Source organism: Larus michahellis, chromosome 6, assembly GCF_964199755.1.
Source record: "Larus michahellis chromosome 6, bLarMic1.1, whole genome shotgun sequence".
Classification (NCBI taxonomy): domain Eukaryota; kingdom Metazoa; phylum Chordata; class Aves; order Charadriiformes; family Laridae; genus Larus; species Larus michahellis.
This window is the reverse complement of record NC_133901.1, coordinates 24887719-25176076: the sequence shown is the minus strand read 5'-3', so window position 1 is coordinate 25176076 and position 288358 is coordinate 24887719. Positions and strand designations below refer to the sequence as shown.

Genomic DNA, 288358 nt, shown 5'->3' with positions numbered 1-288358 from the left:
AAAGGCCTTACAGAAGTCCAGATAGCTCTTCCCTTGTCCACTGATGTAGTCACTCCATCATAGAAGGCCACAAAGTTGGTCAGGCAGGACTTGCCTTTTGCTCTTCCCTTTCTCTCCCCCATCCCACCAGCCACTAGCCTGGTCCTATTTTCACTGCTCAGGTGCCAAAGTTACTTGACATTTAGCACAGATGTTTGTGCATTCAACTTCCTTCCTCCCTTGGAAATGACTGTGTCATAATTTACAGAGTAAAAGTCAGAGGGGCAGAGGGATCCAACTGCCATTGACTTTCCACCTCTGAATGATTTGCCTTTGTTCTTTTAAAAACATTTTTGGAAGTGTTTCTATCCAAAAAAACCCAATATAGCTTCAGTGCCGTGTTACTTAATAACCCATTGCACATATATTGTTTGGCAAATAAATAATAAACTAATCAGAAAAGCAAGTCTTCCAAAATACTGAATACAGCTGGGAGTATGCGGGCTAGCACATATTATGAATGAATTTGCAAACCAAAACAGAAAATGCAGGAACCATATATTATCCAGCATTATTGGCTTAATCACCTCATTTTTAAATAGTCAGGTTTAGAGGCTGATTGTTCCAGATGGCACTCTGTGATAATAAGCAACTCCACTGACAATGTTTACTAGAGATGCTTTAAAAAAAATTGCTAATAAAAGCACAGCGTTATGACAGCATTGTGAAAATGGGTTTCTTAGCTCTTGAAGGTTTTACAGAAAAAAAGAGAGTAGCCCTATAGATTGTATAGAGCTGCTTTTCTTTGAGGACAGATTTTTCTCAGTTTTGCTAGGAAAAAAAATACCCGTGTTTATCTGCTAAAAGGCAAAGTATCTCTGTGGAAGAGACCCATGGAAAACCCCAGTGACCGTGTATGAATGCTTGGTGAAAATGACAGCTCTGCACATCTCTCATCGAGGATTAATGTGTTGAATCTGAAACACATTTTGTTTTACTGTAACCACATTTAAAGGTTATGAGCCATATGTAATGGAAGTGTGACATTTCAGGAAACATCCATCTTTGAAGTTCAAAATACTGAAGAACATTTTACAATTTTAACCGGCTCTCCTATGCACACACCGCTAGAACAATCACTTTTAATTTTCACCTTTTTAATCTCATTTGGGAAATATTAAACGAGAGTCCCACATTCATATACGCCTCTTGTATCAGAAAATCCCTGCCAATGAAGTGATATCCATGCACCAGCATTTTGCTTTGTCTGTTTCTTTAGCAGAATTTCCTGACTATTACCTTTTCCTTTTTTATTTCCTTTTTCTTAGGTAATATTGCAAAATTAGTATTTCTAGAAGTAGGTTTTAAGTCACTGCCTGAAAGAGCCCCTGCATTAATTACGGAAGTACCAGAGTATAAGAACGCAGGCACTTAAAAGGTGATAGTGAGAATCCCTCTCAATGAAGCCAATACTTTAAAAAAAAATTCCTGTTATCATGCCAAGTTAAAACAAGTTTTAGTTTCGCTAAGGTTAAAATTTTAAAATAACTACTCAAAAGACAGTTTCAAAAATTCAAAGCAGCAAAACTAACTTTGTGTTCCTTTTGTAAAACAAGGAAAAACTGCGCTACACCCTCTACTAAAGAGCTACTCTCCCCTTTTCCAAGTACATTTAATAAATCCATTAGCTCTGAAAATTAACGGAAGAAGTACTAGAGATATGTGACAAGGATAATTTATTTTATTAAATCAGTCTACTCAATTTACTGCCCTCCTTCAGTCAAATATTCCAACTGTAAGAGGAAGTTGAAGAGATCAACCGTTTTTTAAGCGTTTGTCTGAATGTAGACTTAAGTTAGCAGAGAAGCAAAATTAAACGGAACCATCAGCTTCCACGCTTGTTTTTCAACAGCTGGAAATGAAACATTTATAGACTTACATCTCTAAAATTTACAGAACATATTGTTTTCACTATTTTTAAAGCCTTTTTGTTGCATGATCACCTTGATGTAGTCATAATAATAGTTTCCTAAATACTTTTTTTGGTTTTAATTTTCTATTCTGGTCATTTAGAAACAAAACCTAATGTACAGCAATCCCAGCGCATATTAAGGTTACATCAAATTTAGACATAATTAAGTTCCTCTGGTATCTAATAAAGGTTTCCTGAAAGATGCATGCACTTAATGGTCCTCAAATGCATTTTAAAATAACACAAATATAAACTTGGTTCCATGCAACTTCATTGCAACTTCAAGCGTGTGTTTAAGTGCTTTGCTGAATCCATTCAGCATTGTGGCGTGGGGACGATGACAGTCTTTAAACGTTCATCTTTCAACACCAGTTCTGTTGGGACAGACTTGTTCTGATCCGTTCACGCTGCCAGGAAGGCACCAAAATAAGCAGAATCAAGAGCACAAATAAATTTTTCCCTTCTTTCCAAGACAGAACAAGGAAAAGCTACTGCTGGAACTCTTGAGTTTCCTTTTTCCACAGAGGTTTGCATAATGAAACTCTGCACAGGCAAATATTACCATATTATGGCATGGCATGTAAATGCATTCACTTCACAGTATTGTAAATCTAGATCTAAAAGCTGAAAAAAACCCAAGAAGAAAAATCCGTACACACAACCTGGGAGAAAGACAGGGAAGGAGTAAAATTTTTAAATGTATAAAATCCCAGAGAATCTGACCCAGCAATACGTATTTCCTGAAAATCAGCACGGTAGCCCAGATTCTGCGTGCATTTTACGTTTCAGGATTAACTGGTTCTTTGCCACCTCTCAGCCTCTCCTCTGCACTTCAGTTTACTTGCTACAACACACTGCGAGGTATTTTCAAGCCCCCTCCTCAGAGGACTCTGAGACTCCTCTGAGCCCACACTCCTCAGTTTTCCTTCAGTGAAACCCGGAATGTGCAAAGCGAACAGGCTGGAAGCTTATTGTGCCTCTCCTACCAGGCCTGGAAATGCTTCCCGCTTCATGCTTTACAAACAAATAAATATACAGATGTTGTAGTACAAACCTTGAACGTTCGCTCCTCTACGAGGGAGATTTTCACAGTTGAGCCACACTTTAAAGCCCCAAAAACAGCACTTTACTTACCCAAAAGGATTGCTTAGCAGGCTTAAGCAGTTTCAGCAGCTCTCTCAAGAGTTCCCTTCAGGGAAAGACTTGGCCTAGAACAGCCTAGTTAAAATCCATATGTTGAACACCGACTGCAGTGAGTTCTTCTGTGTCCTTCACTGCTGGAACCTCACCCTTTCCTTGCTGGATTGTAAAGGGATAAAATTTTCCCTAGTTCCCTGCTGCCACGATGCCTGTGGACAGTACAAAATGATAACGGTTTGGCTGGTCAGTGACGACAGCAGCCTCCAGTGCTGACCAGGTTTGTTTTGTCGTACCTCTTCCCACACCTTTGGCCGATCCATCCACATGTAGACTAATGCCTAAATTGTTATTCTCTGGGTCAAAATTGTCTCCTTGCTTCTCTATTTTACAGAGATCTCTCATGGAGAGGCTCAGTCCTTGCAGTGCCTAGACATTACCATAATATAAATTACTTCTACTAATAATGATATCGTTATTTATGTTACTACGTATGTCATACAGAGAAAGATTTCTAACAGCACCATAAACAAGTCCAGGCTTTGCTTTGAAGTATGTGAGCCTGTTCTTGAATAACAATACTAAAATACAACCTTAGCGCTTAAACATTTTACACTTCCCCTATTTATGAGCTCAGTGCAGTAGCAATAAATATTCTGTTTTCTGAAACTGCTCTCTACAAATACCAGTCTCCAAAAACTGGTGAAGTCTCTGGTAACACACTGCACCCCCTGGTAGCACAACAGTAAGGGAAATTCAACCAAGCCTTTGATTTAAAACTTTGCACAAACCTTGACACGCTGTGCGTCTCCACAGCGCTGTTTCGGTACTCAAACATTACTTCACAGAAAACCCAGCTGTAGATGTCTTTTCTGTAGCGATAAATGTGGGACAGACACGTCTGTCTCCGGCTAAGCCATGGTGACCCGCACTGCACTTCAACGCGGTACAGGGTAGCAGCAAAAGGAAAGTGCTGCCCAGGGGAAAGGAGATGGGAACTAGCTCTGTTTACTATGTATTTGGTAGAAGGTTCACAGAACCCTTCCCCTGCTTTTCTGGACTATCTGTCTTCAAAACACAGCATTGTCTTCCACGGACTTCTGGAGGAAGGACTGCTCTGGTACAGGGTGGAATAGCCGCTCAGGAAGTGAGTTAATTCAATACTTACTCTGAGAGATCTCTCCAGGGATTTTCAAGGATCCATGGCCATGTCAATGCTTGACTTGATTCAGAGCAAGAGCATCCCCTAAGTTCCTGTAACATGGCAAAAACCTTAAACACTCTACACCTTACTAAGTGTCCATGAGGGTGGGTAGGTGAGATGGTCTCCGGTTCTTTTCTTTCTTTTTCTTTTTCCCTTTTTAATTTCTCCAGGCATTGTTTTGTTCCGCTGAAAACCAAGGTAGTATCAGAATCTCATTTTCTACAGAAATCTTACTGTTGTACGTTGGTCAACTCTGCTGAAAGGATCCTCTATCACTTGGTATTATTAAAATAGAGACCTCAGCTTGCTGTACTATTTTAACTGGCAATTACTACACCTATTATGTTATTCTATCTTTTTTCACTAGGAAAACAAGTTGGCAGTTAAGAGGATACAGTCTAGAATTTACATCCATCATTAGAGTAGTAAAATATTACTGGGTTTAGCCTATTCAGCAAGTAAGATAAATGCTACCACTTTCCACACTCCGCTTTGAAAATGTGGTCTGTAAGTACCAAAACATTCCCAAACATACTGGGGAAAAAACTCTGCAGATGTACAAAACAGGATGGATATGAAGGGTACCTGTGACCATTTTGACACAAAAATTGCACTCAATATATAAAATATATAAATTTTAGAAACACTACCTGGTTTTGATGCCCTTGAATGCAGCAACATTTTTCTTAAGAGACCAAATTACTTCAAAACATTTCTGACACCTTGGACATCTATTCAAAATTACAAAAGCTGTAAGGCGCTGGCAGGCTGATGTCTCATTTCCCTCCATGGTTTGTCAAAGCGCTACAAAAGTGAAGGGCTACTTACAGTTATCTGTTAATAAGACAACTAGCAAGAACCTGGAAGCCTTTTCAAATGCTAAAGAATGGGCCTCAATTAAATATATAATTAAATACCATAGATCTTTGAATTGCAAAAATATGATCCGAATACTCCGTTAGGTAGTTTTCTTGTAGGGGAATCATCTGACCATACATTTCGGCCATTGTGAATTACGGCTCAGTATCCCTTTTTATTACACCCCCTGATAGACAGATACTGGCGCAGATGAAGTTCCCTAAAAACTGGACTTAGTCTGGTCACAGTAATTGCAAAGGAATCTCCAAGATACATTCCCAAAGTTAAACACTGTTTTCTCTTCAAGTGGAACCCGGCAAAGGCGCGCTTGCTAATCCCTGCCCCTGGAGGCTTCCTTGTGCAAGCTACCACTTTGCATCAAACAGAACTAGGAAGTAATATATCCCAAGCCCTGTGAACTCCAAAGCATTGTGGAGGTGAAGCATTCTGCCTCTGCCTGCGTGCCTCTGCTCTCACGTTTTTTGTTCCCTGAAGAGCAACCAGTGTCCACCAAGGCTTGGCCTTAGACTCTTTGTCACTAGGTAAGGAAAAGCGTAAGTCAAATTTATTCTGTCTCTCGATTGCAAAACAGAAAACAGTTACCAAAAGGAAACGGGTAGAACAAAAGATCAACATCTACCTGGAACTAGGGGCGATTATGGGCTGCTGAACAGATTTCCTTCCGTGGACATCCCTCAGCTGCCTGGACTGAGGGGCTATTTCAGCAGACATCCTCTCCTCATTGTTTCTTCTTTGGAAGAAACAACTCTTAACGTGGTTCATGGTCTTCTAATTATATTTCTTTTCTTCTTGCTGACTATTGAGCACAAACAAATCTTAAAAACAGATCCTGACCCCCCGCAATACCTGCTCTTCCTGCAATTCAGTATGCTGATACCACTGTATACCAGACGCAAATTACCTTGTGTAGCTCACTGGGAACAAAAACTCTTCTAAACATAATCTCTTCTCTCTGCATGACTTTCCCATGTGTGGGTTTTTTCAGACATGGTTCACTCTTCCTACGATGCATGTGAAGTAAGAGAAGGTTGACTTACAACCCCACTGCTATGGCATATTTCCAATTAGCCCACTTTGTCTAACCTAAGCAGCTACATTCAGCTTATTTCAATACCTCCTAAATCACCGTATGCACTTAGAAACCATTTAGCACTCAGATGCCATGCTACTAATACCATTTTCAACTAATCCCCAGCATTTTTACAGAGACGGGACACATCACAGAAATGAGTGGATTCAAGAAGGTACCACATTTAGAGTGTGCAGCACCTTCTTCTCCATGCAGAGTGTCTGTGGGGAAATCCACCACAAAGCTGTAAAAGGAGAAATGACTTGAGAAATGTTTTCAATATTAATTTAAAACCAGCATGAATGAGTTTTTTTTTTAACAGACACTTACTGTAACACACTCCTGTGTTACATCAAAAGACTCTTAATCTCACCATAACATTGTGATTATAAATTACAAAAAGGTCTTTTGTAGATATGTAAATCTCCTAGATGTCTTTAGCAGACAGTCAAGTCCTGTTTTTTCACACATCTTCCAGCCACTTGCCTATTCCCGCAGCGTAGTTTCCCACATGCCTTGACATTTCACCCTGCAAGTTACAACCGGCCAAAGAATATTAAATTTTCCTATTGATTTTTAGTAACATTTACATAATAGGAGTAACTTCTCTACCTGGAAGACTATGTATTATGAATATTTCTGAATTATCAGTAAGATAATGAAGACATTGTAGTATGTAATTGATTTAATTGCAGTTTTTATGCAGCCCAGGTTTTCCTGCCCATTCCGTGACTGAGCTGGTACCTAAACAGTAACATGGTTTCCCTCCTTTACCTTTCCAAACCGAATGTAAGGTTAAGAAATAGCCTTCAATTTATTGTACACATATTTTGAAGGTTCCACCTTCTCTGGAAGGGAAGGTAGGAAATGATGACAGAAAATAAAAACTGTAAAGGTCTAAGAAGTCCACGGGAGGCTCATTTCCCTGCCCTTTGAAAGGGACGTCATTAACAAGGCAAAGTGCTTCTGCAAAAGGCAATTCTATCCTGTAAGCAACTTGTGGATGTCCAATTTAAATTTGTAGCACAGCAACTTCTAAAAATATGCAAGCCCTTAGACTTTAGGCGCTCGGAGACTGTAACTGTCACAGTCCTGATCGCAGCTGCTCTTGGTGTCCCCACTGCGCTTGTACCAGTATTCGTAGTCATCTAATGTTCCCCTTTAAACCCTTATCTCCTACATCTCCAAGTATTAGGAAGGATTTTGATATAATTATAAAAAAAAAAAAAGATAGACAAAGGAAAATATTGCTAATGAGATCCTGTGCCCTTTGCATATTTTCATCGGAGGCTTTCCTGAAGAATATTAATTAGGAGGGAGAAACAGACTTTCTTTTGTTTCTCTTCAAAACCAAATGTTCTGTCCTAACGCTTCATTTTTGTCCCTTAAAAGCATACACAATTTAGACCTGTTTAAATACATTTTGCTTATTTCTAAAATCATAAAAAGATAAACCAAATCACACGATGTACAAGTAAGACCAAAAGCACATTTTAAATCTTAAATCTGTGTTAAAATTGTGAAATGCTACGAACTAGTGCATCTGGTAATCTAAATTCAATTTTCTTCAACGTGGGCTCCAAAGAAAAAGAAGTAATACAGCAATCTGAGCTAGCTTTAAAAAAAAAAGCTTTAAAAGCTGCTTTAAAAACTAATGGCATAAACAACCATATAAGGATACATTTTTGTCATCCGAACCCTCTACTTACAGCTACCTTATTTGTCAAAATGTAGAGTTAAAAATTAAGATAGATTAATTGTAAGCCAAAGAATAGCAAGGTCTGCCTCTCACTGCAATAACTCTTTAACCACTACAAATCTGAAATCTTGTTAGGGATGGTCTTCAAGTCAAAACAGCACATCTCTACTTTGAATGTTATCTTCCCTGACTAAGAAATCCACTAATAATATTACTTCAGTGGAGGACTGCCAGTATCCATGTAAACCACGCCTGCAGCTCATTACCCATCCCAGTGTTCAGGTACCTGGCTCTGAAGCACTGGCTTTGCTGGGAACTGCCAGGTAATCCAAATATACCATTGCTCCACAAGCGCTAAGCACTTTTCCCTGTGATTTAACTCACCTTTTCAGTTCAGGTTAGAGATCTCTGAATCTGAAGGGCACTTTTACAGTGCAGTGGCTTATATAGTTGGAGATACAAGTTAGAATTCAGGTATTCTGTAAAAATCTCTAGGATGAAAACCATGTCTCTCTTAGCAAAGTTATCTTTTTTTTTTTTTTAAATTTTTTCAGCCCACATATATAAAAGATCTGCTCTATGTTTTCTTAATCACAAAAGAAAAAAAAATATGAGATTTTCCATTTGTACAGTGCATCTATTTCTTTTCTTTCCTTTCTCTGATACTCAACCTGTCTGCTTGTCATGATCACAAGGCGAGTCTGACATGACGTGGTACCTTACATGATCTGTGCTGTGAGCTACATGAATACTGGCTAACAGAAACCCACCTGTCCCAGCTAAAACATACCCAAGCCATTCGCTATACAGTAACAGCAGATTAATCAACAGAATGGTTCACTGCTTAGATACAAACTCCAGTACGGTTGGGGCTTTCACGTCTCACAGGAACAGTAATAAATCCAGACAGAGAGCAATCCAGAGGAGCGCTGGTGGTAAAGGCTGCTCTGCTGCTGAGCCAAGGCAGTTACTGCATTGCAGTTCAGCGCCTCAACTCCTGCATCGCTCCTTTTCTGCTGAGACACAGAAATCCCAATCACAGCATTCCTCTTCTTCACTAAGAAAAAATTGAGTACCGGTTAAATCCCCACATAAGTTATGATGCTTGACTTACCAAAGTTGTTCTTACTTCTTCCATGCAACGACACCATTCTTTGTTTCACTCCTCAAACCACTGTTTCTAATTTCTGGACTTCTGCTAGTTTGTAGTCTGAGGCTGGTGAAGTGATACCTCTCCCACATCACCTGGCACATGAATATATCTTTGTGATATTTCATTATTTGCTAAAAATAATAGAAGCTTCTATGGAAGCTTCTAATGCATCTATTGCTTGCAGTCCCAGGTACTTTTAATTCACACAAATATAATTCATATTGTGGCTAATGTAACGGTACCTAAGCAGTAGAACACATTTTTGTTTGGTTGTTGGTAGAATAGAGAAGCTCTGATAATCTGCTAATAAAGAGCAGTGCTAGAGACCAAGGACAGGTATTACCCCAACCAGGAGAGGGTAAATGCAACTGCACTTACATGAATATCATACGTGAATTTTAGTAACAACAGACAGGAAAGAGATCGCCTCCGGGGTAAATCCAAGTCTGGTACAAGTGATATTTTTGGTGGGCAGCTAAAGTTCAATGCCCAAATATGGAAAAAAGTGTCTAGGAACAATCAGAATACAAAAATATGCTTACACTTAGCAAAAGCGTTTGCAATTACTGCTCATTTATGGAAATACATTGCATTAAAATTATAAAATTCTACTTTAAAAAGTAACAATTATGCATTTCTAAAAAGTGACTTTTGCAAGATTTTAACATTATAAAGGCAGCATAATTAGACACATCTCATGAATTGTAATCACAAACTCCAGACAAGTATGGAATAATGCAGAACAAAAAAAATATAATAAAAAAAGAACAAAAATTCATCTATAAGAATATATTTTCTCCCTTTCATGAGGTTTTAGCCTTAAGGGAGGTTATGGCTGCTCCAACACAGGAATATTCTCATGCCTCCAAAATCCAGGTATTAAAAGAAACAGTTTGCACCCATTCCACATGTAGTGAATGACGAGATGGGGTCCTTGTGAGTGCGTTTCAGAATTCCTATGATCGGCTCTGTCAAGGATCACTGGATCTAAAACTCAGAGCCGCAATCCTTCTCTTAAATTACTGACAAAACATCTAGAAGTCTATAAGACTAGTATCCCAAATTGAGAAAACATAAACACCTTCATAATTAGCAAAACAATCAATAATCACAGTTCCTTATCATATAAATACAGCAGTGTCATATAATCTCAGTTATCACATCAGAAATCAAACAACTTACTTCAGAATGACTTAAAATAAGAATACAAAGATCATTAGTCTGTTCCAAACAATAGCTGGTTATAGATTAACACCAGTATAAGATCAGTTTTTAGATACTTAAGACATCAGATCTGCTGATCAAAGTGACTTAGATAAAGAAAACAAAGGAGGAAAATTGGGTTATCAGACTTTTCACAAGTAAAACACTTCCATTAAGCAAAACATCATTCTTAGCTGAGAAGTTGGAGTCCAATTAGAATTTTACAATAGCAGCTTCTGTTAAATATACATACACATATACATGTGTGTAGATATATACGAATTTCATTTTTATATAGTCACAGAAATCAAATTTGAGTATATATATTTATAGATGTGTATACATTTATATATACAGATAAAATTTGAATACGACATCAATAAAAGATAATAGATAAATGATGTATAAACTTAAGAACTCAGAGGAAGTTCAGTCAATGCAGGATCCTCACTCCGTCTAGTGAAGAACACATTCAGCTATTAGCGTCTGGGTTTACATTAACATTTTGGTTCAGAGAAGTAAGGCAGATTTGAAGTGAATCTCTCAATCACCTTCCTACTTCCAGGTGTTGGTGTGGTCGCAACGCAGTGTTGATACACGTGAACCAGTTTCCTTGCAGAGAAAACTAAGCCAGAAGCTGTTATCCACGTGCGTGCCAAATGTCTTCCAGGCAGACACCTACAAGTTCAACCTGCTAACTGAGCATACACATACTGAAGGTGCTCAGCTGAGCTCACTTAGGCTGAAGCGAAATCACAGACATGTACACAGCAAAGATGTAGAGGCTTTGGCACCAATGCTACAGTCCGCCGAGCGGCTCCTGCTGCACCGCACTCCTCGGTGGGGCAGACACGGCAGCAGACAGTGCCAGGGAAAGAACGGCTGTGCTGCGCCTGGGACAAGGACCTCCCGAGTCTTCTGTTTTCATCCAATTGTACTTGCTGTTAAAGATCTGGATAATGCAGTCATATACATAATAAACATTCTGTGTCCAGAAGCAAAGAATTTCTACAAAACTGATAAAAAAAGGTTTCTGACTATGTATGTATTCAGTGATGGGGCAGGTGTACATCATAGCAAGTACATGCCATATAAAACTAGATATTGGTCCATGCTTTTGTAGTACAGCACAATTTTACACTTTTTAAACAGTGAACACCACCACGCTTCCATTAGCCAGTTTCTTTTTACCCAGTCCCCACCTTCCTGAAAGGAATGGGGAATGACATGGCCCTAAACCTTTGGTTCAATTGCCAATTAATTATTAAGGAAAAAAATATAATGCTAGTAGAAAGCAAATCCAATCTATTTATACTATAATGTACTTAATGATTATGCTGAAAATAAACAGGATATAAAAAGGAGAAAGAGAACTATCATTTAATATCACACATATACACAATTTTACAATCTGGCAGAGACAAAACACCACCTCTTCCAACAAAGATGTTAAAAAACCCTCTAATATAAAGTTTTATATAATGTCTTTGGAAAAAACCTACAGTACTCCAAGTAATTAGAAAAATAATTAGAAAAAATATTGTAACGGAATAGCTGACAGTATCTGCAAAAAAGACTGGGGAGAACGGTAGCAGTACGTACAGCTGAGAAGGACTGGCAGGTGAACAGCTGAAGGGATAGCTATTAAACTGCTTTTATCTTCCTTGTCAAGTTCTCCTCCTTCCTAAACTAGGAAGTTTTTAAACAAAACATCACCACCAACAAAACCAAACACAACCAATAGCATGTAAGTCAAAGAATGTAAGGCTGTAGTATGAGAAAGAAACATGTTTTCCCATCTTTGGTCAAATCTGATCTTCCTCTAAAATAAATGAAGACACAGCTGCCAGACTTTAAAAAAAAAAAAAAAAAATCAGGTGTTCACATGTATAACTTTTATAAAACAGTAAGTAAATTAAAAGATAAATCTATATATTTTTTTAAAAAGGTATATTGATTAATGCTCCATGTTAGAACTAGATAACAAGCGAGAGCCAGGTTTCGAGACACCAAACCCCAAAGTATGCGTTGCCGTATTCATGTAACTTTGTGCATTCAGTGTACAAATATTCTCTGCTCATTCACTGAGTGTGGCGGCCGTTGACAAAGAAAGAGCTCCCTTAAAGAGAGCAATTCTTACAAGTTGTTGACAACTACATCTGCTGTCTGCCAGAGCTCTAAATTTACCCTTAGGAAAGCAAGCACGAGCATGTTACGCTCACCAATCTCAACATATAGTTTCCAAAATAAGTATCTAAATCAACAACTGCTCTTGATATTCTACAAGAAGTGAAATAATTAGGCCCATTATTGGTATACTAATTTTCTACTGTGAGGCACTGAAGTCAGTAAACTCAAAATATTCCCCATATTTTTTATTTCCTCATAATTCTGATCATTATTTCTTTGTGCTCTCTCCAGAAGAGGTAGGCCTTTCTTCCCACAGTGAAACTGCAAGCTTATTTGCAACAGTATGAAAAATATTTAATATATAAAACTGTCAAAAATCCCCACAAAATAAGAAAACAAATTCTCTTATAAGGAAAAAATATCTATTAAGCTCCGGGTGACATAGCTCCACACTGAGAACTGCTAGATTTTACAGAAAGCCAGATGTTCCTACCCCAGCCTGAACAACCGCAGAAGATGAGAACTTTCAAGTAAAAATTAAACTCCATAATGGTTGGAAGCAATGAAATCAGCTGCCCAACTATTTTGAGGAGTTTCAGAATTATTTTGGTGAAAAAAAAAAAAAAGGCACAAAATAAAAATGCACTAAATTTTGAAACCCCCATTCCTTTAAAAAGCTCCAGGGCACCTATTTGGGAATGTGTAGTTATACCAAGGGCACAATAAATGGATGCACTAAGCCTCCATTAATAATATCAAAAGGTAGAATCTGTAGTAAAAGTTAAGCATATACAAAAGCATCATGTTCAGAATAGAAAGATGTGTATTAAAATTCTCTGACTAATAGACAAGCTATTTGAAACTCTGACCTAAAAAAAATGCTCTTTTTTTCTATCTGAACACAAGCTGTATATTAAACAGTCTATTTTGCTTTGAAGTATATTCTGCTTTCACATTTCTGTTCTCAGAAGACTGGCGTTAATCCGCCAAATATAAAAAACAGCCTTAGATATTTTTTTTTTAAAGTCAAAACCTTCCTGCTCTGACCTGAACATGCAAGTTGGTATATGTGGCCAACGTTCATTACTAATGCTCCTTAAATTTGTCTAGCTTTTGAACCACACAGAACAGGTATATCCTCATACTTCCAGAGTGGCAACAACAGACTCATCTGCTGCCAAAACAACAGACTCTTCCTTGTGCTAACATCACATGCACCCTCTACAAAGACATCTAGCAGCCACAGGGCCTTTCTGCATCTAGCAAAGGCTCGTTAGCGTAGTGTACAGTACAAGGCTGACCAACAAAGACTTTTGCCTGCAAGAATAGTGAAATGTGTTCATAAAACTCAGTATGAAATATAAAAGGAATCTGATGCTTAGACATTCCCCAGGGAAACCGACACTTGTCAGATCTGGAGAGTCACATTAAAAAAATGGCAAATCATCATAGGAAAAATTCCTTTAAAACACCATAAAATGAAACTAGGAGAAGACAAAGGTGTATTTAAACTAGTTGTACATCTTTGAACATGATCTGAAAGTAAGGAAACAGAAAACGAAAACCAGCAGACATTTAAAGTAGAAATAATAGTGATGCTCATAATGAGCGAACTAGTCAGATGAAGGCTATCAATTAAATTAGCAGGTCTGTATATTGCAACTTCAACCAAAAAAAAGTCATTGAAATCAACAGTAGTGAAGTCTCCATTTGACGGACTGGATTTTTAAAGGCTTGGGAAGACTGTGAGATAGAAAGAAACCAAGAGGTTTAAGCAGGCGGTACACCAAATCTTCAAATTGAGAAATACACTTCCCTAATGGAACATTTCTCTGATACTCACTAGACATGCCTTTTACAGAGGTTTCACAGTCCAATCTATCCTAATCTCCAAATCACAGGTTTCAAACAACATAACTAACAAACGAGCTTAGAAGTCAGTACTGAATTCAGACATCATATGGAAAAACAGGAATCCATGAAAGCACCATTGCTAGTTTCTACAAAAAGATTAGACTGACTGTAGGGAACCAAAACATTTTAGTGCCTTTTAAGGGTAGCCAAGGATTCAACTCTAATAAATGTAAAGAAAATCACATTTAACCTAGTCTTTGTGGTAAGTCACAGTAGCATGCAAAATTAAACATGTCTGAAGCGTCTCATAAAAGAATATCCCACCATGAAAAAGTACCTGATAAGCAAGTACCAGATACACCATGTCTTGAAGTTCACGGCAACCAGGATCAGACTATACTATACTCTGGAAAACGTTGAAAGAAAAGATGCAGCAGTTATTCATGTTAGTTTCTTTTTAAGATCGTAATGATCTTGACATCTGAGGCACACTGGAAAGTTTACAAGTTTCAATCTGCATGTTTGCAGATCCTGGAGACATATGTTCAGGCAGTAGGAATGCAACAAAAAAAAAAATAGAAAAATCCAAGTGGTTTTGAGACAAGTTGTTCCTATTATTTACACAAGCTCAGAAAGTCAGAAAGGAATATACTCTCCAGTATAACTGCAGGACTTAGTTTCAAATGCTCACTGAAAAATCCAGAGTAAAGGAGAAACACCAAAAGCTCATAATGTATTACTATTACATTAACTGCTACAATATTGTATGTAAGACACAGTGATACTAGCAATATAAGTGACTCTCAATACAAGAAAAAATAAATTTCTCAAACAATAACGAGAGAAGCTATCAACTTGCTTAATGTGAAAATATTTTCTTTCAGTTAATGCAACAGAAAGACATGGCTTGATCGAGTTTTTTTTAAAATGAGTCCCACTTATGATAATCTCTAAAACAAAAAGATTCCTGACAGAACACTCATACTTTGGATCAAGCAGTCTACTAGAATGGAGGGGAAAAAAAAGTTCCTACATGTCACTTTTGACGATGGTGCGTTCTCCAACACTACAAAAACTATTTCTATGCATATTTTAATGCATCCTAGACGAAGTCAATCTTAAAAGACTTACTGATCTGAAAATGAATATCTGAGATGAGGTTCTTAAAGTATTCTTTATTAATATCATTAGAAGTTGCAGAAACAACTTTCTTGTAATATAAAGGCACAGGGAGACAGTTTTGATAAAATATTCCAATCAAACAGTAACTTACAGTACAAAAGGACAATTGTAATGCACATACAAACCCCAAACATCTCATTCAAAAATATTTCACTGTCTTCATCAATAATAATGGGCAATGACTAAAAATATAAATTGTTATTGTACAATAAATATCTGATAGGTGCAAATGGAACAAGATTTATTGCTCTCCACAATGTTTTCCCTGTAGTGTTTGTGGTTTTTTTAAAAGTTCCAAATTCCTTTTATAATCGGCTTTAGTAACTTACTTCTGAGGGAGATAAACCCCCACCCAAATCTGATAGGACATTATGACAGTTACTGAACTGCCTCGAGTAGTAACCAGAACTGGCAGTGTTTGTTTCTTTTATAACTTCAACAAGCATACTCCACTCGCTCATTGGGAAATGCAGTAGATGTTTAAAAATCAACTTTAGTGAGAAGTCGAGGCTTTTATGGTAGGGTAGCATTACCTAGTCTGAGGGTTAGTCTATTTTCGTCAAATAAGATTTTATGATGAAAACCAACACGAACCTTCTCTGACAGCTTGTGCCAGAGCAAGCAAGTAAAACCATTTTCAAATGAGGAGAGGGGAGAAATGAAAATTAAAAGCTGCATTGGGCATTCTAACTTCAGAAAATGAGACAAGGGACTGGGAGCAAATTAGGACTACTTAGGCAAAGATGATTTAAAGCGAGAATTTCGAATTCTAAAATATCCTTAATTTTGTCATCTAAGAAATTACACAGCTCCACTTTTTGAGCTTTGAGAAAGAAGGGCCGATCAGTGAGTTTGCCATTTTCCTCACTTTGCGCTTGCAGCAGTTTGGTAAAGCAACAATTTCCATCAGTCTTCTGATGCCGTATGAGAGGCGTACTAACTTTGCTCTTGAAAATAGAACGTACTACCTTGCTCAGAATTCTTTTTAGCTTGTGCGAAATATTGTTGTATACATATATTTAAGAAATATTAGTTTCCTTCATTACTGTTACAAGAAGCAATATGCATACATTTTCTAAGAGTATCTTTTTATGAATAAGACTTCAGGAAAATGAAGCATTATAGTATAATAGTAGTTGTAAAAAAATAATAATAATAAAAAAAAGAGCAAGCTTTGAAGCAGTAACTGAGGTTTTTATATAAACTGTAATTTATCAGAAAAACTCCAAATTTAAAAAAACCTCAACAAGTCAATTTTAACTGCACTGGGAATGGTCCAACTTAGTTCAAGAAAAGGTGTTTAGAACGAATAGAGCTTTATCAATTTAGCCAGTAAACCAAAAGATGAGTATTCAGTAAACTCCATTACAATGAATTCAACAGAATGGGAATGATGTAAAATAAACTGCTAATTTTCTAGACATTATTATTCAAATTAGGGGTTTTTTTCTAGCATAAGCACATAGTTTTAGAAGTTCTTCAAAAAGTAACCAAGGACCACTGAAATGTGAATTTTGAGAATTATTAGCTTCACTACAGTATAGCATTTTTTCTTTAGTATTTGTTTAGAAACTAATAAACAAAACCATTTTCTTTGGTTTATGCTTAACTACACTGTACTAGTGAATTTTTACTTTTAGTCGAGCTTCTATCCCCAATTTAAATTAATACAGATCATTTAATTGTAGTGTGTCTCCAATTCTCAAATTTTCTCTGTTAAAAGTAAGAGTTTGCTCATACCATGATTTCCTGCTAAGCAGCCATGTGTATATACTGGCATGAAGGGTAAAAGTTTTGTACAATAATTACATTAAGTGATATTTCCAATAGCAGAACTGCAAAAGACATCAAATGAATGGTAGTTCAAATGACATTAGAGTTTATGATGATCTTAAAAAAAAAAAAAAATACACAATGTCTAAGCATAGTAAAATACAGTGTAAAACCCCCTAAAATTAGACAGTAAACGTGGGAATCCTGCACTCACAGTAGGAATGTACTGCACAGCATTAACATGTAAGCCTGTTAAATTTGAAACAATGCAGACAGCTAGATTTACCTGGATGTAAATGCCACTTCAAGGTGTTTAAACAACACAAAAATGAGACAACGATGTCCAGAAAAAGGCCTTTAAAACAGGCCATCAGTCTAACTTGACTTTCCAAGTAAGAACATCAGCTTCACAAAACTGTGACACTAATGCAGTTTTATGTAAAGTACCCTTTGACACACAAGCTGTCAATTAGCTATCACAGTCTTTGTTGACCTACTCCCTTTTAAATATTTAGGGAGGAGAGTCAATAGTAGCTCAAGTTTTAATTCAGTAAGTACCTTGTCTGTTTGCAAAGGAACATTATAACACCATAAAATTATATTTTTATGGTATTTAGAAAACTGATAAACTAGGGTTTTTTATTATTTTCTCTTTTTAATACACAAGTTCAAAACTTCATTTTCTATGTGTCTTTGCAATAGTGTTTTAGCCAGTGTTGCAAGAAATTTTCACTGTGGACTACCTCACATTGTTACTCAGTTGTGCAAGGTATTCCCGCAGTTCTTTTGCAGCTTGGAATCTACCGTATCGCTTCTTTGGGTTGGCACACTCATCCAGCAAGGCCTCAAGTCGGCCATCTTTGGCAATTTCAGCTGGGGGGTCATGAAGTAGTCCTCCAGAAGTGCCACGCCATGTGGCATGTCTTGATAAAAGGTTCTGACAAATAGCATAATAATTGTGGTCCACAGTGACACGAGCACAAAGAATCTCTTTTGAGAAGGACAGACAAGCTTCTTTATCACAGTCATCAAATTTGCTTTCATACCATACATCCCAGTTTTCAGGTTTATCTGTGAAATATAAGGAGACAGTAAAAAAAAAAAAGTGAGAGAGAGGAGGAAAGAACATACGTGTGCCTGAATACAATCAGAAGATCAATACACAGCAAACTGGAAATATTTAAGCTATAAACCAACTTCGTTTAGATGAACTCTTCAACGTTTTAGTCTAAGATTGCATCTGACAGTTTCATATACCCTTCTGCTGAAATGGTCCTGGCAATACAAAAAAATAAGGGAAAGAAAGAAAGAGGGTAAAATAGACAGCAAGGAGAGGGAAGAAAAAACAACAGCACACTGAACACATGAAATCTACATTCACACACATACCCAGAGGAAAAAATGTAGTACAAACAAGTATAAGAGAATGATTCATAGCTGAAATTGAGAGAAAAACAAACAAGCAACATGATTTATTTTAGCAACATAGACTGGGTTTCTCCAGTTGCCCTGGGAACTAACACTAAGCGGTCAAGCGGTCTACAAAAAAAATTAAAAAAAAATCACAAAGTAATTGCCATAAACTTCTGAAACATCCAGCCTCTTACTTCAGACATGGTAGTAACTACGAAGTGTGTAAAAAAAAGCAGATGCGTTACATATAATCTTTGAAAAAAGAAAAAATTCAACAAAAAAATGGCATTTACACACATGTATAAACCCTTCTTTATAAAGAGTTATCAAAATTTGAAGGTGTAACTAGTGGCCTTGTCACAAAGCTTTCTTTAACTTAAAACCTGATTTACAGAAAATACCTTATACGACAATACGCAAAAGATTACCAAGTGTGAGGTCTCCTGAGTTCTTACTACTTTTTGTTAGAAAACTTTCACCTTAAGTTTCTAGATTACTGCCAGCTCTGAGAAGAGGTCCTTATTAAGGAGCCTCATAGTTTTGCAGATCTCCTCTAGCACTGTGATGTACAAAGAAAAATTTATCTGTTTGGTAGTCTCTAAGCTGACTATTGGTCTACTAATTCACGGTGCACTGCAAGCCAGACTAGAAAAAAAGCGTACAGAAGGATGACTGCTAAAACTATAAAAACATGATGTAAAATTTGTACAATGAACAGCAAACTCAACATGGAAAAGAAGCTAGCAAAGGAGAATGGGAAAAAAGGACTTCAGCAAACTCAACTATGATATCCCACATAGAGTACAATTAGTTATTACTGTACAGTGCAAGTGGACAGAATGTACATATTCAAATATCTAAACAGGCATGTTAATCACTCTAGACAGAGATTGCTTAATGAAACTTTCCAGGAGATAAATGAAATCAGTATTAAATGTCAAGTTTATACAAAGACTGAGAACTTTCTTGTGTCCTAATTTGTTTTCTCTGTTCTTGATTAATCGTTAGATTACAAATCATGCAGCAAAATCCTAGTTAGATCCAAATTACTCTGAGAATTGTAGACAACAGATATAAGTGTGACACTTCCGGCATTCAGCTTCTGCAAGATGCTACTTGCTCCTATTCCATGTACACATCAACTTTTTCAGAGTTCACTTGGTAATCTTTGTGACTGAGCAATTCGGACATGCTCCAAAAGTCAAAGTCTTAAGTAGTATTATTTTAAGAGGGTGGAAAAATGGAAAAAAAAAAAAAAAAAAAGAAAAATGAAGTTTATTTGTGTGGCCTGTAAGTACTGAAGTAAGTGTACTGGATAGCCAAGATTTTCTTGGTAGGCTCAGATAATTTTACTCTAAGATCCTTGAGGATGTATAATAAATCTAATACAAGAAAAAAAAAACAAAACCAAAACAGACTAACCCACACCACCAAAAAAACCCCAAACTCCAAAAACATACTTCATTGTAGAAAAGTGTGTAGATAGAAAATATAGTCTTAAAGTTAATTCAGCAGCACAGCATATGAAGTCTATTTGCAAAGCTTAAAAAAATCCACTCATCCAAAGCAAACTGGAATCACTTGGCCTATTGCCATGAACTTCTGCAGAATCTAGGGTTTCATGTTCAATGTCTCTAGCCCTTAGGTCTGTAAAGTTTTCCTTATAAGCTCAAAAAGAATATAAACCCATGTAATGCCACTTTGTCAAACATCTCTCCTGCTGCCACTGCTCTGATCTTTTACAGTTGACAGAGAGATGAATGAATTTTCACTATTCCCATTTGGAAACAGCATTAAAATTACCCATTGCTCTGGTTACGTTATTAAAAAGCACCAACCTGAACAACTGAGCCAGAGGCAGGGTATGTAACTAAGGCCAAAGCGAGCAGGAAGACTGTCTTGTCATTCACAGAAAATAAAATATCAAGACTACCATCCTTACAGATGTCTGGAAAAGATGAAAGGAAGCTCCCTCTCTGAGCTAAGGTAGACAAGTCGGTCAGCCAGCCCATCTGTCTATCTCTCCATCCATCTGTACAAACCCATCCAACATCCAAACCCCTCCTTTCCACCCGCACCACTCCATTTAAGCAAGATTAAAGAGATTAAAAGTGTATGTAAATCAAGTTCAGGTAAACTCAATGCTTCGTAAAATTGAAAATTGGTGAAGTTAATTAGTAGTCTAATTGCAGAAGAAAGCTAATTGTTTTTTTAATTAGTAGTCTAGTTATAAAGCCAACAAAATGGGTATTTAGCAACTACACATACTTTAAATATTGCATTTGCAGAGAAAGAAGCAAGAGACATGGGATGAGGGGAAGGGAGAGAAAGAAGACACTTACTCTGTCTGATTAACCTTTTGTCTGCTACCAGAACATTTTCTGCATCTACAATGATAACTTTCCCATCTCTCGGTCCAACTGCAAAGTTGTCAAAGCTGACGTCAAGGAGGTAGAGTGCAAATTCAAAGTCATTATTTGTCAGCTGCTCAGCTATTTCCATTAATTGCCAGGCCAGATCCACTCGTTTCTCCCATGGTGCATTAAAGTAACTCCACAGCTCTTCTCCAACGTAATTGACAGCCACCATTCTTCCGCATGCTCCTAAGTATTTTGCGAACGGCCAACCCTCATCAGATGGAAAACTCTGTATATAAAAAGATTTTTTTTTAAATTTTAATTAATACAAAACACCTTAGATTTTAAAAGGCTGTTCACTAAAAATTAGAAAGAGACATCTGTAAATACCGATCAATGCTACATTTCCACATACTTTTAAGTTTTGAAGGGAAAGAAAAAACAACACAAAATATGTTTATGTGAGCAAGAGGCCCTGCTGGACTACTAAAGAGAAAGAACTGGAGGTCCTGAAATAATATACAACCCTTATCTTGCTTTCCACATACTATATATGCACACATATATATGTATTGTCACATACACATGCACAATTCCACAAACTATATTTTTCTATTGGTGTTTTATACACATCTGTTGTACTAATGCAAGTATACTTCCCACCAAGATAGTTATGCATCTGATATTTTTAATTAAAACTGATTTTTTTAATAACCTAAAGGGAAAAGCTTTAAAAAGTGACACCTCCTTCTCTCCACCACCACCCCTTCACATTTTTCCCAGTTGACTGGATTCCTTTGAGGATCCTCTCACTTGAAAATCTCTCATAGAAAGCATTACAGAACAGATTAAGGTATAAAAGCAAGCTTAAGGTTTCTTATGCCTCTAGTACTCCTTAACAATCTACCTCTTGAGTAATTGCTACATACATACCCTGTGTGTTTATTACACGCAGCCACATAACATTTTTATCAAAAGTAAGACAGAGGTGACTAGGAAAAAGAAACAGTTATTATTGATGGACCAGGCGATAATTCCTCCACCACCCACCACCACCACTCCCCCAACCACCCCCAAAAAAAAGGTAAAGAAAAGGTTTGGGCATTCATTTCCATTTCTATGCCACTGATAGCGGAGAACATCACTCTAAAGCTCCGTATGGCTCTCACTTTGGGGGTCTCCAGCCCTGCAAACCAGTTCACCTACCCAGAGCACGCTCATTTCCATCTTTCTAAAGGCTTTAAGACAGAGAGAGAAGATTCAGGATCGAAGTTTCTGCTCTGGAACGATGCTCCTTGCCAACTTCTATGCTAAGTGACTCAAAGCCCTTCCAAGCTTCCTAATGTCAAGCAAGGATTGTTTATATATCTTATTCCAAATATATACCTGTCAAATAAGAAGGAATCAATGTACTTCTAGGGAAGAACCTGAAATGCTTAATCCTCCAGCATAAGGGTAGTCTTTACTAAATTTTTATTTTGATAAAGTTAAGAACAGAAAAGCTTAAGGCAAGTATTATTACCGGAACCATAAAATACTTAACAGAAGGTAGCATCAGAGCATACACAATTACCATTTTAAGATTTCCATTCTGAGTACAGGCCTTATGATGTTAGGACACGCTGTTTAATGTTATCTAGCTACTCTCATCAAGAAGACGAGCCTTTCCAAATGAAAAGTGTCCACTTTCACATTTAACTGGCTTTTGTTAAAAGGGCATGACTTAACGGTCATTAAAACACTTTTTGTTTGATATAATTAAAGCATTTAATAAAATCTTGTAGAGGCCCTAATTCAGCCTGTATCTAAAATGAAGGCTGAGTACCAGGTTAACTTGTACCTAGCTTCCAGCGGTTCTTGCTTGGAACACTTAAGAACATTGCAATTTGTTCATCTACAGTTTTAAAATTATTTAATATTTTAAATATAGCTTTGAGATAGTAAAAATATCCATTTGTTTATGTGTTAACAATATTTGATAATTGGATCTTACTGCAAGCTGAGCATCCATCCCAGACTATTCTGGCTCAAGATGTCCTCTATGGAATTTTCAAGGACGCTTCAAAGTTTCTACATAGCAAATCTTGTCTATATTGTATATATAAAGAAATTAAAAATCATAATTAATATATAGTGTTGACAAAGTTTGCCATCTTTATGGCAAAAGCCATTAAGCTAACCTCTAACATGGCAAGTGTAGAAGACAATATTAGGGGGAATAACTGTGTTCACCATTGCAACGAAGAACCTTTCTTGGTTGTTCAAAAGGACATCAAACCCATATTCATTACAGAATAGGTTCAAAGTTTTTGGGGTGCCTAAGTGTCTGGATTTCCACTGTATTTTGATGACCTGATCTACCCAGAGGTGAATGTGATACTGAAAAAGCCTGAGGATGATACAGAACTAATTTGATGGTTTTGAGACCAGTATGATATTTTCAAACTGTGATACCATATAATTGAGCAGAACTAAATCTCTCTCACTAACTGAATCTACTATGCAATAAGAATGACATTATCCAGTCTTCAGGTTTTTTATCAGTAGGCTTCACAGCAATTTATGAAGGTGGTAAGTACAGGCAAATTTCCACTAGTAAAGGGCAAAGTCAAGTGATACATTCCACAGTTAAGAAGTTGGCTGGGGTTTTTTTGCTTGTTTTGTGGTTAGCAAAATAACCTTCCAACAAATGAAGTGTGTGCTAATTCAGTCTTCCTTACTTATCCTACAAACAGGCCAATACAATGAAAACTCATGCCTGTGGCATCAATAAATGCCACCAAAATGAGATTTCATGCACATTTATCATTACTGTATTCAGTCCGGGATCAAAACAAACCAATAAGCAAATGGCTGTTGTCCATCAAATAAAATCAGTTATTCACAAAGCAACATGCCATTTCACTCAAAAAGAACCAAGCAGGAGTTGGTGCTAAGGCATAACGTCCAGAGAACTCTGGGCAAGAAAAATTTTTCATTACAGTGAGTGGGATCAAGGGGCATATGGGAAAATTCAAAATACTGCCCACCAGTACCTATCAGGAAAAAGCCATACAGCTTACCATTGGGAAAGCCCGGATATGTGTACCTATCAGTCCTGTACCCATGCACGTCTACTTTACTCCTATCTTATAAACGCAAATTTATACCTTAAATTGGAGAAAATGTACCTGATTTACCTGATTACATTTTCTGATAAACACAGGTTTAACTGATTACACCAAAATGTGCATAACATTTTGGTATTGCTGCATTTTATCAGCACTCAATGCAATATAATCAATTCAATTGCTACAGCAAATATGCCTAAATATTTTTATTTAAGCATGACTTTGGACCACCCCACTCCTTTTCCACCCCTCTGCTTTCCTATATTCCAGTCCTGCTCTGCTTAGACCTTTACTTCCCTTTCCAAATACAAATTTAGCCACAAACAGTTGAAGCTAGCAAAGACCGTGCTACCATTGGAAGCAAAGGTGTCCATCCCTCCCAACCCATCAAGTACACTCATTTCAATCCCCTCCATCATGCCACTAGGAAAGCAATTCAGCTGGTACTTGCTGGGCTGGTGTTCAGTTGGATCAGTAGCCTGATCCAGCTCATCACATCACCACATCTTGCTAGTACTGACACAAGGAAGGGAGAAGGCCTGACCAGCCAGGTGCAGAAGAGAGGAAAGGAGCTAAGAGGGCCTTTCCTTTCCAGCAGCAGCAGGGATTTGTGTAATGGATTAAACTGATTTTGAAAGTACAGCGTTAGTCACAATGGTACACTGATCTTCAAAACGCATCTATTATGCTACCTGCATTGTGTACACTGAATTTCATTTCACACAAGAAATTCCAGAGGCAGCTTGGTTTATTAAGAAGTGAACATCCCAAACATTACTAGCAAAGTATCTGCATGCCATACTGTAACACAGATATATTTATAACTCTGAGGCAATAAAAAGATCTTTTGACAACAGGAGTGCAGGGAATCCTGCCAACATCTGCACATGTACAAACAACATCTCTGTTTTGGCTCCCTTCCAACTGGCATGTAACAGCCACATCTACACTTCATTACCCAAGTCAGTAGCCGAAGAAGGGGATAAAAATATGTACAAGTGCCTCATTCAGCAGTTTTATATTCACTCAGTGAGTTTGACAAGAATATTAATTGAAGTGCAAATCTGTTCTTTGCAAGCACAGATTTGTAACTTTTTGCCTTATTCTATTTCGAAAGCATTTTTCTATATGAAATTGCAGCTAACTTAAAATGAGGATTTTTTTTCTTCATGTATTAAAATTTTGAAAGCCAATAAGACATGAACACATTTTTATGGTCATTAAACATGTTTTCCATTAACAACTTGCATTTAGAAACAAAAGGCTTAATAAATAGCTGTCAAAAATCTCAGATTTCTGTAGAGTGATGCATAACATATTTTTTATTTTGATTCTCTAATTATTGGTAATATAAATATTTAATTAGATAATTTTGTACTTGAATATGCTATTCTAAGACTGAAAAATGTGCATTTGACAATTAAGATAAAAACTAAGCTCTTGTTCAAAACCAGAAACAGCCATCTGACAAAAGAAACTGCTGTCCTCATGCACCCACTCACATTTCATCTGTGAATACACACACAAATGCCATGGAAACCACAGACAAATAAGCTTTTAGAAGTGTTTTAAAATATAGTAATGCATACGAAAAATTACAAACAGGTAGCTTAGTGAGTTTTTCCCTCATTAAAGTTATTATCTTTCTCTATTCACAGAGAAATATGTATAATTTCTAACGGAAAGATGGAAAACAGTAAATATGACAAAAACTTCTGCTACCTCCATTCCCAGTGACACACACATCAAAAAAATATTTTAGTTGCTCTAATTAGTGTAGTTACAAGATACCTCTCTAAGCAAGGCTTAAAAACCTAAGCCAACCCTGTCAAAGGGACAAAGGGCACTTTGTTCCTGAAAGAATAATACTGCATTTATGTCTTTTTAAAAAAATACACTGTAGTCTTGGAATAAATATTGAGAATTAATAGGGTGAATTTATCATTTCACTGAAGCATAAAACACAGTATCAGTGAATTTGTCTTCCTCACTTCCATCTGTCTAAACAGGAGAAGATATACAAATCTGCCACTGGTTTCGAATGTTCAGAGCTGTGAATTAGATCATGCAGTAAAGACTCACCAGCCTGAAGCTGATAAGGCCTTTTGTAGTCTGCAATAACACAAATCTCCTTTGAATTAAACATTTAAAAGAATATTAGTTTATCATAATCAAGCATGTAATTCATCCTAATAATCAAGTCCAAAAAAAGCCAAAACAGTTTAAGTAACAACTGCATCTTTGAGCTACAATTTCACTGTACCATTAAAAAAAATATGCTTTTCATTTTCAAAACTACTATAGAAGATGCTACATGTCACTACCAATTTTTGTATAAAGTGAGTTTCATCTAAAAAGACGGACCAACCAACCAAAGACTTACACCTAAATATGACAAAATTAAAAAGCAAAACAGCGTGGGGACTTCTCTTCCTATTCCTTACGATCCTGAAGACCTTCATGGCAAAATTACAGTCTTTGTGACACCTTTGTTAAAATCATCCTACTAAATTGTGTTTGCCCAGGCACAAACTGGCAGGGCAAGTGGAATTTGAATAATATGCCCTTCCTCAAAAAGAAAAAAATTAGTTTGCTCTCACAGAGTACTGTTGATTCTACAGTGTAAACAGGAGTAGCACTTGTATTAGTCACCAAGGCAAATAAGTAAAGCTCTGCAACCACGCAGAGCTGGAGAGCAGACTTGATCTGAAACTTTTCAGATCAAAGGAGGTTAAAAAGCACAGTCTAAACACAGATGCCTTCCTTTGTCAGGAATTGATCTGAATTCTAGAAGGTATGTATTCAAATGTATTTGCGAATGCTAGTGAGTATAATGAAAAAAATTTTGTTCTCAACTATATGCCAAATCATTTGACATTTGACTAAAACTCCCACAGAAGCATATATATATATAGAGAGAGAGAGAGCCTACACACACAGAGTAAAGGGTGGATTTCATTGAATATTCCAAATATTAGTATTTCCATTAAAACTATTTTTATTTCATTTATTTGACTTCTGTTCAGTTTTGTTACATTTTAACTGGTTACTAGAAGCAATTCGTGCCAACAAAAGGCTTAATTGACATACCGCAGGACAAAAATACACAGACAACTCCAAATATAAACCCACTCAGAATTAGAAATTCCTCAATGATTAAGTTGAACGCTTGAACTGTAGAAGTTATATTTTGCAATATTAGCAGATACATGTCATTTCTCCAAACAAATTAATGAATAATGAGTAAAGGCAAGAACCATCGTGTAGAAAATTTAATGTTGCATTGGTTGTTACCTGTTCAAATCAGTTTGTAGTTCATAAAAGTTGGTTCAGATTAAATTTGCTACAGATGAAAATGATCACTATCTACTTCTTGGTATTGGAACATATCACTATGAAGAAGTCCTCGCAGAGATGGCCCACTCTTATTTATGAAAGTTAATTTGCAAAATTGGAGAGACTAAAAGAAAGCCGAAATTACTTAATTCAAGGAAGTAAAATACAGCTCCCCCTCTACATCAGACATACCAGAAGTAAATGGACAACATTGGTAGTTCAAGGTTTGGAATGTGGGGTAACACACTTGTTTTTGTGTTACTGAAAACTGCTCAGAGTTACAATTTATCACAAGGATTTCTATTTAAGACTGTATAGTGATTTCACAGCAACCTCTCGATTGCCCCACAATAACTTGAAGAATTTCTACACTGTTCTAAAACATTCCTATAACTTTACTTACATGTCATCACTTTTCGAAAGTTTCACCAGAAAGAAGGATGAAAATAGTTTTGATCATTTAAGAAGCATAATTAAACATGGTAACGGGACAAGTACAAGCCAGTTCTGGCCTAATATATACATATTACATGTCACTGCAAAAAATAACTCTTCAATTTTCCATATAATCAAATCAGTGGAATATTCTTGTAACACAAGGCAATTCAATTTTAATTTAACAAAACAGTAATTTTTATTTTTTAAAATGTGCACAATGGAACTTCAGGAATGGAAAAGAAATTAATCTCCTTTCTCTGCAATACTTAAAAGTATGTAAAACAGAAATCACGAAAGACTAAAGCCTCACTTTAACATCTGAAATTTAAATCCCTTGCTTTCTGAATTATCTTTTCTACAACTGTCAGTCAACTGATTTGTGTAAAAATGAATTTTAAGAAAAGTTAAGCCCTAAAAAGAAAAAAAAATCCATTTACCCATAAAGTAGCACTGGACATTCCTTAAGTGCAGTTTATGTTAACTGCAAAAAGAAAAAACAAAAAAATATAGTCCAACTGCAACTGGGAGTAATTTGAAGGGAGCAGGAAGTCATGATTTATAATTGTCTGCAGCAGACTATAGTGAATCTTTAAAATGGAATAACATATAAAATTGCAGATAATAAATTTTTGATTAAAAAGCCTCAAAAGAAAATGGAGGTAACATAACTATTAACAACTGATCTCAAACAACTACATTTTAACTTTTTCATAAAGATCAGAGGAAAATATCCAAAATTTTAAAATATGACACACTAAATACAACTTAGTATGTCAAAATGCCAGTATCTCTGTGAGCTACGACTTAAATAATACAAGTCCACTAGAGGACACATCAGGTAGTGCAGATAACTGCCTTGCATCCACTACATGGTATTTAGCATAGCAATTACGTGCTGGAAACACCAAACTGAGTAATGAAGAAAGTTTAAAAGGCACCAAGTATTAAAACTGGATGGCATTCTACCAATGTATTTAGAATAGAACTACAGAAAATAGCCTATGACTAAAACAGTGTGAATGATAAAAAAAGAAAAACGAAATCCCAGGCAAGAAAAGTTGCCCCTTTACTTCTTACTGAGTTATGTATGGATCAGCAGAATAATTCTGTGAAACATTTGGCTAAATTGCTACTCTGAGTGAATTCAGCGCAAGAAATTGTTTCAAAGAGATCACAGTTAATGTTTTAATAGATGTTTACCAGATGTCAATTATTGTTCTTCCTGTAACAAAACCCAACAGAAACCCCAATGATGACACGAAGAGAAACCAGAATAATTTTAGGTTATGCGGCAACAGACTGTTCATGTGGAGTAATTATACTACGAATAGAGATACAGCTGTTGGTTTTCGTGGTTGTTTTTTTTTTCCCCACAAGGAATACCAATGATGAGAAGTTGTGAGAAGTATAAAGTCATTACGCTTAAGTATTGAGAAAGCTAAATACCCATCTGAGGGAAGAGCAAAAATTTACACCATCTATTAAAAAAATGAAGAAATGCTGCTATTTTCCATATAGATATTGGAATTTTTCTTAGAGTCAGAAAAATAAAAGTCTTTGAGACTTGTACTTTACATACAAGATACCAATGTTCGCCGTCATTCTTTAAAGACTGTCCATTTTAAACAGGTTGTTAAAAGCTACAGCTCAAGACAAAGCTCGAGCATTAATGCACTCTGGATATAATTCACAGACACCTTCGACAGTTTGGAAAAAAACAACAACATTACTTGCAAGCATTTTATTTACTTCTATTTTAATGCCAAAGTTTGCTTTGAAACTTCAAGTTTGCTTTGAAAACAAAGCAAATGCACTATCATTTTAATAGTGCATCTGGCAGTATTGTACACCAATACAATAGCCAGCACAAAGGCAAGCCTGAGTATTGCAAGACCAGCTCTAGACTTTTGCCACAAGTAATAGAACCTCTGTTTCAGTTACTCTGGGACAGAAGTAATCTGTCTTTCACAGCTAACCATAAGATCTCAGGAGAAATACAACCACTTTACTGAAAAAAAAAAAAATTGTCTTATCTACACAATTTTCTTACCTGAAAACAATTTCTTCTTTCAGCAATAGTGACTTATACTGTAGTTTCCCCAACTCCCAAAACAAGGAATTCTCCGCTTTGCCCTGTTCTTTGGGTACTGTTGGTTTTGGAGGATTTTTTCATGTTTAAGTACAAAACAAAAAGTTTTGCCACAAGCCTCCATGTGTTGGACAATGTGTGGTCTCAGGCTATAGCTCACAGCATGGCAGCTACGGTGGCACAGCAACAGTAGCTCAAAAACTGTTAAGAGACAGTCACAGTGGCTCTAAGTATGAAATCTGGAGGCTGACAGAGATCAGTGCAGGAGCTCTATGGAAAATAAGAGGTACATCCAGAGAAAGCTTAACTATTTCCCCAAATCTTTCTGTTGAATTGCGTTGATTTTGGAAAAAATCTTGTTAGAAGGAATGGGGGGGGAATCAAGGGGAAGGAAGAATTTTTGTAGGAGTCAAAGTCTGAATGAACAACAATCTTAGCCTCTATGGAAACTAACAATAGGCAGCAAACATTTCTGGTTCTACAACAGTAAGTTTATGGTTCTGTCTGCCAGTGAAGATAAAAATTAATCATGTTACTTCATAAAGTTGAATAACATCCATTATTTGAGTGCACATCATGGCTAAAAAAAATGAAGACAGTTTGTCTGCTACAGTTATTTTTAAATGACAAACTAGAAGGTGGGTGGTTTATAAAAAGTCATAGAGTGAGGATAAATCTACTTGCATCCATGCTGGTTCTACGAATTCTGCACGAAGTGAATATTCACACTGCACTCAGCCTGTAACCCAATTTATTTTTAAAATTTTGCTATTTCTTCACAAGGCAACTTTTGCCGACCTATCTTTGCAATTGTTTGACACACACAGTCATCATATTGAATTATGAATCAGATGCCATGAACGGATCCTATCCTCCAGGTGATTCCTAGTTAAAATACTCTGGTTTCCATTAAGTGAGTTGAAGGGAACAGCAGCAAGTTTTGTTCTTGCTTTAGTCTGAATGAGGTGTTAGTGTTTATATAAAATATTGTTTTAGATCTATCAAATTTTGATTACAGATCAGAACGTACTTTACTAAAATGTGTTTTCCTTTATTGCGGGAAAGGACTATTAGAAAGAGGAAGGAAAAACCCAAAACCTATCAGAAGGTAGATCTTAAACATTTACACTTCAAGTTAAAAAATTCTTTCCTCAGCCCTCGCATACAGGTTGTTTCATTCAAATGTGAATGCAGATTAAAAAAGTGAGAGATTTTAAGTACTGACTAGTTTAGCAAGGTTCTACAAAAGTAAAAATAGTATTTTAATACCCAGAAAAGACGTAAACTGTACCACGTAATAATGCAGCTGTCCTTCCATTCGATTCATCAAATAAAATGGCCAAAGGGGCTGAATTCTTCATTGAGTACACCTACACAACTGTTTAACAAATGTGGATAAAGAATGTTAACAAGAAAGCTATAAATAATACAAATATTGAGTAAGGATTACAATACGTAACCTATACAAAACTGTGCTAGTTTACTACTGTTTGGAAACTTGTAACAAAAGCGTACCATGCTACGGGTTAAAGCCCCACCTGAAAACTTCCTATGGCAAAAGCTGTAAATCCGCTGTGACAAGACGCGGTTTGTAAGCAACAGCACTTTAGGAATAATCCATACTCCAAATAGGCTTCAAGCTAAAATCCCAATCTCTGATAAAAAGTCTTATAATCCACAAACTACTAGCTCTAGTAGATGATTAAAGTGAATTTTCTACTATAAAACAAAGATCAAGCTTTAAATTCAGTGCCTAATTTTTTTTGGCTGCTCCTATAACTTAATTAAATAACACAGAACTTTAATACACTGAACACCAAGAATTTAGAAGTCATCTCTGCTTCTAAACCAAAACTGCTATTCATGACAGCTTTTAAACAGCCACAGTAGTGTTTCATGAAAAGCTCAAGGCAAAAACTAGCAGTACTTTTCCAGTGCTGTTCAGTGATAAGCAGCATCAGTTAAATGCCTCATTTTTATTTATTTATTTATTTTAAATTAAAATCTGATTCTTCACATGATGTCATGCAGGTTTCCTTTCTTGGAAGCCACTGATTTTTAGAACAAGCCTACAAGTCTCATACTTGTGCCAATATCTGCCCTTGTCAATACTGCAGAAACTATACCATAAGATGTTTTATATATCTTACGTATACATAAAAGCAAACTTCTCAGGAGCCAGTTATCACTTCTGGAAAGTAACTTCATCTCTCATAAAGATTGCCTTGCATCTTGCCATTGCAATAGCTGCACAACACAGAATTATCCATTCCCTACATGTTTCTTGGGTAGACGCTGAGAATGTGACATGTTATGCAAATGAGAAGAGTTCGTTCAGATTTGCATATTTAAAATATTTCATCCCAACTGAGGGAAGGTATTCAAAACTCCAGTACCCATTAACAAAGGTGATGAATACTTCTTCTGGAGAATACGCTAAGAGTGTTTCAACACACAAAGCTGGCCTGAAGTTGCCCGGAAATATTTTCCAGGATATGCCTATTCATCGAAATTTACAAGACTCTGCAAACCACTTTTGATCTGGTAAAAGGTGACAACTTTACCATACTCTGGAGTGGCAAAGGCTGCCTCACTTACCACCAATTTGACCTGCTCTGCTCTCAGCAGCACCTTCGCTAAGATAAATGGCGAGCAAAGTGCTTGTTAAATTCACATCCAAAGATTTTCATCTCTTCAACAGATTTGCTTGACAGCCTCAGGGCTCATCCACAGCTTATCAAGATGCTGACAGGAATCAAGGCTCTTAAATCAACCAGTGCTGCTCACTGCCTTTGATCCACACCACAACAGTAAATGCTGCAACTGTGCCATTCCCTTTGTCTGCAAAGAATACATTACCCCCACAAATTATGAAGAAACATACAGAGCTGTTTTCTGGCCATCTAGGTCTCTGCTCAGTATGCTGGAACCAGCGTTCAAAACGAAAACTCTAAGTTGTATGAAATGCAGCCAAAACAAATCAATTTTCAAAGATTTTCCAAATATACTCAGCAAAGCAGTTTTGATTTTCTTAAGTGGAGTTTCCTTTTCCACTGTGCTTAGGAGCAACTTTACAGCAAAATGGAAGAGACATACTGTACCCTAAGCCCACTGAGAAGCGGACTGGAAACTTTGAAAACAAAACCCAAGAGCTGTACATGGGGAGACTGAAGGGCAGAACACATACTACCGAAAGCATATTTTTAATTAAGCAGAGTTCATAAATGCATTCTCTAGAAATTCCTCAGTAGGTGAATGTGCTGGAGGGTAAAGCCTGCAGCACTGCTTTTTAAGCATTAGATATTTCTTGGCCTCTGACTAGAGAAAGAGCAAATGTTTGTAACAGTAATCGTGCAGTGATGCTCTGAAACGTATTTGCAAATAGTCTTTTTATCATACACCAGACAAAGGCAAGGACAGTTCAGTAGTTAGACTAAACAATTACGAGTCCAAACTGGCGCACAAAGGCGTATTTGGAGTTCTCTTGATAGTGTTAAGAGCCAAAATGCAAAGCTCCCAATGTAAACAGACATGCAATAGAAGCAACTGACTGGTGCCACAGAATATACAAAGTTTTCACCTATAAATGTACATGACATTAAAGAACAAATTTCTGGTCTGTGCACATAACCAGTTCTCCTAACTAAAGAATACAGAATAAGTAACTGCTGGAAAGAGCATACTGTTCACTTATTTGTCACTCCATTTTCAGGCTATGAAATACCTATTTCTAATTTTTACCCACAGAAAAATAAAAATTATATTTAGTTCACATAAGAGCTCAATGTAGCACCCGAATCAATTTTTGACAAGGAAAGCAGAACAGCACCACTGTAAAGTCTCTACCCCACTACCTATTAAACTAGACCCTAAGAAACTAATCACCGATTCCCACAGCTGCCTAGGGATATATGTATTATGGGAGACGCCACAGGATTAAAGCCTAACACTTAACTGTGAGAAAGGCATAAATCCACCAGAAAGCATCACCCCGCCTTGCTTCCAGCCGAACAGCTGCTTGCTTTCACCCTTCAATACCGAAGAGAAAAGCAATCTCCCTGCCTAGACGAGAAAAGCAAGAAGGATGGATGGAGAAGGAGTTAAAGCCATAAGGCATGGTAGCACCGAGGAGGAAGACAGATCAGGAAAACGCACAAAGTCTTTGAGGAAGAACTAAAAACTGTGAGACTGAGTGCGACAAGGAAACGCCTCCTGCCTGGAGTGGGAATCGGGGACGCCCTCCTCAGCCCACCCAGCTGGTACCTTTACATCGGAGCCACTGCTGGGGCACGGACCCCGAGGAGGACCCCAGCGCTCCGCCGCCGTTTCGGAGCCCAGCTGCCCCTCTCTCCCCGGCAGAGACACGGCTGCCTGCGCCCGGGCGCGGCGGCAACGGGAACCAGGCGGCAAAGGGGACAGCGGGGGAGGAAGGGCCGCGGAGGCCGCTCGGCGGAGCCCAGGCTTCCAGCAAGGGGCCCGTCGGCCCCTGCCCGGCCGGGGCCGCCCCTACCCGACCGCGCAGCACCAAGGAGAGCGGGGCGGGGGGCGGCGTGGGTGGCGCTTACCTGCAGCACCAGCGGCTCGGGGTTGAAGGCGAGGGTGATGAGGAGCTGCATGCGCTCCGAGTCCTTCAGGTTGCGCAGCAGGAAGCTGCCCGAGTCCTTGGTCTCGGCGTAGCGGCGGACCAGGCGGTCGAGCAGGCGCTGCGAGGGGCAGTGCACCAGGTCCGACCAGCCCTCCACGGCGTCGGGGGTGAGGAGCCGCACGTCGCCGTTGAGGCTGGCGAACTCGGTGGCGTGCAGGGCCTGCAGGAGGTCGCAGCGGCCCCTGCCGGTGGCGCGGCGGCAGATCTTGGTGTCGATGTCGGCCAGCTCCTGCGCCGAGCCCAGCCGCTTGAGAACGACGCGGCGGCTGCCCTCGCGGGGCTCCCCATAGCGGGCGAAGTAGACGTTCTTGACGTTGAAGAAGTCGAAGAGGCGCAGGCGGCCCCAGCTCTCCAGCCGCAGCTGCCCGTTGAGGAACTTGCGGCACCAGCTGGTGCCCCAGCAGGCCGGGCACTTATTGAGCTGCAGGAACCGCCGCTCCGACAGCTCGTTGCGCTGCAGCGAGGCCAGCAGCGAGTGCGTGTTCAGCACCAGCGCCGCCGCCAGGCTACCCAGCACCGCCAGCTTCACGTAGCGGTACAGCCGACCCAACTTCAGCGACACCAGGCGCAGCATCGTCCCGCACCGCGCCAGACCGGACCGGACCGGGCCGGGCTCGGCCGCCCACAACCCCCCCCCCCCCGCGCTCGCTCCCCGCCCCGGCCGCGCCGCAGCTCCGGCACCAATAAACTCTCCACCTCGCCGCTCGCCCGATAAAAGGCGGCCAAGTTACTGAGGGGACGGCGGGGAGGGGGAGGGGAGGGGAGGGGGGGAGGCGCCAGCAGCCCGCCGGCCCGGGCGGACCCGCCCCCGGGGGAGGGGCTCCGCCGCCGCCGCCGCTCCCGCCGCTCCCGCCGCGGCGGTGGGCGCGAGCCGCCCGCCCGCCCCGCTCCGGAGGGGTCTCCGCCTCCCGCCGCTGGCCCCGCCCACACGAGGAAGGTGGGAGGGGCCTGGCGCGAGCGACGGCGGCGGTTGGCTGCGCGTGACGCGGCGCGGTCGCGTGCGGCCCACGCCCCCCCCCGGCCCCGGTCCCCCCCCCCCCCCCGCCCCTCGGAGCCGGAGGGCGGGGCCGCCACGCACGCGGGGAGGGCGGGGCTCGGGGCGGTCCCTGCGCGCGCTCTGAGGAAGGGGCGGGGCGAGGCGCCCTTCCCGCCGCCTCAGACCTAGCCCCGCCGGGCTCGTTCGCCGCCTGGGCAGGGGGCGGAGGGGTTGGCGCCCGCCGCCGCCATGTTGCCTGCCCGCCGCCCTGGGCCGAGGCGCTCGCTAGCCGCGCAGCGGGCAGCGTCTGCCCGAGCCGGGCCAGCGGTGCTACGCGACCGGCCGGACCCGACCTTGTTGCTGTCCGTGCAGTTTCCGTCTCCCCGCGCGGCCCAGCCCGCTCCTCACGGCCCGCGCCTCACAGCGCTGCGGGTGCCGCTGCCCGCTCGCCCGCCTGCCTTCAAGGGCCGCCGCTATCGGCTGGCACGGCGGTCCGGCGCCAGCGCGGCTCAGACCTGCCCCTAAGCGGCCGCTCGCTGAGAGGCATCGCGGGGCCGCGGCTGCCGCGCAGTCGGCGAGCGCCCGGGACGGCCCGGCGCGGCGGGACCCGGCATCTGGCCCGCGCGGAAGGCTCGGTCCTAGCGGTGCTGGCACCGCCGGCCGGCCGGGGCCCGGCAGCCTCCGGCGGCTGGCGCCCCGCCTGTCGCGCCCGGTGTACGGTGCTTTTCGTCAGGAAAGCAGCACAGAACCGAGGTTCGTGCAAAAGCACTTCACACAACTGTGCGGTCTGCAAACAACTGATAAAGCTGCACAAACCAGTTTGGTTTGTTGGGGCCACAGGACGGGTTTTACAGTTTCAGGTTGCAGTGCTAGCACGGGCGGTTCACGTGTTTGATAATGTCTGGGTTTTATTGTGGGAGCACTACACCTGGTCCTCCCAAATGTGCTCATCCCACCAGATCCGCAGGGAAGAACCGACAGGGTGTAGCCACCCAGCCAGCTGAAGGAAGGGGGCAGCGTGCTCTGTGGGCTGCCCTCACAATCCCTCCGAGTCGCTGGCCACAGGTTAAGAACCGTTCTATAAAACTAACACGGAATAGAGAAAAAGAGATTAAGAAAGTGAAAGTCTTAATTCTTCCAATACTGCTTTTCTTAAAATGGCCCTGTACTCTCCCAAGTTAGAGACCGCTTTCATATTGCCTCTTCAGTCTCAAGAGTGCAGTAGGGGATGTGATCATCAGGGGAAGAAGTGTAGCAGACTGGTTAACTTCCAGTTATTTCATTTCCATGATACATAAATTTAGGTGCTTAGTATCTAGAATATTGGAAATACATCTGTCTTTTTACATTAGCATGTACTTTTCTCTGTACGTACTGTGTTTTGACATTTATTTGTATAAAAACAGCTCAAAGAATCCATCATATTGAGATTTTGTCACTCTGCTGAATGTGTACAGTGAACTTGCACCACTTGGTGTATATTGAGCATGACCATATCTCATTCAACGTGCCTTGTTAAATGCTGCTTGGAGGGTCAAATCACCCAATCATCAAGTTCTAGTCTGCAAACCACTGGTTTTACTAGAAAATAAATATACAGACATAACAAATAAATATATATAGCTTTCCTTAACTTAGGTCTTCATTTGTTGTCACACTGTTTGATGCCACATTTCGAGTAATAATAATAGATCCTGAAAGATGAACAGATTTTTTTGCTGGATGTAAACTCCAAACTCACTAGCCAAACATGTTTGGTCTTCTTTACATGCTAGTAGTGTTTTTTCATTTAACAATATTTAGTCTGTAACTTATTAAGTCACTAACAAATCCAAATATAAACAAATATATTGAATTAACGTTTATTTTCTACATTGCTTATTTCTCAAGCTTTCTGATTGACTCAGTTATAGGGAAACAGCTTGCTCTTTCTGAATACGAGCAGAATATTTTCATTTTTACTAGATGAAAATATCATTTTTAAGTACAAAGGATCTTTTAAATAGTTTAACTGATATGTTTTTCCAACAACAATGTAGTGTTCTTAAAGTATTTGACATTGCAAATCCATAAACAAATAAATAGATCTGTTGTTTCTAAACAGATCAGAAAGTGTTCTGAGTTACATAAAGGTCGCTATTATTTCTGGTTTCATTGGTATTCTACAGAGATTTTTGGGTTGTTTCTGAGGGATAAAGGAAGGTGGAGGCTGCCTTTTTATACAATGTGGCTGTAATTTGGTTTCACAGATTACAAATTTTGCTTAAAGAAACAAAAGAGACTGAAAGGAAGATGCAGCTGATTCCATTTTGAAGACTGAAAAGTGAAAAAATAAGTTGAGGCAGAGTTGGTACGTAAAAGCAAAGCAGGGAGAGCAACTGAGTAAAAAATTGATAATTCTGCAAGAATGACAGTTATATCTTGTAACTCTTAAAAAGCATGATTTGTGGAGGATCCATTTCAAGGGGAAAGGGGAATCCAAGGCACAGGGGAGTGCAAAACTGACTAGATAATGCACTATAATATATGTATTTCCCATTTTTCTAGAGTTGCCTTCTTCTGATTAAGCTTCAAAATAAACTAAAGTAATTTTCCTGTGAAGACTTCATTATATATGACAATGTAATTCATCAAAGATTCCAGTGACTGGAGTGAAAATACAGACCACCAGTGGAGTGCAAGGGCAGGAAGTTCTCTCATGTATAGCAGGTTAGTTTTGTTGCAGAGGGCTTCTTTGCAGTAGCTCAGCAATAGGGTCTCAGTTTGCTGCATGTTATGAAGTGTCATTCTAACAGTTACCTATTATTGCTGGCTCCATATATGGATTTTTTTCCATCTCCCATAACAATGCTGTGTTTGAGTTAGCCACAGACTTTTAATGTAAGTGGATGTAATATATTCCCACTGTTTTCAGAGACATCAAGAGGCTTCATGAAAATCATGAACTGTACATCTTACAGAGATGTCTTGTGCTACATTAAATTATCTAGTATATTGATTTGAAAGAAGACTTGAATAGATCCAAGCCTTCACTCTCCATAATGAGAAAGCAAACAACCACCCAGAATTTAAACAGTTTCGAATGAAAAGATAATCCAGCAACTCTACGTAAAGGTCTGATAACAGACTCCGGCTTACTAGGGCACTTCACTCTGAGCTCTTCTATTTCAAACTACAGAATGAGCAGCTGTCCAAAATGACAGCTATCTCAAAATCCTTGGAAATACTGCAAAATAGTCTGGAGTATTTTTTTTTTTTTTTAAATTGTCTAGAGACTCATCCCCACATTCAATGACAGAATCACCTTGCCACTTTCAAAACAGGGATCACTGTCACTTTAACCAGGCAAGTCTGAAAGATGTGCCATGAAAAACAATTCTAAGTTCTGTGCCTTTATAATCAAGAGTTTACATAGTTCTGTTCACATGCATTAGACTGACTGCATACACATAGTTCAGAAGTATTTTTCACAGGAATGGCTGCAGTGGGCATGCCTGAGATGTCTGAATGTTTTGCATTGTAATATTGGGGGATATCCGCAGATTCAGACAAATGTTCAATATCCTCAGACATCTTTCAAATTTGATCACTTGTCAAAAAAGAGAACACGTGAAGAAATCTGGATATATGGCTGAGCTGTGTAACTATCTGTCTATACTAACTACTATCTAGCTACTAACTATAGATACTACGAGTATCTAGCTACTATCTGTAGGTTAATCTGTTATATGAGGAGTGGGCAGGAGTGCCCTTCTTTAACCAATAAAAAATTACAGTAAATTGGTGTTTTAATTGACTGTGTACAATACTAATTCCTGCTTAGAGTGCAGGCAAAAATGAAAAAAAACAAGGTTACATTTTTTGTAAATAATCATCAAATTTTTAATTGGGTTGAATTTCATGCACATAACATACTGTACATACAGCAGCATAACACAGAAATACTGGCTCTGTAGAATTTTTTGCCTTGAGTAATTTGGTGGTTTTCCTCAATTTCTTCTTCTTTTTAATTGCTGTCGAAGTAATACATGCTTTGAACAGCTAAATAATGTTACAAGTTATTGTGCTGAATCAACATCCTAGCAAATGTGCTTTATCATCATGATATGCACATTTGCTGATTATAGCAAATGTGCATATCAAAATAATAAGATCAAGAAGATCAAAATCATAAGATCAAAATAATAATATCAAGATAATATCAAAATCTGCACAAGTATTTTTAAGTTCTCCTTTCCCTTTCCTCACATCTTCAAGTATACATTAAGGATGGTCATTATTTTTGTGCTTTAAAGTCAACATCTGTTTTTATTCTGATTTCATGCAGTGTGTTCTTTATATTGGTGTAACAATAAGGTGACAGTGCATATGTTATTGTGTGAAGTCTTTTTGTTTCTTGTGGAATTTTTGAAATCTCTCAATGAAAACAATGATTTATTTTCATCTTCAATCTTTACACAAAAGTTTTACCATAAACACACAAGATCTTTTCTTTCAGTGCAGTCTGCTGAAGCCCATCCATGAGTTAGGTTTATTTAGTCTTTCAGCTTCAGTCTTAAGAGTTGTTGAATTTTGCTTTACGTGGAGCCTGATTTTGTTCAATTAGTTCTATATGTAAGTATTATATAGCATTTGATACATGTGTTTATTTAAATATAGCATTGCTTAATGTGGATTTTCAGGTTTGTCTGCTGGGGGTGTTTAGGTGGTTTTTTTTCTTACCAGTCTGCAAGTTTTATTTTACAGTAATCAGAATTTTCAGGGCAGGGAAATTGTGGGCATCTGAAGCTTATTCTTCTTTTTGTATTATTTTATATAAGTATGAACCTGATAAGACTGCGCCAAAATTAACAGAAGATCATTGATTGGATATTGGCTTGGACTTTTAGTGGACTTTTAGTTCAGTCCTGGGTCTTGTGTTACTGATTTCAAAGGATTGTTTACAAGTAATTATTCAGATTGGAAGAAAGGAACTAAAAACCAACTCTCTAATTTACTTTGTCATGTTCCTTCAGTGGTGACTGTTCATATGTTAATAAAATTATCTTATTGCAAACACTGAAAATCTGTAATACAGGAAACCACATGAATGCTATTGGCAACTTTTGTATTCTTCTTTACTAAAACTGCTATTATTATAAATGAATCTCTAAGTGACTATGGGAATGTATTGCTATGGTAACTATTAGCCACAACAGCAGCTGCTTGCTTTTCATTGCTGTTGCATATATACGTTAAAGATGATAATGTCTCTTCTTTCAATTTTTATGTGCTTGACCTGAAAAAAAGACACCAGCATTGTGTTTATGTGTTTAACCTGAAAAAAAGACACCAGCATTTCAAAAGCTACACATCTAATGTCAAATTAAGCCAATCTATGAGTTAGGTTTATTTAGTCTTCCCGTTTCAGTCTTACAGTTGTTGAAGATTAGCTAAAGCCTTCACTTTAGTGTGATTTTGTGCCGTGAGAAATAACTGTGCAAAGGGTAACACAACAAAGTCCCTTTCATACTGTTTTGTCAAATTCAAAAGATGAGAAGATTTTCCACTAATTCACTTTCAGAAAGTCTGTATTATCAATACTTATCAATTTTTATAGTACTTATAGACAATAGTTATGAAAAAGTTTTTCTCTCTTGCCAACCTTTCCAGGAGGAATATATAATTGGGGCTTCTGTTTCAATAGGTCTATTTTTATTTTTTTAATGTCCCATATTCTAAGAACTAAAATCCAGTCAGTTTTCCTCTGGTTCTACACTATATGCTATTTTACCTTTTCAGAGATGTCTTTAGATCTAAGCTATGGCATTCTGCTACGCCATTTAGATACTTCCTAAACAGTGTGTCTCTTGGTCCAGCAGGCAGAGGAAGTACGAAGTGTGTTCCTTATGTCAGTAAGAGTAAAATAATCTCATTAATCTTCTTGACAGTCTTGTGAGGGAAGTATTTTATGTTATCCCTGCTTCAAAGATGAGGAAAATATAACACAGAAAGATTACAAGTAAGTAATGTCTAGTATTACTTACAGAAGTAGAATATTACTTGGCATAGAAAAGGGTCAAAAGAATTAAAATCCTTTGTTATAGTTCACCATGCCGGTCCTTTTATCTGCTATATCAAAAAATGTAAACTAGGACTGAAAAAGGTTCAGAGAAGAGCTGAGGGGCGATCAAAAATATAACTTTCTTACTAGGAGCGATAAAGTAAATTACGACTGTTCAGTTTGAGAAAAAGATATCACAGAGGAATATGATGAAAGTACAAGATAGTAAGTGTAATGGAAAGGCTGGATACATCTCAGATGTTCATCATCTTATCTACTGCAAGAACCAATTAAAAAACCCACAAATTAAGCTGGTGGGATCCTGTTTCAGAACAATAAAATGAGTAATGCAATGGGTAACAGAGCTGTGGAACTCCTTGCCAAAGGTCATTGCAGATGCTCAGAGTTTATATTGCTTCTCAGGAAGACTGGGCAGCTTCATGAAAAAGAAGCACATTGAGGCTAACCGAGTACACAGAATCTGTATCTGACTTTGGAAGTCCCTGAGCTGAAAAGGATTGCTCAGGTGCAAAAATTTGCAAAAGTATTAGGCGAAAGCCTGTGTCCACCCAATTCCTACTTCTTCCTAGGCATCCACTTCATGGATACAGTTAATGACAGGGTATTGGTCTTCATGGGTATTTGGTTTGGCCCAGTAGGCTTGTCTTTAAATGTCCATACCCTGTAAACAGCATTGTCTTCCAAAATATAAAACAACAATAAGGTATTTAATCTTACTATATTTGTTTTCCAGACATGAAACAAATGCAAATATTTGAAAGTTGTTGGCAGATCAGCTGTTTGACAGTAGGTCCATTATTATTCTGTTTATAAAACATTGCATTTTTAAACACTTGATCTTCAGTGTAAGCTGAAGGGCTTAAACACTTGCTTTGATGTCCATTTATTGACATATTTTTTAAAACCTAATTGAAAGTTTCCTGCCACTGGGACGAAGCTTCTAAAGAATGCAGAAGTTCTCTTAACTGCATTTTGCTAAGTAGGGAACATAATAAAAAATCACCGAGCTCATTAAAATTAAGTCATACTGGAAGAAACAAAGAAACTGTTGTTGACTCTGAAACTACTCACGACAGTGATGAAATTTAGAACTTAGAAATTGCTGCGACAAAGGATACCACTTTTTTAATACTTGAGGTTTTTTTCTGTTCCTTTATTAATATAGATTCAGGTGTGTTCATACCACCCCTGCAGGCCCCGCTGCTACCAAAACCTTGCCACATAAACCCAATACAGAAATCTTGGAGGAAACTAAGTATTTTGAATATGCCATACTTGCCAAACAATCTGGCAGATGAACAAATAACTATTCAAAAGGAAAAGAGAAATGAAATAAATTTTACTGTCATGCAAAGTATGTGCTAGAACAGTTTATGAGAGATAATGAGAATGGTCATAACAAGAAATATAAAACTAAATTTTAAACTATGATAACAGGAATTAAGTTATAGCAAGGACAGTAAAATACAAAGAATAAAGACAGAACATACTGTATGGCAATAAATATGTTTAAAAATTAAGGTTAGACATAGCAAAGCTGGAAAACAGATAGGAATTGGTAGACGTGTTCAAGTCTTAGCATCTCAAAATCTTAAGATGTTCCAATGCCATCTAACCATGGAGACACATTCTGCTAGTAAAAATACTTATGTGCTTGAAGTTCTGCTGCGTTCAGAAGGGCTGAGCATCTCTTAGCTTTAGTCCCTTCAGAATTTAAAACAACAGTAAGGAGTCCATAGCCAGTGTCACCTGAATGGCTTAATTCAATAGGATGAAGGACATATCTACCAGATGTATCACATCTATCAAAGGTACTTCCTTGTCAGGCTGTCTTTGGATCATATAGGCCCCAACAAAGGATTTTGGTCAAAAGCTGAAAAGCAGTATGCAGCGTTCCCTGTAGTGGTGCCCTTTGTGAATACAGCCACAACAACCCAAAGACCTTCTTCCTTCAGAGTCTGCTGAATTGAGAAGTCTGGGAAGTTGGCCCAGTGTTTTTTTTGTTTTTTTCTTCATTTCCTAAATGAAGATTTACCTAAAGGAATCTCTTAAATTTCAATAAGTTTATCAAAATAATAAAAAAAGGCAGTCTTGAACAAGGTAAAAAAAGGTACCACTTAACCTTTTTGTCTTCAAATGGTTTTAATAGGGCTGACAATATAACTGTGTCTTTCAGTAAAGCTTCTGTAATACACTGCAAACTCTATTGTAAATAATTATAATCAAGGGACTGAATGAATAATTATAATCAAGGGACTGCACCGTTTTAAGAATTTTTGCCAAGGAAACGAAGATCTGAAATTGTCTTCTAATTAGACAAATGTTGCAGTCAAGATTAGTCTTTCTAAGTAAAGGATTAAACATTTAAAGCGTTACCCTGATCCACTAATTGCCTACATGCCCCTCCATAACTAAGGATACTTTTTTTCCCTATGGAGACTCATCCCACCTTGTTTTCTCCTGCTTAGGTCAGAACTAAAGTCATAGATGTCTCAGTTGGTGTCAGAACTACGATAGTGTTCCAGATGCACCAGTATGAATTCCTTACAGGTTCAAGTGTAAATGATAAATGAACCACTCATTTTAAATACAATTATATCTGATAAGTGAGAACACCAAGGAAGTATATATTAAAGCAACAAACAGGTTTTTTTAGAGGCGTGGAAGGCTCACTGACTCAATGAGAACAGGACTACTAAAGAAAGTTGAGAGATTTTCTTCTGCTTTAACACTGTTATATAAAGCTTGGACTTTTATGGAATGGAGAAAATCCCCAAAAGGTGAAATGAGGCTTTTGCATCTTACAACAGCGGATAAAACCCAACTAATTTCATTACTCTTATATGAAAGAGAACACTTGGAGAAACAGAACCTGGAGAATAACAAACCACACCAGGAGAAACAGATTTTTAGAAAAATTGTAAGGGGCATGCTTTCAAAGAAAGGTCTGACCACTTAAGAATTTAGTGCACCTCTTCCCCAAAAAATACAATTTAAAAATTAATGTAAGTTTTTTTCATAACCATTAAAAATGTTATGTAGTCCAGAATCAGCACTATGATCATATAGGAGCTATGAAAAGTTCCAGGTTGTCCAGTGATTAGTTTAGTCTAGGAACAAATCTCCTAAACTATTTGTCTAACACAAAAGAAACTTTTTCTTATCTCCAACAAGGAAATAATTCTCTAGAACAATTTTACATTGGCTTATGCTGGCAGTTTTTTCTTTTCTTTCTTCTCAGTTAAGCAACCACTGAGGATTCCTAAAAATTCAATAAAACAACCAAAATGTCTTGGAATTGTCCAACTCAGAATTACAGAATAAACTGCTGGTTGATTAAGCAGTGGATTTAGCTTAATAAAGGGGTAACTGACTCAAATTTAAAGAGGAAGGGAGGAAAGAATGCTAGGAGACCCGCCTGGATGAACAGGGAGCTCCTGGACACACTGTCACACAAAAAGAAACTTTATAAGGAGTAGAAGAAAGGACAGCTAGAATGGGGGGCATATAAGGAAGCTGTCCGAACAGCAAGATACCTGGTGAGAAAAGCTAAAGCTCAGATAGAATTAAATCTAGCCAAGGAGATCAAGGGAAACAGCAAAAATTTCTATAGGTACATTAATGGTAAGAAGACGAAGGGAGGGTGTGGGCCCCCTCAGAAAGGAAACGGGGGAGCTGGTGACAAGTGATATGGAGAAGGCTGAGGTTCTCAACGACTTCTTTTCCTCAGTCTTCACTGGCAAGGGCACCAGCCACACTCCCGGAGTCACAGAAGACAATGGCAGAGGTTGGACAGAACTGCCCATCGTAAGTGAAGATGAAGTTCGTGACCATCTGATGAACCTGAAAGTGAACAAGTCCATGGGACCTGATGGGATACACCCACGGGTACTGAAGGAACTGGCGGATGAGGTTGCTAAACCGCTCTCTATTATATTCCAAAAGTCATGGCAGTCTGGTGAAGTCCCCACTGACTGGAAAAGGGGAACCGTAATCCCCATTTTCAAAAAGGAAAGAAGGAGGAAGCAGGGAACTATAGGCCAGTCAGTCTCACCTCCGTGCCTGGTAAGATTATGGAGCAGATCCTCCTGGAGGCACTGCTGAGGCAGAAGAATAACAAAGAGGTGATTGGGTACAATCAACACAGCTTCACCAAGGGCAAATCATACCTGAGAAACCTGGTGGCCTTCTATGAGAAGGTCACAACATCAATAGACAAGGGGAGAGCAACTGACGTCATTTACCTGGACCTGAGCAAAGCCTTTGACACTGTCCCGCATGACATCCTGGTCTCCAAGCTGATAAAATATGGTTTTGGTGGACTGACAATTCAGTGGGTAAAGAACTGGCTTGATGGCCACACCCAAAGAGTGGCTGTCAATGGGTCCATGTCCAAGTAGAGGCCAGTGACAAGTGGAGTCCCTCAAGGATCAGTACTGGGACCGGTCTTGTTTAACATCTTTGTCAGCGACATGAACAGTGGCCTAGAGTGCACCCTCAGCAAGTTTGCCAACGACACCAAGCTGTGTGGGGCGGCTGACACGCTGGAGGGAAGGGATGCCATCCAGAGGGACCTTGACAGACTGGAGAGGTGGGACCATGCCAACCTCATGAAGTTCAACAACACCAAGTGCAAGGCCCTCCATCTGGGTCGGGGCAATCCCAAGCACTGATATAGGCTGGTCAGTGACTGGCTTGAGAGCAGCCCTGAAGAAAAGGACTTGGGGGTGCTGGTGGACAAGAGGCTCAACATGAGCTGTCAGTGTGCACTAGCAGCCCAGAAAGCCAAGTGTATCCTGGGCTGCATCAGGAGAAGCGTGGCCAGCAGGCAATTCTCCCCCTCTACTCCACTCTTGTGAGACCCCACCTGAAGTACTGCGTCCAATTCTGGAGCTCCTACTACAAGAGAGATATGGACGTGCTGGAATGTGTCCAGAGAAGGGCCACGAGGATGATCAGAGGTCTGGAGCACCTCTCCTATGAGGACAGGCTGAGAGAGTTGGGGTTGTTCAGCCTGGAGAAAAGAAGGCTCCAAGGAGACCTTATGGTGGCCTACCAGTATCTTAAGGGGGCCTACAAGAAAGCTGGTGAGGGACTTTTTAGGATGTCAGGTAATGGTAGGACTACAGGGAATGGATTAAAACTAGAGATGGGACGATTCAGATTGGATGTTAGGAAGAAGTTCTTCACCATGAGGGTGGTGAGACACTGGAACGGGTTGCCCAGAGAGGTGGTGGAAGCCCCATCCCTGGAAGTTTTTAAGGCCAGGCTGGATGAGGCTCTGAGCAACCTGATCTAGCGGGAGAAGTCCCTGCCCATGGCAGGGGGTTTGGAAGTAGATGATCTTTAAGGTCCCTTCCAACCCGAGCCATTCTATGATTCTGTGTAAAACACCAGACTGGATGATTTAATAACCCTTTCTGGTCTGGGAAACCATGAAGCTCATGAAAATGCATCCCATTTTTGTAACGTTACAATATTAGATACACCACAAAGTAGAAAAATGGATTTGATACATACTGTCACCTGCTTAGCATTTCTACTGAAGCTGTGTTGAGAAAAAAATAATAAATTACTGTCTAGTCAGGATAACTTAAAAGCCAGTTCTAGCTAGTTTTTGCTTCAGCCAACAGTTTTGCATATGGAAAAACATACACTTCTTACCCTGCTTTGCAGATGAATACTGTAACAAGGCCTACATATTTGCAGACTTCACAATAAAGATGACTAGAATAAGGAATATCGTGGTTATTTATGCCTCAAATTTACAGGAAAATTGGTTATGTCCACACAACTGAGGTTTATATAGATCAGAGCTACAGCAAATTCAGCTTAAATAATCCAGAAGTATATGTTTCTTTTACTATAAAAAACACAACTAAGTAAAAAAGTATTGTTTAGTGCTTAGCAAGGTGGCTACAGACCTAAGTGAGATAAAAATTAATGAATAGTGAGCAGAGAATTAAAACAGAAAAAAAAATCACTAGTAAAAAAAATGAGAGAAAAAATAATAAAAAATAATCAGAAAATTCATTAAGAAAGAGAGAAATGGGTTTAACTGCTTGATAAAGAAAAGTCTACTGATTCATCTGTTAACTGACAACTAATTAAATTCTTCTAATCACAGAAAGTTAACAGGCAAAGAATACCAAAAAGAGGGAAAGTACTGAATTTCTATCTTTAAAAACCACAACCATTGTTAGAGCCATAATGGTCACGAAAAAGCTTGGGAGATGTTGAAAGGATGTGTAGAATCCCAATGCAAGACAAAATTTTGCCAAGCTTGAAATTCAGTACTATTTGAAATGACCTTTTCCTTCTGTAAGTGTTGTTATGGTGGCCCACAGTACATTCATGACTTTTGACGTGCCTTTGTCTACAGAGACAATACTCAGTTTTGGTTTGTATAACTAGAAATACTTTTAAAATGAACCTCAAAAATGCTACATGGGCATAGTTTAGTTTTTAGGATAACATGGATACGGTAGCACATTCAAAATAAGCAAGAGTGTTAAGATGTACTCTTACAGAAATAGAAACAGTAGTCTAAAGGTGGAAAAACTGGCATTTGTATCCAATTATAGAATTAGCATAGTGGGAAGAACAAGAGAAATGAGTAAGCTTAGATTCACTATTGCAACACACATCTAAACATTACAAAAATAACCACCGATAGAACGAAAAAGAAAAAACTGATTTCATTTTAATTCACTTAGAGTAAATGGAAACTAAAGGACTAGGGATATCACAGACAGAGAAGTTAACGTCTTTTTAAATATAAGTTTGGGAACATAAATTATACAAGAGTAAAAAAAAGGCAAAGCAAAATGATAGACAGAATTTTGGCATCATGGCTATTAATCACCTTAGTACTATGACAGTGAGCAAAACAGGATCACCTGTGCTCAAATAAGGGTTTGGCATGCAAGTGCACCATGTGCAGAACTCCCATTAAAACCATTTTACTTACTACACTTTAAATATTACAACTAGAAAGTATAAACTTAGCCCAAAGCTAGTTGAAATGAATATCCTGCAGTCTGACTTTGCCTGCAGGGTAACAGTGTGCAGAGGTGGAGGTTGGTTTGTTTTTTTCTACTTAATTCTCTGCACGATCTAGACTTTCATTAACTAGAAAAGGTATAGAGACTTAAGAGAAACAAATACATTTTAAAAAGCTGTATTCACTTATTGTTTAACTGCTTACTAAAACAAAAACGAACGGAAAATTTCTTGACAAGGTGAAACATTTGGACAACAATGAAGACAGCATTGCCAGTAATATATATTTTGAAGTTTCTGACTATCCTAATAAATACTTTTTCTTGTTTGTACTGTAAAGCAATCAAAAAGATGTAAGTTTAAGGCTGAATTTTTTCTATTTGCCTGCCTTCTGTTCAGGAGACAGCTATACCTCTGGTTTGATTTCATAAGTTGCATTAGCACTGGACATTTGCCAGGCTCAAAGGCAGCTTAGAAATGTTTGCCGTGTTATGCTAGTCATAAACAGTGAGATAAAAAGTGTCCTATATTTCCCAGAAAGCAACAGTCTGCCTTATTTTTTTAAAATTAAAGCACTGGAAGAAATGAGGGGATACAATTAAGATTGCACTATTTATTTGATTTTCATTTATTTCAAATTTTATTTTAACTGGTTTTGGTTGAAAAATGAGTAATTTGTAGAAACAAACATTAGTGGCTGGTTTGACAGATGACCTCACATTTTTTTAACTGAGTTCCATAAAAGACCATTATATATTGCTGGTTACATAGTTAGAAAGCATTGGTTCATTGATTCGGAGGTATTTCATTTTAAATATCTCGGGTTTAACAAACTTTTGCTGAATCCAAAGTAGGGCACTCTCAGAACTCTACCAGGGTGCAGCCGTGATAGTCATGGACAGTCTGAGCATCTTTCCCTGTTACGAGATAAAGAGCATGCACCCAAGCAAGCTGTGCTGGTGGGAAGAAAGCGAGCTGCTTTTTTTCCTCCCTACATATCCGGTCATGAGGGTTCTCAAACAGTTCCCCTGTGAGTGCACTACCCAATGTTCTGTAATTAACTGAAAGTTAATGAAGGAACCTGAAGGTAACTGAAAGGTTGCTGCTTACTGGCCACACTGTGTTAGGAGGCAACGTGCTTTGGGTCTTCGGCCTGAAGTGGTTTATCCATGGAATTTTGCATATCAATTACAGAGCAGCCTTATTTTGTGTCTGAAGTTTGACTCCAAGATCACAGTCTGAAAATACATGGTTTCTAGCATGTAACCATGAAAATGAGTAGAGCTGTATTTTGTAATTTGCGATCCAAAGAAACTTATTTCTAGGTATCTGAGGTCATAGGATTGAGAAGCAGTATTAGAGAGTGTTATTTTATTAAAATGGCATGTCTTTCAAGTTCACAAATCGTTCACATTTCAGAGCAAGTTTTGCAGCAGTCCATATCAATCACTGATACATCTTGTATGAGAGAAGAAAAAAGGAAGTGGCCTTCCCAAGTCAAACATCAATAGTTTTATCCTCTGATTCTGAATCAATTCCTACAGAGACAAGGTCAGTTAAATTACATACTTTCTGTATTTTATTCCAGCTGACAATCTGCTGGTTATAATGCAAGAACACAAGGGCTCAAATAGATTTTTCTGACATGGTGTGCCATCTGGCACAAAGCAGTCTTACAAATGCTGCTTCCCTGCTCTGCTTTTGCAGATCTAGTGAAGGCATAATTGTAAGCCCTGTCAGTTTTCAGTAGCAAAGTTAGCTTAATGCAATCTATCTGTAGGTATCAAAATCACTGTTGCCAGATGCAATGTTTCATGGTCTCAACTTAAGGATGTAATTATATTTCCATGCAGAAAAATTCTCCGACATTTGGAATGCATTTGAAAGTGTAGCAGGATTAAAACAAGAACTAGGGAATTATATCTGTGACTGGTTGGTATATTGGTGCTTAATGGAGTAACACATTAGGTATCAAATGAGTTATTTCACTGTTATGGGGCCAAATTGTGATCTCATTTCCTCAGATGCAAGAGAGATGAGAGCCTGCTTTTAATAAGTGAAGCAGTAACAGAATGAACCATCATGCAGTAGGGCTGCTTAAGTGTTCCCAAGCAGCACTATCAGTACATCTCACTACAGAGGCAAGGATGCGTGTCTTTGCAACTTTGATTTCATACCATTCTGAGTGATACTAGAATGTGTGGTAATGTTGTGGTGCTGCACAGATGGTGACTGGCATAAAATTACTCTTTCATTTGTGACCCAACTCAGAATTCAACCTTAGGTCTCCAGCAGGAAAAGGACAGTAAACTAACTCACTGTGACAGTTGTTTTTTTCTTTCAATGGAATTTTTTAAAGATCTGGCTAAATGCTGCTATTACTGATGAAAATCTTGTTTCCCAGACATTAATGATACAAGGAAAAAAAAAGACTAAGAGCACCATGTATTCAGATATGTTGAATAGTCAGGTGTACAGTTCTAAAAAAATTCCTCCTAACACAAAAGTTCTATCATATTTTTTTACATACTTATGTACATATGGCACTAAATGGCTTCGATTTCATCTTCCTCAGTATACTATTCAGTGTTCAAGTTAACAGAAGGCTCTCCTTCAACCTATTTATGATACAATATTATTCAGTGGAGTCAATATACATTTCACACTGTAGGGTACACAAAAAAAAATTGTGTGCTCTTGCATTTAACAACCATAATTTTGTACTCCTACAGTTCAACCGTATGAGTACAAAACACTTCTGAAAAATTAGAGGAAGGTATTTAATGTGTTTCTGATTTACCTACTCTGTCTTAAACTGAAGCAAAGGCAGTTGTTGTTGCAGATTTACAGGACAAATGAAAACATCGCCCAAAGCATTGATTATAGCATGGGATTTTCTAATTTCCCAGAAGATTCCAAACATATGTCATAGTTTTGCAGAAGTGACAAATACCATATCTAAACAGATATTTTTTGGTATGCCACTGTAGTACTTTACTGTTTAGGCTACATGACTGGCAAGATCCCAGCTTTCTGTGATTCTGCAATTTTAGAAATGCCATTCTCCCATGCAAGCCTCTGCATACTGTGGAATTAATTTAAAAATGCAGGCCCATGAGTTCCACTCTAAACTTTAGTGCACAGGGAACAAAAACATTGGTTTTCTGCAAATGGGATTGAAATGGAGGGCAGAGTTGAAAGTAAAGATCCATTTTCTGTATAGCTATTGGTAGCTTTTCTTCAATTGCACACCCTATTTACAACTAACACCATTTTTTAGTATTATTTAAGAAATAAATCTCTTTTCCCCCATTAAATAGCACTGTATTTACTTCTATTTGTTTTGCAACAGAAGCTCAAATAATGGTATTGCTAGTAACTTTTGCTTACCAGTATGAATGCTGGAAACAAAAACCCATTATTTACTGTATTTTTGAAAATGTTACCTCACTTACATGAAGGTGTTTGGACAATTTAAAGTAATTTCAGTGCTTCCTTAGGACAAAGTATATACTCTATTTAATCATTTTAGCTAGTGTTTTCAGAAAGAGGCAGGCCTAAAGTGTATAAATTCATATGTAAAAATCTGAAGTGAGATTCATTTTTATAATGAGTCCAGGTAGGATGGCAGTACACAAGCAACAAGTAGTGAATTGCTTGTTTTTATGTCAATATCACCTCTATGAACTGCAAAACAAACGTGTCTGCATTAGATTTAGATTGCACAGAGAGAAAAAGCCAAGCTGAAGCAGAATAACAGTAATTTATGGCTGAGCAGATGACTAACCAGGCTAACCCTAGATTTGATTCCAGAGCAAAAGTTCTGTTTAAAATATATTGTTTATCTGGCTAGCTAATTTTATGGTCCCTCCCATCCATTTCAAATGAGTGATAAATTTGAAAAGGATTGTCTAAACGGTGTTCTTTCAATATCAAAAATCATACTATTTTCCTCCACAAAATTATCATTTTATATAGAAATTCTAAAAATGTTAAGGAAGGATGAGAAATTTTCTAATTCCCATTTGGTATGCAAATGTTCCTCTATTTGCCTACTATGACTGCAATTCAGTTTAAGACGTGTTCTTATCATACCTTTTAAAATGCCATAAATCTTTTCAAATAGCACATGAAAACTTATGTGACCCACTTTTTTTAAAAAAAGCAGTGCAATAAAAGGTATTTCTCAGTGTACAATATTCCATTTTGTGGATATGCTGAATAACGTATATTAGTCAATAACTTTAAATAATATATTAAAACATTTTTACTAACTTTTTTCCCAAAGAAGTCTAGCTCTAATGTGAGATATGGATTATTAAATTCCATGGAATTGATTTCTATGGGAGATTTAGGAGGAGACTTTGAAATCTGAATTTTCATTGCAAAAATGCAACTCATTGTGTTATCAGAATACTAACATACTATCTCTCTTCTTCTGCCATCTTAAGACATGAAAAATATGTATCATTAAAAAACATTACAATATCCAGATTCCAAATATTTAATGTTATTTTTGAAATGCATAATTCCTAGATAAAGGAACAACTCCCAAAGCCAGACAATGGTATTTTCAGTTTTACTTCTTTTAAAACCACTAAAAATTAATTAGTATGCAAGATGCAAATGTAACCCAAGAAATTACTTTCTTTCAGAGCCTATAACTGACCCTTTGCTCCCCTGTAAAGTGTCTTTCAACGAAAGGCCATACTCAAAACCAGACTTAACAAATATTCAAACAAAATAGCCTGTGCTTCTCCGGCAGAGTCTTCCAGAGTCAGAAAGAGAACCTTTAAGCCTACCCATTAACTCAACCTGACAAACATGATTCATGATGTAATATATCCCGTTTAACACCCCCAAAAGACCCTTTTTTTTTCCATGTGTAATATTATGGAATATATGAAGAACTACATTCAAATTCTCTATTCATTTAAGAGGTGGGAAGAAGATGGAAGCAATAACAAGAAGAGTGCTGAATATTTCAGACTGTTGTGTCTCCAAATCCAGTAAAATCCAGCTTGTCAGGAAGCTCCAATTTTTCCTCTTTTCCAAGACCAGTTCAATTCACTCCACTTCGGAGTGACAGATATGTAGATGCACAGAAGTTGTGGGGTTTGCTGATACTAAAACAAACAAAGAAAGGACTGCTGTGAGACATTGATCTAATAATCCCTCGTTTAGGGCTCTTCTCATTTTAGAGAATCTTAGTTCTGGTAGGTGAGGACCCATCCTGCCAGCTTTCGTACACCTGGAGGGCTGTTCTCAACAGGTAGAGTGTTGCCAGATTTAGACTGTCAGACACGGTGGAGAGAACGTCCTTGGAAGAATGCAAGCTGTGCTCCAGAGGAGGAAAGTCAAGCAACAACAAGTAAATCTAAGTTCAACACCATTTTTCTTTCTTTTTGCTAAAGCTGCCTTACAAGGAACAACTTCTGCTCCTGGCCTGCATCCAATGGAGATGGAAGAAGACTGGTAAGAGAGGGGACAACAAGGTGGATAAAGAACACTATTAAGTACAAGTCTGAGAACAAAGCAGCAATACCACAAGTGCTGGCTCAGCTTGAATAACTTTCTACCACTTTCTATCTGGGATACTTAGCCAATTTCCCCTAAAATTATTTCCTTTTACTTTTAAGGATGTTGAGAAGATACTCTGTTTTTCCTAAGAAGCACCTAAGCTGTGAGAGACATGAACATCGATGAAAGTCTCAGTGTCCTGGATGCGCACTGGTTAATCAGTTAAGCACTTACGGAGCACTTGCCAGAACAACACGTGTGATTTGAAGACACACAAACCTAGCTTTGTTCCAAGCCTTTAGTAAGCTAGGATGGAGAGCCCCTGTAGTTCCTCTCCCTACCAGTGCCAGAGAACTGCTGTAAATTTTAACATGGGGCATGGATGGAAAGAACATCCTCAAGCAGGGAATCAGTATTAGTTCTCCCTCCGATAGCAGCAGACACAAATTTAAGGTTTTTTGTTGCTCATTTCAGATCGAGTATTCTTACTAGAAGGATATGGAAAATAATCCCTTTCAAATACTAGAATATGGTTTGTCCATAAATTATATAAGAATGCACTAGGCATCCAAGCAGAGTATGTCAATAATCCAAAATACATTGTGCATGCATGTTAGAAGACAGGACAGAATTCCTCACATGCCTTAGAAATAGAGCAGATTTGTCAGTACATAATTCATAAACATTTTTCCTGCAAAGCAGTCAGGGAAAATCTCACTAAAATTAGTGGTCCCCAAGAATTTTCAGTATTGCAGTCTCCTGTGTCCCCCATAACAGATTGGTGGAAAATGTTACTGCAATGCCTAAGAAAGTGAAACTTCAGCAACAAAAACAATAATTCTATTGTTATTCCATGACCTGACTGACAGAGGAATAAAAATGCAGGAGTCACCATATGATGCTTGAGTATGATATAATTTATATATAACTTTTGAATTTCAGCTCTACATTATAAACGTCTTTTGTGTATCTGACTTCTTCAAACTGCTAACTTAATTTGAATGCAGTACTTGTTTCCTTCCTCTCTTCTCTACCTGCAAGTTAAAGACCCAGTAAACAAAACAGCAAGGCATTGAGCAGGAGCCTGATCTAAGCTGGCTCAGACTTTGGATCAGATGACTCCCTGAAGTCCCTTCAAACCTGAATTATTCTTTTATTCTGATTTTATGATGCTACATCAATCAGAAATTCCAAAAGATAATTGCACAGGATTCATAATAGACAGTTGTTAACAATTCATGAGCCTCTATTCACAGAAAACCTAGCATGCCTAAATAGCAAGAAGAACCAGTTTGCCCAACAGGCTAGTATCAAAACAAAGAAATGCCTAAAACGGACTTTGATCATCGGATGAGGCCGATCACTAGAGGAGAGCAGAATTCATAAGAGAGGATTTTTTTTTTTATGATTTATTTTGGGAGTCTTCCACAGCTTATCTTTGGAGAACAGGAGAAAAAAGAGAAACAGAAATGACTGCTGCAGCAAGAAGAAATGCCAAATTTTGAGGAATTTCTATGAAGGGAAAGGAAAGAGAAGTGAGCCTGGATTCCCCCAGAGTCTTGGTCTGGGCCCAAAAAAATACTACAGAGTGGTAAGCACACCAAAAGCATGGGAGTACATACAGAGTTCTAGTGTTCTGCATGTATCTCACAGTACCTGGGGAGTGATTCTAGTAGAAAACTATATAAAATATGTGCTGATATACCATGTGATTTACTAAAGACTTCAGTGTTTCTGTTGCAATGGCAATGTTTCTCCATTCTATACTTTTCCCTTAGCAAATGAAAAACTCCACTGTGATCATTTTGGCCTAGGTCTTTAGAAAGGGACCAATGGTAGTTATTTTAGGCACTTTCATGATTTTCTTTCACCTATTCCTGACTGCTTAAAATGAGCAGATTTCATGAAAATTGTGCATGGTAGAACTCTGTAAGAGGACTTCTGAGTGTGTTTTAATTCTGCAGCAGCTGTTGAAATGAGCATGTCAGAGTTTTTATTCTGAGCATGCTGAAAATTAGACACTTTATAATCTGGCCAGTAACTTAAACCTTATCAAGGGGATCAACGGGAAGCACTTCTGTTCTGCTGACACAAACTCACGGCACATTTCCATATAGCTTCACAAAAACAGTGGATAAGCAGGAGAACAGTAATGAGTTCCTAAAAGGGCTGCCAGAAGAAGGAACAAGTAACTACAATGGTCATAATATATGATAATTTGGGTATAACCTAACAAAAGAAACACAAGTGGAAGGACACACCAAATATAGTACTTTCCAATCTCAACTTGTACTTGAATTTGATTCCCACAACTTTAAAACTATCTCCAGGAAACCTTAAATAGAACAGAAATAGCTCCAAGGCAAAGCTGGCTTTAAGACATTCTTCAGAGGTCATTCCCATAACGTCAGAGAAATTCAGAGACTGCCAAGAAATAATGGCCTTTGGAAGAACAGCATTATATCTACCTTTTCAGTAGGGATACCCCTTCTGTGATGTGAAGATATTTCCTTGAAGATGTTTACTTTTGTTACTGTTGTCACAAAGCAACAATAAACATTTCTCCTTGAAGAAAAACAAATGATTGAAGTATTTTAAAGATGACCGTGATATTTTTGATCTGAGAATTGACTACAGAATATTCCCAAAGAGATTATCATTTAAGTCAGTCTTTACTCAAATAGTCACAGACACCCAAGTTTTGTTACTGGGTTCAGATGTTACTAACTGAATGAAACCATACTCTGCTTGCTGCTGTGCTGAAAGTAGATTCCTTTTGTTATTTATGCACATCGGGCTCCAGGACCAAACTGTGGTCTCACTGAAGTTAATGGCAAAACTCCCGCTGACTTCAATTAGAACAGAATTTGGCTCACAGTCTCATTACTGAGCATAACAATTAAAAGAAGATTTTACAAGCTGTATTGCTGTGTAAAAGGGCACGTACCGTGTAGCAGATTTCATTGAACCCATAGCCAACAGTCATTGCTATAGCAACTGAGGTTCTAACAAAGGTAGTCAGTGTCTCTGTAATCATCAGGTGTCTCTATAGCAACTAGAGTTTCCAAAGAACAAAAGAAAAATATTTGAAAACTGTCAGTTGGAAGAAAATAGGTCTATGAATAAGAAGGTTGGAACCAAAAGCAACATAAGGATAAAACATGGCTCGAAGTGAAGAGAAATTATTGTCCAGAACCTACGCGGACAATGACAAAGGAAGAGAGGGCACAGGCCAAGGGCTAGATTGGAGATGAGAGAGGGAGCGGCTCAGGCTTTCCATTGGGTAAGGGAAGCAATACAGTCCTTCAGACACATACTCCCAGATCTAAATTAGTTATTTTGTGTCATTATTCTCTTAAAGTAAGACTGGTTACTACAGGAGAGAAGCAGGGCTAAACCTTGTCTGCAAGAGGAGTTTAAGTCCACTGGGATTTTCAAAAGCACCTGCCTGAAATTCTTGTGCCTACATTTCTTTGCAAACATAGCCCTATTTCTCTTCAACATGGAAGAACGCAACTTGTGTTCTTGAAATGCTTCTGCTGGTAGCACAGTGTAATTACATAGAAATGACGGCTATCTGTTCTTAATATTTCTTATTTACAAGTTTTTAAGGAGTGTTCAAGTGAAAAAAGGAACAGCTGTTGTTTGGATACTGATAGAGATAAAACCAGCATTGCTCATCATAGGTCTATTTTAGTAAAATATGTTTTTAGGCTCTCAGGTAGGAAGATAGCAGCATTATCTTCACAAAAGAAAGGCCACCATATGTAAACATAAACCCCCACTAAAAATACTTTAATGATATTGTCGGAATACCAATTTTGGCCTCATCCAATTCCTACTGACTTCAGGGAGATGTGAATTTGGGCAAGATGTTTAATTTAATTAGGTGTTATCCGAAATGTTCATGTTCACAGTCTAAAAATAATTAATTTGGACCAGTATGTTTCCTCTGAAAATGAAGTCACAAAACTAATTATATATTCCAAACGGGGTCTTGTCCAGTATAGTGATGCACTACAATACGTTTCTCACATAAACTAAAAGCCCTGTCATTAACCTGAAAAACTGATAGAAGATACTGCTGAAAGTCAGATTTTCATTTCATGTGTAAAGACAGCCCTCTAGTGGAATATACTTTCAGATTCGATTTACGAGAAAGAACAGTCATTGTCATGTAACAGCCAGTTAAACTGGGTATTTTTCCCACTTTCCTTCATAGTACACAGTACAATGTAATGTAATTTGTATCTGAAACAGAAGTCAGCAAGTGGCATACATTTGAACAACAATCTGAGAAAAGCAAAAAGCACTGTAGCAATATACTTTGTCAGGCAGCATTTTTTGGGTTTTTTTTAAGATTTAAATGTCAACAGAGTCAGGATGTTTGCTGCTACATGACAGTCTGTAGTTGCTGTATATCCAACAGAATCAAATCAGTGATGCGATATCACTGTTCATATGGAAGGGTGGGGTATTATTAATGCCAACAGCCCAGGAGAGCTGATTGATCTTCAAAGATGGCTTCCTCAAAGTGCAAGAACCTCCCAACATGCAGAAAGTCAAACAAGCAATGTGGATGAAGAAGGAACACCTGGCTGAGCTCAAATGGGAAAAGGAAGGACAAAGAAGGTGGAAGCGGGAACAGGCAACGCAGGAGGAATATAGAGACATTGTCTGAGCATACAGAAAAGTGCTGAAACAGTTGGAGTTGAAACTTGCTAGGGATATAAGAAAAAGGGCTTCTATGACTACGTTGGCAGCAAAAGTGGCTATTGAAAATATAGACCCATGGCTCAGTGGGGCAGAGAAACTAGTGAGAAAGGACATGAAAAAGACAAAGGTATTCAATGACCTTTTTGCCTCAGTTTTTAGTGGTAAGGTTTGCCTTCACACCTCACAGCCTGCAGCAGAGTCTACGGGACTGATGCATTACCTGCTGTATAAGAAACTAAACTTAAACCAGTGGATATGCACAAGTCCATGGTTCCACAAGTTGAACATGAGCCAGTGTGCTACAGTCCTTCCAAAAATGGACTGCCTGAGATAAGAAGCAAATCAACCTTTATGTGTGCTGAGATTTCAGTGGATGAACATTACATTTCACAGTGAACCTGTCCTCTTTTTAGCTCTCCATAGTAGTCTTCCAATAGGAAACTATAATTTAAAAATTATCTTTACAATTGGCACCTTTAAGTTAACTCTTTCTCTCTAAACTGTTCTTCAGTTTATTAAAATATGAAAAAACAAACCCCAAAACCTCAGGGCAGCAGTTCAAGCTGAAAATTAAGATGGAAGTACATTTACTTCCACAGAAGTAAACTTGTAAATATGTCCTTCATGATCCTGACATTTAACAATGTGGATTGATTTAAACTGTATAAATATGAAATTCCGATAAACTGGTATTACCTAAGAATTCATCTTAGTTCTGAACCCATTGGCTCAAACAGTGTAAAACAGAGCAGATCAACTGCGCTTTGATAACTCATAGAAGCAAACTGTTCTGTCTTTCAGGGCTTTAATTTCTCCAGGACTGCTGGCATTTCTGTCTTCTCAGAAAGAAAAATGTATATGACCATTTCAGCTCTCTCAAGTGAAATTGGTCTGTAAATGTTGGTTCCAGCATGATGATTACAGTGTGTTGAGCTGGACATTACATCTCAGGGTGCGCTGAATTCATTGGTGCTTAAAAGGGAGAAGAGATTTTCCTGTGTTGATACAATGCCTGGAGACAGTGACATATGAGCAGAAATATCACAACTCTCTTGGGATAGCAAAAGTCCAGTTCCACTCCAGTCAATGTATATTTATCATAATTAGTATTGTATTTTGATTAGGCATTAAAACAGGCTCTGAAACAAGGCGTTATAAAAACAGAAAATAGACTTTGCCTTCTGGATAGAAAGGTGTACTCCACTAAGCAGAAATTATTTTTAAAGCTATTTTTTGGCTAAGAGTAATAGCTGTAACATACTAGATACATAGATTACATGGACTGTTATTTCTGTCACTGTGAGCCATGTAGATAGAATACCAGCAATACCAAATAAGCAATAGTAAAACCAGAGTCTGACCTCAGAAAAAAAAAGATAGGACAGGATCAATAGCAACCAGCAAATAAACCATTTTCATAGGAAGGCTCTTCTAAGCAGTAGAAGAACAGATTTCAAAATACATTGAGGCCTGGCAGTTATAAAGTGACACTTAGCCCACCACCGTGGCCTTAGTGGCCTTAGCCCACAGTATTTCACAGGCAGCCGTGTATCAGAACAGAAGCTAGCAAGGCAGATCTTCCTGGCTGGAATAGATTAGAGAAGGATAACCAGTTGTGATCCCACTAATCCTGTTCCAGTCTGTCTGGGGATTTTAGGCAAGCAAGCTGTGACAGAACATTTATCTGTGCACTGGCAATGTGGTTGATTTCTCAGTTTCAGAGTTGGTTTTGCTTGGGTTTTTTTATTTACATATATAGGTGCATTTGCTTTCAATGTTTGTTTTTATTTTTGGCTGTACTTTTCCTATGCTTGCATAATTGCCAGTGTTGCTAAAGCATTGTCTCTTTGCTTGGAATTCCCACTATGATTACTGTAATTAATTACAATTTTAAAATTGTGCTCCTTTTCTGACTTTATATTTTCTAAGACGAGAATCGCTCCGCTTATTTACAAGACTCCTCTTGCCTGATAGTTTCTGTAAGAGCAGGCTTCTACATCTGCCAAGCTAAGGGAGGAAAGGATTATTGTTCTGTGAAATTCATAAAGTAGAGTTGATAAGGTGAACACAGAAAGTAAGCAAGACTACTGCCTCTTGGTTTGTAAAAATTACGTGCCAAGGGAGATGAAGCAAATATTGTTTGTAGTAAGAGCACAGTATTATGAGAATTGCTTGACCTTCCAACACAAACTTTAACTTATTTTGGCCTTTAACTTATTCTTTGGCCTGTTAAATAATATTCGAAATATCTTCCCTGTGAAAACTTTCGTCATTCACCTGGTAGCCAGTTCTAAAAACCAAAATGTAATTTTTTTTCTATCCAGATTCCTTCCTTCTTGATTTATCATCTGTTATCAATATGGCAAATATGATGCAGCTGCTGCAAAACATTGTTGTTCTATCTGACCTGCAAACCAACGAAAACTTGGAGGGAAGTTATTCCAGTTAAGAGAGGACATTGATGCGGGGGCTGGATACCACTGAAAATGTGGTTATGTATAAAAAGATGGAAAGGCCTGAGCACAGAAAGAATCAAAGATTGTCCGGTCATATTGCCAACAATTTTTCAAATGAGATCTTACTTCACTGTTAAGGTTTTCTGAGGCCATACTGTGTTTCCCTGTATTTTTCACAGAAAGCTCTACTTTTTTTCAGTAGAGGTGCTTCCCATCTATCCAGAGTCATCCTTTTTTCCAGGACTTCACTTAGCAAAACATTCCTGAAGAAACACTGGAGAGGTGATTTGGTTTGATTTACCTCAAGAGGTATCTGGTTGAAGTATATTTCTCTCAGTAATGTTATGTATAAAATACCCACTTGCAAACATGTTGCATCAGAGAGTTAGTTTGCCTTAATCATCATATCTTCATATTTTTTTGCGTAGTTCAGATAGTATATACCAATAATAAAGTAGCGAACTCTCACGAGGATTGCTGCAGCTGAACATCTGGCTCGCTTAGAATATATTAGTAAATTAAAACTCAGATATGAGAATTTTGCTTCTGTACGTGCTCAGCCATTAGAGTATTTTTCAAATGCCTTATCTGATACAGAAGGAATATGAAGTAAGCACCAGTGTATATTTGCAAAGGAAACTTAAAATAACTAAGTGAATGCCAAAAGCTGATATTAAGATTACTTTTTATTCAGATAGCACTTTTCACTCAATGATCTAAAACCATTTACAAATATTAATGAATTCCTAAAAAGCCTTGCGAATGATGTAAACATTGCTATTCCCAATCCTAAAATGAGACAGCTTTGTACTCTCTGTAAGGAATCGAGCTAAGTCAATGGGATTCTACAGATGTAGGTAAATTGCAGCAGTTAGCTAAAAACAAGTATCCTTTGTTTTGTAGAAAAAAAAAGCTACCTCTTTTTTTGTAGCACTTCTTCATAGTGAACGAATGATGACATTAAATTAGAAAGAAAGAAAGAAAAATGGTCACTTTTGGCAAATGTGTTGTGAAATAGCAAACAACCATGTTGTGAGACACGTCACATTTTTAAATTACATACAGTGAGATTTTTCTCTGTATTTAAAAAGAATAAAGAAAAGTGTTCTCTTTGAGCCCAGACCCTTAGCACAGATCACCTGATGAAAAATACTTGCCTGTTTCAGTCTGTATTACTCAGTCACAACAAGTCTGCAACATCAGCTTTCTACTCACCAGCACTGCACAAGTATTTCTTCCAAGATCTACCAGCGGATAAGCTTATACTGCTTCAACATGGCCAATTTAAATACTTGATTCTTTAGTAGCTTCATGAATGTTATCAGTGGCAATAAGTCCACTTATGAGCCTGTTTTATCTCCTTTCCCAAAAACGTAAGATTAACCCAGTATGTGGAAAAGATATCGACTGATGCAAACCTGCATTAATTTCTTTAGAACCGCACAGGACAAATACATACTAAGAATGCTAAACTATTAGCTAATTTCTATAGAGGTGTGGGTTTTTTTCTACTAAAATAATTCACTGGTATGAAACCCAGAATGTGGAAGCAGCTAAAGCGATAAAATACATAATTTATCCCTCATCCATTACAGCAATAAGCTCTTGAAGTATAGGCATTTTTTACTATGCCAAAATTAAGGAAACATACCCCTTTAACTATCAGTAAAGAGAAAGCATGGTATGTGTCTAGATTAATTTCAGTCCAAAACCTACTCAGTAAGTGAAGCTTGAATCAGTGACTTGACTGGGAGCGTGCCCCTTCAGAAATTTAAGCATATGCTCAAAAGTTTGTAGGGCTGGGACGTTTGGTCTTACTTTTCAGACACGGTCTTTTTTGAAGCCCTTATGTTATTAACATTCAAATTGCAGAAACTTATAACCTACGAAAAAAGTAAATCTTGGAACAAGCCTGTGATTTTTAGTTCAGCAGAAACAAACAAATAAAACCAAACAAACACAAACCAAAACAAACACAAAACCCCCAACATTTCCCCAACAAGGGCAAGTCTTTGTGATGTCTGAAGCAGGATTACTAGTGTCTAAATTCTCATTCCTGAGGACAGTGTTTTCCGAGTAAAGCTTTTCCTGACACAGATGTCTTTTCTTACATAAAAGAGCTCTGACAATGCCTTCAGCTCTTCTCTAAAAAAACCCATGCTCTCTGATGACCTTACAGTTCTTTCTAAAACAGTTTCACACACAGAAACATGACTGATCAACCACTAGACAATTTAATTATTTTTACAGTGTGTCCATTTTGTAGAAATTTCTTCCTGAACAAAGTCCGATCTTTGGTTATCTAATGACCATGTAAGTTAGATTTTTGTTTTTTCCCCTTGAATTATACTTTTCCATATAAACAAGCACATAAAAAAAAAGCCACCAGAAACCAAAACACCACACTTAAAAGCTCTGTCAAATTCTTTACTGGGGAGTCAAAGCCAGGGAAACTGTACTACTTTTTTCCCACTAATATATTGCCTAGCAATTTGTAGTGTATATGTGATAGTCAGCATATTCTTCGTAATATTTTTCACAGAATTTTCAATACACTCTAAAATACTTCATATTAAAAGAGAGCACGCAGAAGACTGGGAAATAAAGAATTCAAGTTGTTTATGAAATCTAAATTCTTCCCCCTTGCTCCTAAAAAATATACCTTTTATTCATATGATCATGTATTTTTTTTTTATGTAACTGATGTGATGAGTATGCAAATGGATAGGACACAGAGGACAAATAACTCAGAAATTTCCATCATTTCACCTCCTGTTATTACGTTTATTTTATTAAATTAAATTATTTATAATAAATTAAAATATGTTTATTGTCAACATCTGATACTAAATCTAAAATTATTTGTTTCTAATTAAGCTCTGGCATAGTGCAAATGGCTACAGCATGTGATTGTTTCACAAACAAGCATCAGCTTATCTTGTGAGATAGGGCAGAATTATAACCCTGTTTTGCAAAAGGGAAAATGCAGCTTTGGGAAATTAACACTTCGGCATTTCAAGTATTGCATACAGCAACTGCTCTAGCAGTAAGACTGAGAAACTCCTTATTGTCTGGTGAGAAATATGGGTTCAAGTAAATTCAAATAGAAAAGGGAGTTGCACCTGGTCTCCCAAATCTGAGGTGAATGGTCTAATCACTGAGATTCTCAGTATAAAATGACCTCCTTTCACTGTTTTGTGCTTATTTTCCATTAATTTTATTATAAGTGCCTGCAAATTACCTATTTGACAAGGGTAGCAAAGAACTCTGGTTTTCATAATAAGTAAATCTTTGTTTTTCATTGTGATAGATACTGAATGTGGTTATTGTCAAATTATTTTTGGTTTGCTTTTGATACTTCCATATTGGAGATGGATGATCAGTCTCACAACATTAAAGTCACTGTTGTTTCTAAACTGTGAATATGATATCCAAATCAAGTCTCCATTTTTATTTTTCTCCTTTGTAAAAGTTACAAGCCTTAGCTATGTGACTCCAGCATTTTAAAGAGTTGCATCAGTTATGTAATGAAATTGCTACACCTAAGTCCTTTATACATTATTTTGTCATTCAAAATACAGTAGTAAATAATTCTCAACACATACAGGTTAACATCCAAGTTTTATCTTTACTTGAAATTGAGTTTCATGGTTCATTAACTTGAGGAGTATCAGCTGGTTTTTGTCAACTTTTCATCTCACAGAGACTCCACTGATAATCATCTCAGAAACAGAGTTTTGACTTAAATAATCCTGACTATGTTTGCAAATTATCAGGTAAAATTACAAAAAGAAAGAGACAATGAGGGAAACACAAAGGAGAGGAGATAATGAAGCAGTTGAGAGGACAGGGTAAAACCAGCGACAGAGACTGAAAAAAAAATATCTGGTAAGCAAAGAAAAAGCATTAATTAAAAAAAGAACTAGAAGGAAACTGCTTTTCATGCAAAGTGAAAGAAAAAATTAAAACCTGTAAAGTATGGTGAAATTAGTTTACAGAGAGGATACAACTGATTGTTTGCCAAGCAAAAATTATATTAAAACGTTGCAGATCAAAGCAACAGTGCCTCCTTAGGAACACACATACTATTATGAGCTACAGCCATGAAATTACTGAAAGTATGGATATCTTAAGTATTTATTGCTACTTTATTTACCTTTGAGAAATACCTGACTTGGAATGGATTCTGTGCAGATTAGCCCAAAATGTTTTTTAAAAAATATGTTTTGTGAGATTGGGACAAAAAATGAGAAGGTTGTCCTTTTTTTAATGAGAAGCAGAATCAGTTTTTTTTCTGATGATGATGAGAGTTTATTTGGTATTCTCCAGTATAATACATGTATTGTGCCCCTGGGCTTGGACAGGAATGCTTCCATGAGCATTAGCTATAAGTACTAAGACAATTTCTACTGTTTTACTGGCTTAATTGAGCAATGTACATAAAAACATGCAAACAGCAGAAATGATGGAAAGTTAATTCCGCTGCATTTTATTCAGTTTGATAGGTTTTTAAAGTGCTTTTAATTTTAGGCAATTGGACCCTTGCTTTTACAAAGATCTTTCAGTCTTTCTGCAGGATCAATACAAGTTCAAGGCCTAAGTCTTGAAATCCTTATTCATTGTTTTGTTTTCTTCTTCTGTCTTTGCACCATAGTAAAGTGCCACCTTTATTCTACATCACATTTAAAAGTAAGAAAGAGGAAAGATTGTTAAACTTCCAAAACGTAGTGAAGGTTGTGATGCCATTCTTTTAACATCATTTTTTCCACCTTAAATTATCAAGACAAAATATGATTTTTAGGATTCAGAGTATGCTGCAAACCACAGGGACAAATATGAACACCGACTAAGTTTTACAACAAAACTTTAGAAACTGACAGAGCCTGAGCCTTGGAGGCGGTTTGTGCATCTACAGCTGGAGCAAGCGCAGTCCAGCGATGCAACCGTAACATTAAAAATGAGACAGGGCGGCTTTAAGAGAGAAACAGGAAGCTGTAACTAGAACCCAGCTGAATTCTGAGCTGGGGCACTTTACCCTGAGGCTGCAAATGAAACAGATGTGCTTGCTGTGAATTTCTGTACTATCTGGACTTTTTTGTACCAAAGGTGGTAACACTTTCCTTCCTGTGATTATTTTTTTTTTATATAGTTTTGTTTTGCACATATTTTCCATAAAGGGAATGAAATGGAGAAGTTGAAGAAATACGTATCAGTGAAAGATGAAGATCAGTTTTATCATCAGGGAGCTGTGGAGTTGCTGGTCTTTAACTTTCTGCTTATTCTTACAATATTAACAATTTGGTTGTTTAAAAACCATCGATTCCGTTTTCTGCATGAAACCGGAGGAGCTATGCTTTATGGTGAGTATAAATTCAAGTGCCAGCTTAACATGGTCTAGTTGCATATTTATGATCTGGCACTTGAGATCAAGTGCTGACACAGCTCAGAAAATGCACTGAATGAACGTCATCAGATCTGTAGCTGTACAGTAAAATAATAACGTAATAGCATCTCATGAAGTAGCTCGAGGCTGACTTGTTAAGGGAGCAACTATCATGAGCTGATTATCCTCACGATGCGCACGTTATGTTCCTCTATGGGCAGACAGATGCTGCATGACACTTTGGGAGTTAGGGAGTTTGTTGTTTTCAAAAGAAGCAAATGCCCACAGTGAAAGAGATTATTTAATTTGGTTTATTTTAGATGCTTGTTTTGTGTAACATTCAAAGGTGTTAGACTAAGGAGCCTTGTGAATACAGCCGTGTTGTCTAATCGTAGTTTAAATGATCTTGAGATTTTTATTTTGGTTTTTCTTTGTGCCTTTGACAAACAGACTGTGAAGAAAGCCTCTCAAGCCTTCTCTGAATGCTGTCATTGTACTGCAATTTCAGTTTGCCTGTCTATTTCTAATCTGCTTTTATGAAGTTTTGCAATCACTTTGTGTATCACTTTCATGTAGAACTTTCTTCGTTGTCCAGTGATAAGTAGTACACACTGGTTTGATGGTATACACTTATGTGTATAATGATTTCTCTTGTCATTCTCTCTTACTGTTGTTTCACTTTGAGAAAAGCAGGTGACTGGTAACAGAAATGTTACCATAAAACACATAGGAGGGTAATGGAAGATATAAATCTGTCAAAGTGGAAGACATAAATCAACAGCTCAGTCATTACATATCTAAATGCTAAACTGTTTTGACGCAGACTTATTCTATGCACATCACATACTCTAGCAGTGTAATACTCAAAACTGTTTTTGTTATGATTGCATATTCTGAAGAATATTTGTTTATCATGGCACCCTGCATGCAAAAAAACTCTATGGAGGTTCAGTTGCAAGCCTGCAACAGAAAAGGCAACTGACAGTTGATAGTTCGAGATAGACGCTTCATTTGCTCTTTCTATATCAAGCATTTTTAGATTATTTCAGGTCCACAGGAGGACTGCAGTTGAAGATTACAGACTTCCTTGTATCCCTTTCAAACTATTTAATTAGATAAATTAACTGTATGAAATTTCAAGAACACAGGCTATTTCATCTTCTTGGCTCAGTGACTCTTCACAAGTGACTTGATACTTTGAAGGAAAGCAATTAAAGAAGAAACTCTTGGATTAATCTAGTCACTGAGCCCTTAACACCTGGACGAGGAAGTCTATGGGATATCTTAATTCTCATCTGCCTTGCATTTATTTAAAGTTGTGAAAAAGTATTTATTTGATAATACGCCCTTTTTCTAATCTTGAAGTCTGTTGCACGTAGAAAACACACTTCAACTGAGTCAGTTGAGACAGAAAGACACATCACACGATACTTGGTTTAAATGCAATGGTTTTCATTGTCAGACATCACCTAGATTGTTGTTTAACAGTTTTACAGGGTACAGGCTTCATAGCATCACTGAATACATTTGCTTGTTGCATTTCTATTAACATCTCTCAAAGGGAAAGCCACGAAACACCATGCAATATATACATTTTGATCAACTTGTAAATGACGACAATTTTTTCTGATTAGATGGGTGACTCTTCTATAGTAGCTTCCTTTACACTATTGTGCCGTTTCCCATGTGCAGCTGACAACATTTGTTGAGAATTTAGACAAAGGCCTATCAAAATAGAAATTAAACATGGGGGAATACAACATTACACAATAAAATCAGTATTTAATTAGTTTTATCTTTTGGTTCTGTTTTTCTGCCTGCCCAGAACATAATCTACACATCATGACGATAACCAGCTCATTATATTCTTTTGATCAGTTAAGAGATTAGTGCTCCAGCAGGACAGAGCTTTTGAATTATTAAAACATTCATGAACAAAGGAAACATTTCTTGTGATTGCAAATAAACTATTTAGCCTTGCATTATTTATGGAAACCTTCAAAAGGGGAGAAAAATCTTATTCATAGGATACAGAAAGCTGATGATGTCCTTTTTATCATTAGAAATTTTGGATATGGTTTAGGTATCTTTAGCATTGTGGAACAGCAATTATGAAAAGAATTTCAGAAGTCATGATAGTGGTGTCAGATCAACAGGCAGCAACTTCATAAGAAAATCTTCATAGCACCAAGAACTGACAGTGATCTGAATCCTGTCCTCAATTATTTCCTGCCTTCTTTGTCAGAACAGTTCTGGTTTATACCTGTTTTGTACAAACCCAAAGTCTCTGCCCTAGAGTTTGCTTTACTCCAGCCCATCCAGCTATTTGCTATATACATGAATAGCAGCACAAGAAACTGATAATTTTGCTTCAGGTGATAGAAGAATATGGCCACTTGTTTGCAGGCTGTGTCCCACAGTATGACAAATGAGTCTGTATTCCCTATCAAGGCAATGTGCCATTAGGGGTATAGCAGCGGAAAGGATGGAGAAAGTGAAATATGAGGAAGGCCAGGGGGAAAAAAAACAACAAAGAAATACAAAAACAGGAAGAAGTTTCACAGTTACTGCAAAGTGCTGAACAGCCACAAATTGAACACGAGGAACAGCCTGATAGAGAGTTCTCTTTAAAGTATAGAACAAGTGAAAGGGTTGTTTGGGGGTTTTTTGCATAAGCTTTGTAGGAAAATGCAGTTTTAGGCTTAATAGTTCCAGCTAAAGAAAAGCCTGTACTGGAAAACTGTCCATTTAGAAACTTTAAAAAATAAGATATATTAATATTTTTTTAGCAAAGCAATAGTTCAACACTAAATATAGTTATACTTAAATTAAAAATCTTTCTGCAGTTGCAAAGAAAAAAAACCCAAACCATTTAGCATAACCCATAATCAATTCAACAGGAATTCAACATTACTTCACAAAAAAAAATATGTGTAGATATATATATACACACATTTCAAGGCATTTAGCTTGAAAGTATTTGAACACTCAAATTTTTTTGTTTGTTTTGACACCAATCTGAAAAATCACTCACAAATGATGAAGAAGAATACAGACTTACCTGTTTCTTCATTTATTCCATTGTTTTCCAGTATCTCAGAGAACAAATTTCTCTGCACACCGTAGCTAGGTTTGACAAACAGATCCCAAATAGTAAAGTCAACGTACTTACTGATTTCTGTATATCAAGGAGTCAGGTAAGCATGAAAGGGTAACTTTGTGCCACCCAGAAAGGGAAGCGCATCCTTTATATACATTATCAGCACGGTTTTCTATACAACAGCATAGTCAGAATTACTGTGGTAGATTATCTACACAAGCAGTAATGAAAACTGAATGCCACTTCTCTCAGATAAGAATAGGTGGCCTTTCTCTTGGGACCAGACCCCAGAAGATGGTCTCTTAGTACCAGACTAAAAAAAAAGACTTAAGTGCCTATTAGCCAGCTCCTGCAGAGCCTGATCTCTTTAGATACCTCAGTCATAAAATGTTAGGTGCTAAATTCCCCATATAATACATAAATCATAGCCCTCCACATTAGTGGGGGAATAGCCCAGAGCTACCATAATTAAAAAACGTAAGTATTCAATATTTTTCATCCTCCCCAGAACATAAGTATTCGGGCTACATGTAGGTGCCACCAGTTACCTGTGACTAAGAGGCTAAAGCACTCCTGCAGGTAGGCAGCCAGAATGTAATTAAAGAAAACCCACCGTAACAGACAAACAAAACTCCCACCAATACTATCTGTGCCTTTTATTGGCTAGGTTAATTAGCAACTGTGGTTGAAATTGTTCTCAGCTTGAATAGTTGTCATCCCTAGGGAATGTGTGATGCCCGTTAGGGTGGAGGTGAGCCTGATGGAGGATCTATCTGCCCTCAAAGTTGTGCTCTGTGAGACTAGTCGATCAGACCAGAAGGAAAACATAAAAAGGATGAATGACAGAATACAGTCATTGCAGCACTCACAAGAAATGGCTTTGTGTTGCTGTGGTTAGAGATGCTTCCTGAAGTTTTGAGGGGATTGGAGGGCTGGGATTGGAGGTCTACCACTCTTTTTTTCTTCTCTCCAGTTTGGCTGTTGCCAGGTGTGCACGGGGAAGCTGCCTCACAGTAGCCCTTCCTTAGCTTCTTGTGAGGATCCCATACGGCTTGTTTGGAAGTGAGGCACGTAGCAGAGTTCTCTATTCCGCTTTGGTAGAGATGTCTAATGATTAGGCAATATGATTTGTACACCTCCTACATCCATTCTGCTTCTTGTGTGGAATAATTGTACTTTTCTTCCGATTGTGAGTGTGTTCCTAATTCTCAAAGGCAGCAATGGATGTAACAAGTCCCAGAAAGAAGAATCTCCAGCCCTCAATGAAATAACAAAGAGTACTTCTTTGTCTTCCTGACTACAACATTCATAATGAAGAGACATTGTCAGGATTCAGAGGAATACATGAGGAAAATCATGATTGAGGCAGAAACTGACATTGTAGGAGGTAGATGGAAGACAGGAATAGCATTCTTGAGGCAAACAAAGAAATGTGGAAGAAATTCTAAAATAGTTGGAAAAATCAAGTAATGGCTAAAACTGCCTCCCTGAATGTCATTATTGAGGAACGCATTTAACAGCTGACTAGATAAAATCCTGGGGAAAGAACAGTCCTGTTTAGCTCAGGAGTTTGGCATGAATGGCTTATGAAATCCCTTCCAATGCTCTCATCTATGATTAAGGATTTTATCCTACTTCCACTGAAGAAGTTGGAAAACCTTCATTGCTTTCAATTGAAACATGACTGAGTTCTAGTTAGAGTGAAATTTTGCTTCAAGATCTTACTTCAAAGATCAATTGAGACTTTTTCAAAGAAATCTGTAACATTAGTTATACCCTTTTCTGTTTCAATCCTGCATTTAAATGTGCTTTAAAACATGAATTAAAAGAAGCCCTGGTACTAGTTTTGAAAGAAAATATCTTCAACACGGGGAAGCTGAGATGAAAATTTTTATAATTGGATTTGGACTCCTAGAATACAAGACAGGTACTCTACGTTGTGCCACTACGCTCAAGTTTAGCCTTGCATAAGAGTTTGCATTTACAATTACCTACATCCTTAACTGATGTAGTACTATTTGAAACTTTTTATTCATGCTAACCAATACCTTAGTATAATAGGTATTGGTTAACGGATATAGGTAATGGATGCAGCATCATTCCTGACTCATCTTCAGGGAGTTTTAACTGCCAAATTCCTGAACTTAAGTGGTAAAGCCAGGCTTTCTGTGCATGCCACTATGAAGTCAGAACTATTTGTAGAGAAGGTATGATTTTACATAACAAAGTCCATAGAACTTTGTGAGAAAAATTTCATGTTAAATTATTCTGCCATGAAATACTGATTGCAAGGAAATCAGAAATTATTATTCTTTTTTCATAGTAGATATATCCAAATGGTATTTCCCCAATCTTTTTTTTTCTTTAAATGAACTATAAAGAATGTTTCAGAAGATACATGACAAAAGCATTATTTCAGTTTGGAGGGGAGAATAGTAGAAGGGAGAATACATTATACGCCTACTTAAAAATTAATTATTTCTATATAATCTGCCTCCTGAATTCTACCAGGGAAGAAATGTTATATAATGATTTAAAGCAGAAAGTGAATTCCATAAATTATACACCTACTAAAATATTAAATACACTCTTCCCAGATTTTTAATTCCCTGGGGATTTTATATAGGGTCTTTGGCACATTTATTATTACTGAAGGAAGAATACAATCCCATCGCTTATATTGACTCTTACAATATAGTGTAGTGATAGCAATTGTCTTCGTCTGAACCTTCCATATTGCATTGGAGAATATTCTGAAGTCATCATTATGGATCCTGTCCATATTTTGTTCAAATGTAATACATTATAGAATTTCCTTGAGAATTAAAAAGACCTTAAAACCCCATTGATGCCCTGAGAATATTGACTGTTATAATCTTCTCTAATATAATTTCTCCAATACGTGTATACTGTTGGATACTCTCACATTTCCTTGTTCTTTCATTATCATTTCATTATTTGTTTTTGTTATGTTACCTGGATCTGGACTCCATCAGAGGATAAGATCTAAAGCTGGTAGAAGAAAACCCAAAATGCAAACTTCAATTCCAGTTGTAAATCTCAGTCAGTGTTGATCTTTATTTCTCTACAGCTACTGTGATCATATTTTAAAAATATTTCTGCAAATTAATTTATTTATACTCAAGAGCTGTCTTGCAGGACTAGGATCTACAATATTTGCATTGTTTTCCATTTTAGAAAATTCTTACAGAGACAGTTTGAGACTACAGATGAAGATAACATCATTTCTCAGAATACAGAGTAAGAACAGTCCCCTACTCCTAGTCTAAACTTCACACTACGTGTTGAAATAATTTACCCTTGAACATTTCAGTGCAATTGCATTACTATAATTGAGAACATTTGTTTTTATTTTTAAAAACTATCAAACAGGATGTGTTTCGAAGTATATGCTATATTAGCCAATACAACACACATACTGGGAATCTCAAAATGTTGTAGGACATAGTAGTCCACCTGGCTGTACAATAGAGATGGTAAAGGCAATGTCAGCCAGTCTCCACTGATCTCCCTTCAGCACTTCGATGTTGCCATTCTGAAAGTTATGATGTGTACAAGCCATGTAAACAGTTAAACTTTAAAGGCTAAAAAATAAATCAGAACAACTCTGAATACTAGGATATAAACACTTATTTTAAAAATCACTTTCATGTTTTTAGCTCTTCATTCTCCACTTTTGAGCTCTCCATTAAAAACAGCACTATTTCCTCAAAGTCTTGTCTTCTGTATGCACCAAGACGACTTGTACTAATAAGTACAATGCTCATTGTTGCTGGTATAAGAGAAACCAGGCTAGTAGAAAAAAATTACTGTCCAGAAAAAGGCAGGTTAATATGACAGATGCTGTAAACGAACAGGTAAAGGTTAGAGACCAGGAAATGCAGCAAGACAAGAAGTTGGGCAAGCACAGAAGAATCATGTGTGGGAAATGTAATGAGGGACATACAGGGAAATTTGGCAAGCAGACAGAAAGAATGCAGAAGGAAAGAAAAGGGAAAGGAAAGAGGAGAGAATGGGGATGCGTGAACAGGTTGTAACAGCACATTTGTCTAACAAAACACTTCTTTCTCCTGACTATTCGAAACCTATTCCATCTTGTGACCTGTTACTGATGCTGGCAAAGTGTGTTGCCAAATGTTGCTGTTCTTGAGCAGTCCTTTTCTGCCAGTGTCCTTGCACAGGCATTGGTGGTCTGCAAAATGTTTTTGTTACCTGAGCTGATTAAGTCTATGTAATACCTGGTAACAGAAGTGCAACAGAGGCTATAGCTTAAAACATTGAGTGATAGGAACAAAAATGGTAAAGGAAAAACTAAAACTTTTCTATTTTACAGAGTAAGAAGAAAACATAAATTCTTGTCCAACCACCAAATGAAGTTGAATTTTTAATGTATTTGAAATCTAATTTGGAAATGAAATATGTGGTTTTTCTAGAGGAAATCTAATAAAAATAAGATGAAAACCCTGGCTGTTTTAACTAATTAATGGTTTCCTGGGTTCTGACTCATGATTTTGAACATCTGGGGCTGACCACTGGAGAAGTCATATTTCATAGTAGCAGGGGCAGTGCTTGCTTCCCTTTTCCCATTTGTGCTTTCCCCTAAAATTTTGAGGAATTCCATCTTTTACTACAGCTAGATTTATTATCTGATTTATTGCACAAATGCTCTACAACTTGTGAAAGTGGCCTTGGGATTTTCTACTGCTTATCTATATCCTCTACCCTTTAAAGAAACCAACCATACTAAACAATAGATACAAAACAAGCATAAATACATACGCATACTAAACAAGCAGCACAGCTGTTACTCTCTAGTAGCTGCAGTCCGGGAAGCTACAGACTTGCCTTGTGTGTATGCTAGAAATTAGCAGTTCAGAGAGCCGCTGTTATGGGAAAATGTGTCAATAACAAAGACATTCTATTTATCTCTCTAGGCATTTATGATCACTTTTGTCACCATGGCATCAGATTACTGGATAAAACTTAAATATCATTATTTTTTAGATGTTTATCAGCTATTTCCTGTAATTTAATTTCTCTCTTATCTTTCATTAGTAAGTATATCCATCTAGATGTTTAGATGTCTTCCACCAATATTTAATCTGAGTATTCTTAGCATTTTATGAATGTGTTCATAATTAGTTACTGTAAAGCTGTTTATCATGTACATGGGACTTAAAGCATGGACATAAAAAAAGCATGGAAATTAAATTTGAAACCAAATCCAACTCTCTGAGGGTGGAAATAATCTCAGTAATGTTATCTAGCTAAATATTAGTCAACTCTCCTGAAATAATCATGCAAGCTCCCACTAGAGCCAAAAGAAAGAAGCGTACCTTCCAGAGGACAGTTGCAGAAGTACATTTTCCTCTCTGTTAAAAGTAAAGGGAGCCAAAATGTCTGTCTTAGTAAGAGTCCTAAATTGTAGATAATCAAATCAATTAATCCCAGTCTTGATATTCCTTTCCTTCTTCCTGCTTTTATTTTCCCATCTTTATAGAGTCTCAAAAATAGAGTCTTCTACAGAAAGTAGAATGTGCCTAAGGATACTGTGTTAAGAGTTTTGCCCTCATGAATGAAGTGTATGAAATCACCAAAAGCACAGCTGATTTTTGTATGCTCAGTACAGCACATCGGTTATGCAGGCATCCCTCTTCTCTATGTATCTGTTGAAAATGGGGTGGTTGAGCAACTCAGTTAATAACTATATCAGAATGATTCCAGCAACTGGATAACAAAAAACAGGAGTACAGCTGAACGTATGTCAGACCAACATCTGTATTCTTATTCTAATGAAATAGACTTTAGCAAGGCTTTTGACACTGTCTCCCATAACATCCTCATTAGGAAGCTGAGGAAGTATGGGCTAGATGAGGTGACGGTGAGGTGGATCGAGAGCTGGCTGTGTGACAGAACTCAGAGGGTTGTGATCAGCGGCACAGAGTCCAGTTGGAGGCCTGTAACCAGTGGTGTCCCCCAGGGGTCAATACTCAGTCCAATTTTGTTCAGTACATTCATTAATGACTTGGATGATGGGACAGAGTGTATCCTCAGCAAGTTTGCTGATGATACCAAACTGGGAGGGGTGGCTGACACTCCGGAGGGCTGTGCTGCCATCCAGCGTGACCTGGACAGGCTGGAGAGCTGGGCAGAGAAGAACCTAATGAGGTTCAACAAAAGCAAGTGCAAGGTCCTGCACCTGGGGAGGAAGAATGCTAAGCACCAGCATCGGTTAGGGGTGGACCTGCTGGGAAGTAGTTCTGAGGAGAAGGACCTGGGGGTCCTGGTAGACAGTAAATTATCCATGAGCCAACAATGTGCCCTTGTTGCCAAGAAGGCCAATGGAATCCTGGGCTGCATAGGGAAGAGTGTGGCCAGTAGGTTGAAGGAGGTCATTCTCCCCTTCTACTCTGCACTGGTGAGGCCACAACTGGAGTACTGTGTCCAGTTTTGGGCTCCCCAGTTCAAGAGAGACAGGGAACTACTGGAGAGAGTCCAGCATAGGGCAACAAAGATGATTGAGTGATTGGAGCATCTTCCTTATGAGGAAAGGCTGAGAGAGCTGTGACTCTTTAGCCTGGAGAAGAGAAGGCTGAGGGGAGACCTTGTTATGGCATACAAGTATCTAAAGGGTGGGTTTAAGGAGGACGGAGCCGGGCTCTTTTCAATGGTTCCCAGTGACAGGACAAGGGGCAATGGGCACAAGCTAGAACATAGGAAGTTCCGTTCAAATACACGGAAAAACTTCTTTGCGGTGAGGGTGACAGAGCACTGGAACAGGCTGCCCAGGGAGGTTGTGGAGTCCCCTTCTCTGGAGATTTTCAAGATTTGCCTGGATGCAGTCCTGAGTAATGTGCTCTAGGCAATCCTGCTCTAGCAGGGGAGTTGGACTAGATGATCTCTAGAGGTCCCTTCCAACTCTGAAGTTGCTGTGATTCTGTGATTCTGTGAAATTACCATCTTGGAAGAATATTTTATGGTCATCCATGAAGTGTTGAGTGAGGTGTGCCTCTGTGAAGGTGGAAACCCTGAGAAAGTGGTGTCGTAGCTTTAATAGAGTTCATTTTTTTTTCCAAATCAGTAATTGTATAGCATCAGATACTTAAAGGTACCTGATCTCCTTGGTTTTGTTTTTGTTTTGTTTTTACTCTCCAGGCCTTGTAATGGGATTAATTATACGATACGCAACAAAAGCATCAGATGTCGACAGTGGAACTGTTTATGAATGTGAAAAGCTGAAATCTGGGCCATCCACTCTACTTATTAATATAACTAATCAGGTGTATGAATATCAATACAAAAGAGAGATCAGCCACCACAACGTCAACGGTCACCAGGGCAATGCAATGCTTCAAAAGGTAAAACCTGTCTTATTTTTGTTCTAAACTGTAAGATATTTCTTTTATTTACACCCTAGAGAGAGGAAAACAAGTTTCAAGCTAAATTGTGACACAGAGAGAGAGAGGCTATTCTGAATTTAGGGTGAGAAGGGTAACTAAGGAAGAAGAACAGGAACAGAAATAAGGTGCAGTAGAAATCTGACCATCATTTAGCATACTGCATAGCTTTATGCTTGCAGAATGGTTGCCTGAACTCTTTTACGTGGCAGTCTTGCCTCCTGCAGACACTGCGTTCACTTGCAGGCGAAGCTGTTACCTTGAGTTCATTGACACCAAAACTTTATAAACCCCACTGTTTAATCTGTTTATCCTCTTTTTTAAAAGTGGCTAGCTCTGGCAGCATAACACAAGCGAGCTTTACCTTCTGTCTACAAACTCTAAACATTTTACAAAATATAAACTTCTAAGTATGTAAACTTCTTCCGTAGGTAAGTGGGGTTTTTTATAACGCTATAATGCAGTACAGCGTTCTCAGATTCATTCAGTACTGCCCTGGTCCTCAGGAGGGATTTCACTGGCTATCCCCAGGCTTGGGGAGGCAGCATTGTGGCAATTCGGGCTGGATGCAAAAAGTGAAGCACTGGAGGAAGTTTACAGTCCTTTACAATATCATAGCCTTTTCTCTTTTCCAGTATATAACAACTAAAATACTTTACTTTGTTACTATACTTTTCCCCCCACTCCCTTGCAATATTTACTTTTTGTAATGTTCTCTTTCTTAAAAAAATTACATGAATTTAAAGAATTTAGGAGTGCGGAGGGACGTTTTAAAACCTCAAATTTATGCTCAAAGACATCACATATTCACATGAAGCTTCTAAGCCTTTACAAGCGTTTTTTTACAGTATTACAATATATTATTTTGGGTTTTTTCCAAGTATTATTGTTTATCTAGCACAGTAATACATATTCCTGTGTATTGTAGTGGTTATCATTATAAAAACTTTTAAGTTATGCTTAGAATGTACACTGGGGAACTCAGCAGAACTAGGATTTCACCATCTGCTCAAATTCCTTGCTGACGCAGCACCATTGTGTGCCTGTCTGTCGTTACTGCCGGACTCTGCCATTCTCAGAAAGAACTAGACTGTCGGGGACTACCAGAGCTGTGGTGGGTGGAGACAGGAAAATACTGTGGCAGTCAGACTAGTCAGATTTTGCTGAATCTTCATCCTTTTTCCGGCTAGTTGGTTGCAAGAGGTTTGTCTTAGTCAAAGTGTGTGTTTAGTTTCCAAGGCAAATCCATTGCATTTGAACATCTTCATCAAACCTGGTATACTGAAGCTGACCTGTGTTATGAGAAAGGAGGAGCACTAACTCACACAGAAATTTCTGTTGCCCTTACAGGGGGTTGCCCAATCTTTGTTCCATAATCTCGCTTTTTTGGAAGATTCTTAAAAGTCTCAACTGTGAATTGTGGGTTTCTCTGTATTACTGGAGATGTCTCGGCCTGCTTGGGTTTTCATCACTCCTTTTTACTTTAAATGTATCTGGCAGATGCCCTCTTAAAAAGAAAATAAATAAAAAAGGAAAGAGGGAGGAACTCAATAGTATTTAGGAGACCATAACAATGCCTGGCAGCCTTCCTGACTGGCAAAAGTACTAACATAAAAAACACAAAATATGATCACACTGTGCTGTGTTTTTTGTAGAACTGTAATTCGCTTTTGACCTCAGTGTAAGGTCAAAGTGCATTTATCATACAAACACGTATCCTTTAGAACACGGTTTTGAATAATGAAACATGCAGTCAGGATTTCTGACCCCTATGAGAAAACTTTTAATGTTATTTGCTGAATTAATTCCAAAATTAACATTTCAGACTGTTAGTTCATAAGTGAAAAAAGTCCTTTTTCTATCATGCTTTCAAGAAAGTTATTGGCATAACTAAAGTTGCCGGCACGTTGTTTGCCAGCAAGTTTTTTTCAACTTCGTAACTCAAAGTAAGCAGAATGGAAAAAAAGGCTGAGCTCTCACTTCCTGTTTATCAAATCAAGCTGTCTGTTAGTAAGAAGACAGAAGTAATTCTGTAGGCAGGTCTTACTCTTTTGAAGCTAAAGAATTCATCTAGAATACTGTAGCCTTAAAATATCAATTTATCTGAACAAAGGAGCTGCAAGCCATTGCATTAATTACATCCTGTTCTTTTAAAAGTATGGCTATAATATCACCTGCTGACGGAACAGTAAACAGTACACAGGTTTATTAAAATATTTTTTCTCAAGCAATGCTGTGGTTTTAAACAGGATCATGTTTTATTGAAAGCTACTTGTCATGAAGTGCGGTCACTGAACATTGTTGCTGGTCTCTGCAAATACGAACAGAGTACTGACAACAGCTGGAATAAGAACTTTTTGCCTTGCCTAACATCATCCTCATTCTAGCATTACTTTAAAAATTGTAATGGGCATTTTATAAACTGTTTATGGCTGTTGTAGAAACAAAAATGAACGTTTCACATGAACACGGCTGACATTACGCAGGCATTTGAGTGTAACAAACTGCACAACAGAGGATGAAGTGGTGTCTGCTGCTGTGCCAGCCAGTGGCTTGGAACAGGACGCGTGAAGAGAGTAGCCAGTAGCATACCTTCAGGTCTGAAAGCAAATAGCACCATAGTTGGGTGTTTGCAGAAAATCCAGTTAGTCTTGGAGAATGGCTGTATCTAGCCCTTAGCTTATTGAGGATATAAGGCAACCCCTTTGCCTATAAAACAGATGCAAGATATGTAGGCGATAGACAGTGCTAGTGCCTCTCTGATTTCATAACACAGTGATATGTTGCATCTTCAGTGACACAGAGATAGGTAACTCTCACCAGAAGCAAATTACAGTTTCATTGCCGTGACAATATGACTTACAATGTCAGCACATACAGAAATAGAAAAAACAGCAAGCAACTGAGGAAGTTACTGGTAAAGTACTTGAGCTGCTAATAATTAAGGCCATCACAAACCCTCAAATTGAAATCTGGAAGAAAAGGCTTTATGCCGTTCGTGAATTTCATGCCTACGTAGACAGTCCTTTTGCCTAATAGGACAACTTGCGCTTTGCAACACTTACATTTTGTTAGGAAGTAGAAATAGCTATTTACTGTGAAGAGTCTAGGGCTTGTTTTGTTGCAGTCAGGCCAAAACTGATTGACTGGATAGGATCTATTATATTTTACGAGATGTGTTACAATGGAAGTGATGCTAGAGAACCAGTCTGCAGATTTATTGAGAAACTGCAGGACAATAGAAACCTGTGCTGACAGGTTAGCAGAGCTGATGATACACCTGTAGTTTAATGAGTTGTGTCGTGTCTGAGGTACATTGCCTAGCCACATGAATGTTCCTTGCCTGCTAAAAACGTGAGGTAAATTATTTTTTTTATAGGTTAACTCAAATGAAGTAATGGAGATGGTCAAAGTGTGCACAGTTTTAATGTGCAGTAGCTCAAGAAAGCACATAGCTGACAGACAGTAGTTCGTTAAGCAACATTAGCAAGCCCTGTCTGTGCCTAAATAGATATGCTTCAAAGGAAAGATCACACTGGTTTTGGTAGCGCAGGCCTTATCTTTTATCACCACTCTGTACATGAGAACGGAGGCACAACACGGATGATGTGTCTTTCCTGAAACTGAAGAGGAAGTCCGTGTCTGAACCAGGAATTAAGCCATGGGACTGTCAAGTTGGATGTCTGGTAGTGCAGGTATTTACTATCACAGGTAACGCTGCTCATATGTGTTCCCTGTAAAACAGCGCATGACTGATTTTCTTCTTTAAAGCAATACTTTTCAAGTAGCATTATACATATATAAGCAGTAAGGAACTGCACATTAATACTTGTAAGAAAACAACTCAGGATAACATTCTGGCCTGCAGACATTGAAGCTGATCCTGAGACTGATCCTGAGATTAATCCTGATATGAAGTTACAATTAAAACCTACCCTATCAAATTAAATGCTATTTTGTTTGTCCTGACCCTGTGTTTTTTCCTTTCTGGCAGATGACATTTGATCCTTCTATCTTCTTCAATATTTTGCTGCCACCGATTATATTTCATGCTGGGTATAGTTTAAAGAAGGTATGTGTCTCTTTCTTAAATGACAAAAGTGACCGAATGTGATTGCTACTTTGTAGATCCAATGAGTCACAGAGAAAAGAGTCAGTTAACAATTAAATTGCATGGGAAGAACTTGGCAGGAATGGAAGCAAATTAAAGATGCATGGTGATTAATGTCTGTGTTTTATATACTGCATGATCAGGACTTCGTTCAAGGGATGGAGTTATGGGACTGTTTGGATCAGATACTTTCTGTTATGATCCTGAAGCATCTATCTGGACACATAAAAGAGGGAATTTCAACGGCATTCCATCTTTAACTGTATTTTCCAAAATAACTGATGTAGCCTATATTGTTTGATCTTATGTTTGAGGTACGGATTGTAACAAATGGCAATTCTAGATGCAGTGTTTCAACTTGGTCTGAATGTTCTTTTATTGACTCTTATTACAAAGGACTTTTTTTCAAACCTTCCTCTGCAGAGACATTTTTTTCGTAACTTAGGATCGATTTTAACCTACGCCTTTTTGGGAACTGCCATCTCCTGCATTGTCATAGGGTAAGTGAATGACTTCTGCTATAATTGCTGAAGTTGTTATTAGCTATTAGGTATTTTTTTTTCAATTAAAAACTAAACTGTAAAAAGAATTGCGGACGCTGCATGGTAAATATACTTCACAATTTCTGTAACAGATAAAGTAATTATTTATCAGGGAATGCTGAGATGGAAAAGGCAAAACTGTTGGATAGTAAGAACTGTCTAGGGCATTTAAGGAATTGTGTCCTTAATCTCCGGTCTGTGACTGATGTAAGCGTGAACTGCTTTCTACAACCTTGTAGCTTTAATCATCTGTCCTGAGATACAGAACCATTCTCTTAATTGAAATTCCATACTTCTAACCAGAATTCCTCCTAGAGGAGAGCAGATCTCTTAACAGAAAAGGAAGGACTTTAAAGCTTAAAAGGGGGAGGAACAGAAACCTAGTGGCGTATATGTAAAATAACTGGAGTAATTTCAAAGGCCAAGTGAAACTTTTTAGTTGAAGATCATGTGAAAAGTCTCAGTCTGGAGCTCTGTGTAAATTTAGCCTGGATATGACTAAGTGGCTTCTGCAGAAAAAGAGGAAGGGAAAAAGCAGAGAGGAAGAAAAATCCTTTTTTATTTCCATACCTCCTTAGTGAAAATTTCTAATTTTGTTTCAAAATTTGCCTAATGAAAGAAAAGATTTGCTAGTCAGAAATGAATTATGTATTTCCAGGCTGGCATGATGTAAAACTTTTGTTTGTCTGTTTGGTTACCTCAATGAAAATTAAACAAACCATTTAAAAATACTTTTGGATCTTAAAAGTGCATGTGTTTCACAATATTTATGGATACCACACAGACACTTCAGCTCTCATGTTCTAGGAAAGTTCCTGATGCAAGTGAAAATGAATGACCAGAGTTGGAGGATTCTGAAGTGAGTGGGTATCTGTGCCTGCACAGACCCTTACTGAGAAAAGCAGTGCACCATTCACAGTTTAACCTTAGCATTACTAGGCATCCCGTGGCATTTCTGTGCTATGGAGTGGTGCGGAGACAGCTGAGCTAGCTGAGTCTGTATGCTCTGCGGAGGTGATGGGGCAGGGCTGCATCTAAGTGACTTAAGTCTTGCTGAGAGGCCTTGATCTTGCTGGGATTGTGCAGAGTCAACACGGCAAAAAGCCACAGAACTTTCTGGTGTTCAGGTTTTAGACTAGGAAGCACACTGCATCTTGTAGGATTTACATGAGGTCCTGGTCTGTAGAACTATGAAATTACCATTTAAATCTCTGCATGATATGGAAAGATTTAGGGAAACGCTTCAGGTTTTGTGAGGGTGCCTGAATTTAAAACTGGTCAAAATTCTGTACCTATGAACACCACTTTCAAATTATAGAAGCAATTAATCTTTTATTTCTTTTTTTTCCCATTCTTTATAATGGACCTTTAAGTAAAGATGTATGTGCTCCATCAAGGTGTAAGTTCCTTGCTGGCATTATTATGAGATGGAACTTTCTCCTTTAATGTCATTTTGGTAATAGTAAAACACATGACTGACCTATAACTTAGAGTTCAATGATTTTAAAACTATTCTTTTATGAATATGTCATCATATCTATCTTGATATTCTAGATTCCTAATAATCAAGTCGCTTAGTAAGCATAATGTACCTGAGGCACTGTGGCCATTAAATGTTCTGCAAGCTAGGATCACTCCAAATGTCAGGAAATTTTAGACTCCACAATGAAAAGCAACATTCAGATTATGATCACCTTCTGTGCTGAAATAAAAAGGAATGTGAGGTCTGTCTGCAGCTGTTTCCCCTTCATGTGAGAAAAACTGCTGAACATCGGGTAAGGAGAAAGAATACTTTTGATTTCAAGACACAAATCTGGAACTCCAGGAGACAGTGTGACATGTGTCTCACTTATTGGAGAGGAAAAAGATTACTCCTGCTTTTCTTTCTGAAATTTTGCTTTCCTTGAGAAATGGCACCTCATCCTCTTATCTCTCCTATTGCTTGTTCTCCTCTGGAGAAGGATGTGAGGCAGAAAGCTCTGGATCTTAGGGATCCTTCTTTTCTAATGGGAACAGGCATGGTGGTTTAGACACAGAATATTCAGGCTTCCACAAAGTGACATAATTAAACAATCAGAACAATTTCCTGCCTGGTTTCTTGATGACCCTACACTTAAACCACTCTATTCCTTTCTTTGTGAGGCTCTAAAGCTTGTGGTAGAGCTCCAAAAGCACTAACCCACGTGAAAGCGAAACATCAGTATCACAACATTGTCACTTGTGGGGTGAGTGCCTGCTTACAGATCCATGAAGATCACAGCTTGGGCAGCTAAACCACTCATGTTTTTCCCCCATCTTTATTTGCAGTAATACACACCTCTGTATTACCCTAGCTCTTGGAGTTCCTTCTTTTCATACCCATTTATACGGCCAATAGCACCCATAAGGTTGCAATTATAAATTCAGTAAAAAATCTACCTCCTAATAACAGTTTGAGCTGAATGCTATCACATTACTGAGGTAACAGTGGTTCTAGATCTCATTGGGACTCTTCCTGTGCGTCCTCTCACTTGTCTTAGCCATTGAACATTTCTCTCCTGTAAACCGATTGCTACTAGCTCTGTGAGTCTGCAGAAAAGCAGCAGGGCTGTCCAGACCAGTGATGGTCTTAAACATGCATTTGGTTTATGAGCTCTGACATATGTCATTGCCCTTTGTAAATGGAAAATGCCAGAGCAGCTTTGATAAGCTTGTTAAAAGAAACGTAATATATTGAGTTTAGCCTAAATTACACACACTGTCATTCCTGTATCCATGTTATTTTATCTAAAACAGAATAAATGCAGATAGAATCCACTACAGAAAGTTCCTACTAGGAACAATTCCTACTAGCAATTCAAAGTTCAAGCCCATAGTCAGGGATAAAGATCTAAAGAAAACCCTAAGGTAGAGGAGTAAGCACTGAGCAGCACTGGGCCTTGTACTGTGTTCATGGAAACCCCCAACCCCAATGAAATCATTGCAGAGAAGGCAGTAATATATTCAGAATAGGGTTTATGTGAATGTGAAGTATGTTTGAATAACATACACGTCAGGATACGAATGAGATAATGAGTGCATGAAGAAGAAAGATGGTATAAAAACTTTACTGAAGGGAACTAAAAATAAGTCCTAAAGGAAAAACATATCCTAAGAGAGAAGGGATGAATAGCTATAGTTATTCTTACAAAAGAAAGGACAGAACCCTAAGATACTTCTAGATTGCACTGCTGTAGACAAGTATTTTGTGCGTAGGTATGATTAAATATGTGCTTACTTTTTATTACATGTGCACAGCACATACGTATGTACAGTACATCAATATACATAGGCTTAGATTCTGTGTATCTGCAGCCTCTTACTGGGACTGTGCTCTTCTGCCTGAGAAAATTACAAAGCACCCCAATGCGAACTCCTCCTGTGGGGCTTGCTGTAGTGACAGGGTACAGCCTGTAACAAAGAAGGACCAGACCTCTCTTTGAAACCAGAAACAGCTGGGAAATATCATTAATAAAGAACAGACACATCATTTGCATTGTGCAAACTCAGAGTGGTAACAAGTTGCCATGGAACACAGTGATACAATGGTGTCTGTCTCCTCTTTGTAAATCTTTGCTTTTGTATGAAAGACTGTCTTCTGGCATCAAGAAAGAGGAACTGTGTGGAATTTGAGTGAAAAGGCTATAATCAGATATTCCCACTGAGGACAGGGAAAAGAGAGGTAAGAGGGATTGCTTTTTTTTTAGTGAAGGAAGTGCTGAAACGTAATTGCTTCCAACTAAATCCTGCTCTAAGGAATGCCTGCCCGTTAGCTGTAATACTGTCCTCAGCCACTTAACACACATGCAAGTTATGGTAATTCCCAAGCTCTTCCAGCTAGGCCAAATTATGCCCTTTGCACCAAGTCTGACTAGCGAGGATCCACGCAGAGAGACCCCATGAGGGAAAGGAGAGATTGCCCCACTAAAAGCCACGTCGACTGCAGCATTGCTGAAGTTGTCCCCTTCATGGTGAACAGAGTCTGCTGACTCTGAGTCTGCATAGTACAGGATCATATACATCCAGTCTCTCAATAGATCTTTTATCTGCCAATGAGAAGATTTTCTCTCCCATCTCCTGAAGAATAGTGTAGGATAATCAGCAAGACAGCTCTTTACTCCTAAGAAAAATCATACAGGTTAAATGTCTCTGAGGCCTTCTCTGATACAGGGTGGGCACACTTCCTGTAGCAAACTACTTGATTTTCACAGACTCAGAGAATAATTTAGGTTGGAAGCAATGTCTGGATGTTTGCAGTCCAACCTACTAATAAATGCATGACTGGCTTCAAATTTGAATCCAGTTCCACAGGGCTCTGTCCAACTCAGTTTTGAATATCTCCAAGAATGTGAATTCCACTGGCTGTCTGGGAAACCTGTTCCAATCTTAACCACTCTCACTACAAAGATTGTTTTTCTGTATATCCAATTGGAATTTCCCTTGCTTCACCTCGTGGCCATTGCCTCCCATCCTTTCACTATGCATCCATCAAAGGTGGCTTCATCTTCTCTATAGGCATCTATTAGTTGAAGACGGCAGTTAGCTCCCCTCCCAGTTCCATGAGAAAGCTAAGCTGGTTTTCTCCAGGCTGAAATAACGCAGCCCTTTGTCTCTTCCCATACATCACGCCTATCAGTCCCCTAACTATCCTAGTAGTTTGGATTGTTTCCTATCAGTGTTTTTTGTACTGGGAGTCCAAAACCAGACACATTATTCCAGATGCCACCTCACAAGTGCCAAGAAGAGACTTACTTCTCTTAACTCGCTCACTACACTTCCATGAACGCAACCTGGTTTGCAATTAGCTGCAATTAGGAAGACCACTTCTGGCTCACGCTAAACTTCATATCCTTCAAGACTCCAGGGGTTTTCTGCACGTAGCTATCTAGCCAGTCATGCTCCTGTTGTTGCATGGGGTTATTCAATTTTTGCAATATGAATCTAGATATTAGCTGTGTATTGATGACTGTAAGTTGAAGAGCAGCACTGAGCTGACACTGCTCAGTGAACCTATGAAAACTGGGTTGCTGAAAAATTAAATTAATATCCACCCCCACTGGCTTAGGTTTTGGGTTTTTTTTACCTTTTAAGAAGAAGCAAGGAGAAGGGCCCTATTATCAATTTTGATAATGGAAGAGTGCTCAAGTGTTTGGAAAAATCTTGACACTGTGGTGACAGCCTATCAGAGCAATATATGAAGTACTGAATGGTAGCAGAAGTGGAAAGATTTGCATTTTTTTTTCCTCTCTTGAAATCATCTTGACTTCTTAGATCAGCATTCTCAGTGCCAGCCAGGGCCAAGATGCCTGTGCACAGGAGCACTGACTTCATAAAGCTGGCCTTATCTATAATTTTTGATTTGTTTTCACTTGGGTTCTCTCGAATTGCAATGCCAAAACCACATTTTAGATATTCAGAATGCAGCATGTTCACAGTCACTTACTCATATTTTTCCAGCCTGCCTATTATGTTTGGCAAGGCCTGATTTTTCTGGAATTCAGAGCTCTTGGAGAGTACAACTGAAATAGCAAACTTATTTGCAGACAACTTAGGCAAACTTTTGTGGCTGCAGTGAGAATTTTGCTTGAATAAAGCTGAGGTGAAAAATAGGGTTTGGATCAGAAAATAGAGTAATTGTAGTTTCAAGATGGTGAAGTTATGAAATACAAACGGCTGATAATACTGGTGTTAGGAAGAGTCATTCCAAGATCATCACTGTTTTAAGGGGAACGATGTAGGTGTTTATATTAGCTACTCAGTTTGCATAGCCTTCTCTGGCTGGAGAGGTAGGACTTCTCTGTATTCCAACTAGAATCAAACTTGCTTATTTTGACCTCATTAATTCCAGGACAAGTCTGTGAGCACATGGATGCTTGCTTTAGAATAAGTCTATCAGATTGTTTCATGGTAATCAGTGCCTAAAAGTGAACTTCAAATTAAAAAAAAAAAAAAACAAACACAGAGAATCAAAGTGTTTCTTCTATGCATCTGTGTTTAACTGCAGAGAGTAAAAGTTTGGACAAAGAAGTCTCTTCTGACATTTAAATTAAAGTGTCAGGAATAAGTCATCATACTTGTTTCTCACAGGCAGTTGAGAATCCTTTCACTTGCCATTCCTCACCATTATGCAATGAATATTCAAATGCTTCTTGCACATGATCACTAAAAGCTGATAATATAATATAATATAATATAATATAATATAATATAATATAATATAATATAATATAATATAATATAATATAATATAATATAATATAATATAATATAATATATATAATATATTCTGAATTCCTTCTTCCAAAAACTGAATCTTAAATGGTTTTGTTTGAAAGCCAGAACTATTTTTTGTTTCTATACACACACACACATATATAAATATAAATTTGTAAGAGAGAAGGAAAAAAATATCAAGAAATATCAAATACCACTCCAGATATTTTTGAGAAAAAAAAGTCCTGAGGTTGGGTTTTCCATCATAACCTTTCTATGAAACTAGACATTTTCCATTCAAATGACTGTGGTACCAAGATTCCATCATCACATGAAAATGTTTTTTCTTCGCTCTTAACTGCACACTTTTAACAGCCCCTCTTTGTGCCTCCTAAAGGAGGAAGAGATTGGCTGAATTAACAACAGTGTTGCTAAAAAGCAGCAAGTAGCAAGAAATGTTCAACTTTTCTTTACACAGTTTACCTGGGTATGATGCATCCTGACTTAAGTATGCAGTCAAAGATTCAGTTCTCTCATTAGTATACCTATCCAGTCGTACTTTTACAGATTAGGAGACACATTCCTTCTACTGTCATACCATTTTAACACACTATTTACAATTAATCATTTTTAGTAAAAAGCAGTCTTTCAAAACAAGAAGAAAGTGTGACTTTTGTGTGTGTGTGTGGTTAATTAATTTCCTCCTGAAAAGTTAGCTTATTTTACAACCTCCTTCTCAACAAGTAGCTTGCTATGGCCTTATTGTAACATAAGACTATTGATATACTGATATATTGGCATACTCTCAGTAGACACAGGGTCCATCTCTCATTAAGCATTTGGCAGCGCACACCTGAAAGGTTCAGCATGCAATAGTTATGTTTACTGAGCACTGCATGACTCTGGGGATTTCTTCTTAATTTTTTGTTTTCATTTTCATAGATATTACAGTAGTTTGGCAAATGCTAGATGTGTGTTTAGTTAGTTTATAGGTGTGTTCTGTATTATTTTCTCAGTGAAGCTTAATGGAATATACAAATAGGGTCTGCTGATATGAAACAGTATTGAGTTTATAATCTGACTATTCTTTCTCATCTGAGGGCTCTGGATAGACTTTACAACTTGGAAACTAAACACTTGTAGCTACGTGCTTCAGCAGAGCAAACCCAAATGTTATTTGGCTTCAATCTACTGTACAGTGCTATGGGATTTTTCTGGATTTTGGAAACTCTGTCTGCAAGGGAAAATGGGGCCAGGTTAAGGTTAACAGAAGGAAATATCTCTGTTGTAGAGCTCTCCATAAACTAATCAAATGTCTTTACATGGATTATCTGCTGCTACACCACCTAAGCTCTTGCCCTCCCAGATGATCAGTTTTGTATTAATTCAGAATTAGTTCATGCACAAGAAAAGTAGTACTTTTTTCTAATAAAATATTGTTTTCTACCACATGTTCTCACCAAATGATATAAAAAAAGCAGGTCCATCTTTCCTTCACGCACCACCTGTAAATAGCAAATGCTCAACCTCCCCAGAGGCAAGAATAAAAGCTTTATTTTTGATATAAACAGAAACTGGTGAGGGGGAGTGTTAAAGTGTCTTGGTGCTGTAGAAGTTAACTGAGGGAGAAAGAGGGAAAAATTATATATAGATAATTTGCCCTCCCCAGTGATAAAACCCCCTGAAGATCAAATGTCTAGCTTTAATAATTTCTACTGACCTTCTAAAGCCAGACATTCAGCCTATGACTGGAAATAAAGACAAAACTAGTAAGCAGATGTTCATTTGAATATAGTATAACTTTCGTAAAAATATAGTAGCTGTGTTGGTACCTTATTTTGGTTTTTTTGGCTGCTTTCATGTCCCATCTTAGAGTGAATGCAGGCATTTTCTTTCAGTCATGAGACAGTATGGCACCATTTTTGCACTGACTTGAGGAAACTCAACAAGCATGATTTAGCTGAAAAATCACGCTAAGTCTCTCCAGAGTTCTCCAAAGGCGGCAACCTAACACTGAGCCCCGGTAGGAAAAGAATTGGTTTGGTTAGTTGCTAATGTGCCGCTCAGTGCCCCAATGCTGTAGCTTTGATTCTTTGGTCAGTCCAAATGTGAAATAACTCTGTTGCAGTCTGTGGAGTTGCAAACTGCAACTCACAGCTTCAGCTGCAAGGGGTAATTGCTGCTTATCACTTTGTTTAAAGGTGTTTGGTGAATCCAAAATGGGTTACTAAGGTATGAGTTTAGAGAAGCTTGAAAATATACCCCCCGCTATGATATCTGGGTGTAGGAATTTTGAAAAGGAAAGGGAGTAAAAAGGGAAGAGACTTTCTCATAGACATAACTCTCAGAGGGTTCTAGCAGTTCTAAGTTATAAAGTAGTAAAAAAAAAGCCTCTAATTTGCATAAATTCTCAATTTATGGATGAGAAGCTGTGTTAAATCAAGACACTGATATAAAATAGTGTTTCCCAGACCACTAACACCCACACAGATCTGAAAGTTCTTCCAAGAGTACTTTGATGCATTCAAGTGTGTGTGTTGCTGCAAGTTCAGTCAGAATTTGTAGCTATTTCGCAATAAACATCTGACATTGTTTACTGCAGCAGAGTTGATCATGCAGAAAACACAGTTTTTCTTCTCACAAACAGATGTGGTGAACAGCAGGGCATAATTATTTGCATCTTCCAGAAGAACCCCTCAGCATACTAAGGATATTGAAATAATTGTATTTTAGGGAACACTAAAGGTGTGGAACTGCAGAGACAAACAGAGGCTGGAATACCAGGAGACTCATCGGAAGCCAAAAGGATGTTAAATTTGGTATTTGATATCCAGTAGGTTCTCCAGGAATCCAGCAAAAACTTTAAATCATGCATTCTTCTGAAAAATGTGCAAATGGCATTTGTTGCAATATAGGAAGAACAGCTGAGTCCAGATATTTCCCAAGAAGAAACCCCACACTGGAGGGAAGAGTTTGTTTGGTTTTGAGATATTTTTTTTAACAAAATTTCTTCCAAGTTGCCTTAGAAGTTGAAGCTTTTTACTGCAAGAATGCTTTTGGATAGATGTCCTAATGTCTTCTTCCCGGGATGCTTTAAGAATTGACATACAATGTGGCATCCAGAGATTTCCATCCCTTATTTCTCTGGCTACAGACCATCCTTACACCTGTGCAACCCGGCTTGCTTGGCTGCAGCATCATTTGGCAAGTCTCCAGTTTGCAAGACTACTCTTGCAGTCTCTATATTAACTTTCAGGGAAAGCATCTTTACAGAGCTAGTGAAATGGAAAATATGCATCCCTTCTGGTCCCATATCCTGACAGTCCACTGCCATTCTCAGAAGTATATACCCTCTTCCCAGAACAATTCCAGGCTACAGAGGAGAAGAAGACAAAAGCAGAAGGAGGTATACTGACTGGCATATTTATTCTTTTTCCGTACTGCATAAGAAACCTGCACACAAAGCATATGACTGAGGAAGATATCTCTGCTTCAGCCCATGCTATGCGTTGCTGCAGGCCATACGTAACTGTATGGCTTTTCTAGGTAGTGAGCCATACCACGCGTCTTCTGGGCGATGACGTGACCTCTATCATGTACACAGGAATTTGTGAATTGGTTGCAAAGTACTTTGAGCTGCTTCAGGGTGAAAGGTGTTACAGAAATTTAAAAGAGAGGAGGAAAATCCTGTTCTACTTCGTGAGCATGGTGCTGCCTGCAATGTGTAGCTTCTTCAAACTGATCAATTTACAGTTAGACAGATAAAAAATGCTGACCAACATTTAGAAGTGTACAGGCAGTAAACTCATTGGTGTGCTTGACTTGGAGCAGAAAGGGAGAGGGTGACATAGATCTCCTACCCGTTACCTTGAAATTTTCATAATAAGCCAACCCAGAGGATGCTTTGTTCACCCACCCACCACCATTTTACATATCCATCTTCTGAGCCAGTTGATCAAATAGTACGTTTGCATCTTACAAACGTTTTATGGAGCACAACTGCTATTAGGTGGAAATATTTTGTAAACGCACCAGCCTTCATGATGGCTCTAGGGTAGATGCTACACTCAGTGGAGACAGAACCTACCAAAGCTGGTCTGATCAGTCACATTCTCCGCAGTGAGAGGTAAATAACATGTGGAGCTTTTCTTCAGCTTTTGGTTGTTTCTGAGTATTAAGATGACAATGAACGAACCAAGATGTTTCCCTAGTCTTGGCTGTTCTCTTAATACTTTCTGTCTGAGAAGAAACTCCATTACATTTGACAATGTTGATAAACTGCAGCAAGTTCAGTGGATGGCCACCAAGATGGACAAGGGCTGAGACATTTGCCCTGTAAGAAGGAGCTGCAGAAACTGAGCTTGTTTAGCCTAAATAAGAAAGGCTTTGAGGGGAGGTTATCAAGAAGAGAAAGCCAGGCTCTTCAAGCAGCGCATAGTAGGCAGACAAATTGACAGATACAAGTTGTAATTTTAAATAGGTCTGACTTGACAGAAGCAAAAACTTTTTCACCATGAGGACAGTCCAGCATCAGAACAGGTTCTCCAGAGATGCTGTGCAATCTCCATCCTTGGAGGTTTTCAAGACCTAAGTGCCTAAAGCCCTCAGCACTCTGGTTTGGTCTCATAGCTGACCCTGCTTTGAGTAGGAATTTGGAGTAGATATGTCCTGTGGTCCCTTCCAAATAAAGTTAGTCTACAATTCTGTGATGCTATAAATAACATACATTACAGCAGAACATGTTCTGCCCCTAGTCCATTCCTTTCAGCCATTTTGTACATTCAGATTTTCTCCCACTTTTTCTTTTAATTTAATTATCTTAGTCCCCATCATCCCATACCCGACAATTATCTTCCCAGGCAGCTTTTCTTTCTCCTCACCTTCTTTTGAAATATGGAGTCTGCAATAAAAAAGTCTTACTGAAGAAAAATGACTAGGATTATTTCATTTCCTGCTGCAGTGAGGACTTTATGCATGAAGATGCCTCTTTAAAATGCTAATTAGCCTCTGCTCATACCCAGCTCCATACCTTAAAAAGGAAAAATCACTTTCATTTCTGTAATGTACTGACTGGGGACTCGCTCTTTCCTCCATCACCTCTCCCCAGCTAACCACCCTCTCCCTGAAGCTTAGCAGCAAACAAAATTGAAATGTTGAAACACCGCAATCTCCGCTCCTTTTTGACCTCTCCCTTATTGGGAGCATGGGTGCTTTTATCTGTTATGTGGTATTCATGTGCACACTGCGAGTTTTGAGCAGGATGATGTCACTGGTAAAAAATACTTGGTCTGTAAAAAAAACAATGACTAATAGTGAAACTCTGCAACAAGAATATAAGTGAAACTCTGCAAGTAGAATATAAGGTCATATATAGACACATTGACTGCCCTACATACGGCACCTTTTTGTAGCCCTCTGATAGACGATTGCTATTACTCAGGCTGAAAACCAAAACAAAGTAATTTTTTAAATTGTTCACCTTCCTTTCACCCATCCTTACAATCCACTTGGTGGTGAAAATAAGGAAAGATTCATTTTGCTGAGGAATAGGGATTATTTTCAGAGTTCTGTTTGCCTATTTGATTTAATCCAAGTTGTTCGGTCTTCTTGCAAATCCTGTCATGTGGTTTAAGCAGTTGCCCTCCATTGTTCATGGGGATATGGATATGGCTGATTTCAGTTTCTCTCCCTTCAAACGGCATTCTGAGTGAGATTGCTCTTCACCACTCTTTTGTCATAGTCATTGCATAATTTAGGGTAGAACTGACCCTGGGTCCAATCCCCTGATGGAGACAAGGCTAACTTCAAAAGTTAGGGCAGGCTACTCTGAGCCTTATCTGGTCAAGTTTTGAATGTATCTCAGTATCCATCTCGGAAGAATAGCATTAGTTACAAAGTACCAGCTGGATTTCAAACCAATGTTCATTACTTTCCGAACCCAGCAGGAGAGTGGGTTTTTCTTGGTGAGTGACTTCATTTAACCAGCTTTCAGCAATCTTCCTATTAACGCTATCTTATCTAGCCCATACAGAAATCTACAATTTGTGCTATAGCACATTATTACATGTCTAACCTGTCTGCTACGTAGACGGCCTCATTCAAAGATGTTAAAGTACCTTTTAAGTTCAGCTTGATTTCTAGGAAGTACAATATTGCTCTCACTTTAGATGTGGGAAAAATGCACGTGCTGACAGGTTGAAGGATGTGGCTGTTCACTCAGTGTCGGCGATAGAGCTGGCAGACAGCTCTGAAGCCCCAGCCGCTGCTCTAATCGCTGGGCTGCGGTTCACTGTTTGCTGCGCAACTGCGGGTATCTGAAAAGCGCTTTTTTGCCATCACCATTCAGGTGGCTCAAAAATTCACATACAGTGGAAGAGAGAATGGCCTCGGTGAGGCCAGCCTCAAAGAGCAGTGCCAGAGCCAGAGGGCTTACAGATGGAGCTGGGTTACTCAGGGTCTGGTTTCCCGTCCAAATCACAATCCCTTTTTGGCATCTGCCCAAAACAGCCCTCTACTGTGGCCAAAAGGAACATTTGTGTTTCATCCTGAGTCAGCCATTCAGTGCAAGAGCCTTAGTCACGCTTTTAGTAAGACTCTGAATGGTCCCATTTTGCTGTTGGACTTTGTCATATGTTTAACATGCAGCACGTGTGGCTGGGCTGTTTGTAAACTCTCTGCTCCGTTGGAGACCCGGGCCCTCGGCATTGCCTTCCACACGCGTCAGGAGAAAAACCACGTCTTAACTACTTACAAAATACAACGGGCAGTGAGAGAAACAGCAAATAGAAATATTTAAGGATAGATAACACGCACTGCTGCAGTAAGAAATAATCAAAATAGCGCCCGCTCTCGGGGAAGCCCTGCTCGGGGGTCCAAGGGCCCCGTCCCCCCCTCACACCGGCTCCGCCGCCGGCAGCGCCCGCCGCAGGCAGCAGGTGGCGCCCGCGCTCCGCCCGCGCCCCGCCGGCAGCCAGCGCCCGCGCGGGCGGTGCCGCCTGCCGAGGCTGCTCCTGCGGGCGCGGCGGAAACGCAGCGCTGCGGCCGCCTTCTCCTCCCTCGCTGCTGTTCGCCGTGTTGGTGTGGCGGGCGTGGGGGGCGGCGGTGACTCAGAAAGCTGGTAAGCGCCCAGGGCGGCAGCTCTGCGCGGCATCCCGCCCGGGCCGCCGCGGGGAAAAGCGGGGTTTAGCGGAGCAGAGCCTGGGCTTCCTCGGCACTCCCTGTGAGCTCATGTACATGGCTCAGCGGGGAAAGGGGGTAGGAGAAATGTCAAGTGGAGTCAAAGGCAGTTTTTGTGTTGGTTTTTAGATCATTAAAAATATTAAGGAGGGAAATAAACATTTCATTTTATTTCAAACAAAACCATATTTTTCCAAATGCCTGGTTTCTATTTAGAGCTCTTCTCTAGGTTAGTGGTGGGGGCACCTGTCCACGTGGTGGGCCTAGTTTGGGGGCATCCAGATTCAGGATAACCGGAGTGAGGCAATGCTCCCAATTCCAAAATGGGAAGAGCCAGCGCCAGCTCTCTTGTTTATTGCATGACCAGAATACCTTCCAAAGTCTGCTGGAGCAAGGACATTCACTTCTCTTTTGTCCAACTTTGGACACTGGTTGTAAGGGTATACTACGAGTTACCAAACAAGCATCATCCTTTACAAGTCACTCTTGAAGCACAGATCTACCCAAGGATTCTGAATAATGCAGTGAATGAAACAATTCTGATGAACTATTATTAGAAAACTAGAGATGATATCTAGAAAACTGGATATGAGGGAGTCTTTTAGCTAAAATTGTTGTCCAGTGTGCCTGAACGTCAGAATGTTAATAATCACCCTGATTTTCAAATGTTTTCACTTAGTTTTCTGACTATGGAGACTTAGTTACTGTAATCGTGAAACAATGATTTAAGGACATCACTAACAAAATTACATTAGTTCTGGGAACACTTGCAGGATTGGAAGTGACTCAGAGCCTGAACTAGTTGTTACAATGCCCTTCTAGCAAAAGGAATAGACTGCAAAACCCATTACAGTTGCAACCTCTCACTGGCAAATTGCAGCCTCATTAGTAATCTTGGCAAGATGATGGGGGTTTTACATTACTGATCCTCTTGTTAGCCCCTCAAGTGTGTGACTGAAGCGCTCTTTTGGGAGCAGTTTGTGGAAGTGAATGTTGTAAATATATTTCCTTTATAGGCAAACAGATGCTCTCTGTCTTTGGGGCTATCAAACTGGCACATTCACGAACACACAACTCACTTAAAAATAAATGGGAAGAGAAGATAGTAGTTAAACCTGCCAAAAATTAAGATCTAATGATAATTGTAAGCACATAAATTTTGTCATATTTTCCCAGTGAGCCAAGACATAAAGTAACTTCTCCCTTTCCTCACAAAACTGTCTCTTCAGTGGTGTGGACGTTCTATATAATTCTTACATATGACAAGATGATGTATATAATTCTTTTTTAAATGAAAGAATATATCAATGACATATTGACCTGCAATGCATTAGCATTACTACAGGGCAATATCAGTTGTTATCAGACAGGCAGTAGGTGGTCCCATTCACGTAACTCCACTAATACAAGAAATTTATATAATTAGGAACAGGTCTGCCATTAGCCCACAAGCACTCCCTCATGTGTCCCTCGCACCAGTCTGGCACACAGCAAGCACATGTGATGCATGTAATAAAGGAGCATTATTATCTCTTAACTGCGTCTAAGATCTAAGAAGGTAGCAAGACTTTTTCCCTGCTGGCGGAGCGATTGAGTAGGAAAAAAAAAAGAGTAACAAGTAACAAAGCCAGGATAACAAACCAATGTAGCAAGGAGAGTGTCAGCAACTGGCGATCAAAGCTCATTGTGAGAGAAAGGTATCTTTGACTTCAGTGTTTGCCCTGAGAACAGCAGCCTGTTAGTAAAATCTGTAGGGCTCAAATACATGTCCATGCGTGTTAGGGTCTGATCATGAGAAAACACAGCCTAATAGGACAGCTGGCAAGGGTCGCCCAAGGTTCATCAGCTATTCAGACTTCATTCCTTCAGAGTATTCACCCTCATTCTCTGGCTGAATTGTCAGTCCCTAGGCTTTCAGTGCAGGGTAGAGACAAGCAGCCATTGGGTTCTAAAGGTAAAAGTGTTCAGTATAATGCAAGGACAAATTCCAATTTTTCTCATAGATTCTTTAAATGAGATTGTTGTCTCAGGTTGACTTGGGAAAGCTGTGAAGCATCCAGGCAGGCTACTTTCACATCAATAGAGCACCTGGTATCAGTTTAACACATTTCCCAATAATTGCCCACAAATGCTTTATGAAGGGCAAACAGTTCCACAAAGAAAATATAGTCTCAGATAGTATTCCCAGTGATTAAAGAGCCTCAGGAAGGGGATGAGGAGAAGAAAATGCCACACCACGAGGATAACTTGTCATGGGCTGTAAACAAGGCATCTGTAGCCACAAACTCTTTCTCCTCTGTGTTATTCCTCTGTTCATTAGGTACTGGCCTCTGGGTGGCTTCTGCTTTGAAATAATTAATTATTCAAACTCTGCCTACATACCTCTCTTCAACAACAACTAACCCCATTGTGTTACAAGGACAAAAACCTTTGGTAACAGCCAGGACAGATGGCTGAAGCCAGGCAACACATTTCAGAGGTGTGCCACACCTCTGTGTTATCAAACCTGGCTTTATTGTCAAACCTTATTATCTTCGATATTTTAATTAAAGTGCCACACTTGAGGATATTCTTGTTGTTCAAAAACCTCATATTCAATTACTTTTTAATGCCTCGTTATGAAGAGAAACTGGAAAATATCATCCAACTGCAAACTAAAAGCTGAACAATCCAAAGAATACAAACTATGTCATTTAATAAAAATTTTGTTTGAGGACTTGTTATTTATCTTTTGATGGTTTTTTAACACGTTAGGGGTGGAAACACTGCAGTGTTACTCAGCCAGTGTCCCTACTGGAGTTCTCTCTTCTTTCCATAGTGATACCATATAAGCCCCCGTCTCAAGGGAATGTGTAACAGTGCAGTGCCAAGATGCTCTGCTGAGATATTTGTGCCTTCATGCTTCCTTTTCTGCAGGGCTTTCTGCCTCTAAAAACGCATCTGAGTTAGTTTCCCCTCTTCCTCTCACTACTTTGATCTGCGCAATCATTACAGTCTACCTATTCTTAATTTCCTCTTGCTAGCCCATTTTGAAAGCCTCATGTATGATTTCCAGTTGATAAAATTGCCACTGGGCTGCCCTTTCTCTTCCTTTAGCATTGATCGTCATCACTCGTGAACAGATGCTGGGGAGGCAGATGATCTTTTCAAATGTAGCAAGGAAGACTCAAGGAGAGTGCCTGCAGGCAGATTCAACCACTTAGAAGCATGTAGTCACACGCGGTGGTGTTGGCTTTCTTCGGGTAGGGAGGGGAGTGAGAGCTGAACATCAAAGTGCAATGGAAGCGTAAAATCCTTAGTGCCGTGATTCCTCCTTTCATCTGTGCTTTTTCTCCTGGCAAGGTGTTGCAGACAGTTCTGCTTTCTATGCCACCGAACAGATTCAAGCTTCAGTGAATGTAAATGCAGCTCCTGGGTCTGTTTTTTATCCTATAGAAGTTCTAACGCTCACTGAAATTAATTTGAGATTGAAAATATTTTCAATCAGCAAAAGCAGGTACAACCAGTCATTCTAGGACGAACAAGGCTCACTTATTCTTCAGGCTTAAGCTGCAACACGACAGGGAAGAGCAGGAAAACTGGGAATAAATCCATCCTGGGGGACTCCTTAGGTCGGGTCAAAGTCACGTCCTGCATGGTAGCAATAGATTGGCTTCTGGGCCAGAAGCTTTGGTGCAGAACCCTGCCTGTCCTTTTGATGCTGTGTCACGTCCCAGCTGCAGTCAGCTGAAGTATTTGAAAAAGATGTGGCAAACAAAATGTACCAAATTTATACTCGGAGCTCCCTTTCTGGGTTTGTGCTGGGGGCTGGGAACAAACCAAACTCATATAAAATTTTGCGAAGTAAAAGGCAAGAAAAAAAAAGAAGATAACGATACCCACTCTTTTAGTTATGTACCCCAGAAAACACAATTTGCTTCAAAAAAGGTTTTATCTGGGTAAAATGACTGACTGGTGCTTGGGTAGGCCTTGGACAGCAGAGGGTGGCAAAGCGCAGTTCTCAAACGCCTGGGGATGCTGGTGGGCGCTGGTGACCCGCCCCCCCCGCAGCCCCGGCTCCCTGCGCCTGAACCGGTGTTTAACATTCATTTCCAGTCCAGAGGCTTCCTCATCTATCATGTGGGATCAAGATTTATTCCCTGATCTCCTGTTGCTAGTGCTATTGCTTAACTGCAGACAGCTCTGCTGTGCTTCTCTGTCTTGTCTTTTATATTCTGTTTGCTTTTTACCGTACGTTCAGTTACTAGAAAAAAAACATTGTCATTGTTATTTCCTTGTACAGCCCAAATGTCTGTTGACTTCAGTAGGTCTTTGACGAATGTGGGTAATTCTGTAACACCTCTAACCCTTTCAATGCTCCAAAACACAGACCCATGATTATTGTACAGGAGAAATTGCTATGAAAAAAGAAGGCTGTGTGTGTGCATGTGTATAAAAAACTGAAATGTAATATAAAAAGTATAACATACAAGTTAACATAGCAAGAATTCCAAACTGAAGGAAGTAGAGATCTTAAGGCCTTTTTTTTTTTACAGTTTTGTCAAGAAATTCCAGAAATACTTACTAATTTAATTGCTTGAAACTGTACCAACAGGCAGCCTAAACCAATTAATGTTTACTTATTTCTGAAGCACTTCTTACTTTTGTGAGTAATCTCAAAACTTTTCCCATCTGTGGAGGCCCGGCCTGATTTAAGAAAGAATTCTCTAATGTGATATGAGCAGTATCTCATGAACTCTGGTTCAACCTATGATATAAGCTGCTAATGGCAAGCATTTTGAGTAATCGATTGTCCATATAAGATTAAAATAAAAAAAAAAAAAAAAGATTTCCGCAGTTTACAGCTTACAGTAAAGTCTAAATAGATACTCTGTAAAACTATGTTTCTGTGTAAAACAAATTTGGCTACCACTGCTGAACGATATCAAAACCAAAAGTTACCATAGTTCGTAGTAGGCTATGCTCAGTGATGTAATGTCAGTTAACTTTTATCAGTGTCCTCCCAGGAAGGGAATGTTCTTCAGTCTTGCTCGTTTAGGAATGTAATCTTTCTCTGATCTTTGAAGTGATGAAACGAAGGAGTAGATCACGGAGGCACAGAAATTAGAGCAAGAAAAGAGCTATTAAACCATATAGCTCATTATTCCATCCCTAAAAGGCTACTCTGCAGTGCATTCTTGGGTACTTTGTCCAGTATATATAAAAATCTGGGAGCATGGAAATAATGAAGGAGCAATTCTAGTGTGCAGAAATGTCAGTCCTTTTCTCTCTGCTTTGATCCAGCTATAGGATGAAGCAAAGCAGTAATTGCTGCCATTATAGAGAACAAATCTATTTGCATTTCTACAGTGCTTCAGCTCGAGCTGTGAATGTCTAATCAGTCCTATTGCTGGAAAAATATTTTCCAGCCTCTTGTCAAATCTATGTCTGATTGCAGCACATTACTGCGTAGCCGCTTAACTCCACCCATGTCCTGGCCTCAGTAGAGGGCTCTGGTGAGAATTGTTGAAGCCAATGCTGGCGTGTAGGAAACATAATATAGCAGTGTCAGTGGTTCAGTAAATATTCCTTTCACCTCTAATAGAATACTGCCCAGAATAACATGCAAGGGTACCTGTACTTCTAGAAGAACTGTAAAATTGTGAATAATGCATGTATAAAGGTCCCATTGCACACTTTTGCAGGAATAGTGACATTTGGCCCAATGTCCTTACGAGCTTTAGCTATAATAATTACATTTCATTCTCACACAGGCTTCCCGTGCAGTTTTGATTGTAGGCTGTATTTCTTGTTCCCTGTTCCACAGGCTTTATCAGAGTGAGCGGCACTATTGAGCGACTGCTACATTCTGATGCAAACATAACTGCACAATGTGACACATATTTATAAATGCACCCTGAATCTGAGTAAGTTGCACCTGCTTTTCTAACAATCAGTAGTAGCGTTCTGTCTTCACAAACCTAGAAATTTAAGGTCAGTTTACGCTTAGTACACAGTTCTCAGGTCTGATACAGCGTCTTCCATTACCCAAGCACAGAAGCGTTGTAACCTGACCAGGTTAAAGATCCCTGTAGGAAAATGAAGTGGCTGGAACAGCGCAGAACTGGCACACTGTCACACTGCTCGTGTTAGCAATGGACATGCTAGAGGTGGGGACAGATTACTCATTACTCCTAAGTTCCAGCTCTGCTCGTTCCTTGATAGCCGTTCTTCAGCCAAAGGAGCCCTAATATACCACGTAAAGGGAAAATCAGTCATTCAATCAGCTGTCATAGACTTGGTGAAAAAAACCCCAAAAGTGTAACTTGCAATGAAATAATCAGCCTTTTCTCACAGGGGAAGTTGAGTTTGCTTTCCTCCTTTTTATTATCAGTTCATTTATGTTAGTAAACAGTGTGTGTCTTATAAAGCATTATATCACATGGATTTGGTTTACTGATAGGCAAATGTTTATATGATTCATCTGACAGAATTGTTCATGGCTAGAAAAGGGAACTCTTTCTCCAAGCTCTTTAAATACTCAAAGATCAATAAAATATACAAGACGTGTTCAGAGCAGTGCCAGGGCCTGGCAGTCATGCCCAGTGAATAGCGATGGAAGTCCAAAGCTATTCGTGCAGTTACTCTGCATTTACACCCTATTGACAGGAATCAGTGTCTAGGAGTGACATTTCATCTGAGCAAGTGAAGAAAAAGAGCCACAACGGTTTTTTAGTGTTATTTTCAGCCAGCCAAATCCCATATCCTTGCCTTATTCATGTTTGTATTTAATTTGACGTGTAATTCACATGAGTTAGGCAAAAGTTACTTGTCCCCTGTTTTTTTACATACACATTTGAGAATTATATCCCCTGTAATCCACTGTTACTATGTTAAAGCTGTTCCAAAGTCAAAATCTGTTATATAAATCTCTCAATCTTTTCTCATCAAAAACATTTATTCTTCATATATTTACAAAGTAAATTTTCCATGTGAAAGCAGCCAATACCTTACAACTGCATTTCCAGTTAATCAATTTAATTATCATTCATTTGCCTCACCCAGGAAACATTTAAGGCAATTTTCCACTTAATCATTTCAACTAAAAGCTACAGTAGTAGCTTTAGATTTTAAAGATTGTCAAACCTTGTCCTGTAGAATGGGAAATTTTATTTGTTAAACTAGACACACAACCATTATGAAGACCCTGCAATGGGAATAGCATGTCCTGTAACTAGGCAAGTGCAAGCCTTGGAGCTTAGAAAAGTGCCCTTCATGAGACGCATCAAGTCAATCTGTCCTAAAGATGTTGCGTCCACTGTTCAGAACATTCAAACTGTTCAGAAATGCTGTAGTAAAACACACTTTTATACATCAGACTTGTGCCTGTGTAAGTCTTCTTAATTGGATCCTAGTGCTAGTAAAATAAAATACAGTTCTTTAGAAAGTTGTTCTGCCTGGAGGGGAAAGGAAATGAAAAACTGGAGGGGGAATGAAGTAGATCTTGACACATCTGTAGATTTATGCTAGAGGTTCAGTCATATATCCTACAGGATCCTATAGGTTTGTATCCTACAAACCAGAAGGAATAAGTAATAACTTCCACCTAATGCCTCTACTAGCAATAACTGACCAAATTTCCTGGCAATTCCTAACCTTAAACAGGACCTGTCCTGGGTACAGGATATAGAGTATAGGTATAGCATGCGTATAGGGTAGAGCCACAGAATGCACTGCTGTGTGGTTGGGGTTCGTGCAATATGAACTCCGTTAACAAGAAAAAAATTTTACATAGGGCTTTTTACAGGGTTAAAGCCTGTGAGGCAGAAGTTTATGGATCACTCTGGTATGGTCCAGATCTGACAAAAACCAGCATGCACTCTGAATATCTAGTACATTCTTGGTAGCGTGGACAGGAGGTTTTCATTTGCATTGTCATTCACCTGTTTGCCACAAGTTAAGTAACAGTGTTCGGAAGCTCGTGTCCTGCTGATTCATGCTGAATCATACCAGGACAAATACTTTCACCCTGAGAAGTTATTTACTGTCCTAGAAGGTTCCTAAAGTTTATCACAGTAGTTTCTTGTCACATTAGACCTATCTGTATGCCTGTCATTCAGTTAATTATCTTTTTTCCCAAGAAAAAAAATTGCGTTTTCCACTTGACCAATGAACATCATTGCACATTAATACTCTTATATCCCTAGAAAGAGCATCTAGCCTGGACACAAGAAGTCTTGTCACTCTCCTCCATCCTTGTTTGCTGTAGCAAGAATTCCTCTTTTCTTCGTTCTTGTGCACTTGTATCACAATTTGGCTGAGTTAATCCAATAAAAATGCTAAAATGGTTTCAAACAAATTTCTCTATAGTTCATTTAATGTCCTATTTTACAGCAGGTTATTCTCTAATCTAATTTACATTATTCTGAAATCACAAACTGATCCTAATTATCTTTTAATGGTAATACAAGCTCATTTAATGGGAAAATCAGGTGCTCCTGTGAAAACTGACTGTAACGGTTTCTTGCAAACATAAGATCATGGGTTTTATGTATTTTGATGGGAAATTCTAAATGAAAATATTGTAATATTTTATATGTAAAATTCCATATTTACACTATTTTTTAAAAGGGGGGCAAAAATATTGCTGTTTCAGAATCTTTGGGGGGTTTTTCATTCTGAAATTTAGAGAATAGCTGAATTATTTGTGAATTAGTTCAGAGTGAATAATAACCAGAAGCATGAGTCTGTCTTCCACATAGATTGGTCACACATTAGTATTTAGCAATGTTTCTGTACTTGGAGAAGGAGTTCAAAACATTATTGCTGCTAACTTTCTTAACTCAAAATACTTTTCTTCTGAATTTCTGCTGAATCAGACTTTTTTTTTTCCTTTTAATCATTTAAGTCCTCAAGGTTTGAAGACTTTCCCTAGACAGGTCTTTTATACCAATGTTCTCAACTGTCCTGAAACCTATTTCTGAAAGTAGGATTCTGCCGTTACATGGAGTTCTGAAGAAAACTCAAATAAAAGTTTTTTTTGACAGTGGGAATGTTCTTGAGGTTGAAAAGAAAAGACAAAATGATCCTCATATATCCCTCTGTCAATATAATAATGAGGTGATACTGAATGATATTAAAGGTTAGCACATTTGAAGCTGATCAAAGGTGAAGAAAACTGATACAAACTTTTGTTCTTGGTCTGTAGCTAATCCGTGATACTTAATGCTATCAGATGTTGTTAAAGCCATGGATTTAGCAGAGTCTTTAATAAAGTCAGACATTTATATTGATAATGAGATGGGATTAGGGGTCTTCACGTTTCAGAATACAAAGCACTCACTCAGCTGAGAACCAGAAACTTCACTTATAGATGGCAATTTTATAATTGGTTGCAACAGGTTTTCTTGAACTTACAAAAATTCTTGAATGTTTTGACCACGCTAAATTCTTCAGGATATTAACATCTTATATGTAAAGAAAGAACCTTGCATGTATAATTGCTATAATAATGTTAATCTTTGAAGTAACTCATTGGTGAACTGAATTCATTGCTGACTGAATAAATTAGCTAATTAATTAGTGAATCTGATTTACCTGACTCCTTGACTGACTTGTTATTTTAGTGCAGTATGTGACAACAGTTGTGTAATCTGAGAACTCAGAATAATTGTTATTTAATTACAATGTTTTCAACTCCTGTAGGTAATACACTGTCACTATCTAATTTTCCCTCTGTAAACTAGGTGTTTTCACAGTTCTCTTTTCATAGGGAAGTCTCTTAGTGTCACTAATATTTTTCTTAGAATTCCATCACCTTCTGTACAACGGTGATTTAGGCATTTCTTAAATAAACTGCCGTTATTGTATCTGGAAAATCTTATATTTATGTCTGATTTTTGTAGATTTTATTTTTACTCTCATGAGGGTATCCGTCTCAAAATCTGCATGTAAGATTCTCAATTATTCAATATCTATCGGAGGTTCTCTCAATTAATAATACTGAGTCAAGTAAATCTTGATGTAATATTTAAATCTTTGTAGTGCAATAAAATATTCACTGGCTCTATGATTTGGACACAGTACAGTTGACAGAGTTTCATGGCTCATTTGCTCAAGTAATTATGTGATTTTAGTCATCACTCAAAGATCAAGTGCAGCTTTTTCATTGCAAAGAGATTCAGGTTTTTATGTATATAATGCATAATGTCTCTGATTTAAAGGGAGCTCAGGAACACAGGGATCTTAAAGCTGTGTTATACTCATTAGAGGAATATTAAAAACACATTAAATAATATTGTGCAGTTGTGAGCTGTGGTGAATTGGTTTGTATGTCTTTGATGCAAAATGTTGTAAAACTATCGCACAGTAAGGGCTATTTGAAAGTCAGTCTGAAAAAAGGGGTGTTTTTTTTTTAAAAAAACGACAACCTGAAATACCATTTCTTGACAGTTTCTGGCTGTTTGGTGACCTCAACTAACTTTTCAGCTCATGTAGGTCCAGACCTTACTCTCTTTTTTTCACCCCTCACTTACTTTTGCTACCTTGTTAGCGTTACTTAGCAAAACCTAGGATTGCATCCTGAAATTTTGAACCTGGGCAAAATGTTTTTTCCATTTTAAAGGAAAGCATCTCTATATCCCAATAGATATTTGCCATGGTCAAATGTACTACAGAAGACTAACCAAAATAAAATTCATACTGACATGTAGCAATTCTTTACCTTCTTGAGCACAACTCCATAGGAGGTTGTTTTTAAGTAAGCGAAGGCTCACGCAGTCAGGCTTTCCAACCACTCTGGCATTCCTCATAGTCTCATTCAAGCCAGTCCTAAAGCACCAAACACAAGTAGGGTTGGTCTTTCCTAAAGTCAAAGGACTTGGCTTACTCAGGCATGACGGCCTTGCAATTGAGATACAGCAAAGGGGGCAGCTCCAGCAAACACAGTAACCCCTGAGCTTGCTTTCCGTGATACAGCGGTGACAGACTAGCACTGGCCTCTGCCAGCATCTTTCATACATGCACCTTGCTGAAGGCCATGACTGGGTATGTTTGCATGTGTTTCCATTGATTTCTCCCAGTTTCAGTGTAAGGACAGTCTCTCGCTTTGGTCCTGTACCAATAAAGGTGGATCGCAGAACCTAAGAGAAATATTTTGAAGCGTGTTTCAGTTCTCTTCACTTTTTCTGTTACCAGTGGCCCCCAAACTGACTGATACAGAAATCTGGGCTGGCCTTTTTTCATCCACATTCAGTATCTGCTTATCGTTTGAATAACTCTAAACAGCCATCACTTTCCCAAAAGTCCAATACCACAGGAATATCTAACGAGCTAAGCTATCTATAGTACCATGGTTACTGAAATGCAGCCCTTGTTACTCATACCCACATACATCATATCTCTGAAGTAAAGTGTGTTTCTTTCCTTTAGGCCTTTCCACCAAAACTTCTGATTTAAGAAGCAAAAAGAAGATAATCTGTGACTAATAAAAAAACCTTGGTGGTAGATCTTTTCCATTGCTCGTTGGGAAATGCTAAGCAAAAGCACTTCTTACATCACCTAATGTCCTACCAAGACCCCACCTGAACCGTTAGTCAGATCTATAAATGCTAAAGCTATCCATATAGTTCTAATACTCAGCTGTTGAGCAGTCATCGTGCTCCAGGTAATTAGGTATGCAGTGGATTTGTAAAGACAGTTTCTTTTCCATTCTTCCAGTTATTTCTATAGCCAAAGGGGTTTTCTTCTTGTGCCATCTATACAGAATGCCTTACAGTAAATTTATTATTGGTTTAGTGTTACCTGAGACACTTTACTGAGGTTTTCTCTTGCTTTGATTAGCTAGCAGATGATTTATTGAAGAAAAGCTCATGATAATATCCTTTCTGGTGACAAAACTGATTTAAAAGATGACAAAAAGGAGATTATACTAGTACATAGAGCACTTTGAAATAACGAATCACTGTCGCCAAAACATCTGATGTGAAGCATTCTGCTGTATAGAAAAAGTTATAGGAATATATTGGTATGATAGAAATAGAAAGATCAGAATAAAGGAATTAGTATTTCATTTTCACCTCTCCTATTTATGATTTTCAGCATACATTTTAAATTCTAACTAGTGCCTTTTTATTACTGTTGTGATATCGATAAGTCAATCACTGTTACCTCATACATAAGCAAAAATAAAATCATCTACTTTTGCTACTGTTGCCTTATTAATATTGCTATTTCTTGTGAAAAGAAAGAAATGCAATACAGATTATTTTCATCTTTTGCTTGCATGATTACAATCTGTAGCTATGTTGAACTGGCTTCAGGCTACAAGATAATCAGGTCTAGATAGAGTAAGATTCTTTAGGGAGTTAGAATATGAGATGGAAAGTTCTCTGCAGATTAGCAAAAACATTTGGCAAGAAAGATTTAAATTACAAGTCTCATTCATGCTACATAGCATAACTGCACAAACACTTTAAATCTGGAATTATGCTTTTAAACCTTTAATATAATAAAGACCCTTAGCAGTGAGATTCAGCAGTGATGTTACAATGAATAATAAAACTGAAGAAAATACAACTGCTCATAAAATCATCAGGCAGATGGGGCTGTCTGTTGAGGATATGGTATGTGTGTTGTACATCTTCACTTAGCAGTTTCTGTTACATTCTAATTATGTCCCCTACAGCTTTAAATTAGGAGTATATTCTTTTAGAACTGATAGGTTTCCCCATTAGCTTGCATGTGAGGATGAACTTATCAAAGAAATAGCATCCTATAAACTAACCTGCCAATATGTATTTAATGACATAATTCTTTCAGTTTGCTCTAATGCACAGGGGTAGGTGCTGCGATGCCACTTTATGGAAGCTGAAGATTTGGCCAGAATTTTTAGGAAACAAAACTCAGCACAAGTTTTCTCACCTGACTGCACCATTCAGGCATATTTTTACCATAAGAGATTTATAGGATTTTTTTCAACTTGTATTTGTCTCATCTCACATGTACCTAAGCTACCTTATGGAAAGGTACCCTGCTTGTCATTGTCATCTTGTCCCCCTTTGTTCACTGTTCATGCATATATAGCCCCTCTCAAGAGTTTGTTTGGACACCACGTTGCCTTGCGTTCCCAGAAATGCTATTTGGGTTTTTTTTATCAGGTGCATTTAGGTATAGTACAGCTTTTTGTTCAATATTTAGATGTTGGGTATGCTGCTCACTGATATGTTTCTTATATAGCCTTTCTCATCCACCTATATGGCTAAAACTCTTGCCAGGCTTTCATCTTTCCTGTCTTGATGACTCCAGTATCTTTTTCCTTCACAGATCTGATCCCATTTGTGTCTATTCACAATGCTTCTGTTAAAATCGTTCTTCCAGTCCCTTGACAGCTTCTTCCTTTGCATCTCTCCTCCAGCCTTCCCATTCTATTCTGCATCAGACATGCTCCGCTTGCCTCTACTTTAAAACTACACATTATCTCTCTTTTACTAGCAGTATGCTGGATAGACGTTTTACTACTTAGAACTTCCTGACAAGAGCTTCCCAAAAACCCCCAAAGCAATTTCGCTATCTCTTTTTAGATCCCTTCTTAAAACCGGCCGTTGCTAAAGGAAACTCTTGCAAAAAATAGGCTTCAGTTGAGCTGCATCTAGTACTGCATCCAAACTCCTTTCCTCAACACGTGGCGATAAAAGGTTAGTAGCAGCAGTACTATGCTAGTAAAAAACCTGGACCTTTTACATATGGAGATTCTTCCCCCTTTTTTCACACTGGCAAGCTTTAATTCAGTTGAGCTTCAAAAATGTAAGGACCCGGTGCTCAGAATCATTAAAGCCTTGCAGAATTTTTGTTCTGGTTCTTCAGTGTCTGTTATTTACTTTGATTTTTTGTCAGTCTAAAATTTATTTTGCATTATTGTACTGAGATTTTATGTGGTCTACTTGCCGATTCGTACTGGAAATTATGGTAGCTAAAGGTCAGTTTCCCAGAAGATGATTCTTACTTCAGCCAGTCAAATGTTTACATAGTATCTCCTCTACTGTGTAATGACAACATTGTATGTAGCATTTTTTAGAGATGAGGCACTTGGTAAATGACGGACTTGCATAATCTGGAAAATTCTGAATTCGCCTGTGTTTCATTACATTACTGTTTTTTTCTTTTCCTCTTGAAGTGGCAAAATACTTGCTCTAGCCTGATGGGTGCCTCCCCATACTTTCAAAAAAATTATGTTTGGTTGTAGAAAATGTCATGTCTCCTGCAGTAAAGCTAATCTGAGTTTTATTCCTCTATTGCATTGCTTTATTAATATTCCAAATCACAGAATCACATAGGTTGGAAAAGATCCAGGTCCACCTCTAAACCACATCCCTAAGGTATGGTGACTCAACCGCTTCCCTGGGCAGCCTGTTCCAACGCTTGACAACCCTTTCAGTGAAGAAATTTTTCCGAATATCCAATCTCCTTGGTGCAGCTTGACACCGTTTCCGCTTGTCGTATCGCCTGTTAATTGGGAGAAGAGACCAACCCCCACCTGCTACAGCCTCCTTTCGGGTAGCTGTAGAGAGCGATAAGGTCTCCCCTCAGCCTCCTTTTCTCCAGGCTAAACAGCCCCAGCTCCCTCAGGCGCTGCACGTAAGACTTGTTCTCTAGACCCCTCACCAGTTTGCCCTTCTCTGGACCCGCTGTAGAACCTCAGTGTCCCTCCTGTAGTGAGGGGCCCAAAACGAAACACAGTATTCAAAGTGTGGCCCCACCAGTGCAGAATACAAAGGGATGATCACTTCCTTAGTCCATGACCAAATCAGTTATTCACAAACATTACTTGCAGTACCGAATCATCACTAAGTCCAACTGAGAAGTCTTCAGCGACTGTTTATTCCTGACCGATCTACTTGCCATTTCTTTCTGAAGTATAATGTTTCTAATCATCTAGTTGCTGATCACACAAATAAATTGTTGAATTTGCATATTTATTCATGACAACAAGAAGTTGATACAGAGGTAGAGCAACTCCAAATCAGCTCCCTGCTCTGTATTGATTGTGCGTAGCTCCTTGAACAGTGGTATATTCCTAGATGCTAAAAAGACATGGTTTGAGACACTTCGTCACCTAGCAGAATTCACAGCTTCAAGTTATCTATACGGAGCTGGAGGGACAGAGCAGGGAAAAAAAATAAAAGTTCAAAGTGTAGGCTCAAGCTCAGACTTCCATCACCAGGGATGAGGGTCCAAATCACCTGATACTACATCACACTTCCACATTCATGCACTTTCTAGCTGCTTAGTTTAATGAATAATGGCTAATGATAAGCAAGATGGAGCAGCTGCTAGGCACTGGGAACCTAGAGTCTCTCTCTGGCATGTTGTTAGTATCTAGGAAAAATGAACATGAACAAGATGAAGCAGGGTTTTGAATCTAAGGCTCACATATCTTGCTCTAACTGAGTTGAATGAAAAGGGACTGTGAAGTGGAACTACCTCTTTTTCACTCAGCTTTGGGTTTTGTGAGGGCCAGGTCTCAGCATCACTCTAACAGACCTCACTGGCAAGACCTGTCATTCACTAGCTTGTGAATCCCAAAGGATCTTCAGGCAGCCAGTACATGCATTACCTAGTGCTGGACAAGCCACCCCAAAAAGACCTTTTGGGATTTAAGAGGGTGAAAATAAAGTGTAATAGGGCTGTAAGGCAGCAGCTCTGAGGATTTAGATTTTCAACATATGTGGAAGTCTCCCGTCTAAGTCCTTTCATAGATCTGTGCCTCATTCTTTTTGTTACACAGAATGCTACTTGCCACTTCAATTTGGGAAAATAAAAGAATGCTATCTCAAGCAGATAATACAGTATTCTAAATGATACACACTTCGCAGTACAAATGCAAAAGCTAGACATATACAGAAAATAGCAGTTACTTTGTAGTAATTATCAGAGAAGTATCACATAGAACACAGAGGTAAAGGTCCCATAGTTTAAAGGGCAACCACTTTCCCAAAGAACTTACAATATAGATTTAAAAACAAGATTTAAAAAAGCTTATGAAATAAAATTACTCTGCAAGTGTATTTTAAGTTAAGATTATTTTAAATTAAGATTTTCAAAGCCACATTAGAAATTAGGGTTACATTGATTTGCAACTCGGCTTCTATTTCCTTTATACAGCCTTGAAGATCTCAGTTCTGATATTCTAAAAGAATAGAAAAGAAAATTTAGCATTCTAGGTTAGTAAAAAAGTAAAAAGTAAAGTAAAAAAGATGATTTTACAGACAGGAGTCAGAAAGATGGAAGTACCGTTCTACTAAACAGGTTCAGAGCTGCTAATAGTGTTAACTTGATTTGTGTCAATAGCCTACTCTGTGACAACAGCGAGCACTGGGTTGGGGATGTGCTCTAGTGGGACAGGAACATTCTGGAGGAAATGCAGAGTCACTGACACTTTGACTTATTTACAACTTTTTAACAGATATTTTAATGATTTTTTTAACATGTATATTAAATGGATTGTTGAAGATGAATAAAGCAATCAGATTTGCTAAAACTTGGTGAGTGTAAACTTGCTAAGAATAACCTAGATATATCAAATGAAGTGACAGCAGCCCTAAAAATCAATAAGACTATTATTTTTTTTAGTTCTAGTTTATAATAGCAATAGGAACATCAGTGCAGGGTATTTCCTTGGGATTAATGTCCCGCTGTCATTGGGGCATGCTTTCCTCATTGGATTTCCATCAAGAACACTTACGTTGTGTAATACTGGATTATCTTTAATATCACTATCATTGGGAGCTCAAGTATCCAGCTGAGATCCAACTTTTCAATATATAGTGGAAAAGTTACACTACATCATCAACTAGTTCTCTAAAAAGAGTTGGTATTAATGTTTCTCATAGATAAATTGCTTTCTTGTTTAAATTTGACTGTGTATTAGACTGTGTCACCTGAATAATCTCTGTCACTGAAGACAATGATAAAGCCAGAGTGACTTTTTTGAATAATAAAAAATTACAAGCTGGAATACACAGGGTTAGAGTCTGATCTCAGCTTTAACAGTCTAAAATGCAGAGTAACTCCTGTGATTTAGAAATGAAATTTATCTTCGTTCTAATCTGTAAAACTGAGAACAGGATCTGATGTCACGTGCAGGATAATAAAAGCAATTGTATTTAAAATGTAAATCTAAAAAATACTAAAGACATGACATACACAGCTTGTGATATATCTAGAGAAATACAACAAGGTAAATTCCCATTTTTAAAGTGGATGCGTGAGTATATCCTATGTGACCGCGAATTTATTAAATTCTTTTCCTGAGAGCAAACTCTTGGCTGGTATAAGGTGCCACAGTTCTGCTAATTTTACAAACCTCAGAGAAGTTCCCCCCAGTGCAGAACTGCCCTTTGATTTCTAGTTTTCAAAATAGCCTCTACATGAACTTTTTGTGTAGTTTTGAGAGATCACAAGAAACCAAATATTGAGATGACTATAAAATTAAAATTGAAAACAAAATAAATTATTTCTGGTTTAAAGTTATTTAACATTATTTTAAAGTTAATATAGTTATTTAAAGTGAAGGAGGGTTTGCATTTTGTATGGCTTTGTCTAGTGAGAAATCACTTATAAATTATTTACTATTTACTTTAATGTATTACCTTCATTAAAAATACACAGCTTTTAAAGAAAAGATAAACCAGTGTGTTTTAAAAGTTAATTTACAATAGGAAATTATTTCTGTGCATGTTTCCATACGTGTTAGATGGAGAAGGTACAAGTACAGGTTCACATGGCTTATTTAGGCCAGTAGTTTCTCACATAATTCAAATGTCTGCACTTAGTTGGGTTTATGTTTGAAAAATTGGACCTTTGCCATTTTGGCATTACCAAAATGTATTAAGTACTTCATGATTTTTTTTATTTTGTTTTTTAATAGCACAATATTCTGAGTTTGCCGTTCTCTTTTATCTCTTGGACAAGGGTTAACATCTCAGTGACCAAATCAGGACCATTGTTTAGTCCGTTCTTCAGTTTTATTTCCATTTTCAGTGCAGCCAAGAACCAAATGGTATGTGAACTAAAACCAGGTTCTGTGAGTCTTCTGCTGTACTAAACTGTATGGCAAACCTCCTCTGTCAGTGAAAGACTCCTGAATCCAATTTTGTCCAGTTCATCTGCAACTCTGTACATCCAGTAAGCAGAGACATACTGAAAATATTTAGTAATGTATAAGAAACAATGCTAAAGACCAGGATGATGTTTACACTGGGTATTTAAAGAGTTATCATGACTATGTTTACCAGATAGTCAAAACTTCATTTTATTTATTATTTTAAAATATTTTAAACCGAGTCAGAAGAGTAACTCTGGTCAAAACCGCAAGCAGGTTTGGGGAATCATTTCTAAAAGGCAGGCATATGTTCACTTCCATTACTTGTGACTTTTGAGACAATCGCAAATCAGGACAGCGGCACCACAGTCAGTTTTTGAAGAACTTATTCCCTAAAGCAAACATATTTATACTGGGGATAAAAAGACTAACTTCACTGCAGGGTCTTGAATCGTTATTCTTTGGGAATGGAGAGAAAGTGAGCTCATCAATCAAGGAGACCCACAGCTGGATAAATTGTTTTAGAACAATTGGTGGCTAACTGTTTGCTAGGCAGCTTATGTAAATACATACACAAATACTTCGAACCATTGGGGAATTTTGTGGTGACCTATCTGCTTCCTTCTCAATGTAATAAGGTTACTATACTTCAGAAAATCCACAGCTTGGTAAAGTATCTGAAAACAATTCGTAATTAACTCAGGCTGATTGTTTAGTAGCACTTTATCTGTCACTCAGATCTTCTGCACTTACGTGACTTCAGAAACATCTTAGGAGTATAGCTGAGGGCAAAATGTAGCTAAGTATGTGAATGCATATAACTCTGTTTAAACAATTTTTTAAAGTCTGTAATTAGAAGAGCACAGTTGTCAATTTATACGTTGTGTTTATCGAAAAGGTACTGAACACCATGGGGTTTTTTAATAACTAGATTGGGAAAGTACAAAAATTAAATTACTACAGATTCTACCAAGTGAATTGCTTTTTTTAACATATGTTAAGATTCTTGTTAAAATGCACATCTCGGATAGCATTACCTAGTTATATACACCAATTTTAACATTTCCTATGAAATAGTGAGAATTTAGCAGTGCATTTTGAAGTGTGACTTTCTTGCCTTACTGTCATTGTGAGTTGTCAAATATCTGTCTCATTTGGAGACCTTATCTGGAACTCGGAATACAGCTAATGTTTAAAAGCTGATAGAATAAAACAATTCATTTAGAAATATTAGAGCAAGCCACAGAGCTGATAATAGAACTGCCTTTGTTTAAATGTTCTACAGCATTAGACAAATTAGTCTTAATAATGTCGTCTTAAGCTTACATTACCTTTCTTTTTGAAAAATAAACAGCTAAAAGCATTGTCCTCTGCTACCAGCCAATGACAATAATTCAGAAAAATCTTTGCTTTGGAATTGTCTGTGATGTTTCAATGCAGTACTTGAACAGTTGAATAGGAGATAGAATTCTTATATGATAGCAGTTTATGTTCAGTATTCACGTGATACAGTTATTTAAAAGAAGCTGAAGAGAATAAGAATCTGCTTAATATTGTAAATTAAGCATAAGTGTTATATACTCTGTCTGCATGCCTGTCTTATCTTTCCCCTGACAGGTTGATAATGTATGGTTTTGTGAAGGCCATGCTACACATTGGCCAGTTAAAAGGATGGGAATTCCACTTCACTGACTGTTTATTTTTTGGATCATTGATGTCTGCCACAGACCCAGGTAACCATTTAAAATAAATCACTTTTTCAAAAGTCAGAAGAGTAAATAAGACATAGCAACTGCATGTGCCGTAGAAATGTTCAAAATCTCTGTTTTTGATTTTTTATTCCCATAGCTGTTAAATGTTTGATATTCTGACAATTATAAGTCAAATTGGCTCCCGATATCCCTAGTTTTTGTTTTAGTAACTGGTTTACCTATGTTTACCTCACAAACTATATGAATGAAGTTGCTGGGGAGATTAGAAAAATGTTGTTCTCCAGTCTTCAGGATACCAGTCTCGTCATTGCTGATGTGAAAACTGCTGTAATGCTGGAGCCTCGTGGTTAATAATTTAGACATTGCATTCATGTGTGATCTAACACAGGTTAAAGATATGGGAAACATAGCTTTCAGATTTGGCCATATAAATACTGTTTATAAGGTATCGGTTTACAATGTGAATGCAGTTTTTCATGATAAATACAAGTCTAAAAGATAGATACAAAGACAGATACCAAAAGATAGTCTAACAATACCAGACTTGAATTTGCAGGTGAGATTTAAAGCCTACAGTTACAGTAAATACCAAATCTGGGAAACAGACTCGGGGAATTTTAGAATCACAGAATTGCAGAATCGTTTAGATTTGAAGGGACGTCTGGAGGTCTTCTAGTCCAACCTCCTAATCAAAACAGGGCTAACCTCAAAGTTAGCCAAGTTTATAGATTTATTCAGGTTTTGTTACATTGAAAATGTCAATATCAGAGTACTCTGATATGAAAAGGAAAGTACTGCTTTTTGCAGCTGTGGGACAATAGTGAAGGAGGAAGTGAAAAAGGATTTTTTGATATGTTATGTACAAAGAGACAAAGTACAAGGACTGCAAGGGTACATTGGATTTTTGCAAAATTTTCAGTTGAGCTGTTACAGGAAGTGGGACAGAAGGCATTTGGTGATGCACATGACATGCTGCATTAGTGTTAACTACCCTTGAGAAGCCTCTCTGAGAAACTTATGAATAAATCTTTCAAATTCATGGCTATTAAAAGAAATGACAAAAAGCAACATTGTTCTACAAATTTGTTCCATTCTTTAAATGAACCCTCAATATTTAACAAAAGACATTGAGCTTGTGATTTATCATTCTGATGGCTTAAAAATATGGTGTATAACAATTTATTTCCACAAAACTGGTTGTTGCAAGATTGCTGTAAAAGCTGCATCGAATTGTTATTCTCAAATTAATCCAAGCATCCAATATGCTGCCACTTATAAAATCGTCCAAGTACATTAATAAGATTCAGCACATGATTGGAGCCTATCCTCAGAGCAAGAGAAAAACACAGAAACTGAAAGCACAACGAAAAATGGAATAAAAGGTTGCTTACAGCTTCCAAGTACATTTCTTGATTGTGCTATGAATAGAGTTTTTCAGCTGGCTTAGTTTCTTTTCCCATTTTCCAGTCCAATACGATTTAGTTTCACAAATGAACGGGTTGACTTATGAGGAGAAGTATATAAGACAAATGCACTGATTTTGATTATAATAGTATTAAATCACTACTGATTAATCTGGAACAATCATGAGGGGAAAAAAAAGAGAGGCTCCTCTTGTGCTGGAAGGAATGAGAAGTGAAAAGGATTACTTCTCCCAGATTTTTAAATCAGCTTGAAAACTGCAGTTGAGAGAACTACTTCTAGTGTGACAAACTATCATTGATTAATAGTGTTTGTAATTACTCTTCTGCTTATGTAGAGTGTCTGTGCATATCCAAGAGGTTTTTTAATGGTCAGTCTTGCTTCCTCTGTTATCTATTCACAATATTCTAAGCTGTTTCATGTTTTCACTAATTTTATTTGTAAAGTTTAGTCCCTCAAAGACTTAGAGAACTCTGATTGAAATTTTTTCTTAATTTAACAGTAGACATTGATGAAAATATTTGTGTTGTAGGATTTGCTAACGAATTACAAACTCAAGCCATGTAAAGAGCTCATTGGAATTCCAAAATCAGTTAAAATATGGTCCCCTGGAGGACCGATACATCCTAGAGTATAAAATAATCAGTCTAATGATTTTATATGTGATATCTAGCTTTAAAAAAACAAAGAAATCTTTGGTAAAATGTTGTTAGTGTTATAGAAGCATGATAGAATAATAAATTACTGTCTTAAGATGAAATAATAAATTCCTGTCAGATTTGCTACCTGATTTTTCATTTAATTCTTCACCTTGTAGGATTATAAGCTCATTTCAAAAAAAGATTTAATTTCCCTTGGCTGTGGAAAGCAATTAAGTCTCAAAAGATGTTAAAAACTGAGCTGTTGACTTGACAGAAGTTGTTCTGATTGAGTTTCTTATTTGTAAGACTAAAGATGACTGGTAGATGTTTACATGTTAAATAAAGAATTTTACTACAAGGGCAGTAAACAAATGCACGCCAGCTAAAAGTTGCTAATATTGTTAAAAAGAAGGAAATAATCTCATACCACTCTGTAGGTTTTAGTTTTGAAGGGTATTTGAAGATCTTTAATACAGAGATTTTTGCATGAAATTAGTTCAGAAGAATTCCTCTTACATGCTAGGGTTTCCCTTATCTAGGAAACCAGCACTTGAACTAAGTTTAAGGAATGAATTTATGACTAAATATACTTGGGACTATGTTTTGCTTTATAGACTGTTATCCCTAAACATCTATGATACTTAGGGATGCCTCAAAAAACTCTCACATCTCTAGAAAGAAAAAGTAGAAACTTTAGGGACAAAGCAAGGTTACTTTCAAGTGAATCATTTATTTTACAGCAAATATCTCCTTCCAATAATTGTCATTTTCAGCAGAAGAGGTTTCTCATTTCAAGACTTCAGGTCAGAAGTTTAATTTCTAAGGAATAGAATTTTAAAATTCTCAAATTCTCCCTTCATTAGTCTTTAATTTAAAATGACAGACCAGTATTTAGTTTTCTTTATTCTGATCAATAGGTATCATTTATCGTGTAGTTGGGGAAATCATCTCTTCTTGCTATTTTATCTGCGTAAAACAGCATGGATTCCTCTGTTTTGCTGTTGAAGGGGTTTGCCTTGTGTTAGTATTGTGTTTTGATTTCTAATATAACCTGACTCTGGAATTTTTTTGGTGTGATCCCTTCAAAGGGTATGGAGCAGTTCCTCCCTATGTTCTGGGAGGACGCATCGCTCATCAAGAGCAGCAAAGAGACTGTGGAAAAGGTGGTGGTGTGGGGAGTGGAGCCCCCAGCTCTCTGTCCCTGAGCATCAGAGACCTGCAAAATGAAACTGCCTCACATGCGAGCACGGATAAGGGTATTCTGACAACTGTCCTCTGTGGTTGAAAGCCGACACAGCAACAGGCCACAGCAATAGGCTGCGTCAGGGTACCAGTAGTTGTAATGGAATAAGGTGAATGACAGAACAAAACTGGCACATGAATGAACATATTTGACCTCTACCTTAGCAAGCAAAAAATAAGTGGAAAGTACAACTTTGGCAGTTTGTCTTAGCTGTTGTTATTAACACATTCTGTGAAATGACCTTCGAATCCAAAGACTTTTCATGTATCTTTAGCACTTCTTTTTTTTTTAACTTTTGACATTTCAAGCATAGAAAACAGACTGACCCTCACAAGGTTTGCTGAGGCATAGCTATTTCTGAGTTAGATGAACTCCCTTACCTTTGGTCATATTGATAAACACAAGGCTCTTCTCTATTTGAAGTTACTATGGTTACAGCTGAAGTGAAAATGCAAGTTGCACTGCTGTTATTATTGATAAAATTGGATATTTATCAGAAAGAGCAGTTTCTGTTTCTCATAAAATCAAAGGATTTTGTATTAAGAAGCATAATTTATAAATACTGCAAAGTAATACATTTTATACACTGGTTATATAAGACTGTTTAGAAAACTATTTTTAATTAAAGTATTTTTATGCTTTCTTCTTATTCACCACTGAACTAATCTGTGAGTGGCGTGACTGATTAGTAGGGAAAGGAGACTATAATTAAAATTGGAATTGTTATTTTTAGAGAAAAATGGATAGGAAATTTAAGTGAGATTTCTCTCATCTTATTTTCTTCCCATTTGATACTGCCCTCCTAAAAGAATTTAGGCCCATGAGCTATGAAAGATATTAATAGTTCTAGTCAGAAGACCCAGATACAATAATACCAGTACTTTATATACTGGTCTCATTTATTTTCTGAGCTTCCGTATTGTTTTCAAGCATAACAGCAAAGAAGTATGGGATACAGTTAGCTTAGGGATTGTTGTAGTTTGCTGATATTTCAGTTATACATACTTTTTACAGGAATTAATAACAGGCCAAATTGTTTCTACATATGTCTAAAGATATCTTTCACAAACCAGCTGCACAGACATTTGTTCTGACTCGAGTACAACCAAAACCGTGCCAGGCTTAGCATCTAACAGATGTTACCTCAGTCCATGGAGTCAAGGAAGAAGTGAATCAGATTTCTGTTGGCAGAAGTACTGTGAAAATCTTAGCTGCTTCACTATTTCATGCTTCCCATCACTGAATTTTTCAATGACATTCACAACCCTCTCTGAGTCAGGAGCTCTGATACATATTATTTCTATTTGAGTCAGTTTTCTACTGCCACAAAAGATGTTTGTTTGCTGTCCCTCAATTATCTGGCCTTCTAGCCATCTAGTTCTTTATCCATCTCTATCTCTGTCCTCATATACTTAGACTGAAATAAGAGATGAAGAGATACTGTGTACTTTAATTTTTATAATACATATTGTATCTAATGAATTATACAAGTCTTTGAGTAGTTGCCACACAAAAACCAAGCCCTACTTACTGTTCCTCAAAAGTGCCTTCAGAAAGCTGGAGAGGCCAGACTCACTGCAGTGTAGTATCCATGATCTTTACTTAGATAGGAAGGTTCTCAGAGACTAGATATGTTACTGTGGTATATGATAGCAAGTACTGAATTTTTTAATTAATTCCATTGAGTTTTAAAGTCATCCATCAGACAAAATATGATGTGACTACTTTGGACAATGATGACTATTCATACAGCATTATTCTATCCAGTGAGTAATTTAAATTACCTTTCTTCAATAGCAGAGTATCATGTCCCTTTTAGTATGCCCCTTCTGAACTATAACCATAGATTGTCATAATTAATGAAGGCACATGAGATCTTGAGGAAAAGACTAGTCACTGGTTGGCAAAACAAGGTGAAAATGTTTTGCTGAACTCTTAAATGGGGTGGATGTGCTAAAGATTATGCAGTTCTCTTTCTTATGAAGATAATATTTAACATTTTCATTAATGAGCTGGCTAATGCAATAGAGGATGCTTCTCTAATGTATAATACTATGCTGAGAGGAGATTGCAGACACTTTGAAGGACAGGACTAGAACTCAATGCAATTCTTGCAATGATTTAAAATCAACAAGGATAAAGGCTACGCTTAGAAATAATCAACTTCATAGATAGAAAATAAGAAATGAGCATTCACTTCTGAAAAGGATTTTGAGTTTACAACCTGAAAATGAGTCATCAGTACCAATACATAGCAAAAAAAGGAAAGCAGGATTTATTAAAGTGTTCTACAGCATCTTTTCACTCTGTTTCTTGACAGCAAGTGTCACCTACAGTACTTGGATCTGATTTTGGGCACTGTATTTCAAGAAAGATATGAGATGATTAGAAGTGGTTAGAGGGCTCGAAAACATTACTGAAAGGAGGAGATTGAAAGAAGTGAGTCAGTTTAGGGAGGAGACGTCTGAAATGAGTCTTTGAATAGGCAAATGTTGCTGGAAAGAAAAGGGGAACAAACGTGACAAATTATTCGCGTCTCATTAGGCTAGGAATGGAAATTACAGACTTGAAGAGCAGGAGGGGAGATTTAGGTTTGACATTCAGGAATAACTGCATTTATAAATTGTATGAATACTGAAGAGCAGGTTAGTCTCCCTTGGGATTTGTGGAATCAGCATCACTTTAGTTCTTTAAAAACAGATCAGATAAGGATCTGTCAGCAGCAGTATGGCTGAAGCTTGCTGCGTCTTGGGCCAGACAAACATAGGGACAGAGCAGAGATCAGAATTTTTCAGTCAGGGACCAGCAATGCTGCAAAGATCCAAGAACCTCCATTGGGAATGGGAGAAACATTTGAAATGGAAGATGCTTTCTGAGAACTGGGTGAACTGGGGAGCCTCTCCCAGAAGAGGCAATTGATGCATTACTATGTTGGTTGCTTTATTACTTTGCTTTCATTTGAAAAGATTTTAAGTCAGATTTTTGGGGTAGAGTTGGGAGAGAAAACAAGAAGAGAAAGCTGTTTTCTTAGGGGGCAAGAGGAAGGAGAGGAACGTGTAGGCATCTGTCTAATTGGTTTGGCTTGCTACACATACATACCAACAGTACGTCGGACTTTGATTACTATTTTCTTTTCCTTCTGTCATTATCACAGGGACTATTAATGTGAGCCCAAACTAATTAGCTAATAAGCAAAAGCTGGAAATGGCAAACAGTTTTAGAAAACAAGTCTGTTGTTATGCCAATGACATCAAAGAATGGGAGACTAAATTGGGTCCGCATTTAGCACATTAAGGCAGAGTTGCTAATCAAGCAAAAAGCGAATATAGATATTGGTGAACCAAGGAAATATCTTTTACCAATAAAACTTCTTCCTACACCTTTGAGCTGTTCTGGGGAAAGAACTCTTTTCCTAGTTTAAATTCTACCTGCACCGGGAGTACATGAGCGAGGTTACCAGGATGGTTAAATATAACTAGCTGATTTAAATATAGCTATATCAGCAAATGTTCAGCTACACACATCTCCTAAATTGTCTTCTGTAGAAGAAAATTCTTCAAAGATAACACATCAACAGAGATCACTTTGACATAAAATCTCACAGGAGAACTGTGAATCTATTTTGGGTTTATAAACTGATTTTTAGATTACACAGATATTTAAGTGCCATTTAGAAAATCTTACCAGCAATGATTTCAAAGTTCCAAGAAGTGTTATTAAGACAAAGCATAATCACCTGTTCATATTTTTGTGTGAATTATCAGCAGTCGTCTCAGTGTAAAAGTATGTAATTTTCATTTCTGAAATGTCAGATGTTAACATAGTATCCCAGAGGCACTCCGAATCTTTGGGATTCCTGGGCTATAAGGATTGAGTCAATTGCACAATTACGTACTAGAATGAGCACCAGTGAAGCAGTGAGTTACTGTGTAATTTTTAACCATACAAATAATGGGGGCCCTTTACATTGAGTTTTGTTTGAAAAGAGAAAGCTCTGCTTCATCCATGCGAAGAGAGAATAAGAATATCAACACAGAGCGTAGATAGCCTTCTTTGGCTATCTCTTTGGAGATTATGAAGTGCTAGGTTGATCTTGGGAAGGATTATGACCCCCTGTTCACAGGTAAGCAAACTGAGGCATAAAACAACTTAGGCATCCTGTAATATCCACAGGACTTAATTACTTGAGTATAAGCCAAGTGTCTAAATGCCCTTGAGGATGTGTGTCTAAATGATTTGCCCAACTTCAGTTTAAATTCAACACGCTCTATTTTTTAATATTGCACCGATAAGGTAAAATCAAATATAGCATATAATTCAGGAAGAAAGGAGGGACTTAAATTAATGATATGCTGACGGAACCTTAAAATGGGTGACAAGTATCAGATAGCCTGATCTGGATAAGAGAGCTTCATGACTACAGATACGCTACACTTGCGATGAAAGTGGTTCTGCTGCTGGTGGGACAGGGTATAAGGTTATTATGCACGTTCCTCAGTGAACACGCATAACAGATGGATAAGTGTTATTACATCCTTCTTAAACTAGGTAAACTGCTACTCTCATCGCACAAAAAGTCTATGGCAAAACCCGTCTTTTCAGCACCCTTATTTCTCCTTGGTCACAAGATCACAGTCCTTTATGCACAGTGAAATATGCTGTGACATTTTAATTTGTGCATGGTTCTCTGCGTGACAGGGAAAGGTTCTTTCTAACTCAGCTGAAGCAGCAAAACTCATAGACTTGCTGGATTTAAGGATCTGATATACTTCAGCTGATCCCTTTTAACTTATGGTATCCACTCAGGTAACAAATAGGACTGGACTTCTCGAAACTCACATTCTAACATTGCTTTATTTCTTGAACTGCCAGAGGAATATGAAAATAACAAACTCACTTTGCTTTTTCTCCATACAGTGACAGTCCTAGCTATTTTCCATGAGCTGCATGTGGATACAGATTTGTACACACTCCTGTTTGGAGAGAGTGTCCTAAATGATGCCGTGGCTATCGTACTGACGTAGTAAGTACACCCACCTCCGTTCTTTACTTGGTGAGATAATTACAAGCTTTAATTGCTGGTATAATTCTCACTGATATAGCTTGTGCAAGTATAGATGTAACATTTGAAGATTTCATTACAGAGTTGTAGTTCTGGAGTTGTTCTTGGCTTGTTAAACACCAGAATTCCAATATTGTTAATGGTGACTGTGTACCCAGAATACAATTTTAGTTCATTTTCTTCAACCTAGAAAGCAGTATATTCTGTGAAATGCGTGAATTTAATTTAATATGATTTATTTTCTCATCTAAACAAGATATCTTGAAAAAAATAATGCTGAATGAGCACCCAGGATATAGGACAACTATAAAATTGGAGATAGGATCTTTTTATTTTTTGCAATCTATTATTTTCCAAGATTAAACCACAAAGTGGTACACAGTAGCTCGGTTTATCTACTTCTGCCTATTGAATCTGACAGAGCTTCAGCTGATAATACTAAGTTTATATATAGCCTTTTTATTCTCAAAAATCCTCAAACAGATCACAAATGATGGGTCAAAATCACACAAGTATATGCTGTCCTAAAAATACAGATACTAAGTACGTGATTAACAGGATCTCAAGTTAACTCCACTCTACATGTATTATATGCTTCCTGGAGCTTTGCTAGAAATACAAATAATCCTCTCAGATAATCTTAAAAGTAACAGAACTCTGCAAAATCAAATTCCGTTTTCTGTGATGCTTGAAGATGCTGCACAGTAAGGCCCAAGTCAGTGACACCTTTCTCCTTAGTTCCTCTAAGATTTGTCCTATCCTTCAGAAAAACAGACTTTTAAAGAGTTTCTAGTCATTAAAAAGTTAGCTTTGTATTTTGTCTGAAACCCCATGGAGAAACTTATAATAGTTGAATTGCAAAAAACCCCAAACAAAATTGTTTCACAATACAAAAAAATAGTATTCCTATTTAATTTCTCATTCTCCAATTATCAGTCTAGTTAAATTCACCTACACTGAACTCCTCACATAGTTTTTAGAGCAAGAGTAATATTTTCAAACTCTGTCAAGTGTCTGAGCACAGCATTTCATGATTAGATACAGCATGGCTGTCACATTCAGTGACTGCGGTTGGAATGCGTCACTTAGGAGAGCATCTAGTACATCAGAAAATAAAATGTGCAAAGGGAAAAGCTAAGCAAAGAATAGAAGCTTCAGTAGAGAAGACGGATAGAAAAGCATTAAAGCAGCTATTAGAATTGGAAAGAAGCATGCAGGTGACAAAAGTGAGGGGTTTTTTTCTCTCTTCCTTGGCTTTGTTTAATAAAGGCCTAGGCATTTATAGCTCGTTTAGACTATTCACCTGCTAGTGCAAGGTTCCTATAGACTGTGGAACAGTTAAGCTACAAGCAACTCAAGGAGACCCAGAATATTTCAAGTGTCTGTAGTTTTCAGTTGCTGTGATGTCAAAGCACATGGATCTCTTCAAAGGTACAACTCTACTGCAAAGCAAATCTAGAAAGAAAAATGCTGTCAAGATAGTACATGATTCATGAGTTTCTAACCTTTACTCTTGCCAGTACTCAACTCTATGTTATGACTCTCAGCCTGCACATGGATACAGATATCTATAGGAAGGATGCCTGATGCAAATGCTGGCTATCTCCTTCTCATGTTTTCTGTGCTGTACACAGGAGATTACAACTCGTGTATTTTCTATATATTCAGTGTGAGTGATACCTTTATTTCTCTAATATATTTAGTAATTTGTAGAGACTGAAGAGAATATACGGCGGCATCATTTTCACATTTAATTAATTTCTGGCTTAAATAATCAGTTTATGCACAAATACAATGTTTCTGCAACCTAATATGATCTCCCTTCCTGTAGCCTTTTAAGTAAGGCTGTACTGTTAATAATGTCAGCTTCAGTGCGTTAACACCCCACTAAACCAAAACAAGTTTAAATGAAGAATGCGATTTTTCTGTCACTACAAAAGAACAGCTAGGTTTTTTTCTCTGTAACACATACCACTTTTTAGGATGGTGCAAACACATGTTCATAATTACAGTAATAGAGGACTATTTAAAAAGGTGTGAAAATAATGTTTACAGATCTGGAAAAGCAATAAGTCATTTTGTATGCTATGTAATGGTAAACAGAAAATAGAAAAAGAGACTACACGGTGTCTTTTATCAACTAACAGCATAACCAAGTTAACGTCTGCAGGAGTGACTCACTGCAGGAAAGGGAGGAGGAGAAAAGAGAGAAGGCCCTTATGGCTGGCTGTGGCAATTTGGCAAGGTGAAGGTAGTATGGCTGTCTGCCAACAAGGCTTTATATTGACATCTCTCTTTTCCTCCAGCTTTTCCCTCCAACCTCTATTTTTCCTGTGCTGTTTACCATTTAGAAGGACAGCAGCAGGACCAGCTACCCCTACATTTTTCATATGGATTTAAAAAGTCAAATTAGCTGTGTGTTGCTGCAATAGTACGTATAGACACGGTGGCCAATTGCCTTCAAGAAAATACCGATCAACCACACAAGTTCTCCAGGCCAAATCAGCAACTCTCCCCCAGGCCATCTAGCCATACCAAACACCTGACTGCAAACACCTGACTGTTTGTGATAATTGCAAAATTTCATTTATACTGTGCTATTTTAAGATAATCCATGCAGGAGGGATCACTGTGAATCAAATTGACAGGAGTGGCTGCAAAAAGGCTGACAAGCTGTCGCGCATCTGGGAGAGCTCATGCAAAGGCCTCTATAAGCAAGGGTACTGTAGATGTAACAAGGATTTTCTCCTATATAAGTAACTTGCGGAGTTGCTTACAAATTTTCATTATTAGGGCAAAGTCCTCCTTTTAATAAAAAGTCTGTAAGAATTCTCACAGAAAATAAACATTTTGGATGAAAATGAGGATTCAAATATTCAAAATGAGTAATTTTTGAGCCTGTTGTGTATCAAGGATTCAAGATATTTAAGAAAAATAATAAGAGCCCTTCAAGACAGTACTTATTTGATGACTAAACATTGCTTTTACCCAGAAAAAACTATATGACTAATTATGCCACAAATATTTCCTACGTGCTTTGTTTTCCAGGACTGGGCAGCTGTGTCCACTTTCTGTGTCTATTTACAGCATAAGCTTTATCTGTAGAAGTATTTTTTATATGCTAACATTAAAACAAACAAAATATATGTAGGAAAAATACGATTTTTGAGCTCCTCCTGAGTGTGTTTAAAAACACCTATAGTCTTTATGATTAGAGATTGTTTCACTATTCGGAATTTAATTTTAGACAACAGATTGTGGCAACCTTTTATGAAAAGATCTTTCCAATGATATTTTTATTACAATTTTTAAGAAAGAAATCATTCTGTCTTCTTCAGAAGACATTGTATTTCATCACCAAGAAAGTTTACCTGAGTTTATTCTGTAGCTTCTGGAATAAAAGAATATAATTTAAGATTATTTTTCTTCCATTGCTGTATCATAATATATGCACGTAGAATGACTTCTTTTGCTTTCTTGGGTGTTGGTCTACGATGTAGTCAATACTTTCATAAACGATTCCAGATGATAGCTTTTGTACCACTGTTTGTATCCTCTAACTCCTGAGTTTTCAACTTCCTCAGTTTTTTTGCAAAAATAATAACAAAAATTTAGCTTACAAATGTTCCAACACATAGAAAGCTGTTCTCTGCACTATAAATTTAACCTTCTGCCATCCAATTCCCTGAACATCACAAAGCAGCAGTTTGTTCAGCTTCAGATATGCATAGGCATCCATGCCATAGGACACAACGTTCAAGGTGATCTATTTCATTCATAGATTTCAGACCCAGGAATGTTTATTGTTGCTAAGGTTTGTAGATAGAACTTTACAGCCAACTACAATGAACTGCCTGCGTAGTTAGACACTTACTAGCTAGTGGACCACATTCTAAAGATCAAAAGTGAGAAACGTTCCAGTAACTTCAGTTGGAGTTGTGTGTGTCATGAAGATGGTAGAATCTGGATGAAAATCAATAATTTATGGATATTTTTGAGCAAGTCATGAGGATTAACCTCTTATTTCACTTTCATTCATTTTTCATTGTTCTGTCTTCAGACCATATATCACTTATTGAAGAAAGCATCTACATATATTTTGAGTGCACATGCCGTAGGTTTGGACTTGGCATAGTTTTTGCACATTTGCAGAGAAATTTGATGAAGAAAGTACGGAAGAAGTTGTATAAAAAGCATTGAGTAGCTTGAGATGTGACTGAAAAGTAGCTGAACAGGTCATTAGCATTGAGACAGTTTATTTAGCAGAGCTATTAAATCTTTCTCATGCTGAGTGCTCAGTGAGTGCAGGATGTGGAAAGCATTAATGAATACTGATACGTGTTCCCTGTTAACAAATTATCTAAGAGAACATTACATGAGAGATGTTTCCATTGTAGTCAATGTCAGAAGCGTTTTGTATCATCATTATGTGAAAGACACAATTTCATTTCTCTGCTGGCCCTGTAGCACTGCTCAGTGGACCTGATGAGTTTCATCCCCTTCCTGGGAGAGGTGATAGTGTGGAAATCACATGGGCAGCAGGGGTGTATGCCATCGTCTTTCACAAGCGATCAAAACAAGTGAGTGGGAGCCAGGGGACACAGGACACGTGACATTGTGACATATGGCAAGGAATGGATTTCCTAGCTCTGTTACATGCAATCAAGAACAGTTTGATACATGAATGAAGTGAAAATCCTGGAGATAAAAAGCATGGTTGAGGATCACACATCAGTGAAGCCAGAGAACACAGAAACTAGCTGACATATGAAATGAAGACCTCCCATGTCAAAATGCCAATTGCCCTAGAAGGCTTAGAACTATAGATATTTCTGGGCAGAGAGGAAAGTAATACCGCAAGCATAGTTTTCTGGTGAAGTTTGGATTGCCATTTTTAAGTACCTTAAATGGCATATAAAGGAAGAGATGATGACCTTGGAGGTTCAGAAGAACATGAAGAGGAAAGGAAACAAAAAATACTGGATTGTTTTGAAACGGATATTCTGCTTTTTTTGTAAAATATTTATTAGTTGTATAGATTCCACAAAGTTCATTCATGCCTATTAGCAAAAATTGGGCAATGGAAGGCCCAGATTTTGACACAGTCAGGCTGTAAGGCTCCCTTTGCAAAAGTTTAGGACCAGCAGCGAAAGGCTAAATTCTTAGAACTAGGTAAGAAATGGAGGTGTAACAGATCCTGTTATTGTATGATCCATTGCTGATAGAACAGTATTTGCTGGTGAGATGCATATTTGCACTGATGCTCACAGATGCAATATTGTTTCAGGAATTCAGATTGGCCAGATAAAATGGTCTAGAATAAATAGGTAACTTTAATTTTTTTTCCTTCCCCCCAAAAAAAAAAATCTGTGCTGGTAAAAGGGTATTACAACCACCTTCTACGTAGTAAGCTTATATTGACTGGTTCAAAGATTTACCAAGCAGTTTACCAGGATGAAGAAATCTCCTTTTCCAAAGTTCTTGAAATATAATTTTTTTCTAATAATAGATGTATTTCAAGTCCATTTTTCATCATCTAGCTACAGCATATGACACTATATCTGTGCTTGATAAATTAACTGTCCATAGAATCCAGACCCCTTTTTAATAGTTTAAAAGGCTTGAAATTTATGACAGGTAGTTTGGGCACTGCCCATTTCATCTTGCTTTTATCTTTCCTTCTTCAGCGTAAACAGGGATTATCTGCTATAGTAGGATAAGGTATAAAGGAGGAACTCTAACTATTCAATGTGTTTGTGGTACAGGGAATAGTATTGAGGGAAGAAGGGGCAGGACAAATCACTAAAGGTGATGGTTAGCTTTGCAATGCCCAGTGAGGAAATCATGGCTCCTCTTAAGTATTTCCAGGATGGACATGAACCAACGCATGTCATAACATATCTTCATCACAACATATATTCTCTGCTCAAAAAATACTTTCATTCTACTCTAGTAGTAGCTTATGCAAGTTAATATCATGTTCAATCCATTCTTTCTTGGCCAAAGTTCTCCTAGAAGCTTGTATGGGGCTTCCTAAAATAACACGTCAAAGGTAACTGAGACAAATTTATTGAAAAACAGTATCCATTTCCAGGGGAAATAACTCAGAAGACAGAGTTCGGCTCAATTTGTGCTGAGCACCCACTAAGGTTGACATTTCTCAGACAGTGATCCCTATAATTGCCTGAGGAAGTCAAGAGATTTCCTTCTGTCACACTGGTGATTCTTACTGATAGGTATAGTCAAGATATTACTAATTTTAGTTCAGCTCTCTCCAAAATTTAAGAAACTCTTTTGACCAAATGGATCTCAAACAGAAAATTAGTAAGAACCTTTAAACCTTTCTGGTTTTAGTTATTTGTTTACCTGTATTCTTCTATTACTTCTGTGGTTTTAATTCTGTTTTTATGTCATTGAACTTAAAGGTAGTTTACACAGGAGTAAAATGTAATCAGAGACTGAAGAAACAGACATTTGACAAACACCAAATATAGGTACAAATATTCAGTTTATGTTTCACTTAACTTGGTCATTGGCCTGGTGAGGTAACTATCCATTATCTGCAAGCATTGCTTTCCTATTTTCAAGATTTCTAATTGTGATTCTTTGTTTATTATATATTAAAATAAGCAGTTCTGTAAATGACATGAAAAGATATTGTAACCATGCTGCTTAATAATGAAGTTGGGAGCTGGGATTTGCAGGAAATAATATTGGCTTTGAAAACTGTGATGGGTGTCTCCTTGATGCATATCTCAGTAGATGTGAGGCTCCCTTTACAATTATTTTAAGCTTTCTTCTTTTGTCATGGGCTGTCTCTAATTTGGATCCTTTGCCCTTCCATTTTTTGAGCATTATTCTGTATAGATTTTGCCACACTTTGATCCCTGAACCCACTGAATAACAAATTTTGCCAAGGAAATACAGCTGAGTATTCTCATATCCTATTTTTCCCTTAAACTGCATTTATAGTCAAAAGCAGCCTTTAAAAGTGGTATCATGAGCTTCCATATGTACTATCTCAAAACCTTTTGTATCACGTAGTCAATTAAGAAACAAAGACTTTTCTATCAGCCAATACTTTGACTTTGTTTCAGTTTCCTCCTCATCTGTAGGTAACTGGGAGTTCATTCAGTCTAAGAATATGGTGAAGTCTGTCAGCGTGTATCCCATACCTCCTGCAGAGATTTATTAGGCACCGTTAGCAAATAGCAAAAATATGATTGCTTCAGTATTGAGTCATTGCATGTGAAAAATGGGTATTTGTTTCTCTATTGCCCTTGTATTTTTAGACATTTTTTAACCACGTATTCATGCAATTTCTTAGTGTCTTTTACTATACTATTTCAGCCACTGGAGTGAAAAAGAAACTCATTTAAGTTTATTTCCAACATGTAGCTCAGTGCAGACAAGATATTATTCACACAGCCTAAGCATATCAGTATGTAAGTAATAGTGTAAAAAAACCACCCTTCTATTCATGAGTCCTTATGCACACACAATTGATAGCTTTAGTGTAGCTACACATAAAACTGTTCAGCCCAGGTACTTCTTTTTCAAAAGCGTATAAGCCTCATTCCTTGACAGCTATTGTAGAAAGTATGCACAGAGACACACTTCCAGCCAAGGCAGAAAAGAGGGAAATACAAGCATCTGTGCCATCAGACAGATGACAAAAAGGTAAAAGGGATTAACACATGCAACATTTTCCTGGTTAAAGAAAATAGGTGGCATATAGATTTGTAAAGGTGGGAAGAGAAGGTGAAACGGGGATGAAAGAGAAAGTAAGAAATTGAACTGATGAAAGCAACAAACGGAAATTGTGAGGGCATGGCTAGAAAAAAGAAGCAAGAGTGAGAAAAGACAAGACATAGCGAGAAACCAAGATATGGCATACTGTGTAAATACAGATCATGACAGTGATACTTAAACCTGTAGCTAGGACTCTTTAGAGGAAAGAAAAGCTTCTTTACTCATAGCGATGCAGAGGAAAACCTGATTATTTTTCTCTGGTGCATTGTTGCAGTATTATATTGTTTTGTTAGGAATGTCTATGTTTGAAATCCTTACGTAGTACAGTAGAACGTGCTCCTGAACTGAGAAGAAACAGTGAAAAGTATAGGAATTAGGACAGCCAGTTTTAAAGAGTTGTGTGCTGCAATCAGATAAGGAATCTGAATTCAGGAAAGGAATAAGATTCTGCCAGAAACACAGGGAGTTGTGCCCAGACCCTTTCTTTGTAGCTGTCTCTACATAAATTAATTGGCAAAACTGGAGGAACTGACGCTTCTAATTGAGGCTTCTAGTTTGAGCAGTGGCAGGCTTCGGTGGGTGGTTGCCTTTGCAAAACCTGACCTAGAACTCACAGATCAAAGTGAGACCAGCATTGTACTGACTGACCAGGTACTGACTTGCATTATCTTGAATCCTTGTTTGTCAAGTCTTTGTGATTTAGGGATTTGAATGCCTGTGAGCTACAGTTCTGGAGAAATGCCTAACTGCATCTCTGGAGTTATCCATAACCTCATTCCAGATAAATACTATTTGTGATTTTATCCACACGAAGATTCCTGAGGAGGGATGACTGTAACACTGTGGAGGGGAATAAAATAGAATTACCTGAAAACCTGACAGAAATCAAAATGCTGGATGGAAGCTCAGCCCAAACATTTCACTTACTGGTTCCCCTTAAGACAAGATGAATTTGGCTGCTATTCCCTATATCGTTAGACAGGCTTATGTACCAAGCAGACATTCAACCAGTCAAAGAGAGTAACTTATAAATTAATACAGGAAGGAATTAATTATGCAACAAGTTAGTGAGCAATTTTAAAAGGTGGATGAGAAACCCTTTCCATCTATTATTTCTATAATAATGAAATTACGGTTGTCCATCTGCTCTTTTTACCTTTGAGGAAGGGTTTAGTCCCAGCTTATTTTGTTGATGATAATTAGAGTTTCACGTCACTGACCATCTGGAACAGGAGATGTGAGCACTGGGAAACTAACCAAACTTGCTATTAGGAGGAACTTTAAAAGAGCTTCTTTCCCAGAACAGAGGAAATCCCCCATAAAGTGATGGTGTCCTTGCTTAATAAAACTTTCTTTCTTTTTTCTCCATGGGGCTTACTGTACAGACCAGTGTTGGGCTTGAATCAGGGGGAAAAATGCTATGGAATTTCTGTAATGCTTGTAATAGCATTTTCAGTAGGAAAATGGAGACTTGGAACAGAATGTTTTCAGGAGGTAATCCTCATCGCTATGTTTTTTTTCACTTTTTAACATTTCATCTCCCTTTTTCCAATATCAGCTCCACATTAAGGTTCTACTTAGCTTCTAGTTAATACATGCTAAAGGTCTTTCTAGCTATGTTATCTAATTGGCTCTGCTTTGTTTGTGCAATTTATTTGAATAGGCAGCCTTCAGTTGCAGTCTGCTAAGCTAGAATAGATTTCAGTGAGCACTTTTATGGAGATTGCCCTCAGGGATGTATGAAAATGCAGCTTAGCTCAAATCAGCTGGGAATGTCTGTACTTGTCATATCCAATCAAATCAGACTAGCTGCAGGTATTTCTGTCCACTTATACACAAATAAACTGATAACATTTAAAAATATGATCTGCAAACTCAGAATTAAGAATGCTGCTTGCAGTGCTCGCAAATCACATGTAAGAGGCAATTATTTAGCTACATTTTCCATACAAATGACCGAATTGGCATCAAAGCTTCTTCATTTCAAAGATTTCTATTGGGAACTCTTCAGAACTGAAGTACACCCTGGTACGAGTCAGCTTGTTTTTTGAGCTCTTCCAGATGTTTTTTCTTATCCAAATAACCTTTCTCTAGTGAATAAGACAGATTTTCTGAGAGCAAGATAATTACATACAGAGTCTAATTCTACTTACAGAGACAACTCCCTCTCAGTTTAAAATGAACGTATTGATACTATTTCCCTTGAAGTGTTCCAAAAGAAATCTCATTTCATCCTCTCTGGATGAGGTACTGTACATAAGAGTCTGTCTGGTACTTGCAGTAGATCACCATATTTTTCAAGTCGTCTTGGCAGGGAAGACAGAAAAGGAGTATGAATCAGAAAGGTGAGGAAGAGCTTGCCATTTCATTTACTGAGTACCCACAAATGCCTATTCACTATTCAAATCCTTCCCAGAAATACAGTATTGAAGAGTACAGCTATCTCAAGACAGACGTTTTGTTACAACAGGAAAAACTCCCATCAAAATTCTTTTATTCTTTGGAGATCAGGTTGTGATTACATGAAAGAAGAACCCATCCGCACTGTGGGAGAATGGACTGCGTATTTCCACTGGCTACCCAGGAGCACTAGGAAAGACTGAAATCTCTAGTGAGCCCTGCTTTTTTTTTTTTTTAACTAACAGCAGCATCAGGTAAACTGGTTCCCACTGCAAGCCTTGATCTTTTAAGATTCAAATCCTTAAGCTACCGAGTCTGTTAGAGTGAACCAACATAGCTCTATGTGAAATTCTTTTGCGTGTGCAAATGTGTACATATATGCTTATGTGTGCATGAGGAGTCATACAGAAAGCACATCAAAATAACGCAAAGGTTATCAAGTACTCAAAAGTTCTATAATGCCCCAAATATATTTTCATGCCTTACAGAAGAGGAGTTGAGATACACCTTCTGTAAACATTTTAGTCAAATGCAATTTTTAAGTTTATTTTTTCATACACAGAAATCTCCCTCTCTCCATACCCAAGGCACTATTTCAGTGTGCGTGTTACACGTTTTGGACTAGGAACTTTAATGTTTTCAGAATCTCCTTTTGTCACTTGAGCAAAGAGAATAATTGATAACAGTAGCATGCAGCTGCCTTCCTTGAGTTCCAGGCACAGCAGGAGGAGAGACTGTTTACCACAAGCTACTGTATTTCATAGTTGCTTAAATGGTGATACTCAGCAAATTTCTATTCTTTGAATTTTTTCCAATAGTTATAGAGCTCCACTCTCTGTTTCCACCTGCTTTTGTTTTGGTCTCAATCTCGTTCCTTCTCTCTCCTTTATTTTTCAATAGACAAGGGTCACCATCTCTATCTCACTCTACCCATTCCCCTGAATTGCATGACCTACTCCACCACTTCTCCTTTTGTCTCCCATCTGAGATGGAAAGAAATTATTTCTAAAGATGAGCTAAGACTGAAAACTCTTTACCCAATCTCCTTCATTCCCTAAAGCCAAGAGATACCCTGACCTTATTTCTGATACACACGCCTCTTTGTTGTCCTCCTTATTATGTTGTGAGAAACAGAGGAGATAATGAGGATGAGAGAGAGTGATGCTGATGGTCAGTTCTGAAGGCTGGTGAAAGCGTAGATGGCGGAGTTTAGGGAGCAACAACCGCAGGAAAAAAATTGTATTTCAGTTTTAGATGGCACAGACCTAATACAAATGAGATCTTAGAAGATTTTTAGCTGATGAAGTTTATCATATCTCTGCTGAGATTTCTCAAGTAAACATTTCAGAAACCTTAAGAATTTGCTCGATTTTGGCACATTTTTACAAGGGTGAAAGATGCATGAGAAACAGATGGGTAATTTCCTCTTTCCTCCCCTTAGAAGCGACATGTCTGAATTTCAAAGCGGTACGGTGAGAAAGCTTTTTCAAAGCGGTACGGTGAGAAAGTAATTATGTCATTGTAAGGTTTCTATCCAAGATAAGCACAAACATATTTCTCTACATTGGTTCTGCAAAATGGCTAAATTTAAAAAAAAAAAGAAAAAGTCCTCACAAAAAGTGCAAATGCAACATGCAAACATAGTCAAAATGGTGTCATTTTGGCAGTCACAAACCGTGAAAAAACAACAGCCAAATAAAATCAGGGCACTGCCTGGCATGCTGCAGGTATGAGCTAGGCTGAAAGACAGGAAACACTCGGGACAGCAGTTGTGCGAGTGGCCCTGAGAGAGGACAGTGTGACAGAGCTGGCTCATTCCTGCCGTGATTAGGGAAATGGGACTTATGAACAGTTGCTGTAGAACCATTGTATGAAAATAAAAAATCTAGTCTTGTTACCAGTTTCCTCTTAATGTGTTCGGTACTTTGATGTTCCCTAACTAATTGCTAATTATAACGATCTACATATTCTGAAGGTAATATGCATATGTGTATGTTAGTTGGATTCATAATGATATTTCAGTACATTTCTGGGGAGACCTAGTGACATTAGAATTTGGATTTTGAAAAGGAAGGTTTAAATACGATTAAAATTTGAACAAAATAGCATCCCAACAATGCATTGAACTGATGTTTGCAATTTTCCCATAGTAATTTCTTCATTACAAAGTCTCACAAAAGTGAAATAATTTTTAAACATACAACATTTTCATTTTGTATCCCTATTCATTGCATATTTATACTCACTTAAAAGAAATCAAACAGTTCTTCCTTTCTGTATTGTTCTACTGATCTGTAGCAAGCACAGTCAGAAACGATAGTGAGAGAAATGAGAATAATAGAGTGCCTCGCAGGCTGCTGTTCTCTGCCTCAGACACACTGGGAAAGGGTTATAGCTAGATGAAAATATTCCTGAAGAAAATATTTCAACCTCCTGGACCATTTAACAGCATGCATCTTCTTTATTATGGTATTTTTATTCCTACAGAGTAATGTTAAAGGTATTTCTAAACCATCATTTTAGGATGTTCACAGTTTTTCATTCTATTTCTAGAGTTAGCAGGACTTAGCCCATTGCTAGGATAGTGTTTTCATTGCACATTGTTAGAGTGAGGTAAATGCAAGGTTTGTGAGGCAAGACTCCTTCATTCTAGTAATTACGAGGGTAATGAAGCTAGGCAGAATTATTTTCATTTTATTAATAGCTGTGTTTAAGCCTCATGGAACTGCCTGTCTGGGGAAAGTATCTGTTTTAAAACTAAGTGGTGGAAATCAGTGCGTTATACTAAATGTTTATCCATAAATCAATGGAGTCTTCACAAATCCAGAAAGAAGAAATGCCTTTTTGGCTGCCTATCATTTCTGTGAAATTTTCCACAGTGCACTGGATCTGGGCCACAGATAATAGCAGATACCTTAATTTTAAACAAAGGGAGATCTTGCTTATCTCTTTTAATCTTACTATTGAGGAATAGTTCATGACCGGCTGCCAGTTGTATGTCCAAAAACCTTAACATATATACTTACGAATAATGCATTCTTATCGAAGGAATATACTTGATGTAAGGTCTCTTTGATTAAGTGATTTGAAGTATAGTTAGGAAACTGGGGGGGGGGTGTGTGTCTTAGGATTTTATCATCTATATTATTTTCAAGATTCCACTCAGCTTTTAAATTGTTCTTCAAGAGTGCCATATGTTTATGTAGCACTGCTTAAAGTTGGTTTATCATTTGAAACTCCTGCAAGCAGGGATAGGGAAATAAAGACTGTACCAAGAGTTTTGAGAAAAATACCCCTGAAGATAAGTCCAAAGCTGTTCCTCTATCACTTTCTCAGAGATTCTCTCTTTAAATAGTTTTTTCTCTAAAGTGACTTAAATACACTACACCTTCCCAAGCACAGTTCAATTTTCCAGCAGATGACTATTTACATGTGTTAGGACTTGTTACACCTTCTTTGTAGAGCACTGCCCAGTAATTTTCATTTAATGTTCTTTGTCTAACGTTAAAGATATAGCAGTAATTTTAAAGAGCTTTCAGGGTCTTTATTTGCTCTGATAAGGCAACAAGCAGTAGGTAAGATTGTTATTGTAAGATTTCTACCATGGCTTGGATTTTTCTTTTTATAAGCCATAAAAACCAAAATGTTAGCCTATTATCAGAATAAATGAAGAGAGCTTCAGGCCTACCTTGCTCCTACAGGAATATTACTGCGATTCTCTATGCAAGGCTGACCAGATTTTCTAGCAAGTGAAGCGCCTTTCCCTAAGGTGAAATTTCATTCTGTTCATTTGCTATATTTGGATCAGGAACAGAGACCTGCAATTCAGAATATCCCTAAATCCCCATCCTCAGCTCCAGTATGTCAAGAAGGCAAAACATGTAACGTGTTTTGGTTTTGACGTTATTACTGCCAACACTAGAGGATACAATTCACATCTGGATTTATTTTAGAGTTTCTCATGATAACAGCTGCATTTCTTGTCTTCACTTGGATACATTTTTAAAAATGAAAATTGCCATGGCAACAGCTGTAACCGTTTATTATAAAGCAATAGAAGTGGAACTAATATTTGTGATGGAAGCTCTGTTATCAAGATAGTATTTCATTCAGACAATACCAGAGCCTTTCCATTTTTTAAAAGAAAAAATATAGAAAATATTTTCAATAATGAAATGTAGGTGGGATTGAACAGCTCAGGAGATTAAAAAGATTTCCTTCTTTAGATTACTGGCTCATCTCAAATCCAGATTAGCAAGAGGCAAAAATTATCATCTGTTTGGTGGGCACATGAAAAAAAATTGATAGGGGTACCAAGATTTAAAAATCTCATGCCCTTGTGAGCTGCGTTCTCAACTGAAGCACAGAGACAGCAAACTGAGTACATTGGGTGTGTCTGGACTGGAGGGAAAAAAACATGTGACCCGTCCTTAAAAAGTGCGAATGTCTATTGCAAAGGAAAAATTCGTAGGCAGTTTGCAATGCTAACACAAAATAGTTCAAAATGAACTACGCTTACCTTAAGATTTTGCTTCGTATCACTTGCAACATACTATGTTACTTGAGATAATAGCGTACTATTTTCCCTATTAAAATGCAGATAAAGAAGGAAGTTTTGCACTGACCTCAAGGTGATGTTATTCCAAGTCAGAATGGAAGTAGGATCATCTGGTCTATGGTCCAGGTACATTAGGAATCATGTGGCCCATTTTTTTTGCATCTGTTTCCAGTATTTCTCACAGCGTTTTTTTTTTTAATCTCCACAAGAATCTGGGTAGGAGATTGACAAACTGTATTCCAGATGTTGAAAATGTACATGAAATATAAAACTATTTTCCTATTTATAGGAAAATAGTACATGAGATGTAAAACTATATTTCTATTTCCCTTCTGAATATGATAAAATACGTTTTGCAAGCACAGACTATACAGGGACCACATACCATGTTGTGGACAGATACTAAGGATCATATTTCTTCCTATTTATTAAACATTAGAGAGCCCTAGGCCGGAGTGAGGGAAAACACTGAAATAGAAAAAAACTTTAGACAGACTTTCAAACTCCTTTCTCTCTAATTTTTATAGGATTTAACGTAGTTTATCTTCATCAGTTGCATTCAGCATCAGGCCCCACAGTGTACTGCTCTGTTCACAAGTTCCTAAAGCTGCTGAAGTTGTGTGAAGGGAGACTGGGGGCTCCTTTCTTAATCTTTTACACAAAACATTCTAGAAGTGAAAAAGCCCACGGCTGTTGATGGGCCAGAAATTTGGCACGGCACAGCACAGCTCTTCAGGATTGGTGATAGACTATCCATCTGCTCCAGCGGCTACCTGCATCCTCTAGCAGCAGACTTAGCTCTGTCTGGGATACAATATTTTAAACACAAACAGTAGCTTACAGATCTCTTAACAAAGAGTACCCGTACCTCCTTGACTACTTACTAAACTCCAGGTTTGTTCTGAACAAAAATTATCATTTAGTCCAGCTTCATTACATTACTTTTGTATAATAGACAGTTTGGTTCAGGGAGGTAACACAGTGGAAAGACAGAACAAAAAACAAAACTACAGTTGTGCCTAAGAAAAATTTACGGAAGTTTGTGATTTGTACATTATATTTTTAAGAGGCTGAGATCTGGTAGAAATCACGAAGATATAGTTTCCTTTCAGTTTCTCCTGCTCCCTCGCTTAATGCTTTGAGTTCTTTGTAGCATATCACCAGTAGCATGCTCCCAATTCTGTCCTTCCTCTTCAACATTCATAGGGAAGCTTTACATGCTCTGTTACACTTAAAACATGGACCAATGGTAAGAATAGGATTCTGTCCTGTTTCACTGACGAAGAGGAGAGAAGCAGTGAAAGAACAGGCTATTTGTTTTCCTCGAGATGAGGAGGACTGGGCACCTAGAGCTTCCTCATGCTGTCTCTGGGAGTACTGAGCTGTCTACAGACAGGTCTCCTGTGAATGTGGAGTGCTGTCTGTGAACAGAAATCGGGCACACCACCCTCGAACACATCAGTCTTGACATCTTCATAAGCAGAGGCCACAGAAGAGAAAAGCTCTTTGAATGTTAAATAAGAACCTGCTGTATGTGTTCTTTCATTGATCAGCTAAGCACTCTGATATTGACCCTCCACCCCTTCATTCAGATTAATTCGAGGAGATTTCAGAGCAGATTATAGTATACTGTAGTACTGTTTAACCATCTAACTCTCAGGGAGAAGCTGATTTAAACCCCAAAGGAGGGTGATGTGAGTAGGACTATGCATTTGTGAAGGATAAGGACTAGCTATTACAAAGGCTGCTATTCATCCCTCAGTATTCCACACTGCAGACGGGCATAGTGAGTTCTGCTACAATGTTATGACAACAAGTCAAACCCGAAATAAAGGGACTACTGCCCGGCATAAAATATACATCGCTTTCTGTTATTTCAAGTTTTAAGATTCTCCTGAACAAAATCATGAGCTGTGTGATTCTAAGAAAATTACGATTCAGTAAAGGTTCACTGCAAACTGTTTCCACTTAATCTCTAGTAGTTACCCTTAAGGGCAAAGGATTTTTCATGGCTAACCATGCTCCTTGAAATGTTCCTTAAAGTGTTTGGGTCATATGCTACTTTTTTTGTGATATCAGTGTAAATCTGGAACAACTGCGTTGAATCAGTGGAGTTACTTTAGATACTCATCATTGCAATGGTAGTTTGAGGCAGATTCTCATCTAGAGCGCTCAAGCAGAATGGCAGTAAATCATAGTCATTTAGTGGTAATCTGCTGCAGCGTTCTAACCTGTATCGCTCAGCGCAGGCAACCATCAGGCTGCATCGTTTTATCAACAGGGAGGTAGAATTCAATTGACATAGATAAATGTCACATTTACTTGCAAGAGTGCAGTCACTGTAAAAGATGAGGGTCACTGAAAGGCATCATTGTCTCATCCTGGAGTTATCCCAACAATTTTAGTATGAAAGGGGGGTTTTAATTAAGACCACCCATCCTTCTGGTAATCACCCTCCTTACCTCCTATGGACACATCAGTCAGTGTCTTGTTAGTGTGCTCTGATGTTTTATTCTTTGCACTCTGTGTGTGTAGAGTAAATTAAGTCCCATAGTATCACATTTTGCCACTTTTGTACAAATAAACCTGAGCCGTGGATGGAATTACTCCTCCAAGAGCACATTAAACTTTCTTCCTTACTCTCATAGAACACTTGCAATTACACATTAATTCAGTTTTTGTCTTTCAAAAGAGGTACATCATTTTCACTGAAAATCTTTATTTCAGGGGCTCATCACCCTGGACTAATGATAAGAACTGTCACATAAACGGAAGGTCTTGCAAATGTTTCTGCTAAATATTTATCAACTCTACTCTGAGTAACTGGAGGCTAGTGGCTCACAGACAAGAAATTGAAGGATAATACAGAGGTGAAGAATGATATAATGAAGAAAAATAATGTACAGGTGACAGCAGATAAAGTTCTAGCCATATATGAAGAAAGTAAGTGCTGCACACATTATTAGAGAAATACAAATCATGACATCACTTTACAAGTTCAGATGGTTGGTTCTAGAAGTGAGAGAGCTGGGAGCAGATGACAGCTCTCAACTCGGGTATCAGGAGGTGGGAAGCAAAAAGATAGTTCAGGCTCACAGGCAAGTGTTAGTGTTAACGCATACAGCACATCTAATTCCCTTAATGGCACAATATATAAATTTAAATTTTAGGTTCTCTTTTTGGTTTTTACCATTTTCTTTTTGTTCAGGAAACAGTTTTAGCTGACATGTATCTTGGGGATTATTGCACTTCTTAGGGGCCTGAAGATGCCTTCACAAAGTATGAGGTACTGTTATCCACTAGATATGCTCTACCTGAGTTGTTTAATTAGCATGACATAGTAGATTTGGTTCAAACAACATATAGGAATTTGTTTCTTTTTTCCTCCAGATACCAATCGGAGAATCTTTTTCCTTGTTCATTGTTTCTTGTTAACTCAGAGCGTTGGTAGTTCGATACACCACTGGTTTGTAACTTTTAGCCATGTTTTCTTATGCAGAAAAACTGCATTTTTTTTACAGTACTGTTCTAATTTATAAGTTGTTTTGCATAGGCATAAGTGATTACAGAGAGATGCAAGGCAGAGGAGAAATCCAGCTCTTCGTGTTAATACAATAATAATTTACTTTTTTATATATATGTTCCTTGATGGTTGATTCTTTTTTTCTACTTTCTCCACACTATGCGCATCTTTGCAGTTGATGAAGCCACTAAGAGCTCCCTAACTGGGAGGACAGACTTCAAGCTGCTCTAGATACACAGGCCATTTCTCTTTGTGCAGTGTTTGCAAAGAATGGAAATTAACACTGAGTTGGATTACAGTTCTGATACCCAAATGAGAAAGGATCATATTTGCAGGCACAGAAATCTGCAAATTACGTGCCTTTCGATATGATCAACTCATAAGTAAGGACAGTCAGACACTGGTAATAGCATACCACAGAATACAGCACATGCTGTCACAGACATCTCACTATCAGCCATCTGTTTTCTGCTGATGTGCTTCATTCCTCTCAAAGATATGGGACAGGCTTTTTGGAAAAGAGTCGTCACTAGAAAATGACTGTCATATTTTCAAATAGATTTATGAAAATTAGACATCTAGAAGCAATATCAGTCATTTAAAATTAAACATTCCTATACCAAGCCTCAGATAAATGCTAACATATTTTATTATAAAAGCCTTGATTTTCTTTTATAAAAAGAATTTTAAGTCTAGGTTGCTGTTCGTCCAGATTTCTTTCTGTCAAAGATAAAAATAGGGTAGTATTTGCCTAGAATAAGATAATGAAAAGTTAAGATATTTGTACGGATACATTAGGAAAGCACATACCATTTCTCAAATGCAAAAGGGTAGAGAAGATCCACTCCAGATCAGATATGACTTTAGACTTGAAGTTGTTCAGCCTGCAGGCCCATTACATCGTTACTCATTGTCAAAACTGTCATCTTGCATCTCTTTTCTATGTGTCTGTAGTGACTACAGGTCTGTAGTGACCGAGTTCTGACGAGGATCAGAGGGAGGGGATGTTCCCAGCACCTCTGTCGGGGGGGCTTGCAGAGGTTGTCTCTGGGCATCAGGATATTGGGTTCAACCCTATGGAGATGGGCGAGATAGCAGGTCCTTTTAAGGCAAAGGTGGTGGAATTTTCAGGGCAACAACAGGATCACCATGATAAAGAGATGGTTTCCAAGCCTCCCTAAGGAGGCAGAGCAGGCTTCCTAAGGGTAATGTCTAGGGAAGCAGGGGAGAAGGAGGGACTATGACAGATTTTCTGTGTCCCTGTTGTTTGCAGGTAGATGAGAACTAAGATCTGCATTAGAGAAAGTCCACCTGGAACACCACAAACTACTCATTATTTTCTCTGGCTTTACTGCAAGCTGCTGCCACGTGTCAGCTCAGGCCTGAACACAAAAGAAAACTGAAGTAGTTACCAGTGTAGAAAATATTTATCATAAGCTGCCAAAAATGACTCCTGGTGAGCTAAGCTGATTTCTGGCTGCCCAAGTTAAGGGACAGAGTTACTCAAATTCTGCAGCTGCTTTGCAATACCACTGAAAGACTTAGTAAGCTATCCAGTTGCATCAGATTTGAGGATGCCTTATGTCACCTAAAAAGGAGCCTGAGACAGCAGAACTAGCCCCTGATATTTTATGCTAAGTGAAAATCTAGCAAAGACCCTGAATTCCTTTTTTATTTTCATGCAGATGTTGCTTTTGCTCATAAATGGGAAAATTTATATTTTCCATAAAGTCTATGACAGCTTTACTTTTCCACCATTGCTCATGCTTTGACATCTGCCAGCAGCTAGCCACTTTGGAACTGGTAACAAATCCATTTTGAGAAAGGTTTTCATAAACAGTAAAAGCCTTCTGTACAGCAACAGTAAGTGTTAGTTTGGTTTAAAGTAATTGAAATAAAATGTCCTATAATAGTTCATAAAGTCTGGAAAAATATAGAAAGTATCAAAAGTGAGGACAGAAAAGAGAGAAAGCAAATATGCCATGACACAGAGGCAAAGGAACAGAGTGTAATCCCAGCTAGAAAATAGCTTCTAAAATGACTGCTAGACCTTTTTTCTAGAATTAAAACCAATAACGCTGCTAGCACTGTGCTGAAACCAGGTTGTGAGTGGAAAAAACCCACAATGTGACGCCTTGCCAAGGAGAATAAAGTTTTGGATATTCAGAAAAATGAAGGTTCAAATACTAGCCGTCTGACCAGTAACTCAGCCACCAGTAACTTTCCTTTTTTTGTTTTTGCAGTTTTTATATAAATAGAAGCTTAATATGTATATTTCTGTGAAATCCATGTTTCTGGAGCCTTAATTCTCTAAAAGTTTGCAAATATTGTCAGGAATAAATTCCAAGGAGACAGATTTGTTTATACAGAAGGATGTACAGAAGACTCATCTGTGTTCTTTTAATGCACCTTCTGTGCGTTTGTGTTGGTTACTGATCACTGTTTTAAACATGTCTGAAAAATACAGTAAGCTTGTTTGTTGTTGGAAATTTTCATCTAGAGGATCTCCATGTATTTGCCTCACACTATTGTTACAATCAGCTGCTTTTGCTAGTCCTAGAGCCTTCCTGCACTGCCGTGTCTCTTCTTTGCCGTGCCTTAATTCTCTGCAAAACTTCTCTACTTCATACATACTCTTGTTGGCTTAGTATGATCACATCCCAGTCTTACCGCATTTGTTTTAATTTTTATAGTTCATCTACTTACTATTACTGTGTGAGGAGCTATTTTATCAGGAAGCCTGGAAGGCTTTACCAACCTAAAACTTGCCAAGAGAAGGTGTAGGTGTCTGGTGCTATGCATGCACTTTCACATCCAGCTTCTAGTTCAGACACTTACGTTGTGGGAAAATTATGATTCTCTCTTTTTGGCTTCCTTTCAACACTTAGGAAAACTAGATCGTTAAAAAATTGTGTGGGAACAGAAATCGTTCAGTTCAATCCACTTCTCTGAAAGCTCCAAGTTTTCTAACACAGTATAGCGACCTACCTTGTTCTGTATGGGTATAATACCTAGGTCAGGAAAAAATAACCTTCTTTCCCTCTTAAAAACAACCTTGAACCCTAGAATATTTTTTTTTCCCTGGCCTGTTTTATTTTTCTTAATTAGCAGCTGATGAAATCACCATGTAGTTCTATAATTATTTGTCACCCGAGGGAGATCCTACTTCATTCAATCAAAGTATTTTAAGGAATATCTGACCTTTCTGTATTTTCAGGGATGATTTTTTTTTTTTTTTTTTTAGATTGTCCCTGATTCTCTTCTGTGCACTATTATGTGGCACGTGATAGTGCAGCAAATAGGAAGGAGACCACTGGGCAAGAGGAAGCCCTTTGGCTTAGCAAGTAGAAAGAAATCTAAATCTAAAGATAATAAGCTGTTTGTTTTCATGTTGGTCAAATAGACAGAAGGAGGAAGAAAGAAATAAAACAGTTTATTTACTGGTTATTTCTAGTCATTGATTCCATATCATAAAATTAGAAATTTTCTGCCATTTGCACACAGTTCTGATGCTTGAGTGTATTTTCTTCAGCACATTGCCTTTTCCTAAAATTCATCTGATACACGTTACATCACTGGCTTATATCAAAACCAAGGATCTTTGTGCTGTTCCGCTAGTTACAACTGATTAACATCTCGTTTATTCGATGCTGCCACACTAGCCCTAGGCATATCAGGCCTTGACAGGAACAAAAGGTGGGATACAAGATTTAACCTCACCTACAGATTTTTCCTCAAAAAACTTCCATGACTTACTGCAAGCCTTTGCTCTCATCCTAAATACTTTCAGTTTCTTTTAAAAGGCAAATACATTGTGCTACATTCACAGGCTGGGAAAACTTACAGAAGATCTTATGAATAAATGAAATTTTCCTTGAGAATAACTGAAGATGTAAAAAGCAAGTAATTAAGATGTAACTGGAAATGTGGCTCGACTCTTTCTATTACAGTAGCACTTCTGCTTGTCATGGAGACCTTCAGTAATATATCCCCATATAAGTCCGTAGAAAGAAACATTCATTCTTTGTCATGCTGAGCCTCATCCTAAAATGATCTTAACAGATGAGGGAAGGGAAGAAGCAGAATGATCAGCGCCGTACAACTGGCACAAACTGTTAATTCTTCTTTCTGTTTCAAGCAAAAGCTACCATCCTAACTTGCAATTTATTATATAAATGAATATTGCTTCTGTTATTTCATTTTTGAAAGCTGTGAAAGCACTTGACCCTGTCCGTTGTTATTTGGTAAAGGAAGCACAGAAGAACTGGAAAGAAAAAGTGATCTGTTTAATAGTTTCTAATGTAGAAAGGGCTAGCTAATCCTTATAAGAACCAGTAAGGAAACTAATTATTATTCTTTACTCCAACCTGAAGGAGAGGCAGAGGTTACCAAACTTACATATAGATAGATAGTAGGCACTAGGGCAGGTGTTTGTGAGATATGTTTGTCAAGGATTCAGTGAGGACCCAATAAAAATCTTTTATTTCTATCCCTCCACTCCATCTCATTATGGGTGGTAGATAAAGCGTATCTTTGTCATTAGTTCTGTTGATTTATCAATCTCTGAAAACAGTTTTTTCTACTCCATTTATTTTCAGGATTTGCTTAATCCACCTCTGATACAAATTTACAGAAATAAACCTTTTTTTTTCTTATACTAATTCAACAATTAGAAACTAAACACAGTTTCAAATTTAGTATCAAACTCACATGCTACTTGTTAATGAATTGTGATCAACCCCTTTTGTATCAGGCGCAGAGAGCAGATAGCAGAAATGGCAAGTCACACCAGCATCTTTCTTGAATTACTCTCTGAGAAAGAAGAATAGTAGGGGCACTCTTAAGTTTAACTATAGTTCTCTCCAGTGTTAAACGTTACAATTTTGAGTTTAGGTCAAATAATTGGCTTGTCAGGGAGTACTGGAACAAACAGGATAAAATTCTCTTCTCTTGAAATACAGTTTATATAGAAAAACTATCAGGTAAATTAGTATGTATTTTAGATGCTTGAAAGAGTTAAAAATTAGCGTTAAAGATGAAACATATTCAGAAAAAGAAATAATAGCTCTAGTAAAGAATAATGCAAAATGAAAAATAGAACTAAATACTCTTTGAGATATAGGGACACCTGAGTTCTGGAAAGATTTACACCAGAAACCAGAGTTAATATAATGAGCATATGTTGTGTTATGGTGCTTTAAAAAAATCATGTGACTTGGGGGGCATATTGAGTAGAAAAATTTCCCAGTGAGAATGATTCACTCCGTATTTGTTCCCGACATACCTACATTAAGAATAGGATGCTTTCTTCTAGTTTTCTACATACCTGAAAGCTGTTGGTAAACTGGAGGGCAAACTGGAACTCTAACTGGTCTTAACAAAGTCAACCTTTCTTGCCTTAAGGTTAACATACTTAATAAAAATGCCGTTAATGGCTATAGCTTACATTTGACTACTAAACTTTCACTCCATGTCAGGATTTTTATTTTACTTTTTCATTACTGACCATCCCTTCTGCGGGCAGAGCCCATCAATATAATAGAACAATTTTCCTTGATTTTAGGGTGTAGGCAGCTTGACTTCTCTGAATTCACCACTCAGTGCTTGTGGCAGCACAAAAGATCAATTCCTGATTCACTAAGCGATACAGAAGAGCAGGTGCAGTTCCTATTTGGGGCAAATATCAGAGAACCAAGTGGCTGCTTTGCTGTCAAGACATGCCTAAAAGTTTTATATCTAACAGTTCTGGTTACACTACCAAGTAGTTTCAACTTTAAATAACTAACCGAAGCCCTCCCTAAGCATACAAAATACACTTAGTAAATTAGACTATAAATGTACAGTATCACAGCTGATAAGATTTCCTTTGATAGAGCTATTCCATCAGTTTAGAAAGTCTATCTATGGCTTAATATAGTTGATTATTTCATATGGGATCTAAACCAATAAATTTTGAGTAGGCCAGAGATGACAAACATTTCAAGAATCATCTGAAGGCAAGAGAAGCAAAGAATTATAACTGACCTCTGGTCTAGGAGAGTCACAATCGAAAGAGGACTGAAAATTTAAATAGCAACATTTTGTCGATTAGCATTTCCTCTGGGAACAATATTTTTTGTATTTATATTAATAGCACTTTCTGCTACAAATCATCTCACTAGTTTTGTGGTGGTGCTAATTAGCATAACTGGAGATATCAGATTTTGGTGCTTAGTAATTTTTGTTGTAATGGATAAGTATTCACCACTCGTATTTAGTGGTGCTCCACCATATGCCTTTAGAATCCTTATGCCTTTTTTCCAGATTGAAAGCATGAGATCTGTTTTCACATGTCTTCCTTCATGTTATTTGGAGATTCCTAAATGAATGCAACTGTTTAGAAAATCCTCCACACAGAGCTTCATCTCTAAGCCTCATCTCCAGATGGAAGACATCAGACCGCCAAGATCATGTTCTTAATATGCAAGAGCTTAAAATATTCAGAACATTTTAAAAATTCTAAATTTTTAATGCTTAAAATACCAATCATTTTCCAGCAATCCAAGCTGCTTTCTGTAATCCAATGCCAAACTCAGTACAGTTTCTTTGACAATGAACATAAAAGACCGACAGTACTGAAAGCAATAGAACCACAAAGATCTAAAATGTTGCCGAATTAGTGTTAGTGACGCTTAGGGCTATTTTGTATCTGTTAAATTTAATGTTTCAATAAGAAAAAAGGCATACACACTTGGTGTTACTAGTGTTCTGGGCAGTAACTGACTAGTGGCAAATAGCAACCCTGAAACTCTCAAAAATGCTTTAGTGCACGGCCTTCCCTTTGGTGGCATCATTTCCCATTCAAAAATACCCTTGATGGCTGTATTGAGGGGTGGGATATAGGAGATGACCTTTGACAACTGCAGTAGTTTCCTTCTGTAGGACAACATTCATTCTGTCCACAAGGTTTCCTATGGTTGAGCTCTTGATATGCTTTCAGCTCTATTTATGAAGGGTAATACCAAGAAGGGAACTACTAGGTGGTTTATGACAAGATTGCTGCTGCAGATTTGGTACCTACTGTGATTTGTGTCACCCATTTGAGCTTCAGCCATAAAGCTGCACTTTTTATCAAGAATATTTGTGAATATATAACTGCTCTGAAGACATATGGCCAATAAATAATTCAAAGTTATCTATCTTCCCTGCAGTTTTCTTATACTCCTACCACCTTTTAATGTTTAGTTGGCCTGGAAACAATATTCTTTATGGCACTTCTAGTATAAAAATGTTTACTGACTGGCAGTAGACTATTGATTTCCAGTGTGATACTTTGAAAATAAACTGTGTTCCCCCCCAGTCTCCATCTGCTTTGCTCTCCCATCTGCTATCAGCCCAGAGAAGCCTTGTTTTACATTTTGAGTCCCTGAAAACGTCCATTTTCAAGTACTGATTCCAATATCATAACGACGGGATTGAATTCTTTATTTCTTTTTCTCTCCCTCTCAGCCATCCCTTTGTTTTTGTTTCAGCTCCATATCCATTTACAGTCCTAAGGAGAATCCTAATGCGTTTGATGCTGCTGCTTTCTTCCAGTCAGTGGGAAATTTCCTAGGGATCTTTGCTGGATCATTTGCCATGGGATCCTCTTACGCTGTTGTCACAGCTTTAATATCCTTTATGGTTTGTTTTCAGAGAGAAAAATCTTTATATGTTGGGAAAAATGTGTGATATCTGAGACTGACCATCTTTAGTTTAAGGCTGAACCTTTTCACTGTTAATTCAAGACTTTGAAAACAGTCAAATCATACATCGACAGGAAATTTCACTTGTCAGAGTCCACAAAGAACTTAATATGCAAATTTCTTTTTAACATTAGGCAAGACTCTGGTCTTTATTTTACTATTTGCAAATAATTATGTTTTTAGGAAAGTTTTTTTTGAAGTATTTTAAGGTCAAAACATTAATTTATGAACTTCAGACTCTCAACAATTATACAAAAATACAAGGCAAACACTAGACTACAAATGAAGTCAGTCAGTTTTCCTAAACTAGAAATAAAAGGTATATCTGTTGCCCTGCATTTTTTTCTTGTGTTTTACAGCTCTTAATGTAAAATACTATGGTAGAAAGAGCAGTGATTTTCATCTTTCTTGCATTGGTGCAAATGTAAACAACTGCCAGTTTGTTTACCAAACTGGACAAAGTTACTTTCTTTTCCCTTTTTCTGGGAAAAGAATATCAAATGGAGTCAATTAGGCATTGGTTCAAAAACCACAAAAGTACTTGAAACTGCTGAATTGTAGAATTCACCTATTTAAAACCTGTGCTGGATTCTTCTCTTTGTTTGAGATAGTTTAGAAGCGGTGCAGTTTTTCCTGCATTTAACTTTTATAGATGAGTATGGTGGGGGAGCTTGCTTTCTTTCATCCTTTTTCAGGTTGGGGCAGTTTTAGCTTACAAAACAGTTGTGTTTTTACTTTTCCTTAGTAATCTTTTAGCACTTGACAAAATTTACAAAGCTGTGTGAGTTCCCTATGTTGGAGACAGGTCTGTTTTTCCTCCTATCCTGGAGTGCCTTCTTATCAGCAGAGGCCGCCGGTCTTACAGGTAAGTGTTGCATTTTATTGAATAAAAGCAGTTTTATAATATGCCTCTAGTATGGGCAAGTGGCATGTTTATTTGGGGTGTGACATCATGTATAAAGCTTCTAAAAGCCAGTTGCTATATTGGAGATGGTTTCATCTCTAAGAACAAATCTATAGAGACATTGAATAGTTCTTCCAGACAAAGGCTTAGTAGATCAGGCTGAAGTCATCAGTCTTTCTTCCCTACCTTGCCTACATTGTCCCATCCCTATTAGTCCCACTATTGATGCCACTGTTTTCTGCCAAGCTATAGGACCAAAGCTGATGGTAAGTACGAGGAAGCAAATACACAGTGCCGCGTGACTGTCAGAGCATGCTGCTCTGCATGCACTGCATTGTCCCGCTCCCTCCTCCTCTTTCCCAACTACTAATGACTAAACAGAGGAAAGGGCCATCCTCAACATTGCCGGTGGGTTGCAGCCACCTCTGGATTTGTTTTTTTTTAAATTTATCTTGTTCGGTGCACCTCCATAAACACCTTTTGCAACAGGAGAAGTACAGTCGTGTCCCAGTGACAGGTAGAAAGACATGTGATCTGATTGGGTTTTTGTTAATACTGGCAAAGAAATTGTGCAATCACAGTCAAGTACATACTCTGGGACTGCTTTTTACAATGTAGAGTTCACAGAAATTTAGGCAAAAATTTAAATGGATACAGTTTACCTCAACAGCAGCCTATTGTATAGTGCAATTTGAAAGAACAAAGTTTGTAAGACTTCGATCATTTTAATGTCCTTGATGCTGTCACCTCTGAAATCTAGTGCTCTAATTAATGTCAGGGATGATCAGGGGAAGAAAGCGGTTTAATAGAGTGTTAATGCAGCCCATGCTGGTTTGTTTACAAAACTGTTCAAAGCGTTTTGAAGCCAACAGTTATATTTCTACTGAATTCTATGGAGCCAGCATGTTACTTTTTTAATATTAGCCACACAATGAAACTATTTCTGAATGGGTATTAACATATGCATCTTCTGGCATCTTTGCCTTATTAAACATACAAATTTGCATCCTGCTTACTGCCAAAATCTTCAGGCCAATGAATAAAAAGAGAAGCACATGAAGTGAACAAAAGGGTGGTATTCCATGACACAGATAAAACTGGATACCAGCTGGAATAAAAGTCCATTTTGTGTCTTTGTGCTTAACGGCTCTTTAAAACGTGACATAAAAATGGAAGTAAAGAAGGATGATTATTAATCACTTGCCTCCTACTGGAGGTAATAATTTCCTAATCCAATGACTTCCAAGGAAAGACTGTTTTCAAATACATTCCCAACTGATAACAAGGATGCTATGTTTCAGCAAATGCACAATTGTTAAGTTACATATTATACCCAAAAAGTGGATTTGTAAGGAAAACAGTAATATCTTTCAGAGCCTCAGGTTCTGCACCAAAGGCAATTTCCGTTTTGGGGGCATAGGATTAGACTGTACATCCAGAGAAAAAAATAATTAGCATATGTCTTTTTGCATACTGCAAATGTGATGACAGACACCATAGTCTCTCCTGGTAGTCACTCTGAGGAGTCTTTCATTTCTCTTTTCTTTTGTGAGGTATAAAATATCTGAAATAAAAGACTTAATTATTGAACACCACAGATGTTTTTACAGTAGCCATGGTAAGGAATTTTAAATGGGCAGAGGGAGAGTCAGAGAAAGAGAGTGCAACCAGATTAAAGTTCCAGTTAAAGGGAAAAAAATAGAAAACTTTTGGGAAATTTAGCTGTTTCTATAAATAAAGGAATTGATATAGGCATATAAAAGAGAATTGCTCTGCCAACACACAAATTACAAGAAAAATATACCAAGCCCTTTTAGGTCTGTCACTATCCTTTTTTTCATGGATGTGTTCTGAGTTTCAGGTGGAAAATGTTTAATTATACTGTTGTGAAGAGGCAAAGTTTAATCTTGAAAGTTTTATCAGTTGAGTCTTTGCCATTTGGTTTCTGTGAAAGGCTTTTGTCAGAAGCTGATAACGGTGGAAAAAAAACCTCATGGAGCCTTTCTTGTAGCTTCAGAAGTTCAAAGCTGTGTTTTGTGAATGCATTGACTTTATTAGTACTGGGCTAACATTACACTTTAGAGTGGATATTTTTAGTTGTCTGGTTTAACCAGTTTTGATGTCGCTTTCGTCTTCTCTCAGTCTCATCTGAAATAGCTCCAACTCCCCTCCTTTCGTAACATGATTTTAGATTTCCAGTTCAACAGGAGAATTACTGTATTGGTTAAGAAATTTTCATCAGACTTAGGTTCTGTTAGAGGTATAGATTTCAGAGGTGGCTGTGATTTCTCATACCAATGCTAAGGAAATGTGTGTACAATGCAGTTATTGTGCGCAGTCTCCCACGTGGGCGTGGGATGCACGAAGCACCTGTTGCAGAAGGCGCGGGGAGCCGGGGGGAAAGTCAGTCATCCTTCAGAACACTCTCAGCTCTTAATTCATACTCTATCATTTCCAGTTTACTTGCTTTGCCCTTTGTCTTAATGCATAAATCATCTGGTTTTGCAGTCAAGTGTGTCTATCCTCAAAAGCAATAATGAGAATTAAGAGAGCATCACAACCAGGCAATGACTCTGCTGGACCACTCCCTTCAATGAACTAAATTCATAGTTTGAAGTCTTTGACTTCAGTAGGCTTGCTTCAAAAATTAACTCGATCCACTGTAGATTTATGCCTGTAGTCCTCTTCATTTTCCTTGGATATTGTGTTTCCTGTGTTGATCCCTTCTAAATGAACTTCAAAGGACTAGACATCAGTATTTCCCTGTAGCTATTAAGTAATGTAATTGCAAAATAGTTTTATCCTTACAATGCTTTCCACACTAGTTCTTCAATCACTATGAGGCGTTTGATGTCTAATATTGAAGTATGCCATTATTTATAAATAAAAGGCTATACTGTTTTTTCTGTAGATATAGAAGGTGGTAGTGCTCACTTGTTTAGCTTGCATATTTTTTAAATAAAATGTGCATGGAGAGTAGTACAAGTCAACATGTTATAAAATATTTTATCCCTCTACCTCAAGATATCCCATAATATATAACACACAATATATGGACATGACCCTGGTTGAAAAATTGATGTGATCAAACCAGCAAATCATAATAAAAATCTGGGATGACTACACAATTATTGTTATACTGATAACTGCAAATTATAAATTAATGTTATGGTTATTAATCTTATAGCCCTATCGTCAAGCTGTGACATATGCATGATAAATTGATTCTTATACAGTAGAATCTAATTTGTGCACTTTCTGATTTGCCCTGAAGTATATCATTCCTGACCGCTGAGCAAAGTTGTAACAGCAGAGTACTATAGTAAGGTCAGTATTAATATAGTTGCTTTCATTTTCAAACTTAATTACAGAATATTTACTAGTAGGCTACAAAAAAAAAATCATAAATAATTTAAATTAAACACTTGTCAAAATAAATGTGGAAAGTACATCTTGGATTTATTAATTGCTCGTTCTTTTGCTTTATAATTAACAAAATTTGCTAATTTTTAACTGATCACTCAGTCATTAGTCTGTGAAAGATTCCAAGATGTACATGGGCATTTAATGTTCACCTCAGTTAGACCCTTTCTGTCTACAGATGTTTGAACTAAGTAGATATTCAAATAAAAAGAGATTAATATACCTGCAAAAATGCACTCAAATATACATCTGTGAATTTATTTGTGTTTATGTATTCAGTTAATGCATACTTCAAAGTCACATAGAATTTATCACTGTAAATGCATCAAAATTACAGCCAACAACCTCTGATTTTACATGCCAAAGACCTGTGCTATGAAGTTAAGACAATAGATCTCGAAGGAGAAAATGTTGGAGAGGATCATCTTTGTTCCTTTACTGTTTTCAAAGCTGAGCCCAAAGTGATTGTTTTCTGATAAAGGAAATAGCTTGTGATAATAAATTACTGCTGCTTCCTCTTCCTCAGTAATTCTTGTCTGAACATTTTGTGATGTGTCTGACACCTGCCTCAGGGCTCACAGGGGCTCACAGGAGAGCAGTCTACCTAGGGAGAAAGCTTTTCCTCCAAAAATAAGTAAGCAGCTTAGTGATGCACCCAGGACAAGTCCAAAGATCTGGTCTCTCACTGGGGCTACCTTTATATTTGGGACATGGCAAAAACAAATGTCACCAACTTCCAGTTCCTTTAGTACTGATGATAAAGCGTATTTATTCTTGTGGCTTTTCACTTTTCCTATCTGTTTGCTGTAATTTGCCTTGGATCCATCATCTACCGCATTGCTTTTTTTAAATGTTGTGACCGGTTCTTCTTCTTCTATCACTCTCAGAAGGGATCTATCAAAACAGTTCTGAGCACTGTGAGAGCACAATGCAGGTTGGTACCTGATTGGCTTTAATTCATTGGGCTGACATTATTCCATAAAAGGAAGCTATTCTGGGCTTTAAATTCTCAGCTTTGTGGTTTTCTTTCCTTTATTCATAAGTAATGGGCCACGTTGTGGCATACAGAGAAGTAGGTAGACTCCTCCCAGTAACGAGGCAGAAGGGGCAAGCTTGGCTTCCAGGTCAAAAGGAAATAGACCTCAACTGTCTTAAGTTGTAGTTCGCTCACTCCTGAGAGGAAAGGATGAAATTTGGGTCTAATTAGGAAAGCAGGCTCTTCATAGATAAGAATATGGCATTTGCACTGCTGTGCCAAGACAGATGACAACTGGGCAAGTATGCCACCAGTTATTAACCTATTACTTGCCTGTAGGACTTCAGAGATGGCTCTGGATGATCTATTTGTATTCTAAAATGGGGAGTGCCAGGTCAATACTGTATTTTAAAGGAAGCTCTAGGCATACTTTGCTGACATATAAGCTAGATCCAATACCCTGTGCAGTTTCAGTTATCCCACTTGCCCTTTCAACAGCATCACTTGACCAGACTGTGCACACACTTGAGTCAGTGCTTGTGTCTGGCTAACTTAGGTCCTGTTGTAGGTAAGACGAGAAAGGTGTTTGTTTTTAGAGAGAAGTACATATTCTAGCATGGCATTAGGCTGAGATTGATGATGAGTTGCATAAAATGAGGATCTGGAGTCTTATTGCTAGTGAATAGGTTTAGGATAAACAGGGTAAGCACTCTTAGCGTGTCTAGAATAAAACCTGGTGTGTCTCACCGTATGAGTTCCAATCTAAGTGGAATGCAGCAATTCATTTGGGGTTACAGAAGTGCAACACTGAAGCTCAGGTATCACTTGAAGCAGCCAGGTGCAATACCAATAATCATTCCTCAGACAAGGGCCTAAAAAATTCCCTCATCTCCGTCTTTTGTTGCTTTCTGTCACTTCAACATAAAATCAATCTTAGACAACTCCAGAGATGAAAGCTTCATGAACAAAGCACCAGCGTCGGTTCTGCATTGGTGCAGGTTGGGTGAAAGAAGCCTTGAATTTTTGCTTCAGTATCAAAAAAATGATTAGTCACACTTCATACCCTCAGTGAAAACAGACTGAATAGGGATATTGTTGCTACTGGTTTCATTCCCTTATTACTGCAACAATTTGATGCAGAAGACAGTGCCTCATTTTCTGCCACTCACGCTTTCAGTCTGCACTGGGATGTGCCCAGTAGGTGCTGTGGAGATATTCTGACATAAATATGACTCCAAAGTAAATGTTATCCGATTTAAATAATTTCTCTATACCCAGTCCTCATTGGTCTCTTTTCCCCACATTTCACTGCCTTTGATGAAAGACCAGTTCCTGTTGCTTGTTGTACTGTGGGATTTACAGTACGTTGTGCATCATTAGTTCATCCCTGAAGCCCTGGAATGCTTCAAAGTTGGGATGTAAACCAGTCAGTTTACCTATAGATCTTTTCAAATTAAGTTATACATTTTATCCACTCCACTGTTTCCCCAGAAGGTAGAAGTTTGGGGGTTGGTTTTTTTGTAAATTCCTTTTTTTACCACTAAAATACCTGACAGCTGGAGACATAATGTTAGTTCTGTTGTCTCAGATTAGAAAATTCCAAAGTTTAAATTGTGGCCAGTTACTTCCAGGTTTGCATTAAAAGCACACTGCACATGCTGCCCTTCTCTGACAAAACACAGACTTTTTTCCAGTTTTTCTCTTAGCACCAGATATTGAAAAGCAAGGGTGGGCTTCCTTTTGCCTATTTTTGAAATGATTAAAAAAAAAACTATTTTGTCTTTCAGTGACAATATAGGAATTATTTTTAGATTAAAACTTATAAATTAATGCTCACACTGTCATGTTAATGTTGACACCAACAGTAAAATACTTTTAAAGATATGTTACACCGTTATCCTATATTATATTTTGATATCACCAGTTTTTTTCGTAGAAACAATTTTATAATACAAGTATTCAGCAAAACTGATGTAAGAATAAGTTCTCTAACTGTATAAGCAGCTAATAAGCTATTGCTATTTCTGTTATATGAGAAGCAAAAACATCAAATAAAATGGTAGGCTTTTATTTCTAATAAAACCTCTTCAAAGAGGCTGAGCTGCAGCTGAAACTTCACTAGCGACTGTCAACATTTTACTGAGAGGTTTCTCATTTTTTATATTAAGTGAAAAAATTCAGTAAGTTTATTTATAGACACAAGCAGCTGTATTGCACTTAACAACTGATCACCCATTTCAACTCAGAACACTCCCTGTTTGCTTTAGGTTAGCATTTTGTTCAGCAATTGTAGTATTAAGTATCTTAGTAATTGCTAAATCTGCCACTTAAAAATGAAACAATGTAACAGCACTGAAAAAGTGAGCTGAGTCTCCAAGACCCTGAAATTAAAGCACCGAGCACTAAGGACTGGTAAAAGGACCATCTCCCTTTATCTGCCTCCCTGCATCTCATAAATACTTTCTATTTACAATTCCAGTATTATCATATCTGGTCTTATCTGGTTTTCTGTGACAGAAAGCCTGCAAAAATTTAACAACCTAATTTACGTGCCGTACACAGTTCATACCGTATCTTGGTACCCAGCTAACTTCAAAATCCAGCTTTAATAGTCTTACAAAGAAATCCAGATTGCTTTTTCCTTCCAGCTAAAAAGTCCTGTGTTTGCCTCTTTAGGTACTTCTCTTTCCTTTGTAGTTGCATTAACATGTAATTGGTCATTACTCTTAAGTAATCATTTTTATGGAAATGCATTACAAACAATTTTCTTCAAGCCTCTTAATGAAGCATTCATTGCAAGAGGCATGGCTGGTACATATTAAGCCTTCAGTTGTAGCAATTGAAATATTCCACTGCATTCCCCCAGTCTTCCCTGGAAACAGGGTATCTGGTTTCTGCACTTGCATAATTGTTTGGTTCAGATCATTTATTCCTATTGTAAGATCAGATTTAGGCCATTTTATTCCTCATGTCACTCTCTCAGTTCTCTCACTACCCATAACTAACAGTTTCTTAGCAGTCAAAAAACATTTTATAATCATAGTTGAATTTAGTAGTCAATTTTAAAAATGCAAGACTTGTCATGATGATGATTCATGTAGAAGAAAGTGAATCAGAAACTCTTATCTCCATTTCTGTTACTGAGCCTGGAGCCAGTGATGCTTAGCAGCAATGATACTGATTGGTATATTTTTTAACTGAAATTTCCTTGTTTGAGCATCCCATTGCGTATTATTAATGCCCTGAGAATTTTTAAACTCCCCAGATCAGTTCTGTGCAATCAAATACAGTTACTGAGAAAAAAGAGTTAGACACGTTTAAGAGAACAATTAGACCTCGCAAAAACATGAACTTCCAGGAACGTATTTAGGCAGTGACAATCCCGCTACTCCCCACATTGTTTACTGCAAAGAGAAGCCTTAGTGTAGTTAGAAAAAAATAAATATCAAAACAGACGTAAGAAAATAAATATTAAAAACCAAAGACACAGCAGTTAAAGCTCAGTGGAATTTCTCTTGGCTGCAGAGACTGTGTTCTGTGGAAGTAGCACAGGTAAATTTACAATATAAAGAGAACACAGAGGAAAAGAAAATGTCCACAGTGGTTTATGGGAAAAAAAATAAATTGCTTTCTCATTTTCTTTCTGATAGCAGTTATCCTTCATGCCAAATTCATCTCAGAATTTTTTACTCCATACTTTTTTCTTCCATCAAAGGCATATTAATGCCAGGCCTGTCCTTCCCAGAAACAAGAGAGGCTTGCAAGTAAAGAAAGTTGAATTTTGTTGGACAATATTTTCACAGTTAGCAATCCAAAGAGAGTCAGAAACTTGAGAAAGACATGGTAAGGTAATAATTACTCCAACTGGTATGTGGGAATGTGTTGTTCTCACACACACTCCCCCAAACAAAATAGTTTCAGCATTGTCTAAATTTTCACTTTGACGTTTCCTTATCTATGCCGGCCTTTAGGGAAGGAGGGTATTTCACTCCCCTCTAGGGCACTCATGCTGCTAAAACTCAAACATTTAGAGGTTTGGATGAGCCTATTAAAGAACCTATTGAGGCACCAGCACTTTGACCAGACATTTGTTCGGTACATCACCATCCATTTTTTCCTGGGACTGTATGAAGCCTGGGCTGCTTCTATTAATCCTTTTGAAGCAGCAGCATGTTTTATGTTGGGTTTGCCATGCTAAAGCCTGCAGCACGGTAAATTCTGCCCTCTTACTGAGCCTCTTCTTCCTGCTCTTTGGAAATGCAGGAGAGTCACCATCCTGGAGAAGCTGGAGGAAGCCTTATCCAGTTTCACGTCCAGGAGTGAAGGCACAGACTGGGATTATTTTCACAACTCTAGTTCATGCTCTTTGCTTCCAGTAGAATTGGTTTCTATGTTTCAGTTCATGCTAGCTTAACCCAATAAATACCTAGAAAGCTGCTGCGCAGTCACATTGCAAGGATGGGTATTGCCTAAACCTGGACAGGTATCTTTTTGCTTGATTTGTTGCCTTGGTGTGTTTCCCTGGATTCATCGGTGTTATTTCAGTACATCAGCAGCCTGTGAGCTAAAAATTACCTAACAATTTGCAGAGCAGCCCATGAGGAAGCAGAACTAAAATGCTAATTAGGGCATGCTGTAGCTCTTAGACAGGAGAAGGGGGTAGAAGGGCTGAAAGGCACAAGAACCAAAGCACTGTGGGGTGGATGGTGGACAACTGGCCCGGGGATCAAGGGCACGCAGCAATGGCGCTGCAGGCTGGCTTGGTGCTCACGTGGTGTGCATCTAGAAACAGCAGAACTCGCACGCTCTGCATGCTTCAGGAAGCGCGTGTGGAGGTTTTCAGGGGAATGATGATTGGAATGGACACGAGCAAGCCCTGAGCTGTTGCGTAAATAATTATCTATGTAGACGTGCCCCAAGTTTAAGAAAAGCACAGAGCTTTCTTCCTCCATAGGCATTTACATATGGTTACTGGTGGACACTTATTTTTGGTTTTCCATTTTCTCCCTGTGTGGGTTCCTTCTGCCTTATCTGTGTCCAGAGCTGACAGGAAATTGCGGTTACAATCTTACTAGCTACTTTAATTATAATACTGCATTACAGTGACGTTACTCAATGATGCTAGTGAGTTAGGACCGGGGCCAGGGAGGAAGTATTCAAAAATAAGAAATATTACTATAATACAAAGTTATTATTATACCCGACAACCCTGCTGCTGGGCTCCTCAAGACCTTCCACAAGCTGGGAAGTGTAATTATTGCCTCATGGCTACAGTTTTTCACCTAGTCATTCTGGGCAATGCAGCTTGCACCTGCCGGAGCATTATTTTTAAGAAATGTGTCGTTGTCCACCTTGCACATTGTTACACACTGCTTATAATAAGGCTATCAACCAGGCACAGACTGAAATGGCTTGCCCCTGTTGCAGTCATTCAGTACCCTGTGCTCTCAAACCATGTAAATGTAATAAAATTATTTTTTCCTTTCCTATTCAGTCTCTGCCAAAATTTTCAAACATTGTAAAGTCCTTCATATTACAATTATGTTAGCCTTGCCTAACTGCCAGTCAGATTACAGTCAGATGTTACCATGTATTAATTCAAACAAATTTTCTACAGTTTTTGGTACTGTAGAAATACACAACAGTGGAAATGCTATGAATGCATGATGGACTAGGTAGAAGATTCAGGACCTTCATGATTTTTAGCAAAGAAAAAGAATTCTAGATTATTTGAAAGATGCTCTTATAAAAAATATCTTAGAGTTTTTTTGTTACAAAATGCTGTTAACAGTCTAATTAGCTTTTTTATGCAGCCCTTTGACAAACCTAAGAAAATACAAGCCGCTAATTCTGGTTTTTCTTTGAATTTCAGGTATTGTTGCAGTCCTTTTCTGTGGAGTTACACAGGCCCATTATACCTACAACAATCTGTCACCAGATTCCAAAATGAGAACTAAACAGGTGGGGCATGGAAATAACTGACTTTGTGTCTTCAACTGGTGTAAGAAATAGACAGAGGTCTATTCTGCAATATAGCTGGATGGGATTTTGTTAATGCAAAGGAAGAAGGTTATGTCTTCATTAGGGGAAAGACTAGAGATTTTGCCTAGAAAACAGTAATAATCCTCTGGATAAGTAAAAAAAAAAATAAGAATCTGTTCTTCACAAGAGACCTGAAATGTCGGTTAAGAAGATGAAGGGTAGGGAGAAAAGTTTACACTAGCCTCCATACAAAAATGCTACAGGTTAAGGAAATCAAAGAGCTCTGGTAGTTGAGAGAGAAGTGGTCTGAGAGATTGGATCCATGTGGATTTTTGCAGAGAGACTGTATAAACTGCAGTCTGGCCCACAGACTTGAGCAATGACATCCTTTCATTTCTGCTTCATTAAAAAAATTGACATAACTAGAAAGAGTGGTTGTTTTTTTTTCCTATTGTGTTATTTAGTGTTTAGAGACAAGAGAAATTTGGTCATCTGTTTTTTGTTTGAATAGGTGACTAGTGCAATTGTAATTATTTTTTAAAATTTCAGACTGTTCTCAGTACTAGATATATGGCATTGCAATGCTCAAAATACTTTTCAGCTTAAGGAGTAATTTTAGACTACCTCGCCACTACCTAGGTCCTGTGAGAAGTCATTTAAATGCAGCTCTCTTCCCTTTTAATGTTGACTTCTATGTCCCAAGAACCAGCTTGTAGAAAATCTATCTCCTAGAACAAAATGGAAACATATGGTCTGAGACTATAATTTTCATGATACAATCTGGTACCTTTTTCAGCACTTCCTCTGTTTTAAGTGTTGGAAATTTTACGTAGAAAATTTCATCACTTCTTGCACATGTCAATTTATTCAAAAATCCAATTTTCTATCAAAAACAGTTTGATAGAAAAAATACTGGCCACAGTGTCAGTTCAACTGTCAGACCCTCTCAGATTTTAAATCACAAAAAAGTTTCTGGTCAGTACTTCCAGAATAAATTGCTAGATATTGAACAGGATAAGTCTCGATTGTGTTTCTTCATACCAGCAGAGGCTGATGCTTTTGAAAAGTATTCCAGCGGAGAAGAGAACCTTTCTCTGATAACTGTATCATAAAGAAATAACATTTATATCTACTATAGAATTGTTTCTATTTTGCAGAAACACTGAATTGCATATGCCATTACTACACTTGCATATACCTGTTACAATTTGAATACAAGGCTTTTCAGGGATTCATCTGCCTGATTTAGGAACAGAAAGAGAGAAAGAAACGCCACGGTGGTTTTAATTACATATGAACCTTTTCAATTACAGAATTAACTAACATTTAGTTTAAATGCATATTGGTTTTGTTCATGTTTACTCTTTTATTCCCTCCCAATTCAACAGTGCAAAATAAAATAGTGAAAATAAACTGAATCTACCCTTGAACACACAGAAAAGGGATTATGTGTTTCTCTATAGAGCTATGAGTTTTATGCACCCCTTCTATTCTGTTTTTCTCTTCCCCCATAAGCCCTTAATCCTCAGCCCCCCTTACGATATGGTTCAAAAATTGTTGTTAAATTCCTTTGAATTCTTCTAATTTATTTTCTAATCCAAAGATTACCCTTTCATATGCAGCTGTTTCAGCGAGACCTGCACTGCCTCTCTTTCTTTCTCTCCCCTGAAGAATTCTCTTCAAGCAAATTTACTAAGCCACACACTTGGCATTTTCATAATCATATATGACTTCAGTGCATTTTAAATGAACATTGTTGCTCAGACAGATGGCTTCACTCCCAATTTAAGTCATTTTTATTACTCATTACTGGCCAAAATCAAGGGCTTTTCAGTTCATTTATAGAATTATTCCAAAGCAGTCTCTCTCTTTTGTTACAATGTGACAGCTCTTTCAATAAGGACTGGTGAGCTGTAATGCACACTGACAAAACAGTGAGTTAAGGCCGAAGCTAAAGCTAAGAAAAAACATGGAAATTAGATTTAAAACTGGAAGTCAGATTGTGAGATTGTGTTGGCTGTTTTTAAACAAATGCTTTTTCCCTACTGCTTTGCATAATTTTCTTTGCATTTTTTACTGGCTGTTAAAATTTCATAGCTTGATTGTAAAATTCAGGATGCAATGATAGAGATGGCATTTCTGGCCACGATACTGAGTTCTGCATTTCTCATAATACCTCATCATTTTTATGAAAAAGATAGATTAAAAAAAGACCGGTATAATTTTCTTCGTGAATTGATATAAAATGAAAACTTATCTACAGTTCTTAAATCAGAATTTAAGAACCTGTCTTAAGAATGCCTGTTAAAAGATGCCCTGTGTTTATTAGTCCCCATGTATTCTTTATTATCCAGTCAATCACTGTTTAACATTCCATGAAATACTAGATTTCAAGCATCTGAAACTTACAGAATCTGAAAGTATGAAGTAACACAAGTCTTGTCACAAACAATGGATTATTTTAACATCGTCAAAAGTAAGATAACAAAGATTTAGTGATGCAGGCTTTAGAGAGTTTTCATTCAATCCAATTATCCCAGTTCTCACTAAGTATTTATGAACATTCTCTCTGTGTGTTTTTATTGTTTGTTTTTAACATAAAAGATGTTTTATGGCACTATTTTTAAGTCATCATCATTGACCTGACTACAGTCATAGTGATTTTGCCATTAAAATCGACACTGCCATCCATGGCAACAAGGTTAGGTCAAACAGAGTGCTTCTGAGTTTCACACATTTAAAGTTTAATTTATCCAATATATCTTTAGTGAAGGAGAAGATGAAACTGGTAGGACCTGATCGAAAGCTATTTGATTCTGTGCAGCTTTCTCTAGAATTATTTACAGCTGCTAGTATAACCTCACGTTATGCTGCAGGCAAACAACAGTTGCTACTAAAACTTGAGACATTATAGTTCAGATTTTACATTACGTTCTTCAGGTGTACAGTGGGGTTGAGTTGATTTGCACAGCTACAAGCAAGTCAGCGGCTGGGCAGAGTGTTGCTAGATAAACAGAAATTACTGGTTTGAAAGCAGGCAGACTGTAAATCCCTACAGGTCAGCTCTAGAAAGGGATGCATGGACAACGCTGTGTTTTCTACGGGAAGAGAAGACATTCCTCACTATTTTTTTCTCTGTCCTCTACCAGTTTCACTCACATGGCAAGCTAAGACCAGCACGGTTTCCTAGTGGCGCAGTATTAACAGAAGCTTCTCGCTTTCGCTAACGGCTGTAAATGTTATCCATCATACTTATGAGTTATACCATTTTCTGGTTATGTTCCTTTAACTCCAGGGAACAGCCACAACAAAAAAAAAACAGAGGACAGGGCAATACCTCTCTTTGGTTCAGTGTGCAAGGGTATGGAGAATTCTACTTTCAGACAAAATACAGTGCCAGCAAGTTATAAATTCTGGAAAGGGAATTCTGAAACGCGTCTCCAATGGAGTAGAACCAGGGAATTACCAGAAGGCATAGGAAAGCATGCCCAGTCAGCAAGGGGGGATGTCACATACCGTCCTGCCTGTGTACATTCCTTCCACCAGTCTAACCCTTTTTTACATTGTCACCTCTGAAATAGTTGTGTCTCACAACCTGGTGAAGGTTGCTTTCTCAAATTAGGTGTAATAGCCTTTCTAACCACATTACTAGTTAAACAGTTACACTTTTTGCTGATCCTGATAGCAAACCCGTTAGGGAACACCTGCCTTATAGGCAAAAGCTTCTGGCCTGATTGTTCAGCTGCACCAGGCGTGCGGTATGCACAAGATGCCACATTAAGATTTCAGCGGCCCTTCACCTCCAAAGGTTTTACACAACTTGAGAACTGCATAAAGGTGAAAGAAGAGAACTCAGTGCTGCATAACTTCTGAGTAACTTCACCAAAGCATGTGGTATTACTAGGACTGCGTGAGCAAATTAACTTACACTGAAGGACTGAAAGTTCAGACTGGTGTTTGGGCCTTGCTCACTGGTGGACATAGTACTGATTGCTTCAAATTTTAATCTCCACACTATAAAGCGGACATGATTATCTCTGTTAAAAGTCATCATTTTGCAGAGGAGCAGCTCTCCTGGAAATCCCTTGAAAATACATTAAGTTTTCAAAACTTGTTTAGCTCATTTCTGTTATAGCTATAAGTTTTACATCAAGGAAACAGGCTAGGGATCAATCAGCTGATTGCTGGATCATAAATTGAGCTGTATTCCAAAGACAGTTTCGTGTAAAAGGGTTGTGTGTATAGGCATGTTAAATTTAATGCTAATTAACCATATTAATTGAAACAGGCTGACAAAAGTCATGAAACTTCTTTTTAATTCCTCAAAAACTGTAAATCAAATCATTATAGTCTCTTGACCCTGATAACGTCATCAAATAGCCTCAATATAACTTTAAACTTGATGCTGTTCCATTCATAACTATAGACTCACTTCTGAAACAAATCGGAGCATAACAGCAGAGAATAAATTAAAAATTCAAGTATGGCAATGGAGATGTTCAAATCTGCTGAAAGTGGGGGGAAAAAAATAAAATGATGAATCAAAGGAGTGGTTCCTGAACAGCATCAGACAATGTTTAGTAAAAAGAGCATTGTAGGACTTAAAGGCAAAGAGATGGCTGAAGTCGGGTTTTGGCTCACTGCATCCAAATGAAGCACCATCACTGTGACCTAGTCATTCTACTGCTTTTCTGCTGGCCTAAGTGTCTTGTAGACAAGTTATAAGCAGACCTACTCTCACAATTGAAACAACCGATCTCCTTTGTCTATATACACAATACAGTGACTATCTTATAGGATTCTTCCATCAGCTGTCTTTTCATAAGAAAATAAATGACGTAGTGCAAATTCTGCTCCAGTAGCAGAATGTTTTCCTCTTGAGTTTGTTGTTACAATCATATGCCAGGAACTGCAGCTACTGTTTTCGTCTTTCTGTGAGAGAAGGGGAGCAGCTGGGTGGAGATGGCTGCGTACTACTACTGCCAAAACTGCCTCAACCTGCTGTTTGCCAGGGGTCCCGCTCTGGATACCTAGCACCCATATTGTGTTTGGGAGAAGCCGCCCTCTAAAATCATAGGGAGCAACAGCACAAAATGAAATGGGTTTAGTGCCCTTACCTTAAACCCTCCACAGTCACACAGGACATGTGTGCGCCCTGTGGCTTTGGTCCTGCTATTTGTATGAGTGTTTAAGAGACAGAACAATCAGAGCTGTGCTTACTTCTAAAGCACACAGCCTATATTAATTTATCTCTGGTTAATGCCTACTATTTTCTGTTATCAGACATCGGATTGTTTATAGATAATTAGTTTACACTTCTATGAAGAAAAGGCCACACAAATGTCAGGATATAATGGCTCTTACAATTCAGTCTCTTGACTTTTAAAAAATTCAAGAGTATTTCTAGACTGAGGAAAACCCTACTTACAGCAAAATGTCCTCAATAATTAACAAAGTAGCAACAGCCACAAAACATAATTCTCATCCTTTTAAATGAGCAGCCTAATTGGCAGCTGTTGTGATTTGTTGAAGAACTCTACTTAAGGAAAAATGACCTTTAAGGCACTGCAAGAGATCAGGTGTTTCCACGTAAATGATTGACAGAGAGAAAGACTGAGAGAAAAGAAAGTTGTCTTTCAAACAAGATTGCCACCAGTACCAGATTCTAATCAGTCTTCGCATATGTGCTGTGCAGGAGGAATCTGTTCTTCCAGCACACCACAACCACAGTGCCTGCAGGAAAATTCCATACTAGAATGTGTTTTCATTATCTTCTGAGGTATATACCACCATTGGCTGTCTGACATAAGATAACATATTTGATGGCTAATATTCTATCTGAGGGTAAACTGGAAATTCTTTTTAACTAATATATGGCACTCGGGTCTGACACTCTTCAAAAAGTATACAAGAACTCCTTGCCTAAAGGGTCCAATAAAGTCCAAATTCCTAGTTAGCATTAAACAGGTTGCATGCATAAAGTACTTTCTTCCCTTTAAGTAGAGACCGAGCATAAAAGTTAGCTCTGATGGGCGCTGGCTCCTGTCTCATGGTTCCTTTTGTGTAGCTGAACAAAACCCCCCTAATTTCCAAGCCCTTGAACCCCTTCAAGTTCAGACTCAAAAGCAATAGACTGGGGTTTCAGGCAGCGCTGCACAGGAAAGAGTCCAGGTGACCAGCTTACAGTGGTCACCAGAAAGGTCTGAAGCAGCAGCTACTTCTAATAACAAGAATAAGAAACTAAAATATCATTTGGGAAGATTTATTTGTATTGGAATGGTATATTAGTATAGTTCTGCCCTTGTTTTAGCCAGTTTTGCTTAAAGTAAAAACTCTGGAAATGAATTACATTAGGGAAAAACCTTGCTCTTGGTTTCTTATATTTTACCCAGGGTTTTTTTGGTGTTTTCTTTTTTTTTTTTTTTTTTGAGACAGGGCCTGTAGCAAAACCAGCTGTTCCAAATGATTGGGGAGGATATAAAAATGCCCCTGTTCTTTTTCTTTCTGCGAGAAGAATATTATTCGGACATATAAAGGTTGTAAGCACAGAGTTAAAACAAGAAGACGAAGAAGAGTGGCTTATGCTGCATTTAGCATACGGCTGTCTTCTACAAGTCCAAGAGCCCACATGTCTCTAGATATTAGCTATCATTACAGCTCTAGCCTAAGTACCCTGAAGAGAAGTAACCCCTCATTCTTGTCCTGCAGTTTCCCTTATAACTTCCAGTTTTCCCTCCTGAGGCACTAATGAGCTCCAGCTGTGCCACAGGCGTGCTGGCCAAGCATGTATTCCTGAGCTGGACCCTCATAGCTTGCTAACTCAGTGCATCTCTACAGAGCCACTGTTACAAACAGGCTGCCCTCGTTTATAAATTGCCTTCTTATCTCTAATTGAATATGCACCACATGCATAGTGCTCATAATAATTATTACCTTTAAAATGGATTGCAATTGACAGGAAGTGTACAATGAATTCCAGTTCTCTACACAGCTATTTTCTGTGTTTAGCAGAAAAAGCTGAAGATTGGAAACATGCCAGAGGCATTGTTTGACCAGATGTACCATAAGATCTTATGGAACCCTGTAGAATACTATAATGCTATAAAGAAAGCTAAAGCTGCTTACTGTATGGGTTTAACAAGAAGAATCAAAATAACACAAGAAAATCTTGATTTCTGTAGAAGGAATTATACTACCATGTCTTTCAATCTGAATTTCTCAACAAAATCCCTCATTATCTGACTGATGTTCCTGATTACTTAACCATGCTAAAAGAATGTTAATCTGCAGTCTCTGTACGTGCAGCTCCCCTTAAATTTATGTGGAAATGCTGTAATTGTTTCCTCTCTTTTAGCTACGAGCTACATGATGGATGGTAAACAGCTAGGAAACATTGCCACAAATAAACTGATAACAGCAGACTTTATAACTATGGTATATCAGTAATTAGCCACATAATTTATGATTTATGTCATAAATTAGCTGCTATCTTCTGCATAATAGTGAAAATATTGGGAAAATACAGAAAGCTCATTAGAATATTCAGTTCTATTCTTCATTATTTAATCTCTATTTTTCCTCTCATTTTGTATACCTGCTTTAGTGATTCCTTAACTGAGAATGTGCAGATTTACTCTGGCCTCATTAGTTCCCATCAAGCATATGTTCCTGTCATCAGCATTCTGTAAGGATACCATATTCTAATATCTTACACATGCACCCCCCCTATGAATTAAAAATAGTATTTCGGACCTATGAAAAAGAGATTTTCTACAAAAAACAAAGGAAAACAACTTTTCTTCATTTGGCTTAAGCAGAGGAACTGGGAAATACACATGCTCAAATGTAATTCATACCCTGAAGAAACCCAGAACTGTAGTGAAAGCAGTATTTCTACAGGGAAGTTCATATGCTTGAAAAATGATGTCATTTTTGATGCTGGTAGGATAAGAAGCATAATGCCATATGCAAACTAGTTTCCAAATGGCTTCATTAAAGTTTTTAGAATCTGTTTAAACATTAAACATTTTCTTTAAATATTAATAAAGTTCTTTGATTGTTAAGGTTAAAGTTTACTCTTTACCGCACAGTAGCAGATGCCAGCAGTTAGCTAACATATACCAATTGGAACTAAAACCTATAGGCCAGATATCTCATTGGCATATGGAGAAACACGTAATGGAATTCCAAACTGAGACACATGCTGTAGTTTCCTTGAAAGGTGCCCTGAATCGCAAATGAGAGTCTCATTTGCCTTCATATGTGCAGTGGAGTCAAACTCTATGGGGCCATGTAAGCTACTGAAGAACCAAAAAGCTGGTTTATATAACTATGCAGATCATGTCATTGTACTTTGCATGCATCTGTTATTGGGTCTCTCTCGATCTTCTCAAAGAGGTTTGAAGAGCGACCTCTGAAACATTTCTCCTTACTGTGGGTAGCTACCACTAGTAGCTATCCTTAAAGTGTGCATCCATGCAAAGATCCCCCACCTCTGCAAAGCACAGCTAGTTTTGTGAGGACAATTTCCTCTATGTAGGTTGTCAAATCAAGTCCCTTCTTAATTATTGCCACCCTCCTCATCACTGCAACTTGGAATGCAGAGGGAGAAAAAGCAAACCAAAATCAATCTAATCCTGGGCTATGCACATACTCTCACATCAGCAGCACATTGTACTGAAACAGAGCAGAGTGCAGTTTAACATCACATACTTTGAGTATATATGGTTACCTTTAGTTTAAATTATCTCTTATTCAATTTCACATTTTGTAAAAGTTGACCATTACAACATTCCCTTAAATGTAGTTATTCACAACTCTCTCATCTGAGAATTTGTGACAGAGATAAAAAATAAAGGTAGGATTCTTCATTAAAGCCTTTTTTCATTTTCATACAGGTAAAGGAATTTAATGGAGTTTTACGTCATGAACCAAAGCCCTTTGACTTTAATGAGATTTGGTTTATGCTATAAATGAAGTGGTTACAAATACAATGATAATAAGTAAAAACACTCAGATTCTTTCTTAAAATATAGTTATGTCCCAATAGTAATAATTTTCTCTAACTTTGTCTGAAACACTGACACTTCACATTATTCTGTTGGGTGATTTTAGTCCAGAATTAATCGATAAGTTCTCCAATTATGGAATGAACCTCTAGAAAACATCCTCTGCTTTGTATTTCTCTGCATAGTACATTATAGCGCTAAATTCGAATGCAGAAAAATTACTAGGCACATAGGTTTACATAGTTTTAATGCTGGTTCCTTTGTTATAACCCTGTGTTGCCTTACACTTGCATGAGTATGTGTCGATGCGTTCATAACGGGACATGGTGTTCGGTAAAGAAATTAAGCTGTTTCTTGGGTGGTTAGATAGGTTACGTTGTGATCTTTATAGAGCCTCAAACATTTTGTCCACGGATGTGCACTGACCTCGCGGAAAGAAGCCTGCCTGGTTTGGGAGCCGGCAGCTTTATTGATGTTCTGAGGCCTCTGCTTCCCCTGCAAAGGGCAATGCTTTTGCCCTGCCCAGAGGATCCTGGGGCAATAGGAGGCCTTAAGGAGTCTGAGCTGTTGTGTGATTTCTGACATTACCAAACTGCTATTGACAAAAGATCCATTCTTGCAATCTGAAATATCTTTTATATATCTCGCCTTTTATAACTTGAATGATTCTTGCATGACTGCTGATCCCTTACAATTCTCTTTCTAGGGATATCATCTGCAAAACTCCATAGCTGCTCAAAAACTGCACAAAAGCCTTGGTTAAAACTTTTTAGAAATATGTAGCTAACACTAAAATTCTCACACAGTAGGCTTCAAGAAGAAAATAAATAACTGTAAATAAGGCACTATAACAGTCTAAAGCACTTGCCAGCATCCCATCTTTTTAGTGACTGCACAGCTGTGTTTCCACTACACGACTAATGGATTTTCTACCTTCAAAAGAGACATTTGTACAAAATGGTAGCACAGTGCAAGAAATACTAAACGGCTGACTATAGCTCATCTCTTTCTCATGGTGCCGTCTGCAGGAATAATTAAGGGCTAAAAAGCCCTTTGTCAAAATCTTTCAGATTAAATGTCTAAATCATGACTAGGATTCAAATAAGTACTCTATCCTTCCACATATTTTGGTACCTATCTACTTTCATTCACTTAAAATAATGAAAATAGCATGCAAGTTTGAGCATCTATTTCAAGCTTTTGACTTTTAATTCTCCTTCAGTCACACCAATTTAGGGGGGTGTTAACCACCTTTTGCCTCCAGTGAACTTGAGAAGAGTTCTGAATGTTTGAGAATTACAAACAGACGTTTAGCATCCTCAGAAGCACACATCCATGTAGTAACTAATACTTTTCTTAAAAATCCATTTCTCTGTATGAGGTGCCAGATGGTACTTCCCTAGTCCACTCACCTTCTGCTTTCCTACAGATTCCTATCAGGAGCTATTTGTAAGGTGCATTAAAGAATGACTAGTTGTATCTTTTCACTACAGATACTTAATCTTATGCAAAATAAAGAGGGTCCTGAGCTCTCAGATTTAAGTACAGTTGAAGGTGTAGCTGTCAAGTAGACTACTAGTAATTTAGTAGACCTGAAAATGCTTGAAATCTTTACAGTGCTTTCTCCAACAGCTTCTATTCTGTTCGTTTCAACAGTAGTCACATTGCAGCCAGATGCAAACCTGCCCCATTGAAATTAATTATGAAACTATCATTTAAATTCAAATAGCCACGGGCTCAATTTGGGTCTATCTACACTAACTTTGGGGGCAAGATTTCACCTTTCATTCTTTGCACCCTAACAACATCCAACTGCTTTAGCTTTTGTAGCTTTGACATTATTAATCTTTGCCCTGTTTGTGTTTAATACTACATACTCATCTCCACTGAATTGTACACATATATTAGTGTATGCAGACATACACACATCCCCACATATGCACTCTGGTATGTAAAATGCACGTACAAACACTGCTGATAATTTCCTCTCTTTAAATTTAGGTTCATCTTCTCTAATTAACTTTCATCTGCAATTTTTTGATGTATTTCACAGATACAAGTGCAGGGTGTTAAACAGCCCTTCACCAAAGGCAATTATTTACTTATAGTGGAAGTACAAAAGTTGCAGGCACTTCAAAGCTAACTTGGATTTGATGAAAGCCTTCTTGTGCTTTATCCACAAGATGGTCCTTTGTACTGTTTTCAAAAAGTGTCTCACCAGTGAGTATCTGGCATTTTCTGTATTTAAGAAACTGGACCTTTCACACTTAATGTTCAAGGAAGTCCTGCTCACATTGTATGTCACATTTGTCTCATCTCCATACAATATTCACTCTAGATTATATCTTTAAGTATAGAGTACTGTTAGATACAAAAAGTCATGAACTCAAATACTTAATAAAAAAATGTGACACACAGAAACGTGGTTGCTATTTCTCGGTCTTTTTGTCCAAATGAGTCACCAATTTTTGAATAGCAGCATGCATCAAGAGACAGGGAAGCTGTTTGAGGATGATTGTAAAAATGAAACAAAAAAAATTACCCGTATTCCCACCCTAAACTTTGCCATATAAGATCAGATCAGTGGACCTCCTAACCCAGTATCCTGATTCAGAAACTGGTATTAGAATCTGCAAAGTAATTGCAAATAATACTGCCAAACATAACTATACAGTAGCATTCTGCCAAGGTAATGAAGTTAAAAGTTGCCTCATCAGTCATAAGCCTTGAAGAAGAATAAATGGAACTTAATATCATCACCATCTCATGCTATTTAACACCAGTTAGAGTAAGAATACTTCTTAGAGTGAGGGTGCTCTCCCTAGGTTAGAAAGAGGTAAGGTCTTCTGCCCATTCCCCTCCAGGCTCTATAAATAGACTGATAACAAAACAGTGTATGTATGGAAAACCCTGAACAAATAGCTGGAGCACAGAAAGTAGAGAAGTTATTTAGTAAACACTCTTTTTATCTTAGAATAAGCACTGAATAGAAACAAAACAGCATTTCATCAGAAAAACACTTGGAAATATTGCTACTGTTTTCTAGATTAAGGTAGTCTTCCCTCATTTATAGTTCTACAGCATTTTTCCACAGAAGTAGTTTTACAGACTATAAAGGGAAGCGTCAATATGAGTAGACAGAAGCTGCAATATAATTTCTACAGAACAGGTGCAAAGAGAGCAAGTATGTGTCCTCTAGTGTGATGGACTTGCAGGGACATGGAAATCTTAAGGTCATGAGCATCAGATAATTTTTTGCAGCCTTGATTCTTGCTGGAAAGCATAAAGAAAAGTTATGACAGATGTCATAAGAATCCTTTTTTTTTTTTTCTTCCTGGTAGTTTAAAGGCCCTCATATTGGTTACTAGTTCCTAATATGTCAAAGAGTAACTGAATTTCTTTCCAACACCCAAAACTTCGAAGGAAGGAAATTGTTTTTATGAACTCACTTCAAGAATTAATATTAGAGAATATTTCCTCTCAGCAAATTAAAATGGAATAAATTGCATTTGTCCTCCTTAGAAATTGAATTGATCGCTTGAGGTTAGGACTGTGATAGCAAGTTATGGAAAAAAACACTTGAGAGGGGTGAGGAGAGGAAGATGAGATTGATTTTGTGCTTTACTTTTGAAAAATCAGCAGCATTTTGTCTAATTCTAACATAAGTGCAGAAACACAAAAGGTGTATTAGTTCATTGCAATTTTAAAGACAACTAGATTACGCTGGTAACATTAATATTTTTCTTTGACCAGAAGGAGAACAGTCATGTTTTAAAACATCTAAGTCTCCTTTGTTAACTGAAATTGGCTTTGGCAAAGCCACAAAATATTTCTTTCTTTTGCTTGTTTTTTTAACCACTCTTCAATATACTCTTAACTGTCAGTGCATAATATCCCTGCTTCCACCTGCCCCAGAAGGATGCCTTCCAAGAAAGTATCTTTCAAGTTGTTCAGAATAGGTCACAAACTTAAGCTTCATTTTTATTGATATTATTATTTCACAGCTTTTTTTAAAATTCTTTTTTCTACACATAGTTTATTCTCTGATTTAAGCTTTATAAGAAGAATGGCTTAATCCTAGAAAGCACAGGCTGTTGATAGCCTCTTCATTTTCCATTACCATAATTATCCCTCCATGAGCAAATGGAATAGCCATCAATGTTCCCCAAAATTTCCAAACTCATCCCTAAACACAGTGCTTCTAGTACCACTATTAATCGCTGACCAGTCAAATGCTCTTTATATCCCTTCAAACAATTTTCCAGCTACAATCCGTTATGCCCATCTTCAGCGGAACCCTTCCATAATGCTCACAGAGTAATACAGTACTGCGGAAGTCAACGTAGAGAGCTTTAACTGCAGTAATCCCTGAGCACATTATCTTGATACAAGAGAGCACCGATGATTCCTCCCTTCCTTTGTGCCCGCGACATCTCAGTTCAGGATTTTAAGATGAATAGCACTTTGAAAACATTTGTTTCTAGTTTTTGAACCAAATAATAGCTTAGATGATAAGCTGTAGGAGCAACAGCATCATCCTCTCTATTTTGGCACCTTCCATTAAGGTGTCATTCTTGGGTTATTTTTAGGTACAACTTAATACCTGATGTATAACAGCAAAAGTTGGTTGTACTGTAGGAAAGGGAAATGGCGATCTTAAAAGGTTCACAGAATCACGGAATTTTTCAGAGTTGGAAGGGACCTCTAGAGATCATCTAGTCCAACTCCCCTGCTAGAGCAGGATTGCCTAGAGCACATTACTCAGGACTGCATCCAGGTGGGTCTTGAAAGCCTCCAGAGAAGGGGACTCCACAACCTCCCTGGGCAGCCTGTTCCAGTGCTCTGTCACCCTCACCGCAAAGAAGTTTTTTCTCATATTTGTGTGGAACTTCCTATGTTCCAGCTTGTGCCTGTTACCCCTCGTTCTGTTACTGGGAACCACTGAAAAGAGTCTGTGAAAAAAGTTCCTTCTCTTACAAACTGATCCATATTTGAAAAAAAAAGAAAGTTTGAAGAAACACCCTTTCCTAGGCAACTTAGCAAGACTAATGACAGAATAATTAATTTTTTACAACTGCATCCAAAGTCTACTGAAGGCAACATATAAATTCTGTTGAGGCTGTGAATGTGGCTATACTACCACAAGTGCACACCAATGTTTCTACTGCTCTCCGTGTCTTACACACATAAGAAATTACTATATTGAGTCTTAGATTTTGAACAGTCACTTACTCGTCAGTTAATTGATAAAACCAAATAACAGAGTTCTTTCTGAGGGTTAATTTGAATCCTGTAATTAATGATGTTGACAGATTGTAAATACGAACCAAACTAAGTTCCATTCACCCCTGAAGTAAAACCTTTTTAAGGAAGTTCTGAATGTTTTACTTTTTAAGTCATTCTCCCTCGGATTTTCATTGCTCTGAGTAGTTTAGAACAATAAAAAGATTCTAATTTAGCTGCCCAATTTTCAACATTTTTGGTTTAAACTTCTTTTGTCCAGCAAAGCCCTTCAAGACCTATGCCATTTTTAATAACAGAAAGGATTTGCCTTGATAGCTGGTGCCAACATTCTTTCTTTACTGTTGCTAGTCAGAAGTGTATTCTGTGCCAGTAACTTATCCAGCTTCTCCCAAGCTGACCTTTGGTGGTGGTGTGTAGATTATGCCAGAAAGAATAATCCATACTGTGTAAATATGCTGGCCTTTCCTCTCCCGTGGTGCTGCTGTTTTCTTTATTTCTTTTTGCTTTTACTTTCCCAGTTCTTTCTCAGGACTTACGGATTTTTTAAACCTCACAGCTCTATAGGAAAATAGAAAGTTATTGTGTGCCTTCCATAAGTCTGTTGGGGTGAAATTCATTGAATTCAGTAGCAAAGCCTACTGATAAAAAAGGTCAGAATTTTGCCCCAGGATGTAAAAGATCTTGTAAGAGTCTCTCTCTGCTGGTGTGTTTGTATGTTTACAGTCAAATATGCTTGGATATCAAAATTAGCACCATAAACAAGTTTATATTCTAGGTACTTTTGCCAATTCTTTTAATCTAAGCATGTTATTCTAGAAATGAGCATTGTATCACTATGCTGTGAAGATTCATTATAGCTGTACAATAGATTTCAGGCAAGAGGTTCAGATTCAAACCTTTTTCTGATTTTGAAACCTCTAATCAAAAGAGAAAGATTAAATAAAGCAATTAGGCTATAATAAAAGCTTCTACAATCTCAAAAAAATTATGGTAGTTTGAATTCTCACTGCATTTTAATTCAAAATAGTTAGGGAAAAGCAATTTTCATCAGCTATTGATTTATCAATACCCTTGACTTCATGGAACATTTTTGATAGCTGTGTTCTAATTAAATAGCATTATTCAAATATAATAAATTTTATAACCATCACTTAACATTGAGTGCTTGGGATTTTAATAGCTCCCTGTCACCTTCAAATCTCTCTTAAAAAGTATAATCAATTTTCCATCCTAGCTTCCTAGCTGCTGTTGGACTGTTGAACCTCTCCCTATTTCGATGTCATGCAAGAATATATCCCTGTAAGGTGTAACCCCTAGACAGGTGGCATTGCTCCCTGTTGCTAGCAAAATCAAAGGAACTGCAGAAGCCTTGCAGGTACCTACAAGAGGTGGATGACATTCCTTCAGCAGGTATTAAATCGCATGAAAAACTCTAATATTGCCATCAGGGAGTAAAATTCACTGAATTTTGCTGGAAATAAGTTGTGGATGTAATTCAGCTTTTACCCAATATCATCGTACTACCATTATTCCCCAGAGGTCAAAGAGTGCACTTACTCAGTACTCTCATACTAACTTTATTCCCTTGCGATGAAAAATACTGTTTAAAATATTAGGATTTAAGAAATCTTACATTTTCCATCTCCACAACCGCAAGGGGACTGTGAATAAAATATGTTTATTTTCTCCTTTTGATACTACTTTAAAGAATTCTATTTTTATTGCAGCTGAGATGGGAACTTAGCGTGTCCCATCTTCCAGGTACACTATTTACTCACCTAGATTATCTCTCTGACACTCAGTGAAAATTTAAGTAGTTCTATAAAATGGATCAAGTTGCAAAACCCATTTTGGCATAGCTTGTTTCTCTAATTGGCTTGAATTTAACTGTGGGGGTGGAGGGAAGAAAGAAGCAAAAAGAAGGCGCCTTCCTTTTCTTGCTCAACAGATAAAACTAATACAGTTTTTATATCATATACAATTTTTCACTTGAGTGAAAATAAAGCATTGGTATAAGATAAACTTAGTGGCTTAAGGTGTAGACAACCTGGATCGATTCCTTCCTCTGCCAGTGAGAACTGAACTGCAAGTGGCACTTCGCAGAAAAACATCCCAACTTAAAACTGATTTTTTGCGCACCCCTCCTAGTACTTACAATGGCTGAGAGTAGTAGAAAACCTAAGCATATTTGGTGAACAATGTGTTTTTAAATGCGTAAATATTATGTTGATTTTAGTAGACATTTTTGGTATAAATCTTTTGTAATATTCAATTTTTACAGAGAAAATAATCAAAGCAAAGTAAATACCAGTTTCAGTAACTCACTGAGCTGAAGACCTAAACCAAGTGCCCAGACTGGTCCTGAACTGGTGTTTTTGTAATTAATACTCTACTCTGCAATGTGTTGACACTGCTGATTTACTCTACTCTGCAATGTGTTGACACTGCTGATTTATTACAACTCTTACTTTAAAGCTATAAGCAGATTTATAGACATCGTGGAGAGGTAGAAATGGCACATTACAAATGAGGTTCTTCAGTTTTATACAAAAAAAAGTCATTACTATGTGTATATTAAAATGGTTTCTAGTATAATTTTCTGGTAGCCTTGGGGAAACTAATGGCAGCATATGAGCACTTTAATGCCAATTTAGAGTAGAAAGAGATTAGTTGTCTGTGTGGGAGGCAAGAGAAGGGAATTTATGGTTATAGACAAAATACTTCCAAGGTCTCAATATCTAGGATTCTAATCCTAACTTTTTTTTCCTTTTTTCATACAAGTAATCCCACTTGCAAAATTCCCTTATTCAAAATGAAGGAAATTTTTGAGTGGCACTTAAGCAGACCACGGACATAGTGTAGTCCTGGCTTATGGCCACTTGGACAAAAAAGAATGTTTTTCAGAAGCTAATGTTTTTCAGAAGCTAAAGGTGCAGCTCTTCTTGGAACTCCTTGGGTGTCACAGGAAATTAAGAATTCCAGCTGAAAACCTATTCCTTCTAGTCCTCTGCTTCTCATCAAAAGGTCTTGACATCTCATCTTTAAATAGCGACAGAAATATTTGTGTGAAAGGAATGACAATTTGGGAAAATGCTTCTATGGAAGCTGTTTCTTAACATGGTTTTCAGAAGATCTCTTTAGAATAAATTGGTTTGTTCTGATGGGATTTATGCTGCCACAGAACTGACAGTTAAGTGCTTAATGGAGTATCTCCATGGGCTCTGTATTAGTATTGAACAAAACACAGACGCTGAAGAAACACTAAATCAAACACTATACTGAATACAGGGATAAAAGTGAAGTCTGAAGGACAGCAAGTAGGTTTTACATTATATCTACAAGTGCCATGTTCTGGGGAAAGGCATTCATATATCACTTCTTTTGTGACAATAACTAGTTCTGACACAGTTGATACTTTTAAATATTCTTTTGGTTAACTCAGGGTGAGAAATTTGAATAGGCTGCACTCCATGAATCAACGTGTCATATGAGTGCTATACTTTTTAAAAGAGAGAGCAAACTATATGGGGAACACAGAAGACCGAATGAAGCTAACAAGCCAGTTTTACCATTCTAAGGACCTGAATCTTTCATAAGAGAATAGGAATAGGAAGGAGCCTACTCAAAATTAGCTATTGAAATAGCACCTGGATTTTTACTATACAAAGGAATGAAACTAGCCCAGAGGTAATCGTCTAGCAAGTAGGCAGAAAGAAACTTTAGTTTCAGAAACTGTGTTTCTAAAATGCACCAGTAGTAGATCTACTTTACATTTCTTTAAATCTTGAATGACATTTTGTAAATCAAGAGTGAAATATTATTCAGCTTTAAAACCTCTGGAGCACCTTTACCTTACCGCAACAACTGAAGTATGCAGTTGTGCACCTCGTAGCAGTATCTTTCCCTCGTAAGATTTTTATATATACACAAATACTTATTTTTTTCTCTCTATATATAAATCTCATCATTACACTCCTGATACATTTTTTTAAAGCATTAGAAAAACGTGTCAGATGACATTCCCACAAAGAAGTAGGATCATGTTTGCTCCCAAAATGGAAATGCAAAGATTTATCATAATAATTCTATGGGTTGACAGATCCCACATTTTGAGGTTTTTTGACAACTGGTTTGTCTCATTTAAATTTAATTTAAATAATTTAAGTCTACTAACTTACAAATATTTCTTGTGTTTGTTTTCATGTTGTTCAGCATTGCAGCACATAATGGGGGCTATGGAATGTGTGCTTGGGATAATTGATGGTGCTGCCATGGGGTCTGAAATATCTTCCCAGATACTACTGAGGTTTATGCCATTTTGCCTCTGAAATTTGTTTTAAATAATGATTCTGACAGCTCTCATTTTTCCTTTGTTAGATCTTAGTGACTGTTATTGGATATTTATTTTTAGAAGCACAAACATATTACAAAAAATACATAAGCCCATTGAGGATGAATAAAGTATCTCCATAGTAACATTCCAGAAAGTGATATATTACTGGTTGTAGGCAGACTGACAAACTTTGGCCCTAATTCTGCATCAGGATTTGTTAGCATAGACTTCTGAGCACAAAAGTGACTTCAGAAGTGAAAAGACCTCTTTTTCTCTCCTCTGTAGTTATTTGGCAGCAGTGATTGATTTTTTCCAGATGTGGATAAATACGAAAATTTATTTTATTAGTTTTTATATCATCAGCTGCAAATGCAATCAAGAACATACCCTCAAGGCAAATGAATGTTTTGGCTTTACTTGTTTTTTCACAGAAGAAATCCTACCGTAATCATGTATTTTAGGCTTAAATGATATCTTAAATAGTTTGGTTTGAAATAAGTAATTGATATTGACGTCCATACAGTGCAATAAAAGTTTTCATCTGCAGGATAATATTAATGTTAGATTTTAAAGGCATAGGTTCTCAAAAGTCTGTTCATGAGTTATTTTTTTTCTCTGTTGGCATTAGTGTAGCCAAGCCCAGTACTGTATCGTGCATAGCCACTTGTGTCACCAGGATCTGAGCCATATCCCAGGTTCACCTGTGTAAACACGAGTGAAGTTAAATTCCCTCTACTTCCTTGCAGTTTGCATTGAAGCTTGTATAACTTACTGGCTGCTTATATATTTTATCAATTGTCTACATCAAACTTTCATACGCAAATCAGAGAAAAACATGCAAGCAACTAGAATTTTTAAAGCTAAAAAACACTACATATCCTGTATAGCAAATTAGACGGTTTTAAAATCCACCCTTGAAATAGGTGTGATTTATGTTCATCTAAACAGTTATGTATTCCAAGAGAACTTGGTAATAAACAGTAGTTAGTTACAGACGTGAGCCATAATTATGTTCTTTCTCTCTCGTTTAAGTTGTTCGAGTTTATGAATTTTTTGGCTGAGAATGTCATCTTCTGCTACATGGGACTTGCACTATTCACATTTCAAAATCATATCTTCAGTCCTCTTTTTATCTTTGGTGCATTTGTATCCTTTGCTTTAAAGTAATATATATCTATGTATGTGTATATATCTTTTTGTGTATCCATATAAAGAATGTGTGATCCATGTGAAAAAAAATGTCATCAAGCAAACCAATCAGTTCCTTAAATGCTAAAAATCAATTTTTTGTCATGTCCAAAGGCAATCATCTTTATTACGTATATCTCAATAACCATCTGAATACGTGTAAGCACATGGTCTTTTGACAGTTGCTGTTTTGCAGATCTGCTACAAGGCAAATAGTTTTAAACCAGGTGGGGAACTTTTGCCACTGGTTTACAAGTTGGGTGGAAAATTGGGGTGTGTATTGGGGCACATCCCTGGGGACAGGTGCAGGCACACAAAATCTTCTTGCCTGTCCACAGCCAGTGCAGATCCACAAACAGTAGAGCTGCCTCCAGGCACATAGGTATCATAAGCAGAACTCCTCAGAGCTACTTAAATTACATTAAGTCCTTAAAAAGCAAACAGTTCTGCATTGCTCAAATCTGTCTGTGTTTGTATTTGATACCTCTAGTGTACATCAAATGATTTGCATGATCATATGCCTAAGAGATTAGTAGGAAAAGACTCTGTCTTTAATTCTGCCATGGTTTCTCAACAAATCTGTTGCTTACTTGTACAGTGGCATTGATTCTTTTCATACTGACAATTCACACAATGATTTTTTTGGCTCAGAGCAGCAGCCCTTTGCTTATCACTTTTTGATGAATTGTAATAGCTTTGAAAGTTGGGATCATACTGTTTACTTGCAGTAATTTTTATATCTAATTTCCAAATGAATAATAAGAACTGCATCACAGCTCCCTTGGCTACAGGTTGGGTTTAGATGGCAGAGAGGACCCCCAAGAGCCTGTTGCACCCCACCAGCACCTGATTCCTGCACTCCTGGCGTGGGAAGGCAGGTGAACGTGGGAGCAGTACTCGGCACCCCAGGTGGGGTCTGTGTTGCAGAGCATGGCAGGGACCAGGCACTCTTGTTTCCTCTCACTAAGGACCCACAGACTGCAACAGGGTTGCGCCAGACGGCTGAGCACAGGCCACGTGAAGCAACCACTGCTAACGCATGTTCTCCCAAGTCCATAGGAGCTTTAAGCAGCTTTTGTCCCAGCAGGTGTGATACATCCAGGCATTTCCACTCAAGTACTTCATCGATTCTATAGCCCACAGCATGTCTCAGACTAAGAGTGCTGTAATTGTGCACTAAGAGTCACAAGATAAGGGGAGGACGGAACCTGCTAAAAGCATATATAAGGAGCTCTGATTGTCTTTTTTTTTAATCTGAAATAGCCTCCTATTTCTAATTAAGGCAACTTTTGTGATCATTCTACAGAGGAGTAATAAAGAACTCCTTTTGAAAAATGTCCAAAGAAAAAGGAAAAAAAAAAAAAAGCAAAGCAAAGAGCGTTGGATATAGACAATATGAATTGTCAGGAAAGAAGAAAGTAATCATGTCCAAAAGCACATTTATTCTTTGCAAATTGCTGCTCAAGGAGATAATGCCATCTCTGCAATTGATGACGGGCATTTTACTGAAGGACTGAAGATGAAGTCACGTGTGATACAAATGTGATGAGTAAAAGTAGAGTAACTGAAGTGGGATATGTAATGATGAATATAAAACCCAGATGTCTGGGGAAGACAATCTCTGCCACTGCACAGTTTTATAATGAAACTAGAACCAGAAGGATCTGATATGTAAAATATGAAGGAAGATAATCTCATATTCATTTTAATTGCACTTTTAAAATAACTTCAGAAAAATACTGAGTTTAAGTTAACTGGTTTTGTCAGTAGTTCCTCCACCATTTTCCTCAACATCTTACATTTTAGGTGGCAGTTTTTGTAGCAAGAGCTTGCAACATATACCCACTTTCTTTCCTTTTGAATTTGGGTCGAAAACAAAAGATTCCCAGGAACTTTCAGCACATGATGATGTTTTCAGGTAAGTGCTATTTTGGTATTTTTCCTGTCTGTATTTAACAACTGACAAAGATAGTCGTCTATCACGAGAAAAAGCCACATCTATCACAAAGAAGTCATTATTTTAAAACTCAAGACAGTCTCTTCAAAGCTACTGAAGCCAATGGATGTATTCTTATCAACCTCACTGTGCTCTGGACCTATTTTAATTAACTTTTTGAAAACCTACCACCCAAGAAGCCAATCTTTCAACCCATTGTCCCCCATCTGCCTACACTTCCATGACAATTTGGGAATATCATGTTTTTATGTTGTGTTGTCTTGGAGGCACCTGTAATATACCTGACAGTATGCTTACGTACCAGCAAACAAATATCCAACTTAAAAGGTGTTAGCATTGATACTCAAATTAGACATGGACTTTGGCAATTCCTGTAACTTCAGGAACAGTTTTACTTCAAAACATGAGACTGTAATTTCACAGACCTTTTCGTACGTATTCCAGCCTGATATTTGAGTACTTTATTTTCCAAATTCAGATTTTTTGATTTTTAACTCTGGTTAACATTGTAGAATAAAATAAAAAAAATCCAGAAGAGGGAGCCATGTTCTACTCTGATTTGTGCATCATCCCCTGAACTGTCAAAATCTCAGCTGGATTCTGTATTTTTGGACTTGCACAAGCTAGAAGTACCTCCTCTTGACATTCTCATGCTAGTTAGGAAAAACCTCACTTATCAGCTAATAGCATTTGTTCAGTAAAAGACAGAAACACAGATCCACCAATGCCATTTATGAAATAATTTTCTAAAATTAGAAAGTCAGCACTTTTTTCTTCATTTTCTTGGGTTTTGTACAAAAACCTATCCCAAATTTTTATAGGTAGAAGTTCTTGATTGACAACCTTGATATATACTGATCTATTTAGCCAGATAACAAGTAAAGCACAATACACCATATTTCAAGCTCCCTCATCAGGAGTACTCCACATCATGGTGCCTCATTTATGCCTATATAATTCCATTTCTCTAGAGAGCAACACAGTAGTTCATTTCTATATCCATACAATCCTTCTGATAAAAGCTGCCACTGAAAATGTCAGTTAATACCAGCTAGATTATAGTGAGAGATGATGACATCCATCCATTGGGAACTGACTTTCAGACCTCCTGCTCACCTACGATTGTTAGCTGTGTAAGACATATATGTAGATCACTCTAGTAAAGCTAGCAGGTGGCCAACTTGACAACAGCATGAAAAATAGCTTCATATCATTAGTTATCTAGTTTCTGGGCTCCATTTTTGCTTTTATTTTTCATCAGATAAAGTATAGAATTAAAAATCTTTCAAAATATATTTTATTCTTCAACTTTTCTGTCCTCTTTTTCTCCAGTCAAATTTCATTCTCCACAAAACTAAGAGCTGAAAGTAGCCTGCAGCCAACAACTGAACATGAGAACTCACACATTAGCTTTCCAGTACAATCTGGCAGCTAAGAACTGAAAATAGTAGTACTGAAAACTTCTAAAATGTAAATGTTAAAATACTCAGAAAAGTAATTTTTAACTGTTTTCAAAGAAAGACTGTATTTTGTAGAGAAAAATATCTTTACAACATTATAAAAAAGTAAATAGCATCATCTGCAAGTAGATCAATACACTGCCTCTCACACTGCCAGCAGCTTCACATGTCACATTTAGGATATGTAGATTTTCTGTATAATTGTGCTTTTTAATATGCACTAAGATTTGTGCTCAGTTACCGGTAACATTCTTATTTACCGGTCATACTGTATATCGTGAAAAACAGAGAGAGAATGAGTGCCAGAAGAGAGACACGTTTCTGATATGGGTAAACACACCATGAATTTGAGTTTGGAGGAAGATGCTTATTGCCTACACAAGATCAGCAGCAATATTCTGGTACAGCATCAGATTCTAGTCCATCACAGGGAAAACTGAGCTTCACTCACCACAGCATCACCCACTAAGATGTAGAAAACAACAAATTTGGGGATAGTTTTGTTTTCAATCTTAACATTACCAAATGCTACATACATTTCCTGCTTGCTTTACTGAGTTTTACTGCCATAATCGCCATAAATATCAAAGTCTGAAAAAAGCAATTAAAGTCAGGCAAGTATATTGTTGATTAGCATTTGAGTATACCTTACTCCGCAAAGAATTCTACTGAAGTCATTAAATTCTACTTTTTGAGGAGTATTAATACATTTGAGAAAAGGTGGAAGAGTTAGAGCTTGGAAGTGGATTATGTAGCATTTTGATTTATTACATTCTTCATTTGCTTATGCCACTCCTCTAACAACACATTACAGAGGGTGAATTCACCTTTACATCTATGTTTAATCATGATTCTGATAATATTCCATTACAAATCAAAACTAGATTAGTCCTTTTGTAATTAAGGCTGAGTTTCTCAAATTAAATTCAACATCAGCTAAAATGAGCAGGCCAGCAGTCTCTGCTCATGTGAAAAAGAAATATTTTAATGTCTTAAATTACAAAGGAGCTATCACTATACACTAGTGGTCTATGCTGCATGAAACGCCTCATTTCAATTCAGACCCTGCTATGATGCCTTTAACTGGTAATAAAATTTAAAGGGAAGGAAACTAAGGAAACTAAATAGATCCAGGTAGACTTATTAGTGGCAAGAATATGTTTCATATTTAGGCATCAGTGCCCCCTGACCAGGAGAGGACTATTTCACAGGTACAGTAATGCACCTTCCACTCGTATTCCAGGATTTCTATTTACTTTTTACTATGCTTTCCTCTTCTCTACAGCATATAAGTCAGCAAGAGAGAGGCTTGTGGGACACAGTGCACAGGTGTGATTGCTGTTAATATAAGACATTACAGCAGCAGTGGAGTCTGAAAGGGTAGAACACAAATGCAGAAGAAAAATGAAAAAGGAATGCCTGTGTACAGGCAGCTGTTGTGCAGGCATTTACATCTGCACACTTACACATACATGGTGGTGGGAAGTGTCAAAGTGAACTTTTCCAAGAAGACAGGTATGAAAAGAAATCAGCTGAAGAGAATAGAAAGCAAGGAAGAAAAGAGCAGAGAACTGCAGCTGAAACCAAAACACCCGATCTACATACAGAAAGTCTCCTTTCCTGGCAGATTCTCTCCACGCTACCCACAAACACTACTGCCCTCAAAGGCTCTTCAGAGGCTGGGGTTCGGAGAGACGCGTGTTTGTGGAGTGTGAGCAAAGGATAGATAACAACCACAGAACACACCTTTTCTATTTTGTGGGCCTCTGAAGCTTAACCTTTGGGGTGGTTTTCTTTGGAGGCCCTGACACATGGAAGAATATGTCTTAAAGATAAATCTCTAAGAGCCGGCACAGCTAGCAGAAAAATCTGGTAGGAAGTCTGTGACAGAGCCCAAAGGATTAATGGATCACAACACAGATGTAGAGCTGCTGTCAGGGTGGCATCTCTGAAAGATGAGTGGAGAGAATCTCTCTCTAATGGTTCATCAGAGCACTTTTCTTCTATCACATCGCTCTCTCCAGGTGTAGCTGAGATACCAATGTCCATTGGAGCCAATCGTTCCATTGCTTTCTGTTGGTGTTTTTCCCTGAGGTGTTACAGAAAACCTAACTTTCTGTTTCAGTCTATTTCAGTATCTTACCATCTTCTGAAGTTGTTAAAATTCCCTGCCTTCGGTTGTGTTGTTACCTGCAATGTATTTTGATACATATAATAGCGTTCCTTGCTTCTCATTGAGTCTTTATATTTCAGAGGTTATATTCAGCTGCTTTCCACTGCTTTAGGTGGAAACAAAAGCTTTGCTTGCTTATTTATTTTACTTTAGAGACAGTTTTATTTGAAACTGAATTAGATCTCATAGACCATGTTGAGCCTTTTGTAAATGAAAAATGTAGTGAAGGCATTCACTATTTCCCTGAACTGAAGAAACACCCAGTCCAGCACTCAAGAAGTAGAAAGCCTTAGCAGCATATTAATTAACAATTATTTTTTTAATATTCCCTCTTACAAAAAGAGGTGTTCTAGGATTTAATATTGCACATACCATTTTGATGCAGTTGTGGAAAGCAGCATTGTTTTCCACCAAAATGTAGTCACAAATAATTTAAGCATTTCATCTGGGCTAGTCACCTACATTACCACTGTAACCACTGGAAAAAGACCATTTCAGTAGTGGTTCATTCCTTTCTTGGATACTTGTTTTAAATGAGATGATATTTTTTTCCTCACAAGAAAAGAGAAAAGCAGGCACATCCTCAGAGATGTCTTCTACAGAAAAGCAAAGCCAAGGACAAGCCCACTTGTTGACTGCAGTGTTATTTTCATAAATGCAGAGATTTTAAATCTGCTGCCACTGCCCATTTTCAGCTGGTGCAACCACAGCCTGGTCCTTCCTTGCAGAAACAGCTTTCTGTTGTTCTCTGGGTAAACTGCCCATCTTCTATACCAAATAATTCACATTCTAGCTATGTAACTTAAAGAGCTTTAGAGTTCAACTCCAAAAATAGCTGCTTTTTAGCAGTTGATTAAATGATTTTGGATATACTATCAGTGCCTTACAAGAGGTTTAATAATTAGGTTTAATCTCTCGATACTTGGAAAGTACTTGTTGTGCTTCCCTGTGTGTTGTACACCTATAATGGCCTTGCTCTCTACACTTATTTTGTGGAAAAAAATTTTTAGAAAACAATAAAGTAAATTTAAATAAAGGAATAGCATTGGAAAAGATAGAGTATTATTTGTGTTACGCATCCTGAGGGCTGGAGGCACTAGTGGGCTTTTTTCCCCTTTTTTTAATTGTGTCACTCTGTGAGGACCTATTTAGCTTATTACTACCTATAGGGCTTTTTTTAAACTCAGTTAGCTGTTTTCTCCATGTTTGTAAGTTTTTGTTTATTTGGTCTCTGTAGGTGTATAATTTTACTGTTATAATATTTCAAGTACACTAAAGAGCTAAGAATCTACATTTATTCTGCATCCCCTTTTTCAATACTTAAACTCATCTTTTAAAAACCATTCGTTGTTCTTAATTCGTAACTCTTATGACTGTTCTTAGCACACAAAGATTTTAAAGAAATTTTCTGTTGTTTCAAGCAAGAAATGGGTAGCCTATTTGGGTACAGATTTTAATGCCAGACCTCTTTCTCACTTCCACCTGATTTCATGAGTAGTCCCCACTGAAATCAGGGAAACAACACAGGGAATAGATTTCTTTTTTTAAATGCATAAAGTCCAGATTACTATTTAATTTGCAATTATTCAAGACAAAGAATTCAGTGGATGTACAACAAATGTGTGATTATTATGTGAATGTAAGAGTAGTTTCATTGTCCACTTTTGCAAAGTTGCTTACGCTTGCATTAAACACCATCCTTTCAATTAGCACAATTCAGCATTTCATAAGTATGATCGTGGTCGGAAAATCCCCCCCTGCCCTTGGAATTGTGTTTGGGCTGAAAAGAGTAAAATTCTATTTCTCTTTCGCATTAAGTTCATCATTCTTGTCCTTTTTTTATAGGTTTACGTGGTGCAATAGCATTTGCATTGGCTATTCGAGACACAGAATCCCAACCCAAACAAATGATGTTTACAACAGCACTGCTTATTGTGTTTTTCACAGTCTGGGTATTTGGTGGGGGCACAACACCAATGCTGACGTGGCTTCAGATCAGGTTAGTACTCTCTTTACAATATTAACCATCAAATTAGAATGCAATCACTATGATCAGTTACTAAATTCCTATAGCTTTCTAAGGCTTATTTATGCTTTTTAATAGAGTTTTACAAGCACAAAGGAAGTATTTTTCTACCTGGTAGAGGCTCCAGAGCACAAGGAACAGGTGCTTCCCAAGCTCTTTAGGAATTCGAACCTAGGTCAGATCCATCCCTGTTTCCTAAGGGTGTGTTTCACTACTGTTCCTTTTAAACACTGTGAATAAGTGTTAGCACTGTCCTCCTCACTGTTGAAGAAAGAGCTATAAAGGCAGATTTTGCCCTCATCTAAACATGTTTATTCATTACACAAACTTGTCATAAATAATGGATTTCTGATTATAATGTGAATATACTAGAAAATCTGCCTGCATTGGTCTGTAGTTCAGCCTGCATTGGTGCATCATTCAGCCGTTGATTTATTACTCATTGTTTTATAAATGCTCCTTCATTACATTCTTTTTTAAATTACCTCATAGTCACTTGTATTCACAGACAGCAACAAATGACAAGGGAGGTTAAATGAGAAAAGAGAAGGAAATAGGAAGCTGGAATAAAGAGTATCTAATTTAAATGTAGTGTCCTGCTAAGCGTGCTTTTTTGAAACCCCTCTTTTAACAATAAGAGTATAATGCTATTGCTGAGTTCTGGTTACTTCAAAATCCATTTAGAGCTGACTGACAAGGTTCATAAGGTCACCAAAGAAAACCTCAGTATCAAGACAGGCTTATAATTCACAATTCCTTATCATTTATTCTATATATAGCATATGCTTTCATTGTCTACCAAATGATGTCTAATTAACGAGTCAGTGTCAGACTGTTGCTATAAAATACCAGCTGAAGATAACTAAATTGGAGCTTTAAGAAAGAGCATAGGTAAAAGCTTGCAGATAAAATAAGGACCATCATACAAGTGTCCTGTATAAACATAAAATGCAGGCATCCATATGCAATATGGGGGCTTTCTCTTTCTGTGACAGTTTGATTTCTTTTCGTGACATCTCTCATGTCCCATAAAGTCAATCAAGGTCATTACAGTTTCGATGTACTCTGTCACTTCCAGCCATCTTTCTGAGATTAGCTACTTTTTCACTGTCAGTCAGCAACAGAGTTGCTCTATATGGTAATGGAAACGTGGGTGCAGAGGAATATTCTCATTAGATCTTGTGGACCAAATCAGTTTGCGTTACTATAATAGGAGATTAAGGAATAATTTTGAGAATACAGTAAGGGAAAAAGGAGGTGAGCAGTAGTCATGTGGTTACTCTAAGAACTTAGGTCAACTGGGTGCCTGTCCTGGTCTAGCTTTTTAGGTAATTTTTAAATGAACATTGTCAAGTGCTTTCACTAATACAAGCAACTCAGTTGGATACAATGGCATTTCTTCTGCTACGTAGTCCTGCCCAGAGGTGGGAAGGCTTACAAGATGGCAAGCAAGGGGCTGACTCTCATGTTAACTATTTATACCATTCAATGCAAGCATGTCCTTCTTTCTTTACCCACTCATACAATAGATTTTACCAGAGACACTGAAAGTAGACAGTCATCAATTGGTCTGAAATGGTCATCTCTGGAGATCTCATCTAAATCCCAGCAGATCTGCCAGGCAGATTTACCAATCAAATTATTTGTTTTTGTAACCAGCATGTAGATTTTCTTACAGGTTCACAATTCACATTTGATTTCTTGACATCAGAATGTACAGCTTCATAAAATGGGAGTATGTGGTCAAACGGAGATAAAACTTTAAATAGACATCTTTACAAACATATCTCGAGGCTGTGATTTCTCTTTCTAGTAAATATATATAACTGTCTTTATAATTTATTACACCTCAATATGGAATTTTGTCCTTAGCTACAAGCATTTGTCATTTTATTTTTAAGTAATTTTGCTAAATTATTGTATTCAAAGGTGGTGGTAATACATGCAAGTTGATACCTCTATGATTCCAGCAGACTTAGGTTTGCTGAGTGATACGGGGCTGCTCCAAATTACACCACCTTGCTTGGTGTAATACCTCCAGTGTGTTTGCAGCTGTGCCTCAATGGCAATTCTGAGCTGCATCTATATCCACTTGCTTTTATATAAAATTAAAGGAGATGGTATTTTTCATGTTAGTTTGGGGGATTCCGTTCACAAAGCCAAGGGAAACTGTGTTATGAGTACAAAAATTATGAGATTGTCTGTGAAGAGACTCATTGGAATGGGTTGGTATATCATCAATTACAGAAAAAAGGGGTGAAGCCAGTGAAATGCTGCAACTGTGTCTGTAAGTACAGAAGAGGGAGACTGGTCTCACGCTAGCCCTTAAGTGTTCGATTGATGTGAACTTATATCAGGCACCATCCCAGGGCAGTTTGAAACCTTCTGTGTTTTACCCCAGTGCTTTAGGGAACCAGATTTACCCTATTGTTCAAATCCAGAGCACAGTGCTAGATCAGTTAATCTAAACAACTAGAAATAAAGTTACTCACAATATCGAAATTAAGTACTTACAGGAAATAAAAAATATATGAATGGCTGCTTTAAGGTCACAGTGACTACACTTGATTTCCCTATGTAACCTACGAGTTGCTGTATAGGTAAACCTTCTCAGGAGAGAGGAACAGTCAAAAATACAGTGATCAAACAAAAAACAGTCCAAGGCTGAGTGTGCTTTCTTTGCCAATTAACCATTTCATGATAAAATGATTATCCAGCAGGTAATGTATTTAATTGAACAGGAGGGATTCAGAGGTTAATAAAGAGGAATGTGATTTCTGACACTATTTGGATGAATTGAATCTTATTCACATACATTTTAATTTGTGCCCACTCTAGTTATATGCAAAAGGTTACAGTTCCTATCAGTAGTTCAGGAGATGCAACTCTTAACTCCTCAAGGTTGATCAAGTTAGTCTTATCCTAGAGATAAGCGCTTGAGTTTATCCACATTTTGGTTTTAAAACATAAATAAATCTATCATCCATTAAGTTGAAGACGTGTAAAAATAACATAAATTACAAATAACTAACATATATTTACCATTTGCTCTACCATAATGCATTACAGTGTTAGTCAAGGTAAAAGACAGTATTCGAGATCCGTACAGCCTTCTTATTCTATATTATTTTCTGCATATTATACTATGTTTCAATGATTTATTGCACACTCTGTAATTTACATTGTGAAATTCTCATAATGGTGACCAAGACTCCTGGTATATCAACAGAGTATAAGGGAATAAAACAATGACAATTTTTAAAAATAATAGTAGTAATAGTCTTCTGAAAAATCAATCTTTGTTTCCATAATAACTGGAATTTCCATAATATTCCACCTCTCCTCACAGCAATAGCATCAGATCTGCATTTCTTTTTTTTCAGTTAAAATTCAACTTAATGTAAATATAATCTGTCACTCTATTTTTAGAGAAAAGATGAAGATGTGTCTTCAGAGATAACTAGCTGATTTATTCCAGGAATATGTATGGCTTATACAACACTTGCAAATTATTGCCAAAACATATAGTAAGATATATTATCAAAACTAACCATGTACTACTGGAAAAGGCTCTGTTTGTATCTCCCATTCAATGCAGCAATATCACCAAACTATCTCACAAGGTTGCAGAGACCAGCTGTGCTGAGAGCTTTTGTAAAAAGAAGCTTAAATGGATCCCAGGAGTTCACACAAGTTTATTAAGGTTCACAATTCTAGGTCCCTACATTTAACAAAGAAATTATATCGAAACACGTGTTCCTACTTACGCCATAGCTTGAATCTAAAGAAAGATTCTTAAAGCCTTGGAAATCTGACCTGCTAATGGCCGAATTTATGTCTACATGTCTCTATATGTAAAAATACTGTTTTAAAAGAAATCCGTACCAATAGTTCTCATTATTTCACTAGTATACTTACCCATACGCAGTAGCCTTCAAAACGAGTCTTAAAACTCTTGGCAAAGTCTGAATATTTTTTAACTTTGTTCTAAAAGAATGAGACATACATTTTCAGAAATGTCTTGTTTATTTTAGCTGTCTCCTTTTTTAGATAACATAAATTATGAATTTCGGGAAGTGTTGAGCCTTTCCTTTCTGAAAATCCAGTCTTATTTAAATGTTCACAGTTGTCTGGCGCAGTAACAACATTTCTGAGCATAGAGGCATATGCCCAGCCAGTAACAGTGTTATCAGCTGGCATTCTGAGAACATAATTGGTTGCACCTCATTCCTAAATAATACATTATCTTTTGGCTTATCTGAGAGTTATAACTAGGAAAAAATTGCCTTTACTCCCCATGTGAAAGGGCTACAATATACTGCTCTTGGCAGACAATGAATAAACCTGCATCAGTATATGAGAATAATATCATGATACATCAACAGCAAAACAAAGACAGCCATTTAAGCATGAGTTCACAGTCAAATTGAAGTATTCAATAAATGTGCCTTCAGAGATGCTGAGTATTACTTGCTAATGCTTTTGGATATATCTCTCCCTTCATTCCCCATACTCTGATTAAAAATAGAGAGCTACATTTTACAGTAAATCTGCAATGAGAGGTTTGGGGATAAACGATTCTCCTGACAGGCACAGCAAAAATACAAAGCTGCTAATAAAACATGTCCTATAAAGGCATTGCGCTAGCTATCAGGTCCTGTTTGTTTATCATCACCTCCTGTGTAAATATTTGTCAAATTATTTCCAGACTCTTGTGCATCTCTTTGCAACAGTTCTTCAGTGAATAGGAAGATTCTTATTCTGTATCCTAAATAAATACTAAGCAGCACTGAATAGTAACTTTTGAAATTGTGCCTAACTGGCCATCGCCTTTGGTATGTATTTTAGAAACTATCTATGTCTACATGCCTGGCTGCCCTTGAAAACTTAACCATCTGTAGTTCACCTAAAACTACCTAAAACTTCAGTTCCAAACCTCCTAACTTTCTCTAAATACTAATGCCAGAGGCCTGGCATACCACATTTTTGGGGGATGACCAAGACTGTCCAAACTCAATTTCTCAGCAGGAGCATCTCCTCATTGTACTCTTTTATGAGAAAGCACCAACACAGGAAATGAAATTAATCAAAACAAAATATTCTTCTAATATGCGACTGTTGCCTTCCCTAAACTTCTACTTGACCCAAATGTTTGGATTTGCTTCCAGAGGTTTCCCAGAGCTCTGCTTATTCTTTTCACTGTTCAGATTCCACCTTTATAACTATTGACAGCTATTTCTCTTTGACCATCTAGGCAAAACTAAACCTAAAAATGTCAAGGTTATACACTTCCAAAACTTTCTTTGCATCAATGGAGCCAAAAGGTCTCTGATGGTGAACAGCAGCTGGTCATTCATTTACACTCCACTGGCATATAGTCAGTGATCTCTGAGAGCACAAACCAGAAATGCATCAAGTGTAAAAAATATAACTGAAAAAATAGTGTAATGCACATAACAAGAGGATAGCATTCACATCCTGTAATTTAAGAGTCCTCAGACCTGTTTGAAATAAGTACATAGCAAAGGGGATATCATTGCTGTGGAGACCCTTTTCTGTTTTGTATGAGACACGATGCTGGCTGACTGACTAGGATTAGAGTGGAGGTAAACTAGGAGCAATATTGTTATCAGCATGAAAAAAAAATCTGCCATTTGCAAGGTTCAAGCATACAGTAACCCCCCATCCAGATCTACAGCCATGAAGGAAAGGAAAAATCATTTACAGATTACATATAGATATATGTCTATCACTGATATCAAGCCACCAAAGCCTGACAAAGAGTTGTCTCAAGGATCCTTCATTCTTCATAGACTGAATCATTCAACCAACTCAAATATACACTCCTTATAGGGGTTTACGTTTATCTATTTTGGTGGTAAATCTGCACTGAATAACACTGACAGAACATAAGAACTCAGACTAAAAGTTGCAGAAAGACCTAATTACCAACTCATATATCGCTATTTTGGCAAAGTAAATTTTTTAAAGAAAGTTTTTAAAGTTTTATTTTGAGGTTTTTTTGTTCCACTATTAGAAGTTCCACCACAAAACATGAACAGACTGTATTCTTTTGTGGGGGTTTCCTCGTGATACGGCCGCAGCACTATTTTCTAAATAAAAAAGGAAAAAACGTTACAGGGCTGTATCCAAAACATTTTGAGAATCTGGCTTTGCTGTTAATGCTTTTGAAATAAGGCCAACTATTTGAATATATCACATCTGAAGCATAAAATTATAACATTATTCAGTGTTATGGTGTAAAAGTTGGAAGATCAAAACACTGCTAACTCCTAAACTCTCACCTATTGCCATATTGCAAATGCACTGAATACAATAGGAAATGAGCGTTCAGCCGACATCAGCACCCAGAAGTCATGAGCCAGCAGAGCTCAATGTCATTGAGAATGCTAGTATATCCCCTTACAATGAAAACGTTTCCTGGATAAGCCATTCTTTCAAGAAGTCAAAATTTTGATTCCTTCAGCATCCAACACTTTAACCTGTTGCTCCAGTATCAAAGGCTAATGTAGTATATATGTTTACCAGAATATGGCATTAGGGACGCAGGTGGGCAGCAGGGCTAAATGCTGTGGGTTGACTGCTTGCGACCACAGCTTTCTACCAAAAAAAGAATTGGTTGGTAGAGTAAGAATCTGTGCTTATCCCAGCCATGTATCAACTGGTTATAGACTGCTGAAAGACAGAACTCTATTATAGAGCAACTGGAGTAACAACGTGACCTTGGCCAGTATTATAGCACTACTATTTCAGTAGCAAAAATAGCCTTTTCATTATTCCCAAACTCTATAGTAGTATTCCCTGTGTTCAGCTGTGTTCAAAGAGATGCTGCAGAAAGACAGTTTACAATGCCACAGTGGTAGCACCAGTTGCTGCCAAGTGGGAAGCTTTGATCAGATTTGGTCTGTACTTTAAGCTTCCAAAGTTGTTCTTTCTGCTTCCCAGAAGAGGCCCTTAAAATTAAAAAAAAAGAAACAAAACAAAACAAAACACCAAACCAATATTGTGGGCTTTGGAAAGAGTTCTGCCTTATCTAGAAAGGCAACAGTTGTGGTAAGAAATCTCAAGGGCTGAAATGGTGGTAAAAACGTGACTGAGCCTCAGGGCTCCAGAAGAGGAGGTGCTGAGCAGAAACCTTCCCTTTCCACGGCCCCAGAACAAAGGATGCACTTTAGATGAAAGGACTAACAGACTGGTTTAGACAAGGTGGATGGTGCTGCCTGCTGCCTATATTTTTCCAGTTATATAGAAAGACTGATACTTTCTTCCTTTTTTTATAATGACACACAAGTCTGTCTTATTAAAAATCGACGTATTTCCGAGCTCTGCCAGAGTTAAGTTCTGATTTGCCATCGTATGTTTGTACCATCGGGATGGCTTTATTCGCTCTCTTTTTTCAAATCAGTTATAACAGAATATTATCTTCTTCGAGACCACAATTGTAGACATCTCTATGAATGGGATCTATGGGAGAGGTAATGATATAACTGCACTCCGATGTTACCATGCTTAATCCTACAATGTATGCCAAAAAGAAGTCTTTGGACAATAACAAACTCACTTAAAAGTGATCTAAACGAGACATAAGCAATGTTAAACTCATAATTTTCATATCAGCCTCTATTTGCAGCATCTGCTGTGCTGTGGGCACAAGGATAGAACAACACTGTACTGAGTGATTAAGATATTACCAGAAACTGCTTATTTTCACCTTTAACTTGACAGAAAATTCCTCTCATGTAAGGCTTCTTCCATCACTATCCACATTGGGGTTCTGCATCTTTACCTGATAATGAGGAACTTTCAGATACTGAGGATGGACACAACCTGCAATAGTCTGCTGTGCAGGTAAAGGACAGGCAGCGCCTGTCGCTGGTATCTGGAGCTTTAAGAAGATGGTCAAACACTGCAAACTCAGGCAGAGGTCACACAAGTCTCAGCTTTCGGTTGACCAGAAAGCATTTTCACGTGCTTGACAAGCTGCTGCCCCAGAGCCTTATGAGCAAACTCTAATGGGCCCTTTTTATTGTTTCCCAACAGGTGACTGAGCCCCCTCAGCTCCTGAGATGCTATCTCTTACTGTAAATAAAAATAGTGAGAATCTTGAGTCTCTTCTAACTGTATTAAAACTTTCAGAGTGATAAAGTAACTGTATCTTGTAAATTCACAAATCGTAAAACAAATAATAGTAAGTCTTAAACACATGTTCTACGCCATATTGCAAAGTCCTATAGTCAAATGCAGCTTAGAAAAGTCAAATACATTGAAATTCAATGGAGCTGAAGCTCCTAAGTCACTTTCAAAAGTTTGATTTAGACAGCTTCATGCGACGCTAAATGGTGCAATGCCTTCTCTAATCTTGCTGGGGTGAGACATGACTATGGCACTGGAAAGAATGGTGTCCTGACAGCTGATCCAGGCAAGAGGCTGCAGTCAGCAGAGGCGAGGAGGAGCGATCCTGTTGCCCGGTTAGGAAGAGGCTCATCAGAAATATTGTACTTCATTGCTGAATTCTTCTCTGCTCATAAAGAGCATGAGATAGTACATCTCCTTACAGTCATTTGTTATGAACTAGATTCCTGTAGGAGTTTGATCTCTGCTGCTCCTCATTTATTCCTAAATTGAGTGGAAAGTTTACTCTGAGTGAATGCATCTTAGCTTTCCTCTTTCAGCCTCACACAGGCGCACAAGGATTATCCCTCCTGAAACATAGCTAGTCCTTGAGATACTCTGAATTCAACAACCAAGAGCATGTGTTCATATCTTCAGATGGTTCGTAATTCAATAGTTATAAATTATTACGAACCTTCTTGCTTGTTTTGCTTGTATTCCTTTGAACACATTTTCTTTTCACCGTTTGTCAAGAGGAAGGAAGGTCAGTTTGGAAAAGGAGGTTTAATTAAATGTTTTCTCCTGGCCTTGGCACATTCTCTCTTTTAGAACCATATTCCTTTGGGTCATATTTCCTCTAGAGTCCTGGAAAACAATTTAGTGAAGGTGAAGGATCTGTTGATTTACTATTGAAAGCAGAATGTCAGCCTAAGTACCTTCAACTGTAATTTGCGAGTGACCACAACATAGAGACGAACAGTTCAATTAAAGGCAGTATGTTTTCAAGTACTGTTATATTTCTGTGCCCTTTGTACTGTTTATTATTTTGTTTTGGTTTTAGATTACTCATAATCCATCTAACTGGTATCCCCTCTCAGTAACAGAAATAGCTCCAATAAACAAAGCTCTTTCTTTGTTTCCAGGGTCATATTCCTCTTTAGCCAGAGTACAGTAAGTATTTTAAATCATGCTGCAATAAACATTCCTGTTAAGAGCCCAATTTCAGCCAAGCCGCTTCAGCCCACTGAGTTACTTTTAACTTTCAACAGAGAGCACACTGTCTTTGCCTGGAAAGTCTTTTAAATCCTAACGAAACCCTCTGAAATCCAGAAACACCTGAAATTTAATGTAACAAGTTTAACCATTAATGCTACAGTTATTTTAAAGTTACTGCTGTCCTTAGTTGGCCAACTACCTGTCCCTGTGGACATCTAAACGACAACATTTTGCCTAGCATCTTTTACACCAATGATAGTTTGAATGTTCCTGCACTAACAAACACTAAATGCATATACATGAGAAACCACATTGCTGACCCCCAGGCTCTCCTCAGCATTAGGATGTTACTGATTTATGTGCAGACTCTTAGGTCACAAAATCCGCATTCCTATTTAAAACATAAGTTTCACAATTGCAAAGAATGCCTTGAAAATTATTCAAATAAAACTAACAAGGAAGCGTTTGTGCGAGTTCACAGACAGTCTGAAACAATGACTTAGAGAAGGCACTGTCCCATGATTATCAAAGGAGCGTTATCTTAAAGACACAGAGCTTTGCCGATGAGCTCCATCCTTTCTGCCACACAGTACTCTGAGCGTGACGGAAAAATAGTATTTTAGGGTTGACTTGGGTAGGAAACCGCATGGCTGTCAGTCACTCTCTGTCCACCAGTAGATGGGTAACAAGTGATCCAGGAAGACAGAGGAAGAGGCAGAGTTTTAGCTTCAGCTGTAAGACATTTAGCTGCTGTAAATAACTATCAGCAATTTCAAGTTTGGTCAAGCACATTAGAGATCACTGTGATTAAGCGTTTGAGTAATTTGAACAGTAATCTATTGATTACTTGTGACATGGGCCACAGAGAGCCTAAGATCGGATTCTGGTTTTCCACTTCATTCCCTTTGATCTGTTGTAGTAGCAGAGACCAAAACATTAGTTTAGATCCTAGTTAAAGATCTTTTTTACACAAAAATATTTCTAGATGGGATACTTTCCCTTTGCCCAGTGGTCTTAGCACATATGTATACTCATAGTGTGTACATAGTATCTACAGGAAATAGGAAATGATCTGGTGTTCCTGACTAAGGATGTATTGGGGAAATGCATTCTACTTCAAAGCCTGATATGTTCAGCATCACACGTAAAATAATCTGCGAGCAAAGAAAGCTCTTCTTGGGGCACACCCACACTTGAAAGGGTTAATATCATGGCTGCTTTATAATAGTAGCTGGGGCTTGATTAGCCTGGTAAATGCTATAAATCAAGAAGAAGTATGAAATTGGACATTAAATAGAATCATAGAATTGTTGAGGTTGGAAGGGACCTTTAAGATCATCGAGTCCAACCTTTAGCCTACCCTGACAAGAGCCACTTCTAAACCATGTCCCTCAGTGCCCCATCTACCCTTTTTTTAAACACCTCCAGGGATGGTGAATCCACCACCTCCCTGGGCAGCCTATTCCAATGTTTAATAACCCTTTCAGTGAAAAAATGTTTCCTAATATCTAATCTAAACCTCCCCTGACATAACTTGAACCCGTTTCCCCTCGTCCTATCACTTGTCACCAGGGAGAAGAGGTCAGCCCCCATCTCTCTACAACCTCCTTTCAGGTAGTTGTAGAGGGTGATAAGGTCTCCCCTCAGCCTCCTCTTCTCCAGGCTAAACAACCCCAGCTCCCTCAGTCGTTCCTCATAAGGTTTGTCCTCCAGACCCCTCCCCAGCTTCGTAGCCCTTCTCTGGACACGCTCCAACACCTCAATGTCCCTCTTGTAGCGAGGGGCCCAAAACTGAACGCAGTACTCGAGGTGGGGCCTCACCAGTGCCGAAATGTATTGGATGTTATTATAAAAAGAGAAATTGGATAATTTCCGTTCATTTCTATCTGAAAATGAGAAATGGTCCAGGTAATGAATCGCAGTGATCTGCTGAAATGCTTATCATTTATTTGCAAGGTACTTTTCTGCTAAGATAAGGTGTGCATTTGATCTCTCAGAGTTATTATTCACCATAGTATTTTGCCTGGATGATACTAAACAAGGTTTATAAACATTTGTGCTGTAATAGTCCTTGATAACAAAATAAAAAGACCAAAATACAGAGGACTTGGGCTTTCTGACTCCGACTGTGAAAGGCGGTCCGTCCTGGGTGGCTGTTGAACGGGAGATTTTGGATTGCAATTGTGACTTGTGCATGACACGTACCTGACTCCTGCTTTCAACTCTGTTGGTCTTTATTGGCCAGAGGTGTCTAATTTTGGGCACAGTCTCCTGTCATGACAGATAAATCCCACCTTACATACCTTGTACTTCTAGCTCTACATGGCTATTGAAAACAGAAAAGGAAGAAAGAAATGAAAAATAGAATTTTATTGCTAGAATATTTGGTATGGGAGAGAGGGAAAATAACACAGCAATAAGAAAGATTCATGCATTTCAGTTTACTAGCAATAAATAATAGGATGAATTTTTCACATGCAAAAAACCCAGAATATTTTTTATAGATATTTACAGAAAATTATAAATAAACCTATAGCTTCCATCACGATTTGTGTCAATTAAAATATTTCTTTTATTATCATTTAAAATACTGTTGCTTTAATATGTCCAAATATGCAAAAAACCCTTTTCTTCCATTTCCTGCAATCATTTTTTCTTTCATTAAAATGTATCTCCCTGTCATACAAAAGGTAGCCGCTGTGCAGCATTCAACATGATGAAGTTGTTAAAACTACAAATAAGGACTCAAACAAACCTATCTGGAAATACTGGTAGGGAACTTCTTAATTAATTATCTGTGACTTTAGAATAAAACTAATGACTTATTACTTTCTACCAAAATGCACCACACCTTTCTCTAACGAGTCCTCCAAAATTGGATTGGTGCAAGCATAAACTTGGTTGACTTCAATCGTGTGCCGTTTGAGGTGGTGTTTGAGGGTAACCGTGGTGTTTGAGGGTAAATAGAAGGTAGAGAAAAATAATTTGAGCCTTTAAAAGTTTGAGATAAATACGTGCTACAAAATCCTGGCTCTAGAAAAAATAACGATTACGTTTACTGAGATGAATCTTTTATCCCTGCTTTGTAGGTATTGATCAAGATCCCTCTTAACTCTCTCTCTCTATTATTGATCACATACTGTTGCTTTTTGCAAAATAATTGCTCTGGAAGCTCATTGAACTTTCACATTTTAAGAACTGTATAATACTGTCAGCTGGCCCAAAAAATAGAAGGGTATGAAATTAGTATGTTCTTCACATTTGTTAGTGTGCTTAATTTCCAAAGGATGTATGTTCATTCTTCTCACATTTTGCTTGACAAAGAAAGTTGGAATTTCTTCAAGAAGAAAATATGAAATGAATATTTCATTTTGACTTAAAATATTGTTTCCGTCTGAAAAAAACCAACATTTCTCAGTCTTTCTTAGGTTTTTTTAGCTTTCTGCTAACAAGTATCTTTCTTGATAGCTTTCTGCTATCAAGTATTTCATGCAACACAAGAACATTAAATTCCATTTTTAAACTATACATCAAGTGTAGAAAAAAGACCAAAACATATCTTTACGTTTTGACAAGAAAAACAGTGCTAACTGGGAAGAGAATTAGGCCTTAATGGTCTTATACATTATATGGGTTGTGATAGAAATCTTTTGTAAATCTAAACAAATAAAAGCATACATTAGTGTATCAGGGTTTGCAAAGGAACTTACTGATGGAAGAGAACTGTGTGACTTTCCTGAAAATTTAAACTCTCATAAAACATTCCTCTGGAAATTCTGAACTTTCTGTTCTTTTTTAAAATGTCAAATGGAAGGAAAGCTCTCACACCCTTGATAAACGTATAAAATCGTTCCAGAATTAGTTGAATGTAAAAGGTTAATTAAAGCAGATATTAAATAACCTAGGCTCTGTATAGCAGTATGAGCTTTTAGCATTTTGTAAACAGCTAATTACACTATAATACAGACTTTTTATAGTGAATTATCAGTGCAGCAACAGCCCAACAGTGATTTGTACTAGTCAGTACATCTATGAGATTTAAATGAGAAAATTACCTCTTATCTCAGCAAGAAGTAATTGATTTCAATGCGCTTAAAAATATATTATCCACTTCTACATTTTTTACTTCTACAAGGAGTACCATTTTGTTACGTAATGACAAATAACATATAAAGGAATCTTGAAATTGTACACAAAATTCTGTTTTTAGAAATCCAAGTTATTTTCTATGTAAATAAATATATAGAAAGTCTGTTTATATATAAAAGTTCATAAAGTGCTGTTTATGTAAAATACCCTAAACAGCAATCCTAAACCCCATGCTTGGCTGAACTAATCTTACAAGTAGACAAGGTGCTATACACTGTGACCTTGAAAATTCCCAGTTGCCTTTGCTATTCACTTATCCGTGTGCATTAGTCCTGGTCAGGAATCACAGCGTAGGTTCAGGTAGTCTGCCTGAATCTCCTGAATCATAATCAGTCCCTGAACTTTTCTAATCTCCACCCAAAGGGATTCCTGCCGTGGCAGCCCCAGTTTTCATTTTAGACACAGAAAACGAGGCCCAGTTCTCCCTCTTCCCTGCTGCATCCCATCAACTAGTGGTACGGACTTGATCGTTTGCTTCCTCTGCCTCATTCAATTCACACATATTTCTTCCATCTTTCTGGAGGAATTCTAGCCCAAACCTCACCAGTTCTGCACGTGTATGCACATGTATCCATGAGATGAGGAAAGCAGAGAAAGCAGAAAATAATTTTAATTAACTGAAACAGAAAATGAGATAAAATTATTCTGTAGACTAGTGGTTAATACGTTCACTAGGGAGGTTTCGGCTCCTGTCCAAATAAGTGTTTCTGTTTAATGTAAAATGAGTCATCAACTAAAATACAGTAATCTTCTGTGTAGTCAAGATCAGAATTCAGGTCTTCCAGTACCCTGTTCAGTAGTCTACAGCAGAATGACTGCTCACGTGCTTTCTGAACTAGTGACCCTTATGTATATGTATATTTGCATTTACTCAAGATCAAGCTTTTAAAAAAGACCAAAGATCATTATTTTTTCCTCCCGAAATCAGGGGGACTACGTTGTCTCCCATCAGTCTGAATGTCCTTTATTGATCTGAAGATCTCGGGCTTTGTGTGACTAGCTCCCGTTTTAAATGGGCACCACCTGGGCTCCTCAGTGGTGATGCTTGGGCTGGTTTGAAACTGATGCTTGGGCATGGTTTTACATTACGCTGATTCTGAAAGCATTAAGAAAACTTCTCATCCCATAAAATAAGTTGCCAGATCTGGTTCAATTGCCATGTCTTAGTTTACTGATGAAAAAAGTAGCATTATTTCCTTCTATCACGTCTTCAGAAATACTATTGTAATGCTTTCATACAGATAAGGACTAAAATCATCCATTTGCCCAACTTAATTCCAAAAGACAGTCTGCAGCCTACATCCTTTCTTATTTATGCTCAATACAATACTGGAAAAAGAAACGTACTGGATTCTCTGTCAGAGCATTTCTTTGTATTACCCTATCTCTTTGAAATCTAAGTCACAATGGCTGTGTGCCATTTTGCTATCACTTACATTGAAAATCTGAATTATAAACAAGTGACAAGTTTGCCAATTTAGATTAAGCAAATGTCACAGCTTTCAATCCAATTTATTACATATACCTCAACTTACACTATACTTACCAGAAGAGAAAGATGCATATCCCAGAAAGGGGCAGTGATACATTTAAAATGTAAAATTAATTAATCTTTTCTGAGTTTCACAGTGTCTCTTGCCTTCCCAGTTTTGTCATTTCGATAGCAAGCTCCCTGAGGTATTTTCTACCACATTGAGTTGTATCAAGCTAAACAGACCGTCAGCAATCTTCCTAACAAAAAACTACACAAAATCATTTTTAAAAAGCCTAATTTATTGATGATTTTGTCAATAAGTGTTCTCTGTCAACAAGAGGAAAAGCTGTATTTTATAGGGCTCTTAAAAAATCAAAAGCACTTTTGTGGTTTACAACTCAACTCTTGTATATATATGCTTTCTGGATCCCAATGTTATACCTCAAACAGGAGGCAAATCCTTTAGATTTAAGACATATTCTCTCACAGTATTTACTGATTCATTAGGGTGCAGGGCACATGGAATTTTAAGCATTAGACTTGCCTTTCAGCTATCAAGTCTTCTTGCTCTATACGGTAAGGTGGGAACCTGGAGCCAATGTCAAAGTATCACATATTTATGACCACACAAACAGAACTATCACATATGCCTGAAGTCACTAGCCACAGAGAATTACTTAGAGCCCCAGGGAAGCCGAGTGGCTATGGATAAATGGGGAGAGATCCTTGGCTGGTGCAGACTGTCATAATAACATTCATTTATTTTCTTGGCCTGTAGGCAGAAGTATAATATGCTTTGGGGCTCCCCGATTGAGGCAATTTCTTACTCTTCTTTCTCACTTTGCCTCTTCATTATCTCATGCAAGCTATTGCTTTCATTGTGATCACTGCTTGAATTCAGATGTTGGCTTATAGTTGCTACACACAGTACTTTATTCTTATTTTTACAAGAAGGCAGAAACACAATGGGAATGGAGTCCCTTTCTTAACCATAATGCAGCAAACACCTTCCAACACACTGCTAAGCAACACAAGAAGCAAAAATAAAGCTGAATCTTTATAGCACACTCCCTATCTCATCCTCCCAGCACTCCTTTTCCACTGCACTCATTTTAAATGGTAGCCAACTTCAACTGGGTGCTTCAGGCTTTATGCTCAAGCTGTATATGGTTACAAGGAGAAGAAGAAAAAAATATAATGAAAAAAATATAATTAAAAAAAATTAGAAGCTTTGAAGAGTGTCTCCAAATGCTCATGTAAAAAGATAAAGGCTTTAATTAATTAAAATGATTTATCAACCTTAACTACAGTGTCACAGTTAATAAGTGCTATTCAACAAGGGGGTGGCTAACCCTCCTCCTGGGTGCTCACAAAAGGCTTGCAAGGACTGGTGCAGGCAGTGTAAAAATCTCAAAACAGCACATGTATAGGAGAGAGCCCCCAGCAAACCAGACAAGAATTACCCAAAAAAGAAGAAAAATAGGAAATTTTTGACTCGAGATGGATGGAATTAGAAGGATCAAGAGGTTTGTAGTCACAGATGAGTTGCTGACATAAAGGAAAAAGCTCGTGTTGACGTTTGAAACCTTTGCTTTCCCAGAATAAGTATTTGGAAATGCAAAATAAGTGTCTGATATTTCCTAAATTCTTCTGACTACGACATAACATAATACAAATGTATGTATATAAGTTGAATTTCACCTATGTTAAGGCACCAGACCTGGGCTTCTGAATCATTTACATTCCACTTAAGCTCTTATTCTCTCTAGATGAATGAGCTTGTTACCAAGTCATACATATTGAAAAATGTGAGACTGCTAAATTCAAGAGAGAAAAAACAAGCCTAACATTTGTATTTAGGGTACTTTCTGAACTCTGGAAAGGGACTTTACATACTGTGAATTAAGGACAGTTCCTATAGTTCTGGATAAATACAGCAACTGAGGTAAAAGTATCTATCTTTGTTGTAGCTGTTGTAGAAGTAAAACTCTCCTGCAAACATAAGAGGAAAAAAAAAAAACCACCACACAACAAAACCCTGAATAACATTCTATCACAGCTATACACTGCTTGATGATCGCTGTGTGACTAGCAGAACTTATGCTATCATGGATGGCATGTGGTCCAAATTACTAACTGCACTGGAAAATATTTTTTTACCTCTGGAAGCTCTGTAGTAGAGAGAGAGTCTGTCTGTGGGCATGTGCACAGGCACGGTTATATCAATAATAATTTTCACATTGTAAACAGTGCGACTACAGATCAGTACCTATTTTGAAGACAGTAAGTTTTCATGTGAAAGGCCTAAATATTAGTTGAAACAGCCAGGTGAGATTTAAATGCATTGCCTGAAACTGGCAAAGATGGCCAAGTTTCTGAAGGAAGGATTACATTGCAAAAGAAAATCTAAAATTAACTGAAATCTACACTGTCTAAACTAAAAAGTGCAATTATGAGACCAAGATTATAGTGGAATAAAACATTAGTTAAAACCAACATGGAATCATATAAACACAATGATGAAGGGGAGCATACTTTTTCAGCACTTCCATATAGCCGCTCTCTGTCGAAAAGACTATTATGCTTTAATTGATATTTACTATATCAGGACCGTATGTAATCTTTGTGGTTTTCTTTTTTAATGATAGAGTAACAAAATTAAATAAAATTGCTGTCCTTTTGAGTCTTTTTTTTTATTCTTTGTTGTTGAGAAGCAAAGTGTTGTAAAAGAAATGAAAAGTTAAAATTTCCATTTAGCAGTATTTTAGAACATTGTCTTCAGAAATGACAGTACTGTATACCCTGCTTATTTAAAGTGGCTTTAAAGAGTGTTTCAACACGAATGTGCAGAGGTGTTTCTCTGCCATTAAAAATGAAAGGGTAATAATTGTTGACACTGCACACATCAGACAATGAAAATTTAGGCAAAACTCTTCCATTTTAGTACCTAGCATTTTACGTGGTCTGAGACTTTTCCCTAGGTTCTTCCTTTAGAAAGCTTAGTGATTTCAAATGTAAAAAGAAGGCGAATGCCCAGAGCTGATACAATTTAATGATTATGCATCTGATATGAAAATAGATAATTTAAAATATAAATAAAATAAAAGCATTTTTTAATTTCACAGCAGGGTTTTTTTTTCTGTATTTCTATGACTAATTTACAGCTAACTGAGCACTCTCTGTCCTACGATATTTACTTCTAGATGAGGAAACATGAAAAAATCCTTTCAGTGGTTACTCAGATGACCAACCACAGTGCACCTGCTTATGAATGTAGTGATCTCAGCTCTAAAGGGCATTGTGCTGCATGGTTAAGATCATGTCAAGAATCCAGAAATGCCATTGTGATTTACCCTTTAATAGAACAATTGTACAGCATATCTTCGAAGGTATATTCACCAATATACCATATATCTGTTTTATACAGCTTTGCATCAATCAATCCATACGAGTCCTTACTATCATTTCCTGCTATTCTGAGCATTTCAGACAGAACTTAAGTGAACACGTTTGAAACTGGGAATTAAATATGAACTTAAGCAATGCAACTGATTTTCACAGGTTGGGAAAAGAGCAACCTAAATGGAAAAATTAGTGACAGCTTTCATGCCAGGTACCTTGTCACCAGTTCTCAGCCGCAAAGCCAGTAGTGTTTACTCAGTGTGTTTTGGTGCTGGTCATTTATCCTGACCAGCATTGCTCTTCACTTGCAATGGCTATGCACAGAATTGCTCCCAGTATCGGCTTTATGTGAGAAATTTCAAATGTCGATGGAAAAGATTAAGCGCATGATATGTTTTTCCCCCATGCTGTGAGCCCAGGGAACTTAAAGTTGGTCATCTCATTATTTAGACTAATGCCTCAGGAGCATTTAATGTTTTATTTTGTGTTAATCACATTAGCAATAATATAGTGCGTCTACAATGGCCTGGGCTTCTTTCCAAAGCTGTGCTGTTTGCATTCAAGGAAAATAAAGGAACAGACACCTAAAGTGATTCAGAGAACAAACATTTTACTGCTCTAAAAATCATTGACATAATTCACTGGAGGGAACTGTTATTTCTAAGCCAGGAATTAACTACCCTCATCTGTAGGAAATTGTCAAAATACATCTCGGCACAGTTTCTTTTCCTCATACAGATCTTTTGTAAAATCAGTTCTCATTTTTCCTGGCTGGCAAAGCTCATTAATAGTCTAAGTAAGATGCCAACAAAATGGCCTAATTCCTGACTTTTTTCTTTCTTTTTTTTTTTAAAGCTGTATTCATCTCCCTAGAGTTCGTAAAAGTAGCAATTAGGACATTTGCTCTGTGCAAAAATGATACTTCTTGTAATGCAGTAGTGTTTCTGTCTTTTTGCGTTGACTGAAAATGCGTTTTTGATAATGTTCCAGGGCTTTTTTTTATTAATATAGTTTCAGAATTGTGTACAAAGTATTTGATCTATAGACTTCCTCACAGCATGGGAAGAGGTATGGTAATAATACTGAATTTCTTAAAGCCTGTGGAGGCTGATCAATATTATGTTTTGTGTACTGCCTCTTATTGAAAGGATGATACAGAAATGCATTTGTGTGTCTATACCTCTTCATTTTGCAACATCTTAAGTTAAAGCAAAAAAGCACCTTCCATCACCAGTAGCTGCTCCTCTCTGTGTGATCATTTGTCCTTAACACATGTAGGCTGATAACAGTCTCAACAGATGCTATTCAAAATAATACTATTCGACTTAAAGTGTGGGAAATTAAAACATACCTTTTATTTTTTTCCGAAACAGTTACAGGGTAAAGAGTTTGGATGGGAAGCATCACAGTCACCTCATAAGAGCCTTGCCACTCTGTGCTGTTATCCAATGATATTTCAAAAGCTCAACTTTGTTGCGATTTACTGGGTTGAGACTCAAAAGAAATAACCTCATTACTACCAAAAGAGGTACCAAATCCCCTCCTTTCTCCTAAGTCAATGCTGCACCAATGCTGTAATACGATACCAGGGGACCCTGTTATTCTAGGAGCCCCATCTCTTATCTGAGACATAAAACTCAGGTGAAAACAAAATAGCAAAATGCAGCCTTACAGAGAAAGTAATAATTGCAGTGTATACCCCAGCTACTATCGTGCACATTCCTCATGTCTAAACTTCTCTTGCAGCTTTAGAAAATTATTCAGGTTACATTATTTTTCATGTGTTATTATTGTTCAGTGTCTGTAATCGCAATGTAGTATTCCTGAGTGATGTGACCTTGTAACCATTTTTCTCCAGACGTGCCTGCATCTCAATTGAGTCTGAAAAGATTTTTTTCCAATTCAGAACAAACTTAAACTTTAATAATTTTGTAACATTTTAATATTAAAGATTCTACTGTTAGCATGAGAGTTTCATTTTAGAAGGCTGCTGGTAGCAATGGAGTTACTCTGAATCTCAGATTTGCTAAGGATTTGGGGTTTGGGTTTTTTCTGTAGCTGACATTAAAAACAAAAAATTAGGAGGATTACAGTCCTTTCAAGCTTTCCCATCCTTTTCCCATAAATCTGCATCTGCCTACGAGCAATCACACACCCATTCAGTAAGTAAAGAGTGTAACTGAGAAGGGCGGTGACTACTAACTGGCTATGGCCATGTAGCCTTATGACACTGTTCTGGACCTTCTCTCTTCTCTTCTTGCTCTTCAAAGTAAGAGGGAGCTTATAGACTTGCTTATAGAATGCTCGAAAAGCAGGCAGTAAAATGCTCACCTTGTTCTATAGATCTTGGTTTTTACATAAATGAGCTTCATGAAACTATCTGTTTCTTTCATTGAGAAAATAGCAAATGACAGGGATACCAGGAAGTGCCATTCACCAGCCAATCTGTTGATGACATGCATGTCAGATGAGCTGCGCCAGTACTCTGGCGTGTGGAAAATGAAAATGACCACCAGATCCCTGTATAGCTGAGGGATGCTGAGAGATGGCAAAAATATTAAGGCAAGGCTCTTTGGAAACACTCAGTACCACGTAAGTTTGCTCCTTTTGAAGGAGTGACAGTGACACCATTGACATTGGCGTGAAGGGGAGCAGTGAGCCCCACGCTGGGAGCCTTTGGAAACCTCCCCTCACACTGCAGTTTGGAGTCGGCACAAAAACCAGGGGGGGCATTTCAGAAAAAGGCAGGATGAAGAAAAAGTGCTCTTCTGTGGAAGGGGAACGGCTGACGCACAAGCACACAGCACACACTGCAGTCCTTACTAAGGAATGGGGAACACAACAAAGCTTTGCTAAGCTACCAGAGGGATCTGAACATTGCCAGGTTTGTAGAAAAACAGTTATATCCAAGATACATGTTTTCCAGAGAAGGATATAAAAAAGGGTGAAGAATGGAGGAGTTTTACACATACGTTAAGACAGAAAGTTTATTAATCTAAATTTGGACTACTAAAAATACCATTTTATGAATGGCTTTTCTTCTCCCTAAGGCAGGACGAGAAAAACAAAACACACACATGAACTGTTACTCGCCAAAGTAGAGCTGTAGAGCTGTAAACAGCAAAGCATGTGGCGGCAGCTGGATCACATACCAGAGTGCGATGAAAGGAACAGGAACAATGTATGACTATAAGCACATATAAATAGGAAAACCAAAAATAAAGGGTAAAACCAAAGAGGAAGAGGGAAAAGTAAAGTGAGGGAGAGTTTCACAGAAGAGACACCAGTACAGAAAAGAAGCAAAATAGTGCTGATCAGCTGATGTCCTGAGTGGCAGATTAACATTGCTGCCAAGGCCTGTGGGTTTCACTAGCTGTCTATGGGCCACACACTGAAGATATTCAATGGGGCAACTTTTGTGAAGTCCAAGAAAACAGTTCCAGAGAAAGCACAGAAACCAAATTTCTCATGCACTCACTTAGTATCAGAGGCAACTGTGACTTTGGATCCCTGCAGACTGCACACATGTACGTATATACGCATTAATGTAAAATGGCCTTGCACTACACATTTTTCAGAATCGAGCTTTAAAATGGGAACCACATGCAGCCCACTGCCTGAATATGAAAAAGTCCTGAACTGACTTGCAGCAACATGCTGCGAGTTAGATCTGCTTAGTTAGCGACAGGTAGTATGCTGTTAGGGCAAAGTAAGCATGCAGAGGGGGTTTGGCAGAGTCAGCAGCTATTTTTCCAGTTTAACATGGAATTCAATGTAATTCATGCAATTCCTGTGTCTGTGGACATAAACACACAATCTGCATTTCCCATCCAGCTAGATTTGGTAAACTTTGGTGTAAGAAGCCTGTGTGTCATAATGTAATGAACAATATAACAAATATGTCTTATTCTAGGCTGAGAATCTACTACAATGGTATTCCCTTAAATCTGAAAACAAGTCCCAGTTCTTACACTGTTGCCACACAGAAGTTCACATTATTTTGGTTGCAGCCAACCTTCACCCTGATTTTATTCCAATTCTGTTCACATGCAGCAATATTACTACAAATGATGATTTCTAAAAATTCCACAGAAGTTAAATGGTGCTCATTTTAGTCAACTTTGGTTCCTATTTTTAAGCAAGAGGCTTGATTCCTCACTACAGGTATATTCACATAGCACAATGACATTCATAAGGTACCAGGTGTGCCAGAAGCATTATAGGGCTGTAAATCACTGCTTCGCAGAACTCCTGAGCTGGAGTGCCAAGCTGTCATGAGTGTAAGACACCTGATATTGCATTCTGCCATACAGATCTACCTTGTTACTTCAAAGTGACCAAACTATTTTATCCTGTCCCTCCTGATATCAAGATAAAATAGGATTAACGGAATAGAGAATCAGATACCAGATACCTAAAGATCCAGTTCATCATTCTAGTTACTATCCGCATAAGTGCATGATGTAAATGTAAGCCATCATCTATTTTTAAATTTTATCATTTTATTTCACACAGCTGCACAGCTGTAGGGAAGTGATTGGTAAAATTTTGTGCGGTAACATTATCCACAATTTCACAATCTTTTTGATACTTAAGATGACATCTAGAGACTATAACTTGTGGATCTCTTATAGAGCACTACAGTTCCTTCTTCAACCTTATCTTCTATTTGCATTTACACATTATCTTAATGTATTGCAACCCTTCTTTACTTGAAAGGCATTTATAGAGGTAACGTATTAATTTAATTACCAACTCTGCAACAAAGTAGTTCTTTATATGTCCACTAAAAATTATCCATAGACCTTGACCATAGGACTAGTGTTTTGCAGTAGTATTTCCCAAAAAATTATCTTACTAGTTTTTGTGAAATAACAAGTTCAAAAGTCAAACTATGATAACACTTACCTGTTACTCATACGATTCTAGTGGTTTAAAGTCATACTCTGTTCTATTTCAGTATGTCATGTATATAACATAGAAAGCATTAGCCACATGACAAACAGCTGTCATAACCATTTCGGAAGCATCGTTTACCTGATAATTTATTTTACTCCTTCTCAGCAAGAAATTAAACTGATTTGGTCTTTCTGCTGTGATACCCAAGTGATTATTCCTGCCTTAAAGTGTTTTCATTTATTAACAAAATCAGCTTGAGATGAACTTTGAAGATCTATACTCATGCCATAACTCTCCATGGATTTTGTGTCAATCAAAACATTGTACTATAAAAAGCAGCATCAGTCCACAGCAATAGCAATACATAGCAGAAATACTGCAATCTAGAACCAAAAGCAGATTTTAGGTGTCACTTTGTTAGGAATACACATCACACTTACTGCCACATGGACAAGAATAATGGCCTGAGCAATCATTATTTATCCTGAAGGTTTTTTAATTTCAATTGTAATGATTTATTAGAGATGGTGAAACAATCTTTTTTGGATTTTGCTCATGTTTCTAGTCTTTACAGTTAATAATTCTGTACTGAATACAATATGCTGGTGATGGATAGCTACAAGCTTCAGATTTATTCATGCAAAAATATTCAAGACTCCTGTTGCAAATGCTGTTTAATGGCCATCTTTGAAAATTGGGTTATAAATCATTTACTCAAAAAACCCTTCCTGGTATGTGCAGTTTTTAAGATATAAGCTGAGGCTTAAAGACTATTTTAGTTAAAATGAGACAGCCAGTGGAAGGCTGAGGCAATTGCACTGAGACAGTGAATTCTTCCAGTAAAACCTTTGACAAGCAAAGAAGCCAATATAATTAATTATTTTGTAGCAGCACTCCTAGGGCTCTAAACAAAATCACAGCTCTGCTAAGATAGATATTGTATGAACATAATGAAGGATGTGCACTTACAAGCTAAATACACACAACAGATGAGCAATGGGGTGGAGGAAGTATTATCCCCAGTTTATAATGTAAGACCAGAAACAGAAAGTGATGCCAGACTTCTCACCTCTTGAATTGCCTTTTTTTCCCCACTGATCTAGAAAAGGAAATAGAGGAGACATGGCTAATTCTGACTCGTATCTGACAGCTCTGTAGTATCATGTTCCATTGGGACATTCACCATCATGCACTTAGATCAGGGAAGATTGTTACTCACATTAGGAGACATTTCTCTTGTAAACTTTCCCAAGCCCGATGTTTTGTTCATTAAATCATTAGCTGCATTAAATAATACACATATAAACAACTCTTTCTTGGGGCTTCATTGGTGCTTGAATTTGAAAGATGTTTGGTGCAAGAGGACAACATCAGCAGGACAGTGGATAGTGCCACCATCCATATCATTCTCAGGCCAGTATTTATGGCACTTCCGAGAAGTGTGGTGGGGAATCACCTCAGTTTGAGGTGACTGATGAAACCAGGCTTTTCAGTTCTTTGCAGGGCACTCGAATTGATCAGTCATTAAATAAAAAGGGGGTGGAATCAACTACTTGCTGTCAGGACATGTTTTCAAATAAAAGCAGCCCTGGCTGCTTCATGTGGAGCGCAGCTAACCAGCATGAGCATATGGTGGGTGCACACCAGCATAGGTGGGACTGCAAGCAAGATTCCACTTGCATAAAGGCCCAAAAATAGAATTTCAGTAATTAGAATTCAGATTCCAGAGAAATATCTCTATTTACGGATTTCCTGGCAGCTAAAGTGAGGGATGGCTGAGAATCACACTTGAAAGTATAGACACCAAAAGTTCTGCTCTGCATGCCTACATTCTCATGAAGACATGAGTCCATACATTTTTCTGTGGCTTCACTGTGGAAAGCAGAGATTTTATCCTACAGTGTTGACTTTGTGGTCATTTGAAGCAAGGGAATTAAAAGTTTGCAATGCCTGAATAGTGATTTACTACTCGGTATTCCTATGGATTGGTTTTGTATTTCTTACTACTAGTTCCCCTGACAATTTGGGATTTATCTTTCCATCCATTTTCATTTCAAACCACATAAGAAAAGATGTTATTGACTGCTTTGTATTCAGTGACAAATTCCTCCTCTTATTACCAAATGCATTCTGACTGCTGCTAAAAAAAACGATGCACTTGATAGCACACGGGGATTTAAATACCGTCAACTGTAAAGGGTACTTCTGCAGACTAATGCACGGTTCCTAGCAATGCTTAGACCTAATTGCTAGAGTCTGACTGAAGTAAAGAGCTTGGCTTCCAGGTTTTGAATAGAGCAGCTTTGAACAATCTCTGAATCCAAGTTTTCATCCAGCCATTATTTAAAAACAAAAAACTACACACACACCCCCAAAAAAGACCCAAAGGAAGAAGAATACAGAGCAGCTTTCAAGGATTTTGAATTCCTTCATATTTAAGGCATTTGAATCTAAGACATTAGTAAACCTTATCTAAATACACAGAGTAGATAAACTCCACTGCAATATAGTTCTGATTAAAAAGTCATTGCATTTTTTTTTATGGAAGTCATCCTAAATGTTTAATGTATAGAATAAAAAGATGCAAAAATAGAAAGTCAGAAATAAAAGCATACAATATTTAGAGGAGCCAAGAAGAAATGAACAAGGAACAGAGAGCAACCAGGAAAGTGGGAAAGAAGGACGGAAAAGGGAGACTGCAAGAAGTAGAACAAGGTAACAGGGGAAAAAGAGACAAAGTTGACAGCAAGAAAGGAGAAAAAATACTAAGAGAGTATTTTTCTGACCGTCCATTAAATTTTCTCACAGTAGTGGAAAACTGAGAAGGTTAAAAAAGGATAGACTTTTATACAAATAATAACAATATGGTATTTCTTAGAGGCCTTTGTATTAATTTTTAAGAGTTTTAAGTTTACAAATTCTAGTGCAATAGCATTAGATCTAGCTGGTCTTATGAGGAAGTCAAGGATGTAAACTTGAAGTGCATATCAGTAGTTAATTTCAGTTGTCTTGACTGTCTCATGTAATTCCTTATGCTTTGTTTTTTCAACATTTGCAATTTAAAAATAGCATTCTAGTTCATGTCAAGTATATCAGAGCTAATTATAGCAGACCATGATTTGCAATGCTAGGTGCCTGATGTTAGGCTCCCAAGCCTATGTTTGATATGAAATAATTAGCCTCAATTTCAGAACTGACTGAAATAAGTCTGCTTAGTGCATACTTAATAAAATTGCTAATATGCAAAATATTACAAAAAATTTATTGCTATTTTAGTGCATTAAAAAAACCTCACATAGAATGCAAAGAATGATCGGGTCCTTTTCCCAAGGGACTTTAAATCAATAGGTAAGATTGTGCTATCCACACAAATTTCCAGTAGCGAGATACTATTTCATGAGAAAAACAGCAATGACATCTGACCCTGTGTTTTAAATGAGAGACCAGACCAAAGGAAAGCAGCAGCTGTAGCTCTACGGCATTCACATGGCATAAAAACCTTTTTTTTTTTCCTATGTGAAAAATCTAAGACAGAAGTGTGATTTCATCAGATATTTATTGCTGGATTTTTCTGGCTTAAAGCCAGCTTAAATTACACTTAAAATGTAATATTTCTGTTAAGATTTCATGTGAGTATCTTCATACATGCTATATTATAATAATCTAATGTCTGCAGAATAAACAAAGCAAAACAGCTAGCTACCTCTGTAACTATAAGGATTAGAAATTATACACGCAGAGAAACTTAAGCATACCACAAATTCTGCAGAACTCTGTACATCCAAATTTTTTTTATGCCTGTGGATTCCTGTTGTCAATGTGATTGGTTAGCTGTTATATCACTGCTACTGAAACTATATTACACAGCCAGAAACTCTGGATCCTATTGGCCCCGTTGCCTCCCCTTTTTCCCATTTGCTATTACAGTCCTTTTAGTCCCGGGTGAAATGTTTTCTGTTGTCTTAGCACATTCTATAATAAACGCATCACAACTCCAACACACACAATCAGTCAGAACTGGCAGTTTCTCAACTCCAGTAAGTTCAGAACTGCATGAAGGCTAAATTACTTCTGTCCCAGGAGACTGATTCTTTGAGGTCAAGTCAAGCTCATTAAGGAGAAGAGAGTGTGGGGAAGTTTCTGCTCAAGCCTTTCAGCTGTCCCTCTCATGCGTAAATGCTTTGAATTCTTTTATTTCTAGAATGGTGCAGATCCTTAACTATTGTACTGCTGGTGTTTTTCTGTACTGGCCAAGTAGTGTTGTTGGTGAACACATCTAGCAACTAAGTGTAGTCTAGTAATCAGGGCACATCATTGCATTTAGGAGACTGGGATTTCTCTTTCTGATTCTGACCCGGTTTATGAGTTTGGGGCCATCACACTTGCATTTGTGCCGTTGTTTCAGCATTCACATCCCACTGTAGTTACGCTGTACACTCCGAGGTGCAGGGCTGTCTCACACTGCTTAGTTTTACAATGCCAAGCACAGATAAGGCCCTAGACACCACTGTTCTGTATGTGACAATAACAAATCCTATGTCGGACAGATGGTTAAACCTCTATATAATGTTTCCTTTTCTTTTCACATGTAAATGTTTCCATTTTAATGAAATGGAAAATACCTAACTTGCTTTACTCCAAACTAATGAATAGGTTAGTGCCATCAGAAGCTGTTTCCAGCAATTTAAAGAACAGGACCAAAAGAAAAAAGGAAGAGAGACAGCTACTCGTTCTGTCTCCTTGTTGAGTCAGCACCAGGATTGTTATTTTTAATAAAAAGATAGAAATATTTATGCCTGAAGGACTCGGATTTGTTGAAGCTCAAGAGCTATGATAGAAACAAACGTCTTTTTTTCTCTTCTATTCAGTATTTACATATAAAAAGCATCTATTTTGCATATAGTTCCTGTCATTGTCTCTGACTGAATAAGTTTGTGTGCATAATATTTACAGGAAAGAATGCTGAGGTATGTAGTTTTTAATATTAAATATTATTTTAAAATTTATTTTGATGTCTTATTACCAAAAGCAAAAATATACTCAAGAAGGAAGAATGTCAGAAAAACAGTAAAGTGGCCTTAAATGAAAATCTAGTGAAAGAGCACATTTTATTTGCATCAGTAAATTCTCTATTAGCTTGGTGGACCTGGTTCTATGTGGGATCTTGTGAGGCATTCGGGTGCTGTTGGTCTCTCTATAGCTGTGGGCTTCAGATTCCCCTGGTAAGGTTTGTTATTTGTCATCCCTCACTTGTTCTCCTTCCTTTCTTGGTGTGAACATCAGCACAGGCCTGTTATTCAACTCATAACATCTCAGTCGCGTTTCTCCGCAGTTCTGAGTATCAGCCATATTCAGACTCTGCCAATTTTTCCACCATGTCACTTTTAACAGCCAATTTTATTTTTTTCCTGTCCATATTAGTAAAATACCATCCAGGTCCTCATCATGTTGCACATCACCCACCACAATCTCCTCTTCCCTCTGGTTTGCTTCCCTGTACCTTGTGCACTAAGTAAAGCCCTTTCTGAATGCTAGAAGCCATCCATAATGCAGCACAGTCAAGAAATGACGGAGTCCTGCCATCCTACTCTCCGCATACCTCCCTAACTCCAGTTCCTCCTCAACACCTCTCTTCTGCCAGTAATAAAGGATTTCATAGCACAGGTTAATGACTTGATTATCTCTCCCCAGACATGGATCAGAGCCAGGGTAAATATCTAATCTCGGGTGTTGTGAATGGCAGTTAAAAAGAATCTCAAGTTTCCTAAAAACTTATCAAGAACTTCCTTGATTAAAAACAGTGATTTAATGTTTTTCCAGCTCTTCTCTACATTTCTCATATAGTAAGAAACAAGTGGCACATGAGAAATATTTCTACCCTCAAAGCTCTCTAATGTATATCAGACCATTACCACCGTCTTTGTTTTGTTGGTTTTTTTTTAACAGAGTTGGCATAGATCCAGATGAAGATCTGAAAGCAGAAGCTGCAAACGAGGTATGTCAGGATTTTAGACATACATGCTGAATGAAAAACTGTTCAGTTGTTGGCAGATCATGTTTGACAAAAATAATATTTTAGCTGAAAATATTCAACAGGTGGAAAATAAAAAGGAGCTGCAAAGTATCTATTGCACAAGGTAGAAAGAGAGGAGATAGATTTTTTTTCAATGTCCATGCACTCATGAAAATTTTGTAACTAAAAATGTTACAAATTTGTGAAGAAAATTATACATAAATGTGGATATCCTGAGAGATCTAATTAACAAAATAATAGAAGTAGTGCCTTGATAAATCCAAATATTTATCACCTTCCAAATGCTGCATTTCTGGAAGTGAGACATCTCAGAACAATGTTTAATTCCCTGGAATACAAAAGGAAAATATGTAATGTTCAATTCTAGTAGGTTAGATTTATGAAAATATTTTTCAGCTATTTTTCACATGGAAGCATAAGTACATTGTGAACTTGAAAACTTTAAACTAAAGGAGGCTATTTAACAAGCTGCAGCTGTTCATCTGTCGCCCTCCCTTTTTTGTCATGCCTGTGTGGCATTGTTTCAAATGCAGCACTGCCTGCAACAAGAGTAGAAATCTATAGAGTCAACACAGAGACGCGCCGTGTGCTTCTGCAGGGTAAGTGGAACAGCAGTAGGGCTGGGGAGAAGCAACGCTGCACTTGACAAGTTGCCACAGCCAAAAGCAAAAGAGCACCTAATAATAACTGTGTTCCTGTTTCTAGGAAATACCATCCCGTGCACTCTTTCAGACTGCACAACTGGAACTTAAATTGAAATCACACAACAGTGATATAAATGTAGAAAATCTGTTGGGGCAAGACATGAATAAGAGACCCTGTTCACTTGAAAATACATTAAAGATATCATTAGGCAGAATTTTAATCTGTCTTACATACTGAGTATTCTTAACATTTACACATATCTGAAGGCATTTAGGGTCTCAGATTTCATTGAAAGTGAATGGATTTCAGGTGTTCTTTGGAGAAAAAAAAAAGGAAAAGCAATATTATTCATGTCTGACCATATCCTTAGTTTTACAACTCAGTCACAACTAAAAGGGTTAGCATAAAGCTCCATTGCACCACATGCCAAGATCCTGATTTATTCTGAATCTGAAGGGACTAATCAACTAATATGACTCTCCCTAAGCATCTTGGTGGGAATTCCTGCAATGTCTCAGCCCAAATTCTGACCAAGGCCAGGACACAGAAACTTAATCTATTCTTGACTGGATTTTAAAGATACATAATTTCAGAAATTTTCTATTTCTAATTTTTACTTTACAGCACTCATGAATTATCAAAGATCAGAGACTGCTGAATGCATGTTTTGTGAAAACTTGATTTCTTCAGAAGTCACTAGGCATCTAATTTTCTCCTTCTTTTATTAAAAGTGAAAATAATCATGTTTATGAATAACAATAACACATCCAATGTCCCAACTGTGCCCTGTGAATTAACACCTACCTCTCTTGACAAGAACTTGGCAATACAACACAGAAGTTGTAAATAAATATAACACCTTTCATGCCCTATCATGTCCAAGTCAGCATTCCTTATAGTAGTAAATTTTACCCTGGAAGATAGTTTTGCTACACTGATTATTCCTTTTCCCCCCTGTGTCATTCTATTTTCATTTGTCTGATTTTTTTGTATTTGACATCTCAGTCTTTTACTAATACAGACCTCTGCTGCATTCTCTGCAGCCCTCTTTGTTTTAACTTAGTACCTGTCACAGTTATTCAATTTATGTCAGGTTATTTCTTTTAATTTTCTCTCTCATCTCATCTCTCTCATTCTTCTTCTTCCCCTTTGTTGTCTTTTTCTTTCTCTTTTTTTCAAATATGACATTTTTATTTGATTTACCTACTTTTCATTTTTTTCCTGTGTTAGCGTGTCTTCACAGTGAAAGAAGTTGGTTTTCTTGCATATATCCCATACTAACAAGTGTCATCCATCTAAGAGAACATTGTTGGGCTTTCCAGATTCACAGGGAATGAAAAGTAACAGCCATACACAGGGAAGTTCAGACACAGCTCCAAAGCTGTGTTCCTCTCCCCTTGGAAAGAAGCACAGAAAGAAAAGTAGTGCCATAATTATTAGAATATCATGATCCCTTTGGGAATGACATTTTGTTAGCCATACGCAAATAGCATCCGATCATGCAGGAAGTAAACTGAAGTAGTCCCACAATGGCAATTAAATGGAAATATCATTTTATTGATCTCAGAATATAGTGCTTCTCAGCTGCTTAATAAAATTGGAATCATTAATAAAAGTAAATGCTGCACTCTTCCAATGAGTATATAAGCAATGAGAAATGTGCTATACGAGCCAATTTGCGCCTGAACTTATTCACAGAGATGACATTTCTGCAAGGAGGTTTTTTAAATTAAAACAAAAAAAAGCAGTTGTAATTTGGTTTGACATGTATTTTTAATATTGGAACTTCATGATTTATTTATGTTATAAAATGGTTTTCACTTTATTCATTTGTTTATTTTTGCAGACTGCATCTAATTTGGATAAAAATACAACCAAAGCTGAGAGTGCATGGCTGTTCAGAATATGGTATGGCTTTGATCACAAGTATCCTTTTCTGCTATAGATGATAGTTTCATTACAACCGGCACCTTCAAAATATTTACAAATCCAAAAATTATTATACTTCTAAAAACAAAAACTAAAGACATTAAAATAAATTACATTTTTGTAAGTGGAAGAAATTTTGAAAGTTCAAAGAAACAGAAGGTCTAGAAAAGCAGGACAGTACAGTGGTAGTATGTTCCTGATTGAGGCTGTAAGGAGTGAGAAGCTCTGCCCTACAGTAATATATTGTCAATAGGTTTAAATAAATTAACCTTTTTAAATTCCAGGATGAAACTAATCCAATTATTAATCAGATATGGTGTAAATTCTGTGTCTGGGAAACCAAAAGGTTGGAGACTGAAGCAGCCCAATGGCTGCTGCCTGTCCATGTATTCACAAAGCAGTAGCTACCCAAGAGAAAGTAAAAATAAGACAAGACTGGTTTACCCACACCTCCTACAAACAGAGGAAGATGCACCTATTATGAAGACACAGCTCCCAGGACTTCCCTGGAGCTCATACTTCCTACTCCCCAGTTCCCGAGCCTTTGTGCTTCTATTTGCATTCTTACTGAGGCAACACTCTCTCGCGTCTACCTCCTCCCAAAGCCAAGGTAGAGCAGAGTCTTTGACACCCGTACTGTCACTAATGCCTTTGCAAAGATGGTGAAAGCTACCATTCTAATTTATTGCCATTTTAAGCTGACTCTGCAAAGGCTTTGCATAGCTATCAGTAAGATGCCACAGTAACAGTCATGTCCTAAGTCTTTAACAGAGATATAGAATGAATATAAGAGAAGCCCATCTGCTAATTTCTGTGCATACTGGCTCAGGAGCCAAACAGGCAAAGCTCTACCAGTATCCAATAGCACATCTATTGGTCCATTACCCTGCAGAGTAGAGAGTAACATTCAGGCTACATGTCTGTTTTTCTGATACCAGCTACAGCAAACTAGGATGAAGTATTTCAGCTGATAAAATGTAACTCTTTGGGAATACAGCGTTCTTAGAGAATTCAAGTGAAGTTACCCTTCAAAGAGACTTTTGATGGAAAAAAACATCTTTTTGGTTAACAATGAATGTATTGCCCTGATTCATCTACCAGAGCAGTTCTAAGAGCCAAAAAACACTTAGCATTAAAGTGTTTCCCTAGAATAATTCTTCAAGAATACTTAGAAAGGGTAGGTGAATGCTGTATAGAGGGGGAAAATATGTTTAAATGCTAATGCTGAGTAGCAGCATAACTGGCTTTAACTACCACCCAGTCCCCCTTCTTTTACAGAAGGAATAGCCTGTGGTTGTGGTATATCTTAGAAACGATAAGTCAGAAGGAACAGATAAACAGGGGGGAAAAACATTGCTGCAAAGGAAAAAAAAAAAAAAGAGAAAAAAGAAATCAAGAAAATGTGGAGGGCAAGAACGGGACAGAGGCATGAGTTAAAAAAAGACATGACAGAGACAACAAGGGTAGAGCTAGAAAACAAGGGACAGAGGCAGAAGGGAAAGAGAAATCAATATGAAAAAGCCTGACAAGAGTACATGCGAAATGACAGAACTCTAGAAGGCACCAGAAGCACCGCTTCTCAGAGACTATCTCTGTGGTGGTGATCTTGAGCGTGGGTGTCTGATGCTTTATTCTGGAAAGTCTGGTTTCCACGTCTTTTGGATTTCAAGAAAATATTCTAAGTGATTTAAAAAAAAATCCTTAAAAAGAACAAATTTATTAATAAGTGTCACTCTCTTCAAGTCATCATAGTCTTTCTTTAGAATTCAGATTTTCAGACATTATAGCCCTGCCATTATCCTAAAATATATTTTTATTACAAATAATACTTCTACATTTTACTAATCCTGAAAATGTATGCCCATATACCTGCACAGAATAATAGTTTAACACGCTAATGCTATGACTCACAGCTCTCAGCATTTCTTTGGTATGACTATTTCTGAAAGACATTCTTTTCAGCAAGAGAGAAATTATCCACCCAAACTTTCTTTTGCCTTTCCCTGCCTAATGTTACAGAGCTGCGGTGCTAAATTTAGAAGAAGAAATTGCCATGTAGCACAGTATTTGTGCCCAATACAAGATTGCATAGAGGATTATGACAAAGTTTTCGAAGAGAAGATACAGCAAAATAATAATCTATCCGGTTGTATACTTTGAAAGCAGACAAGACTGTGACGTTTCTATAGTTTGACATTTTCACTTAGGCATCGACACAGATCTGCCCACCTTTCTGGCAATAGCATCTCTTATGCCTATTTATTTCACAAGGGAAAATCAAGAGGCAGGTAATATCACTAAGGAAATCAAAAAGTTATGCTGTTCCTTGCTGTCCTTATGAATGATTTCCACTTAGTTCAGTGGTCTTAGGCAATGGCAACATGCCACACTAGATAGCAACATGCCACACTAGGGTAGAACTATGCAAAAAAAAAAAACACCACCCTGAAATTCTATTTGAGAATCAGATTCTATTTTTATTCTGAAAGAAACAGTAGGAGCCTGATCCAGAGCCAGCTGGGTTCAATAAGGGTTGTTTTCTTTAAGCAAATATCTTTGAATCAGGCATTGATACCTAAGAAAAACACAGCATTCTCTAAAATCTAGGCTAAAAAATATTAATATTGGAATAATAAAAATGAATAACAGATCATTTAAGTACTTAGAGGTGTCATCTTGGATTTTCATCTCAATAATTTAAGCAAGGAAAATGAAAAATAAAATACTTGATATCTAAAAATTGATAAATTTCAGTGAATTTATTTTGACTTCTTTGCTTTTACAGCTTACAATGCATTACCATTTGAAGCTGTAATAACCTACTTCAGGCAAGTAGAAAAGTGAGGGAATAAACAAAGATATTTCAAGAATTTATCAGGGAAAAGTACCAAGATCTATAATCCCGGATTATGTACATGGCTTTTATTTTGTCATTTCTGTTTTTTCAAGGCAGATGTAGTCAAGTTTAGCTAACATAAGAATAAGTAGGTGGAAATTTTATCCTGTAAGGGCAAGTACCTGTGTATATAAGGGCAGAGCTCAAACAAATGGTGCACAAAGTCATCCTATTCCAGAGCATCCCACAAAAAACTTTGCTCCCAGCTGGTAGTAGTTTGCTTTTAAGTCTTCTGAGTCCCAAACCTCTTTACTTGCTTGCCCCAACAAGTATCACTGGCTTTTGCCTGCTTGGTCCCAAGACATTGCGTACTTGACTAGAGACAGAATTCCCTCTCTACACAGGCCTATGTTCCCAGTTACAATCTATTGCTAAAAACGAAGGTAAAATTCATATAACAAAAATGACTAGCAAAAAGCCTTCACCTGTTTTTACAGCTACTTTAGACTAAACTCCTGTGATCATTTCTGGTTTAACACGATCTTATACAAAGCTTTTTGTTCACTAAGGCTTCTTTCTCTTTCTGTGTTCGTGTAATTCTCACTTCCTCATGTGGGGGCATATTTGCTCTCAATGGCTGTTCTGCAGCATCAGGCAGGAAGGTGACTACACTGTTCTCCCAGCTTCTTGTGCTGCATACAGAGAGGAGAAGGAAGGATTTGGGATTTCTGCACTAAAACACAAAAGTGCAAAAATAACTGAAACTGAAGATGAAAAAAAGAGAGCATAATGTATGTGCTAAGGTGTTTCCTACCGTAAATGTTCACTGTCTTCATAAGGAGAAGCCTACGTTATGTTGCAGGATATGTACTTCTAATAGCACACACTGAAACTTGCATTGAGAAAAAAGTAGTTACTGCGTAACAGGAAAATGTATGCAAGATTACAATAGGAGAATGCAAGAAGGGAAGGAAGAGGGACAAAGACTTCAAATGCACGGTAAGTTTCTTTGAATACTTCAGTGTTAAATTGCCAGAGACAGGCCTTGGGCCCACCTGCAGCCAAGTCTAATAATTTTTTTCTTCTGACAATGGGGTGAGGATGAGATTGCGTGTGATGTGATCCTCCAAAACTAAACAACAACCAGAGCACTAATGCTGCCTACCTCTGGCACATGAGGGATGAGAGGGAGCAAGAGAAAGATGATGGTTGTTGTTAGCTGGCTAGTTTGGGTATTGTAACTATTGCAATGACAGGCCTAGTGCATCCTTGATATTGCTCCAAGCTACTGAATAGCAACGTAGCTGTCTAACTTGCACAGAGCTTTACTTTTGAGCAGCTCACACGCACACTGCCACAAACAGAGGAGAGCTTTCTACTTCTTTACAGATTTCTTTTCAATCTGAGGAACTAACATTCAGTTACACTGAATAGAAGCAGGAGTCTGGGACAGAGTGAGCCAATTCTCCATAAAGCGACTTGTAAAAGTGTTTCTACTTGAACTGCAGTTATCCCTCATTCAGATACATTCCTTTCAGCTTAAAAAAAAAAAAAAGTTGTTTTAAGTTGTTTTTGTCCTTTGCACTTACCTGAAATCAATCAGCCAAAAGGAACTGCATTATTTGTAGACTTCAAAAGTTTATCCTCCTTAACTTATCAGGGCACCTATCATTTTATTTCTCCTATGCTTTGGACGTGGATAAAACAGCCATAATGGCTGCCTATGAAGTAAGATAAGTACTGTTCTGTGCCTGTGAGAAAATGGAAATGCTACTAAAAGCAGAAGTGCATTCCAGGGTGAACTGACAATCAAAGAAAAATTCAGCATTTTGTGGTCTTCAGCTGAATTTTCCTTATGGGATGACTTGCCACTCTCATATCAGAGACAGAAATCTTTGGAAGGAAAAGACAAGAGGCTGTAAACATGCATGTGCACACCATTTTCTTTTACCTGCTGAAGAATGAAACGTTTCTTAATCACTAATATTCTGATTTGATATTCTTTATCACGTCAATGACGACAGCAAAATAGCACATGGTATCCTAGTTTTGGACCTGAACCTCATTTTGCTAGACAGTTTTCAAAAACAGAAAAGACAATTTTATCGCAGCAAGACTTCAGTCTAATTATGAATCAAAGCAGCATCAGATAATGTAACGTAAGCAAATTCAGGCAGCACACAGAAACAGTAATGTGTAATTGACTAGCAAGAAATGTAGACCTCGTAGCATAGATATGCAAATAGAGCACAAGAATCAGTTTTGCAGGTGTTACAAGTAGATCATAGTAAAAGCTGAGGGGAAAGCACAAATCCTAGTGAATGGATTATAGTGGATATCATAACATGAACATGATGCAAGAGCAGGTAACTGTACCATAAGGTTTTCTCAAGCACTGCAAACTTTAGCAGGACAGGGTCCCCAGAAGGTATTTTATCACTAGCAACAATTTCATGAACTTGGTTCAAAACTCATTCCAACAACATGTTGAATTTTCAAGCATGTGATCTAGAAAAACTCGTTGTTTTTACAGCACAAATAATCAGTATATCTGATTTCGTGCTATTTCCTGACCCTTTCCAAGGACACAAGATTGTTGAAACTCTGCAAATTAACCTAATAAATAAACATGGCTAATGATTAACCAGAATAATAAGTGACCTCAGTTTGTCCTCCACTCACAGAAAGAAACCTGGATAAATAATTCTTAAACAATTCCATGCTGAATATGCAAGTAAAATCATTCTCATTTGTAAAGTTTCTCTCACGTCAATTCTTTGAAAATCTCTTTCTTGTCCAGGTATTTTTACAACAAAACATTACTAAACGTGAGTTGAATGCTAAGTATAAATGCAAAGTTAAATACAAAGTGTTAAATGAAAAAATCTCTGGTTCTTTTATAGTATTTCACATATGCTCCTTTTTACCCTTCCATCGCATAGAGACATATGTACCTAACCCAGTCTGATTATTTGTGATCATTTCTTGTTATTTTTATTGCAAAATATAAGTCTTTGAACCCATCCTTTCCCTGCCATTATCCTGAAGGGACAAGGGAGCTGCAGGAATTTTGTTTCCACAAAATACAATCAAAAGGAGATAAAGTTTGAAATTTTTACTGTTTAGATTTTTCATCCTGACAGTAAGATTCGATAAATTGCCGAAAGGTTTATTTACATGTTTAAAACTGAAAAAAGAGGCAAAAAAATAATGTAGTTAGGGAGAAAAGGAACTGACAAGGGTAGAAAATAGAAAGATCAGATTCTTTTTCATAGTCTTAATTTTTTCTCTTATATAAAATAATAGGAAAACTAAGTAATTCTGGAAGAAGATTTTATTTTTGCCAAAGGCTTTTACTTTGCTGGTAGCAAAACCATTATATCTAATGCCTTGATTTCTTTAAAGCCTTCATAGTAGTATGCAGTGCCTTTGCCTTTAAGGGAAGGAATAGAGACACACATGGGGGAAACTTTGTGGGATTTAAAAAATAATCAATGTTCAAAATAATGGGTAAGCAGTGCAGGCATGGGACAAGTGTAGAAGGAGAGCATGTCATTATTATTGCAATCTGAGAAAAGAGGAAGTGCTTTGATGTGAAAAGAGATTCACAGTAAAGTCAAAAAACCCCAAAACATTGTGTAAGCTGTTATTGAATCCTTGTTGTCATCCATCGGAGACGTGCTGGGCCAGGTTCTCTTTTTCTGTTCTTTGCATCAAACAGCCATTGATTTTTGTCAGTTTTGCATGGTTTCTAAGGCAGAACCTGGCCTACAGCATATTCTAGACAACTTGGTGTATAATCACCAGCTTTTCCATTTAACATCCTAGCTCATTTGATGTAGTATACCTTTTGTTTGTGCCGTTCAAGGGGTTTTCTCAATTTCTGGTAATGAGGACCACAACTAAATATAAAAATTGTTTCACAGACCACAACGGCCCAAATATAAACACATGGGGTTTTCTGCAACTATGTCATTTTCTTTCATGTAAAACTATATTAAAATGCATTAAAATCTGCAATAGCTAGAAACTATAGAAACTACAATCCTCATCACACAAGGAGTTCTGAAATTTAAAAATAAAGTTTTTCACAGAAGAAATGTAACTCAAATCTTTCCAGTACAAAACAACTCCAAAGCTCATTTTTAAAGTCGATTATTTTTTTTTTTAAGTATTTCTGAAATGTTTCTGAGGCTCATCAGCTGCATAGGAGTCTGGCAGCCCACCAAGTAGGTCAGAAAATTGAAAAAAGGTAGAGAGGTGGAACTGGCACCTCTGGAGCCCTGAGAAATCTGGCTTTTGCAGAGCTCTCAGAAGAGACTGTTAATGTGCCAGAGCAGGGGGGGTAAAGGGGAAGAGGTAGGAAACAGGCAAAACTTCTGTCTACAATGCTGCTGAAAGTGACTTTTTTTATTTCAGCAAACGCACACTTTAGACACAGAGATAACACACCTGAAAAATTTTGACTGGCTACAACTAATTTCTGTCAGTATGTTTTAGCAGCTGGCATTAAAGAAGCCCCTTTTCCCAGCAAAGCACCGCTACATGCTTCATCCCTGCCTGTGGATGAGTGGTCAGTCCCCACCCGACCTGAGGAACCTTTGCACTACACCCGAGAGCTGAAATACCCAAGCCATTCCTCCCAGATTTACCAAGAGCTGTTTCTGAAGCTATTCACCACATCAGTGGATGCTTACAAGTCCCATCAAGAGAATGTAGCACTTCATACAAGCAAGGCCTCAGTCAGGCAATCCAGCTTGCGGAAATGTTTTCGTTTTTTTCTCTTAATGTTATTTTCAGCTGTATGAAGGCACATACAAGCTGTAGCATGTTAAAACTAGACAGTGTCAAGATTTACATTTTAGCATAAGAGAAATTCAGCACATATGCTACCAAGACAGAACTAAGTACAGAGGATTCCTCTCATACCCATATTTTATACGGAGGTGCTATATTAATAGCTGTTGACCAAAAGCCAAATGTTCCAGCATGGACAAAAGACACAACTAGAAAAATTGCTGCATTTAAAAAAGACCATCCAGTTCTGCAGCTTACTTCTGTGTTACAGTACCTGTCAAATCAAAATACAGAACTTGAAGAGTTGATCTAAAGCCTAGTGAAGTAAATTGACTCACAGTTTATTGATCTCAACAAATTATAGCTCAAGACATCTTTGTATCTGATTTTACTGATAAGTATTAATTGTTATTCCATGTGACAATTCTTTATTTTGCTTTATTTTTTCCTCCCCTTCTTACTTTATTATTACAGCATACTGTAGTCTGAATGTACAAAGAAAAAGAAGCCCGGACTTGTATTAGTCCACTCAAGCATGAAATTATAGTTTGTTGGCTGACAAAACTTAACAGCACCCAGGAGACCTAAGTATGATATAAGAGTACCAGAAGATTATAATACAGATTTAATCAAGCATAACTTAAAACCTTCTTTCAAGTCTCTTATTTCATTTACAGCCCTGTATGTGCAAAAAGTGACTTTGCATTACATCTAAGGTGTTTTAAAATGTTCTTCTGCATGTATATCTTTCACTGTTGCCTTTCCAGTCACTTAGCACATATCAGAATGCTTGGACATGCATGCAGAACATGCTGCATATGTAATACCATCTATAAATGGCACTTCTTTTACAGCGGCAATTGTCACAGCAAGATATTGCTAATTATAACATCACCTAAGCAAGAAATTGGTAATACTTCCTAGTAAGGGTCTGTTATTAATGTTAAATTACAGTGGTATTCCTGTAATAGCTGTAAGACTAAAGGAATTCAGTATGATTAAGGTTACTGCCAGGAATGCCAAAGGGCACGTTAATGATTTTCCATTAGAAAGTATTCTTAAATTGAACTCACTTACAGAAAGCTAATACTGGCATGCAAAACCCTTGAAGTCACTGACATGTTCCAGTGCCTTCAGTGGGTGTGGATGAGGCCCTCAATACAGGTCTTATTTGGAAGCTTAATCTGTATATTGGTATTCTTCCTGTTTTAGGTCATTGCTCTGGAAAAAGCAGTGTTGGTATCCTCAGTTTGTATTGGATGTGATAGTTTGAGTTGAGTTAAACTACTTTAGCACTCTGTAACACAGAACCACCAATAAGGCTGAGGCAAACGTGCAAATGTGAGGGGAAAAAAAAAACCATTTGCCTCTAATTTTAAGAACACTCTGGCAATCAGTGATTCAAAATAATGCAATTCTTGGCAGCAGAGAAACTCAAGAGCCATTTTCTATTTTCTGATATTGAAATAGGTGCCTGATTCACTAGAACAATTGCATCATCGCATGTTCAAGTCTATTGTGAATCAACCAATCATAGAACCAGCACTTCTCAAGGGCATGCTAAGGGAAGGTGGAGAGGATAAATCAGAAGAATGAAAATACTGATTTAGGCTGACTACAAGTTTGCATTAGGTATTGCAGCAGATCATCACATCTTACGAGCTTACTTTAAGAGAATGCAAAAGTCCCAAACAGGGGAGACAAAGGCTACCTTTCATCTTAAATTATACTACAAGCTTCAAGTAAAATGGAAATCAGAGTATAGTGTCCATAGGAACACAGTCTTTTAATTTAGATGCCAAAACAATCAGCAGAGCACTTCTGAAAATCAAGGCTGTGGCGTTTTGTTTTTCATAAATATAGACCTAGAGCTCAGGAACCTCTTGATTTCTGTACATTCAAGTTATCTTCGCAGAGTTTTTTTTCTGTAAAGCTAGCACCATTGCTTCCAGCTGAACATGTCTGTGAGCTTCTTACTAAAAGCTATTTGACAGAACTTGTCATCCTGACCTTCTTTGCACAGTGTGATTTACTTACTCATAGTAAATGCAGCATTCAGATTTATACAATCTTCTCCTTCCTATAGGCCCAGAAGCTGAAGAAATTTTGGTGACAGTATTTTTAGAACTTTATCAGTATGCATCTGCTTGTCATAAACAGAGTCCGGTTTGACGTACAGATAAAGAAAACGAGCTGTATTTCCAATCACGGCACCAGCTCTACTCCTCTGATACCAGCATCATAACCATAAAACCTGTTACTGTGTTCTTAGCAACAGGGGCATAGGAAGATGTTATGACTTAGAGTGTATGGTCTGTGACAGAACAGGACAGCACAATTATTTCATGAACTTCTACTTCTAGAAAAAGGAGCCATTCCTGAAAGCAAACAGTAGAAGAATAGGTGGGAGCACATAACATTTTCAGATGCTTCCTTTGTGGCTTGATCACATAGCTGTGCAGAGGGAGAGGAATAATGATAGACTGTAAAATAATAACTTTGACAAAATGTCTAGAGTTTACCTAAAAGATGATGAAAATAATACCAAAAATTTGTAGGTTCAATGTCCTGGAGGGCTATTTCAAAAAGCAAGAAATACTGTCGCAGAAAGTAGGGAAACGTGTACCTAATTACATGAAGGAATAGAATAAGCATTTTGGTCTGATGATTTTGGTCAAATTGTTTTTTAACTTCTGCTGTTATACCTGATGAAAAAGTTTTAATCTGTTAAAAATTTTTAAAAATTATTGTAAAGGATTTATTATTTATGCAGGGTTTTACAGATTACAATTTTTACAGTTTTTTTTTTTTTGGTCTTCCATATAGCTAAGTACTGAGAAGACAATTGTGCTATGAATAGTAAAATCTCGCTCAAATTCTACAAAGTGCTGATGGACTTTGAGTGTTTTGCTGTCTGTTCATTAGAAATTTGTAGGGGGTGTTTTATTTACTCTGCAAAAAGCAACCTGGTGATTTTCTGAACTGACTCTTTATCCCATTATAATACTTCCAATATTTAATTTTGGATGCAGAAGTAGGGAAAACCAGTTAAAAAGTGAAGCCTTTCTTTAACACTTTTTGAAATACGGAATTTCTTAAAATAACCCGCTGACATTGACCATAATCTTAACATTTTAAACAGTAAATAGTTAGTTATTATATCCTCAGCAGCAGCCAAACTTCTGCTTAGTACCATTTTAAAGAATAGAAAAAGAGAAGTCCCAGCTTTGTAACGTCTGTGAGGAGTTCAAGAATTGGTTCCTTTCCTGTTTCATTTTGTGTTTGGTACACCACTAAAAACCTGTGGTCAAAACTCAGAGATGATTTGAACTGCAATTGTTACAGCCATGTAATATCATTAAATTGAGCAGTCCATTAGTCTTATTTTACACCAGTAGAAGGGAACCTATCAATGCATACAACCTTCGAGCCTTTCACTGTATACGTCTCTGCCTTCAGTGTCTTAAGAGTCTCAGTTATACTAGGTAAAACAAAGCATCCCTATTCACGTCCGCTGTTTCCCTAAACTGGCAGGAAAGAAATTCCCTCCATTCTAAATTGATTTAAGTTGGATTCCTTAAAAAGAAGGTTAAGGGGAAAGTGTTTTTTTTCCTCAGCTATTGCACTATCCTACATAGCCTTGGTCATAAAACTCTGTATGCTTTCCCATTCTCCAGCCATCAGGTGGGAAGCGGGGAGCACAGCCTTACAGTACAGAAACCTGATTTACACTTTAACTGTTGACAGAACACCTAAAACCAGTTTGAGGAATTTTGAACAGTAATGATAAGCCATAATATTTTCAATGTGATTACGATAAGAAGTGATAGACCCTTCTTTAATGGGGAAGCACAGAAATGGGTTTTACTCATAAAAAGCCCAGTAAGATTTATTCACAGGCTGAGTCCTCATTAAAGATACGGAATAGTGCATGTCACAAATGGTTAAGGCTTTGAAATTCTTTGTGGATTATTCACTGAAATTTGCATTGCTACACAGCACAAACTATTTTTGGATTCTGCATAAATAGAATATCTAATATAGAATTACATTATAATGAAATATGCAATAACGCGAGTACCCGTAAAGTGCTTTTCATGTACTTCAGGCATCCAAAAGTTTCAAATGCATAAAATACGATTACACTTGCTGCACAAATGGCTGCATATCAGGTTCATTCACATTTAATTAAAACTCAGATGTAAAAAATACATATGTACGGTCTGCTAAGACATAGTTAAACTGCTATTGATACTTTGTATCATGGCAGATACCAGTGGGAACTGGCGTGGATAAAGATGTGATTGGTCTTCAGGGCTTGGTCCTTCCAGCTACACTAGAGAATTACACTTTTTGCTATGCAGAAAACGCTATTTGTTAATCACCCGTGAAAATGCAGATAAAGCAACTCTGAATCTGGTTGTTCCACAGGTTGCTACACAAATTTAAAGAAGCAATAGAGAGATACAGTTTTTATGTTTAATTATCTGTGATACTCAATAATACCTTAAATGTTAAAATATAAGGAAAGAATAAAAACAATATGGAATATATATAATTTGCAATATGTATGTATAATACATATATATTATCTATTATTATGTATATTTTACAATATTTTATAACAATATGGACTACATATATATGTGGTCCATATTGAATATAATAATATTTTTCAATTGTCATTTTCCCTACTTTCATGCTCACTTACACAATGGTGCAGTCCCGGTAGCAAGATTCAAAAGAGAAAGCATGGCCCCAACACAGGCCAGTCTCTATCTTGCCTGCCAGGGTATTCTTTTAGAAAATAGAAACAGCTGATTCAAACCCTCTTGGGCTAAGAGGAACTAAAAATCCTGATCTTTCACTTCCCAGATTGGTGCTTTAACACCCAGGCTATTATGTAAAAAATGGCCAGTAACTCACCTGGCAGCTGAGGTTTTTTGGTTCAGTTCACTGCTGTCTCAATGAGTTAGGGATAGTACAAGGACACCTAACTTATCATGTCACTCTAGGAAATAAGGCAGAAATGAAATATCTCCACAGCCCTGCCCAAGTTACAGTGATACTGAGGCGTCTGCCTCTTTGATGCCTCTCTTCCCAGCCCAGGTTGCTTCTTACCATGCATAGGGATATGACTAGGAACCTAAGGAAATTTGTGGCTAATAATGGAGGTGACTTGTGGTCTATTCTTAACAGTGTAAAATGCCCACTCTGCTCATTTTATTTGACCGTGCATCTTCACCAAGATTTCCAAGAACATAAAGGATAGCTGAAAATTACATTTTTATTTTAACTTGTTATATAGTAAAAAATGCATCTCTATATGTTTTTGCTTTAGAGTCTGTTGCTACAGATACAACAAGAACGGTGGTGTTTTTACTTTTGCCCATAGGAGAGCTAGATCCTATTTTTTAAGCATAAATACGTGGATGCTTAAATTACAGGTGCAACTACAAAATGAGCATTATGTCTTGGTCTGCTTTTTCAGTCCTCTCTCTACATATCCACCCTTTGTACAGCACAGCACAATAATCTTTTTACCTGTTCCTATAATGACACATTTACAATGTTTTTCTAACATTAGATACATCTGTTCAAAGTAAAAGCACCTCCTGGATCAAGCCTTACCACGCTTAGTCCAGACACATAGCAGTTCTTCTGAGAATGCACAACACCCCTTCATCACACAGTGGGGTTTACAGTAATATCCCTACTGAGTTGGTCAGATCAAACCTGACACAAAGCATAGAGAAAGCTTGGGGTATGATTTCATGCATAGAGTGGCAGGTCCAATCAATGCAAATGAGCAAAAATGGCTGCACATTCACTAGCAAGTAGACATATGCTTGCTTTGCCTCCATGCGCAAGGTAATTGCAATCTGAAAGCTACACTGCACATGAGAGCAGTGCCAAGCCAGAGCTGCTATCTCCTGAGCACACATGGCAAGAAAAGACCAAGGAGGTATGCTATGAAATACAACTAGGAAGCTGTAAGCAAATAGCCATAGATCAGATCAGGTTGGAAGCTCAGGGCAGACGCATCACAAATGCTCTCTCAGGAGTTCCCCATAAGATATATCTGGGACCCACTCCCATATTCCTTCCCTGGAAGGCGTGCAGGTCCTTCGGGTGGGGAGGGGAGTTCCTGCAGCAGAAGCCTCAGCAAGACCTTGCCCCCAAAACCTCCCTTCCCCACGGCTGGGGAGATACGCTATGAACTTGTCACTGCAGATAGATATTTTCTACTCAAACTTTCAGGGGTAAATAAAAAGGAAATTCAGATTCTGTAGAGCAGTTCATCAGCTGCAAAGCAAATAGCTATGACTCAGTTTATCACAAACAATAACAGAACAGGAATTAACATTAACAAGCTAATGCTTCATCTGATTGTGAAGGTTTTTTTTAATCTTGTTTCTAATTAATTTTGACAGATTGAATTAAAATGCTTATTTGCTTTGCATTTGATGTGCATGGGGCCCTTCCTGACTTCCTCTCATATGATTATATGCTGTCAGCACCAGCCTTTGTAAGCCCTTTTGCTTTTGGACATTGGAGAAGAGGACTAAGTCCTTATTTCCATTTATGAAGTATTTCTGATCTGTTAAGAGGCTTCTGTTTTTTGCCAATGTTTTCCTGCTTTTTTTATTTTGTTTTGCTTTTACTTTTTCAGATATAGAAGTTTTACTTTAATTTGGATATTAATGCATAAGCTCCCCTTTTGACTGTTGAGCCTCCTCACTATATTCTTCTTTAAAAGCCTTCCAGTGTTAGTTCCAGCTGAAATACCAGAGGAATAGGCCTCTTATCCTTCTCTGTACTTTCTGTCAAAACACTTGCAAGAAACATTTTTGAGACATTTCAGATGGAATTAACAAGAGAAGACTGATTTCCTAAGGTATGCGTTCCTTCTACTGACAGTCGAGGAGACAGGCTGCTTCAGGAGAGAAATGACTCTTCTTGCATTCTTTCCTCCTTCTGATGTATGAATAGTTCTCATTATCGTTAATTTGGATTCTAGTTGCTTACAGAGGTGGGTGTAAGCTCCTCAGCAACGAACATTTTTTAGAGCTACTGTGTGCGAAACTGTAACTGTCAAATAATGCTCAAGACTAATTCTAAAGAGCTACAATCTATCACACACAGCCAGAAGATTATTGGATTCTTATGTTTCTATGCCCTATGTCTTAATACCTGCAGTTTTGATGTCTGCTGCTAGAATGCACACATTTCAGGGAATCTTCTAGCAACAAATTTCACAATAAATGATAGAGAGCTTGGAAGGTCAGGGGGTGTATAATGATTCTGCACAGAATTTCAGCTAGTCCCCTTAGACTACACATTAATTACATTTGCAAAAGTTGTGTTATCTGAGCATAGGGGTTACTTCTTTTCTTTGTTCTGTGTTTATGCTTCCTATTTTATGTTTTATTTTAAAACTACAGTTACACAAATTGTTGTGAAAATAGCATACAGGAAAAGTATATAGATGAATTACATGCAAAAATAGCACACACATTCACTGCCACCTTGTATTAGTGTCAATAAAGCAACAAACAACCCAATGTAAAAGTAAATCCAAAATAAGCCCCTTGGAAGGAGTGGAATTGATATGACTCCTGACATAACAGCTCTTGCTCCAAGTACTAAATCCAGCACAGCTGGAGTTAGTTATTCTGCATTAGCACCACTGTAACTGAGGGCAGAATTTTCTTTGGCTGTTCTTTCCTGTTGTTTCACTGGGTTGTGAAGATTGATGTAATGGTGGCACCAGGCAAGAACAGCCAGTCTTGAAGGGTGCTTGGTCCAGCATACACTTCAGTGTTTAGCAATAACTCTCACCAACTGGGAGCAATAGCCAGGGTTACAGGTACGCTGCGTGATGATGAGCGAAGGGGTAGATACCTGAGCTGTCTAGTGTGCAAGATCTTGCTCCTCCTTCACATGCAGGAACTGAAAAAACTACTGAATCCTTTTGACCCAGGACACAATAAAAATCATAGAAACTAAGTTTAAATGAGCTCTTCTGCCACTGAAATGACTAAGAACCGTGTGTGCAGTCCATGCCTACTGAAGGCTGAGATGCTTTTCAACTGTCTGCTGTGAAATACAGAGTAAACCCAAGACGAGCATGAGGAATCTGAAAGCATCAGGACACCCAGTGTGCACTACCAGCCTCCCCTACAGAGTCCTGCAGACTAGGGGCACAACCTCCACGTGTGTCTTTTCACAGTGGAAGGACCATCTTCAAGATCTGTCACCAAGTAAAGAGCTACATGATGCAAGATGCTCTCATAAGGATATGCTAAGTTTTTAACAACCTAATATTTATAGGTTAAATATAATATTTAACACTAAGTTGTATGGACAAGCAGAATAGAGAACAGGCAACGCAAAGGGATCAGGCAGATGTTAAGGAGAGAGACATTTCATCAGTGTGCATGTAAAACACATGACAATGAATACAAGTAAAAACTTCACTCAAGCTTCGGTATTCTCGTAAGATTCCTACATTACTAAATAATATATCACAACAAAATCTAAGACAAATTATTACTGATATACTGCAGGGAAAAGCAGCCTACATTTAAAGCTGTATTTGTTCATTTCTATATGCTCTATTCACAGGTATGATGGCATTTTAAAATAATATATAACCCAACTCTCTCTTTCTGAAATACCAGACCACGCTAATTTACAGCACTTGAGAAGGTGAGGACACTTATGGCTTCAAACTTAACCTACAAATTATAAGCCAAGACCAACTGATGCAAAAATACAAAGACAAGGTGATACCTTAGCTGGGTGAAATGAGAACAGGTGCCTTTCTGCAGGAGGTTAATTCTAGAGCCTTCCTATTGGAATTTTCAAATGAAGAGGACATTGGTAAGTTGGAAATAAACAGCTGGTCATGATTTGTAGATCTGCATAAAAGCGATAAATGATAGATCAAGCTTTGAAAAATCATTCACCATCATTTTGCTTTTTTTATCCTTCCCATGCTGGCATTTACAGAATTGAAGTTAACCTCTCCCAGTTCTCTCCCAGTTGCTGAGGGTACTGGTTTGTTCTCCTGCTAAGGAATATATTTAACATTTCTCTTTGGCATTTTTACTTCCTTACACTGATTGATTTAAGATTAATCATCTAATGAGTTTCAGTATGTAGCCAAAGTACACGCACCTTAATGTGTTGAAACTTTCTTTCAGTTCTAAGAGACTGGTTAGTGATATTTCTGCATTCATCACGGCACTAGCCTTTTCACTGGATGGCCAAATTCTTTACAAGACATTTACTTGAAAATGCTTTCTTCCCTGGTGATCTAAATAAGTCTTCAACTCTAATCACCATCCTCTTTCATCCTCGGTGAAGCACTGCATCACTGCAGTTCTGGCTCCACTTGTGTCAGTATCCAGTTGCAATTGTATAGTTTCCCTACCTGTTTTTTTCTGTCTTTCATCTTCATCTGATTCTGAAAGGGCCTTAAATCTGTGTCTCAGCTCAAGTTGAAGTTTCCCATTGACCCTGATGTTTTCATGTTAGAACTATTATTTTCCTCATTGCCTTTTGATAGATTGGATTATTTTTTTTTTAAATCTTATTTTTAGGTGTTGAGTGGGTTGTTTTGGTTTGGGGTTGTTGCAAGTAGACGGTAGTTTGCTGCCAGTCTACTATCTATAAGCACTTATCTAATATTCTGTAGCTGTAGTAGGCTCCCAATAAATACTAATCCTCCAGGAGCATACTTGTAAAAACCATCATCTTTTCAGAATCCTTTAGCCCTAGAATATCTGTCCATAGGTTAATTAATAAATTGCTGCTAAAACTGACTGAGATTGCAATGCAGCTACTTGATACCATATCTAATGTTTTCAGCCTCCATAAGACTTTGTCAGCTATTGTCTATGGGCAGTAATTTTTCTCTGAAAAGTCTGAAGGGAATCTAATAAAACCCGAAGAGTTGAAACTTTAATAAACATCATAAGTCATGCTTCCTTAGTAGACTGGTTAAAAAAAATATCTGTAAGATCCTTTCCCTTTGATCATCCTACAGGGCTTTTTTGATGATCTGAATTGTTGCATGTCAACCATTATTTAAGAACGTCACCTGCATAGAAGAAACAGTATTTTGATGACCTCTAATCTGTAAATTAAAAGGTTTCCATGAATCAACAGGTATTATTTCCATAGATTCATTTGTTTTGTTGGAATCATCCATTTTCTCAGTTAAACCATTAGCATGGCATTTTCAACAGACTTTAAAGATGCCTCATGACTGGTTTTAAGAGCTACCTGCAAATTGTACCATACATACACACATAGTACAATCTGTATTTTTTAAACATATATTTTAATCATATATGATTATGTGCTGAATGACATGAATTAGATATATGCAAAAAACAAGCCCGGTCCTTTTCATAAATTTAGTTGAGCCATATACAATATAATAAAACTCCAAACCGAGACATTTAAAACCTCTCCATATACTGTGGGAAGGCGATTTCCATAATTACACACAGAGTCTACCACCACTGTAATTATCCCTGTTGTTCCCCACAAGGACCAAATGCTGTGTTTTGAACTGATCTACAAGGGGAAAAATACAGGATCACATGTTTAAATGTAGCTCTCCCACCTTGAGCATGAAAATGCAAGCCAGCAAATTTGTGATTCAGAAAAGCCTGCTGTGGTATTTTCTTCAGTACCTGGAGAAATCTCCATGGCAGAGAACAAAATCCTTTCTCTCCAATGGATGTTTTGATACAGCAAGAAAAGGAGAAGTTCTGCCCACTGCTCTAGTAACAAAATTGCCTCCTGGTAATCTGTGAGACTCCAAAGTAGCTGAAATCCTTGTCTTTTTTTTCCCCCCTGACAAAAGCACTGAGTTGCCCTCCATTTGCAGATCAGCACTTCATTGCAGCAACACATTTAATAGCTTATATTTTGTTTAGAGACTTCTAAAAGATGTTGTTCTTCACAATTCAAGTGCAAGTCTGTCGAGGTTTCTCATTCTTCACTTAGATATACCACCGGCACGGCCACTGCTTATGCAATTGTAAACTATAATACCAGCAGGCTATGACTAACAGTCACTGGAGAAGGCAAATTGATAATCTTGCGGGAATGGAAGCCTATTTTCTGATTTTCATAAGCATTTGATAATGTCCTTTTAATGAAACTTAACTTGCTCTTTATCCCTGACAGATGAGAGCATGTTCTGTGTCTTACTAAATCTGACTAATGACTATGACAACTCTTGCCCATTTGCTTCCAGCAGTGCAACTCCTGTCGTGGAAATTGAGTAGGCTTCCTAACAATTGTCCCACACTAAGGCATGCTGCTTCTGCTGTTGCATTGCTACCAGAGCCTGAGCTAGCTAATGTCTAGCAGGAGAAACCTATAAAAGCTGCAGTTGCACCTCTGCACTAAGTATATCATTGAATCTACAGGATACATGACAAATCAGAAGAATGACCTTTGGCATTTCATAAACAAAACAATGTCGCAGCTCACAGAGCTAACAGCTTTTCAGATGTTGAGGTAAGGTATGTCTCCAGTCTTGGGAGGCAAGAATGGGCAAAAGACTGTGATTTTTAGAAGATGCACAGCAAGATCTTTCACTGCCAAGGGCACAGAGGAACATTTGTGGAAGTATCTAGGAAGAAAGGGGCAGAATAGAGGTATGGCTCACCCACTCCCCTTTCCGCCGTCTCTCAGCACAGCACATGCAGCTGGTGAAACCCCAGCAGCTGTGCCCTGTGACTATGAGTCCCCAGAGGCAGCACCACCCCACTCCCCAGTGCAGGGCTTTAGGAAAACCCACTGACTCCAGCTGTCAGGAAACAACTGCGCCCTTACAGTGCTCACACCAGCTCACTCCCACGGTAACCGTCACTGTTCATTCTCCAGCACCACTGTGTGAGCACAGAGTGGGTGAGTGGCACTATTTTTCCTTTCTACCAAAATTAAAAAACATGTATACATAGATTTATTTTTTCCTTCAGTGATTTCTTATTTTTCTCTGTTTCAATGTTCCCCTGGAAGCAACTCCTCCTTTTCTGTGCTCACAACAGGGTAAAAGTGCAATTCTTTCTGTGGGAGATCCATTTTGAAGACTGAAATTTCTCCCAAATACTTTAAATAGTGGTCATGACTGGTTCCCACACCATTGATTCTATGCCATGTGGCATCAGTAGATACCATCCACTCCTGAGAATGAATCACTTCCTGTAATGACTGGCATTTTCACCAATTAGCAATCCTTCCATGGGATGCACATGTCAAAACAGTATGCAAGTTTGTTTTCATGCTGTGGCTACGTGCCTTAATTTTGTTAACACTGCTTGAACATAAAAAACAAGGATATTGCACAACTTTTTTTTTTTCTTAAAAGTGTCTAAGTGTCTTTAATTTTAGGAGGTAAATTTCACAAAATAGGCAAAATATTCAAGAACTGCTGAATTAGAAATCATCTGAAGTTTTAAGAAGAATCTTAAAGCCTTTATTTTACCACCTATTTAATCATATGACAGTGGTATGCAAAGTTAAAGGATCTTGGGCTTCTGTTCCCAGGTTCACACCAGTTTCACCATGTAACTTCACAGAAGTTGCATGGACCATAAGCAGCACGACTGAAGTCAAGGGGAGCTTTTTCCATCCATTTTAATACATGCAGATTTGGGCGCGTTTTTAGCCCAATTTTCAAACCAATTTTCTGTAACGCACGTATATGAGTAGAGCCTCAGCACAGACCTCAACGCACCTTACAATATTTATTCTTTAAAGATCGCCTGTGATATAAATATTACTGTTCCTTTTTTGCAGCTGAATAAACCACAATACACAGTAGTTAAGGTACCAATTGTTGACATAGATGTCCATTTCTACAGATACAGTAACAATAAATTGCACCTGTAACTCTGCAGTCAAAGACAATTCACACTTTTTATGAGGATCTTTTCACAAGTTGTGGATATAACAGTACTTGCCAAGAGCTGGAAAAAATGCATGTATTGTGGTAGTCAGTCTGGAGGCAAAAACTAGAATGTTTTAAAATGGTGGAAAGAAAGAAAACAGTAACTTGACAGATCCCTGTTTTGCTATTGTTCCAGCTTTTATCAAAACTTTCTCATCAGATTTGGTGTTATGAGAGAAGCAAGCCACAAAACTGGCTTGTGAGATTCCTTATGGTATCAGCACGCTGTCTGCAGGCAGGGTCACTGCTCTTGCTACAAACAAGTAGGTTGATATTCAGAAGAAATAACAGAACAAGAAGCATGTTTGAGAATTCTGCTTTTGTGCAGATGTTATGCAATTGAAGAGAAGCAAAAAGAAAAATAGTATTTCTTTCATAAAGATGAGAGTGATGAAAACATGAAAACGCCAGTTACACAAATATAACTGTCATTGCATGAATGCAGAACTGAATGCTAATATATATACAAACACATATGCCGCTCAGTCAAAAGAACGCTTTTTTTTGTAATCCAGAAGAAAAATAGAGGGAAAAAATTAATGACAGTAGTTGATATAATAAAGTAGGTAGAAGAAAATCTTAGTGCTATCAGAGAAGATAGAAACGTTTCCACTGACATTGGTGAAGTCAGGATTCCACTGTGCTTCTATACTGACTAACATTGACAGTGAAATATATTTTAAGTGACAACAAAAGGCAATTTTCTAGCAGAAGGGATTCTAAAGGTCAAGCAAAACTGTACATAAGCTTGAGGTCAGGTTTAATATGGCCTTTGGGACATGAGAATGAGGAATAGTGTCCTATATGCAGCTAAAAAGTACAAATTTTGGAAGAAGTCCTCCTTGACCTACTTGTACGCAGAAGGCTGATGGTTTCAGAGAACTTCCTACTGGGAAGAAATTTAATAGCATTTGTTCTTTCGAAAACATTGCCAACATGAAGAGATCTATATTCTTATTTCCCTGTCCACCACAAATACAAAATACATTTTAATATTATGCAAAGAAACACCTTACAGTAACTAAAAATATATAGATACCCCATAATTGACTTAACCGTTTGGTTTACTGTTTGAAAATTCACATTAGACTCCTTTTCCTTTCCATGGATTATTATTATGTTTTTCTTCTCACCCTCCTTTCCCTGTAAGGGAAAAAACACTGGTGTGTATGTTTTCTGAGGGGAATGATTCGCTGGTTTCTGCAGCTGGAGTGCCAACCTTGGCTGTTCTTGGAAAACCCAGATGAGCACATAGAGTTTCTTGAGAGGTGCCATGCATTTCTTTCACTTCAGCTCTTATCGGGTGACATTATTTACCTTTTCAGTAATCTAATTTGGGGGAAAATAGTTCTAAAGTACCACAGGTCATATAAATGGGACTAAAATGCACCTTTCTTGCATTGTTCAGATGACTAAAAATATCAACTATGTTTTGTTGTTACTAGTTGACAACTTTTTAAACAGATTGAAGCTTATGCAGAATGCTGCTCTTGGAGAATCTGTTTTATCTCACATATCAAGATGCCACATAGAGGCTTCATAGGTTAATTGAATCGATCCATGCCCTGGTTCTTAACTAGCATCCCTAGACTTAGAAGAAGTTCTATAGAGTTCATAGGCTAGATTTAGTTCTCTTCTCTTAAAGTTTCTGATGTCATCAAAGATCACACCGAGGATCTCACAGTGAATGATGTCTTCTTCATCTGCCCTTTTATTTGTCATATTTCTGTGAAGCAGACAATATTGTCTACCAGTCTAAAACACACCACCAGCAGCAATGTTGATCTAGTAACATTTACCAACCAGCTTAAGAAGACTTTCTTGAAGACAAGTTTGGTTTTCTTTTAAGTTTCATAAGGACACTGTATCCTTACACCATACCATGTTGGCATGTCTGTAGCTGCAGTAATATCTGCAATATACAAAGGAATGAGCTTCTATTACTTTGATAGGTGTGAAAAACATGCATCTTATGAACTTCAGAACAGAGGATGGATAAGTAATATCATTCCACATGAAATATCAAGCAGTCATTTTCCATTTTAAAAACTAAATTTTTTATGAAGATGTAGATAAACTACTGTACTAATGTAATCTCTGTACCAGGTAGAAGCATTTAAATGTTCCTCATCAGAGAACCAGAATGTGTTTCAAATACAATCAAACTACACGTTAAATGCATAATACTAGATAAAAATTTTATACTGGTTAATGCACAAACTACTCAGTCCCTAATATTACATCTAATGTGTGATAATAAGTCCAAGCTAGAATGAAGAGTAAAATGGATCTTCATGCTTTACTCATACTGTAGGAACTGTCAAACTACACTAAGGAATTTTTTCTCAATGGAGAGTGTGCTTTCAGCAGAGCAGTAGATTAGTAAACATGTTTCAGGTCACAACCAAAGAGCATGTTTAAGATTCAAGAGTAGAAACTTGAATGTTTCCTCATGTTCTTTGGACAGATATCAAGCAGTGCCATCAGTTCTTGCTTTTCTAAAAGCTAGAGTAAATTATAACTAATCCATAAAACCAACTTGTATCAGTACTATACAAGAAATGTGCAATGTAATCCACAAGCCTAATTCAATCATAATGTTCAGTTGACATAGCAGAGCATATGAAAAAAAAAAAGTTAAAATCAAATTTCAGGCTTAGTAATCACAGAGGTCAATGATTATAGTTATTTTTGAAGTATTTACAAGTTCAGTTACAAAGGAAAGTGAAAAAACAGTAAGACAGCCATTTTGATGCTGAGTTACAATGCAGTATGTTAAATGCAGAAATTTTGATTGTAATTCTGAATGGGAAAAAAAAATTAGTGGTTATCTGTATATTAAAAAGTGAGTCACGGGGAAGAAAAAAATACCTGGGAGAGAAGCTATAAAAAAGGCAAAAGACTAGTGGGGAGGAAGTTCACTTGAGATTACAGGATATTTGTATTATGTGCAACTGACTAAACTGCTGACCTGACAATACACATAAATTGCCTTACAGCAACAAAATGAGGAATGTTAGACAAATCTAAGTCTAACAGAGGGAACCGAAGAACGAAATTAGCCAGTTGTATAGTCCTGCCCCCTTCTCTCTGTGTTCTCACTGAAAGTCTCCCACGCTACCAGCTGCCTCCTTTCCTGCTTTTCTCAGCAGCTTGACCCACTTAGGATGATCGCCTTTCCATAGCCCTGGCTACTGGGGAGCAGGGTCCCAAGCAGAGGAGGCAGGCAACATTTAGTTGGTGAAGAAATGTTCCAAAAAGACTTATAGAGAAAGAATACTTTGGAAGGACATGTACAACTGATATTTTTTTGATTAATTAGCAGAGCACTGTTCCGTCTCTTTAATGAGATACCAAGTAAGGCATGGTTATTCTGCCTAGTGTTTTAAAGTGACATTAAGACTACACAAAAACTGAAGCAGAACTGGCTAATGTGAGCCAAATCTAGTTGTTAGGCTAATTTTTTTTTTTCCAAAATACTCATTTAGCTGTGTTTCTTTTCTGTATGTGTTTGCTATGAACGCCTTTCCCTACTGACTCCACCAGCCTTTTTTTTTGCGTGTGTGTGTGTCCAGCTTCAAACACACAGAGGACGTGTCTATCTGGATACTAAAATAAAATAAAAGCAGTTATAACTTTGGAAGAGGGCCCACTTTATTAGAAAATACTATGCCCAACACACCTGGCTTTTTCAGTACAGGAAATCCTTAGCGTGACTAGGTAATAATCTGGATAAGCATCTAAGCCTGCAGAAAGCAGTACATCTCCCAGCACTGGACTGTGCTGCATTTGGAAGCAGGGAGAACCAACCCAAAGTTAAAGAATAGCTGGCACTTATCACAGTAAATATTCTTCTTGGTTAACTGGTGTAAATTAAATTCCATAAATTATTCTTCCACTTTGCAGGCAAATGTCCTAAACAGACTTTCTAATTCTAACAATAATTTTTAGATTTAGTACAATATTTCTCACTTTTCTCTTTCCACTTTAGTCTGTCACCCAAAGATATCAGTTACTTGCTGCTTTTTAGTATATGCTGACTTGATTTGCATAGAAGTATCACATGAGTTACTACTTCTATTATCATATTTCTCTGTGTAAATAGTTTTCTCAAATGGTTGCAGTGCTGAGCTAAAATAAAATATATATTATGCTCCTGATATATTTAGGGCTCTAATCTTTTTTCGTATAGCGATAGCACAATTTATAGGATAAACTCAAAAGGAAAAAAACCATTGAAGTCAAGGACATGCTTTCAGTATACTCAACTAAAGGTACAAGGGTATGAGAAGCAGCACACCAGAAAATCCTATAATCACAAAAAAAAAAAAGCATCCAAAACAAGTTAGAAGCTTCCAAGCTTTTACATATGCTGATGCTTATTAACCTAAATGGCAGACATGATACTTTTCATTTGTGAACTACCCCCAGAAGCACCTGCATTTTGTGGTAGCTAAATTTCCACCCCAGATGTCTGTATTTCCACCAGTGGGCAAAGCATGCAACCCAACTAGAACTGCTGCCATCATCCTGGAGGATGACTCACAAAACTGTCACCCCCTGCCTAAGTTGCCAGTTTGCTCCTTTTCTTTAGGTGTGCTCAGAAGACAAGACCATTTGAGCGCAGCTTTTCCCCAGCCCAGCAGAGCTCACCGGCTATGTAAGGCATAAAGAGCCACACATTTGTAGAGACTGAATCTCAGCTTTTAAAAAATTATGGAAATCCCTTCAGGTGCAGATATCTCTGTTTCTCCCATTACAGCTACTTTCTCTTGTCTAAGTCATTAAATACTTCATGAGGCAGAAAGAAGCATGGACTCTAAAACCTGTCTGTGCCTCACGTGAGGAAAACTGAGGCTGTGTCCAAATGGGTAAATACTAATAGATGCGACACACCAAGAGATCCACCACCACAGAATGCCACATAGTTCTGGCTGTGGTTCAACTTGCAGCTCTGGATCAGGCAGCATAAATCTGAAACAAGTCTTTTGAATGTGCTCCAGCCCCCAGGCCATTAAGTGTCTGGAGTTATGGGAAGGAGAAAGTTGGGGAGAAGTTATTTTTACAGAGGATGTCTAACACCACATTCCAGGTCAAGATCCCAAGAGACAGAAGACCACTGTTGGGAGTGCCTGCCAGAGCAGAGTGCTAAACAGGGAGAGATACTTATGCTTCCCAGGCTCCCTTGGCATCTCGTTCCTCTGCAGCTTCAGTGGATTCTCAACTCATCCGGACTCCAAAGTCTCTTTATGCCAAAGTCTTGTTATTGTAGAGCCCAAAGCTCATGATTCCAGTAGGCAGTTTGGGATCCCAGAATTAGGTGGTGCAGCGGTGAGTGCTGTAACACCCAAGTACCCCAAAGAATCAATTTCAGAAACAGTTTTGATAAGGACTGTACAGTACCTCAGTAGATGCAGTTCTGTAATTCCCGTGCACACTACGTGGCACCTACACAAGCGAGTAGTGTCAGGGGATTTGGTGAGAAAATGAATTATCAGCAAGGGCTTTAGAACTGAGTTCCTTGACCTATTATAACAAAACAATTTCATAACTCCATGTGAATCTTCATTAGCATTATTTTTTAAATTATTATGTAACTACAACCACATTTGGTTTACAGCTGATTACAAAAATATGTTACTTCCTTTTCTGTTCTCAAAAGAGATGTTTCCAGCCCAGGCAGCGGCACAGGTTATTCCTGTTTCAGAACAGGAAGTTCTGCCACACTAGCTAGACAGGATAAAAGGGAAGCAATCCATCTTTGGAGGATTGTGTTGCCTAAGCTTGCTAACTATATTTGTTCTTTCCCCAGTACAGTTTTCATTGACGGCTGGTCTGCTAGTGGTACTTACGAAAAAAAAAAATCCCTACCCCTGTTCTCAGCATTACTCAGTTAAACAGGTTGGAAAACTTACACCCAACCTTTATTCAGTCATGCTGGCTCAATGGTGATATTTTAAAACTTAAAGTGGTGCAAAAACCTTGACTGGACACTTTTAGTGCACTAGACGCTCAGCATACCTGATTTATGATGGAATTACCTGATTTAAGTTTTAGTGGTACAGCTCTGAATATCAATGTGCCCTAAGCTAACAAATTAAGTAGCAAAACAGCAAAAAGTCTGTGCGTTCTAGTAGTTCTTTGGAGAGATGCCAAAATTTATTAACACAAATAGAATAAATATACTTTATGAACAAATCAATTTTTCAAAGGTAACATCTGTTTTGCCCTGCCTCCTGGTGTGAATAGGTTCATCTGCGCATAGATACAAGTAGGCTACCAGGGATTCTGTATACTCCTCAGCATGCTCTGTCTCCATCGAAAACTCCAATGTGAACAGGACTCCAAAAGTTTCTTTCTGAAACAAATTGGACAACTTCTTACACTTGTTTTGCAGATTGTTTCATATCAATAGTTACATGGATTAAGTCCTCAGAATCAAAACTGAGAATATTCCTGTGTTTTCAGTAATATTTTTGCAATCTTTCCATGCCTGTAAGAAAAGCTATTTCATTAATCCTTTAAGCATATAAATGAAGTTTAATTACCCAGATTGAGAAATGTTTATAAAAGCTTCTAAGACTAAGTAATATTTGATCATGTTGGTTGCAAATAAGGAAGGAGTTTACTATTTTAAAAAAATATATTTGAAAAAACTCAAATATCAGTGCTCCAAAGGATGGAATAGAGTGAACTCTGCCTGTAACACTAAGGTAGTCTCCCTTTGCAGAGGCTGTTAGACAGGTGTTTATCAATAACCATCTTCTGTCTTTGGACCAAGACAGAGAGTTGCCAAGACCTTTTATTTGCGAGGCACCTCTCAGGTGCATCCAGCACCAGCCAGCTGTCTCATGAGAAAGTACCGTGCTCAGCTGCGCTAACGTGTTATCACATTTTCATTAACACACAGAGGTTCTTTGCTTACTTATTTTCCCAAGATGTTTTATTTACTCAGAAATGCAAACAGGGAAGGGAGTCTGAAAACCTGTCCAAGGCAGACTGTTTCCCCCAGTTGCAATTTTTTGAATCCTACCTTTTTGCTCAATCCCTGAGACTTTCTAAACAACAAGCGTGTGCTGTGCTTGAAGTCATACAACTGCTTTGGCTTACGCTATGTTTCATCAATTTAAACCACATTTTCCACAAAGTATATGGCACAACCTATGTATATCAAATACACAACAGAAGGTGCATGAAACAACTTGCAAAAAGGATGTTTTATCTTTGTTTTGTGAGTTTTCTGAAGCACAGATCAATACTCTAGTAAGACAGAAATTAGACTTAATATTATGCTATGCACAAACACAGGGAAATTACATAAAAAACAAATACTGCCTTTACTCAGCTCTGTCATATAGATTGCAAGGAAAATCATGGGTTTATTGTGTTGAGTTCTTCTTCCATACTTTACAATTGTATTTTGTTTTAGTTTCTTTTCTAAAAATTAATTTCCTACTATCACTTTGTAAAACCTTTATGCCTTCTTTTGTTCTTTCCCAGTATGGTTTTCATTAAATTTTGCTCATGATTTAAAGTTTTAGTGCCCTTGTAAACACAACCCTTGCTAACAAACACAATTATGAATTATTAATAGCAATTGTTAGTTTGGGGACAGATACCTGAACATTATGTTATTCTAACATCTCCTGGGAGTCGGGCAGGTAGAGCGGAAGCAAGCATATCCTGCAAAACCTAAGAAAAGAGGCTGTGTGCATTGGGTCAGAATCTTCCTTCATGAATTACAGGGCAGCAATAGCTTCACCTTTCAGCAACTGCTGCACCAACAGAGTTGCTGCAGTGCTTAAGAATAGCTGATGAACTCAGCTAGTTCCCAAACTCAGCTAACACCTCCTTCCTACCACTGCATCCCTCACATTTCACAAAGTGAAATGTGCACAGAGATTCACCCCAACACCTTCTATGAGATGATAACCACTGCAGCTGGTCATGGGTGCGATGCCTGCAGAGGGGCAAGGAGGAAGGAAATATGATTTGGCACTTGTGAGAAAATACCTAAGCTCTACTATTAAGGAATTTTCAATTTCAGACCAAATAAAACTCAGATAAGCAGCTGTGATTGACAGGAACATTCTATAATTCATTGTAGCCAGTTTCAAGATCAGATAACATTCAGCAGTAGGAAGAAAAATAAGTGCATTAATGCCCAAAAGCCAAAGGGAAACTCATTTTGAAGAAATCACTCCTGCATTGGGTAAAAGGCTGTGAATAAGAGCAAGGTGAAAGACAACAAAATGAAAAGCAATGAAAACATATTCTTTCTTTATTATTATTTCTTAGGGTTTGATTTTTTTTTTTTTTTTTTACTTTCTCTAGTTTTAATTTTGGTCTCTAACTGAGCAATGTAAAATCATATGAATGGGCAATATTTTAATTTAAATCTCATTTTATACCTAAAATTTGAGGGTGGGGTGTAAAGGAGAGCATGTGTATAAACATTGTGACAGAAAATTTCTGCACAATAGAAGTGCAAAATCATGTGTTTATATTTTTATTGTTATTTCTATATTATTTGTTCTCAGAACCTTCAGCAACAAACTGGAGGGAGGTTCCACTGTGCTCAACACTGCGCAGAAACCAAATAACAAGCTCCCCCACACCCTGCAGGACAACAAATTGCCAGACATAATACCATATGGAGATACAGATAGAGAAAGATATAGAAGGAAATTATCAGACAGTATATGACAGCAGAATAGATTAGGGTAATGAAAAATTGATAATTAACAAACATTGCATCTTATTCGAGCATCTAGGGGTAGGATTTTTTTGATTTTGGAGAGAGTGTGATGGAGATCGGTGTCTGACATAACAGCAGCAGTTTTAAGATAAATAATAGTTAAATAGTTAGTCCTAAGTATTTTTCTAATAAAACAATGGAAGCGTTAGGGGCAACACAAAATAAAGAACATGCTTTCTGGAAAGTTTCATAGGTAGATAACGTGAGCTAGAATGCTGACAAATAGAGGTAGAACAACTCTTAATACTGAGTGAGAGATGAATGATAAGGTAGGGCAAATCCATGAAAATTCAATCAGAAAAGTCAATCAGGAAATCTGGGGAAACAGAAGAGAAAGAGTCCAAAAGGAACAGAGAAAAAAGGAGGACAAACTATGTATGTGAACACCCCTGGGATTTAGCATGACTAATCATCACCAAATCTGAAATCCAGTGGAAAAATCAGCAACCCCTTAGCAGGATCTCACTCTTAACAGCAGCACACCAAAATGCTTTGCTCTTCTTTTAAATCTGCAGTGTTACAGCGTCAAAAGTTAGCAAATATCTCTATTATTGTCATTCAGCTCATTGTGTATGCAGTGTGCACTATGATACATACTAATGTTTTTTCCACAAAAGCCATTTTTTTCCTCAAGCCTATTTTGTTCATGTTTCAGTGATCAGTGCACATTCTAGTCCTTTTTCCGCCTACATTCCTGTTGCTGGGCTTTGCTCACCTCTCGATTCTCCGTCCAAACATCAGAAGTGAGCGTAAGACCACAAAGTGGTGAGCCTCCTCCCCCAGGCCCTCCATCTAGCTTGCCTGACAGACACCCAAATGCAAAATTCATCCAATTACACTATTCCTCATCCCTTATTACTACCTCCCAATCCCTCCAAGCTCCTATTAGTTTTTATGGTGTAAGCCCAAATGCACGTGTACAAAGATCGTTAGGGCTGGTCCAGAACTGGAGGAGAGACAAAAGTGAATCACAAGTTTTTCCTCAAAAAATCATCCCTTAGGTTATTGAAAAAACATTCAAGATGAAACTGTTTGTGTGTTCAAATAATTTAGCTACTTTTCTGTTGTTATGGGAGTGCCATGAAGTAAAACTTACTAGCACTTGTAATGAGTACTACAGAGCTCATTTTTGATCATTGTGTAGATATTTAATTTCCTTGAAATAACGTTTCATTTGATCATGACGTGTTTTATAGCATGCTATTTAGATTACAACACACTGTCTAGTCTGAGCGGGATGCTTTCAGGTAGCACTACACTGCCAATAAGAAAAATCAAAATAATATTAGTACTATTATCATGTATTCGAATTTTCTGCCCTTTGTTATCCCACAATGCTATCCCATATACACACGCAGAGGGACCTACTGCTAAACCTCAACTGAAAGTCAAACTCTGCAGGTAAAGACCACGCAATATAGAGTAAAAGAGAATGACTTCATACAGCAGGGCCACAAGTACTACCTGGGAGCTGGGACCTGCCAGCCTCAGTTCCTCAAGGAAACTGAAGAGTATTTTCTGTACATCACTGATGCTGGGGACAGGACTCGAAGTTGATGTAGCTCAGCAGGGTATGGCTAGAGACTGAATGAATTGTCTCAGTTTCCTTAGCGATGGAACTGAGATGCAGGCAAATAAAACTATCTGACACACAGCATCTCAAAACGATGCTAGGTCTGTTCAAAGTTCTGTCTCATCCTTAAACAAACACGGGAGCCTAATTCACCCATTCAGACAATGTTACCGCAGCCCTAAGAGATAATCTGCTGTCATCTTTCCTTTCAGAAAAAAACAGCCTTCTGGTTGCCTCTCAAGATAAGATAATGCTGTAAGAGTTTTTGTCAAAACTGTGAGGTCAAAAGAGTGCTCTGCTGTTAAACCGTTCTGTGTCCTAAATTCCTTCCACTTCGTATGTCACGGGCTCCTTTCAGTTAGTTCACCTGACAAGGTTCACAGTAAAATACCTCAGTGTCCCAGAGTGACAGCAGTGGAAACGTGCACTTCTCAGGCACTTTTCTCACATTGTCAGAGTGTTTTATTGTAAGTGACAATCAGCCTGATACCATTAGAGAAATAACTAGAAATAAAAACATCAAGGAGGGAATTATACAGAGAGTCAGTCTAACTTCTTATTTTTTATAGTAACTGATACTCACAAACACAGCAAAGGACAGCCACACACTGTTAGAGTACACCACCACCACTCTCCTACGCTCAGCTCTGACTTGGAACAAGTGTGTTTGGCAGCAAGAGTGGCTCGATTCCATCCCCCAGTTCAGCCCTTGAACTCCTCCACAAATAGCTTTCAAAAAGGATGCCTATGAATCACATCTGACATTTTTTGCCCATAGATTTTAAAGTGCTTGATGAGATGACCTTACCACTAATATCAGAGACAAAAAACAGGGAAGACAGGTAAAGTTAAATGGCATGTCAAATATCAGAAACAAAGTCAGCAGAAGACTAGGAAGAATGTAGACCTTTTAGTTTCTTGTGTCATGCACTTTCCAACACCCTTCACTGCCTTGTGAACCATTAAAAAGAAAACTCGGTCTGACTTTCATAGGTGGCAGACCTGTCATCTTGGATATCATGCGAGTTCACCAAACTGTTTAGCACAGGACACCAAAACATCATCATGTCTCATAGTATTAGCACAGGGCCATACTACTTCAATAACTGCCTCCGATAGTTTAACACAACAGTTTATTTACATAGTTTCTGGTATCATTCTAGTATTGTTTTCATTACCTTACTAGCAAAAATGGTGAAAACCACCAACTTATAACTACTGAGCATAGTCTACAGATTTTTAGGAAATCAATTTCTTGTCCTGCTAGAGAGCATCCCTGAACAGTAACTTGGATGTAGGAATTGAATTTTAAAGGTTAGCCTTTTCACTTTAAGTTCTTTTTAAACACGCTTTTCTGGAATTTGTCATTTACAATTGCTGATCAGTGACTAATTTTCCCTTTTTCATCTCTGCCCTAGTAGGAAAAAAGAAATCATTTGCAACACACACACAAAAATATAACACATAACTGGTAAATCTTTGTTTGAGCATCCTGTAGAAGTATTTGCAAACTAGATAAAGCTAAAAAATGCAGGCAGTCTACCACTTCGGCAGTCTTAATCTGAGACAACATTTAAAAGGAAAATACCTTTAGATGATAGTCATATGTCTGTTCATATTTGTGTCTGCTCATCTGCAATAACACCATTAAACTAAACAAACTTGCATGAATTAATTCATGAGTTAGCAAGTAAAGAGGATCAAGAATCAAATCAAGTGTTCTACAGCCACCGAAGACTTTGTTCCTTAGGCCACAAACAAATTAACAGAAGTTGAGAAGTCTCATAGGATTTCTAATGGGTACAAAAAAGTATCTTGAACATAACCCTACAAAGAGCATCAATTAGGAAAGTTCAGACATTTGGAAGAAAATTGCTTCATAAAACCTAGGTGGTATATACATAAACACACGTTAACTAAGATTAATGAATCTTTTCCACGTTCCATAAAAAAATGTGGAAGACTAAACTCCACATACTGCGGATCCATTCTTATAAAAGAGAGCAAGAATCAAAAATAGCAAAACAGTTCAGAAGGATAGTTTCTAGAGTATTCTTAATGCTATATGTTGGACACCTGTCTAGCTGCTCTTATTTTTATTGCTGTAAGGCACATGAAAGATGTTTCTTTTTGTCTACTGCATAAGCACATGAACAGAAATACTAGGAAACAAAATACAACACAGACATTTGGAAACAGGCCAAAAGATTCAAAGCTAAAGATGTCTAGCTTTTACTGAAGGCTCAGATTAATTGTTTCCTAATTCCAAGACAGATTACGTACCAAATACCATTCCTTAGTGTGTACACACAACCTGTTGCCAACACTGGATGAAACATAAAAATAATAGTGTAGGTATCCAAGTACCATTTATATCAACTTAAGAACAAGCAGGCTCAAAGGCCACGATGGATGAACTCTTACAGTAAGGAAGCTGAGGCAAATAATTGTGACAAATTGGAGTTCAAATTGCAGTATGATTCCTTTCCTATTTTTTCCCTTTAGGTACCTATCTACTAATGCTAATTTCAAACCTCTGGTATTGTTCCATTTCTTCTATATCATCACACAAACAAATACACAAGGCCACACAGTTAAAAAGGAGAGGGGATTTTGTTTCAAAAATGGCAGTGTAATCTTATGACATGCAGCTTAATTTGCTGTCAGAGTTGACTTCACAAAAAGGATCAAATCAGATAGCACTTGTGCCCATGAATTTTTTAGAGGTTTTAATAGAAAGTACCTTCTACCATCTTCTCAATAGATTTGTTTAGGATTAAGCTATTTGAGACCCATGATTGCAGAAGTCAGGTGAGTAAAGTGAATATAAAGAGTTGAATAAAGTTAGAAGAGTAAGAGTAAATTTCAGGTTTATTTAGGTTGATGGCATTATTCCTGATAAAGACACAAATCATTATACTCTGCATATGAATCTCTCATGAAACACTTTATTTCAAGTGCTGTCTCAGATTAAGACTGCCAAAATGTTATACTACCTGCCTTATTCTACCTCTCTACTTTGTAAATCAGCATAACTGGTGGTGATACTAAAAATTTGGCATTCGAACTGGAAATAAGTCATTCCAATGATAAAGTACCTTATGTTCTTATAAAATGTCACCCTATTTTAATTCCTTTTGATCTTCATTTCTTCCAGTTTCAAGTCTCTTTTAGTCTCAAAAATAAGTAACACCAAGGTATTAAAACATAGCCCCTTAAAAAAAAAAAAATCTCATTTGTTGGACAATCACAGTGTGAATTAAAAATAGTTAACATTACAGGCCACAATAGTCAGTAAGAACTGTCACGTTCTTTTGAAAATCTGCCTACTTATCTGGAATTTGAACTATGGATACAAAAGCCTCTTTTTCAAATGGTAACTCTTTTTGAAAATCTTTTAAAGATACTTTAAATCAGAACCAGAGTGAGCTGCATTAATAAATTCTCAGAAACAGAGCAGATTACAACATACCTGTCAAGTAGGTCAAATATCACATTAGTAATCCTGTTTTATGGAATGATAAACTGAAAAATGCATTTACAAGGGAAATTATTGGCTGAGCTAGGATTCCCATCTCCTGAACTCAGAAGATGGTATATTTTTGTAAGGTTCAAGTAATATTTGTGAAGCACTGAAATATGGTGCCTGACAGAAACAAGTATCATGATTATACCTGGTGAGTACCGTTTTTACTGAAAAGTAAGCAAAGAACAGCTAGTAATTAAACACTTGACAAATTTGTCAGAGTAAAATAAGATAAAAGCCAAACATTTAGGCAAGAATCAAACTTGAAACAGAGGAAAAACTTTGTTATCAAATGCTTTTAAACAAACTGACACACTTTTTATATGCTTTTAGTTTTAAAAACGTGTCACAAGCAAAATGGATAAAGTTAATTCCATTTCTCCACTCTAATGCTTGATGGCCCCCACTCAAAAGAAAATTTGGGACTATATTTGTACACACATCCACAGAGTTGCAAACAAATATAAGTCCATATTATTCGAGTGGTATCTTCACACAACCAAATCTATAAATCACAAGAAACATCCTGGAAAGCTGTTCTTGAGGTATGACAAATCTCCTTGTGCCAATGTGCTAAGCAATTCTTGAGCAAACTGCATCTCCTTACTGACACTCAAAGCCATGCTGCTTTTGCACCGCAACTACTAAGCGGCTCTCCTCGCCTTAAGGTGACGTTATTTGTTATATAAAAATAAGGACTTGCCAGCTAAGGAGGAAAACTTATTAAACAATTAGTAACTAGGTGCTTGACTGTATTTTATACTGTTGAATTTCTTCCCTTTCTATTATTGCTGTCCTCAAGATTATCTCTTTGCTCAAGTAGAGTAATCTAATCCTCCTCAGTATTGGTGACACCATTTTGGTTTTGTTTTGCACCTGTTTATGAAATCTACTTATGACCACTACTTCATGCATTAACCTCACTTATGTGTAACAGGACTGTTCCCAAGACTAGGGCCTGAGGCACACCCCACACAGCTTCTCTCCATTCTTAAATGCCCTTTGTAAGACGACCCGAGCTGGCTAAACAGGAAATTAATTTCTTATCTGTCTTCTAATTCATACTATTCCTTTTTGTCTCTCTTGAATAATATTTTCCCATGAGACAATGTACCTTATATGCTTTGCTTAAACCTACATATATATTTGATCTGTTACTTCAACCTTGTCTAGCAAATGAGTTATCTTATCAAAGATAGATACTGGTCTAGTCTGACACAATCAGCTTTTGTTAAAAACACATTGCATTTTATCCAATTTTCCATGTAACTTCATGTCCTTGGATTACCCTTTTCCTTCAAAAGGGTGTTCAAATATTTTGCTTAGTACTGGGGTCAGCCTTACATAGCCATCCCTCAACGCAAAATACTTGTAGTCCTCTGTTCTCGGCTACTAACCTAGGGAGGACAAAGCTGTATTTGTATATATAGTCGGCCCTTAACTGTGCCGGTCAAATATTTTCCCTCAAAACTATTTTCAACAGAAAAAGCAGCTTTCAACAGAATGAAAGTGCCCTTGGAAAATTCTGACTTTTCATTGAAATGTCAAGCATCCAAACCCAGAAACGTTTTCATCTGAAAAATCTATTATTATAATATACATTATATATCATATATATTATAACTATTATAAATGTTAATTTAGCATCTTGCAGAAATTGTAGTTTGAACCCCTCACTCTGATCAAAAAGAGCTTTCCTGGATGTGCAACTGTTAAGAACTACTGCAACAGAATCCAGAATAACACCCACTATCATGCTCAGATACAGAAAATCATAATATAGGAAAAAGGGGCAGACAGTGAGCTCTTGTCTGCAGTCTAGAGGTGTGTATGCCAAAAATAGCAGAGGGAGCTGCTCGAATGCTGCTCTGGAAGAAAATTATTAGCTATAAAGGCAAAAAAATAATTTTTTTTTTAGTAAAGGTGTCATAATCCCTCATCCGGATCATGACAATGCCAATGATCCAAATAGATTAAAGGAAATTGTCCCCTCAGGGGGTTCCTTCAGACTGATGAAGTGAAACTGAGGAGAGGCAACTTCATTTAAGTCTTTCATTGATACCGATACCCACAAATTATCAAGCACTACCTACCAGCTACTGCTATGCTATTGAGCCTTCCGGATAAGAAGCTAATCAGGTTTCTGGAGACTGTACCTAGTGCCTCTCTCTTTCATCTCACTAACTCCCCAGAAAATGAGTATCTACCCCTGGGAGAGAAATTGTCAGGGGCTGGGGCAGTGGGAACACCCTGCCCCAACACAGCTTCCTTTGCTGCTGTTTTCCGAGGTCCAGACGTCGCCAGCTGATCACATACACACACAGTTTGCTCTGGCTCTTTGGGGAGCAGAGGCAGTAGCACCACTGGCCAGGCAGAAAGGAGGGAAAAGCAGCCTTTCTCCAGAGGAAGCAGAGACATTTGTCGTCATGATGTTTGTGAAGAATGAGTCTAGTTAACACAGATTTAAGGCAGCTTCTGTGACAGTACCACAGGTAGCTATTTGCTGGGACACCTATTGTGACACCTGTAGCAAAATAAACATTTGACCCTCTGAAAGCTGTCCATCACTAACCATATCCTGGCTGGGATAGTGTTTTCCCTGTGCACCATCAAAAGCCTTGCAACAGCATGCTAACAACAACAGTTCTGCAGAGATAGACAGATCTTTGATCTGGTGTCAATTTCCATGAGATCTTCAATGTGATTTGAAGATATTTTTCCAGAATAAGAGAGAATAGTCCGTTACTGTAATTTTATTCATACATGTTGGAGACAGAGTGTAAAAAAAAAAAAATAAATCAAAGTTACTTTAAATCTAAATACCTTGGCACACAGCAATTTTCTCAGGATGTTAAATGAGTTAAGTGTCCTCTGCAGTCTGTTGTTGACAAACTTGAAGCTAGTGATTATAATTGAGTACAAAGCCAATACAGTATTGTAAAACTCATTCAAGAACTACAGGTTCACACTCAAAGATAGCGAAGTACTTATTCCTCTGATAGAGAACAAAGAGGAACATAGATGTGCTTCCACAGAATGTTAACAAGCTAAATGAAGCAGAGATAAGTAACTGGAAAGATAGGGTTTACCGAGTGTAGTCACACAGTCGTATGCATAGTTGTTCCAGGTTATAGGAAATTAAGAAAAAAAATACTTAAAGATTAAATCTTTCTCAGATACTAAGCCAGCTATGTTTCCAAAAGGAAGGGGAAGTAAGTGAGTACTTCTGTGACTTCCCTAGTGTCAAAGGGCTTCTAAGGTGTTAACTAATTAAATTCATAAAGCTTAAATTTTAGGCTGCGCAGGGCCTTTTACAGTATCAATTCTGAACTCCTGGGCATCAGACTCTTAAATTTCATTCCGTATTGATTTCAGAAACTTGTGTGAGCTAAAGGATACCAGGTATCAGGAAGGTATCCATTCCTGACCAGAAAATACCAGGAATGGAGAGTTCATTACTTCCCTTAGGAATATTTTCCACTGGTTTGTCACTGATAAAACATCTGTTTTGTGTCCTTTAGCACAGAGTTAGCTTATTGCCTGCATAAATTTATTTTAAAAAAATAAACATTCCAGTATCATGTATTTTTTTCATGAAAAGGTACTTAAAGATTTCATTGTCACTGTTTTACCTTTTCCTTTATTTTTAGTATTTGGGGGGAAAAGAGTGGGGGGGCTCTTTCTTTCTTACATCTTTCCCAACTTTTTGAAAACCCCTTTAAAACATGGACCACCACATTGGGCATGGTTTTCTAGCACTGGTCTCACTAGTGTCTAATACAGAAGCATTGGCACACTAGTTTTATTCTCCCCTTGCAGTTGGCGTGCATCTCTTTCCTCAGAGCTCATGAAAAGTCACTACAACCCACAGGCACTGCAGGGAAGTTGGGTCTCCTTGCTTATTTGTTTTCAGGAATCCAATTAGAGGAAATATATTTGAATGAGACCAGCTTACCAGGCAATCAAGGTACATATACATGACCACTCTGTCCTTATCTTGATTTAGTCTGCATCATTCACATGTTTTATCATCAGTAACTTCATAGTGGTGAAATTATTGAATATCAAATTTTCTATTGATTCCTCTAAAACCTGCACTGAAGCACTCACCAGTTCATGGCAGTTCTCCACTGGTGATTATTTCTTCAGGTCTATCAACCAGCTAAATCTTAATCAATTTAATGCATGCCTTATTGATACTGTAGAGAGCTAATTTTTTATCGTAATGCCATTCCAAATGCCTTAACAAAGCTTATTAAGTGCAGGTCATTTTTATCAAACTTGTAATTTCATCCAAGGATAAAATTAGATTTGCCTGACAAGATCTCTTTTCTACAAAAACATTCTCAACAGCCTTATATGTAGGTTAAATAGATGTTATTGTCACTGTGTTACAGTTCTCTTCTGCCTTGAAAGCCACAGGAAAAAAGTTCCAAATGCAGCCTAAAATGATCTATCTCCAAGGGCTACATTACAGAGGTTGGAGCAGGTTTCTAGTACCAAACACCAGAAAATATTTTTTTAAGTTTCTATTATGTGATTTTAAACTAATTATGATTCACTAATGCTGGGCTGTTTGGTGGGGTTTTCATATAATTTTTTTTACAATTTGGAATACTAACTCTATTTGATACTTAGTCCCAGATTCCACAGTAAGCAAGATGAAGATAAATGTAGTAGAGTTTAAAACGTAGTAGAGTTAAAAGCTTGGTCATCCAACCAAGCTGTCAATGTCAATTAAATAGCATCTAGCACAAAATAGTAACAATTTCCAATTCTAGCAAAACCAAAACATTTGACCATTTTCTCTTCCCTATTTTTCTTTTTTTTTGAGAAGAATTTGACTTTAACATTGCAAGCTCCAAGAGAGTACCTTGATGCCAGCTATTTCTATACTGCAGTGTTACATACAATTCATTAAGTACTCAAAAATATCACTGCTACTGCTAAGATACCCAGGATACTTAGCAATACGTTTTAACATGTTTTCAGTTTCCACACTTCCGACAGGGTTTTTTTGGGAGATTGGGGTTTGGTTTTGGTTTTTGTTTGTTTTGTGGTTTTTTTAAGGTATCATAATGGATTTTGATTCAAAAAAACTGCTGGAGATTATCATCCTCCTAATAAATAATAGGTGTCCTTCAGTTTGGATTATTAATTAGCAACACAGAAATCTAGATGTAGTGATCCATACCAGAGTACCAGAAAGCCTTGCCAACTCAGGTGCCTGTGGCAGCATTGCCTACCTTTGTTTGACAGGAGCTTGGAGGATTACATGACCTAAGTCACTGAGTGACATGCAAAGGAACGCCTTGCCATGGGAGTCTTAATGGTAATGCTCTAGACAAGAGCTTATTATAGTTCAACATGAAAAATTCAGCCATTAGACCACACATAACTGACACCAACTCAGAAGGGCAAATCAAACTAACCTATATTGTATTCAGATTTTCACTTACAAAACACCTTACAGGACCCTTGCAGTTCACACACAGCGAGCCTGGTGCGTTGCCTTAGCTCATATGGAAAGCAGGAGGCATGTCCTACCTGCTGCTGCTCAGAGCTCTTTCACACTTTAAGAAACACAGGTCCAGAGATTATTTCCATTCTTTACTTGATCTTCTGTCCTCTACACTACTGTACTTTGGTTGTTGCCAAATTAGCTCTAGCCGTACTATTGCAAAAGATCAGTTATTTATAGTGCTAGGCTATCCATGCTCCTCTCACAGGCTTAGAAGTCATTTTGATATCTGCCAGGTCGTCATCATAGGCATTCTTGGAAACCAAAGCACACAAGGCCTCTAACATAAATCCTGAAAGCTGAAGCCCCAGAGAAGAAAGGACCATGCTTTACCCACCTTCCACAGCAGACTGCAGAGCTATGTAAACACGTTGGAGAGAGTTAACTGCACTGCTGCAAACAGGTCCCCTCTACTTGCAACAAATTTTTAGAAGAATTTAGTCAAGTGCCTCCAAGTGACCAAATTCCTTCCTATGTTTTCTCAGGGTAAAACAGATCAATGGTCTTAGTTATCCAAATACTGTCATCCAACCAAGCTGTCATCAACAGCCAAGAAATAATTTTAAAGTTCACTGAATCAGAACAGGCCATACCTCTACCAATAAGAAAAAAAAAAAAAAAAGATAAAAGATAAGCAAGTGACTACATCAGTTTTATGTGGGGAAAAAAATATCTGTGAAAAAAAGGAAATAAACTGAGCATAAGTTCTCACAGAGTTAGCCATCTGAATACAAATCTAGGTCTAAGTCAATTAAAATGTGAAAGTATTTGGAAACAAACCATTAGAGTGAAATCTGAGTGGCATTTTGAAATCAGATCTGGATTAGGAGTTAAGCGCAGGAGTTGTCAGAGATGGGAAAGGAAAAGAAAAGCAGTGATCTCAATGAATGTGTTTCTTAACCAAATCACATTCAGGGAACAGCTAACACTTGCTCATGCACAGTATAGCTGGCTTTTGTATTACAAGCAACTCGTGACTGAAACCCCAATAGCTGACCTCTCCATCTGTAATGAAACACTGAGAATGAGAAAACCTCATGCTCATTCATGCTGCACTGTACTTTCCCCCACCTCTATTATTGCCTGTATTTGGGTCAGTGCCAGCCTTGGTACATGTGCACAGTGTATTGTGCCAATAAATAGAAGGGACTGATGCCAAATTATAACAAAAATATCTTTCATGATCTGTTTCCAGAATCTTTCACTGGAAACATAATGAACTGTCAGACATGAGGTAGGCAAGCTTTAAGAGACTGGCTTAACCTCTCTGAAACCAATGCCTGACTAATACCTGCAACATCTCTAATAACACATCAAAAGTAATCCATTAAAAAAATTACAAAAGCATTTTATACTTTATCCAAACACAGCAATGACAGCATTACAAGGGCACAGATCTCCTCGTACTGTGGCACATTCGTTATTTACCATCATGCTGATGTCCCAGCAGCAGATGGAAAAAATAAAAGCCTACAATTACATCTTGTGGGTTGTACAGAAATAAGCAGGGGTATTCCCTCACCCCTCCCAGAGGCCTAAGGTCTGTCACCCACCTCTTGCCTTGGCTTGCACAGCTGTAATTGTGTTACAGTATCAGATTACACTTCCCTTTCTCACAAGCTCCGTGATTTCTTCAGGCAATGATTGCCACACCATGAATTGCTGCTGTAAAATCATACATCTTTCTGTTTGCCTGAAAGTGAGCACCCTTTAATTTCGTTAAGTCCCCACATTCCTTTAAAAATGGAGTAAAACAGAAGAAAGGCTTAGAAATTCTCATTGTAGCTTCTCATCTAGAATACCATAGCTTTGCAAAACTATATCCCCTTCAAATCTTCACCCCAGCAAAAATAATCGGTTTTTTCCCACCTTTGCCCAACTATACTTTTCACCAAACCATAAAAGTCACTTGTCACACTCACAAAGATCTCTCTTGTTCCCACCCTGTACACACCCCGCCCGCCTTGTGTGTCTCAAATTTTCTCCATCACAGCACACTGTCCTCACTCAACTTATGTTTCTCTACCATTCGTTCACAGGCTCACAGGAAAGCCTTGTGCACAAAGACAGGTATTAAGAGTTTGGTTATTGCGCTCCAGACTAGTACGGCGATAGAAGCAGTGAGATGAACTATCCTGACTGGAAATCCAGTGCTAGTTTTTCCTATTTCTGTTTTATATTTTATAAGCTTCTCTGCTGATCAAAAGGCAGTTTGATCTCTTTTAGTATGTATCCTCTGTGCTGTTATTTTAATCTGCCACTGTCCCTAAACAAAATATTGTTTTACCTATTTAGAATTTTAAACTGTAATAGGATAAATACCTCACATTTCTTTCACTTCTAGCAGTATAAAAGCTGCAATTATCCTCATTCAGTAATTTTTTTTATTATTTTTTTTTTTGCTATGGTATCTGCCATAATTCGTTATCCTCAATTGTTCTTTGCACTGAAATTTGCATACCTCTTAGGGAACATTATATCATGAGGGTTTTCAAACTGGTCTTTCTCTGTTTTAAAATATCTTTACAAAAGCAAAGATCTGGCTTGCCAGAAGGTTGCTTTCATTGTATTACACCAGAACCTAGTCCTGTGCAATACGTCTTCGCTTCCTCAACACTGAGCCCTCCACTTCTTTACGTGCTTTCTTCACAAACCTATTAGAGACTTCCAACTTCATCCAGCTAGATAATTGTGCATGTAACATGGGTTACACTGTGGAAAAAGCTGCTGGAGAATCTGAAGACATAATCCTTGGACCAATCTGCTCACAGGACTAGAGATTCTCAGAGGATATATTAAACTAAACAAGCTTTCTATTAACAAGGCTTTACAAAGGCTATCCTGCTCTCAGCAGCTCGGCTCAGCTCAGCATAGGGAGATTAAAAGACTGCTTTTTTTAAGTCACTTCCAGCGCCTCTTACTCATTACTTAACTGGCCAGAAGTACACTACTGAGTAAAACAGTCCTCTGCAAAAGTGCTAAACCATGTCCTGATCTTCTCACACAGGTTTTGAATCTACTTCCATATCTGGAATGAGTATTGTTTCTCACAACTGTACAAATAAGCACTAATATAATTTCATTAGTACATTGCATGTTACTCTGTTGCTGTCAGCTTTGCCGCGGGCTTCACCCAGCACAGGTCACCTTGGTGCCCTGCTTTTATGTTCTATAGGGATACACAAATCCCTGATCACAGTTCTGTTTGTACACTCATACTGGGCCAAGAGAACAGCTCTCTGGTCTATCTTCACTACTATACCAACTAGTCATCAAAAAAACTTCTTTAAAATTTTCATTTTCTTTGGAGCTACTGTTCTCTTTCCTTCTGGCATGACACCCACCTCCTTATTTACTCTTTTTTCCACAGTCTTCTGATAGAGGAAGGGAGATTCTGTTATTTTTATACAGATCATCTCTTTTTTTTTTTTTCCTAAAGATACAGCTAATTATCGCTTTTGTTTCTGTTTTTGTTAGCATCTTTACAAACACAAGCAAGCATCAGAAAATAAGACACATTATTCCTCCAAGCCTTCTTCCACACTTATAGCTCATCCTTCAACAAAATCGTGCAAGAAAATAAGTTCTTTACAGGATTTTCTCATAGGGGATCATATTTTCCTTTCAAGCTGTACCTTCATAAGTGTGAGAGCATCCTCTGAATCTTGGCAATGCAGAAACCGGAGATCCGTCAAAAACGCTCTCCACAGATCTGTGAACTATTTTAAGTGTTACTGTGTAGTTATATCTATGTAATGATAAAATATGTGATCTGACTTCCTGAAAATATGCCAGATAATTATTTTCCTATTTAAGTGTAATTTTGGTACACTGGCTTTAGCTCTCAGTCCACATCACCAGAGGGCCATAGCAAGAATATTGCTCCAGCTGTTGCTTACAAAGTTCTAGTAGCCATTTTATTGCCCTGCTTTCACTGTAGTATTTTAGTTTGAGCAGAATGATGCCTATCTCGTTTGGAAAGCCTTGTTCACGTTAGCCTCTTGCTACCCACTCCTTCCAACACCCTCCTGGTCTCCAAGTTCTCCTCTCAAGGTAGATGCACTACAACCATTGCTATCCTCAGTACCTGTCTTAGTACGTGCAAGTTCATTGTACCCAATGTAATTTATTGATAAGAGGGTTTTTTTTTTAAAAGCTTTATAGCTTTCACTTTATTTGGATCGGAACTTTTCTCTGTTCCTCTATGATGCAACTGAAGTAATTCATTTGATCAAAACCAGTTTGTACTTGCACTTCATTGCATTTAATCTTTAAGCTTTACTCTCTCTGCATCTTGCAAATGATTAAATTTGTCGTGCCACTGGTATTAGATTGTCATTAGCAAGGCGTGTAACTGCTGCCAGTCCTCATTCTTCACACATCTGCTTTCTGGAATACTTCTTAGGCAGATGGTTGTGCCAAGGACATTCTCATGAAGCATAATCTTCCACACAGAGTGCCGAAATCCCTGCTAACTTGCTTGCTCTTCTACACACATTCCCTCTGCCAGTACCAGGGCTGAGACATTTTATACAGTTGATGCGCTTCACGTGAAGAGCTTGAAAGTCATCTCATCTGAAGCAGCTGGCATTTTAAGGCCTTAAGGGTCTACGCACAGCTAGGTCACACCAGTGTTCATCCTTTTAAATGCAATAATTTAGCTTAGTCGTGCCAATAGTATCTCTAGCTTTGTAATCATGCTAAAGATGTACCATATGCATAAGTTCCTTTTTTACGGAAAAGAAACCCTATTGCCAAGCCACGGGTAGACCAGTTTTGCAATGTCCTGAGAAATTTTCTATGCCTTCAAACATGCCAGGAAGTCTTTTTAAGTTTTCTCTGAGGTGAAATTTATTTTTATGAATTCCATGGTCATTCAGGTTTTCACAAACTTAATGATTTTAAAGTTGTTTGTTCCTGCTGCTGGCTTTGATGCCATATTTAAACGTATTGCTTTTATCTTCTTTCTTCTAAAAGCATTTAATATAGCACTTCTTCATTATGGAAATGGATGCCTTTCATACACTCCTAGTTTCCTTAGTACTGAGGATGTTGTGGGTTTTTTTCTTATATTTTTGCCTCAGGGCTCCTATTTACATATGTCCTGAAGTGAGATTTGTTTCACCAAACTTGAGATATTTAATTGTTAGCCAAAGTCTAATCTAGTTGTTCAGGCTCTTTTATAGTCAATAAAGGGAAAGAAAATCATCCTAGTTTCAATTAATTCCAATTAACTCCAGCACTGCAGGATGATACTAACTGCCTTGGGAATTGGCCATTTCTCTTTAATGATGAAAAGTAAGGCTGGTAGATTAGATTTCTTTCCAATATCCTACTATAAGGCATCTGAAGATAGAGGAGATGAATCCTCCAATGATATCAATTTTGAATCACACACATTTTTCTGAGACATCACATGCACGTCATCAATGCTGATGCCACTAATGCAATACAGCCTTCTCTCTTCGTTATGTGTGTAGCTGACTCCTATGCGTCTCTGGTGGTGCATTATTTTTTGTAGTTGGTTATATTTTGGTTGGGGTTTTTTTGTTGGATGGAGGGTCATTTCCTTGTTATTATACAACTGATGTCAAGGTGGGTTTTTTTTTTCTTCTCTTTAGCTGTCCCACATAGTTTGCATCTTCCAAAGCTCTTTCTAATGTTAATTTGTCTGATATTAGTGCCTGTTCATATATTCCTTTTGAATCTTATATAAGTATTCTTCTATCCTTTTGCATGCCCTATCCTTCTGTTTTCAAGAGTAGCTGCATTACCCACTCATCAGTTGTATAAGCAAGTTCCCATTTATGTCTCACATTTTTTCTTTGCGTGGAAGAGTTATATTCAGAATATAATAGGCTTCAAATAACTTCAGTAAGATGTCTCAGTTTTCTTCTCTGCTTCAGTAAGCTCACAACCAGAAGCCCATGGTCTGCAAATATCCCACACATTTTGCTCAGTGCGTACTAGAGAACAAGCCACTTGTCAGTCTGCAGCTACTTATGTGTAAAAAGACCTGACTAAAATCAATTCTATTAACTCCCTCCATTTTGCCCACATCTCTGCAATGCTTACAGTTTCAGAGTTGAAAGCAGCAAATTTTTAGCCATATTCTGCATAAAAGCCAGAGTTAATTCTTTGGGTCTGACACTACATCTGCCTCTACAATCTGACAGTCAGACCAACTTTCCTGTACTGTAAGGATATATTGAACTAGTTCTATTACCACCGATTTTCATCCACCCTCTCTGCTCTCAGACATGAGAAAGACAAAGGTAGACAGAAAGAATGAATCTTAAAAACAAACAAACAAAAAACAACCTGATGATTTGACTTTGCAGGACTAAAGTATGATTCCACTTATCCTCAGTTGTTTAATATTAAGTTACAACGGTAGTGTGAATTTTATTTTTTTAAACTACTTCGTAAAAGGAGAAGAGTCAAAGAACTAGAGCAGAATTCACTAATAACGGCTATAAGTTAAAATATTATTTATGCCAGATTTAGTGATTCCTTCTCAGCTTTCTCCACAGTGCAGATTAGGTTACCTTTACATGTTAATTCACTATAGATGTCGTGGTCTTTTCAAAAACATATCTGTTATTCTTACAATGAAATCTAACATAACCATGCCGTGCGCTTTTCAACAGTCTACGCTGGTAACTCCCCATCCTCTGAAGACAATTCCCCAGTACATGAGAAAACATCTTCATCTCTCACAAGAGTCAGGAGAGACCCCCTCTAAAAACCTCTCCTTCTTCAGGTGATTTTAATCTGCAGTGCATGCACTTGGGACCTGGAGATGTCTCTGTGCCTCACCAGCTCAGTCATGCACGTGAGCTGTTGCATAAAGTAACCAAATAATCTCAGTCAGCTGTTAGCAGGAGTCAGCCACGTGTAGAACTTAAACAGATAATCAAAGTTTCATGGTTTGCCTGCTCCCAATTCAAACACTACCAAAATGGAAATTTTTACTCTTTAGGCTATCACATGGCTAATATCAAAATCATTCCCTCTCAAAAAAAAAAAAACCAAACAAACCACCCACACAAAAAAAAAACCCCACCCAACACCCTACCAAGGAACAAAACATCATTTGTCTCTACTACAGAAAATAGACTGAAGGAACAGAAGTGACATATTTTCTTTGATGGATTTCTTATGTATGTTTCTTAATAAACACAACAAAGAGTAGTATTAAACTCATGACATAACCAATTTACAAACTCAGACTTAAATAAAAATATTCACAAAAGGGACATTTTAAAATAAAGGCTGCAAGCCTCAAGTAATCTTAAAAACATTGCACAAAGAATGGATTCTGGGAGCGGTGACATTTACCTCTACAGACTCATGCCTACAGCAGAAGTATAACACCTAGCAATAGAATGTGTATTTATAGTGCCATTTGATATAGGAAAATAGTGTCCAAAAAAGAAAAAAAAAATCGCTATATGTAACTTTGACCAGTATCACAAAAATTCCTGTACTGTGGGGCTTTTTAATAGTAAATATTACAGTGTGGGTATATTTGCCTTTGGGGAGGATGGCATTACCTTGAGTTACAGAGCCCCCATTATGTGATGAGGCAAAAGTTAAAATACCTTCTGGGCCAAATGCAGGACTTTACAGAGCTTAAGCAGAGCTGCCATGTGTATTTCTGACTGTGACCACATCTCTTGCTTTGTCAGAGTGTGTGGGGGGTGTTTCGTTTGGGGTTTTTGTTGTTGTGATTGGTTTGCTGTTGTTTTTATTCCCCGCCCCCCCAGCTGCAAGTTATTTCTCTCTTACTATTAGTTTTCAGCAGAGCCACAGTTAGACTAGGACTCTCTTTCTCCAACAGAAGAAAAGTGAACCTCCTTTAAGTCCGAGTCAAAACAGCCAGAATATTTTTCCCTATTTGAACATGCTAATATCATTTTATCAAAAAGATAGTAATTTTTACCAACATTCTCCAAGTTTGGAAAGAACATATCAATTTAACAAAGTGTGGCTGTTTGATACTTATTGGCCTAAAAAAAACCCATAATTTTTGAGATTCAGATTTTTCATCCCAATATGATGCAAAAAATATTTTGAAGTCTCAGAATTTTCTGCATAAAGGAAATCCTAAATGTTCTGCCATATGACTAGTTGCAGTAGTGTTTCTCATCAAGATTACCTGAGACTTCTCACTTGAAAAGTCTGGCTCAGGTAACCTGTATTTTTGCAAAACAGTAACTATATAGGAAGATAATTTCCGTGATAGATACTTGTTTCAGGTATAATGTTTTTGGGGGAAAAAAAAATCATGCAATTCTATTATTTTGTTCCTTATAAATCCTCATGAGATTATGTTTAAATGCACTGTACATAGAGCAAAGACCTCATACTCCACCCTAGGGATGCCTTGTGCCATTTCTTTGAAACTCCATCCTAAACTAAATCACATTGTGAGACTGAAAAATTGGCTATTGATACCCTTCAAAAAAAAAAAACAACAACCCACAAAACAACCAAAACCCCATACTCTTCAATTTGAAGAGCTAAATTCTGAAGGTTCTGTTACTGTTGAGCACACCGTACCCTCCCACAGCCCTTGTTTGAAGTCCTCAGCCTCATCAGCCCCCGTGAACAACTTGTCTGTGATTCAACTTTTGGCTACACTGTTCAGACACTTGCCAACTGCTTTATCTGCAGTGGCATTGCCTTCTTTGCTTGTTGCTGGGCAGTACAGAAGAGGACATCATAAGTCAAATTCAGAAGAGACAGAAGCTGGACCAGGAAGGGGTAAACAGATTTAGATGTTGAGTCTGGTGGCAGTGATACAGGAAGGGACAGGAACTGTGCCTCGCTAATGGCGAGGAGAGACTGGAACTGCCTGAACAAAGGGATGTTCAACCAGCAATGAGGGGACCCAGGGTAAACATTTCTGGGCATGTGAACTGAGAGCAGAAGCCTGAAGGTGTGTGGAATCAATGGAAAAATTGGTATTTGATTATGAAAGCAAAGCATGCTAATGTGCCAGCACTCTATACGGATTAAAATTCTATACATGTGCATATACAGGCATCCTGAATTCAGTTCCCCAACTTAGAAGTTACCACCTATACAATATTAAGGAAGTTCTTTAACACAGTATATCATATGGTGTAGAAGCAGAGACATGCAGGTGGGCTGTTCTGCCCATGGATGGCTAAAGTGCAAATCTAGAAGTGGGTTGATTGATACGATGTTTTCCCCTATCCCTGAATTAGGCAGGCATGAATTTGGTGCAGCAGTAATTCCTGAGTTATGCTAAGAGGTTTACACTTAGTTTCTTCCAATTTTTAAAGCAGCCTTAGTGCAAAATCTACCTTTTTCTATTACACTATTTAAATTATTTCTCCCTGGAGATGCAATCAAAGCACCTGGAGTGTGATAATACTTCTCTGCCAGCCTTAAAAAGCTATAGACCCATGTCTGATATAGTTTTGAAGTGCCAGCACTGCACATGGGTTAGAATTCCTTCTTCATGCTGCACTGAACAATGTGATTATGTCTGTAATATTATAAAGCAAATGTGCCAACAATAAAGAGGAAACATTTATGACATAGGTTATTAAAACAATGAAAAATAGGCCAGTGCAACTTAAGTTCCTTTAGTGGGCTAAATAATAACTAGTTAAATAAGGAACAAAGAGACAAATAAATTTATTGCAAAATCAGAAGCATCATGCCAAGCACAAGAAAATTTTCTTTGCTTTAAACCACATCTCAAGAGGCTTCAAAGCAGAAGCACGGACAATACACAATGAACATGTCGGCGCAACTGCAAAAGGAAGGGGATGTAGAGGATATGTTGCAGCCCAAAATGAAGCCATCACTCAATTTAAACATCAGTGTACACACATAGCAACTAGTTAAACACACCAGACAACAGTTTATGCTAAAAGTGGTGGTGGGTCAAAATACTGAAGACTACTGTGGCAGCCAAGTAGATTGCACCTCCTATTCCTATATGATGTGGTGCAAGCATGGGAGGAAAACAGGACTCAAATTTTTACTGAGAGGTATAAAAGCTTGTTATGAAGTTATAAGGCTGCTTAGAAGTTAGGCCTAGCTCAGAGATCATCAGATTAAGGAGGAAATGTTGACTAATATTAAATCTTCAGTTACTTATTCTGAAAAAAAAATAAAAGAACAGAGCAGACAGAACTCAGTATAATCAAATGCAACTTCCATTAGAAGCCTGTATTTTTCATGCCAGGTCTGACAACTCAGTTCAAACAATTCAAGTTGTTTGTACTAACAAAGCCAATATTTCTAAAGATTAAAAACCTAGAACTAGGCTCCTACTTCCATTTTTGGCCTTTTAATTAGGTTTTTCTGAAGTTCTGAAAACAGAACAACTCTAATTGATGGCTTTCATATATTGCTTTTTAATAATAGCTCTTAACTGCTTGGCACTTTGGAGGTTTCAAATAAGACTGGGCATGGATCAGAAAAGGATTGTTTGGTTTGATTTTACTCTTACAGAAGCAAGAAGATCTAAACTTTCCCTACAAAATTTGATCTCATGAGATTCCCACCTTGATCATGGTTCTGCTAAGAATTTATATTACAATCTTAAAATCTTTTTTGAAGTAGACTCAATTTTTTTCCACACTAACTCAGTATATGACATTGGATGAAGGAATCACACAATCCTCTGACAGATGCAATTTAATTTTTAAAAAAAAAAAATACACAAATGCACACAAAACCCAGATAACTATAGAACAACTTCCATGGCTGTAGTATGGAGGACAGCAGAGGAAGTTATTTAGCTTTTCAATCAGTAACTGAGATCATAAGGATGTTTTACATAACTGTTCAGGATTCAGAATTTGTACTTGGTGTGTAAAGCAGCGATACCATAAACAACCAATTATGAAAGAAAAGGAGGCACTGGAATGGTTTAAGACCCATTGTTACTTACTCGGTTTTTCTACAATATTGCTGCAGGACTTGAATCACTGTTCAGTTTTACATTTGTTCCATTCTTCTTTAAGGAGGCAGAGAGAAAAAGTGAGGGAGAGAGCACAAGCAAGCGAGCAAGAGAAAGGAGCAGGGGGGAGAAAGTGAGACAACAATCAATAAAGCAAATTTTTCCTGGGAGCAAAAATAGCTGACAGACCTGCTTCCCAAAAAACACTGAAAATTACTTTGTGAGTAAAAGTAGCAGAGAGGATAAGTCAACTTGAAGGACTCATGGGAGAGCCGTTATTGACAGATACAAGAATGATATAGTTGCTCAAGATGAGCAGGTTTTTCTTTTATCTCAATAAAGTACTTTGGGATGAAAAGATTGGAAAGACAGGTGCAAGACGATAGCATAAAGCCTGTTCCTAACTTATTTACATAATTTTATATAAAGGAGAATTGATGTATGAAGTGTAAAACAAATGCATTGAATACTGAAAATAAAGTATTACAGAGAACAACTTATGTACACTCCCAGCGATAAAGAAACTTAATATTTGATGAAATACACTTTGCCTATTGAAGAAATGCACTGATTTTGCAAAAGGCTGAGTATATGCGTTTAAGAAAACATTCACTACTGTTCTTACATAAAGTAGCTGATACAGTTGCATCTTAAATGGTTTCCTGTTAAAATTGCATAAGAGATCACACTTAGAGCAAACAGCAGATGAGAATAAGTAAACAGGATTATCTAGTACACATTTCCGCTCTTCCAGCTCCTACTGCATTTATGTATCCCACAATACATCCCCTTCAGACATTCTGGTACTCTTCAAGTCAGATTTTGAGCATCAAGTGTTTTAGCATTTGGGCGGAGTTTTTTTTTGGAAGGGGGAGGGTTGGTTTTGACTGGTGGTTTTTTTGTTGTTACTAAAAAACATTAGACAAGACTGATTACAGGTGAATGTATGCGGTAACAGGTGGGTAAAGAGATGGTATTTTCTATGTTTCCATTTGGTTAGATGATTCCCTTATGCTTTAAAATGAAATCTCTTTGTCCAAGGGAGAAGAGTGTTAACATCAATATCTGTATAGGAAATATTCTTTAACAAACTTCAGATACCTAAAACCTATCTTAACCCACGCTGGTCCACCTCTCACAACGACATTACCTGAATGGTGTAATCCTGTTGCCAGGCTTCTGACCAGCCCCAGTGCATATGGCGTAAGTACATACCTTGGTTAATTGTATTTAAGGTGTAATCCAAAACCTGCCATACTCAGTGAAACATTTTTTTAGAGTCCTTTTTCCAAAGCTTATTACTTTTAAGGCTAAGAATTATACAATTTCTTCAGGGGTGTAGAGAAGAGATCTTGGGAGGTGCTGTGCTACATTTTCAAGAATAGCCACTAATATTGCAAGCTTCACGTGAGTGACATGTTCTAAATTATTCAGCCAGATGCTGAAAGTATTGGCTACCCATCAGTGATGTTTAAGCACTGAAATTATCTTAAAGATCTGAACAGTAGGTTATGTTTCTCAACGCTGCTCAAGAGCAGAACATAGTAAGCAACTATTTGCTTTAATCAACATCAAGATACTAAATTAACACCTGAAACAAATAACAAAATAAAAGTGGAATTTCATCAGACTTGTTCTTCATTTAAGCTTTAGCAAAAAACCTCCTCAGTCTCCCTTCCACTGATATTTTTCTTTGTTCGAATACAGGATCAACTGAAGGATGATGGCACAGATTATATCATAAATAATGATGAACTGACTGAAAACTACGAATCGTCTGCTCACATACCAGGGCCAGCACAGGACAGAACAGGCTTCACCCAGGCTACAGGCAAGGAAGATATTCATGAAGGAGACCTAGGATTAGGAGGGTACGAACTCCAGCTTGAACACACTGCGGGTCAACCCCAGATGAATTCACTGGCATGAACAGTGGAATGTTAATCACAAGAAATAAGACTAAAAGAAAGAAATAAGAGATACTATTAGTGAACAACAGGCTAGAAAGTGTACTAAGCACACACACAAAAAAACCCCACAGAAAACGTAGATTTTACCAACTGTCTGCTCTGCCAGGAAAGAGATTACCATCATCCATGTACCTACAACAATATGCAGGGTTTCTGACTGCAGCAGTTTTTAAATAAAAAGATGTAGGACACTCTCACTGTAAATCCATTACAGTCATGTTTTGTCTCAGCACTTGACTGGACCATGCCCCTCACATGTACACAGGCCTTTGAATGTTGCTTACAGTCTTTAATCAGCTGGAATGCAGAGAAATAGCTTCTTAATATGTTTATGCTCACGTGACAACAGCAGTTTTTATACAGCTGTTCCTGAACAGATCTATAGATAGCTACTACTCCAATAGCCATTACATTTATAAGGAAGAAGCAGGAGAATATTTGCCCAATGAGTATGGGATCTAAAAATACTTAAAACATGCATCACAGCACCTCAGTCTTAATAAGTCAGGCTCACAGTATAGACTTTTCCTGAGAACCAGCCCGACATATGTGCTTTCTAAACGCACCTTATAGCCTAGTCTATATAAGAGGCTGCCACAAACTGAACATTGATGGTAGGAGTCACTGAAGTCTATGAAACCAGCAACAGAGCCCCTTTTATTGCTGCACAGAATGGGCATGACCAGTGTTTAAACAGCAGTTATTCCGCAAAGCATTTGTCATTACATCTTTGCAGTACATGAAGCTTACATGCTGGGAAAAATTTTGTTGTTTCACAAGATCATTCCAAATATATGCTTTGATTTAAGGAGTAAAGTGTTTCATTTTTTATTGTTCAAGGAAAGCAAGTTGTTTCTAATCGAATGTTTCTGCAAAACAGCTATATATTAAGACCAGCTGCTCCAAAGATAAGTTTTTCCATCTCTCTATTTATGCTGGGCACTCAATGTCACATTAGTGATGAGGACAGTGGTGGCTAGATATAAAAAAAAAACAAACAAGAGGAGAGTTGAGCTGTGCAAGTACTAATTGTGTCTGCATAAACGCAGTAACTGGATAAACAACTGGTCAGCCATACATACAGCTAGCTGCCACATACTGTTATCAAGCATCAGCACAGATCAACTTTTGCACATATCGGCTAAGTAGTGCAAATACATGCATAGAACCAGGCTTTTGCTAGAGGCACGTGCCTTTTCTCACCACATGAGTTTCAACTGTGTATGATAATGTTCCTGCTAAGAAAGTTAAACCACAAGGAGTTTTTAAATAAGGTCATTCTTAATATACAAAGACAACAAGCAAGCAAGAAATTTGTAATCTATAAGAATAAAAATCAAGCCATCACCATGAATGATCATAAAGCTGAATAGGTCTTGATTTCACCACAGATGGAAGCTGAAATACAAACTTAAATATAATCAAGTTTCAGTCATTCTTTTCCAGGCTAATTAATTTTTGGTTAAATGTGACTCTAAAACAGCTGGTTTAAGCATAAATTTGAACACTGGTGTTCTATATGCTGTTACAAAATATCAGAAGCTTAAACTGGCATCTCATTTTCCCCTAAACACTAATCAAAGAACTTCAAAGGATCTTAATCCCAATGTGGTTTAAAACAAATAATATTCAGGCATGATAACAAGTTCTGAGGAGAACTAATGAATTTCCAGCTCCCTGCTTTGCCTTGTTTAGCTGCATGAGGTGGGAAGAGATGCGCAGCAGGTTGCGAGAAGGGATGGAGAATGGATGAAGAGGTAAGGTTTTCTGGCCTGGTACTGTGCACCCTGCAGCATGCAGAAAGAGATAGCAAAGATAACAGGAGGCGGGATAAGCAGGTGGAGACACACTGCAGTGAGGCAAATATGTGGCAACACAGTGAGGAGGTATTACCATGGACAGGCCCTAACAGTCCTGTTTTCAGTAGGCAGAGTTTCTGATTTCAATCTTCAGAAGTACAGAATGCATGTCACCAGGCTACATAACCTCCTTGGGAAGGAAGGATCCCAGTCCTTCGGTTATAGTGCAAATCAATAAACTGCTGCAGTATTAAGATGCAAAGCTGTTTTTCACAACTGCTACATGAACTGGAAATGACAAGCTCTTCACCAACAGCTCTGCTCTCAGATTCCACCCTGAAATGCATCCTGCAGTATACTCTACATGGGTTTTACTGATTTATTTATTGTGCCTCTGTCCAAATTTGTCACACTTATGCAATGTGATAAATGGAGAGCTCTGGGGTTTGAAATTCTCTTTGTAGTCTGTGTGGTGAGTACACACTGTTCTGCCTGAATGCGTTAAAGGGCAACTAAGTAAAGAAAGTCATCTCTTGCAACAGAAGAGTGCATACTTCACATCCTCACAGGTCAGATTTTTGTGATAAGACTGAAGAGGCCAAATTGGTGATCCCAGCAGGATGGGTATTTATCCTCCAGGACCATGCTCAGCAACCAAAGTATTATCAGCTTTTAAGAAAATTAGTAATTTCATGTGCAAGCAAACCCAAAACTTCTACTAAATAGCAATAGTCATCACTATTATCCATTACACTATTCAGCCTTGCCATTTCCTAATTTTAAGATATTCCTTTCATGACATGCAAATCAAGAGAGTTAAAACAACATTAGAACAGATGATATATTTGTATTCAAGGAGAAATTACTGGCAACTAGTAATTCTGCACGACTGTTTAAACAGAGTAATGGATGTTAAGAGAGGTCTTTAATGTCAATTTACAGTTCATACGCTGGAGATTTAAACTACTCAGTATCACACAGTGTTTGACTGAATGTGCAAGTCACAATAAATGAGAAGCTAGTCTTCCTTTTTGAGTTAATCTAATAAAACACTGTTCAGAAAATGAAGTGTAAAATATGTTGTCAAAATGCAGTGCCTGCATACTCAGAATAAAGGCCAAAGTGTTAGGAAAGATGGAAATCTGCAATACTGCTAAAGCTTTTAGGTTTCAGAAGTAGTAACTGTAATTTCATACTGAACTGCTGAGATTGTTTGGCTAAGGTTGGAAGCAGCAGAATGAATCCTGGCTATACAGCAGAGACAGTCCAAAGAGGTACTGTACTACAAATATCAGGTCACTATGATAACTTTCACAGAAAAGCGCAACATTTAGTAACCTCAACAAAAGTGGGGGCCATTGGAAGTAAACATTTTTGTTGCTGTGTTAAAAGTTCAGACTTTTCCATAGTAACCACATTAGGGCTATCTTCAGCAATGCGATTAACCCATTGTGCATAACTTAAGCCACTAAACTAATTGCATTGAAGCCATAAGAGCAGTTCACACCCTTTCCACCTAGTAACTTATGTGCCTTGCTGGGCTGAGGATAGTTGGTATAATAGGTCTGCCTTTCCTTTTGAAAGCTGGTCTGTATTTTGCTATCAGCCACCAACTAACACTGAGCCTGTAACATCCCAATTGCTGTGTATATTTGGGTACAACAAAAATGCAGCAATATACATAAGTCTATTTCAGAGGCACATGAGCATTACACGCCTTTATTTCTGAGACTGAGAATTCTTGGAGTACAAATATTAATTATGGATTTCAGAGAACAAAGAAAATATTCTGAATACTCACTTTAGAGATTGAGAAACTATTTCTTCTAAAGACAAAGTTGTTTTTCACTTACTTCCTTCTAGCAGAACAGAAAATAGTCCTTTTCAACATCTTAAAGCAAACCGGTTCTAAGCATTTTAAATAACTTAACATGAGCAAACTCATCTCTGACAATATAATCCCAACAGACATAAGTTCTGCTCAGTAAACTGTGAAAGACTTGTCAACATTTTTATTTCATAAACAGTCTTTCAAAACTTCAAAATTCTCCAGTTAATCCAACGAAAATGTTAGTTTAACCACAGCCTTGGTCCCAATACCAGTCAATTTTCAGATCATGAAATCCCCTCCTCCTCCTAGCTCAGTGATTAGTTTTTATGGCAGATATTACTGTTCAGGAGAGTTAGACAAAACACCTGAATGTGTTTTTCCTTGAATATTGGCTTGTTTTTTGGGTTTTTTTTGTTGTTGTTGTTTTTTTTGTTTGTTTGGGGTTTGTTTTGGTTTTTTTACATCATAATCACACGCTTGAGTGCAAGTTCCAGAACAGTATGAAAGAAGACTTTGTCTGCCAATGCAGTACTTGTCTTTCTCTTTATTCATCCCTTTCAAGTGATTAAGGAAATAGGACAGCCTAGTGCAATGATGGACATCAGCCAAGCAAATATCCCCTTCAACAGCCTGGTGGTGCAAGTTACACTTTCAGATTTAAAACAACCCACTGGACATCCTGGCATTTGTTAAGAAGCACAGACAAGTTCTCCAAAAATAAAACATAATGTCTGTCAGCTCCATGGTGGCAATTAACGGCCCAGATTTGTCTTTCCCACGTGAAAAGTACAGGTACTTTCCTACAGTTAACCCAAAGCGTGTCAAGCCTCCAACTCCAACTTTGGCTCTGTTCTTAACAGCCCCTTAGCACCATCAGCATGGGCCCACTGCAGCTGCACTGCTAGAAAAGCCACAAGCCAAGACTGTCTCTCACTTCCATGGAGTTCTACTGGGGGGAAAAAAAAAAAAAACCACACTACAGTCTTCAGGTTTCCAATTACACCCTTCCAGCTTTCCCACTGTTAACAACCACATTGATTTCCTCTCACACCAGCGCACCCTGGCTCTGGGCAGTTTTCCCTCTGCACACCAGAGGAGACAAGTGCTGCACAAGCTCTGCTGCATGGTACGTATAACAGAAGTGATTCTGCTCACAAATCAGACTTTTTTTTACCAGTGTCAGAGAAGAGGCAACATTTTCCCCACCTAATTCAGTGTCACCGGTCAACATTATTCCCCTACAAAAATCAGACCTGAGGTACAGAAAAACAAATATTGTTTCAGGCCTCAGAGTATCCCAAATCTGAGCAAGTCAAATCAATATCATCCTTCTGAGGACTTGGCAGGGCTTGAAATTCAGGTGCCAGAAGCAGTAGACAATACCCAGGAGTGTTTTCCAGATACTGTTCTACATCATTCCTTACCACATAGCTGTCTGCTTCTGTGCGTGCTGCAGCAAAGGCAGATGGACATAAATAAAACACTGTTACTTTATTCAATAAGGATTTGAAACTAGAGACCACTATGCCTAACAATCTAAACACTTAAAGAACTAACCTTAAGTCATGATTTTAGGCATTATGCAGGCCTAGGACAAGTTATACACAAGTGACTTGAAACAGGATAATATCCCATAAGCTTAATGAGATTTTTTTTGTTCCAGAGGTACAGTACCTTCTAAATGTAACCCAGTACTTTATAACATATGCCTGACTAGAAATGAAAACATAAGAGAGAAAAGGAAATGAATAAATGAAGGAAGGAAGGAAAGGGGGAGAATCAGTGCCAAAGATAATACTCAAATTGAAAAAGATCAGAAAGATATTCATAGCAACTGCAGACTAAAACCCAAATTAAGTATTTTCCAGTAGCGTGAGAAACTAAGAATTAGTTTGAAGACCATTTCTAAAAAAAACTTTGCTAGAGGCATATTCCTGACACTACTGCATTTTAAGTCTTAGGCACTCCATAGACCTAAAGGGAGCCACGACCGCCAGCTGAAGGTTGACCAAATTTAAAGAAAATGAACAAAAAGGACCCAGGGTGAAAGGCGAATCTTTCAACAGCACTGTTAGCAAAGCAATAAAAGCAACATGAGTCTGCTGTTTGCAGAAGTATGGAAAAACAACTGAAGATATAAGTTCCTCAGTCTTCCTTATTTCATTCCTCTCTCTTTCACCAGCTTTTTTTTTTCCCCTCACCAAGTTGTCACTTTCATCTTCTCTGGTTTTCCTTTATTTTAAGATGAAAACTTTACTTCCCCCACCCCTTGGGCTAGCAAAGTTTTATGAAGTCCTTTTCCCTCTTCGCTTGACGTCCACACCCAACACAATTTTAATAGCTTTTCAAAAAGAAACCGATATGATGCAAGAGTGCATGAACTATACTACTTCTACTCCAAGCAGAGATCACAAAGACAGGTGGGTCAAACACATGGCAATATCCTTTAGGCACTTCCCGATGCCTAGTAAAGTTAAAAGCAAGTGCTCATAACTTTACAGGAACGAACAGGAGCAAAACCCCTTAAGACAGGCCACAGAAACCAGTCTCAAAGGCAGAAGTAACATGGTTTCAGAGCCAGTCAGCACCAGAGCCAGTCAGCAACATCATATGAGCAATCCGTCTGCATGTTCTTTTCTTATAGTAAGGGTGAGACTAGCTTACACCCACTGCTGGGGAGGTGCCAGCACAGACAATAGCTGCAGAACGCTGATACACACCCCAAATCCAAACCTGCTCTCTTTTCTCACTTTAGTGCATAGTCCCACAGCCTTGGGCAGCTCCTGGAGGGAAAGGTCCCTCACCCATGGGAGGGCTCACATTTATCTGCAACAAACCAAGCAGAGGCTTCCAGCTGGCAGAGTAGGAAAAGTGGCATTGCTCACTTACCATTTCATGGTGCAGGCATGTTTTCCTCCTGGTACTGAGAGCCCTGCTGCCGCTGTTCATTTGAGAAGTGACTGGAGCGCTTTTTTGAGTGGAAGCTAAATGTGAAGAGGGTGCTTGAGACAAGTACTGTAGCTTCTGCTGAATGAACCATGAGGCCTATGCAAAAAAAATAAAATAAAAAAAATTACTGTTCTGTTTCTTACTCTTTACTGCAGGGATCTGTCTGCAAACACTGAGACCCTTATTATTTACAGGAATCCTGGATGAGGATTTCAGTATACAGGTAGGAACACAGAGACAGATTCCCCGACTTTTAGTGTAGTTCACTTTTAAGTTGTTTTTATGTCCCACCTCAAACAGAATTCTTAGGAAAACTGGTTAATTCCACAGACACTTGGCACCATTTTCTGAAACCATTTAAACCCTGGTTAACAAGGTTTATTAAAGAAAGAGAAACAGATTCACTGGTGCCTTTAAAAATAGCTCTTCACTGATTTAAGGTGTCTCTTCAAAAGATTTAGAAATGGTTGTATCATGAGTATCATCTGAATGACCTCAATAGACTTTTATTAGGTGCTTTTCTTAAAAAAACTCACAGTACACAATGGGAGTAAGGAAGACCACTACATAAATCAAGACTGTTCTTAGAGCTTCCCAGATGATTTCTAGACCTGTCAATAACTTCTGGTTACTTAGAAAGTTATTTCAGTATCCCTCAGTCTGCTGCACTAGCCTGCTGCTAAGCGGGTGACCTGAGCCAGCAAACAGCCTGTGCAATCGCACTGCTCCAGCCTCGATGATTGAGGCAGGAGAGATCCAGATGCGGTCCAGCAGTACACAGCCTCCCCTTTGCCTTTCTGTCCTTTGTTTCCTACGGGAACCTGATCAAGGATAGGTTGGAGCAGTGTATAACCACCCCCAGTTCATCTTCACTACTAAATCCATGTATTTATTATTACAAGGTTGTCCAAAGATTTGCTTCATGTTAAAGTGAGCCAAGATTTTTTAAAACTAGTCTAAACTTAACCTCCTAAAATTCATAGGCTAAATAATTTAATTTTTGGAAGTAATTAATAACCAGCAGCTCAGTGAAACCTATTGCAGCCTTAAAGTCACACTGAAACTAGCCCATAGGAAGTGCCAAAGTGCTCATTGCTCCCAGCAGGACTTGTAAGACAAGACTGCAGCATGAAACGCACCTTGATCTGATCAGCACAGTAAGGTCCCTACTCCAAGAATGAAACCAATTTCCATTGCAGCATGCCTCAGCAACTGTGTAAGGAGTAAACAGTGCTAACCCCCTCCAGGCCATTGCTGCTGGGCTGGTTTGGGTTGTTTGGTTTTTTCCTTTTTCTTTTTTGAAGTTGAGGCTACCCAGGGAGGCCCAGGCTAGGACCTGGGCAAGCGTGAGGAATGATGACCTCATCTTTTGTTCAGCCTCTCAGCCAAGGCAATGTGGAGCAGTCTGCATGACTTCTCAGGAGAGCCAGGATTTGTGCGAAAACCCGGTGTGTGTTGCAGCATATTTTCCCATGGCTGCTCCAGCATATGGCTTCTGTACAATTTGGTCTCTTACTCCTAACAGTCTTAGTTGATGAGGATTTTCTCAGAAGCTTCCTGTACAGAAAGATATCACTTCAGGATGCAGTAGTGCAAGGTTAGAGGTGTGGTTGTTGGAGATAAGCAATGCCTGAAGCTCTTGGATTCTTTGTCATTTTAACATCCAGGATATACTCGTGTTGAGAGCCCTGGTTGGGACTCAGTTTATTTAGACTAAGCTTTCACCATCTGTTCTTCCAAATTCTGAAAACATGAAGAGAATATGCTCCACAAGCAGCTACACACACAGATGAGATCTACAATTTATATTGGGATATACTGCATATAGGGAAAACAGTTCCTAAGATCTATGAGGTTTCTCCTTCAGGTGTAAATTGAAGATTGACACTCTAATGCTTTAATTTTGCAGCACAGTGAAACAATGCTCTAGTTTACATGAATTTGCCAACATGCAGCTCCGCAGCATTAAGTGGAGGCCCAAACTCTTTACAACTAAGGCGGCTTATAAGATTTTCTAATTAGAGATAAACTGTCCAACCTCACTAATACATCACCTACCTTCCCACAGTCCTTACAAAGAGGTTTTGTATTATCTAGAAATTAACATCTCTAAATAATTAGCAAGTTAAGCTACAGCTACAATATAATTTAAACAGTTTCAAGCCATAGCCACATGAAGAAAATTCAGGGCAGTAGATATTCATGCAAGTACAGCTCCTGGCCCTTATTCCTGACTTTTTTGGCCTACTTCCACCCACCTGACAAATCATGCCTCAACAAACTCTGCCCCAGTTTCCCTAGACATTATAGGTACCAGTTGCCCATAACTATGCTGCAGATAAGGCATAGGAGCTTCCCCAGAGCAGGCTTCTGTGAAGGCCTCTCCAAAGGGTGACCTGCTCCGCCAGCTCCAAAGGGTGCAAGAGCCGGGCCAGACCCTGCCCACACCTGCATGGACAACAGTCATCCCAGGAAGACACAAAACATATCATTCCTGCTCCTCTCCTGCAGGGACTCATATTTCCACATTTTCCTCCAAGGTAAACTGGTTTGACAAGAAGCCACCACCATTGAAGACTGTAGAAACAAAACACTTATTCCCAGCACTTATCCCCAGTGCCTGTCATGGTGTTATGCTGATGCTTCCCTGCAGATGGCAAACTGTCCTCCTGCACTGGCCGCTGTCCTTCCTGATGTCTTCAGAAGGGGCAGATATGCCTCAAAACCTTCCAAAAAATGACATATGCCTATGAAGGTGAAGGTCAGCAGGCATCACCCCTTTGAAGGTAGCCATCAACCTTCTTGCCCTCAGAATCAGTCATGTCCTTTTTTCCCCTTCTATATACAAAATAGTCTTTCTTGTCTCAACAATGCAGACAACTGGGAAAGCCAGTGCAAGAGTTCACAGGACAAAGTCAGAAAAACAGAAAGTTGATGCTTCTCAGTCACTTTTACCTTCTCAGATTTCTCTAGAGCAATAACAGTATTAGATGTCTGGTATGACATTCATTGATGGCCCATTTTCTGCACCTTATTATTTCATTTCCCCTTGGACAGTCTTCACCTTTGCTGCTCCACTGCAGTGCTGTCCATAAGCTACAGAATTCAGAGTGACTTGGACATAGTTAAATTAGCTCTCATTGTTGCCGGGTACTTGCAATAGAACTGATCAAAAATACAGCTCAGACGTTTTGCAGTAAAAAAAGCACCTTTACATCAAAAAAAAAAAATCAAGCATTGCACAATACTGTGCTGATTTCACTAAAAGCTCCAAGGAACAGAACTCAGCATTAATCATTTTGATTGTTGCTTTGTTTTGGTTAAAGTTTTGCACACTTATACCCTTACTGCATTAAATATTAGTATAGAGGGATATTATTTGACATTGTGTATTATACCTAAATTCAAAAGTATATTTAAAAAGATTTAAGTTATGAAACAATACTGGTTCAGGTCCTCATAAGAGATTTTAGGTTTTCATTCTAGTTCATAAGCGGGAAAAGTTTTCAGATATAAGGATTTTTTGTGTCATCCCCCCTAGGATTAGCCCTTATAAAAACACTAATTTGTCTCCTTGAACCTTGGCTAACAGAGTCTGCTTCCAGGCCCAGAGCCCAACCCCTATGGCCAACAGCCCCGCTGGGAACACAGGACATGCACAGGGCTTCCCAGATAAGAAAGGACAAGTATCTCCTTGCTCCAGCAGCGACAGGGTAGTAAAGAATGTCATTTATCACATGAACTCCAGCAGTCTCAAACCAGCTCACTTCCTCTCTTTGCTGGCTCCCTGGCCGCTTCACCCAAATAAGCTCCATCCCACTACAATAATCTTTTTCCATGACAAGGCCTCAAAACCCCCAGAGGTTTAAATGGGAACATGACGACAAAGCCAGGAAACTCACACTAGTTAAAGGAAGGACAACCATCTATTAATATGTTCATGGGCAAAAGCATCTGTTAAACTGGAGTTAAGCCTGAAATAAAGATTGTGTTAAAAAAAATTTATGAATAAAAAAAGAAATTGCTTGCATAAATTATTCAGTATGAATTAAACATGCAGCTGTACATAGCTGGCAGATTTCTGTTAAAATATAAAATCATAAGTCATTCATATAAGCTGTCCATTTGGCAAACACATTCATTTTATCCCCTTACAGAGAAAAGAAAGATATTTTCATGTATCACATTCTCTTTATGTCAAAAGGAAAACTATACAACAGGAATCATACATTTGAGAGAACTTGGCAAGTTCCCCAGGTTTGCAAAGTTGAGGTTCTGGGGGTTTTTTTGATTCGATGTTGTGTTTAAGAAAAGTTCCAGGGGAAAAAAGAATGCATACAAGAAAGTTTATACCAAAAGAAAAAAAACTTTTTTTGAAGAGGCAAAGTATATGAATCCTTTCCCCAGCAAAAACTCTTCTGTTAGTATGAAATCTGGACTTCTACTTTTTGGAAAAAAATGCTTTGATTTTCTTCAAAGTTTTTACCTTGGACTTTTCTCAAATTGATAGTATGATTCCAAACTAAAAAAGTACTTTCAAACCAAACAGGGGGATAATTGCTTTTTCCCATAAAAATCTAGTACTTTTTATTGCTCTAGAGAAAGCTGAGAGGGTAAAAAGTGACTGAGAAGCATCAATTTTCCGTTTTTCTACAAATTTTTTTTTCCATTTTAAATCAATTAGAGCAATTAGTAAATTTTAAGACTTGAAATGGCAATCAGTTTCAGGGAGACAAGAGGAGCTAACACAGACATTTCTAACACTCAGAGCAGAGGTAGCCCTGATCACAGAGGGGGTCCCACCAGCACTGTGTCCCAGTGCCGGAGGAGGGGAAGGGAAGGAGCAGGAGCACTTGCAGACTGCAGCTCTGCCTGCCCAGCATGTCGCCAGTGGGAAACACACCCATCTGCCGCCAGAGCCGGGCCACCCGGGACTTAGGTGGCCATCTCCCACGAGCCTCCCACCTTTATTTCCAGTGTTGACAAGACAGATGTTGCTGGCAATGTTCACAATAGCCCTGTGATACATAACTTTTAATCATCCTGTTTCTCAGATGCAAAGTGAGTATGGTTCCCTTAGGGGAGGGGAAGGTTACAGGGACCCAGTGTGATCTTAATTTCAGATCTACCTGCTGAAATCTTGATCTGTGCACAAGTCCAGCTGCAGATTTATCATTATGTAAGAAAAAGCTTAATCCTAACTGATTGTGCTATGAAAGGGGCTTGCCACACGCAGTGACAGTTGCCCTGTAAATGCTTCCCTTTTTGTGGGGCTGCTTTTCCCTGTCTCGCATCAGTGGCTTGAATTCAAATACCTAAAGCTGGTTTTACAGCAATCCAGAGAGCTGAACAGAGCATATGTCTGGACAGTGCAGCCAATTTTCTAATGCACTGAAAGGACTATTGGTTTTTCCGAGAGAATAAATCCTTCTGACTAGAAACCTGGTTTGCTTTTTTTATTTTTCCTTTTGGATGGGAACCAGTTTGACTTCAGGAATTTAAGAAGTCAGGCAGCAAATATCAAATAATTTTGCTGATCTTTGAACTTAAAGCAGGTATCATCAAAAATATCCTGTCTGCCTTTCACCTTAAAGCGCCACCTCCTTTATATCTGGGGAGCAGATGAATAAACAAAGCCTCCCCTTCACCTCATTTTGGGGGAATGTAGGTTAGAAAGTTTACCAGGAGAGGCATCCCAGCCACATGCCACTGGGCATGCGTCTGGCCTCCTTGCCAGTGCTGCCAAGCGACCCAGCCATGGGGAAGGCTGCACTTGCCCTTAACTGAACCAAATCAATGCTGTGGTACAGGGAGGCAAAGCTGGGAGCAAGCCTTTGGAGTCACCTTTTCTGCTCAACTGGAAGATGGGCCCAAAGTCAATACATCAAGGAGAAGGAGGACAATGGACTTGAAGGCACTGTTGTTACACAGCTGAGAAGATAGTAAGAGCAGTTAGAGGAGAATGTTTCTGAGACAGGGTTTATTCACTGATATTTTCTTGCCCACTGAACCGTTATAACTGAGAACATGCAATTTAGTGCATTCCTGCGCCATTTCCTGGCCTTCAGCAGTGAGGGGCACAGAATGAGGAGCAGGTTACTAATGGTCTTGAATTACCTCTTGAACGGGATAACACCCACTATTGGGGGTTGGGGGGGGTGTTTTTTTGGTTTTGTATGTTTGTTTGTTGTTTTTATTTTATTATAATTCCCTCCTATCACCCCACCCCATTCAAAAAATTGATGAGGGAAATTCACAACTTGAATTCATTTAGTCTCATTTCAACGAAGCATCAAATCATGTTTGCTGGAAGCAATTACGGGCAAATCAGCAACAATTAGATAACTGAGGGGTCCCATTTACTCCAACAAAAATGTGCTGCTTTGCCCCTGTTGTATGATAAACTGTAGATAGGGTGGGGAGCCTGTGTTCAGACAGACAGGCGTTGTGGTGGGTTTACATCAGGACTAGCAGAGAGCCAAGACTGAACGCTACAAATAAAAGCTGACCCATCTGATGGGAGCAGATTGCATAATAGGCTGCTTCTTATTCCTCTTGCAAAAAAATGCTGCACACAAGATTAGAGTCACACTTTAGGCAGAACAGGCCCTGTGCTACAAGTCCTGGGAGGAGACAGGCCCTACCCCAGGAACCAAGACCTAAATAGTCTCTACCCCAACTTTGAAAAGGTTGGAAATCCCAGCTTGAGTCTCCTAATGCAACTCCGTCTTTTACTATTTCCCTCATCTCTGTAGCCTTGTTTCTGACACAAGGCGATGCACCTGATCACCAATCTGACTCCAGATCTCCTCTAGGTACTTCAGCTTTCCAGTGCCAAAGGGGAATATTAACATTAAAAAAAAAATCAAAATAAGTTATTTCAAAACCAGCCAATAGTTTTTCACGCTGTTTCTTAAACCTGAAGCCTTAGATGCCTACGTATACCCATAGCTTGGAAAGTACTGCATCATTCGTGATGAGGAACACCGCAATGACCCCAAGTCTCTGCCACACATGCCAGCACTGAGCACAAGGCAGATAAAAATGACAACCTCAGTCTCACTGAAGTTGCATGTGTCAGACCTTCACACCATCACCAGCTACATCCCAGCTGCTCTGAGGACCAGTAACTACACAGCTCAGTATTTCAGCTTTTCCACTTCTAAGAGAGCCAGTTGCTGGCATGCTCTGCCTCTTCCTCAGAATGTGCGAGTGGCACATAGGCTCCAATGAAAGACAGTGTTTCATGATATAAAGCCTAAATTTTTCTTTCCTTAATTTCAATCTGTTGCTCCCAGTATGTTGTTCATCATTATGAAAATGAAGCCTCTTCTTGGCATTTACACCCTTCAAAAACTTGAAGATTTTAATATTCTCCCAGAAAATGAGTTTACTTTGGCTTTTTTTAATGGCCTGAGCCAAGTTCACTTCAGCTGGGAAAGAATGGAGCATAAACTAAAAAAATGCTTTTCTCTTTACTTCCACTTGAAAAGTGAAAATTTAAGCAGAGAATTGAAACCTTCAGCCCTTACAGTCATTTTGTGGAAGGTCGTCTGGAGAAGTCTAGTACTGCTTAGCATTAGCGTTTGCCAAAGAACCCAGAGTTGAAAGCTCTATAAACTGTAAATAAAGCAGGGAATAGCACTACCATAAAAGCTTTGCACTGTATTTACAACTGCTTCCCTTTCCTGCCCCGGCAAAGAGATGCATGTAACCTGACTGAACATTTTCATTTGTTCAGCAAGATGGCTGACTGTTTCCAATGCCCAGACAAAGGGCTGATTATTTCCTCTCATGTTAATGCCTACTCCTATAGACAGGTAGGCTGCCGTCTATCTCTCTCATCACTGCCTTTCCCTTTCACGAAAAGAAAGATCCCTCCCTGTGGCACTGTGGGGAACACAGAGCCCTTTGCACTGTCTCCAGTACCTGCCTGGCAAAAAAGGACAGGGCTTTTACTGCTCTGAATATCCTCTCATGAGACCCACTATATTGTCAATTCATTTCACCAGCCTCAATAACATCCCCTTTGTGAAGGTCTGAAAGACAAATCCATCCTTGGTGTAACAGTACTGCCCTCAGGGTTGTAGTAGAGTTGAATTCGGACCAAAGTCTTCATTTTGATTTGCTTTAAAAGCTGCTTTGCCCATGTGTATAATTATATATGTTAGGGGTTATGGTGTAGGGGAGAACTCTGTAGAGTGGGGTTGATGGTTGGACTCGATGATCCCAAGGGTCTTTTCCAACCCAAATGATTCTATTAGAGGCAGATTCCTTCTCTCCCAATATCAAACCACTTCTCTGTACCTCATATTTCATCTTAACACAGCCATCTGAGTTACAGACATGCATATGTGAAGCAGATCAATAGATGCTCTCCCACCCCTGCCAGTATTAATTCAACATCAAACACGTCTTTGCCACTTGCCTTTGTAATGTTTTTGTGTAGGAGGTAAGGGGGTTGGCAAGTATTTTCGTTAGTTTGGTGTCTTTATGACAGATGGAAAGCTTGCCAACAACACACCAAATGCTCTCAAATTAAAGTCAGTTCAGTGGCTGTGATTAGATGAATTGTGACTGACTTCTAAACCCTTCACTTCTCAGCCATAAATCCCTCCTGCTCCCCAATCACCTCAAGTAATGACTAATGCCAGGTTCCCCTAGTTACCCTGGAAAAGAGGAAAGTGCTTAGGGATTAGACAAGAAAGTCTGCTGCCTCCAGCTTATTTTCAGGCTTTCATCCCCATCAAAAAAAATAAATATGATGAGAGAAGCCATATTAACAATATTGCTCCTCTCCTTTTCATCCCTTGCTGTGTAAGTGCTGTAACACAGCTCATTCTCCTTTCAGTTGAAATTAACTGCCATTTCCTGACTGTTTCCC

At 37.9% G+C, this 288358-nt stretch overlaps 2 protein-coding genes across 4 annotated transcripts; one reads left to right on the top strand and one right to left on the bottom strand.

Annotated features, from left to right (window-relative positions):
• Positions 1 to 15435: 15435 nt before the first annotated feature.
• DIPK2A (divergent protein kinase domain 2A) lies at positions 15436 to 35326 on the bottom strand. The gene is made up of 3 exons (XM_074592344.1): positions 34543 to 35326; positions 20990 to 21293; positions 15436 to 18305 (listed from the first exon to the last, which is right to left on the bottom strand). The coding sequence occupies exons 1-3, from the start codon at positions 35194 to 35196 to the stop codon at positions 17974 to 17976; spliced, it is 1290 nt and encodes a 429-aa protein (XP_074448445.1). The 5' UTR covers positions 35197 to 35326; the 3' UTR covers positions 15436 to 17973.
• Positions 35327 to 66357: 31031 nt separating this feature from the next.
• SLC9A9 (solute carrier family 9 member A9) lies at positions 66358 to 279440 on the top strand. 3 transcript variants are annotated; one of them, XM_074590233.1, is made up of 17 exons: positions 66358 to 66716; positions 77016 to 77218; positions 81252 to 81329; positions 81792 to 81868; positions 115014 to 115129; positions 123332 to 123437; positions 149221 to 149359; positions 150193 to 150298; positions 160609 to 160697; positions 180336 to 180449; positions 182298 to 182409; positions 187927 to 188080; positions 217326 to 217374; positions 219905 to 219984; positions 272023 to 272128; positions 272633 to 272796; positions 274569 to 279440. In XM_074590233.1, the coding sequence occupies exons 1-17, from the start codon at positions 66542 to 66544 to the stop codon at positions 274588 to 274590; spliced, it is 1890 nt and encodes a 629-aa protein (XP_074446334.1). In that variant the 5' UTR covers positions 66358 to 66541; the 3' UTR covers positions 274591 to 279440. The 3 variants fall into 3 exon arrangements, with proteins under 3 accessions (XP_074446334.1, XP_074446335.1, XP_074446333.1); XM_074590232.1 differs by having other exon boundaries at positions 66360 to 66716; positions 272633 to 279438; XM_074590234.1 differs by lacking the exons at positions 272023 to 272128; positions 272633 to 272796; positions 274569 to 279440 and adding an exon at positions 224484 to 224849.
• Positions 279441 to 288358: the final 8918 nt, after the last annotated feature.

Bases quoted from the DNA above. Each gene is read 5' to 3' on its own strand.
- DIPK2A (XM_074592344.1), bottom strand. From the start codon at position 35,196: ATGCTGCGCCTGGTGTCGCTGAAGTTGGGTCGGCTGTACCGCTACGTG. The intron at 21,294-34,542 runs GTAAGCGCCACC...TTTTATATACAG, and splicing joins CCGAGCCGCTGGTGCTGCAG to AGTTTTCCATCTGATGAGGG. The intron at 18,306-20,989 runs GTAAGTGTCTTC...TATATTTCACAG, and splicing joins CAAAAGGTTAATCAGACAGA to ATAAACCTGAAAACTGGGAT.
- SLC9A9 (XM_074590232.1), top strand. From the start codon at position 66,542: ATGGAGAAGTTGAAGAAATACGTATCAGTGAAAGATGAAGATCAGTTT. The intron at 160,698-180,335 runs GTGGGGCATGGA...CTCTCGTTTAAG, and splicing joins CCAAAATGAGAACTAAACAG to TTGTTCGAGTTTATGAATTT. The intron at 180,450-182,297 runs GTATCCTTTGCT...CTTACATTTTAG, and splicing joins TTTTTATCTTTGGTGCATTT to GTGGCAGTTTTTGTAGCAAG.